Source organism: Bufo gargarizans, chromosome 7, assembly GCF_014858855.1.
Source record: "Bufo gargarizans isolate SCDJY-AF-19 chromosome 7, ASM1485885v1, whole genome shotgun sequence".
NCBI lineage: Eukaryota > Metazoa > Chordata > Amphibia > Anura > Bufonidae > Bufo > Bufo gargarizans.
Window position 1 is genome coordinate 25,695,450 of NC_058086.1, and position 222,766 is coordinate 25,918,215.

Sequence of the window (222,766 nt, forward strand, 5' to 3'; positions counted from 1 at the left end):
AACATATATGGGATCACCATATTAACCCTTTGTGTTGTCTTCCAGGCGTCCCAGATGTCAGCATTCAGCTGGACCTGGAAGCAGAATTTCACTTCACTCACCTCATCATGACTTTCAAGGTAAATACAACGGACACGGCCCCCAAAAAAACTAGATCGGGGCCCTCATCGTACCTGACCAATCTCATAGACAGATTAGAAAGCCCCCTTTAAAATGGTGTCCTATCTATTACATTTCAAATTCATGACCTCTGCTTGCAGTCAACGAAAGGGAAACGTTGACTCAGGGTCCAGAACGCTGCGCAACTTAACGGTCCGTCACGCTTTTCCTTAGACCTTCAGACCGGCCGCCATGTTAGTGGAGCGTTCCACGGATTTCGGACGGAGCTGGAAGGTTTACAGATACTTTGCCTATGACTGCGCGTCCGTCTACCCGAATATTTCACGCAGCATCCAAAGACAGGTGGACGATCTGATCTGCGAATCTCGATATTCTGAAATCGAGCCATCCAATGAAGGAGAGGTGAGAATAAACGAAAAAAAAACAAACAAAAAAACGCTGCGGCTAATTTTGGCGGTACATACGTAAAATATATGGGTATTACGCTCCGTGGGGCCATACCACTCATAGACTCTGGACTGCTTCTAAGGGAAAGTCATTCTGAAATGTGGTTTCCTATTGAGCACCATATGGCGGCACACTGAGTGCCTGTGGCTCTGGAGTGCACTGTCTTTTGCACATTGGGACAGCGCAGTTGTCCGTTTATATACACCCCCATACCGTCACTGACCTTACTGCCGCCCCTTGCTTCTATATTTAAGTGCTGATGTTTAAAGGAAGACCCCCCACCCAGCAAAGCCCACGGGTCTTGACAAAAAGGCAGCATAAAGTCTAGTCTATATTTCGGTATATAATCCTCTTCTCCCTCTGTCTTTAGGTGATATTCAAAGTTCTGGATCCAGCTATTCACATCAGGGACCCGTACAGTCCTCGTATTCAGAGTAAGTTCTCAGATTAAACACACTATGTATGACGCCATAAGAGTGCACTATGGGGCACTACTGTACTGCCATATGTCTCTGATTATATACCCAGGCACATGGAGGCTTTTCTGTGAGTTGTTGGAGAGCCCTAAGGGCCCATACAGGATAAGTAAGGTAAGGACACAGTGACTGCACAAGCAGAATAGTGAGTGCAGCTGTGGAGTATAATACAGGATGTAACTCAGGATCAGTACAGGATAAGTAATGTATGTACACAGTGACTCCACCAGCAGAATAGTGAGTGCAGCTCTGGAGTATATTACAGGATGTAACTCGGGATCAGTAGAGGATAAGTAATGTAATGTATGTACACAGTGACTGCACAAGCAGAATAGTGAGTGCAGCTCTGGAGTATAATACAGGATGTAACTCAGGATCAGTACAGGATAAGTAATGTATGTGCACAGTGACTGCACCAGCAGAATAGTGAGTGCAGCTCTGGAGTATAATACAGGATGTAATTCAGGATCAGTACAGGATAAGTAATGTAATGTATGTACACAGTGACTGCACCAGCAGAATAGTGAGTGCAGCTCTGGAGTATAATACAGGATGTAACTTAGGATCAGTACAGGATAAGTAATGTATGTACACAGTGACTCCACCAGCAGAATAGTGAATGCAGCTCTGGAGTATAATACAGGATGTAACTCAGGATCAGTACAGGATAAGTAATGTAATGTATGTACACAGTGACTGCACCAGCAGAATAGTGAGTGCAGCTCTGGGGTATAATACAGGATGTAACTCAGGATCAGTACAGGATAAGTAATGTATGTACACAGTGACTGCACCAGCAGAATAGTGAGTGCAGCTCTGGAGTATAATACAGGATGTAACTCAGGATCAGTACAGGATAAGTAATGTATGTACACAGTGACTGCACAAGCAGAATAGTGAGTGCAGCTCTGGAGTATAATACAGGATGTAACTCAGGATCAGTACATGATAAGTAATGTAATGTATGTACACAGTGACTGCACCAGCAGAATAGTGAGTGCAGCTCTGGAGTATAATACAGGATGTAACTCAGGATCAGTACAGGATAAGTAATGTATGTATATAGTGACTCCACCAGCAGAATAGTGAGTGCAGCTCTGGAGTATAATACAGGATGTAACTCAGGATCAGTACAGGATAAGTAATGTAATGTATGTACACAGTGACTCCACCAGTAGAATAGTGAGTGCAGCTCTGGAGTATAATACAGGATGTAACTCAGGATCAGTACAGGATAAGTAATGTATGTACACAGTGACTGCACCAGCAGAATAGTGAGTGCAGCTCTGGAGTATAATACAGAATGTAACTCAGGGATCGGTACAGGATAAGTAATGTAATGTATGTACACAGTGACTGCACCAGCAGAATAGTGAGTGCAGCTTTGAAGTATAATACAGGATGTAACAAGGGATCGGTACAGGATAAGGCTACTTTCACACTTTGGCTTGTGAGGATCCGGCAGGCAGTTCCGTCGCTGGAACTGCCTGCCGGATCCGGGAAATCCATATGCAAACGGATATCATTTGTAGACGGATCCGTCTGACAAATGCATTGAAATTCCGGATCCGGCTCTCTGGTGCCATCCGGAAAAACTGATCCGGCATTTATTTTTTTCGCATTGCGCAAACCAGGGAAACCGGATCCGGTTTTCTGGAACACTTGGTACCGGCATTAATACATTTCAATGGGAATTAAAACTGAAGCGTTTTTTTTTTCGGTATTGAGCCCCTGTGACGGAACTCAATACCGGAAAAGAATAACGCTAGTGTGAACGTACCCTAAGTAATGTAATGGTTGTGCAGAGACCCTCGGTTTTATATGGATTTTGTGTAATTATATTCTAGACACAGGGAACATTCTCCTTGATGATAGATTTTCAGCAGGAGCCTCAGATTTCGATGACATTTTTCCAGTAGCTGTGCGCAGATTGATATTGGAGCTTAGAGCAGAATTAACAGATCAGTCCTGAGTTATTTCCTAGCAGTTACGGGGACGTCTGTCTCCCCTCCTGAATGCTGCAGAGCTATTTGTGCTCGGAGGGAAGATGTCTGGGGCTGTTACTGATTTAGCCTGGTGCTTTGCTGCACTTCCATACATGGCAGACTCCCTGTATAACGGATGATACTGGGTGTTGCTCTTGGCTCTTCTCCAGCCCCAGCCTTCTGAAGAGTTTATAAAACTGATTACTGTAAAGTCCTGACAAGTCCCAGCCGGTAGAATAAGTGGAAGTGTCACCCTGCAGACCCCGGACGACAAGTGCACGAGAGCCATGTTATCACCAGAGCTGTCACAAACAATACAGAGATTACTTCCCCAAAGAGCCAAATCCTGCCCTGCTTCACAGTCTTTTATAACTTTCTAATAAAGTTGGTGTTTCAATTTCTCACTATTTGCAAGATCTAAGCTTGCTGTCAGTGAATGAGGATACTCTGGTTACATTCAGAGACATAACTAGTCCTGCTCTCAGCTGAGAGGTGGAAATTTACAAGTGTAACCAGTCTGGACAGCGCTCTGTGAGCTAGGCACAGCTCTCTGGTAGTTTGCTACAATGTATCAGCATAGAATCCAGTATGTTTACAGAGCACTGTCTAGGCTGGATACAAAAGTATCCCATTGATCCCCAGCTTCAGCTTTGAGTTTCTGCAGCAGGTTCCCAGTTGCTTTGGGGCCCACTCATTTGGAGTCATCTATTTGGAGTTATTATGGGATACAGCAGAATTTCTCATTATTAATATAAAAATTTAGCATTATTAGATTTTTTTTTATTGTTCATTTGCTTCGTAAAGCAACTTTATTAGTCTTCATTAAAAAAATATCCTCCTATTTTACTTCTGCAGACTGTGTGTAAGTCCTTCGCCGAGCTGCTGAATGTAACTCCCTCGAAGCGCCTGCTCCTGTTTCTGATGGCTCTCTCTCTGCTCTCCCCCTCCCTGCTCTCAGTATTAGAGATAAGCAGCAGAGAGGGGCAGGAGGTTGTAAATGGCAGATTTGAGTGTGAAGAGGAGGAAAGGCATCCAAAGAGGGCCGCTCACACAGACTGTAGATAGAGAGGAAAAGCAGACACAAGGCAATTTCCCGGGGGAGAGAGGAGGAATCACACACTCCTCAGCATTAGTGACTGGGAAGAGATCAATCATGGGGTGTAGAAGGAAAAGCAAGTCCAGAAATCAAGCTGTACTGATACCTGAGAGCTAGTGACGACAGCAGCATCCTGGGCACACAAACATCTAATCCAGCCTCTATTACTGGGAGGGACATAGCCCCATGAGAAAAGTCTGAAACTAGGAGCAGGTTGTAAATTGAATATCAGGGAGTCTGAAAATGAAGGAAAACTTAGTGCAACTTCTTACTGTTTAAGGTGACCACTGATATTTAAAATCATGTTGTCCCACTAAAAATATTTTGCCATTTTCAAACTAGCTCCTGGATCTGAATACTTTTGTACCTACAAATGTATTATAGCCACTGAGTTATGCAATAAAATGTATCTGTATAGCGCCTCCTGCTGTTTGTTCTATTTCTTATTTCTCTGTCCACCTTCGCTGAGGTGGAAGCAGATGCTCAGTTCTATCCTTCAACTGCCTCCTGAGCTGTGATAGAGAGAGAGCTGCAGCAGAAAAAGATATGTCCCTAGAGCTACAGCAGAAAGAATATACCCCCTGAGCTGTGATAGGGAGAGAGCTGCAGCAGAAAGGACACACCTCCTGAGCTGTGATAGGGAGAGAGCTGCAGCAGAAAGGACACACCTCCTGGGCTGTGATAGGGAGAGAGCTGCAGCAGAAAAGACACACCTCCTGAGCTGTGATAGGGAGAGAGCTGCAGCCGAAAGGACACACCTCCTGAGCTGTGATAGGGAGAGAGCTGCAGCCGAAAGGACACACCTCCTGAGCTGTGATAGGGAGAGAGCTGCGGCCGAAAGGACACACCTCCTGAGCTGTGATAGGGAGAGAGCTGCAGCCAAAAGGACACACCTCCTGAGCTGTGATAGGGAGAGAGCTGCAGAAGAAAGAACACACCTCCTGAGCTGTGATAGGGAGAGAGCTGCAGCCGAAAGGACACACCTCCTGAGCTGTGATAGGGAGAGAGCTGCAAAAGAAAGGACACACCTCCTGAGCTGTGATAGGGAGAGAGCTGCAGCAGAAAGGACACACCTCCTGAGCTGTGATAGGGAGAGAGCTGCAGCAGAAATGACACCTCCTGAGCTGTGATAGGGAGAGAGCTGCAGCAGAAATGACACACCCCCTGAGCTGTGATAGGGAGAGAGCTGCAGCAGAAAGGACACCCCCCCCCCCCCCCCCTGAGCAGCCAGCTTGAAAGCAAATTAGAAAAATGAATGGGAGGAGCTCTGGATCTTTGTCATGTACTATAAGATGTCTGATTTTCATATTTTACATTCATCATGGGATAATTCCTTTAAATGTGTCTTTAGCCTTTAAACATATATCTTTTTATGTGGACAACACTTCCACCTGACTGTCCACAAAAACGTCTCTTTCTGAGGTCCAACTTAATATACTGAGCGTTGTCCATGTTTTCCGTTTCAGATCTTGTGAAGATCACCAACCTCAGGGTTAATTTCACCAGGCTGCACACGCTGGGCGATAACTTACTGGATTCTCGAGTGGAAATAAAGGAAAAGTATTATTACGCCCTGTACGAGCTGGTGGTGCGGGGTAACTGCTTCTGTTACGGTCACGCCTCCGAGTGTGCCCCCATCGAAGGCATCTCCAAGGACGTGGAGGGCATGGTAAGGGTCTTCAATAAGGTTTTTTTTGGGTGTTCCTCAGGATAGGTCATCACTATCAGATCCGTGGGGGGTCTGACACCCTGTTTAAAGAGGCCGCAGCGCTCGCCGGAGCTTACCAAGCACAGCTCCACCCACTGCGCAGTGGCCGTGCTTGGTATGGCACTTGTTATTTACTTTAATGGGACTGAGCTGTGCCTAGGCCAAGTGACCAATGAACATGACGTCACATGGCCTAGGAAGAGACCGCGGCGCTCTGTCATCAAAGAGCTGATTGGCTGGGGTGCCAGGCGTCAGACCCCCACCGTTCAAATACTGAGGACAGGTCATCAATACTAAACACCTGGAAAACACCTTTAATTTCATTTTAAAAAAATAAGAAGTTCTTCCATTTTGTAATATCCTTTGTGTTTTAGTTCTTCACCATTTTCAAGATCTCTGCTTGCTGTCAGTGAAAGAAAACTTGGTTTACATTCAGTTTCGGGGGGAAAAAAAAAAGCCCTGCGGTTGTCCTGCTTACACAGCAGTTGTTACAATGTATCAGTGAAGCCAACAGTAACTTGTGCCGCTGTTGGGCCGATACATTGCAACAAACTCTCAGCAGTGTACGCTAGACTAGGTCATGATGGGCATTTTGAGTGTAATTAACAATGTCTCCACTGACTGCAAGCAGAGGTCTTGAAAATGGTTACGAATTGAAAAAAACTAACTATATAGAATTGCACGCTGGACGACTGATTGCTACGGGGTCACCTTATCCTCTGGTGTCCAGCACCCAACCCCCCCCCCCCACCCCCCACACACACTTTCACTTTGAACCCCCTCCTTCTTCCACAGCTCGGTGCCCGGCCTTGAACATATATTTCACACAGGACGAATAGACAAAGTCGTCCCGGGTTGTCTTACTTTTTTCTTACCTTTTCCACTCCTCAGGTCCACGGGAGATGCGCCTGTAAGCACAACACCAAGGGGCTGAACTGCGAACAGTGCGACAGCTTCTTCAACGACGTTCCCTGGAGGCCGGCCGAAGGGCGCAGCAGCAATGCCTGCAAAAGTGAGTGGAAATTTTGGGGGTTTCGCTTTTCTCTACGTCAGGGATGCTCAACCTGCAGCCCTCCAAGTGTTGCAAAACTACAACTCCCAGCATGCCCTAATAGCTGTAGGCTGTGCAGGCATACTGGGAGTTGTAGTTTTGCAACAGCTGGAGGGCCACAGGTTGGGGATCCCTGATCTATGTCAACCAGTTACCGCTTCTGAACTTTTCTTCCTCTTGTAGCTGGGTTGCAGGAGCCATTTTTAGTGGCTACGGAGCTACCATTCTGTCACTGGGTCACCCAGGCTTCCTGCATGTGCATAGCGTCTTCTGTTTTACACTTAAAGGGGGTGTCTCACATCAGCAAATTGCTTTTATCATGGTAAAAATCGGGTGGACAAACCCATTTTAGGGGTTGTCTCTCTTTAGCCACTAGGTGGCCGGGGCAGAAGCTGCTGCGCATGCGTGCCTACGTGCGCTTCCACGGTACTGGACACCAGAAAGGCTGGCACTTTTTCCTATAGTGGGCAAGCACGACCACCACTACTGTATTTCAGGGTGGTCGTAACCCCTGGATATGAGCAGTGTATAATGTGATGGAAAAATGAATCCATCCAGTTCGGGAGGCAATATGGACAATCACAATACATTAGTAAAGGCCTTGTATTAACTTTTGCATTAACTTTAAGCATTTGCTGAAGTGAGACAATCCCTTTAGGTTTAAAATAGAAGAAGCTATAGAGAAAGTAAAGCAGGGGCTATGGGTGACCCAGTGACAACATGATAGTTCCATGTAATTACTTTCTCTACACGATAGATGTCACTTGCTGAAATGAGACGACCCCTTTTATGGAATAATAGAAAAAACAAGCTTAGAATAGTGTAAAATAATTAAAGGGGCTCCGTCATCTCATCATACATTGGGGGCATGTCGCTAGCGCAATGTCTGATAGGTGTGGGTCTCACCTTTTGGACCCGTACCTATCTCTAGAATGGAGCCGGCAAAGTGGAGAGCGGACCGCGCATGTGCCACCCGTCATTTATCTGAAAATAGCCGAGCAATATTTCCGTCAACCCCATAGAAGTACATGGAGCGGTGGCCGCGCTTGCGCAGTGCGCAACCCATTCATTTATATCAGACTTTCGGAAAAAAAACGACTGCGCCACTTGGCTATTTTCACCACTCCCATAGAAAAGAATGGAGGGCGGCCGTGCATGCGCGGTCCACTCTCCTTCTCTTGCAGGCTCCGTTTTAGAGAAGTTGTGAGTCCCAGAGGTGATATGCCCCCAATGTATGAGATGGACCAGCACCTTTAAATATACAATACTTCGCTGCAAATCTGCCACCAATCCTCCAGTGGTCTCCAGTTCCTGGGCTGCTCTGCGGCAGTGACCCTCCTCAGACATTTCCTGTGTGTCCAGAGGGTCCAGGCAGTTTTTGGATTGGTAGGTGAGTATGACTTATTTCATTATTTTAAATCATTGAAACTTTTCTTTTTTTCAAAAAATTTTGATCAGCTGGACAACCCCTTTAATTCGGGGCACTGTCCAGCCCAGCTACACCGGCGGTTTTAACTGGAAATTCTCATTCATTTTCAGAATGCAACTGCAACAATCATTCCCGAAAGTGTCACTTTGACATGGCGGTGTACCTGTCCACCAGAAACACGAGCGGCGGCGTCTGTGACGACTGTCAGCATAATACAATGGGACGAAACTGCGAGCTCTGCAAGCCTTTCTACTACAAAGACCCCAGCAGGGATATTCGAGACAGCAACGTTTGCAAAGGTACAGTACCTACCTAGGCCGTGGATACTCTGCTGCCCTGGCTATTTTCGGAGGCAGTTACAAAAATGGCTGCAGGTCTGGGGTGTGTATACTTCTGCCGCCATTTTAGTTACTGCTCCAATGCACCGAAAATAAAATAAAACCATTGAAAATAGTCTTGATTTAAAAAAAAATCCTCCTGCCTTATTGTGTATGCAGCTCCTGCATAGACCTATGTGTCTCCATGGTTACATCTATTGGTTATTGAGATCTGCACACCTTGTGTCTCCATGGTTACATCTATTGGTTATTGAGATCTGCACACCTTGTGTCTCCATGGTTACATCTATTGGTTATTGAGATCTGCACACCTTATGTCTCCATGGTTACATCTATTGGTTATTGAGATCTGCACACCTTGTGTCTCCATGGTTACATCTATTGGTTATTGAGATCTGAACACCTTGTGTCTCCATGGTTACATCTATTGGTTATTGAGATCTGCACACCTTGTGTCTCCATGGTTACATCTATTGGTTATTGAGATCTGCACACCTTGTGTCTCCATGGTTACATCTATTGGTTATTGAGATCTGCACACCTTATGTCTCCATGGTTACATCTATTGGGTATTGAGATCTGCACACCTTATGTCTCCATGGTTACATCTATTGGTTATTGAGATCTGCACACCTTGTGTCTCCATGGTTACATCTATTGGTTATTGAGATCTGCACACCTTGTGTCTCCATGGTTACAGACTAGAAATTACTCCTGTTTAGGCTTCATGCACACAACCGTTGTTTGGGTCTGCATCCGAGCTGCAGTTTTTTGCGGCTTGGATGCGGACCCATTCACTTCAATGGGGCCGCAAAAGATTCGGACAGCATTCTGTGTGCTGTCCGCTTCCGTTGCTCCGTTCCGTGGTCCGCCCAAAAAATATAACCTGTCCTATTCTTGTCCGTTTTGCGGACAAGAATAGGCAGTTATACTAATGGCTGTCCGTGCCGTTCCGCAAATTACTTTTTCCCTTGTGACCCCCTATTTTTCTGTCTGTACCAAAAATACAGTAATCGGATCAGGATCAGACTACACACGGGGTCTGCTTGTAGTCTGTAACCATGGCGATACATAAGTCTGTTTGGGAGCTGATCATGAAAAAAAAACTTGCATGTCAGAGTAGTTGTACCTTATAAATGATGAGAGATTTTCTAAAATACAGATGTCGCAGAGCTGAAATGTTTTAATTCGTAAAATAAAGAGTTGCGTAGCGAATTCAGCTCTGCTACATTGGCTCCCATCTTCCCATGTTTTAATATGACAACCCTGCTACTTCTGAACATCTCCCAATGATTTACCCGGCAGCCTGTGACTGTGACCCGGATGGCTCTCTGGACGGTGGACACTGCGATACTCAGGACGACCCGGCTCTGGGGCTCATCGCCGGACAGTGCCGCTGTAAAGACTATGTGGAGGGCCCCAGATGTGACAGATGCAAGTCAGGATTTTATGGGCTCAGTGCAAACATCATCCAAGGATGTAAACGTGAGGATTCTGAAAACAAACAAATTATTGTTATAAAGATTTACCGTAAATGCTGTAATTGACTGTTTATGTGGAACATTTTAGAGGGACCCCATTTTTAAAAAAAAAGAAATAACTAGGTTAGTAAAATCAGGCCACAAATAGTAGAAAAGTCACAAAAGTGGACTAATAATACTGCCATGAAGTCCTTACATAATACCACCATGGACAGATAACCTGAAAATAAGACTGACATTTGTGTTGTGTCTTTTTGATAGTTTGGAACAAATTGTTGAAAAAAATATCATTATATAGTGTCTAAAATACCTCTATATAATGCTTAAATAATACCATCATACAGTCCCTAAATAATACTGTCATATAGTGCCTAAAAGACCTCTATATAATACCATCATATAGTGCCTAAATAATACTGTCATATAGTGCCTAAAATACCTCTATATAATGCTTAAATAATATCACCATACAGTCCCTAAATAATACTGTCATATAGTGCCTAAAATACCTCTATATAATGCTTAAATAATACCATCATACAGTCCCTAAATAATACCATTATACAGTGCCTAAAATACTTAAATATAATGCATAAATATCATCATACGGTCCTTAAATAATACTGTCATATGGTGCCTTAAATACCTCTATATAATGCTATACCACCACCATACCGTTCTCAAATAATACCACCATACAGTGCCTAAAATATCTCTACATAATGCTTCAATAATACCCCCATACTGTCCTTAAATAATACTATCATATAGTGCCTAAAATAATAATACTACCATACAGTGCTCAAGTAATACTATCACATAGTGCCTATATAGCGCCACAATACAGTGCTCGTCCTGAGGAGGGTGGCAGGGGCTGCTAGACGTGGAGGCCTCAGGCCATCTGCACTAAATATACACATTTATGGCCATATCGCCCTTCTATTGTACCCGCCATGACAGTTAGGTGGTGAGATGGCGGTTATAATGCCTTCCATCCAATATTAATTTCCTTGCCTATGGAACAAGAACTTTGTCACCAAACTGGTTCATCTTTTCCTAGGGTGCCAGTGCGACCCCAGGGGCACCATCTCTGATGGCTCCCATTGTGACCCCGTCAATGGAGGCTGCTTCTGCAAGCGTTTTGTCACCGGACGAGGCTGTAACCAGTGTCTGGTAAGTAACATGGAGCCGGGCCAGACTGGGGTGAAAGTCTGAGATCAAGGGGAAATCCGCCCCATAACGCGGGAAGCTCCGCCACCTGGGGGGGCAGTCCTTACTGATAAAGAATTTTTTTTTTGGGGGGGGGGGGGGGGGGAATTAATGGATTTCAAAATTAAATTTAACCCTTGCATCCCTGCGTACACAGACAACCCTGTTTGGCACGTTCAGTATGGGCTGGAACGGGGTAGCATGGCCAAATATCTTAATCGGTGAATCCTGAGGGAGCGGCGCCGTGGATAATAAACTATTAGGATCCATTCCGCACATACAAACACCTCCCGAGCTGCCACAGGAAATAACATTTCCCGGAGTGCACGGCTCATATCCTCCGATGCATTCCGGACGCCAGCTGGCGGTAACCGTATCCCCTATGAGAAGGGAAATCTACGGGAATGTGCTGATTGAGGCCCCCCTGTCCGCACTGACGGGCGCTTGTCACCTCTACCCGGGGCCAAGTCAGCGCGGTCTCGACAGGCAAATAAGTAATAATATGGGACCGTGATTGTCGAAGCAACCGGATTGTACTTTTAGGCTCCATTCACACGTCCGCAATTTCGTTCTGCATTTTGCGGAACGGAATTGCAGACCCATTCATTCCTATGGTGCAGCACGATGTGCTGCCCGGACACTGAATTGCGGATCCGCACTTCCGTTCCGCAAAAAAATAGAACATGTCCTATTCTTGTCCGTTTTGTGTACAAGGATAAGACATTTCTACAGGGGTTAAAAAAAAAAGATGGCGGCAGGGATCCGTTTTGTGGTTCTGCAGTTTGCGGACTGCAAAACATATACGCTTGTGTGCGTGAGCCCTGAGTCCTAGAAAATTCTCGTATACAGGCCACAGGGTCCAATATCAATCCAAATGATGGCGCCCTCTTGTGGCAGGCTGATGACACATTATCTATGTGGATGGGGGGGGGGGTTGTGTTAAGGTGTTAAGGGGGAGATTATAAGACAATATTCGGACCACTTGGGTCAATTCCCCCATGACTTGTATGTGATAAATTGCGACTGAATTTCCCGTTTTTGTTTCTTTTTTCTACCAGCCGGAATACTGGGCTCTTAGCCACGACCTCCATGGGTGTCGGGCCTGCGACTGTGACGTCGGTGGCGCATGGGATAACCAGTAAGTCTGAATGGACTGGGTAAAAAACCCCAAATAAACCCGCCCCCGGGCAGTATAAAATGGGCCTCATTATGTAACACTGCACACGCCCCACCTCTTTGGGGACGGCTTTGCAGGGATATGACTATTGGAAGTTACAAGGACGTCATCAGGGTTGGGATTAATGTAGCAGGGCTGGTCCTTGGGGTTGCGCCATAGACTGTGCATTAGCCTCCTTTGCAGATGGGGGCGCCGCAGCGGGCCTGGAGTCCCAGAAATGTGTGACCATTGTGAATCTTACTATGAATTGTATAGCAGTATTATTTAGGCATTGTGTAGCACTCTTGTTAGAATGTTTTATGTAGAGAGCTGCAATTTGGGGACTTTATGGCGATATGACGGGCACTATATGGCGGTATTTAATCACTATAAATGTGGCACAGCTGCTTACTGTACGGTATATTTTTCTTTGTGACGGCAGCACTCTATAGTTGTTGTTTAGGCAATGGTATGGAAGTATTATATATTTATATTATTATTATACTATATGGCGATATTTAAGCACTATAGATGCGGCACTGCTGCTTACTGTACGGTATATTTTTCTTGGTGATGCCAGCACTCTATAGTTGTTAAGGCAATGGTATGGAAGAATTATTATTATACTATATGGCGGTATTTAGGCACTATAGCTGTGACACTGGTGCTGACTGTACGGTATATATTTTTCTTGGTGATGGCAGCACTCTATAGTTGTTGTTTAGGCAACGGTATGGAAGTATTATCTGGCTGTTATATAGACGCTATATGACGCTTATAATTAGGCACTGTACAGTGTATTCGATTTACATTGCATACTGGTGACAGCACTGGACAGACAATATAGGCCAGGGATCAGCATCCTTCGACACTAGGGCTGTTGTGAAACTACAATTCCCAGCATGCTCCATTCATTTCTATGAGAGTTCTGAGAAGAGCAGAGCAAGTATGCATGCTGGGAGTTGTAGTTTCACAACACCTGGAGTGCCGGAGGTTGCCTACCTCTGATATAGGCGGTCATGCTCAGACAATGCCAAAGTCGTTAGATTTGTAAGATTTTGTAACCTGATCTGCTTTTATTTTTTATGTACTTTTCTTTTTATCCATTAGCTGCACAGCTGAGACGGGTCAGTGTCGGTGCAGAAACAACATGGTGGGCAGGCAGTGTAGCCTGGTCAAATCTGGCTATTATCGAATAGACTTGGACCATTACACCTATGAGGCTGAGTCAGCTCTGCTACGACAGGTAACAAGACCCTGAAGAGCTCATCGCTTACGGCCATCCCATTGTCAAATACTGCCGCGTTACCTAGCGGTGCTCTGCAACATGTGACTCTCAGCTACTGTGAAACTACAACTCTCAGCAAGCCCTGGCAGCGGCAGGCTCTCAGCGCATGATGGGAGTTGTAGTTTCACAATAGATTTAGAACGACAGGTTGGAGACCCCAGTTCTTTTCCATCATTCTGCTCCCTCTTTCCACCATAGGGTTGCTCAGTATCCGAGCGCGAACGTCCAGTGGGTCAGCCTGCTACATGGACGGGTCCGGGATTTGCTCTGGTTCCTGAGGGTGGAGTTCTAGAGTTCCAGATCAGTAATATTCCCTACTCTATGGAGTATGAGGCAGTCCTCCGGTATGAGCCAAAGGTAATATTATTCCAGCAGCATGGACTGCTTTTACTACTGATGCCTTCTTATGTGGCAGAGAGGACCCCCTAGGGCACCAGGGCCTTGGTGACATTGCTACCTCTCCACCTAAACCCCTGGCCCCGATGTAAGATTCATGCCAAACATTCCAATAACATTATATACCGTCCATATGTCTGACATCCTCTTATCTGGCAAGGGGGCCCCCTAGGGCACCAGGACCCAAGTTTGACTACTTCTACACCCTTTATAGATATATCTCTGGCACAGATCTAAGGTCTCTACCAATCCTACCAATAGTTTTACCTGACGTTAATATTTTTGATGCCCTGTTAGATGACAGAGGGGCCCCCTAGCCCACCAGGACGAGGGGGCGACAACTACCTCTGACCCTTGTAGATGCAACCCTGGCACTTATGTAAAATTCCTACCAACTCTACCAATATCGGTACATGCCCTTAACAGTAATGCTCTCCTGTTGTGTGGCAGAGGGGCCCCCTAGCCCACCAGGACGAGGGTGTGTAAACTACATCTTCACCCCTTGTAGATACAACCCTGGGACTTATGTAAAATTCCTACTAACTCTACCAATATTGGTACATGCCCTTAACAGTAATGCTCTCCTGTTGTGTGGTCCCACTAGGACACCAGGACCTGGTTATTAATGCCCTGAAACCACCCAGGCCTGCAAAGCCCACATACTATGGCTGTGTATGGACAACTTGCCATGGAAGGGTTCTCACTGTATCTACCTTTGTTGATTTACGAGCAGTTTCCTGAGAGGTGGCAGCAGGTGAGGATATCCATTATCAGACCGGGCCCTATTCCATCCAGCAGTCCCTGCGGTAACACCATTCCTTCTGATGACCTGATGACTGCTTCTCTTCCTACCACTACCAGGTGAGTTTAAAAGGGGGTTGTGCAGAGAAACATGGCCGCTTTCTTTGACAAACAGCATCACACCTGTCGATGGTTGTGTCTGGTACTGCAGCAGCTCAATTCCATTGAAGTTGATGGGGTTGAGCTGTAATACCATAAACAACCTGTAGATGGAAGTGTGGCGCTGTTTTTAGAAGAAAACAGCCCTATTTCACTACAGCCCACAGAGACAGTCACCGTGAAGTGGTATAAAACGAATGCAGATAATAGCATAAATACAGTGTCAGTATACACTGACCAGACCCTCTAAATATATTCAAACCCAGACCAAACCTCTAATCATATTCAGCACCCCCCTATAATAATAATATAAATTATTTATTATTAAATTTGTTACATTTTAATTATTAATAAATGTATTAAATTAAATTATTATTTAATTTCAGATTCCAGACTAAACCTATTTAGACCCCAGACCAGACTACAATATTAACGATCAGACCCAGACCCTCTAAATATATTCAGACCTCAGACCAAACCCCTATATTGCTATCATACCCTAAATTAAGTTCAGACCCCAGACTAAACCCCATAAATAGATTCAGACCCCAAATCGGACAAAAAGGAATAAACCCTCTGATCCAAAAATGCACCATGTACTTAACCCGCGTTGCTCCTGCACCGGGTCCTGACACCATCCGGCGGTGATTTAGTCATAGGGACATTGGTGCAGTGGCAAGCTGACAGGTGTAGTAGTCCTCCTTTAACCCCTCCTTTGATTATGATTTGTTACAGACATGCTGTTCTGCCTCAGCCAATCTGCCTGGAGCGCGGGGTCAGTTACACCATTCGCCTTGAATTCACCAGATACAGCTCTCGGGAGAGAGTGAAAGGAGCCAGTATACTGATCGACTCTGTGAGTATCACTGGAGCTATACATAAACCTCTATATAGTGAGAACAAGCCTGGAGATACCATAAAGGTGGTCCCGTCCGGATTGGGAAGTTAAAGTGAAAAAAAAAAAAAAGAAAAGTGGCCCCAGATACCACATTGCAGCATAAAATGTGACCGCAGCAGAACCAGATACCAAAGTGCAGTGCAAAATACTGCCTAGAGAGTATCAGATCATTATGCACCTGGCTTTTGGCCCTCTGGGCATCGGCCCACCAGGAAATTTCCCTGTAGGGTCTCTGGCCGTTCCTGCCCCTGGTCCCGTCCCCTTATTGGCTAGAACCTGTGCAGAACTCCCCTCCCCTGAGGAGCCAAATTGTTAACAAGCATGGAATTTGAGGATTGAGTGGCAAACCCCAGCAACATAATGGGGGCCCGCTCTGATCTTAGCTATGGGGCCCCTTCTCTTCTACATATGCCTCTTAGGCTACTTTCACACTAGCAGCAGCCTTCTTCGCCTGCCGGATCCATGCTGCTGCTAGTGCACACGTGCCGCTGGAGGTCCGCTCCAGCCCCAATGACTATAATGGGGTCGGGCCGGAGTTCCGTCAGCAGCATGGCAAACATGCCGAGAGGCGGCCGGAATAAAAACTACGACAATGGGGCCGGAGCGGACCTCCAGCGGCACACGTGCACTAGCAGCATCACGGATCCGGCAAGCTGTTCACCCGCCGGAAAAGGTTGCCGCTAGTGTGAAAGAAGCCTTAGTGAGGTAGTCGTTATCATTTCCATCTTCTTCCCCCAGTTGGTTCTTGTTCCACGCTACTCCTCTCTGGAGATGTTTATCGGAGGAGACTCGGCTTCCATTCAGCGTAAGGATGCATTTGAGCGATTCCGCTGCCACAGCAATAGCGGCAGTGTCCTAAAATCGCCGACCAATGAGGTGTGCTCCAAATTGATCACCAGTATGTCGGCCATCCTTCATGATGGCGCCCTGGGTGAGTTGGCAGTACTAGCGTATATTGGATATGGATAATACTGACTGTTTACGGACAGAAAATTTGCTCTTAGACTTTCAGGCACCCCCTAGTGGTGGATAAACAAAATGGCCATAGATGGGACAATAATGTAGTCAACTCAGTAGCTGCATGGAGAACACAGCGCCATACCTGTCCACAGGTTGTATGTGGTATTGCAGCACAGCCCCTGGGTTGAGCTGCAGTACCAGACACAACCCACAGACAGGTGTGGCGCTGTTTGTGTACGAAAACGGACATGTTCTTCTAATTACGGACTAATCTCAATTACCTTCTCCAGCCTGCAACTGTGACCCTCAAGGATCACTGAGTTCAGAATGTGACCAAAATGGCGGCCAGTGTCGGTGTAAACCCAACGTCATTGGACGCCGCTGTGACCGATGCGCCCCTGGGACTTATGGATTTGGACCATCCGGCTGCAAAAGTAAAGACCCTTAATGGAAATGAATGCCAATTGTTTGCTACCTACCTGTGCTGTAGGTTATATGACGTCTTTATATTACGCCGCAGGCTGTGACTGCAATCTAGAGGGCGCCAGCCACAACTTCTGTGACCAGTATAATGGGCAATGCCCTTGTCGGACCGGTGCCTATGGGTCAAAGTGTGATCGGTGCCAACCAGGCCACTGGGGCTTCCCTAACTGCAGGAAATGCCTGTGCAACGGGCATTCAGAAGAGTGCGACCAGAAGACGGGCGCCTGTCTGAACTGTCGGGATAGCACTACAGGAGACAGATGTGAGAGGTGACTGTTAGACTGCTACCTGTTCATACTACAGATTAAAGGGGTTGTCCACCTGCGCATGGGGTGTGACTGGTATTGCAGCTTAGCTCCATTGAAGTCAATGGGAATGAGCTGCAGTACCACGCACAACCTGTGGACAGGAGTGGCGCTGTTTCTAGAAGATGGCAGCCATGTTTTTCAAAGCCTCGACATCCCAGATCTAATCGAGGGAAGGAGATTTCTGAGGTATCTTTTTGGGGATCTTTGCACTGTGCCGCCCCTCTGTTATTCCTCCTGGAAATGGATGCGTACATTTACAACTGGGCTTTACCATTCTCCGCGTTAATGAGCGGCTCCCCATCAGTGTCTACGGACTCACCTTCCTGCAAGGGCAGTGCCCTATTTATCATACAGTTCCAGGAGGAATAACAAAGGAACGGCACGTCGCAGAGTATTGAGAATTGCTATTTCATTGCATTTTCTAAATCAGACCTGAAATATCCCAGAACTGTCTCTTTTTCTCCAGATGTTCGGCTGGATACTTCGGAAATCCCGTGCTGGGATCTGGTGATCACTGCCGGCCGTGTCCTTGCCCCGAGGGTCCCAGCAGTGGGAGACACTTTGCTGTGTCCTGTCATCAAGACCCTCGATCGCGGCAGGTCATCTGTAACTGTAACCAGGGCTATACAGGTGAGTCTTCCCCTCCAGGGCAGGTGGTCTCCGTTACGACAGATGATATACACCCAGTAAGTAACACTTAGAAACCCGTTCACCAAGGAAATATCCACACAGATAGGGAGGAATATGTTCTCCTGACCCTGTCCCCCATGACAACTACTCTAGACCCTTCACACTAACAGTGCCTATAATCTTACAAGACTGCACTGCAAACTAGGCAGAACACCCTTGGGTGCCCAAAATGCCACGCCACACCTCAAACTGAGGAAGGGGCCACCCTAGGTAAAAGAGAACCGCACTGTTATTTAGGGCTCATTCACATCTGCGCCAAACTTTCCGTTCTGATCCGTCAGAAGAACAATCACCGCCACACCAAAATAAAGTTCCTACGCGCTGTAAAACGCTCAACAACGAGAAACCAATGCTTCCCTATGGGAATGGTTCTCACCTGGGCGTTTTACAGCGCGTACGATCGCGCTGTAAAATGCCCGACGCCCCAAGAAGTACAGGAGCTTCTTTGGGGCGTCTTGCCGCGCGTTCCCGTACATAGACTTTCGGGAACGCGCGACAATGGGCGTTCGCTTGTCTCTGTATGCGCGATTGCAAACGCCGGTACAATCGCGCATACAGAGCGCTCCATCGCGAACGCTCAGGTCTGAACCCAGCGTTAGGGGCCACGCATGGATTTTGCAGGCGGACTTTCAAAACTCATCACGAGAACGTACCCTCAAAGTTAAACGTTGGTGTGAACTGACCCTTATTTTTGATGGGAGAAAAAGTCCTGCATGCAAAACTTTTTCTCCTGCCAAAAATAACTGATCTCTCACGGAACTCACACAAACCGATGCTGGAAAAAAAAACGGATCCGTTATTTCTCATTTTTCTGGCGGATCAGAATGGAAAGCTCAATGCAGATGTGAACTCGGCTTTAGCTGTATATGTGTGGGAGTAATATTTAAATACTTCAGATTATTTCGGCACTGTATGTCCGTATTATGTGGGATGTAGATAGCGGTATTACATGGACACTGTATGGCAGTACTATTCTATGATGAGAAAAAGCGAGGAAACCTTTGCCCAGGGCCCAATTTTTTTATTATTATTTTTTTTTATAAAACCAGGTAATCTTCCTTACAGGTTTCCTGAGCTCTAACCTGCTGTATATAAACACTATATGACAGTATGTTATGTCCTATTAATCCTGAAGGACTAATACCCCAATGAGCCTGTTCTGTGGGATACAGTATATCATCTGTGAACCTTCCGTGCAGTATATTTTTTTATCGTTTCTCTTCTCAGGACTGGTAAAGAGGTCAGGAGGGGCCCGGCGTGAGTAAATGGCCTTGTCACCCACCCCAATGCATGGCTTTCCTTTACTGGTCTCCGCTACAAGCACAGATCCTAGATCGCGCACCTTAACTAGTTTCATTACATGAGGGAACAAACTCTAAAAAAAAAAAAACATTAGGATTACAGACGATTTTGGGGTGGGGTAGTGACTACCGCCTGTGAAAGGATCCAACATGGGGCTACTACTGGAAGCTGCAATGGAGGGGGGGGGGGGGGGGAGGTCATGGCGGGGTAAGCCTTAGCGCCTGGCCATATAGATATTATGGCCAGAGTATTAAGGGAACCTGTCACCGGGATTTTGTGTATAGAGCTGAGGACATGGGTTGCTAGATGGCCGCTAGCACATCCGTAATACCCAGTCCCCATAGCTCTGTGTGCTTTTATTGTGTAAAAAAACCGATTTGATACATATGCAAATTAACCTGAGATGAGTCCTGTACGTGAGATGAGTCAGGGACAGGACTCATCTCAGGTTAATTTGCATATGTATCAAATCGGTTTTTTTACATAATAAAAGCACACAGAGCTATGGGGACTAGGTATTGCGGATGTGCTAGCAGGCATCTAGCAACCCATGTCCTCAGCTCTATACACAAAATCCCGGTGACAGGTTCCCTTTAAAGGTATATCTGCACACACTGGCTTGGTGTAACCCCATCTGCTTCTTCCTCTGGAGTTGTCCTCACACTAAATCGTAATCATTGTGTCGTAATTGCTGTACTAAAGCTTCTCAACCACACGTCGCGAATACTTCATCACCGACGTTCTTCCTCAGGATGACGAATCCTCTCCTTAAGGTGGCCATACACATTAGCTTACCAAAGATCAGATTTTGGCGGGGACCAGCCGGTCACCTATCTCATGTCTATAGGGGAGGTCTCGACTCTCCAGATGGCAGATATCGGGAGATAAGGATCGGGCCGACAGATTTCAACATGCCCGATTCACTAGGAGATGTCTGACAGCGCTCTTACTCCCCTCTCCCTATTGAGAACACACGCATGCTCTGCTGAGCCAAGTGTGCATGTGTATCGGGGGGTTTCAGGAGGAATACCTGGTGGCCTAATGAGCGTTCTAAAATGTATGGGCAGCTTAAAGGGGATGTCCACTGAGATGTAAAATATTGGGAAAGAGCTCAGAGTAGGATAATGAAAAGAAATCAAACTCACGTTACCGATCCCTTGCTGATCCTGTATCGACACTTACTGGGCCCCCGATGGTCTCTACTTCCTGGCCCCTTATAGAAATGCCTGCTCAGCCTACCACTAGACACAGTGGTGACCTCCCTCAGCCGGTGATTGGCTGCTCAGGCATTTCCCGTGGGTTGAGAGACGGGACCAGGGAGTAGAGTCCGCCAGGGACCCGGTAAGTGTTGGAACAGGGTGGCAAAGAATGGGTGAGTAGTTCTTATTGTATTTTTTTTAACCCTTTCCCAATATTTTTTTTACCCCTGTTGAAAAATGCCTTTAATTGACTCTCTAGGTCAGGCCCCTTACAGGACAGGGTGTCCTACAGAAGCCCTATCCATAGCTGATTTAGCAATTGCAGTGGTACCCGTAAATGCCTTCCTACCCCTATGATGATCCAATGAAGATCGAAAATTGGGCCACATGGAAAACAGAGACTGACCGTACAATAGAGGAATATCATGTGGCAGTAGTGTGGCCCTTGTAGAGTCAGGGGCCTAGCCCGATGATCCCATCTTCTTTGATACTGGGTGTTGAGAAAAGTGCAGGGCTTCCCTCGGGGGCAGGGAATTGGCCTAATGGGTGGAGAGAAAGTGTTCAGGGCTCTCCTCAGGGGGCGGGAAGATTTATGGTCATAGATTGGAACCAAAAAGAAGAGAGGAGGAAGCCTGAGTGACTCAGTGACAAATGTAGCTCCACACCTGCTACAAATGGCTGATGTACTTCCTGGACCCAGCTACGAGAAGATGAAAAGTTAACAAAAATATCTGAAACACCCACAGAAGTCCACTTCACATTTGGCTGAACGATCTGCACTACCGATCTAGGTTCACTATACAGATCACAGTTGGCTCCGCACATTTCACCGATTATGTCCACAGCTCATATCTGGCTGAACCATGAGCACAATACCCCAGCCTGATCCTACACTCACCTCTACCCGAACTATAGACCCGTTATTTTATCCCTAGTAACTACCGGATACAAATGCTGCCTGAATAAGCCAAAATGCAGACAGGTCCCGTGGACCATAAGAGGTACATATTAAGGGTCCTGGTGAGTAATGACCAAGGACTCAAATCATTGCTTGGACTATTATGACCATTTATGCTAAGCTGTACCCACCAGTGATGCCCATTGATAGTGTTGTGAGGCTCGAGTCACATTTCGTATAATACTTGCTGCAAATCCTTTCTTTCCTTTCCTCACGTAAGTTTTTTCTATGGAGTTGGGCAATGTCCAGTCACACAAAATGCAACTTTTTTTGGCAGACATGTATGGCGAGGTATAGTAGTACATAGGGCTCTTGGTCTTAGTCACAGTTGTTTTGAACCTGTTGCCAGTCATGGCTCCCATCTCTAGAATGTGGTTCATGATGTTGCTGTAGGACCAGGACCCTAGGAGCTATGAGGTGGGTTGACGTGAGGCTTTTAGGTCTGCTGTCCCAAGAACTGGACAAGGATCTTTACAGCTTTATGGCCGTTGGGGTCTTCTGACCACTCAAAGAGAGAACACGTCGCTCACCAACAGTGTAAATAGAAGTCCAACCCTTGTTGTCTTCAATCATGCCTTCTAAACCAGCCCTGGTTATACCTTCTAGAAAATAGTACCATAGTACCAGTCAGCTGCCAGGAAGTTACAAGAGACCATCCAATCAGAGATTGCCGCATGTCACCTCCCCTTCCTGTACCGTTCTTGGCCTAGAAGAAGGAAGTCTGTGTGAAAGGAGAGCACTATTATCCTCGGCGGGGCCTAGCAGGGGATAAATGCTAATATGCCCCCCCCAGCACGCTGAGCGCTGTCTACTGAGGGATGCTGCTTCATCACATATTACAATACATAGGATATTTCGGTGTTTGGGTAGCAGCCTTCACATTCATTACTCGTTACGTTTAATGGTTTAATTTAACCCTTGCCTACGTGCCCTCAATAACAAGCAGTTGTCACCGCCAGGTTCCCGATGTGACGAGTGCGCCCCCGGCTTCTATGGGAATCCCTTTCAAGTTGGAGGACGGTGCCTTCCCTGCCAGTGCAACAACAACATCGACATGACGGACACCGGGTCCTGCGACCGTCGTACCGGACAGTGCCTCAAGTGCCTGTATAACACAGAAGGGAGGTTCTGCGAGCAGTGCCGGGTCGGCTACTATGGCGACGCCTCGAGACGCAACTGTAATAGTGAGTAACAAAGTATCAGAGCAAAACACTGACTTTACTGTCGGTGTTAGCGGGATTTTCCCATGCTATCGATATGCCAAAAATGTCCACTAGGTGCAGTCCCCCCATGAAGACCTGATCGTATCTGAAGAACGGGGTACCTGTCGTGAAGTAAGAACATGCTGCGCATGCGCAGCTTTCTCCATTCACTGCTATGGGTCTACTGAAGATAGGACAGGCTTGGCTATTTTGGAAAGTCCTATAGCAGTGAGTGGAGAGGACACTGCGCATGTGCAAGAGCTCCTCCATACACTGCTATGGGAAGTCTGAAAATAGATGAGCCTGTGCTATCTACAGTAGACCAACAGCAATGTATGGAAAACGCTGCGCATGTGCAGCATGGGGCCCTGTTCTTCAGATAGGAACAGGTCCCAAAGGTGGGACCTGCACCTATAGGACATTTTTGGCATATCCTATCAATATGCCATAAATGTCCAGATGAGAATACCTCTTTAACCTCTGCATATTATAGAAAGGTAATTAAAACGTGAAAACCAATCTGTTAGATTGATTCGCCAAAATATCCTCCCTTTTTCTGAGCTCCAAATCCGCAGCACGGATGTAGATTTAAAAATATAACTCCCTGTCTGCCTGCAGTCACCACCAGAGGGAGCTCACTGTATACTGATTTATTATTTGAGTTCATTTTTAACCCCTTAATGACCTCCAATAAATATTTTTACAGCTCTGTACAGGTACAGGTGTGTGATAACGCCGAAGATCCTACTAACAGCTGGGATCAGAGGGCCCCCCCCCCCCCCAATCCTGGCTGTTTAACCCTTTAGATATCACAGTCACATGCGACTGCGGTACCTAGTGCTTTACAGAGGGAAGGATTTCTCTCTGCCAGCCCATCATCACCCCCATGATGCGATCCAATTAGGATCCCTTACCACGGCAGCCGGAGATCTTTGGGCAAAATGGGAGTCCCATAATAGGACAAAAAAAAAATTGTAAAACCAAAAAAATATACAGAAGTTCAGAACAAAAAAAAACTATGTTATCTTAGCTCCCTCTAGTGGAGGTTGAAATAATTACATCATATCACTTCTAGATCTCTAAAAAGGAATATTATCCGGACTTTTCTTCTCCCCGTTACAGAGTGTGTATGTAATCACCTGGGGACGGACCGCAGCCAGTGCAGCTCCAGGGAGGAGTGCGTGTGTGACAGAACAGGCGGGCAGTGCCAGTGTCTTCCCAACGTCAAGGGTCAAAGCTGTGACCGCTGTAGTCCCAACTTTTGGAACCTGGCAAGTGGAAAGGGGTGCGTCCCCTGCAACTGCGACCCCCACAACTCTTTCGGCTTAAGCTGTAACGAGGTGAGTCAAATAGAAGAAAAATATATCCTTCCCAAATAACTGCGCCAAAAGGAGGGCAGCAGATAGTTCAGCGGAGTACCCAAGTAACAGTGCCCAAATAGGACCACAGTCGTCACCTAATATCAGTATGAGCTGATTTGTAAGGATGCACGATGAGATGGTGGAGACCCCAGGGCCGTCCCATAGAGTGAATAGGTCAGGGCACATGGTCGATCTGTCACTCCATTAGGACAGAGGAATGGGACCTCCGTTCTCCGGATCGGTGAGGGTCCCAGCAGTTGGACCAATGACAATCAGCTAGTCAATCTAATGGATAGAAGATAACTTCTAGCAACCGGAATACTCCTTGAAAGAGGACCAGTCACCTCTCCGGACATGCCAGACAATAATACATATTCTTTTTATCTCATCTGTTTTTATTTCCCCGATGGTAATTTTTTAAAATTCGGTTTTCTGTCTATGATTACGGGGACAGCCATGGTTCCTGAGCTGTTAACAGCAGCCACATGGACCATAGGAACCTGTAGACTGGAGATGGCTGAATAGTGTTGTGAGCATGCTCTGTGACCGGTGCAGAGGTCATTGTGCAGGGAGGGGGAGGAAGTGAGTATTTGAATGTGCCAGCAATGCAGTTCTCTGCAGAAGCCTGGAGGGTTCATCCCCTTTAGGGTTCATGCACACGGCCGTTCCGTGCACTGGGGACCGCAATTTGCAGTCGGCAACATCTGTGCAAATTCCACAGACGGATCCGGACCCATTCAGCTTGAATGGGTCAGTGATCCGTCCGCAGCGCAAAAAAGTAGCACATGTTCTATTTTTTTTGCACTATGGAGTGCTTTCGTGGGGTTCCATGCCTCCATTCCGCACCGGACCTTCCGGATTGCGGACCCAAGTAAATACGGTGCAAAAACGGCTGAGGCCCATATATTGTGGACCCCGCTGTTTGTGGGGCGCAATACGGGCCTGGCCGGCACACGGCTGTTTGCATGAGCCCTTATCTGAGGATCGTCCTCATCCTCTTATGAATTCCCTGTTTAAAATATCAGCAAAGAATTATTTTAAGCCGGAATGGCCGGGTTAAAAAATATGAACAGATCTATTATAGCAGGAAGAGCCGCCCTATGCAGGGGAAATAATTTGGTCTCCCTGGACATAGGATTGTTTTAGTTTTTTTCCTCTCCTTTTTGCTGCCGGTTCCATGGGTTGGGTAAATTATGGTATTTTATATTAAATATGTGGAAATTTTTGGATTGGAATTCTTGTAAAATAGATTTTAATGTATTTAGATTATAATTTTTTTATATCCAGTAAAATAAGAATTTTTTTTTTTTTTAAAATAAGGAAATGCCGGACACATAATATTGTGATGTCGCCTACTGATTTCTTATCCACTCTCCCTCAGTTCACAGGAAGGTGTCAGTGCAGACCCGGATTTGGGGGCTCCACATGCACAGAATGTCAGGAGAACTATTGGGGGAACCCAAACATTCAGTGCAGAGGTAACATGCCCTTCCATATATCACACTATGACCTCCATTTCTTTCCCTTTACCCAGTGCATTACTTTTTACTTCTTCTACATTGCAATGTTTTGGTGAATTATTTTTAATTTAAAGGAGTATTCCACCCCCAGAAACCCCCTCCTCACTTCTAGCATGTGCCTCACTGCTCCACTTAGGACCATGGAAATTATCGAAAAGCAGCTGTATATGAGCACACTCTCGAGCGTCGCCTCATACATAATTCTCCTCAACATGGTCACGCTAGTTGAGGGGCTTGTAGCTCAGACCCTCACTTATCTAACATGGTATTGCCCCTTTAAGGGTCCATTCACACATCCGCAAGTTGGGTCCGGATCCATTCCGCAATTTTGCAGAACGGGTGCGGACCCATTCATTTCCAATGGGGCCGGAACAGATGCAGACATCACACTATGTGATGTCCGCACCCTGCACTTCCGGATCCGCAATTCCGTTCCTGAAAAAAATAGAACATGTCCTATTCTTGTTCGCAACTGCGGACAAGAAAAGGCGTTTTCTATTATAGTGCCGACGATGTGCGGTCCGCAGCCATGTTTTCTTAATCCTGGTCAATCCCTTACCTACAGCCTCTACAGCCCTAAGGCTTATTGCATACGAACGTGTGCGCTCCGTGGCCGTATTGCGGACCGCATAACACGGGCACCGTTCCGTGTGCATTCCGCATCACAGATGCAGACCCATTCACTTCAACGGGTCCGCAAATCCAGACATGCGGAATGGTGCGGAACGGAAGCACGGAGCGGAACCCTACGGAGTGCTTCCGTGGGGTTTCGTCCCGTACGTCCGTTCCGCAAATAGATAGGAACATGTCCTATCTTTTTGCGGAACGGCCTGAATCGTGGACCCATTAAAGTGAATGGGTCCACGATCCGCTGCAGCTGTCCCACAGGTGGGTGTTCGTGCATTGCGGCCCGCGGCCACGGGGCGCACACGTTCACGTGCAAGAGGCCTAATTGTCACATGGAGCATCAGAAATATGAGCTTCATCTGTCCCAGAGCCATGTACTGATGTCTGAATGTCGTCCAGTCCGAACGCCGTATCCACCATGTTTATTTTCTGTTGACAGCTTGCGACTGCGACCGTCGAGGCATTCAGTCGCCACAGTGTAACCGCGCCACCGGCCACTGCACTTGTCGCCAAGGAGTTTCGGGTGTGCGCTGTGATCAGTGCGCCCGGGGGTTTGCCGGACAGTTCCCTGACTGCCAGCCCTGCCACGAATGCTTCGGAGACTGGGACCGTATCGTCCAGGATTTGGCGACCCACAGCCGAGACTTGATACGTCGAGCTAAGGATATCCATCTGACAGGTGTGGGTGGAACCTACAAGAAGAACTTTAAGGAGATCCAAGAGAAACTTTCCAGAGCCCGCAAAATCATAAAGGCCCGCAACGCCACCGTGGAGTCAGTGACCAACCTGATGAAGATCATGGAAGACCTACGGTCAGTGGAAACTAATAGCATCACTTTATATAGACTATGAGGGGGAGCCCTTGGATGAACCATCTGTGGTGGTCTGACTCTAGTCAATGTGACTGAGCTGCAATACCAGGCACGACCACTATCAAATGTACAGCGCTAAGGGGCATCACGGCTCCTCCTGTCAGTTGATCAGACCCTCACCAATCAGATGGCCTCTCCTAACTTATTACAGTCCCTTGACTCAGTTCCCCTATTGTATCCAATGGATGGGAAAATCAAACATGGGGTAGATCAATTCACTCCTCTCCTTGGGTTTGGACAATCCTTTTTTCGGAAACCGGATATCTCACCCAGAACTTGACCTTCAGAAGTCTTGGTGCCGGTAGACACTCTCTTACACCTGTTCCACCTCAATAAATGGCACAACTGGTAGAGGTCCACGATGTCAATGGATCATGGAGGACAGCTTTCAGGTTCTCCAGTGCCATGATGCGTCTTGGGTCTCCAAGGAATTTGTTAAACATCCCTTAACATACAAATATTTTCCATTTTAGAAATAAAATTAACGAATCCACCGAGACCTTGACCCAACTGGAAGGAGAACTCACCAGCGTACAAGATGAGAATTTCGATGCCAACCATGACCTGGTCGAGCTGGAAAGAGAAGTTCGGAGCCTAAACATGACAGCCAAAGAGAGGGCTTATCAGCTGGACGTACTGAAGAACTCCAACTTTTTAGGTATTTGCATTATAGAATAGCGTATATCTGGGATTACACTCGCCTGCGGCTACACCCATGACATATCTTGTCTTATCTCAATATAGGAGCGTATGACAGCATCCACCAGTCCTTTGCGCGGTCCAGAGGGGCCGAGCAGCTAGTAAATGCCTCCGTGATAAGTGTCCCCAGCCATGTCAGCGATTCTGCCAAAACCAGAGACAAAACGGAGCAGCTCATGGTTCACAAACGAGACGACTTCAACCGGAGGAACGCAGCCAACCGCCGGGCCCTAAATGATCTCAAGGCGAAAACGGACACGTTAGACCTGAAGAACATCAACGAGAAGGTTTGATTTCATATATATGGTGATATTTAGTGATTTAGGTGTGTCCCCTTTACATACGCTCTATTAGGTATCATTGGGGGACAACAGGGAGATTACAAAGATGGGGGGAAAAAGTGCCACACGTAGCTCAAAAATTTTTCTTAAGCCCCACCCATTTATATAGGATACACCCCAAGCTACGGGGAATCACTTACAGTACATCTGACCCCCTTCAGAAAACCCCAAAATAAATACAGACCACACATAAAGATATAGACCCTAGCCCAGTCCTAGGGTCCACACTAGACCCAATCTATATTCAGATCCCAGGCCAGACTCACGTGGTATAAAGACTCCACCCCAGACTTCCCCCTCATGTATAGAGACCCCAGATTATACCCTCCGTATAAATACCCCAGACAATAACCTCCATATAAATACCCCAGACAATAACCTCCATATACATACCCAGGACTATACCCTCCATATAAAGAACCCAGACCCTCCCATACACAACCCCCAGATCCCCTCTTGTTTACAGACCCCAGACAAACTCCCATTTATAGACCACAACCCTCTTGCTTACAGACCCCAGACCACAAACCTCTTGTTTAAAGACCCCAGACTAGACTGCCCCTGTATACAGACCCCAGACCATACCCCCCTCCATATACAAGTCCCCGATCGACTCTTGGTTACAGACCCCTGACAAACCCTCTTGTTTATAAAGCACAGACCAGAACCCTCCCATTTACAGACCCCAGACCACACCTCTCTTGTTTACAGACCCCAGACCTGACTCTCGGTATACAGTCCCGAGACCATACCCCCTATACATAAACCCCAGATCCCCTCTTACTTACAGACCCCAGACCTGACTCTCCCGGTATACAGTCCCGAGACCATACCCCCTATACATAAACCCCAGATCCCCTCTTACTTACAGACCCCAGACCTGACTCTCCCGGTATACAGTCCCGAGACCATACCCCCTATACATAAAGCCCAGATCCCCTCTTACTTACAGACCCCAGACCAGAACTCTCATTTACAGACCCCAGACCACCCCCCCTAAATACCCCTTTACAGACCACACGTTCAGCTGCTCACCTCTCCACATTCCTCCTCTTCCCGCTGAACAGTCTGCTGCAAAGGCTGTTTTCCATGCCCAGTGGAGGAATAAAGCACAGGAGAGGCGAGTAGGTGAAGCTTCTGAGTGATCTCCCCATTTTTCAGCAGTATTTTGGACAATCCAGGAGAGTTGGCCACTAGTGGGGGGTTCCTAAATCGGTCCCACCTCTTTGACTCAGAAAGAGAGCTGCTGCAAAAAAAACTGTCTAGGAGATGTAATTGGGTGAGGGATACATTTTGCTATTTTACAGGTCTGTGGGGCCCCTGGAGATGTCCCCTGTGCAGAGAACCCCTGTGGTGGTGCTGGCTGCCGTGATGATGAAGGTAAACGGCACTGTGGTGGCCTGAGCTGTAACGGCGCGGCTGCAACTGCTGATAATGCGCTGGATCGGGCCAAGCACGCAGAGGAGGAGCTACAGGAGGCGCTACGAGACGTGGACGTCCTATTCCGAAAGGTAGAAAGCCACAACTGTTAAATATTCCATTCAGCTCCCTTTTACTAATCCCGTTCGTAGGGAAACCAAACGACAATCAGTATGGACGCCCACAAGGTTTGTCACTGAGCATGCCCACATCCATTAAAGGGACAGGCGCCTGTATACGCAGAATTACGAAACAGGAATCACTGACGTCACTAGAGTGAAGCCTAAGAAAACTGGGTGACGATTTCTTTAGGCGCTCTAAGGCGGCCATTTTGGTTGTCAATCAGCTTTCCTGGAAACAGATATAGCTAAGAAACACCAGAATAGGGTTTTTGGGGGAACAAACTGATGTTGGTTCTCTATTTGCCAGAAGGCTGACGGCTCATTGGTGATTCACTGCCGCATGTGGTGCCTTTAAGAAGCATCCAGACATTGGATTTGTAATAAATGACGCAAGAGTTGCGTAATATAAGCCCCGCCCTGGACACACCCACACCTGGGCATGGCTTGCATAAGTCCCACCCATTTTCTATATGGGACAAGATTGTCTCTGCCAATTAGGGACAGTTGGCAACTGTGTGTAACATAGACGCGCAGCGGCATTGGAATCCCAAAAACAGTGGTGTTCACTGCGCATGCTGTGCAGTGCGGATGGGGAGGCTGCGCATGCACAGGCCCGCTGCACAGCAAGTGCAACCAATCCAGATAACCAGTCCCATGCTGATCCTATGAAATATAGAACTATTCATGAAGTATTTTGAGGGGGGGGGGGGTCCTTTAAGAAAATGGATATTTGCAAACTTTATTTTATTGGGAATGCCCCTTTAATTATTTTGCCCTTTATTCACAATGCAGGTGGCAGAGGCGAAGGCGAATGCGGACAGAGCTAAACAGAGGGCGCAGGCGACCCTGGATCGAGCCAGTGAGACCAAGGGAAGGGTAGAGCAATCCAATAAAGAACTGCAGCAGCTGATCCAGCAGATCAAAGACTTCCTGAACCGTAAGCGACCCCTACATTATGTGTTTGCAGGGCACCGATCCCTCTGCTGACACCCCCAGCGATAGTCTGTTATCGCCAGGGGAGAACGTGTGCAGTCACTCAAAGTTCCTAGAAAACTAAAGGCCTCCTTTTGAATGAGATTATCAAGGGAAACCATCAGCAGATCTTCATGCTGATGGTTTCCATACATAGTGGAAAAGATTTAGAGGGTGGAAATTCACAAGTGAGCAACAGGCATCGCAGGAATTGCAATTCTGTTGTTTCTATGATGTCTTCATGTTCACCCCATTGAGTACTGTCGCTCCCATATCCTTTATTGATCGAGCAGAAGAGGGAGCAGACCCAGACAGCATCGAGATGGTGGCAAGCCGCGTCCTGGACCTTTCCATTCCTGCAACTCCTCAACAGATCCAACGCCTCGCAGAGGAGATCAAGGAGAGGGTGAGCGCCCTCGCCAACGTAGACGCCATCTTGGACCACACGGCAGCTGATGTCCGCAGGGCTGAGCAACTGCTGAACGAGGCCAAGCGAGCAAAGTACGTGTCGTCGTGTGTTCTGCTGACATATTGTCGGGGTCAATGTTTAGAGATGAAGAACATATTGCTATAATTTAATGACAGATGGAACCCGATGAGTGGGGGATGGGGGACCCCCTATGCAAACAGCTCTAGTGTGGCCGTAGTGAAGTATGCCGATACGCTATGTTAACATTACATAAAATGTAAAAAACAATTAATATAAATTATATTTAAAAAATTTCTGAAAAAAATACATTTTATGAACCTGCTGTGGATATAAATGATCCTTTTAAAGGGTATGCATACTTTTGCAAACCATTTTGTGTTGCTCTACAGCAGTGATGGTGAACCTTTTAGAGACTGAGTGCCCAAACTTCAACCCAAAGCCCACTTATTTATTGCAAAGTGCCAACACAGTTATTTAACCTGAATTCTACAGTCAAACATAGTATATCTTCCATGTACTCTATCATTTAGCTATAATAGCCTGCTACACTCAGTGCGCTGCCTGTGCTGTTCATAGTGAGCCCTGCGCCGATGAAGGGCAGGAAAAATCTAAGTCATATTAGTGTGCCATAGACTTTTTCCAGGGTGCGGGTGCCCACAGAGAGGGCTCTGAGTGCCGCCTCTGGCACCCGTGCCATAGGTTCGCCAACACTGCTCTACAGCATGCAAAGTATAAAATATTTGTGTAGCGAAGAAAAAAAAAAAGGACACAATAATTACCAATAGCCCCAAACAGTGCAGGAAATAAATACATAACAATATTATTATTATATAATATATAATAAATAAATAAAAAATAATAACAATAAAAGTTCTCCTGTTTAAAAGAAGGCCTCATACTGCCACATTGTTAAAGGGTTTCTACCACTTCGGTGTCACATATTTAGCTGTCAGACACTAGCGATCCGCTAGTGTCTGCTCTGCCCAACCATCCTAATATAATTGCTTTTGGGGCAGCCGTTTTGCTAAAAAAAGAACTTTTATTAATATGCTAATGAGCCTCTAGGTGCTATGGGGGCGTCATTAGCACCTAGAGGCTCCGTCTACCTTCAGAAACTGCCGCCGCCCAGCGCGTCCCTCCAGCCCGCCCATCTCCTCCTGAATGCGATCTTCCTTGTGAGCGCCTGTATTCGGCGCATGCGCAGTGAATGTCTGACAGCTTCCCTGCTCAGACATCTCCACTGCGCCTGTTCCTCGGAGCACTATGGCGTCATCGCGCAGGCGCAGTGGAGATGTCTGAGCAAGGAAGCGGTCAGACATTCACTGCGCATGCGCAGAATACAGGCGCTCACAAGGAGGATCGCATTCAGGAGGAGATGGGCGGGCTGGAGGGACGCGCTGGGCGGCGGCAGTTTCTGAAGGTAGACGGAGCCTCTAGGTGCTAATGACGCCCCCATAGCACCTAGAGGCTCATTAGCATATTAATAAAAGTTCTTTTTTTTTAGCAAAACGGCTGCCCCAAAAGCAATTATATTAGGATGGTTGGGCAGAGCAGACACTAGCGGATCGCTAGTGTCTGACAGCTAAATATGTGACACCGAAGTGGTAGAAACCCTTTAAGAAAAAAATGTTTTACGGTACTTTCACACTTGTGATGTTTGAATCCGGCGGGCAATTCCATGGCCGGAACTGCCCGCCGTATCCGGAAAAACGTGTGAAAACTGATTAAATTTGAATCCTGATCAGGATTCTGATCACAATGAAAAAATGCATTGGAAAAAACGGATCCGCCATTTATGGACTTTAACTTTTTTTGCAAATTTTTCGGGTTTAACATGCAAAAGCCGGATCCGGTTTGATGGAACACATGGCGCCGGATCCGGCATTAATGCAAATCAATGGGAAAAATGCCGGATCCGGCGTTCAGTCAAAGTGTTCCGGATTTTTGGCCAGAGGTAAAAATACAACATGCTACGGTTTTCTGAAAAGCCTGATCAGTAAAAAAAAGCTGAACTGGATGCATCCTGAACGGATTGCTCTCCATTCAGAATGCATGGGGATAAAACTGATCAGTTCTTTTCCGGATTGGAGCCCCTAGGACGGAACTCAGTGCCGGAAAAGAAAAACACTAGTGTAAAAGTACCCTTAAATGCTCAAAGGTGAGACAGGGCCCAACAAAACAACTTCCATCACACCATTATAGCATTTGCATGCATCTGCCACTAGAGGGAGCTCACGGAACACAGATGCTCCCATAGAGTTTGATACTATCCATTAAGCTCCCCCTAGTGGTGGCTGCAGGCTACTTCCATCCCTACGAAGCTTTCATTTACATTAGAAAGCAGGGATTTCCCTTTAAATACAGAACCTAACCTTCTTTTTTCAGGAACCGTGCTGAGAACGTAAAAAACGCTGCAGAGTCTGTGAAGAAAGCTCTGGAAGATGCCAAAAGAGCCCAGAACGCTGCAGAGGGCGCCATCCAAAGTGCCAATGACGATATAGCAAACACCGAGACGAAGTTAACCGCGGTAAGGCAATCACCTGTAACCAAAGGCTGCTGCTGACAATTCATAAATCATTAAACAGCACCGATATGGGCGGCCGTTTTGTGTACACAGCTCCTGTGCAGACCTATGCGTCTCTGTGCTACCGACGACATAACCTGCGCAGTCTGGTCCTGCAGTCATGCATTAAATCTTTCTATCTGTTCTGCTGTCTGAGCAAAGGAAAAGGGACAGACGGAACCCCATAGGTCCGCAGAGGAGCTGCATACACAAAACGGTATTATTTACAGGGCTGCCGCTGACCTCCGCTCCAAGACCGCGCTCTCATATACAGTACGTCTGGTATCTGGTTCACCTTTGTCGCTGTATTTTTGCACTGTAGATCCAGTCAGAAACATCCAGTGCCGAGAGTCGCCTCAATGACGCCATGGATCGGGTCGGCCTCCTGGATAAACAGATCGACGCGCTCAAAGTGAAACGGGCCGGGAACAGCCTGGCAGCGACGCGCGCAGAGGAATCGGCCAGCGCAGCCCTGGACAAAGCCAACGATGCAAAGAAGGTTAGGATGGGGCCTATGACTATTAAAGGGGAGCGTTACCTTAAAGGGGTGTTTTCATGTTAGACATTTGCGGCATATCGATGGGACCTGCACAGGAAGAGGGGTCCCCTGACCCATTAGGTAGTGACTGGCTGCCACGTCCACGCGCTCTCTGCATCCACTTCTATGGGAGCCAAGGAAACAGTGGAGTAAGAGTGCATCTAGTGGGTGTGCCATCACTGTCCATTATAAAGGGTATGTATACATTTGCAACAATTTATTTTATTGTTCTATAGCAGGACCGCGGTCCAAATCGAGACTGTGGTAGCTAGCCGTCTGGGCTCCTCCATGTCTTACACTCAACTGTATCTGCGTCCTAATACATCACTGTGAAGGAGCCACTTATGGCAGCATCACCCTGTGAGGGGGCCACTTATGGCAGCATCACCCTGTGAGGGGGTCACTTATGGCAGCATCACTGTGTGGGGGCAGCTTAACAGCATATAATACTGTGTGGGGACACTTGGGAGGGCATCATGATGTTTGGGGGGGGGGGGGGCACTAAAGAGGGCATCATACTGCGTGGGAGACACTCATGGGGGCATCACTGTGTGGGGGCCTCTGTAGGGGACATAATACTTTGTGGTGGGCACTTAGAGGGCATCACTTTGTGTGGGGGACCACTTAAGGATGCCTCATTCACTGTGTAGGCACTTAATTGATAATCTTGCAGTGGGGGAGGGGGCACTCAAGGGGCATCATACTGGGGGTTCCGACACTAAGGGGGCATCATATTGTGTGGAGAGGCACTGGGGGGTGTCATACTGTGAAGGGAAGTACTAAAGGGGCATCATATGGGGAGTTGAGGCACTAAGGGGGCATCATACTGTGAAGGGAGGTGATAAGGGCATCATATTGGGAGTTGAGGCACTAAGGGGGTATCATATTGTGAAAGGAGGCACTAAGGGGGCATCATACATGATGGGAGTACTAAAGGATCATTATACTGTCTGAAGGGCACTAGGGGGCATCATCACTGTCTAGAGGGGGCACTAAGGGGACATTCTTATTGTATTGGGGCCCTAAGGGGGTTTGGGTGGAATTAGAGGCGCAGAGTGCTACACGTCAGCAGTGTTGTCCCTCCTTCAATATTTTTTTTGTGTGGCTCGAATCTTCACAGGATGGCAGACACAGGTATGTAGACTTTTACAAAAAGTACTTGAGTACCCCTGCTCTGTAGCATTTAAGATAAAAAATAAAGCAACTTTGCAAACTGTCTTGATAAAAAAATTCTCCTGTTATTTTATGTACCCAGCACCTATGCAGACCTATGTGTCTCCATGGTTACAGACTACAAACAAGCTCTGTGTAGTCTGATCCTGCAGTTGGGTGATATGTGTTTGCTCCCTGATTTTTGCTAACCTACAGTGAAAACATGGGAGTGACAGATGACTGCAGGATCAGACTACACAGGGTTTGTTTTGTAGTCTGTAACCATGGAGACACAAAGTATCTGGCACCTCGTCATGTTTTACATTATAGAAACATAAACTGTAAGGGCTCATGCACATGAACGAACGTATTTTTTTTTCTGTGTCTGTTCTGGTTTTTTTTTGTGGCGGATTTATTCGCTTTAATGGGGCCACAAAAAAAACATAAATGACACCATGTGCATTCCGTGTTCGCATGGCTGTTCCGCAAAAAAAATAGAACATGTCCTATTATTGTCCACATTACGGCCAAGGATAGGACTGCTCTATTACGGCCCGGACGCACCGTTCCGCAACACGCGGAATGCACATGGCCGGTATCCATGTATCCAACGGTCGTGTGCATGAGCCTGAAATGTGAACAGAGCCTTGCAGATACTAACAGTAGTGGCGCTTGGTTTCTTCTAAGGTGCTGGACGGACAGCTCGGAGATCGATATAAAACCGTCCAGAATTTTGTAGAACACAAGGCGAAAAACATAAAGGACGCAAAGAATAAAGCAGATCAGCTACGGGACGAAGCGAAGCAGCTGCTGAACAACGCGCAAAATAAGCTGGGACGGCTTCAAGGTAAAGTCCTACAGATCAGGGCGCTATAGCAATGGCAGTAAGTCTACACCTGCCTCTAGAGGGCGCTCCTGGGGCGAATCTGAGCATTGAGTGATCTACAGATCATTCGGCATCCTGGGAGATCTAAAAATTCTGGACTATAATTTAGTGTCACGTCGACTAAGGCTACTTTCACACTAGCCTGCCAGATCCGTGCTGCCGCTAGTGCACGTGTGCCGCCAGAGGTATATTCCGGCCCATTGGCTATAAAGGGGGCGAGTTGGAGTTCCGGCAGCAAACATGCAAACGTCGTAGTTTTATTCCGGCCGCCTCTCTGCATGTTTGCCATGCTGCCGCCGGAACTCCCATTATAGTCAATGGGGCCAGAGCAGACCTCCGGCGGCACACGTGCACTAGCGGCAGCACGGATCCGTCAGGCTGTTCACCCGCCGGAACTGCCGGCCGCTAGTGTAAAAGTAGCCTATTGTGAATGGCCACATTTAATTCACACTGCATGAATTGAAGTGTGCATCAGAGGTATACATCAGGACGCATGCGCCAGGGCAATACGGCAAACAGACACTGCAAATGCAGTGTAAATGTAACCTTACTTTAAAGAAGCACTCCCACAAAAAAAATGTATTCTCTGACCCGTTAGAAAGGTGCATGATGTAAACTGTAGTGCAGGTAATCTTCTTATTAGTGACTGTATAACCTCCCTTCTGATCCTCAGCTGTGTCATGTGACTATACAAATAACACAGCATCTTATGTGTGGACAGGAAGACAGATTCTCTATGTATTCCTGTGGGAGCCTCAATGTCAGGAATGAATAGAGAAGTAATTGACTTCCTGTCCTGTGTCAGTTGGATATCGACGTGCTGGTCACATGACACAGCTGAGGATCAGGAGGGAGGTTATAACTCAAATACAGTTGTCTGCTGAAAAAATTACCTTCACTACAGCTTACAACATGTACCTTTTATAACAGGTCAGAGAATAAAAAAATTTGTGGAGGGGGCTTCTTTAACAGGGAAAAGTGCAAGTAAAAAACAATGACAACTACTCCCTAAAGTTGTCAGAAACCCACCTGCGCAGCCTTTTTTTATTAAAATTGTACCCATAAATCTAAAATGAAGCCTTTTTGAACTAGGTCTTTATTAAAAATTCTCCATTGTTTTCTTTCTACAGCTCCTATGCAGACTAGATGTCTCCATGGTAACAGACAACAAAACAATTCTGTGTAGTCTGATCCTGATCTCATACTTTCCTCCTGCTTTGTGCTAATGTGCGTTCGGTAGACGACAGACAGAAGGAAGTATGACTTCAGGATCAGACTACACTGGGTTTGTTGTCTGTTACCATGGAGACGCATTGTCTGCATAGAAGTTTGGAGAGACAAAACGATAGGAAACTTTTACCCAACACTTATTGTCGCTTTGTTTTTGATTTTACATGTATGGAAAAAAATTTAAGGGGACTGTCTTGTGAAGGTCGGCATCGCCTTCAAGATGTCCCTGTAATCCCATGCAGCTAAGAGTGGGAGTTCACTAACGTCACTGTTACCGATTACAGAATTAGAGGCGGCGTACGAGAAGAACGAGGTTATCCTCCAAGAGAAAGCAAAGCAGCTGGACGGCCTGGAAGACAAGATGAAGAGGATCCTCGAAGCCATAAACCATCAGATTCAGATATACAACACCTGTCAATAAAGAAAATCACCAGTGAAGGACCAAACGCGAAGACACGAAGCGACAAATCACTTAAAGGGGTGCTAAAAATTAGGCAGCAGATATACTCTGCTTAAAGGGGGCTGTGAAGGATGGCAAAAACATGGCTTCTTTCTTACAACAGCGCCACAGGGGACACAGGTGGTGTGTGGTATTGCATTTACATTCATTTCAATGAAGCTGAACTGCAGTACCTGTTACCGCCAGTGGACATGTGTGGCGCTGTGTGTAGAAAAGAAGCAGCCATGTTTTTCTAATCTTGTGAGGTATGCAGCCACGTCCATCCTAAGGGCCGAGGCAGGACACAGTCTTATCCTCGTCTCTATCCTTGCACTGCCATAGAGGCAAATACTTGACCACTGTAATGTGTCTGCTATTCAATTATTACCCCTTTAAAGGGATTGTCCGAATTGGTATAAAAATTACCTAAGGGGGGACAGTGCGGTAAAACAATAAAAGATGCGTTACTTGCCCGTCTATTCTCCCGCCATTCCAGCACCGCTGGTGATGTACCCACATATCCAGAGGACCGTTGCGGTCACTGGCCTCGTCGGTATAAAGTACGAGACCACCGAAGACAGTGATTGGCTGCAGCATTTCCGTAGATACAGCATGTCACTGCTGCAGCCACGTGAACAGGGACTGGCGGGGAGTATCAGAGCACCGGCGCTGAAATGGAGGAGCAATGACAGGATATTTTTTTTCGTATTTTATTGTTCCCTCCCCTGGGGGCAATTTTTTGGTCCAGCTTAGACAATCCCTTTAAATTATCATCCGGCGTGCTGTATGGAGTTGTCACAGATATTTCACTTATTGTAACCCAAGGCTCTTTCTGATGGTCAACTTATAATAAAACTGACCTGAGTCTCCATGTTACATGCAGACTGCATTTGAGCTTTGTATTATTTAAAGGGGTTGTCCAGGGCTAGAAAAAAATGGCTGCTTTCTCCCCAAAACAGCCTCACACCTGTCCACAGTTCAGCCCTATTCCTTGGGGACCCGCACCTATTTCTACAATGGGGCCCCCAAAACTAAGAAGAGCCCTCCATTCACTTCTATGGGAGATGTGGCCAACCCCGTTAAGGCTACATCCACTTTTGCAACCACACATATTTTTTTTTTTTTGCCTCAGTAACATGAAAATAAAAAAATGAAGCAACTTTGCCATAGGTTTTCATCAAAATTTTTCCTGTTTTATTTCTACAGCTCCTAGGCAGACAATGCGTCTCCATGGCAACAGACTACAAACCTTGTAGAGTCTGATCTTGCAGCTACATTTCCCTCCATTTGTTCTCTATTTTCTGCTCATGCACCTTTTGAAGGTTAGCAAGCAGTAAGGCTAGGTCTACACGACGACATTTGTTGCGCTACAAAAAGTCGCGCAACAGTTGTCGCGCGACATTTTGTTGCATCAATGTCGCGCGACAATTTTTATAATGGCAGTCTATGGTGTCGCACTGCAACATGAGACATGTTGCGACTGCGACGCGACAGTCGCAGAAAAATCCATCTTGAATGGATTTTCTGCGACTGTCGCGTCGCAGTCGCAGCATGTCGCATGTTGCAGTGCGACACCATAGACTGCCATTATAAAAATTGTCGCGCGACATTGGTGCAACAAAATGTCGCGCGACAAATGTCGTCGTGTAGACCTAGCCATAAGGACGGACAGAAGGGAGTATGACTGCAGGGTCAGACTACACAGGATTTGTTTGTAGTCTGTTACCATGGAGACATGTAGCTCTGTAAAGGAGCCGTAAAAAAAAAAAAAATGTAATATAAATTTAAATTTATTTTATTATTTATTTTTTTTTTTTTAAAAGCTGGGACAATAAAAAATTAAGTTTGGTAAGGTGAAGTGAGGAGGTGCAGTTGCCAAGACAACTGTCGGGTTTAAAAAAAAATCTATTTTCATACACCCTTGTTATTGGAGCAGAGGGGAGAGCAGCTACAAAGAGTGTCTCTCGCCTGGAGGACCTGTCCTGTCCTGTATTACACAGGTAACCCACTGATATGAATGGGCAGTGTGCAATGCTTCTTTTCACCTGTGGTGGCGCTGCAGACACACAAGTCCATCCAGTTCAATCTTTCCCGATCGATTAGTCGTTAGATTCCTTACAACCCTCAGCGCCGATTACTATTCGATCAGACTCTCACCTTGTTCTACATGCTAACACAGTGTCGGACTGGGGTACCTAGGGCCCACCGGTGTAACTGATTCTGGGGGCCCACCTTAGGGCTCATGCACACAAACTTTTTTTTTTCCGTGTTATTGTCGGCATTACAGACAAGGATAGGACGGTTCTATTAGAGGCCGGCTGTTCTGTTCGCATAATGTGGAATGCACACACCCCGTATCCATGTCTTGTTTATGAGCCCTTACAGTGAGGACAGAAATATTACAGATGAAGTATGATGGCGGACAGTCACAGCAGCATGCACAAACATACATGTGGCAGAATTTAGGCTGCTTTCACACTTGCAGTAGCGGGGTCCGGCAGGGGAACAGCCTGCCGCATCCGGGCTAACGCTAGCCAGAAGTCTGCAGTAGTTTGTGTCCGGCCACCTCTCGGCATGTTCGCCGTGCTGCGGCCGGACCTCCGGCCCACCCCTATTATAGTAAATGGGTCCGGAGCGGACCTCCGGCGGCACGGTGGGCTAGCATAAAGCACAGATCTGACAGGCTGTTCTCCCACTGGAATAGCCTGCCAGACCCTGCTACCGCAAGTGTGAGAGTAGCCTTACTCATATACTGTATGGATATCCTATACTACGCTTAAGGCCTCATGCACACGACCGTTTTTGTGGTTCGCATCCGAGCCGCATTTTTTGCGGCTCGGGTGCGGACCCATTCACTTCAATGGGGCCGCAAAAGATGCGGACAGCACTCCGTGTGCTGTCCGCATCTGTTGCACCGTTCCATGGCCCCGCAAAAAAAATACAGCATGTCCTATTCTTGTCCGTTTTGCAGACAAGAATAGGCATTTCTACAGTGGGCCGCCGTTCCGTAAATCGCGGAAGGCACACGGGCGGCTTCCATTTTTTGCGAATCCGCGGTTTGCATGAGGCCTAAGTCGGTCAGAAACAAGACACAGTTCCTATCACACATAAGAAACATGCAATGCAAGCACCAAGACATGTATGCCTAACCCTATTAAGTGTAGCACACTTGAAGGGGTCCTCTCACTTCAACAAATGGCCTTTATTATGTGGAGAAAGTTAATACAAGGCACTTACTAATGTATTCTGATTCTCCACATTGGCTCTTTTCCATCACATTATACACAGCACGTATCCATGGTTTTGACCAATCCATCAGTGGTGGTCGCGCTTGCACACTATAGGCAAAAGAGTCAGCCTCTCTGGTGGCTGGGACCATGGGAGCGCACATAGGCTAGTGCTTTATCCTATAGTGTGCAAGCACGACCACCACTAATGGATTGCAGGGTGTTCGTAACCATGGAAACGAGCAGTGTATAATGTGATGGAAAAATGAATCCAGCCAGCAAAGGAAGCAACATGGATAATACCAATACATTAGTAAGTGGCTTGTATTAACTTTCTCTACATGATAAAATCAGACTTACTGAAGTGAGACAACCCCTTTAAGACCACGTTCCCTTGATCATGGGGGTCCCAGCAGTCAGACACTTATCACTTGTCATGTCATAGCTGTCTCACCTTTTCACATTCCCTATCCTTACAGTTTTTGGGGGGTGTAAAAAAATATTTAAATAAAATTTTTAAATCTGGCCCAAAATATCTATCAAACTAAAATAGAAATGCTTGCCTGTTAAAGGGCCTGTGTCCACTTTTCTAGTTCTCCTCTATTCACAGGATCGGGGATAACTAAGTGATCCGTGGGGGTCTAAACGCTGGATCCCCCCACTGATCCCCCTTCTTGATTGAGTGGCAGGTCGAGCACATGCCCTGCCTCTCCATCTATTCTCTATGGGGTCGCCGGAGATGGCGGAGTACAGCGCTGGCTATTTCCAGTGGTCCCAAAGAGAATAAATGGAGCAGCAGGGCGTATGTGTGGCCTGCCAGACCATCAAAAAGGGGGAACAGGACCCGTTCCTGGGATCAGGACCCCACTAATCATATAGTTATGCCCTATGGTGTGGAGAAGATAACTTGAAAACATGGACAACCCCTTTAAATCCTCCACCACCAGTATCTCTTTACATGGCAGCTGTGATGCCTGTAAATATGGAATATCATCACTGCCGCCATGTAAACCATACGTGTCACTACTGGAGAATGTGACGCACTGTCCAGAATTTTTCGGGCATAAATCCTACCCCCTTTGCAGGTCATAACCTTTAACAAAGCAAAGGTGCTAGAGGAGCAACGTGAGCAAAGAGCACAAACGGAGGGTCATAACTGAAACAGAGTCTTAGGGTCACCTGAGGCAGGGTAATAGCGGTAATCCTGGAGCAGGGGTAACTGGAGAAGAGGCAATATTAGGAGGTGCATTCAGAGTGGGGGGCATTTGGAGCTGTGGCACTAATGGGGGTACACCTAAAGCGGAGGCATTGGGGGGACCTAGGGCAGAGTCCCCCCAGTGCCACTCTGAACTCTGCAGAGAGCAGCACACATACACAGATCTGAGTCTACTATAAACAAATCCCCCATTTCCCCCTTACAGTCTCCTACAGCTCACTACTGTCACACACCTGAGAAATCAGCCCAGCACAGCAGAGGAGTCCTTCTCTCCAGCAACCACAGTTTCCTGACAGCAGGGAGGGCAGGAGGATGGCCAGACATGTTCTCTCCTCCTTCACTGCCAGCAGCCCGGGAAGGTTTAGAAGATACTGCGGGGCCTCCTGTACACTGTGCGATACTGCCACCTTGTGGCTACAATGATTGTCTCTCCTGAGAAAGGAGAAATAATTACTCCTCCATCTTATCTCAGGCACAGGAGACTGGGGCCTACCGGAGGAATCCCTCGCCTCCCGGTGGGCCAGTCCGAGCCTGTGCTGACATAGTATCTACCACCACTACTTGCTGGGATAGGGCACTCCATAGTGTGACTGCTCTAACTGTAAAGAATCCTTTCCTGTATTGAAGTCATCCTTTCTCCACATGTAATGAAGGTGCCCTGGTCCTTTGTAAAGTTCTTGGAATGGAAAATCATGTGCCGCAGGTTAGGAGCCCATGCTGCTAAAAGTGACCCCACAATATGACCTCAAATGAAGCCCTTATATAGAAAAGAGTCGAAAATATTGCCACCAATCCGATGGGTTTATCCAGCAACGGCATAAGTGTCATAACGCCAAATGCCCTCAAAAGCCGCTGATGACTGTCTTAAAGTAATACGCAGTGTTTGTAGCGTTAAAAATACAATTTTGGTGGTGCTGCTGCGGGTGGCTCTGGGCAAAATCAGTCTGCTTCCCCCTCTGGCAGCTGACAATATGGCCCCTTCCCCTCTGGAGAATCTCCTCAGCTAAACTGCCATATATTGCAGAGACTCTGCTCCTTCCTGACAAGCAGAACAGAAACCCATTTTTATCGGTTGCCCTGCAGTGAACAGAGGATCACTATGCAGAGTCCTAAAAGTGACTGAGGATCTGTGTCCACCAGCACTCAGCTAATTAGGTGGACATGCAACTTGCAATAGACTGTAAACACCAGATGGCGCTCTACTATGTAAGTGAATGAACACCAGGTAGCACCATACTGTGTAAGTGAATAAACTCTAGGTTGCACTATATTATGTAAGTTAATGACCACTAGGCGGTGCCATCTCATATCAGTGAATGAACTCCAGGTGGCGCAATACTATGTAAGTAACGGAACACCAGGGGGAGCCATACTATGTAAGTAACTGAACACCAGGGAGAGCCATACTATGTAAGTAAATGAACATCAGGTGGAGCCATACTATGTAAGTAACGGAACACCAGGGGGAGCCATACTATGTAAGTAACTGAACACCAGGGAGAGCCATACTATGTAAGTAAATGAACACCAGGTGGAGCCATACTATGTAAGTAAATGAACACCAGGGGGAGCCATACTATGTAAGTAACTGAACACCAGGGAGAGCCATACTATGTAAGTAAATGAACACCAGGTGGAGCCATACTATGTAAGTAAATGAACACCAGGTGGAGCCATACTATGTAAGTAAATGAACACCAGGGGGAGCCATACTATGTAAGTAACTGAACACCAGGGAGAGCCATACTATGTAAGTAACTGAACACCAGGGAGAGCCATACTATGTAAGTAAATGAACACCAGGTGGAGCCATACTATGTAAGTAACGGAACACCAGGGGGAGCCATACTATGTAAGTAACTGAACACCAGGGAGAGCCATACTATGTAAGTAAATGAACACCAGGTGGAGCCATACTATGTAAGTAAATGAACACCAGGGGGAGCCATACTATGTAAGTAACTGAACACCAGGGAGAGCCATACTATGTAAGTAAATGAACACCAGGTGGAGCCATACTATGTAAGTAAATGAACACCAGGTGGAGCCATACTATGTAAGTAAATGAACACCAGGGGGAGCCATACTATGTAAGTAACTGAACACCAGGGAGAGCCATACTATGTAAGTAAATGAACACCAGGTGGAGCCATACTATGTAAGTAACTGAACACCAGGTGGAGCCATACTATGTATGTAACTGAACACCAGGTGGAGCCATACTATGTAAGTAACTGAACACCAGGTGGAGCCATAATATGTAAGTAACTGAACACCAGGTGGAGCCATACTATGTAGGTAACTGAACACCAGGGAGAGCCATACTATGTAAGTAAATGAACACCAGGTGGAGCCATACTATGTAAGTAAATGAACACTAGGTGGAGCCATACTATGTAAGTAAATGAACACCAGGTGGAGCCATACTATGTAAGTAACTGATCACCAGGTGGAGCCATACTATGTAAGAAAATGAACACCAGGTGGAGCCATACTATGTAAGTAACTGATCACCAGGTGGAGCCATACTATGTAAGAAAATGAACACCAGGTGGAGCCATACTATGTAAGTAAATGAACACCAGGTGGAGCCATACTATGTAAGTAACTGAACACCAGGGGGAGCCATACTATGTAAGTAACTGAACACCAGGGGGAGCCATACTATGTAAGTAAATGAACACCAGGTGGAGATATACTATGTTAGTGAATATTACAGCATTACTGGATCTAACATCATGGAACATATGCTTATTTTTTTAATGATCTGATTCTGTATCATGACTGATATTAAGGCTGGGTTCACACATAGGGGAATTTATCATCATGGGAATATCTGAAGTCAGCTTTGCTTGAATCTGCATTGTCGTACTTTATGCCACATTTATCATATGTCTTATGCTGTTTGATAAATTTGTCCTTAAAGGGATTCTGTCACCTCGTTTTTCCCTATAGAGCTGCGGACATGCACGGCTAGATCGCCGCTAGCATGTCCGCAATATACCTGTCCCATAAAGCAGTGTCCTTTTATTGTGTTTAAAAAAATGATTTTAGAGATATGTAAATGAGCCTGGTAAGGAGCCCAATGGGCTGTACTAACCTTCTTGGAGCCCAGCCATGCCCTCCTGTGAAGGAGCCCAGCACCGCCTGTGTCCTCCGAATCTCCTCCTTTCTTCATAGTTAGATTGCCGTAATCTCGCGATGCGCAGTTCCTTCCCTGAGGCTGATGCCAGCACAGGGAAGGAACACTATAACGGCACTGCGCATGCGCGAGCTTGCACATTGCAAGATTACGGCAATCTATCTGTGATGAAAGGAGGAGATTCGGAGGACGCAGGCGCTGCTGGGCTCCAAGAAGGTTAGTACAGCCCATTGGGCTCCTTACCAGGCTCATTTACCTATCTCTAAAATCATTTTTTAAACACAATAAAAGGACACCGCTTTATGGGACGGGTATATTGCGGACATGCTAGCGGCGATCTAGCCATCCATGTCCGCAGCTCTATAGGGTAAAACGAGGTGACAGAATCCCTTTAAACACTTTTGTCTAGAGGAGCTCCTCCAGTTTTCCTCCTCCCGGAGTGAGATTGTGGATTTTTTGCTTGATCTGATTCAACATTTTCTACGCCTGTTTCTGGTGTCGAAAATTACCTAAAGCAGGGCTCCGGATGGTGACTAAAATGGTCGCTAATGCGACTTAGAATTACTAAATGGCGACAAGACTTTGTAGTCTTGTCGCCATTCGTGCCTAGACCCTCCGCTGCTCTGCCTCTCACACACGAGAAACTGACATGGGACGCTCTGCTCTCAGCGCACGCCATGTTCTTCTCAACAACTCCTCCCCCCTGTACTACTGCCACCAATGGGCGGACAGCAGGGAGGGGAGGGGCTGTGGCCACTGCGCCACCAATGAATATCGTTTATGCTTAATACAAACACAGGCTGCGGGTGCCGGACATATCCCATACCCGGCACCCAGCCTCTACGACTGCGCACTGCGATCGGCCGCTATTAAAGGGGTATTCCCATCATAATGATCACTGTTAAATCTGTTAATGATTTGACAGTGATCATTTTTGTAAATATATTTGATTAACAAATTCCCACCGTTTAGGATAAAATTCATCCCCACTTACCTCATTGTTGTCATTCGGTCTCCCCTGGTTACGGACACCGCTCTTCTCCGGAATCCCGGTGGCCGCGCTTGCGCAGAAGACTCCTTCTTTTCTCCCGGCCGGGCCGCTCGCTGTCCTGAACGCGCACGCCGCCATGCATGCGCGATGGTGACTTCTTCCTGGCCAGAATAGTACAGAGCCGCGAACGCGCACGCCGGCTCTGTACTATACTGGCCAGGAATGAGTCACCATGGCGCATGTGCGGCGGCGTGCGCGTTCAGTCCAGCGCGCAGCTCGGCAGGGAGAAGACTTCAATCAAGATGAAGCCAGCCCCCAGCCAGAATCCAGGAAGTGAACGGCGCGCTGGCAGCAGGTAAGTATGAAAATGCAAAGTGGGATAACCCCTTTAACCCCTGAGGCTGGATGTCGGGTAAGGGATATGGCCGGCACCTGCAGTGCAGCCTGCGTTTGTATTTAGGCAAAAACTATATTCATTGGTGGCGCCATGCACCGAACACCCCCCCCCCCCAGTATTATAATCATTCGTGGCAGTGGCCACAGGGTCAGCACTATGCACAGGGCAGCAGGGACAGTGTGAAGTCCTATTCACCCTGATAGAGATCTATCAGGGTGAATAGGACAAGGGATGAAAGATCCCAAAATAGTAATTAAGTAAAGGTTAAAAAACAAAACAAAAAACAAAAAAAAAAATATTAAGTTTAAATCACCCCCTTGCCCAATTTTACATATAAAATATATAAACAATAAAAAAATATTACATATCGCAATGCCCGAAAAAGTGCGAACTATTAAAATATTTAAAAATATCTCCTATGCGGTGAACACCGTAACAGAAAAAAAAACTAAAAACTTGCAATTTGCAATTTTTTTGTCACCTTGTCCCGACAGAAATTGGGATCGGACTGTTCTATTATGGTCCAGACGTTCCATAAAATCTGGAATGCACGCAGCTTTTTTGGTGTTTTATTTTTTTCACATGGTATCGAGTATCGCAATACTTTTTTATGGTATCGAAATAGAGTCTAAATTTTGGTATCGTGACAACCCTAGGTAAGACATGTGTTTTTTTTTTTTAATTATACCGTAATTATATGTATTTTAAATTTGGCTCCTAAAATTTTCAGGTTAGGATGGCTCCTTGATATTTTTTTAGTCTGGAGCCCTTAAAGGGAGTCTGTCACCTAATCTGAGACCTTTATTTGTGCTATCCCCGTTTCTCTGCCCATTATGGGCAGAGGTACAGGGATTTGCACTGCGCATGCGCCACTCCTTCTTTGGCTTAATTACAGTCCTCTGCTGCAGCTGGTTACTTGCACCAGCTGGATTTCCAGGTACGGTCCGGCGCATGCGCAGTGCAACTCCCTGTTCCTCTGCCCATAATGGGCACAGTAGTGCGCAGGTACAGGACAAGTGTGGAGCCGCGCAGGTGCGAGATTTGTGAGGGAGAGGAGGTAATAGGAAACAAGAGCAGGCCAGAGGGGTGAAAGAGGTGTGGTTTTCTGGGCACATCGCCAAGGGGCCTGGGCACTTGCTGCAGTAACGCCGCCCCTGGGCACTTGCCGAACCTCATTAGCATAAGTTTTAAGAGTCTTTTTTGGAAGATCTCGGCGATGGGACAGCACAAATAAAGGTACCACTGTAATGTGGGCAAAGGAGTCTATAGCCTGATCTGAGCGGTCTAAAATGCTCAGATTAGGTGACAGACTCTCTTTAAATCTACGCCAGCAAGGGAGCTGGTGTAGATTTAAGCAAGTCGTACGGCTGCCGGTAAAGTGCCTTAGTTATGTAGTGGCGGGCAACCCTACATAAGCGGCAGCGGACATGGACTAAAACCCCCACAGACTTTTATTATGGGTTAAATGTGGAAGAAAAAAAATATCTGAAGAAAAAAACATGAAAGTCTCTCCCAGGATTCAAACCTGTGATCTCTACATGTAAATCCACTTACTTACCACTAAGCTACGGCTACAGCTATAGGCTGTCCAGGGATGCTGGGAGTTGTAGTTTTGCAACAGCTGGAGGGCCGCAGGTTGGGCATCCCTGGAATATATGTAGATGCTAGGACACAGCTCTGCCCTCAGCATGTCTAGCCCTGTCAATCAAGGGGAGGGCGGAGTGTGCAGAGCTACAGGGGGTGTTACAAAGGATTCAGCCCCGCCTCCTGGTGCTCCAACTTGCTCATTTGCATATGAATAAAATGCATATTTATCTGCAGCTGTTTAGCATACAGACAAAAGAAAAGTATTAATCAGTTTTAATCAGCATGATCAACCCTACCAGCCAGTATGTCTGGTTTAATAGGGTTGATCCTGGTGACAGAGCCGCTTTAAAACCTCATGGCTAGTATAAAACGGTACAAAAACACTTCTATTGGACTTCCGGTTCCGGCGCGCACATGTAAGGAGTGACAGACGGCGCGCCGTGCCTTAGGGCCCTAACATCGGGGATCCTGCATTATAAAGGGGTTCATCCCCCCTGTATTCCTACAATACCCTCATAGGAGTGATGGTGGATGGATAAATACCTGGTACGGAGTGGATCCCCTAGAGAGAGGAATAGCAGACACGAGGCAAGATGGCGGCGGCGGCTGCTAGTGAAAAACCCCACAGACTTACAAGATCCTTCTTGCAACCTCCACAGTGATGACCTCTATAAATGGTGAGATGGAGGAGGAAACCTTCCAGACTCAAAGCCAAGATCTGCAAATCCCATGCCGAACTATGGCGATAGAAATGGCAAAATGACTGTCTAGCGACATTAAGGCTACCCTGGAAGCCACAGTGTCCTCAGCGCTTCAGGAGCTACAAAGGGAAAATCGCTCCAGACGGAGCAACTTATTGGCCGGCCGGATTCCATTCCACCAAGCGGGTGCAATTGAAATCCCGCAAGCGCTTGGACTGCAGAGCACTTTCACCGTGGAAAGGGCTCATCGCCTTGGGCCTCCGAGACATGGGCGACAGGAGATGGGAACAAGGCCGAGACCAGCCATAGCAAAATACTTGAAATACTCGGAGAAGTACAGACAGAGCACAACCGCTTCTGATGAGAGGACAGAAAAGATTACTCTTCAGAGGTTGCCAGACGCAGAAGAGCCTTTTCCGAATCCAACATATGCTCCACGCTGGTTCGGAGAAAAACCAAATGTGCTTTAATATACCCAGCTATACTGGGAGTATTTCAGCCCGATGGCTGTATCGACACTTACCTCAATCCAAAAGAAGTGGTGGAAGCTATGGAGATGGATCATGACCTTCCCCCTGGTCAAGGAAGCCCACCGCGACATGAAGGTTCATTGCCAAGAGGAGGTCGTGGAATCGGAGGAATGAAAGGCAGACAACAGGGCTCCCAATCTTGCTCGGAATGGACAAGAAGACCCTCGCGATCCTGGACATAATTGGCACTGGGAAGCTCCGCTAGACCACTCGGGATACGTGAGGTCTCGTGATAGACTCGGTTTTATGACTGTTTCACTTTTTGTGCCTGAGGTTGTGGGGACTCAAGATAGTCCAGTTATGTAGAATTATACAAGAACCAATGTCAGGGACAGATGAGAATCCATTAAAGCGGGGGAGGGGATAATAGATGTGAGAACAAACAGAAAGGGCTAAAGGTGGGGGAAGCGTGCCAAGTTCTAAGAAGACAACGTTAGATTACTTTAAGATGGGGGGGGGGGGGGGGGGTGACAACGACCACACCCAGGGATGTGCGCAAGAAGACAACCAAGACTTTATTGTTGTTATTGGATTTGCTTTTAACAGTTTTGCATTTCAGTTTGATGCCTGAGGGAGGGCGTTTGATGAGAGGACGTGCACATTTTATATGATTGTTGTTTTTTGGATCTTGTGAGTAGAATAAACCCTTGTATCCCCAGTTGGCCGTACTTCACTATGTCAGGCCTTTTCTTCTGTTCTCTAGGAGATTAGAGCATTGACTTTTGTGATAATCCACGCAGGATACTGAGGAATAACATCGCAGAGACGCTCCTTTTTTACTCTTAAATGTGAACTTACACCTAGTCTGAGCAGCGCGGTTTTCTCTTTTTGTTTGGTTTTCAGTTCATTGTGAAAGGAGCCCACCTCACAACGAAGACCGCAGCGCATGTAGTGAACATGGATTCAGGACTGCAGTTTTGTTGCAGATTGTGTGTTAGGGCTCGTTCACACGAACGTGTGATGCCCGTTGCTGTATTGCGGGACCCGCAATACACGGGCGCCGTTCCGTGGCCATTCCGCATCACGGATGCGTACCCATTCTTTTCAATGGGTCCGCAAATCCGGAGATGCGGAACGGAAGCACGGAACGGAACGCTTTCTGGGGTTCCGTTCCACCGCACCCCAAAAAGATAGAGCAAGTTCTATCTTTTTGCGGAACGGAAGGATTGAGGACCCACTCAAGTGAATGGGTCTGCGATCCCCATGCGCCTGCCCCACAGACGGTGCCAGTGCATTGGGGACCGCAAGTTCGTGTGAACGAGCCCTTAGTTTGTTCTTTTTTATAAAAAATTTTATAATTTTTTTTATTTAAGTTTTTGTTTATTTAGTTAGGATTGGGTGTATTTGTTTATTTGTCACTGTATTTTATTTGTATATAAGTTACCAGTTTACTTATCCCCCAAACTACCATTATGGTCTTTGCCGGCCGTTCCACAAGACCAGCAGAATAAAATGTACCGGGCTTGGAGAGAAAAAGGGATAAAATCACGACAGGATATATTGACCACATCAGGACCAGTGATGGCCAGTTCGCATTGCTTGCCCGCATTGTTCACCAGTCCGGCGAGGCACAGGTAAGCCCTTACCTGTGCCTCGAGCCGGTCTGAAAACAAATGCGGTCACCGGGAGCAGGCAGTTCCGAGAACAGCCCGATGAAGGTTCTCGGAACTGCCTGCTCCCGCTGACCGCACTTGTTTTCAGACCGGCTCGTGCACAGGCACAGGTAAGGGCTAACCTGTGCCTCGCCGGACTGGTGAAAAAAGATGGCAACCCGCATATGTTCGCGGTCGAACAATGCGAACTGGCCATCACTAATCAGGACATCAGATCATGTCCTGGAAAGACCAATTAGCACCGCCACACTATCTCCCATTTTAACAAATAAAATAATAATTTTGTAAATCACAGTCGGTGGAGATGGGAGAGCAAGATAGACTGACAGGGTTTGCGGCCCTGTTGGGCACTGACGATAGTATTGTGGCGCTCTCAGAATTATATAGGAAGATTCAAAACATACACTACATAGGCTTAGTGAAGGGAGCCTTTGACAAAAGGGAACTGCGAGATAGAGAGCGAGCAAGAAAAATGAGAGACGGTATGGATCTGATACGACGGGCGATCTCTAATGAACAATGGCGAGAGACACAACTGAGAATAATGCACAAGGCAACATATGCATTTGACCTTACCTATAGGGAGGCCACAGAGCACTATATTAGACAGCGTCCCAAGAGCGAGGCTTCTGCGTGGTCTATTTACCTGCCCAGATCTGCACAAGCCATACAGTATATAGAGGCGGTGTGGGAAATATCGGTCCGGCAAAACCCGCAGCAATGCATCGTCCACTATGTAATGGGAGACCAAGACCGCGAGGCGTCTGCCTTGGTGGCAGAAGGAGGGATACATGTTACTTAGGGTGGTTAAAAAATGTATATTAAGGTCCCTTTTCAAGCATCAGTTCTGCGTTGCGTGAAAAAAGCAGCGTGTTCTAAATTCTGCCTTTTTCACTCAGTGAATGGAACTTTAGTGAAAAACGCATTGCATCCGAATGTAACCTGGACGCGGTCAGGGTTCAATGCGTTTTTCACTGATGGTTTCTAGGAGATGTCGTTTGTAAACCTTCAGTTTTTTATCATGCGCGTGAAAAACGCATCAAAACGCATTGCACCCGCGAAAAAAACTGAACAACTGAACGCAATCGCAGACAAAACTGACTGGACTTTCTTGCGAAATGGTGCGAGTTTCACTGAACGCATCCGTGTGAAAGAGGCTTAAGGGCACCGGCGGTGTGCACCCCGTATCACGGATGTGGACCCATTCACTTGAATGGGTCCGCAAACCCGGAGATGTGGTGTGGAAGCACGGATTGGAACCCCACAGAAGCACTACGGAGTGGTGCCTCCGCAGTGCAAAAAAGTAGTGCATGCATTACTTTTTTGCGGTGTGGACCGTCGGATGCGGATCCCCTTCAAGTGAATGGGTCCGCGATCCTCATGCGACTGCCCCGCGAAATTTGTGGTCCGCAGAACGGGCACGGAGCCCTTACTTTCGTGGGCATGAGCCCTAAGGCACTGGTTACAACCAGAGACCCCCTCATGGGAAGAAGTAATAGGGGCTATGAAACAATTAGAGACTGAATACTGAGCGTGATAAAGAAAAAGCCACAGACAGACAGAAAAAAAATAATTGGAGAACGGTTATTGAATTCGCTTTGACAGATGTGGAAATAAAGAAATTGATGTTCCCCTTTAAGCAAACACAGTGGTATGCGGAGGCCCAAATGAGAGGAACGCTGGGTGAACTAGATCCATAGATAAGACGATCGAGTTATTATTATCATTTATTATTAAAGCGCCATTCGTTCCATAGCGCTGTACATATGAGGAGCGGTGCACATACATAATACAGACACTAAGCATGAACAAGACGAGTTACAGACCGGTACAGAAGAGGGCTCTGCCCGCGAGGCTTACAATCTACATGGTATGGCAGAAGGACACAGTAGGTGCGGGTGAAGCTGGTCGTGGCGGTATAGAGGCAGCAGGGTCACGGGTTGTCGGCTTGTCTGAAGAGGTGGGTTTTCAGGTTTCTCTTGAAGGATTGAGAGTCTGATATGTTGGGGCAGCGAGTTCCAGAGTATGGGGGATGCACGGGAGAAATCCTGGAGGCGATTGTGGGAAGAGGTGATAAGAGGAGAGAAGGAGGTCTTGTGAGGATCGGAGAGTGCGTGTGGGGGTGTATCGGGAAAGTAGCTCAGAGATGTAGGGAGGGGACAGGTTATGGACGGCCTTGTATGTATTTGTTAGTATTTTGAAGTGAATTCGCTGGGCAATGGGGAGCCAGTGAAGGGATTGGCAGAGGGGAGAGGCAGAGGAGTAATAGGGTGAGAGGTGGATTAGTCAGGCAGCAGAGTTGAGGATAGATTGGAGGGGTGCGAGAGTGCTAGATAGAAGGCCACAGAGGAGGATGTTGCAGTAGTCTAGCTGGGAGATGATGAGGGCATGTACAAGCATTTTCGCAGATTCAAAGTTGAGGAAAGTGCGGATGCGGGAGATGTTTTTGAGTTGGAGGCGGCAGGTGGTGGAAAGGGCTTGGATGTGCGGTCGGAAGGAGAGGGCAGAATCCAAGGTCACTCCAAGGCAGCGGACTTAGTTTACCGGGGAGAGTGTGCAGCCATTGATCACGATAGACAGGTCTGTTGGAGGGGGGGGGGGGAGATGTGCAAGATGGGGGAAAGATGATGAGTTCTGTTTTATCCATGTTCAGTTTTAGAAAGCGAGAGGAGAAGAAGGAGGATATGGAAGATAGACATTGTGGGATTCTGGATAGTAAGGTGGTGATGTCTGGACCAGAGAGGTAGATTTGTGTGTCGTCAGCATAAGAGTGATACTGAAAGCCATGGGACTGTCCCAGGCCGAGGGTGTAAATAGAGAAGAGCAGGGGTCCTAGGACAGAGTCTTGCAGGACATCAACAGAGAGGGAATGAGACGAGGAGGTGGTGCGGGACTGGGAGACGCTAAACGTCCGGTCTGTGAGGTGTGGTGTGATCCAGGAGAGGGCCAGGCCAATGATGCCAAGAGATGAGAGAGCCTGTAACAGAAGGGAGTGGTCGACAGTGTCAAAGGCAGAGGACAGGTCAAGGAGAAGGAGGGCAGAGTAATGGAGAAGGCAGAGGACAGGTCAAGGAGAAGGAGGGCAGAGTAATGGAGAAGGCAGAGGACAGGTCAAGGAGAAGGAGGGCAGAGTAATGGAGAAGGCAGAGGACAGGTCAAGGAGAAGGAGGGCAGAGTAATGGAGAAGGCAGAGGACAGGTCAAGGAGAAGGAGGAGGACAGAGTAATGGAGAAGGCAGAGGACAGGTCAAGGAGAAGGAGGAGGACAGAGTAATGGAGAAGGCAGAGGACAGGTCAAGGAGAAGGAGGAGGACAGAGTAATGGAGAAGGCAGAGGACAGGTCAAGGAGAAGGAGGAGGACAGAGTAATGGAGAAGGCAGAGGACAGGTCAAGGAGAAGGAGGAGGACAGAGTAATGGAGAAGGCAGAGGACAGGTCAAGGAGAAGGAGGAGGACAGAGTAATGGAGAAGGCAGAGGACAGGTCAAGGAGAAGGAGGAGGACAGAGTAATGGAGAAGGCAGAGGACAGGTCAAGGAGAAGGAGGAGGACAGAGTAATGGAGAAGGCAGAGGACAGGTCAAGGAGAAGGAGGAGGACAGAGTAATGGAGAAGGCAGAGGACAGGTCAAGGAGAAGGAGGAGGACAGAGTAATGGAGAAGGCAGAGGACAGGTCAAGGAGAAGGAGGAGGACAGAGTAATGGAGAAGGCAGAGGACAGGTCAAGGAGAAGGAGGAGGACAGAGTAATGGAGAAGGCAGAGGACAGGTCAAGGAGAAGGAGGAGGACAGAGTAATGGAGAAGGCAGAGGACAGGTCAAGGAGAAGGCAGAGGACAGGTCAAGGAGAAGGAGGAGGACAGAGTAATGGAGAAGGCAGAGGACAGGTCAAGGAGAAGGAGGAGGACAGAGTAATGGAGAAGGCAGAGGACAGGTCAAGGAGAAGGAGGAGGACAGAGTAATGGAGAAGGCAGAGGACAGGTCAAGGAGAAGGAGGGACAGAGTAATGGAGAAGGCAGAGGACAGGTCAAGGAGAAGGAGGAGGACAGAGTAATGGAGAAGGCAGAGGACAGGTCAAGGAGAAGGAGGAGGACAGAGTAATGGAGAAGGCAGAGGACAGGTCAAGGAGAAGGAGGAGGACAGAGTAATGGAGAAGGCAGAGGACAGGTCAAGGAGAAGGAGGAGGACAGAGTAATGGAGAAGGCAGAGGACAGGTCAAGGAGAAGGAGGACAGAGTAATGGAGAAGGCAGAGGACAGGTCAAGGAGAAGGAGGAGGACAGAGTAATGGAGAAGGCAGAGGACAGGTCAAGGAGAAGGAGGAGGACAGAGTAATGGAGAAGGCAGAGGACAGGTCAAGGAGAAGGAGGAGGACAGAGTAATGGAGAAGGCAGAGGACAGGTCAAGGAGAAGGAGGACAGAGTAATGGAGAAGGCAGAGGACAGGTCAAGGAGAAGGAGGACAGAGTAATGGAGAAGGCAGAGGACAGGTCAAGGAGAAGGAGGACAGAGTAATGGAGAAGGCAGAGGACAGAGTAATGGAGAAGGAGGACAGAGTAATGGAGAAGGCAGAGGACAGGTCAAGGAGAAGGAGGACAGAGTAATGGAGAAGGCAGAGGACAGGTCAAGGAGGACAGAGTAATGAAGAAGGCAGAGGACAGGTCAAGGAGAAGGAGGACAGAGTAAGGGCTGTTTCACACGAGCGGATGCCGTGCGTTGCATCCGCTCCGTGAAAGAGTGCCAAGACCCGATGCAGACTGCAGAGGCACGGAGCATTAACATGACTGATAATGCTCCATGCCTCTGCAGTCTGCATCGGGTCTTGGCACTCTTTCAGGGAGCAGATGCCACGCATGGCATCCGCTCGTGTGAAACAGCCCTAATGGAGAAGGCAGAGGACCGGTCAAGGAGAAGGAGGACAGAGTAATGTTTTTTGGTTTGGGCTGTTAGTAGGTCATTGGTGACTTTGGTAGAAGATCACGGGGCACAGTCATGGCTGAAGATATTGTAATGATACGCTGTTTTTGTACTGTATTATTTTTTTCACTATATTATAAAATATTTAAAACTTGTATTAAAACACAATATTTGTAAAAAGCAAAAAAAAATAAATGCCTCATTAAAAAACGCATGACAAAAAAAAACAAAAAACGACAAACCAAATTGGACCTCACAGGTCGGAGAGCCCCTTAAGTGCTGGGTCCATGGGACCAGCCGACCATCTAATGTGTATGGGGGGTGGGGGTGGGGGTTGGATTTCTACCTGCCCAGTCCTATTGTTGGCGTCTGGCAGCAGTTTATTCCTCGCCACCTATTCAGAAGACGTGCACACTTGGCCGGGCCCAGCATGCATGTGTCTGGGGGCACTGGGGCTACGAGACAAACCAGCATTCAGCGAACAGATATCTAGAACGTACGGCCAACCTTATACCCAACCCCGACCAATCCAGCTGTATTCCCTGACATAAGCGTCGCACGAGCACCGCTTATCTCCCGTTCCGTTTTCTTCCTTCTACACATTTCTGTGCCGTCTGATAATCCGGAATATCTGATAATCTGGCACCTATCAGCTCCAACAGTGACTGATAAAAGGAATCACCTGGAAAGTCCTGCACTGGCCACGTGTCAGCTCCAAGAGGTCTGCTGAGAGACTGGAACGGACCTTCAGCTGTGACAAACATTAGGTCTTTAGTCTGTGGAATGAAACAAGAAAGTCTCCAGTCACTGACAGCAAGCAGGTGACCTATTGAAACTGAAATGATAGTCGAAGCGTAAATCTAGACAAGCCCTTGAAGGGCAGCTCCGACCTCCTCACCTCCCGCGCTTTCCCATAAAAGGGGGGGGGGGGAGAGATAAACAAGAAAAGCGGTCACGTGACCAAAACAAACCGTTGACGTCACCCAGCCCCTGAGGAGGAAGGAGTTGGTCACGTGCCCCGGTCCCAAAGCCTCCTCCCACCCCCTGGCCGCGTCACATGACCCCGGGAGAGCCCCGGTCACGTGTTGGGACTGTGCTCGGCTTCAGGAAGTGCGGGCGGCGGGGGCTGCGGATGGTTGTCAGGCTCTGGAGGAGGAGGGGCGCGCTGCACGGCGACTAGCGGCCCGGCCACGGCCTGTGGTACCACAGCTAGCCGCTCAGGGGGAGCTGCTACACGGGCTGCCGGCGGGGACTGACCTCGTCACGGGGAGAGGCCTCCTGCGGCCTTACTGCCGCTCAGCTGTGGTGACTGGAGGAGGCTCGGGGTGAGTCAGCGCCGGCCACAGATGTGTGCATATAACCTGTAGAGAGGTATGGCGAGACTGTGCTGTATAGTGGACGGTTATTACAGTATGTATAGGTGCACGGTATGGCGGTGTAAATACTAGCTGTGTGTAAATAAGGTTTCTATCCTGTAGTGTAAAGTTGAGCTGAACTGTATACACTTGGGGGCATTTATTAAACTGGAGTAAAGTAGAGCTGGGTCAGTTGCCCCTAGCAACCAATCAGATTGCACCTTTCATTTCGCAATGGAGTTGGCAAAAATGAAAGGTGGTATCTGATTGGTTGCTATGGGAACTGACCCAGCTCTACTTTACACCAGTTTAATAAATGACCCCAAGTGTTTCTAGGATACAGTGCTGTCTGCCCGTTCTCTTCTATAGTGTCATATATTGTGTATGCACTTTGTGCTGCTGAAACTGACTACTGCGTTCAATTCCAGTGTGCCTGTCGGACAACATGTGGCCAGTGTATGCCATGGGGAATGTATACATTACACTATGTAAGATGAGAGTATGACATGAAATGCAGGGAAAACCGCTGCTCATGTACAAACCAGTTAAATCATATTCTGTGAGTACTTTGTTACATACTGTACAGAAACACATTATACTCCAGAGCTGCACTCACTATTCTGCTGGTGCAGTCACTGTGTACATACATTACATTACTTAATATCCTGTACTGATCCTGAGTTACATCCTGTATTATACTCCAGAGCTGCACTCACTATTCTGCTGGTGCAGTCACTGAGTACATACATTACTTATCCTGTATTACATCCTGTATTATACTCCAGAGCTGCACTCACTATTCTGCTGGTGCAGTCACTGTGTACATACATTACATTACTTAATATCCTGTACTGATCCTGAGTTGCATCCTGTATTATACTCCAGAGCTGTACTCTCTATTCTGCTGGTGCAGTCACTGAGTACATATATTACTTGTCCTGTACTGATCCTCAGTTACATCCTGTACTATACTCCAGAGCTGCGCTCACTATTCTGCTGGTGCAGTCACTGTGTACATACATTACATTACTTATCCTGTATTATACTCCAGAGCTGTACTCACTATTCTTCTGGTGCAGTCACTGTGTGCATACGTTACATTACTTATCCTGTACTGATCCCGAGTTACATCCTGCATTATACTTCAGAGCTGCAGTCACTGTGTACATACATTACTTATCCTGTACTGATCCCGAGTTACATCCTGTATTATACTTCAGAGCTGCACTCACCGTTCTGCTAGTGGAGTCACTGTGTACATACATTATTTATCCTGTACTACTAGTATACATATGACCAGAGCAAACCCTGTGCGATCTGCGAAAAAGCAGGGGATGCTGGGAGATCTCGGCACTAGCATCAGCAGAATTGTGAAAACTGTTGTGTAAGGACTGATTCACACAACTGCGATCCGTCTCGGAAACACACGGCCTGTGTGTCGGCTGCTTCTTCCTGACTGTATTATAGCGATTCATGGTGCAGCCATTTCATATCTGATTGGGGTTGTATTATACTGTGCTCACATGATGATGGTGGTACATGAGTACAGTACTATGGAGCCGCGATCATATAGGTACTGACAGCGTCAGAAATCACTATGATGCAGTTTAGGTCGGGGGGGGATGTGGCGGCACATGGACTATGTTTCTCGGGGCGATCACGGTTGCGTTCCCAGCTGGCTGTTACATGGCCAGTGATATCCTGCAATGGAAATGCCTGACTGTCTGTGGCTTCCCTCACAAAACAAGGTGTTTGACAGGGGTGCTGGGAGCAGGACATCGCCATCTGATAGGACAGTCCCATTAAAGGGGTATCCTGGTTATAGGAAGTTATCCCCTATCCTGTGGCTCATTATATCGGTGGGTGTTCTACCACTGGGAGTACCCCCCAGAAATGGACAGAGCGAATGGTTGGAAATGCACATCTCCTCTCCATTGTTTTCTATGAGAGTTCCGGAGATAGCAGAGTACAGCACTTGGCTAACTTTCTGTAACCGGAATACCCCTTTAAGCCCTTAAAGGGGACCTGTCAGCAGATTTGTACCTATGACACTGGATGGCCTGTTCCCGCTACACTTGCATTGAGAGGAACAGGCAGAGAACATGTAATCACACCTGGCCCTGTCAGTGTAGAGGGTGCTGTAGATAATTTTGTACTCCGCACACCTTGGATCCAGTGTGGGTGCCTGTGAGAGTGGTTTAGACAATATAAGTTAAATCCACGGCACTCCAAATTTTTTTTAGCAAAATAAAGTTTCACATTTTAATTTTTAGTATACAGAATATCGTTCATGTACATCCAGTGCAATTCATAGTGCAATTCATTTACATATAGTAAGTATGTGCCATATCAGATAATTCCCGAACGTTTCGGTCTGTACGACCTTCTTCAGCGGGCTCTAGAGAAATATATAACGTGCATATGATGTGATTACAGCAAATTTTGGAGTATAATAGATATTCTGTAGGATCATAGTCATTAGGGAAAAAACATTTAAAAGAGGAGGGGATTTTTTATTTTGTTTGGGTCCTAAAGGGGAATATATAATGGGAAAGGGGGTATAAGGATCACAGGAAGGGGTTAAAAAACGAAAATCCTATTGCCCAGTTAATTGGCCGTGAGAGATATGGTTGAATAGGTGCCATAGTTGAGAGAAAGTCAGGTCCAAAGGGGTACATATCACTAATAACGTTTCAGTCATATATGGTAAATATACTCTAAGTCTCAATGGGTGTAGTGTCTAGGCGTACTGGCATACCTGTAGGCAGGGTCAGGAGGCTGGCGCTGGATGTCAATTGTCTCTGGGTTTGGCGCTCTATTTATGGTACGAGACGGCGCTGTAGTGTGACGTACTGGGAGGTGGACGCACGCGCCGGAGGTGAGCAGTCAGGCCAGGGCGCTCAATGATGACGTGAGCATGTCACGTGTGTATGAAGTGAGTGCTCCTAACATCAGGGCCATCGCGAGGAGGTGCGTGCGTCATGACGTAGTGTGCGCGCATGCGCTCTCTGTCTGTAGTTCCGGTAAGGGCAATAATGTGGGCAAAAAGTGAATGAGGTGCCAGGGAGGAGGGAAGCGCAAACGGGGGTGGTACATATCAGAGGATGATAGTAATGTTCTGGACAGATAAGGGTGGTTATGATACTGTAGTTTTAGGACATTGCTCCGTTTGATATATACAATTCTGCCGGTGTACAATCTATTGTTATATCATACAATAATAACATCAAGGGTCAGAGTAAGAAGGCATATAAATAAATACAGAAGGGAAGATATCATGGTGAGCAATGACAGATAGCAAATCAGTTGAGTTTATGATCTGGAGATAAGATTCTGGAAAACATTTTTGCTAGCATGGGATGAGATGGGATAGGGGGAGGTAAGGGTGAGGAAAGGTTAAGGGAGGGAGGGTAAAGGGGGGAGGGGGAAAAAAGGGAGGTTGAGGGTCTTTATAGTGTAGAGGGTGCGGCAGTTGCAGAGAGAGCAATGGCAACGCCCCTGTTGCTCCTGGAGGCTCATTTGCATATATTAAAACATATTTTTTCTCAGCATTGTGTGCACATATGAACATGGGACCAACACAGTTGCCTTTAGCTGCCAGTGCCAAGTGCACATGTAACAGGTCAGCCAGGTACAAAACTGCTGACAGATGCCTTTTCGATTCCGAAGAAGTACAAAACCATAAGAAAAAGCAGCTAGAATCGGTGTGTGGCCGCCTTCATAGAGAATGAAGTAGTCTGCAGAAATACTGTTCGGCATCTCGGACCATTTGCACTGCACTCCCTGACATCCGGATTAACAGGCCGGGCTCACGCCCCCTGCACGGGCCGGCTGCTGCCTTCATTGTGCTGTCAGCCTATTATTCGGCTGTAATCTAATTCTCTGTGTGCGCAGACAGCGGGCCAAGGCTTTCAGCTGAGGTCTCCCTCCTTACTTCACTGCACAGATGGCGCCCGAGTAATCCTCCAGCCCACATCTGCGCCTCTCGCGATTAGAGGCCAAATTAATACGAGCGGCTCCGTGCACCAGTCACCGAATCTGTTTTGCTGGAGGCAGGTCGCGGAGGGCGCCGATCTCTTCTGTAGTATTTTCATTCCTATGGTATCATTATATGATGATAAATAGATTGTTGCTACCAGTTTGTTTTATTACTCTTAAAAAAAATTAAATAAAAATCTGCTACTGTTTTGTGTTTGCAGCTCCTCTGCAGAGCCATTTGTCTCCATTAATCCCACACAACATTCGCAGCCATGTCTTATTTTCTTTCCCTCCCGGTGGCCTTTGCAGGTTTTCCATTGGTAGACCTCCACCCTTTGATGTATTTCCATCTTATAAAGTAATGGCATGTTGCTAGGATACACCGTTGATTAGAATCGGTGAGTGTCCACTTTCTGGGATCCCTACCGATCCTAGTTTAAACGTTCCTTCAGGACAGGTCTGCTTCCTATCTGCGCCAGGGATTACAGCGCTGTGAGCGCAGCATCTCGCCTTTATATCATTGCCTTGTGTCAATCATGATAACAGAACAAGTGTAGGTCAAAAAAATCTACATAAACCTCCTAATTGTATGTATACTAATGCCAGAAGCCTGACTGATACAACTGGGGAACTGGAATTAGTGATTTGTGAGGAGGACTGTGACAGTGGGAATAACTGAGACATGGCTGGATGATAGCTATGACAGTAGGAATAACTGAGACATGGCTGGATGATGGCTATGACAGTGGGAATAACTGAGACATGGCTGGATGATAGCTATGACATTGGGAATAACGGAGACACAGCTGGATGATAGCTATGACATAGTGGGAATAACTGAGACACGGCTGGATGATAGCTATGATGGTGGGAATAACGGAGACATGGCTGGATGATGGCTATGACGGTGGGAATAACGGAGACATGGCTGGATGGTGGCTATGACGGTGGGAATAACGGAGACATGGCTGGATGGTGGCTATGACGGTGGGAATAACGGAGACATGGCTGGATGGTGGCTATGACGGTGGGAATAACGGAGACACGGCTGGATGATAGCTACGACGGTGGGAATAACTGAGACACGTCTGAATGATAGCTACGACAGTAGGAATAACTGAGACATGGCTGGATGATAGCTATGACATAGTGGGAATAACGGAGACACCGCTGGATGATGGCTATGACATAGTGGGAATAACTGAGACATGGCTGGATGATGGCTATGACGGTGGGAATAACGGAGACATGGCTGGATGATGGCTATGACGGTGGGAATAACGGAGACATGGCTGGATGGTGGCTATGACGGTGGGAATAACGGAGACATGGCTGGATGGTGGCTATGACGGTGGGAATAACGGAGACATGGCTGGATGGTGGCTATGACGGTGGGAATAACGGAGACATGGCTGGATGGTGGCTATGACGGTGGGAATAACGGAGACATGGCTGGATGGTGGCTATGACGGTGGGAATAACGAAGACATGGCTGGATGGTGGCTATGACGGTGGGAATAACGGAGACATGGCTGGATGGTGGCTATGACGGTGGGAATAACGGAGACATGGCTGGATGGTGGCTATGACGGTGGGAATAACGGAGACATGGCTGGATGGTGGCTATGACGGTGGGAATAACGGAGACATGGCTGGATGGTGGCTGTGACATTTTGGTAGAATACACCGTTGATTAGAATCGGTTAGTGCCCACTTTCTGGGATCCCTACCGATCCTAGTTTAACGCTGCGTTCTCTACTTCGTTTTTTCCGGTCACCCATTTTGCAGAGGGAAACTGTCCGGGACCAGCTGCCGTTCCTTGCATGGCCGGTGAACCATGAGCACAGCTCTGCACCAGCTCAGTGTCCCTTTTAATTTTAGGAATCGTTGGAGGTCTCAGTGGTTGGACCCCCAACCATCATAAAGTGATTGATGTCTTAGTGATATGCCATCCGTTAAGGGGGTTTCAAGAACTCAATATTTTCTTCATTCCTATAGAAGAAAGATCACTTGGTTAATACTTGCCCATCCCTGGCTCTGCCGATGTCACCGCTCCCATGGGCTGCAGGCTCTTTCGCCTCGGTCCGGACCAGACGTGTGGGTTCTTTTCCTGGCAGCTGCATAATAGTAAATGCAGCTGAACTGGAAAACAAGCCACGGATCCCTCAGACAGAAGAGCCCGCAGCCCAAGTGAGCGCAGCGGTGACCTTGGCAGAGCGAGGGACGGGTAAGTACTACCCAAGTGATCTTTCTTCCACAGGGATTAAGAAAACATTGGGTTTTGAAAAGCCTGGAGAAACCCTTTAAGGTGAGAATATTCTTTTAAGTAGCGTGGTTGAATTAGGCCCTATGTACAAGGCCGTGTCCGGTTTGCAGTCCGCAAAATACGGATGCGGACCCTTTGACTTCAATAGGTCTGTGGTCTGCGTTATTCGGACATATATCTTTTTGTGGAACAGACATATGAATGATCCATGTGCTTTCTGCATCCGTTTAAGATACATGTCCTATATTTGGCTACAAAATACGGAACCATTGAAGTCAGTAGTCTAAAAAAAAAAGTGGATGCAACTTGGGTGGCATCCATGTTTTGCGCAATTTGGGGACCGCAAAATACATACAGCGGTCACATGGGGCTCAGTAATTTGCTCTTTGGGTCCACGTCCCATTGACTGAATTGAGATTCTTACTATTTTCTCTTTCTATATCATTTCAGACCGTTTCTTCCTTGACAAACAGTTTAACCACAGAGAGTCGCCAAGATAGCTGGCCCAGGTAGAAAGCGTCGAACCCCTGACCCAGACACCATTACAGACCCCGGGGGCCCATTTGTTTCCACCAAGCGGCAGAAGATGTCCCATTCTGCCGAGGGCAAGGGGCAGAGGAGGGTGACTCGAGGAAGCGAAGATGCCATCAATAAAAAGAAGCAAAAAGATCGAGTCAACCAGGAAAGCAAAGAAGGCAAGATGGTGTCCGGTGGTGAGCCAAGGAAAGGTTGGTTTTGTGACCTCTTTTTAACTTTCATCTCATCCGGTCCTGCTGATCGATTTTTGCAGTTTTTGGTCTTTGTTTGGCACTGCATTGTTTGTTTTTGTATTTTTTGCACTGATGTTTGTAGGTGTCCTCCACTAGATGGGGTTTTGCACAAAATTCATGCATGTGTCTGCTGACAAGGTATCCAGAAGCGCCAATCAGGGTCGCCCCCGCAGTGCCTCTGTTTGTTGCTCACTGTGGTGCACATGCCTAGCTTCGGGGCAAGGAGGAGGACAAGGGAGTTGCTAGGCACGAGGCCCAGCTTTGGTTATGAGTCTTTCTGTATTGTGCGTTTCACCTCCCTGGCCACGCTCCTGCCACAGGCTTCAGCTTTAGAGGGGGAAACCTGATCTGGAGCACGAGATCTGTGTTGGGGTAAGGACGTGCACTGGGGGCATCCACCTGAAGCCATTGGCCTATGGTTCATTCTGCATGAAGACCCTGCAGTATGTGCCCCCTACCCTTCTAACTTTGAATTGATGTACCCAGGGCAATCCTTTAAAAGGGTTGTTCAAGAATGACAGGAGGGGAGGCTTGGCTGGACCTGTAAAGGAAAGCTTACTTGGCTGCCTCCTGACGCTGGATCCTCTGCTCCTTCTCTTCCAGGCCTGGCTGCTCCGCTCAGCTCTTTTGCTGAAAACATCCAGTTTGACATTGCCGCAGCCAATCACTGGGCACAGTGGTGACCGGATTCCCTTGTCATGCGACCATTCATCAGCCAGTCACCGTGGCGGCCAGTGATTGGCTGCAGGCGATGTGAAACTGGATTACAACGAAGGAGCCCTGCGGAGCATCGTAGGCCGGAGAAGGAGCGAGGCGTCAGTGCCGGCATGTAAGTAAGCTTCCCTTTACAGGTCCGGCCAAGTTGTGTGGGGAGTTATTTTTTTTGATCGCCTCCCTCTTCATTCTTGAACAGTCCCGTTAATGGGGTGGTATACTACTGCCAGTGCCAAACTAACCAACAACGAGAGATGCTTGCTACATGGGATTGTACCCTTAACAGATTGCCCACCTTTCACAATGTGTCACCCAGCTCCCCAACCACAACGGCCGAGAGGGAACATTGCTGACCGTTTATTGCACGTCCTGTTGTCCACCTGCTGCTTTACAGGGAGTAGTCCAACCAGTGTGAACATGGTTTTGTAATTTTTTCATACCTTAGTGGAGAGGTTCCTTCAGGACAGGTCTGCTTCCGATCTGTGTCAGGGCTCAGCATCTTACCTTTATATCGTTGCCTTGTGATAATCATGATAATAGAACAGGTGTGGGGCAAAAAATATACATAAACCTCTTAATTGTATGTATACTAATGCCAGAAGCCTGACTAATAAAACTGGTGATGTGTGAGGAGGACTATGACAGTGGGAATAACTGAGACACGGCTGGATGATAGCTATGACAGTGGGAATAACTGAGACACGGCTGGATGATGGCTATGACATAGTGGGAATAACTGAGACACGGCTGGATGATGGCTATGACATAGTGGGAATAACTGAGACACGGCTGGATGATGGCTATGACATAGTGGGAATAACTGAGACACGGCTGGATGATGGCTATGACATAGTGGGAGTAACTGAGACACGGCTGTATGATAGCTATGACATAGTGGGAATAACTGAGACACGGCTGGATGATGGCTATGACAGTGGGAATAACTGAGACATGGCTGGATGATGGCTATGACATAGTGGGAATAACTGAGACATGGCTGTATGATAGCTATGACATAGTGGGAATAACTGAGACACGCCTGGATGATAGCTATGACATAGTGGGAATAACTGAGACACGCCTGGATGATAGCTATGACATAGTGGGAATAACTGAGACACGGCTGGATGATGGCTATGACAGTGGGAATAACTGAGACATGGCTGGATGATGGCTATGACATAGTGGGAATAACTGAGACATGGCTGGATGATAGCTATGACATAGTGGGAATAACTGAGACACGCCTGGATGATAGCTATGACATAGTGGGAATAACTGAGACACGGCTGTATGATAGCTATGACATAGTGGGAATAACTGAGACACGGCTGGATGATGGCTATGACAGTGGGAATAACTGAGACATGGCTGTATGATAGCTATGACATAGTGGGAATAACTGAGACACGCCTGGATGATAGCTATGACATAGTGGGAATAACTGAGACACGGCTGTATGATAGCTATGACATAGTGGGAATAACTGAGACACGGCTGGATGATGGCTATGACAGTGGGAATAACTGAGACATGGCTGGATGATGGCTATGACATAGTGGGAATAACTGAGACATGGCTGGATGATAGCTATGACATAGTGGGAATAACTGAGACACGCCTGGATGATGGCTATGACAGTGGGAATAACTGAGACATGGCTGGATGATGGCTATGACATAGTGGGAATAACTGAGACATGGCTGGATGATGGCTATGACAGTGGGAATAACTGAGACATGGCTGGATGATGGCTATGACATAGTGGGAATAACTGAGACATGGCTGGATGATAGCTATGACATAGTGGGAATAACTGAGACACGCCTGGATGATAGCTATGACATAGTGGGAATAACTGAGACACGGCTGTATGATAGCTATGACATAGTGGGAATAACTGAGACACGGCTGGATGATGGCTATGACAGTGGGAATAACTGAGACATGGCTGGATGATGGCTATGACATAGTGGGAATAACTGAGACATGGCTGGATGATAGCTATGACATAGTGGGAATAACTGAGACACGCCTGGATGATGGCTATGACATAGTGGGAATAACTGATACATGGCTGGATGATGGCTATGACTGGGCGGTTAATGTACAGGGTTACAATCTGTTTAGAAAGGATCGCCAAAACCGGATGCCTGTTATAAAGATACACCGTTGATTAGAATCGGTGAGTGTCCACTTTCTGCGATCCCTACCTATCCTAGTTTAACGCTGTGTTCCCTACTTTGTTTTTCCCGGTCACCCATTTTGCAGAGGGAAACTCTAGCCCAGTGAACTGTCCGGGACCAGCTTCAGTTCCTTGCACGGCCGGTGAACCATGAGCACAGCTCTGCATCGGAGAGGGGGGGGGGGGGGTCTGCCTTTATGTAAAGTCCTGTCTAAAACCCACAGTCCGAGAAGATATAAGTAGAAGGCTTGCACAGTAAAATATAAATTTTTGCAGAGGACACTAAACTGTGTAAAGTAATTCACACGGAAGAGGACAAAGCAGTGTACAGTCCTGGGCTCCTGTGAACAAGGCAGACATAGAGTTGGAGAGGGTCCAGAGGAGGGCAACTAAAGTAATAACTGGAATGGGGCAAGTACCCTGAAAGATTATCAGCATTAGGGTTATTCACTTTAGAAAAAAGATGACTGAAAAGTTATTCTGATGCCTGATTTTTTTTTTTTTTTCCCCTAAAGTGAGGAAAATTGGCTTCTACCTCACTTTTTTTTTTTTTTTTGCCTTTCTCTGGATCAACTTGCAGGATAACAGGCCGAACTGGATGGACGGAGGGCTTTTTTCGGCCTTATAAACTATGTTACTATGTTAGATGGCCGGCACGTCCAATTAGCCTGTGAATTACCTGCAGCAACGCTCTGTGGATCTCTCTTCATTACCTCCCCCTTCACCGCACATTCCTAATTGTTTGCATTTACTTTAAGAATGTAGAGCCAATGAAAAAGCGGGTAAAAATAATGTATAAATAAGATCTTCCTGAAATTTAGATTAAGGAAGTTCCTAGGAGTCACTTGGTAAAAATTCAGCACAAAGCACATGGCTGATTTTAGTGTTACAGGTAGGCACTGCTTACCGTTTACATACATTACTGGTCCTGAGTTACATCCTGTATTATACTCCAGAGCTGCAAGTTTTTTACAGCCTAGAATTGACAGTAATAATTAATCAGTAATTATTCTACTGATCTTCATTGTGTCTTTTGACTAAAGCAGTGATGCCCAACCTACGGCCCGCGAAGCTGTGTCATGCGGCCTGTGCGACTCTCTGGAAAAAGTCTAAGGTGTATTGGTACATCAGCGCAGTGAGGGCTGTGAACGGCACAGGCAGCGCAGCGATGCTGCCTGTGCCTGAAATAACCAATAGCAAAGCTCCTTACAGCAAGGAGCTTTGTTATTGGTTGGTAAAGGCGCGCGCCGGAGTGATACAGGTTCTAAAGCAGGGGAAGCTGCCGGGAGCTGGAAGGAGGGCGTGCTGCCCGAGGACCTTGGGAAACATGACAGGGCCGCTGGAGAGGTAAGGAGACGCGGACTCCTGTGACTGGTCACCGGTGACCCTGCTCCCCCCTCCTCCTGTCACCTCACTAGTGACCCTGCTCCCCCCTCCTCCTGTCACCTCACTAGTGACCCTGCTCCCCCCTCCTCCTGTCACCTCACTAGTGACCCTGCTTCCCCTCCTCCTGTCACCTCACTAGTGACCCTGCTCCCCCCTCCTCCTGTCACCTCACTAGTGACCCTGCTTCTCCCCCCTCCTCCTGTCACCTCACTAGTGACCCTGCTTCCCCCCCCTCCTCCTGTCACCTCACTAGTGACCCTGCTTCCCCTCCTCCTGTCACCTCACTAGTGACCCTGCTCCCCCCTCCTCCTGTCACCTCACTAGTGACCCTGCTTCCCCCCCCTCCTCCTGTCACCTCACTAGTGACCCTGCTCCCCCCTCCTCCTGTCACCTCACTAGTGACCCTGCTATCCCCTCCTCCTGTCACCTCACTAGTGACCCTGCTCTCCCCTCCTCCTGTCACCTCACTAGTGACCCTGCTTCCCCCCCCTCCTCCTGTCACCTCACTAGTGACCCTGCTTCCCCCCCCCTCCTTCCTGTCGCCCCCACTAGTGACCCTGCTTTCCCCCCCCTCCTCCTGTCGCCCCCACTAGTGACCCTGCTTTCCCCCCCCCCTCCTCCTGTCGCCCCCACTAGTGACCCTGCTTTCCCCCCCCCTCCTCCTGTCGCCCCCACTAGTGACCCTGCTTTCCCCCCCCTCCTCCTGTCGCCCCCACTAGTGACCCTGCTTTCCCCCCCCTCCTCCTGTCGCCCCCACTAGTGACCCTGCTTTCCCCCCCCTCCTCCTGTCGCCCCCACTAGTGACCCTGCTTTCCCCCCCCTCCTCCTGTCGCCCCCACTAGTGACCCTGCTTTCCCCCCCCTCCTCCTGTCGCCCCCACTAGTGACCCTGCTTCCCCCCCCTCCTCCTGTCACCCCACAAGGAAGAAGCTGAACAGACTCCACAGACTATGATGAGATCCGTTCAGTTTCCGTTCGGGATCCTTTTTACCGGACACAGAAGTGCTGCATACAAGACTTTTTTTTTTTTTTTTTTGTCTGGTCTTTCGACAGAATCTGCAACAGAGGCTTCATACGCAGCCTCCAACGCAGATTTGAAGGCCTACGTATTATGTATTTTAGTAATACTCACACGTGCCCCCTCAGTGTTTTGCATTTCTCTCTGGCAAATCTACCTGGTTTTGGCCTGCAAAATTTATCCCATGTCTAGTGCAGCCCTCAGATGGAAAATGGTTGGGCACCACTGGACTAAACAATCTGTCCCATCAGTCATTTATAGTATCCGATAAATCTTATTATCGGGCATTATCTGTTCACATCCCTTAACATGCAAAAATAGGACATGTTCTATTTGTTTCGGGAACGGAAATGCGGACCCGGAAGTGTGGCCCCATATCGCGGATATGCATAGAAATGAATGGGTCCGCAATTCCGTTTCACAAAATGCGGAACGAAATTGCGGACGTGTGAATGGGGCCTTAAAAAGATTGATCCAATTAAGTATTGTCAGAATTCTCTTCAGATTTAGGGTAAATTCATTCAGTTCAGTCTGATACCCGGGGGCATCATGAAGAAGAGGGAGGGATGATGCTGTATCGGCATACTTCATATCGTGCAAGATGTACAGCGGAACTGTAGAAACGATGGGGTTAACTAAAATCCAGAGTGAACTGCAGCATGGCTCCACTGACCTTCTGCAGAAGATTGCACTTGTGAACAGTAATTTTTGGGACTGGCATCTTTGGAAGCTGGCGCTGCCATGGTAGCAAGGCTCCTCTACATACGAACACGTCACGAGGCCGTCTCTAAGGAGCTGTAAACAGATGAGGATCTTGTACTCGCCAGAGACTCCATATAAGAGAACGGTGCATAAACGGACACCAAGAAACTGGACAGCGCCCCTGAGTGGAGGTTCTAAGCTCCACACCGACAAGGGCTCCGGCCAGTCACCGTGAAATCACGGTGTTAATAAAATTTTAGTGTTCTCCTATGGGGTGAAAAGTACTCTGACGTTTTGTCTGACTTTTCCCCTCTGAGGTTAGAAGTCACAATTTTGGAACGATTCCCAGGTGAGACACTGCCGCTGTGGGGCCCTAGCCTTACCTGAACTTTGTGCTCACAGTTGGGATGGCAAATAAGCGGCAATAAGTACCTTGTGTCCGATCTGTTTGTGATGTTTGAGTGGATTGTGGCAGAAAATGCTGAAAGTCAAAGTAAAGGATCAAATATGTTTTTCCTCTTACAGACAGGTGCCTAAAATATAACTGCTAATTAGGCTGCTGTAAAAAGTGGTCCTAAAGTAGTTACTCGTTGTGCAAATATGTACAATTATTGAACTTTAGTTGCTTTGTATAAATTTGAGGCTACAGCATGACTTTCAACATGAGACATGGAGGCAGTACGTACCTACGTCATTTACAGGGAGGCGGTACTATCTGTGCCTGCATCACTTATAGAAGGGGAGGCAGTAGTATCTGTAACTACATCATTTACCGGGAGGCAGTACAGGGAGAGAAAGAGAGGCGGTACTATCTGTACCTATGTCATTTACAGGGAGGCAGTAGTATCTGTACCTGCATCACTTATAGAAGGGGAGGCAGTAGTATCTGTAACTACATCATTTACCGGGAGGCAGTACAGGGAGAGAAAGAGGCAGTACTATCTGTACCTATGTCATTTACAGGGAGGCAGTAGTATCTGTAGCTACATCATTTACAGGGAGAGACAGGGAGGCAGTACTATCTGTGCCTACATCATTTAGAGCAAACTGAATAATGGGTAACGGGCATTCTGATAAGATTTCACGTAGTTGTGCAGTGTTTCAGGCAGGGTGTGTTTTTCGCGTGCACTGTTCCCTGTTGCTCTAATTCTGGGGATTTCACAGTAATAATCTCATGCATGCATAGGCAGATTGTTGCTTTAGGGCTCATGCACACAAACATATTTTCTCATCCGTATCATTGGGGGACACAGGGTTGACCATGGGTATAGCTGTTGCCACTAGGAGGCGGACACAAAGGACAAAAGTGTGGGCTCTTCCCCTTCAGCTATACCCTTCCTACAGGGATTAAGCTAAATCTGTTTTAGCTTAGAGCTGTTTTCCCCTTCCTACATCCTCCTTCCTGTGACTGCAGGGTTGTCATTATGTCCGATCCCAGGCCCCAAAGCAGGTTTCTGTGCGCCATTTTGCTTGTGCGTCGTGTCGCACAAAATTTCCATCCGATTCCCCTCTGCTCTGCGTGTGCTGCTACAACGTCAAGTGGTTTGGCCCCGGACCAAATTGCCCCTACTGCCCACCCTATGGTAGAGCCGGAGTGGGCGCGTTTCTTATCAAGGATGGTACAGAATGTCTCCAATACCAACAAAACTATTGTATAAATATTGGGGCGTTTGTCGGCAAGGCAGTCCTCTGACCAGTCCGACTCTGCGGATCATGGGGCTCATGCCGATTGCGCCTGTCCTGCAAAATGGGCCAGAACATCCCCCCCCCCCCAAAGGGGTGTCTGTGTCTCCCGTTTCCTCGGCCTCTCCTCCTCCTATCAGAGTCACACTCCGACGTGTCCTCTGTGGAAGAGGCAAGTTCTGAGGAGAGTGGGTCAGATGAGGATGGTGTCTCCGGAGGGTCAGTTGTCCAAACTGTCCTCCATGGTGGACAATCTTATTACAGCGGTTATTGAGACGTTGCAGGATGAAGACCCTGCACCTTCAGAGGCCAGCTTAGGTTTTTCCTTTAGAAGGTCCTGTCGCTCGCACAGTGTTTTCTTAACCACCAGGATTTTGATTCCTCTTTCCAAGGAGTGGGGTTTCCCTGATAGACGTTTTGCCTTGCCAAAATGCTTAAACGTCCTTTATCCATTTCCAGGGGAATTGGCTAGGAAATGTTCGTCCTCACCCATAGTGGACCCGCCAGTTTCCCGCTTGGCTAAACATACTACCTTGCCAATGGCGGATGGGGCTTCTTTCTCTGATATCAGGGATAAGAAACTGGAAGCTTTTGCAAAATCTTCCTTTTGAAGTAGTGGGCACAGCACTGCAGCCAGTGTTTGCCTCTACATGGGAGAGCAAAGCTATGTGGGAGTGGGCAAATAATTTACGTCGGGGGTCCCCTCTGGGGAACTGGCCGATATGGCCCTGCAGCTCTCTCATGCCAGTGTGTTTATTTGTGAGCACTCTTTGGATGCAGCCACGATTGTGACCCACTCGTCAGCCCTGTGGGTGGCTATTCGCTGTACCCTATGGCTCTCCTGCTGGGCAGCAAATAATGCTTAAAATGGACCCTGATGGCCCTCCCCTTTACCGGCGGCAGACTTTTTGGTAAGCGGCTGGATGAGATCATTTCTGATGCTACAATTTGGTTTAATAAGTCAAAAAAGCAGAAGCCTCTTTTTTGCCCCTTTCAGTTTTTCCAGTCCTAAGAGGTCGGCCCACAAGTCTGCCCGGATCAGAAGCGCAAGCCTTTCTTCGAGCCTCACCCTTCCTGGCGTCCCTGTTAACAGGGCTTCAAGTCCTATAACCCCAAGACCTCCGCTGCATGACAGGCGGCTTCCGGCACCCTCCGATCGGGTGGGTGGCCGGCTTCATTTGTTTCCACGTGTCTGGCTGGAGCACGTCTCGGATAGTTGGGTGAGAGAGGTCATTGCAGAGGGCTACAAGCTGGAATTTAGGTCCTCCCCTCTGTCCAGACCTCTCTCTCGGCCGCAAATTCCTTTTTTCAGCCTTTTTCCCATACACCTGCGGCAGAGTGATCTTTCCGGTTCCTGCGCAAGACCCTTTTTGAGGGTTTTACTCCAATCTCTGTGATCCCCCAAAAAGAGGGGACGGTCCGTCCCATTCTGGACCTCAAGGCACTCAACTGCTTCTTTCTGATCCGCAGTTTCCGGATGGACTCCAAGGTCAGTCCTTGCGTCCATGGAACCGGGGGAGTACTTGTCCCCCGATAGACTCTGGCAGCGGTCATGGCCCTGCTCCATGCCAGGGGGATTGTGGTGATTCCTTACTTAGACGATATCCTGATAAAGGGTCCGTCATTCCGGGCGACGGCGGACAGCCTGCGCATAGTCCTGGACACCCTGAAACGCTTCGGATGGATCCTGAACAGGCAGAAGTCCTGTTTTTATCCATCGCAGCAGCTGACCTATCTGGGCATGGTGCTCGACACATTTCAGGCCAATGTACTCTTGCCGCCGGAGAAACTATCCACTCTCCGTCTTCAGTTTCTCCCATTGTTGCAGCCCCGTCCTCTTCCCATTCGTCACTGCATGCGGGCTCTGGCTTACATGGTCTGTTTTCGAAGCAGTTCCCTATGCTCCCAGAACTCTTCAGCGAGCCATTCTGTCCAGCTGGGACCGTTCCCCAGCCTCCCTGGATTGGCCCATATATCTCTCTGCACGGACCCGCCAGGCCCTCAAGTGGTGGTTGGTCTCTCCGATGCTGACGTCGGGCCGCTTGTTCCTTCCTCTCCGGTGGATGGTGTTGACAACTGACGCAAGCCTCAGGGGTTTGGAAGGGGGGGAGTGTTGTGAAATCTCTCCGTTCAAGGCGTATGGTCATGCGAGGAACACTCCCTCCCAATCAACGTTCTGGAGTTGTGAGCGATTAGTCTCTCTGCAGCATTGGACCGATCATCTCAGGGGATGTCAGAGTTGGGTTCAGTCTGACAACTCCGTGGCGTACCTCAATCACCAGGCACCCGGAGCCCGGCAGCCATGGGAGAAACAGCTCTGATCCTCAGATGGGCGGAGAACCATGTTCCGCCGCTGTCGGCAGTTCACATCCCTGGCGTCGACAACTGGATCGCCGATTTCCTCAGCAGGGAGCGTCTCGATCCGGGCGAATGGGCTGTTCACCCGCCGGTTTTTCAGGCCATCTGCGAGTGATGGGGTCGGCCGGATGTGGATCTCATGGCCTCCCGCTTCAACAACAAGGTCAAGGACTAGTTGTCGCGGTCCAGGGATCCCATGGATCTGGCGTGCAACGCGCTGGTAATTCCGTGGAGTCGGTTCACGTTTCCTTATGTGTTCCCTCCTCTTCCTCTCATTCCGTGTTTCCTCCAGAAGATCAGGGCAGAAGGACTGCCCGTCATTCTCGTGGGCCCTCGATTTGGCCACGCCGAGTGTGGCTTGCGTCTCTAGTCACCCTTCTCACCGACTAAACCTGGCGTCTTCTTCAGGAGGACGTCCTGTCGCTGGGGCCGATATACCACTCAAATTTAGGGTTGTTACATTTAATGGCATGGCTGTTCAAACCGCCGTACTAAGGCTCGGGGTTTCTCGGATGCCGTGGTCCAGACCATGATTCATACCAGAAAGCTGTCGTCTTCCCGAATCTACCACCGGACCTGGAAGTCCTACTTTAGTTGGTGCGAGCAGCATCAGCTGTCTCCCGTTCGGTTCTCTTTGCCGTGACTCTTGTCTTTTTCCTGCAGTCGGGCATGGACTTGGGGCTGGCTCTCGGCTCCCTCAAAGGGCAAATTTTAGCGCTCTCCATTCTTTTTAAGTGGAACTTGGCTTTGCTTTCGGCAGTTCTGACTTTTCTGCAGGGGTTAGTGCATGCTGTGCCCCCTTTCCGTCCTCCGTTGGATTCTTGGGATCTTAATCTAGTGCTCCATGCTCTCCAGTCTTCACAGTTTAAGCCTTTGCAGCAGGTGTCGCTTTTTTTTTTCCTGTCCTACAAGGTGGCAGTTTTGGTAGCAATCACTTCCATCCGTAGGATGTCAGAACTCGCGTCTTTCATATCTGTCGCCTTTCCCGATCCCCCATCATGATAAAGTGGTCCTTCACACTGTTCAGTCCTTCCTTCCGAAGGTGGTGTCTGCATTCCATCTAAATGAGATTATTCTCCCTTCATGTTGTCCTGACCCGTCTCATCCTCTAACAGTCGCTCCACACTCTGGATTTGCTACGAGCCGTTCAAGTCTCTGTCCCAGACGTCATCCTTCCGTAGGACGGCTTCCCTGTTCGTGATTCCGGAGGGGCCGAGACGACTGCTGGCGACATTTAAGACTTCCATTTCACAATGGATTTGTTTGGCCATTGTAGAAGCGTACCGCGTTACTGACCGGGCCCCACCCTTCCTGGTGACTGTTCATTCAGCTTGGGCAGTGCATCGTGGGGCTTCGGCCCTTCCGCCCTTCAGGTATGCAAGGCAGCTACCTAGTCATCTTTGCACACTTTTTTTCTAAGGCTGGGTTCACACCTGAGCGTTTACAGCGCGTTCCTACGCGCTGTAAAACGCTCAACAAGGAGAAACCAATGATTCCCTATGGGAATGGTTCTCACCTGGGCGTTTTACAGCGCGAGTACGTGAGCTTCTTTGGGGCGTCTCGTCGCGCGTTCCCGTACATACTTTCGGGAACGCGCGACAACGGGCGTTCGCTTGTCTCTGTACGGGCGTTTGAAATCGCGCATACAGAGCGCTCCTTTCAGAACGCTCAGGTGTGAACCCAGCGTAAGTTTTACAGAGTGCACACCTGTGCGTCTTCTGACGCTTCTCTGGGGCGTAGAGTTTTGCAGACGTTGGTTCTGATTGGCGGGCGGGTTTCTTGTTCTTGCTCTGTAACGTCCCATGGTCAAGCCTATGTCCCCCAATGATACGGATTTAGCTTAGTCCCTGTAGAAAGGGTTTAGCTGAAGGGAGGAGATCACACCTTTAGTGCTTAGTGTCTGCCTCCTGGTGGCAACAGCTATACCCATGGTCAAGCCTGTGTCCCCCCCCCCCCCCATGAACGGAAGAGAAAACAATTTTACGGTAAGTACAAAAAATCTTTTTTTTGGTGTTCAGTGTCCATTCCGTTTTTTTGGCAGCTCATATGAGCAACCATTCATTTTAACGGGGCAGCAAAAACGAAAATGACTCCATGTGCATTCCATGTCTGTATGACCGTTCGACAAAAAAATAGAACATGTCCTATTATTGTCTGCATTACAGACATGGATAGGACTGGTCTATTAGGGGCCGGACGTTCCTTTAAGCAAACTGAGGAATGCACATGGCCGGTATCCGTATTTTGCAGGCCGCAAAACATCCAACGGTCGTGTGCATGAGCCCTTATTGTGGTATACACGGGCAGGTTTTTTAGCTGTTTTTCCTGATTTCAGACATGATGATCGACTGGAAGCAGAACTCAGAAGAAGTGATTGTAAAACTGAACGCCGGGCCGGGAGCTGTAAATGTGGACGACCTGAAGGCGGAGTTCACCGATACGGACTGCGTGATCAACTTTCCAGGTATCTATTTAATTGCGTTTTTTTTTTTTATGACGTTGTTACTGCAGCTTCCAGCAGAGGAAAGTAGATGAAAACCTCCCAGCGTAACAAGCTGCTTTCCTCCTCTGTCTCATTATACCTTTACACCCATATTTTACTTTGTCTTTTTTTGTAGAGGGCAATCAGTGGAACTGCCGTTTCCATGAAGAAATCGAAGGTTCTTGCAGTAAAATTCAATATAAAGAAAAAGGCAACTTCCTGCAACTAATTTTACAGAAGAAAATTCCAATGAATAAATGGCCGAGCCTCCAGGTAAAAGTAGTGATGTCTTCCTCTGAATTTTTTCTCTAGATATGTCTGATTTCTATAGAGGTCATACCTATAGGATTGCCAGATTCAAAGTATCCGGAAAAGCGCCTTGTAATCTCCTTTCAGCTCTGCTTAAAGTGGTTGTCTCATCTAAGACCTCTGGGACCCATCTCCAGTACAGGATCCCCAAAGTGAAACGGTGGCCGTGCATGCATGGTATGTGCTCTGCATTCATTTCTATAAGATTCCTGAAAATGGCCAAATGCGCAGTCTATTTTGGGAACTCCCCTAGAAATGAATAGAGAACACGCTGCGCATGTACTGTGCACGCTTGTTCATTTTCAGGGGGCTTGTTTTAAAGGTAGGTGCGGGTCTCAGAGGTGAGACCCTCAGCTATCTAATTTTGATATATCCTAGCGATACGCCATCTAAGTCCCAGATGGAACAACCCCTTTAGTTATTTCCAGATGGCTGAATAGAGAAGCCACTTTCTTAGCACCAATAACACTCTTTGTTCGCATCAGTGGGAGCCGCAAAGGTCAAAACCTCACCTGTGGACGTTGCTACATCCTGAGGCCATCCCTTTAATGACTTGCAAATGTCACAACACTTCAAAGGGGCTGTGCCGGACCTAAATATTGATGTCCATTACTCAGGATAGGTCATCAATATCTAAATAGTGGGGGTCCAACACTTAGCGCGCACACCAGTCAACTGTTGAAAATGGTCGCGGTGTGACAGCCTTTGTCTCAGCCAGTGATGTCGCATCTTATTAGCCATACGGCCTTTGTGCAGCTCAGTCCCATTCATGTGAATGCGTTTGAGCTGCATTAAAAAGCACGGCCGCTATACAATTTACAGCACTGTGCTTGGTATTCCATGAAAAGGTCGCAGCGCTTTTTCAAGCATCGCGGCCGCTTCTGTGGGGGTGCATGAAGTCTCACTCTTACTCATCAGATATTGATGACTTCACCTGAGAATAAATCTGTTTTTAAACTGCGTCTGTCAGCAGTTTTGTACCTATGACACTGGCTGACCTGTTACATGTGCGCTTGGCAGCTGAAGGCACCTGTGTTTGTCCCATGTTCATAAGTGCCCGCATTGCTGAGACAAATGAAGTTTTAATATATGCAAATGAACCTCTAGGAGCAACGGGGGCGTTGCCATTACACCTAGAGGCTCTGCGCTCTGTGCAGCTGCCGCGCCCTCTGCACTTTGATTGACAGGACCAGGTGTGATGATGATTTCAGTGCTTGACCCTTTCAAACAAAGTGGAGAGAGCGCAGCAGTTGCAGAGAGTAAATGAGCCTCTAGGAGCAACGGGGGCGTTGCCGTTACACTGAGAGGCTCTGCTCTTATATTAAAACATAATTTTTCTCAGCAGTGCGGGCACATATGAACATGGGACCAACACAGGTGCCTTCAGCTGTCAAGCGCACATGCAACAGGTCAGCCAGTACCATAGGGACAAAACTGCTGACAGATGCCCTTTAACCCCTTAAATCCAGTTTTCTATTTTGTTGGTGATGTGCCTTGAACGTCATACAGTATACAGACTACTAATGACGTTGAGACATGTGAAACCAGTTCATATCAATTAATAATTTCTCTTGCACCTTCCTGCGCAGAAAAAGAAGAAAGACGTAGTGAAAGAAGCGGCAAAGCCTGTCACAGTGAGAGAGAATGGAAAGCCAAAAGCCCCTTTGAAATTGCCTGTATCGGACATCCATCAAGCTCAATCCAATGGGAACCAAGAAATGAGAAAGATTAAACCTGATCTTAGAAATGCCAAACGGGGGCAGGAATCGGCCGAACCAAAAGCAAGTCCCAGGAGTCCCCTCATAAAGAAGTCTGCCTCTTGCTCTGTCCCCCAAGGCGGGACACAGGTGAGGAAGGGCTCGCCCCATAAGCTAACCTCTGCACGAGACGCCAGTCCTAGGAGCCAGAAAACGGCCAACTCTGAAGACGGTGCGAAATGTGTGAGCGCTAAAGGGAATATCAAATTTACTGATCATAACCGAGTCAAGGATTGTATAGGGACACCAAAACCTGCGAGTCCCAGAGTGGAGACGTCAGATGTCATGGGAGAAAAGGTGAGACCGTGTAGTTTAATTGTTTCTATATGTTGTGGGTTCAGAAAATTCAGTACAAATACTGTAATAAACCCCCTCCCCCCTCCCCCCACTCCTATTAATTTATCAGAATCTCTTCATTTAAAGGGGTCGTCTGATGTGAGGCTGAAACCAGACAACCCCTTGAATTGAGCTGCATTGAAGAATGTCCTAAGTACTTACCTGCCAGATCCCACACAACCTCTCCGTTTTTTCCAGCCGTGCTTGGTTTACCCAACTGTAGCAGTGATGTCACATCGAACGCATGACCTCGGCAGCCAGTGGTCTGCTGAAGCCAGTGATTGGCTGCAATGGTCACGTATTGTCAACTTGATGTCACTGTTGCAGCCAGGTAAATAGTCTGGCCATTGTAACTGGGATCTGGCAAATAAGTACTTGCCCGTTCTTCACTGCAGCTTGATTGGGGGGGGGGGTCTTTTGGGGTTTTATTTATTTTGTTGTCGTGCACCTTGCTGTCTCCATGTGTATCCCTAATCTAAGTGTAATAAAAAGCTGCAGCCTCTCCCTTGTGATATCTTTCTAGTCGTGGGGGCCTTTTCAAATGATCAGAACGATATTAAAGGGTTTGGCAAGGATTAGAAAAAACATGGCTGTTTTCGGGAATAGCACCACACAGGCAGTAAGTAGTGTCGCTGCCCTGGCCTAGTCACTGTGTACACGTCATGTACAGGTGTGGTGCTTTTCCTCTAAGTAAGTAGCAGTGTTTTGTGTATTTTTTTATTATTTAAACAAGGCACTTAGGGCCCCTGTTCTGGTGATTGCCAGTGGTGGGACCCAGAGCAATCGAATGCTTGTTATGGAGAGAGAACAACTAGGAAGGCATTGTGCATCACTAGATTGAGTTACTAGCGTGTACCGGAGGATGATTGTCCATTTCTAAAACTGTACCTCTGTAGGCCGCGTCCTGGGTCAGGTTACCAAATGTAGAGTAGAGAAGGTTCTAAGAATAGTCTGTGCTTATACTAAATGAGGAGCATTGGTTATGTGGCCGAGCGACTGGCCATGTGAGTGCAGAATACCAGCCCTGAAAACCAGCGTGAAGTTTTGTAGTCCTGTATTATACTCCAGAGCTGCACTCACTATTCTGCTGGTGGAGTCACTGTGTACATACATTACTTATCCTGTACTGATCCTGAGTTACATCTCTATGTAGGAACAGGTCCTAGAGGTGGGACCTGTGACTATCGGACATTTACGGAATATCCTGTGGATACCCCTGTAACCTTCTTCAGATGGAGGTGGTGCAGTGCAGCTTGACTCTTCACAGGCCACCAACAACCTGCTGATAGTATAATAATGACCTGTTTCCTACTGCAGAGTCCGCTCTGTGCAGTGAGATTATAATACTGAGCGATGATCACCAGGTCTTATTTTGTCATATAGTAAAGTAGCTTTCTTCTGTGGCAGCGGTGACCTCTGAGCAGAGCAGGCTTCCCTTCACCGGGGCTAAGATTCAGTTCATTGCCCTCACCCTGCATCTAACCTCTCTGGCCCAGGCAAAGTGCCTTGTTGCCCCCCTGACAACCAGAATGGAGAGCACATGCCCGATTTGCCCTCCTCCTCCTGTCTCTGACCCTGCAGAAAGCCAACCACAAGATATTGATTCAAACAGACCTAGGTCTAAGGTTGGGGTGCCCTGACACATGGAAAGCCTGCAGGATCACCGCTTAGATGCCGGTGCTTCCCAGCAGGATGAGGAGGAGGCGCACAGGCTGTCCCTGCTTCACGATTCCAGCCGTTCTGGGACAGGCACTGAAATCTGGGACGGTTGGGAGGTATGCACTTAATGTCAGCATTGATTGCTAAGGCCCCTTTCACACGAGCGAGTTTTCCGCACGGGTCCGATATGTGAAGTAAATGCATAGCGCCCGCACTGAATCCTGACCCATTCATTTCAATGGGTCTGTGTACATAAGTATATTTTTTTCACGCATCGTTCTATATTCTGGGGTTTTCACGCAGCCCTGGCCCCATAGAAGTGAATGGGGCTTCAGTGAAAAACGCATTGCATCCGGATGAAATGCGTTTTTCACTGATGGTTGCTAGGAGATGTTGTTTGTAAACCTTCAGTTTTTTTATCACTTGCGTGAAAAATGCATCAGAACGCATTGCACCTGCGCGGAAAAAACTGAACGCAATCGCAGACAAAACTGACTGAACTTGCTTGCAAAATAGTTCGAATTTCACTGAACGCATCCGGAGCCAGTCCGTCACACTCGTGTGAAAGGGGCCTAAGTGTACTACATTCCTGTATATACCTACTGTCAGCGCTGATTGCTGCAGCTCCTATCCTAATGCTCAAAGGGCTATTCCCAGTTTAGACCTTGACTGCTTATATCTAGGATATGCCATCAATGTCCGATAGCTGTGGATACCCACCTCTGGGACCCGCTCCTATTTCCAGAACAGGGCCCCCAATGTAGAGAGCTCTCCATTCACTACTATGAGAGTTTCAAAAATAGCCAAGCAGTGAATGGCGAGCTGACCGCGCATGCCTCGGCCGCCTCTTGTTTTTTGGATCTCCCACAGTGGTGAATGGAGAGTGGCTGCACATGCGCAGCTGCTCTCACCTCTGGGACCCGCACCTATCTGAGTGATATTGGATGATGAGAATACCCCTTCTAAGACGTATTCTACTTAGCATTGCTCAGTTTGGGGAGATTTTACAGTTTTATAGAATTACGATATGTATTGACCATTTTTCGTCTTCCAGGTTGTTACTGCTGACGCAGAGAAGAATCCTCTTCCCACTCAGGGGACGTTACACCAGTCCGCCACATCAGCCGTACAGCCCGTATGTGATCCGTCACCCGGCCTACCCGGTGATTTGACTTTGGATCTGCTGGTGCCGTCTAATGGGATGTCCCAACGGTCATCGGAGCAAGCGGCAGATACCCGGGAGAAGCTGTCAAATAAGCAACTGGTGCCAGATGGAACAAGGGCTGCTGCTGGTTCATCACACGGTGAAGGCGTCATGGCCGACAAACAAACTTCTTCTCAAGATGACAGTCTAGAAGACGCATCGGAAGGTGATTGCCCGATTTAGCTATCAATGGTCGCCATGTAATATTACATTTCTTCTGCAGTGGCCGTTCTAAACAGATTAGTTTGTAGCATTTGCATGTCAGTCCGCATTGGAGCGCGGCCTCTGTGTAAGGCTTCGTTCACATCTCCGTTAGGAGACCCAGCAGGCTCTTCTGGCACAGAGCATTCTGATGGATCTCACAGTATGTGGCTTTGCCAGATCCTCTACTTCACCGCCAGATCTCTATCGACTGCAATGAGGTGATTCGTCATGCAGCGGTTTCCGAAATTTACACCAGATCAGGATCTCCTTATAGAGATGTGAACGTAGCCTAATGCACATTAGAGCATGTTCTCTGTCTCCCTTTTGGCGTACATGTTGATTTTGGCAGGGCTGGCCGACGAGCTAATGTATATTGGGGCCTCCTGACTCTCCCCTGATGGCAAATATCAGCAAGAAAGACTGACCAGACATGTTGGATTTTAACACTTCTGATCCTTTTGTTCTCAAGATAAAAAAAAAGAAACACCCGGCAGCATCCTAATCCTCTCTATCTATTGAGAGCACATGCACTCTCGGCTGAAGCATGCATGTGTGGGAGGGTTAGGTGGAATAGCTCTAATCTGCACAGGCATTCGATCAATATCCATTATAGGTGTATGGGCACCCTTAGGCCTCCTTCACACCTTCTTGTCTGTGATGACATCCGTGACCAGATGGTCAGTGGTTCATCTATGAAGGATCTGCATTTTCCATCTTGTGTGTGTGTGTTTTTTTTTTGTTTTTTTCCCCCCCTTTTTTAGGTCATCCATGACGTACCACAAACCATGCTAGGCTGAAAATTACTATCCAGAGCATCTCCTACCAATGGTCCGTGAAAATCGCTGACAGAACACGGATGCCATCCTTGTGTCGGTGGTTTTCACAGACCCATAGACTTTAATGGGTGTGGTTTGTCCACATAAAAAAAAAATAATATTTATATATATTTTTACACTCACTGACCCATGATTCACTGATGTATGAAAGAGGCATTAGGCTGATATGTTGGGGCTCTTGTAGTTAAACGGGTTATCCATTAATATTAATGACCTTTTCTCAGGCTAGGTCATCGATATCAGATCGGCAGGGGTCCAACACCCGGGGCCCCCTCCGATCAGCTTGTTAGAGACCGGTGCCGTGCACTTCTCCTAGGCCATGTGATGTCGGTGTACATCTGTCAAATGACCTAATTGCATAGAAGTTGAAGCAGATGTACTGTGTACGGCGCTGTGCTTGGAGAGATGCTCCGCTGAGCGCGGCCGCTCTTTGTAACAGCTGATCGGAGGTGCCGGGGCTCAGACCCCTGCCGATGTGATAATGATGACCTATTCCTGGTTGACCCCTTTTAAAGGGGGTTATATCATATGCCTATTGGGGCATATGAACGTCATAGAGTTGGGGGTCCTGTGCACCCCTCTGAGTCTGAACATGGGGCCCTTTTCCAGCAAAAACAACTGTTAATGGAGGGGGGGGTTGCCTGGTGCTGGACCCGGGATGTTTAGCTGATCGCCTAGGTGGCTGCTCATTTAAAGGGGTCCTCTCTGATTAAACAGCCCCTTTAAATGGCAATTGGTAAGTATTCAGGTTTCGTCCACCTGTGGCGGCACCTGATCCGGACGCTGCTTTATAGCGGCGGCCGCTCTGTCACCAGTCATGACCCACTTTATACCTCAGTCCTGGCTTGTGCGGAAAGGTTACGTTATCCCAGCCCCCAGCAGTCCTCCTCCTTCTAGATTATATTATTAGCTGCGTAGTCCTCTTGGAGACGGCGGGAGGATTCTGCCCCTTCCCCAATACCTTCAGCTGTTTGTTCTTTTCATCTGCGCGTCTTCTAGTAACTGGGTCTGAGGGTTACCGGCTCCAGCTCTGCTGCATCTCGTCTACTGGTGTTCTGGATATCATGTCTGGTCTCTCGAACAACAGTATCTCGCTCTACTGTGAAGGTAACCGAAGCAAAGTGCATAGCTGTGTTGTACGAGCGCGGACTCTGCTGTGCCATGTAGTAGTGTCCTAAAAGTCCTATTTAAAGGTTATATATTAAAAGGGAATGTGTCGTCAACAATAACCAATTTTTTTATCACATTTTTAACCTATTTTAAAGAAGTTTTTAATATTTTTTTTTTTCCATGTCAATATCTATATTCAAACAAAACTAACATCCTGCAGTTTTTCGCACTGACCACTTCTTGGTCTGTACAGATCACTTTTCTGCAGTTATCTGCTTATCTATCATTCTAATCCTGCCTGTAATGATATCACCTTTGTGTATAGATAAGACCAGATCCTCCATTCACAATAGGTGATTGTCAAAGCCTTCCTTGTACAAGGATCTCTGCACAGGTCCCGGAGCATGTCTAGAAAACTCTCCAATAAAAGTCAATAGGGTCCCCTCCTGACTGTTGTGTCTATGGACCATGGAACTGCCGTAAAGCAATTTTCTAAATGCTGTTAAAAACATCTCAGACAAGATGGCCGCCCCCATAATCCTGTTCAGGAAATAGAATAAATCTGCAATCAGAAAATAAAAACAGATTAGAAAAACAGGAGATGCGCTACTATCTGATTTTTAACTGGCAGATATTTTGCTGACACATTTTCTTTAAGAACATATATTTTTGTTGAAATGTTCCTGTAATCGGATTAGTGTCACATTACAGTGAGCAGCTGGAAGTGCCATTCACACTGCAGATACGCTCCATGGCGTTTTTAGTCGGCTGACAGTCGGCATGGTCGAGCAGTAACAAAGCGTGAGCAAACAATGCCGCGCTGACCGAAGAGGAGAATGAGCGTATCGAGGACTATGCAAAGGATTCCTAACGCTGACTGCTGCAGTAACTTCTCAGTTACTCAGTGGATGCTTTTTGGTGGAAATGTTCTTAATCAGGCTCATAATTCATAGTCCGTACCATCTGCTCCCCTTTTGCTTGTATGTAAGATATTTAGAATTTATATAAGGTAGAAGGCACCAAGGAGATCAGTGACCATATGAAAGACAAGATGGCGAGCATTTATACCAGTCGCCAAGCTGTACAGTAACGTCTGATATCCTTATTTACAGTAGGGTGTTTGTAATTTCTCAGCTGCTGCAGAACCGCATTTTATAAGTTATAGTTAGATTCCTGCCCAGCATTGAATGAACACCCCCAGAGCATATTGACTGCAGAGGGTGTAAGGGGCGATCTGCCGCAGCAGCGTATCGGGAGGTTCTGCCGCAGTAGCCGGGGGCAGCAGCAGCGTATCGGGAGGTTCTGCCACAGTAGCCGGGGGCGGCAGCAGCGTATCGGGAGGTTCTGCCAAAGCAGCTGGGGGGGGGGGTGGCGGTGTATTGGGTTGTTGGGAGTGAGGGGCATGTTAGTTGGTTCTGCAGCAGCTGAGTTGGGTATCTTGCAGTTCTGGCTCAAAATGATAAAAATACACCCTGCAGCTGCAGAAGAACATTTTTTTTATTTAATTTTTTTATCACGACATATGAGGTCATTAACATAGGATGAAGAATTGTGTGCAAAAGTAATTAGTAGCACGGTGGGCAGTGTCCATGTGATGCCACTTATCTCTATAGGTTTAGCAGAATGTGTTATGGTTTGCAGAGAGGACACTGGAAAATTTCTGTGGATGTGTATTAATATTTAGGGTAATTTTGATGAGAAATTATTTTCTGAATATATTTCCTTTTACTCTTTCCCTGCCTTGTAGATGTCGAGCCTTATGTGAATCTCACCTTTGTGAAGAATGACTTTTATGAGAAGGGTAATGACGTGGTGGTCGTACACGTGTATGTGAAAGAAATCTGTAAGCAGACGTCCCGGGTTTTGTTTCGGGAGCAGGATTTCACGCTGATCTTTCAGACGAGGTAAGAACCGGGATTGTACCTAATGACCAATGTGGCTGAAAGACTGTGGGAACTTGGGCTCTGTGCACTCCGAGCCTGTCGCCTGAGGTATACATCGAGATGATTTCCAGACACCTGCCTCGGACAGAAGACTCTGATATATGCCAATCTACAGCCATATGTCGCCCACTGACTCCACTTCCGGTGAATATGCCAAATGTACTGTATCAATTACAATTTTTTATTTTTTTTTATTTTTTCCCCCCATCTCTAGAGACCTAAACTTTCTTCGGCTTCATCCTGGTTGTGGCCCAGATACTGTGTTCAGGTGGCAAGTAAAGCTCAGGTAAGAATCATCCTGCTCAGATATTTAGTCTAATTTGTCGCACATTTTCCTCTATTCACATTTTCCTCTCTGTAGGAACCTTATCGAGCCAGATTTGTGCAAATACAACTTCACAGGGGTTCGCATTGATATCTCTCTCCAGAAGAAGCAGTGTCAGAGGTGGGGTGGTCTAGAGGCGCCTGCCGCACAAGGTCTGTACCCTGAATTCTTCCTTTGCATTCCTAATTGACTAATGCCTCCTGTTCCGCTTCTTAGGCCCTTCCCCTTTCATCTTCTGCGCATTGCCAGGGTGGAACGGTCAGTGGCATTAGAAGACCATACTTATCCATTATGGGGACCTATGAGTATTTCTATTCAGCTGGCCATAGTTGTTTTGGCAGGCTTTTTCAGTGTATGCATTATTTAGCATTTTCTTAAACTGTCCAGTGGTCAAAAAATATGATAAGACGATTGTGCCTCCTTGTCGAAATTTTCCTGGAAAATATTACTGACTTTTTTATGACCTAGGGCATTTGTTTCCAGACAGGGAAGCGGGACTCGCAGGCTTTCCCCGAGTGGTTGGGGCGAAGCGGGACTCGCAGGCTTTCCCCGAGTGGTTGGGGCGAAGCGGGACTCGCAGGCTTTCCCCGAGTGGTTGGGGCGAAGCGGGACTCGCAGGCTTTCCCCGAGTGGTTGGGGCGAAGCGGGACTCGCAGGCTTTCCCCGAGTGGTTGGGGCGAAGCGGGACTCGCAGGCTTTCCCCGAGTGGTTGGGGCGAAGCGGACTCGCAGGCTTTCCCCGAGTGGTTGGGGCGAAGCGGGACTCGCAGGCTTTCCCCGAGTGGTTGGGGCGAAGCGGGACTCGCAGGCTTTCCCCGAGTGGTTGGGGCGAAGCGGGACTCGCAGGCTTTCCCCGAGTGGTTGGGGCGAAGCGGGACTCGCAGGCTTTCCCCGAGTGGTTGGGGCGAAGCGGGACTCGCAGGCTTTCCCCGAGTGGTTGGGGCGAAGCGGGACTCGCAGGCTTTCCCCGAGTGGTTGGGGCGAAGCGGGACTCGCAGGCTTTCCCCGAGTGGTTGGGCGAAGCGGGACTCGCAGGCTTTCCCCGAGTGGTTGGGGCGAAGCGGGACTCGCAGGCTTTCCCGAGTGGTTGGGGCGAAGCGGGACTCGCAGGCTTTCCCCGAGTGGTTGGGGCGAAGCGGGACTCGCAGGCTTTCCCCGAGTGGTTGGGGCGAAGCGGGACTCGCAGGCTTTCCCCGAGTGGTTGGGGCGAAGCGGGACTCGCAGGCTTTCCCCGAGTGGTTGGGGCGAAGCGGGACTCGCAGGCTTTCCCCGAGTGGTTGGGGCGAAGCGGGACTCGCAGGCTTTCCCCGAGTGGTTGGGGCGAAGCGGGACTCGCAGGCTTTCCCCGAGTGGTTGGGGCGAAGCGGGACTCGCAGGCTTTCCCGAGTGGTTGGGGCGAAGCGGGACTCGCAGGCTTTCCCCGAGTGGTTGGGGCGAAGCGGGACTCGCAGGCTTTCCCCGAGTGGTTGGGGCGAAGCGGGACTCGCAGGCTTTCCCCGAGTGGTTGGGGCGAAGCGGGACTCGCAGGCTTTCCCCGAGTGGTTGGGGCGAAGCGGGACTCGCAGGCTTTCCCCGAGTTGGTTGGGGCGAAGCGGGACTCGCAGGCTTTCCCCGAGTGGTTGGGGCGAAGCGGGACTCGCAGGCTTTCCCCGAGTGGTTGGGGCGAAGCGGGACTCGCAGGCTTTCCCCGAGTGGTTGGGGCGAAGCGGGACTCGCAGGCTTTCCCGAGTGGTTGGGGCGAAGCGGGACTCGCAGGCTTTCCCCGAGTGGTTGGGGCGAAGCGGGACTCGCAGGCTTTCCCGAGTGGTTGGGGCGAAGCGGGACTCGCAGGCTTTCCCCGAGTGGTTGGGGCGAAGCGGGACTCGCAGGCTTTCCCCGAGTGGTTGGGGCGAAGCGGGACTCGCAGGCTTTCCCCGAGTGGTTGGGGCGAAGCGGGACTCGCAGGCTTTCCCCGAGTGGTTGGGGCGAAGCGGGACTCGCAGGCTTTCCCCGAGTGGTTGGGGCGAAGCGGGACTCGCAGGCTTTCCCCGAGTGGTTGGGGCGAAGCGGGACTCGAGGCTTTCCCAAGGGGGGGCTCCCGAGTGGTTGGGGCGAAGCGGGACTCGCAGGCTTTCCCCGAGTGGTTGGGGCGAAGCGGGACTCGCAGGCTTTCCCCGAGTGGTTGGGGCGAAGCGGGACTCGCAGGCTTTCCCCGAGTGGTTGGGGCGAAGCGGGACTCGCAGGCTTTCCCCGAGTGGTTGGGGCGAAGCGGGACTCGCAGGCTTTCCCCGAGTGGTTGGGGCGAAGCGGGACTCGCAGGCTTTCCCCGAGTGGTTGGGGCGAAGCGGGACTCGCAGGCTTTCCCCGAGTGGTTGGGGCGAAGCGGGACTCGCAGGCTTTCCCCGAGTGGTTGGGGCGAAGCGGGACTCGCAGGCTTTCCCCGAGTGGTTGGGGCGAAGCGGGACTCGCAGGCTTTCCCCGAGTGGTTGGGGCGAAGCGGGACTCGCAGGCTTTCCCCGAGTGGTTGGGGCGAAGCGGGACTCGCAGGCTTTCCCCGAGTGGTTGGGGCGAAGCGGGACTCGCAGGCTTTCCCCGAGTGGTTGGGGCGAAGCGGGACTCGCAGGCTTTCCCCGAGTGGTTGGGGCGAAGCGGGACTCGCAGGCTTTCCCCGAGTGGTTGGGGCGAAGCGGGACTCGCAGGCTTTCCCCGAGTGGTTGGGGCGAAGCGGGACTCGCAGGCTTTCCCCGAGTGGTTGGGGCGAAGCGGGACTCGCAGGCTTTCCCCGAGTGGTTGGGGCGAAGCGGGACTCTTTCTCTGCACTTGAGGCTATTGTTGTGGGGGTACAGTGTAGGCTACTGCTTTTTAATTTTTTTTTTTTATGCAATGTGTAGTGGAGCATAACACTGCACTCACCCGGGAGTAAAAATCTTGCTTTATTGCTTTCTGCAGGTGACCTAAACATGGACATGAAATCTAGGCGATGACTGTTTTGTGCATACCTGGCCTTCCCACACAAACTGTGGCACGGCCCTTAAAGGCACCTAATGAAGCACATTATACAGCACAGGATACAAATCATTGCACTAAAAATGTGTACCCGAGAGACCGGGAAATTCACCAAAGCCTTACAGTATTGCGCTCCCTTAGTGTGTTTTGATTAAATATCTCCTAAGGTCATTCCTGTCGTTTAACCCTAGAGGGCCCAACGCTCCCCGGTTTTTATAATTTCTGCCTCCTTTTGCAATAGCATTATTTTTTTTTATTTTTTTTCATCTCCTCCGTTTGTTACCAGTTGTAAATGGAATAAACCACCATCAGACAAATGTGGTTCATTAGGCGCTTTTAAGGGGCATGCCACAGTTTGTGTGGGAAGGCCAGACGAAGTGCAGGTATGCACGAAACGGCCGTCTCCTAGATGTTCATGTCAGAAAGCAATAAAGCAAGAAGATTTTTTTTACTCCCGGGTGAGTTCCGTGTTATGCTCTACCACACATTGTATATGGGTTCTTTAACGACACAGAGCACCACTAAGGAGTATGTGGGATTAGAGATCCAAGCACTGACAGCAGCATATGCAAAGCAGTCCCAGTAGGGCCAGTCTGCTTTTTGGTTGTTTTTATTTTATGCTGGCACTCATTAGCTGCTAAACAAAGCCCTACTTTCCCTCTTTTTAAGGTGCAGTGGGTGGTGCAAAAGTCGCGATGCCTGCAAGTCCTGCCCCTCTTGACAAAACTCAGTCCGGAAGTAAGCAGCTCTCGCTGTCCAGCAAAGAAGAACCCAGAGCTGTGGAAAAGGAGAAGCCGCGAGCTGAGGAGGTCAGTCTGGATAAAGTGTCCTCCAGGGCAGTGGCTGATCACGTCCCTGTAAAACCAGAGCAACTCCTGGCTTCGGTTGGTATCTAAGGTTTCCATCCTATATTATGTATTATTAGCGGTGACATTAAACTGCCTATTACTCGTCAGTGTACTCTTCTATTGAACCTCTAGCCATTCTGATTTACCATCCCTAAAGACAGAAGGTAGCACAGAATCTACACCTGCTTGTGGAAAGCGCAGATTTTTTCTTCTATAAGGCGGCCCAATACTGTGCACCTCTCGACAAATTTGGTTCATTTTACTCTAATGAACAGCATATAAAAAGCCAGTCTAAGGCCCCTTTCACACGAGTGAGTTTTCCGTGCGGGTGCAATACGTGACGTGAATTCATACCACCCACACTGAATCCTCACCCATTCATTTCAATGGGTCTGTGTACGTGAAAGTTTTTATTTTATTTTATTATTTCACGCATCGGTTCTGCGTTGCATGAAAAAAGCAGCATGTTCTATATTCTGCGTTTTTCACGCAGCCCTGGCCCCATAGAAGTGAATGGGGCTTCAGTTAAAAAACGCATTGCATCCGCACTTGCTTGCGTTTTTCACTGATGGTTGCTAAGAGATGTTTGTGAACTTTCCGTTTTTTTTATTTAGTAAAACGCATTGCACCTGCGCGGAAAAAAACTGAACTGAACCAATCACAGGCAAAACTGACTGAACTTGCTTGCAAAATTGTGCGAGTTTCACTGAACACATCCGGACCTAATCAGTCACGCTCGTGTGAAAGAGGCCTAAGAGGGGGTCAGCTATTGTGCAAAGTTATACCCTATCCACAGGATAGGACATAACTAACTGATGGAATGGGGTTTGACCAATTAGCCCCCATTTATTCCGGGAAGGGGGTGGGGTTGAAGCATTTGTACTGTAGCTGCATTCTTCCTTTATTGGACTAATGTAGATTCCCAGATACATCCCCCCGCTCCTTATTTTCTTTCTTTGTTTTAGCCTAAGCCGACTTGCATGGTGCCCCCGATGACGCACAGTGCAATTAGCAGCGACAGTGCCCAGGAGGAAGAGGAGAAGAGAGTGTGTCTGCCGGGCTTCACCGGTCTGGTCAACCTGGGAAACACCTGCTTCATGAACAGCGTCATCCAGTCCTTGTCTAACACGCGGGAGCTGAGAGATTATTTCCAGGGTTAGTGGCTTGTTCATGACTTTGCTGACGTTCTGAAGAGGTCGGCTAGAACACCATCTTCTCCAGTTTCATTAATTGGTTTCTGCTGTTGTCCACTGTTTCTATGTCCCTTTTTAACTTTCTCATTTCTGTTTCTTAAAAGATCACTCTTTTGAGTCTGAGATCAATTGCAACAACCCTTTGGGGACCGGAGGGCGTCTTGCTGTTAGTTTTGCTGTCTTGTTAAGGGCTCTTTGGAAAGGAACTCATCATGCCTTCCAGCCATCAAAACTCAAGGTGAGACATAACCAAAAACAACTAAATGCAAGTTTTCATCTTGTAAATTGATGGGAATATCCTAGTGGTATGCAATCACTTGATGATTCATGGGGGTCTGACGTCAAGGACGGCCACCAGTCCTATGTTTGAAGAGGATGCAGTGCTGATTTACTGTCCTCTTCTGATTCGTGCCTATACAGCGACGCTCTCAGCCACCTGGCTGTGCAGGCAAATAGACCAGTAACACAACTCCCTGCACTGCGGATGGCTTGGACTCTGTGGACACCAAAGCTGCAGCCCCTTCAGTCTCTCGATTCATGGGTGTCACAGAGGTTGGACCCCACAGGTTAAATAATAATATATCCTAGTGATACGTCATCACTTTACTGGAGAAAGGAGCAGGTCTCAGAGGTCTCTAACATTGATGGCGTATCCTAGCGATACGCCATCAGTGTTCCAGATGACATATGGCACGATGTCTCTAAGATTCAAGAGCTCTTGAATGTGTTAGGATGGGTTCAAACTGCATTTTGGCCCACCTCTGTGCTTTGTCAGGGGTTATATATTTGAAAACTATTCCAATGTATACTGCAATGGATCCATTCACTTTATTAAGACAAACTGAGTCCAAAGGATTACTATTTTGGCTCTATTGGACCTGCTTTTTGTTCGCTTCTGTCTTATTTGCTGGACAGAATAGCCGTCTACAATGCTATTGCCATATTAATTATTTAGACTTTGAAGTGAATAGATCATTAAAAGGCCAGGTCAAAATAGTCACGCATAAGTGCACATCTACACGTATGGTATTGCAGTTCATACTTATTTATTGAGGATGAAATATCAAATGTCAATTTTCAAGATGGCGCATAATGTACGTCTGCATTTTTCCAGGCAATTGTTGCCAGCAAAGCCAGCCAGTTCACTGGTTATGCTCAGCATGATGCCCAGGAGTTCATGGCTTTCCTGCTGGACGGACTCCATGAAGATCTGAACCGGATTCAGAATAAGCCATACACGGAGACCGTGGATTCGGACGGAAGGCCAGATGAGGTACGTGGAGGCTCCCTTTATTTACCTGCCATATAATAAGCTTCAAGTATTTGTGCTGTAGATGCTTTGGCAGTTTTGCTTAATCAATTTAACATTTTGAGAAGATTCCATCTGACTGAATTACCAGCATTAAAAATAAATGTCCCTGAGAATTGTCTGTAGATATTTGCATCAAAGTAGCCGATAGAAAGTACATTACCCTCCCTTGGGCTGGAGAAGGCATTAAATGTCTGTATTATTTTCTTGCCCTCTTCTTACAGGAAGTTGCCGATGAAGCGTGGCTGCGCCACAAGATGAGGAATGACTCCTTTGTGGTCGATTTGTTCCAAGGCCAATACAAGTCAAAGTTGGTTTGTCCAGTCTGTGCTAAGGTATGTCTCCTATAGAGTCCATAGGATTAGTCTGTATTAGGGTGGTGTCACATACAGCTTTTTCAGAACAAGCCATTGCAGTTTTTGATGCGCTTTTATGAGCTAAAGCCAGAAATGGATCCAGCAGGATGGAAAAATAATTTCTCATCCGTATCATTGGGGGGCGCACAGGCTTGACCATGGGTATAGCTGTTGCCACTAGGAGGCGCACACTAAGCACAACGTGTGAGCACCTTCCTTCAGCTATACCCTTCCTACAGGTCTGTAGGAGGCAGATCTCCCTGCTTTGCAGGTCTGCAAATTTTTTTATTTTTTTTGATGGAGCTTCTTTCTCTGATATCAGGGATAAAAAATTGGAAGCTTTTGCAAAACCTTCCTTTGAAGCAGTGGGCACAGCACTGCAACCGGTGTTTGCCTCTACATGGGTAAGCAAAGCTATGGGTGAGTGGGCAAATGATGTACGTCAGGGTCTCTCTTCGGGGTCCCCTCTGGGGAACTGGCCGATATTGCCTTGCAGCTCTCCCATGCCAGTACATATACTTGCGAAGCCTCTCTGGACGTGGCCAGGCTTATGGCCCGCTCGTCAGCCCTTTTGGTGGCTATTCACCGTACCCTATGGCTCTCCTGCTGGGCAGCAGATAATGCTGACGGCCCTCCACTTTACCAGAAGCAGACTTTTTGGTAAGTGCCTGGATGAGATCATTTCTGATGCTAAGAGCACTCATTTACCAGTGGGTCCCTTTCACTACCGTTTGCGGCCTGGCCACAGCTCCCAAAGTCTTCACGAAGGTTCTGGCGGCGGTCATGGCCCTGCACCATGCCAGGGGTATAGTGGCGATCCCTTACTTAGACGATATCCTGATAAAGGGTCCATCATTCCGGGCGACGGCGGACAGCCTGCGCATAGTCCTGGACACTCTGGAACGCTTAGGATGGATCCTGAACCGGCAGAAGTCCTGTCTTTATCCATCTCAGCGGCTAACCTTTCTGGGCATGTTATTCGACACCTTTCAGGCCAAGGTACTCTTGTCCCCGGAGAAGCTATCCACTCTCCGTCTTCAGATTCTCCCCTTGTTGCGGCCCTGTCCTCTTCCCATTCGTAACTGCATGTGGGCTCTGGGTCACATGGTCTCTGCCTGCGAAGCAGTTCCCTATGCTCAGTTCCATACCAGGACTCTTCAGCGAGCCATTCCGACCAATTGGGACTGTTCCCCAGCCCGCCGGGCACTCGGATGGTGGATGGTTTACCCGATGCTAACGTCCGGCCGCTCGTTGCTTCCTCTCCGTTGGACGGTGTTGACAACGGGCGCAAGCCTCCTGGGTTGGGGGGAGAGTGTTGGGAAATGTATCCGTTCAAGGCGTGTGGTCACGCAAGGAGCGCTCCCTCCCAATCAACATTCTGGATTAGAGAGCTATTTGTCTCTGTGGCATTATACCGACCATTTCCGGGGACGTCCGGTTTGAGTTCAGTCCAGGAACTCCACGGCTGTGGCGTACCTCAATCACCAGGGCAGCCATGCTGCAGAAGCAGCTCTGATCCTCAGCTGGGCGGAGAACCATGTTCCGGCGCGGTCGGCAAATCACATCCCCAGAGTCGACAACTGGGTCACCGACTGGGTTTTTCTAGCGATCTGCGAGCGATGGGGTTGGCCGGACTTGGATCTCATGGCCTCCCGCTTCAACCACAAGGTCGATGACTTTGTTGCACGGTCCAGGGATCCCATGGATCTGGCGTGCGACGCTCTAGTTATTCCATGGAGTCAGTTCACGTCTCCTTACGTGTTCCCTCCTCTTTCTCTCATTCCGCGGCTCCTCCGGAAGATCAGGTCCAAAGGTCTGCCAGTTATTCTTGTGGCCCCCGATTGGCCACTCCGAGTGTGGCACGCATCTCTAGTCACCCTCCTCGCCAACGAACCCTGGTGTCTTCCTCTTCGGGAGGACCTCTTGTCGCAGGGACCGATCTTCCACCTGAATTTAGGGTCACTACATTTAACGGCATGGCTGTTGAAGCCGCCATACTAAGGGCTCGAGGTTTCTCGGATGCTGTTGTCCAGTCCATGATTCGTGCCAGAAAGCCGTCATCTTCCTGAGTCTACCACCGCACCTGTAAGTCCTACTTTAGTTGTTGCCAGTCGGTTCTCTTTGCCGCGACTCTAGTCTTTCCTGCAGTTTGGCATGGACTTGGGGCTGGCTCTCAGCTCCCTCAAAGGGCAAGTTTCGGCTCTCTCCATTCTTTTTCAGAGGAACTTGGCTTCGCTTTCTGCGGTTCTGACTTTTCTGCAGGGGGTGGCGCATGCTGTGCCCCCTTTCCGTCTTCCGTTGAATCCTTGGGATCTTAATCTAGTGCTCAATGCTCTCCAGTCTTCACCGTTTGAGCCTTTGCAGCAGGTGTCGCTTCACTTCCTGGCCTTTTTGGTGGCATTCACTTCCATCCGTAGGGTGTCGAACTCGCGGCTCTTTCAAGTCTGTCGCCTTTCCTGATCCTCCATCAGGACAAAGTATTCCTTTGCCCAGTTCAGCCCTTCTTTCCGACGGTTGTCAGCATTCCATCTAAATGAAGAGATTATTCTCCCTTCATTTTGTCCTGACCTGTCTCATCCTCGGGAGCAGTCGCTCCACACTCTCTCTTCAGAGTTTTGTAGATTCTCTGGCGGGAGGGTTTCTTGTTATGCCCACCCTTGGGACTGCTCTGTAACGTCCCATGGTCAAGCCTGTGTCCCCCAATGATACGGATGAGAACTCGATTTTTGTATTTACCGTAAAATCTGTTTCTCTTCCGTTCATTGTTGGTCACAGCTCCCACCCGTTGTCTTGTTTATGGGCCTGTGTGGTTCTGGGTTTGTACATAGTTCAGTTTTCCTGTTTGTCTGGCTTCTACTGCTTTTGCACTAAGTGATTTATCTTAGTCCCTGTAGGAAGGGTATAGCTGGAGGGAGATCACACCTTTTGTGCTTAGTGTGCGCCTCCTAGTGGCAACAGCTATACCTATGTTGAAGCCTGTGTCACCTAATGACCGGAAGAGAAACAGATTTTACAGTAAGTGCAAAAATCTAGTTATGTCCTTTTATATTTCATCTTCCCGTTGAATCCACTCCTGTCTTCGGCTCAAAAGATTGCCAAAAACTTGCGTTACATGACCTGTAACTTTTACAGTGGCTAAAGGAAGTCTGTCAGCATTTCTGACTTATTAAAACTGCTGACAGAGGTAGATAGGTGAGGGTTAAAGCTGCTGAAACATACGTTGTGGAGTTCTCATGCTTCTTGCGCTTTGATGCAACTACAGGTGCCATGACGGCCTTCAATCCATATGTAGTGTCCCATGATTTCTGCACTTATTTATCCCCAACACCACCTTTTTTTTAAAGGTTTTATATTTTTTTTCTGGATTTTAATATTGATGCTCTATCCTCTGCACAGAACCAGAAAGTAAAACTGTTCCTCTTACTTCCCAATATCGGATCAGCGCTGCAGCCCATATTGATTATCATCCTCTGCAATGAAAGGGTTAAGGATTCACTGACACTTACAAGCTTTGGGCGCACATTTGGATATACGCTGCTCCAAAATACTGACCCTGCAGATAGGAAGTAACATCTCCTAGACTTAATATTTTAATAATGATGCGAAGGAGGTTATTACTGTAAGTCTTATGCTGGTATTGGACTGATTGGACCTTATATCTACTTGCTTTGGTGAGAGTCCAAATTTTCATATGGTCAGTGGTGAGTTGTAATCGCTCTCTGCAAATACACTGGCTTATAGTTTCTCTGCCAAGAAAAGCGAACTCTCATTAGGGCTTTAGTTTTCAAACACTATTAATTATCAGCTGGAGCAGGACTAGACTGTATGGCCATGCTGTCTGATCACTATGAAGGTATTTAAAGGCTTTGCACACCATTTGGGGTAATTCCGTTTGATTTAAGTTTAGTTTATTTGGCGAGCAGAGAGGTGCTAAGGCTACTTTCACACTTGCGGCAGAGTGATCCGGCAAGCAGTTCCGTCGCCGGAACTGCCTACCGGATCCGGCAATCTGCATGCAAACTGACAGCATTTGTAGACTGATGCGGATCCGTCTCACAAATGCATTGCAAGAACGGATCCGTCTGTCTGTTTGTCATACGGACAAACTGATCTGTTGCTATTATTTTTTTCTAATTTTTTTTTTTTTAAAGGTCTGCGCATTGCAGTATTTTAAATGCCAGATCCGGCACTAATACATTCCTATGGAAAAAAAATGCCTCACATGCATTCAGGCAAGTGTTCAGTTTTTTTGGCCGGAGGTAAAACCACAGCATGCAGCGGTATTATCTCCGTCCTGAACAGTCAAAAAGACTGAACAGAAGACCTCCTGATCAGATTGCTCTCCATTCAGAATGCATGGGGATAAAACTGATCAGTTATTTTCCTGTATAGAGCCCCTAGGATGGAACTCTATGCCGGAAAAGAAAAACGCAAGTGTGAAAGTACCCTGAGCCATCAGAGCCCTCATCTAACAGATTTCACACCAAACGGGACTGACAACATTTCTAATAGAGGAGGCGCCTCCATAACGTATATTTGACCTATTAGGGACAGGAGCTGAGCTGTCATCATGAAGTAATCCCTTTTAGCTTGGTGTCCAGTGAAGTCGCTTTATATTTACTGGTGCACCGGGCTTGTCATTGACACGACTGCTTATAGACTATACATCAGTCCATGCTGCTTCCGGCAGATCCCCTGCCTGGCCTTCCTCTCGTCTGTTATCCCGTCATTTCCTTATTAACTTCCTGTCTTGCAGGTTTCTATTACATTTGATCCGTTCCTGTATTTACCGGTTCCCTTACCACAAAAGCAGAAGGTTCTCACGGTCTATTATTTTGCAAGAGAACCACATAAGAAGCCTGTAAAGGTGAGCCTCCGCAGAGCCGTCTGTGTTTCAGTGCTGCAGAATGTGTTGATTTGTAAGCACAATTTAATGGAAATGCTGCGTTTCACTAAAGGATAATCTCTCCTTTCTAGTTCTTGGTCAGTATCAGTAAGGAAAACTCCAGTGCTGCAGACGTCCTTGAGTCCATTTCTCAGAGTGTCAGAGTGAAAACTGAAAATCTAAAGCTAGCAGAGGTATTGATTGCTTTCATTGAATATAGTGTGGCTGAGGTTCATTAATGGTTTAATGGCTGCGCACAGGCCGCATCATAAAGCAAATGTCATTCATCATGTAGAGAAAGTTAATACAAGACCCTTACTAATGTATTGTGATTCTCCATATTGCCTCTTTTGCTGGTTTGATTTTTTTCAATCACGTTATACACTGTTCAAATCCAGGGGTTATTCCCACTCTGCAATCCATCAGCGGTAGTTATTGGAGAAAGCGCCGGCCGCTCTGGTGGGTGGGATACTGGGAGTGAGCATAGGCACGCATGTGCAGCAGCTCCTGTCCCGGCCACCTCGCAAATGGCTGTAAGCCCTGGAAACGAGCAGTATCTAATGCAATGGAAAAGTGAATGAAGCCATAAAAGGAGGCAATATGGAGAATCACAATACATTAGTAAGTGCTTTGTATTAACTTTCTCTACCTGATTAATCCTATTTGAAGTGAGACAACCCCATTTAAATGAGTTTTCATTGTAAGCACTTTTAAATCATATTCCAACTACATGTAGTGCGGAGGACAGAACCGCATCCCAGGTCAGAGTAAGGAATTTTTCCCATTATACAATGGAAACTTTTGTGAAACTTTTCGCTGTTTGGTCCTGATTCCGTTCTTGGGTATTAACCTCTTAAAGAACAATCCAGCTACCATAACCCGATCCATAAATCATCAGTGACCAGTTTTAAACTGATCTGCTGTGTACGGAAAGGGTAATATGGGTCTGATCGCGTGAGGGACTGACTGCTCGGATTCCAACTGGTCCCTAAAGGAGGGTTTCTGTGCTGATGTGGCGTGCAGAGCTCTGGTATAGAGATAAGTGGCTGCACACATGCTCAAATGCTGCACTGTTCATATGGGGTGGGGTATATAAAAGACCCCTGTTCTTGTCAATGGTGTGGATTCCAGCAGTCGGTCACCCACTGATCAAACACTTACCCCCTATTCTGTGGCACAAGCCCTTTAAACATGTGCCAATATTTAAACTGGCTGCTATATGATCAGCATCTGAATGAGGGTACCCAGCAATCATGAGACTGGACATACGAGCCTCTTGGTCCCAGTGATTGCGTGACTGATCCCTTGATCGTCGGGATGCCATAAGTAGCACCCTATTGCTATAGTGACACTAGAACGGCAAAATCATGTTGGTGGCTCAACAACACAAAGTTGTTAAAGCAACGTTCTAAAAGAGCCAAACTGTGCCTGGTCCTAATGGCCCAAATACCCTGGGTCTGAACCAGTTAATAAGATTAGAAAACATGGTTATTCCAGAAACGGCACCACTTTTGTCGTCTGGCTATGTATGTGTTTGCAGCACAATTCAAGTGAATAGGGCTGAGCTGCAAAATCGGACACAAGCATGAACGAAAGTGACCGTTGTGTCCCATAAATATGGCTCCTATATGCAGCCTTTCACACCATCCTTGGCACATTCAGTGGCACTTAGTAAATCTGGTGAAGCTCTGGCAATAGTGTATTTCAGCTTCTTTACATGCTCTTGTGTTTTCTTTATAGGTGGTGAAGAACCGCTTCAACCGCATCTTTACGCCCTCCTGTTCTGTGGATTTGGTCTCCCCCTCCGATCAGCTATTTTGCTTTGAGATTTTGTCTCCTGAACTCACTAAGGAACGTGTAGTTGTGCTACAAGTCCAGCAGGTAATTGGTGCTGATGCAGCTTCAACCCAAGAACATGGGCCCTTTATTTAATTGCCTTCAGTGGGGGAGAGTTACTGCTGAAAGCCAGAAAAACTGGCTTAGATGCCCACAGCAACCAATCAGATTCCACCTTTCATTTTCCAAAAGAGCTCTGAAAGATGAAACGTGTAATCTGATTGGTTGCTATCGGCCACTAAGCCAGTTTTCCTTTGCACCAGTTTTGATGAATCTCCCCCGTGTGTCTTTTCCAAAGTACCTGTGGCCACACGGTAATGGATTAAATGATGGTGATCCTCTTAAAAGGGTTTTCAGTTCAATAAGTATCCCTTACCTTTACTGATGCAGCAAGCATTCTGGTCCTGTGTCCTCAAGGAGTTGGGGTATCCGCACACTATATGGATAACTCGTGTGTTTTGTTTCTTTCTGGAAAAAAATGCAGTGTAATAAAGTACCAGCAAAGTGAATGAGATAAAAAAAAAATTTCAATGGTTATGTATTGCAGTTTTGTTTTTGCGCGGAAGCACACAAATTCATGCAGATCTTCTGCACTTTAACCTGCACCCATGTTAAAGGGTATACCAGAATTTTTAAAATTGTTAATTCCTCAGGATGGGCCATCAATATCAGATCGGCGGCAGTCCTATCCCTTACACCAAGGATGCTCAACCTGCGGCCCCCCAGCTGTTGTGAAACTACAACTACCATCGTTCACTTCTGTAGGCTGATGGCTGTAGGCTGTCCGGGCATGCTGGGAGTTGTAGTTTTGTAACAGCTGGAGGGCCGCAGGTTGGGCATCCCCTGCGATCAGCTGTGTCAGAGAATCTGCGGCACATGAAGCTGGTGCTGGAACTGCATGGCTCTGTCCATTGTGTAGTGGATGGAGCTGGTAACCGCAACTCTGCACCAACTTCTGGAGCTACCCTGATACAGCTGATCTGCGAGAGTGTGGTGTGTTAGTCCCCCCCGCCCCCCCCCCCCCCCCCCCCCATTGATTGTGTTGATGGCCTATCCTGAGGATAGACAAGTGTTTAAAGTGGTTACCACATCACAAAACTTTTATGGCAGGGATCAGCACTCCAGCTGTTCTGAAACTACAACTCCTCCCAGGATCCTCCTTTTCGCTTCTGTGGGAGTTACAAGAAAAGTGGCGTAAGTGTGCATGATGGGAGTTGTAGTTTCACAGAAGCTGGAGTGCTGAAGGTTGCTGATCCCTCACTTATGGTATAGTGGTGGGATAGGCCATAAATGTACCTGGTCCTCAGTCATGAAGTGGCTGCACACGCATGTTCACATACCTCCCTAAAAGGTCTGGAAATGGTTATGCACGTTCACTTGGCTATTTCCGTTATCTCCTGTTGACTTTAAATGGGCTGTCACCATGCATGTGAAGAATATACATCTCACTGTATTTTTTTCAATAAATTACTCATGTTATCTGTTCCACTCTTTACAGCGTCCCCAAATACCGAGCATCCCAGTTACCAAATGTTCAGCATGTCAGAAAAAACAGCTTTCGGAAGAGGAGAAACTGAAGCGCTGTACCCGATGCTATCGGGCTGGATACTGCAACCAGTGAGTATGCCTCAACTAAAATACACCAGTCGCCTGCCATTTGATATATGAGCAGTGAAACTGCTGACGTCCCTGGAGCTCCAGAACTCCAAACTTGTCACGTTTTACCTTTTGCATTGTGTTGTGAGTTTGCCGTGTGATCATCTTGAGTTCTTCTAGTGACAGGTCTCTGACCTCCTGGATAGACTTTGGCATGATGCCTTTTTCTGTCAGTCAATTCTGCTCCTTTTCCTCCTCAGGGTTTGCCAGAAAACACACTGGCCTGAGCACAAATTATCCTGCCGACCTGAAAATATCGGATATCCCTTCTTTATTAGCGTCCCAGAGTCACGGTTGACATATTCTCGCCTTGCACAGTTGTTGGAGGGTTACGCAAGGTAAGTGTTAGAGATTGTGGGATTCCTCCTAATCCTTCCAAACCTTTCTCCAGCCTGCGACTGCATGAGGATAGGTTGCGGTCATAAACGTTCCTATAGCGGAGAGCTTCTCGAAGACCAAGTACTAACAGCATAGCACCTTGCCCAGTCGGCTCTATCGCAGCGTTTTCTATGTCTCCCGAGTAAAGCTTCTGGTAAAATCAAAGAGACTTTAATATGTATGAGCATTAATGTTTCGCTTCATTTGGAGCATGACCTCGGAGACCCTCTGCTCATGTACTCACCGTTGACCTCTTCAGTATATGGTTATGGGTTTTCAGCCGCAGGGGTATGGCTGGGATTGCCAGCAATATCTCCTGTATTAAACTCTAGTCTCAGCCATTTTAACCCCTCAAACATCACAGTCCGTACTGATGCAGGCAAAGGGAGGAGGTGCCTTTTGACATGTCCCTTGGAACGCGATCAAGAGGACTCACTGGAAAATTGTAACAGTCCTGGGTCTGATGAAGTCACCCAGGGCTGTCTAGTCACATCTTCTGTTAGTCCATACCTTAGGCTCAGCCAGGAGTCTTATAAGTATCTGTCCTAAGAGGAAACGTTCTTTAAAGAGCAATGAAGCTGAAAGGCCCCTTGGAGACGAGCGTTTGTCACGCTGCGGACTCGCAGCGCAGCTCCCAGCACTGACCGGGTCACATAGCATTATATTGATTTATGATGCTATGTAAGCCTTACAGTTCTGGAATGTATTAAATAACACTGGTAGCATTATGTCAATGTTATCCAATACATTTCAGAACTATAAGGGTTACATAGCATTTCATTGAGTTATGATGCTATGTGACCCCCGGGAGCTGCGCTGAGGACTCGCAGCGTGACAAATGCTCTTCTGCAAGGGGTCTAAGACTGCAGTGAGTTCCTTAAGAAGCACCTCCCTGCCCTGATTATTAGTAAGAAGTGAATATCTTTCTATAAAGACCTTGCTTTCTTCCCCTAGGTATTCGGTAAATGTTTTCCAGCCTCCTTTTGTACCTGGAAGAACTTCCCCAGAGCAGCCCCCACAACCACTAAGCCCAGAGAAGCCAGACTCCCTGTCCCAGCCCAGCGGCACCTTTTTAGAAGAAGCTTTTGATGATGTCAGAGACTCTAATTCTGCACAACCAGCCCTCGGACCTTCTCAAGGTCTCTCACTACAGCCGGAGCTGGGCGACTCCAACGTACAGGGAAAGACCTGTGTGGACCGGCACTCATTGGTCAGCACAGACTCTGGTTTCTCTGAACAGTCTTCAGACGCCTTAAGGGAGTTTGATTCTGGGGGCGAGAAAGAGACGTCGGTCGAAAAATCGGTCAAACCCGAAGGTATGTTTTTTGTTATGGTTTATGGGTCACAGATAATGCATGCTTGTTCAAACCACATACTGTGCAATTTAGGAGTGTTAATGGTTTGCTATGCAGCATTATAAAAAAATATAAATAAAATTTGCTGTGTCCTTAAAGGGGTTGTCTCACCTCAGACATTGGTGGTGTATTGCTAGAATATGCCACTATTGTCAGGTGGAGATCCCACCTTTATTGGGGGCCCTGTTCTTGAGATGGGTGCAAGTCCCAGATGTGGCTCAACACCTTTACGGGCTTAATCGCCCTACATTTTTCCCAGTCCTTGCACAACTTATTTTTTAAATTCCTGCCTATTAGATAATTGCATTCGTGTTTTATTGGGTGCTTGCCAAATCCACATTCCAGACCAATGTATTCCAGTTTATTGCTAGTCCAACCCCAGTATCTGCATATTGCTATACAATCAATGCCGATGTGATTCAGTTTTTTTTGTTTTTTTTCTTCATTTTTAGCTGCAGTCCCAGGATACCAGCAGTCTGTGGAGTCCTTAAGTTCCCATGCTTCCCTGTTTAATATCATCCTGATTGATTCCACCAGTAGAGAGGTGAAGCTGGAAGATAAAGGTTTGTTTTATTTGTAATGCACAAAATGGGGCTCTGAAATCCTGAGTGATAACATTAGCTTAGTGTGAACAGAGCCTTGGAGACCTTGACTACTGTATAAAAGATTCAATAAACTCCAAGTGTTTTGTTGCATTTTTTTTTTCCCCGTGTTTATTGCTTATCTCGTCTGGTGCAGGGGATACGGTGCTGGACCTGTCTGATGAATACTCGCTTGCTCTGGTCTGGAAGAACAATGAGAGAATGAAGGAGTTTGTATTGGTAGAGTCAAAAGAGCTGGAATTCGAAGAGGACCCGGGGTCTGCGAGTGAAGCTGCTAGAGTCGGCCTGTTCACCCTGGAGCAGTGTCTCAATCTCTTTACCAAGCCTGAGGTCCTGGCTCCAGAAGAAGCATGGTGAGTGCAATGCAATGATCTGCAGCAATGGATCTTGTCCAGCTGTTGCCAAAATCCAAGATGTGCCATCACTTTAAGATTGCGGTGCTACAACTACTGAACTCCACTTATCCTGAGAATGTAGGAGAAACATTACGTTTAGCGCTACATTCTCCAAGTTTTCCCTGCACCCTAGCCACACATCTGTGCTGGAAAACTGCTGCCAGTCACTTGAACGGTGCCATGCTGCAGTTCCTTGTGCAGATGCTTGCTGTGCAGTAGCATTATCACCATCAAGCGAATGCAGTGCTAGACGAACGCTGTGTCATTTGCAAGATGGGTAGGGGTCCCAGAGGTCAAACCCCCCACAGATCATAAAGTGATGGCTTAGGCTAGTTTCACACTAGCGTTCAGCTGTCCGCTCGTGAGCTCAGTTTGAAGGGGCTCACGAGCGGACCCGAACGCTTCCGTCCAGCCCTGATGCAGTCTGAATGGATGCGGATCCGCTCAGACTGCATCAGTCTGGCGGCGTTCAGCCTCCGCTCCGCTCAGCAGGCGGACACCTGAACGCTGCTTGCAGCGTTCGGGTGTCCGCCTGGCCGTGCGGAGGCGTGCTGATCCGTCCAGACTTACAATGTAAGTCAATGGGGACGGATCCGTTTGAAGATGCCACAATATGGCTCAATCTTCAAACGGATCTGTCCCCTATTGACTTTCAATGTAAAAGTCTGGACGGATCCGCTCAGGCTAATTTCACACTTGGCTTTTTTTTTGCCAATATAATGCAGACGGATCCGTTCTGAACGGAGCCACCGTCTGCATTAATATGATCGGATCCGTTCAGAACGGATCCGATTGAACGCTAGTGTGAAAGTAGCCTTATCCTAACAATGCGCCGTACCATCACTTTAAAGATTGGGGACATATCCCTTTAAAGAGATTTTTCCCAATGTCAGGTGTGGTTCTGGGAACCGCACATATCTCCATAACGGGGCCCTCAAAGTAAACAAGAATGCACCACGCATGCATGGCGTGCTCTGCCTTCACTTCTAAGGGAGGTCTGAAAATAGCTTGGCTATTTTCAGAAATTCTATAGAAATGAATGGAGAGCGCACTGCCTAAGTGCTCCTTTTACTTCCATGGGACTGCCTGAAATAGCCAAGCAACCACTAACTCAGCTATGTCCAGAGCGTCTATAGAAATTAATGAAGGGCGGCTACACTTGCACGGTGTGCTCTCCGTTCATTTCTTTGGGACTTCCAAAAATAGCCAAGGGGTGTTTGCGGCCCACCTCTGGGATGCACACCTATCCGACAATGGTGCCATATGACGCCAATGTCTGTGAGACAACCCCTTTAAGAACATTTCCTCAACAAAAAAGAAAATTTTGCAGAAACCCTCACTAGCTGAAAGCCTTTGAGTTGTTGAGCTGAGCAGATGTCTGGGGAACGATCTGCTATACTCCTAGGAGAGTTCTGCAGCATTAGTGAAATGAATTACCATCCAAGATGTGGCTATAAAAAAACAACTGAATTCGATTTTAAGACTTTGTTTGCAAGTTTGTAGTTGATAATGTTGGGTCTATATAATTAGCTGATAGCAGACATCACCACCATCTTTGGTTTCATGTACAGTATTTCACCAGGGTTTTCTTTCATTCCCTCCAGGTACTGCCCCAAGTGTAACCAACACCGAGAAGCTTCCAAGCAGCTGATGCTGTGGAGGCTGCCGAACATCCTGATCATCCAGCTGAAACGTTTCTCCTTCCGCACATTTATCTGGAGAGACAAAATAAATGACCTGGTGGACTTCCCTGTCAGGTAAGGTTCCCGACACCAGTGACATTGTGAAACTGCAGTGACACTCACTTTAAAACTTCTAAATTATCTTGAGCTGAAGATCACTTTTAGAAGGAAATGGTTCTTCTTGTGGAGATCCAGCTGATGGAGGAAGTCTAAGGGTAGGTTCGGACTGAGGTGTTTAGTTTATTTATTTATTGTTAAAGGGGGTTTTGAGGCAAATTTTCTTTGAGTTCTTCATCCAAAGCCAGAAGTGGATTTGGAAATATAAAAGAAGGACTTATACGTCACCTACCTGCTGGATCCACTTCTGGATTTGCCTGGAAGACATGAAGGAAAATAATCTTCAAAAACCTTCTACAAAAATTTCTGTGTGAGCCTACCCTTACAGGCAAAGCTCCATGGGAAATGAATGCAAATTGTCTCTCCTCTAAAAGGCGGAAGTCTATATTGCCACCTGCAAGTAGTTACCCTGCGAGTCAGTGTGTGGCCGGTTTACAGGATGGGTTTCCTGATTTTTAAATACTGATGACCTACCTTCATGATGGGTGATTAGTATCTGATCGGTGGGGGTTCAGCGCCTGTTATCACTGCCTCTTTCTAGGCCTGTGATGTCACATCCATCAGTTATATGGCCCTTGTGTAGTTCAGTCCTATTCAGATGAATGGGACTGAGCTGCAGTCCCAAACAGTCACTTTGCTTGGTATGGCACTTGTCCTAGCGTGGTCACTCACCAATCTGATATTGATCACCTATCCCTGAGGGTAGATGATCAATAGTTAATCCCAGAAAACGCCTTTAAGAGCCTTGAGAAAGCGGACCTCCACACTAACACTCTAAATTATGTGTAATTCACTTCCTTCCCACAGGGGGCTTGACCTCACTACATTCTGCATCGGTCAGAAGGAAGACCACCAGAGGCCGATCTATGACCTGTATGCAGTGATAAATCATTACGGGGGTATGATCGGCGGTCACTACACTGCCTATGCCAGGCTTCCTAATGAGAAGAACAGTCAGCGGAGTGACGTGGGTGAGTATTTTGGTTTGAGCATCGCGTGGTGTACCTTTCGGGAACCTCACAGTCCTTCATAACTTCCCTCTCTTTATTTAGGCTGGAGATTGTTTGATGACAGCACAGTGACCACAGTCGACGAGAGCCAAGTGGTGACGAGATATGCATATGTGCTCTTCTACCGACGGCGTAACTCTCCTGTGGAGAGACCAGTGCGGGGGCATCCGGCTGATCACAGGCCTGAAACAGGAGCATCTGCTGAAGGGGCTGCTAGTCAGGTGAGAGAGCTGAATAGCACGCACACTGAGGGGTACCAGACTGGCATATGCCTGGTCAGCACCAATGGCTGGCGAGGCACCTGCCTGTCCAAGGACCATCAGTAATTCACTTCAAAGATCAATATGTTTCTTTTATCATTGGTGCATGACTGATTCTCTTCCTTTATAATATCACTGGGAAAATTATGCCATTTAACCAGCCTGTGTATGACCAGCCTTAAAGGGTTTGTATACTAGCTGCTTTCTTCCATAAGAAGCGCCACACCTGTGCACAGGTTGTGTGTGGTATTGCAGCTCGGCCCCATTAATGTCATTGAAAATGAATTGCAATACCATACAAAGCCCATGGATAGGTGTGGTGCTGTTTTGGCAATAAAGCAACTATATATATATATATATATATATATATATATATATATATATATATATATATATATATATATATATATATATATATATATATATATATATATAATTTTTTTTTTTTTTTTTTTTAAACCAGTATAATGTTAGGTGACTCAGCAATGGAATAGGTTGCAAAGGAGTCATTTGGGGTGCAACATCTGACCCTCCCTACTAGCCGATGATGGAACCAACTTTAGTCCAGTTTGCCAGGAGTGAACTGGTCACATATAACCCACTGTAAAGAATGCAATGGCAATGCCCCCCCCCCCTCACACCGGATGTTTTCATCCGCGCACGGTGATAAGCAGCAGTGGCCGTGTGGGGATCCAGCATATGGGAGAGGGGGGGCGGCATTTTATAGTCTTGGATAACCCCATAAAACTCCTACGCTGGTTGATTCTCTACCAAAAAATTGTAATTCCAGCTATTTTTGTCCTGTCCTTTCTGGGTGTCTGTTTGACAGGCTATCAGAGATCTTATCCGCTGCGTTGGGTTTTTATCAGCCATTAGTCAGTTGCAACCTGAAACGTACGGCACAAGCGGCCTACATTTGGCTGACGTTATGATACAGCATATGTACGTCTTGTATTGTATGTATGTCAGGTGGATGGGTATGTGGGCTGATACTGTAAATGAGTGATTCCTAATTTATTCTGATGGCTTTTTTTTGGCTTTAGAGTTCACCCATTTTCCTGCACAGTCTGACGCTGTAAGCCCTGATTAGATAGTGTAAGGACGCACGCCATTGACAAGAGGAATGGAAATAGCCATGTGTCAATTATTATATGTGTTTTCACTAGGAATAACAGAGGAACAGAACGTTTTTCTTCTCAAAAACTAGTATTTACTAAAAATAAATTTGTTAGGACACCGGACCGGGGCTTCAGCTGATAAACATCAGTGCAACTCGCGTCAGCCAGTCCCAATTTAACCCATAGAAATCTAGCGTTCGCTGCCCTGCACTTATTGCCGTTATTTAGCCTTAGACTGGAATCGCGCATGCAGTTTTGTTGCGCCAAAACCAGAAGTAGTTCTAGCATACAGGGAACATATTGGCTCTCTCTCTCTCATTGCTTCTGTATCCACTTCGGACTTTGGGTGTAAAAGCTGCACCAAAATCTGTGCGAATGTCCATATGTTAGTTCACGGAGACGACCAGTCTTCGTGCAGTTCCTGTATAGGGTGGCCAAACAGCCTTATCCAGGGAACGATCATTGCGCTAAAGCTGCGGTGCAAATTTTAGTCCAGTCATTCAGAAAGGGCACGCGAGTTCATTGACATCAGGCGACTGATAAATGATCTTTCCGTGAACGCCTTTTCACAGAGCACTAGTTTGTGGCCTAGTGAAAAACTCCAACCTGCCAGATGACGGCGCTCTGTCACCGGTCGGCTAAAATGATTATTTGTGGTTTGAGTTCCCTCTGGCCACCACTCTTTACATGTAACAGACGCAAACGGCACATGGACTTGTAGAAAACCATACTTGTGTTAGACATCAGAGCCTTCTGTCAGACGTATACATCGATGTGCACCTCTGACAAGACGTGTGGATACATCATTTTGCCATTCAGATCTTCATATTGAAGACGTTGAATAGCTCAAAGATGAGTTTCTTGCCCCCTACCCAGAATCTCTCTCCGTAGAAACACTGATTCCTTTGGAGGACTTGACCCAACCATCTATGCAGCGGTCGCCCTCGTAAGATTTTTATATCTTTTTTTTTTTTCTCTACATTGTCAGTTTGTCTGGAGACTTTTATAAAAAACTAAAGTGGTGGTAATGCCTGTAAAGCGCTGCAGAATATGTAATATATATTAAAGTGGTATTCCCCTCTTGTGACGTGATCGCTTAATGTTAGTATATGCATCATTTTATGATAAGTGGGGGTCTGACCTCTAAGACCCTCACAGTCCTTGCGAATGAGAGTGTACATGCATTGCATCCCTTCCCTGTTTGTTTTTTCCTGCACAGCGGCGCCCCAGTCGCCCCCTTTGCAGCTGATCTTCAGCACAGCTCCATTCTGTTGAACGGGGCCAGCTGCAGTTTCCTGCACCGCCGGGTGTGCGGGGGATCTGCTGTGCAGGAAAATGTAGAAAGAGGTCAGTGTTATGGCCTCTTCCTTAAGATTATGTGCCTCCTCCATGCATATCCTGGGGAATACCCCTTTAAACGTCCTGTTGGCTGTGTCTGTGCTTGGCAGATGTGGATGTTGTGCGTCTCTAGAAGCTTTGTGCTCCTATATGTCGTCCCCCCAGCTCTGACACAGGTTTCCGCACACCGCAGGCTTCTCTGATCTGGCAAGCACTGGAGGCCGAAGAGGAGGAACTCCACCATGACGCGGACTTACAGCGACGCCACAGAGCCCCCACCACTCACGATCCCGTCCAGCTCTCGGACTACTCTGACGAAGCCCGTATCCGTTATTTTGTCCTTGGCACCATGGCAGCTATTGTTGCCTTCTTCTTGAATATATTCTATCCCTTTATGTACCAGTCCCAGGGGAGGTAGAGGCCTCTGATACGACTGTCAGACTTGGTGGCTTTCGTCTCAGGACGCAGAATTACCATGTCCTACGGTTGGCCAATGAATGTCACTGTTTATCTGCAATACGTCAATGTCCACGCATATCGTGGCGGGCCGATGCGGCAAGGATCTTTAGCCCAGGGGGGGTCAGTTCACACAGATGTTGAGTAAACAAGGACCGCAGGAGATTTTATGGAAAAATATGCATCCCGTCCAGTAGAAACAGGAATATTATATATTATATTGAAATAACACGGAGAATGAGTCACATATGGCCACCAGGATAACATCAAATATTTTAAAAATAAAACGCCAACATACAGCCTGCTGGTAAAATATGATCGTCTTCAATTTATGTAGATTCTTCACATATTTCTATTCCCTCCGCTCCCCAGGAAGGCAGAGGTGTTTTTCGTGAAATGGTTGACGTGTTTAATGGTGTGGCCACTAGAGGGAGCTAAGCATTGCACTGAATATATGGCGTATTAGCTTTAGCTCTAGCCTGGACAGTGTGATCGTGGAGGATCACTGCTTGTAAGATGCACTTTAAGACTTGCCAAGGTGAGTGGGTCGCTCTACCATAAAGGGGGTTGCCTTGTGGACATCACGCCTGTCCATATGCACTTTCACAGCATATGGATATTAAAGAGGGGGGGGGGGGGGGTCGGTCTCGCATTTTGTACCCGGCAGCTCTCGTTTTGATGGACTCAAACTATCCATGTATTACATGGCTATATATTCATATGAATGGCCGCCATGTAGTGCTACATTTCCCCAGCAGAGGCCACTGCAGGGGGAAGTGCCTGGCTATTAGTAGTTTCCCCAGTAAAATTAGTCAGGATCGGCACATTTTGAGTTGGGTTGTCTCTTATTAGACAGCTCCTTTAACTAAGCAGAGAAGCCAAAACTTTAACCCCATTCCTGATGATCTGTTTAACCCTGTGGATATCATCAGGCATTCCTAAAATGTGGCCAAATCTGTACGGCTGGTGTCTATTCCCACAGCAGGATATCATGGGGGGTAGTAGTGAGTTAGGTGCATTAGGTCAGATTATAGCAGTGGTACTAGTGAGTCAAGTCATAATGCATGGTAGTAGTGAGTCAGATCCCTAAGGTTAGATTACAATGGGGGTAGTAGGTCCCTTAGGTCAGGTTATAATGGGGGTAGTAGCGAGTCAGGTCCACCACATCTGGTTATAATGGAGGTAGTAGTGAGGTCCCTCAGGTCAAGTTATAATGGGGGTAGTAGCGAGTCAGGTCCATCATGTCTGGCTATAGTGGGGGTTATAGTAAGTTAACTTCGACAGGTCAGGTTATAATTGGGGGAGGGGGGGGGGTAGTAGCGAGTCAGATCCGTCACATCTGGTTATGAGGGTAGTAGTGAGGTCCCTCAGATCAGGTTATAATGGGGGTAGTAGCGAGTCAGGTCCATCACATTTGGTTATAATGGGGGTAGTAGTGAGTCAGGTCCATCACATCTGGTTATCATGGAGGTAGTAGCGAGTCATGTCCATCACATCTTGTTATAATGGCGGTAGTAGGGAGTCAGGTCAGTCACATCTGGTTATAATGGAGGTAGTAGTGAGTCAGGTCAGTCACATCTGGTTATAATGGAGGTAGTAGTGAGTCAGGTCAGTCACATCTGGTTATAATGGAGGTAGTAGGGAGTCAGGTCAGTCACATCTGGTTATAATGGAGGTAGTAGGGAGTCAGGTCAGTCACATCTGGTTATAATGGAGGTAGTAGGGAGTCGGGTCAGTCACATCTGGTTATAATGGAGGTAGTAGGGAGTCGGGTCAGTCACATCTGGTTATAATGGAGGTAGTAGGGAGTCGGGTCAGTCACATCTGGTTATAATGGAGGTAGTAGGGAGTCAGGTCAGTCACATCTGGTTATAATGGAGGTAGTAGGGAGTCAGGTCAGTCACATCTGGTTATAATGGAGGTAGTAGGGAGTCATGTCCATCACATCTGGTTATAATGGAGGTAGTAGGGAGTCAGGTCAGTCACATCTGGTTATAATGGAGGTAGTAGGGAGTCAGGTCAGTCACATCTGGTTATAATGGAGGTAGTAGTGAGTCAGGTCCATCACGTCTGGTTATAATGGAGGTGGTTGTAGTAAGTTAGGTCCATCACGTCTGGTTATAATGGAGGTGGTTGTAGTAAGTTAGGTCCCTCAGGTCAGGTTATAATGGGGGCAGTCTCGAGTCAGGTCTCTCACATCCGATTTATAATGGGGGTAGCAGGGCGGTTATGTTGCAGATTATTTTCTTAGTTCTTTGCAGCCGGTGATTACAATGAACGTTTCTTTATTCGTTAAAGAACAAGGAGCTTGTAGTAACTTGTTGTTCTAATTGAATATCATAAATCGCCTCCACTTTGGGTAGTTTTAGAGCATCTAGTAGAAAACTGCACAAACAGCAATTCTTTAAAGGGCTGTTCCCATGTTAGGCGTACTTGCCATCCATTTCTGATGGAGCCGGTCTCAGAGGTGTGACCCATGTCTTTCTCCAGAGACCGCCATCAGGTAGATATGGAACACCCCTTTATCTGGGTTGTCTCGTCGCCATGTCCAGAGGGGCGCCGATCCTAATCTCGCACAGTCCCTGTAGAGAATTCAGTCCGGGTATCAGAGCAGCAGAGGTGGTTGGTAGCTTAATAACGCCATGGGGGAAATTCAAAAATTCCTTCATAGTCTTCCATTTCATAGAAAGTATTTTTCTTCATCCTGTATGATGAAGAGACCCCCTAATCTTTGTCTTAAAGAGTCATACGGTTTAGAAGACCCGGAAATTCACACTTGGGGACTTGGTAGTAGGGCTCTGGAGGACCGTGCATTACATGGACAGCCCCTTCAATATGGCAGCTGTGTAATGCTGCGTTTGTCCTGCGGTGGCGCTTTAGGGAACGGAGACGATTACTGCCGATCAAAGGGAGTGTCTGCACCAGAACCTCCTGCGATCAGCTTCTAACCAAAAGGAATTGTCCAGAGTAGACGACCCCCTCGAAGTCCGGGACCTCCACAGGCAGGAGTATTTATCTTTAATAAACCCCCGTTGCCTCCAGACTTAATTCATACATTCAGCAAATTCCACTCTTTATCCCCATCATTACTACAATCGCTGCTTTATTTCACGTACATCCAAGCGGTGGAACTATTTACACAAGTGTGAACGATACGAGACCCCCATCTGACGGCTTTAGGGCTCCTTTAAGTGAAAATGTCTCCAGTAGAGAGAAAGAGGTTTACGGCAATAAGCCGGCCTTTACTGATCTTCTCTCATTCCGTACCCCCCTCCCCCCCAAAACCCTTAAATACTTTGATTTGACCTACGATAATCCAGTGAAATCCCGAACAAATGCACTAAGCAGTTTTAGGAATGTTGAAGAATGCTGTGAGGGATGTAGGGGATTGGTATAAACTCCCATATATATTCTGGAGGACCCAGCGTGTCACATTACACAGACAGCCTATTGGTTTCAATGACATCTGTGTAATGCCTCATTTCCCCTGCGGAGGCGCTAGAGAAATTAAACACTTGCTGCTAGATTACTGCTGATGCCAGCAGGACGTCCTAGTGTATATTTGGGGGAACCCTTCTGAATGAATCTCTTCATCCAAGAATTTATATTGATGACTTCTCTTCTGGATAGGTCCTCAGTATCTGATCGGTGGGGGTCCAACACCCAAGACGCCAGCTCTTCCTAGGCCAGTGATGTCGCATTCATTGGTCACATGTCCTAGGCACAGCTCAGCCCCATAGAAGTGAATGGGGCTGAGCTGCATTACCAAGCACGGCCACTATACAATGTATGGCGCTGTGCTTGGAAATCCTCCAGGAGCCCACAGTACTCACTAATGGTGGGTCCCCAAAACAGCTGATCAGCAGGGATGCTGGGAATTGGACCCCACCGATGTGATGATGACCTATCCTGTGAATAGGTCATCATTATCAATTCCTGGATATAATCCCTTTAATATTAGAACAGCTGACTGGCGAGGGTCCAGGGTGTCAGCCATCTAATAAATGATTGCCTATCCTGAGGATGGGTCACCAATATAAAAGGAGTGGACATCCCCTTTAAGACATTACATTTCTCCAAGACTAGAGCAGAACCACTGTGGCGCTGTATAGCAGGAGTCTGTAACTACAACTCCCAGCATGTTTTGAGATGGAGTGTGAGGGTATATTGCTAGAGTATGGTCAGGCGGTGGGGACCTCCACAGATCCTGAGAAGGAAGGGGATACAGTGGTAGATGCCAGCAGTTTCTCTGCTCGGTGGCGCCACACCTGCCTGTTCAGGGAACTGTAGCGTGTGACAAAAGTGTGCATCGTAATATACTAAATATTTCTTTTTCCTGCTTTTGACCATTTCTGTAAACTGTTAGGAACCTCCTATAAGGACACCGCGGTACACATGGGGATGTAAGCCGCCCCCATTACCATGTAGCGGGTCCATGTCTGCAGGCGGTTAGTGTGTCTAAGGATCCTGCATGGTTAATAAATGGCATTTGCAATAATCTTGTTAATCCTCGCGGGCATTAAGCGGCGGGTAATACTCAGACGTGTATTTTTGTACTTTTTACAGAGCTCGACTTCAGATTGACCATTTATGTGTCCATAACTTATATTGTCTATTTATATTCTGATATATTTTTATGAAATCTAGGTTACAAAAAAAAAAATATCTGGTGTTAAAGTGGTTTATGTTTGGAATGTTTAATCTGAATAAAGTTGTTTCACTTTGAATGCATCAGAGCGGTAGCTTGAGTTTTTATATATGTACCATGAAAACAAAGATATTTAAAAAATGTGTATAATATGTATCTGGATAATTTTTTTATGTATTTTTATTTCTTTCTATATATATATTATCACAGATGATGGGGGCATATCACTAGGATATGCCCCCATTGTCTGATAGGTGTGGGTCCTATCTCTGGGACCTACACCTACACTGAGAACAGAGCGGGGAAGGTGGCGGAGGACACACTGCGCATGCGCAGTCGCCTTCCATTCATTTCTATAGGGCTGCCGAAAATAGCTGAACGCTGTCTGGGCTATTTCCGTCGGCCCCATTGAAATGAATGGGAGCGGTGGCTGTACTCCCAGCCACCGCTCTCCCTGCTCCGTTCTTAGCGTAGGTGCGAAGTACCGCTAATCGGCAGGAGTAGCAGGAAAGTCTGACCCCAATCAAATACTGATGATCCATCCTGAGGATAGGAAATCAATATTAAAATTCTGGAAAACCCCTTGACTCTTGGTACAAACACTTTACGCTTCCAAAGTGTTGTATATAGGAGTTTGTTTTAATTTATTTTATTTATTTTTTAGTAATTTTTGCTTTTCAGGTGTTTTTCTGGTTTCGTACAATTTATGCACAGTCAGGGGTAAATTAAAAGTTCTACAACTTTTTAATAGAGCAGGGATCAGCAACCTCCGACACTCCAGCTGTTCTAGAACTACAACTCTCAGAATGCTCCATTCAGTTCTAGGGAGTTCAAAGATCAGCGATGCAAGTGTGTATGCTGGGAGTTGCAGTTTCACAGCAGTTGTAGTGTCGAAGGTTGCTGACCCCTGTAATAGACATTCTTTCACTTTCTCCAGGATATTCTCTTGCTGTCAGTGAATGAGAACAGTCGGTTACATTCAGAGGCCACATACCTGTCAGTAGCTGGGCCTGCTGTCTGCAGAGGGGGGGGGGGGGGGTACAAGTGTATCCGGTGTAGACAATGCTCTGTGAGCTCAGCACATCAGCAACTGCACAGCTCTCTCTGCTAGTTTGTTACAAAGTGTCAGTCTGGAGTCCAGGCTGTTTAGAACATAGCCCAGCGATGCCCAGACTGCCTACAGCAGGGCATGGTGGGAATCGTAGATTTACAACAGCTGGAGAGCCACAGGTTGGACATCCCTGACATAACCTAAGGCCTCATGCACACGGCCATTTTTAGCACCAATGAAAGTCTATGGGGCTATTCACATGGCCATTCTTTTAACGGACAGTGAATAGCGTCCGTCCAAAAATAGAAAATGTCCTATTTTTGGCCGTTTTCACGGTCAGACTGACCCCTTTAAATTAACGGGACAGTTTTTAACGGCCGATTGACAGGAGTGCACCCGTTTAACGACCGTTAAAAACGTGTACACTTTACCCAGGAGAGGTTAAAAAAAAAAAAAAACTCACCTCATCCACTTGCTTGCAGTGCGGCAGACTCTTCTCTCTTCATTGAGCAGGACCTGCTATTTGCGTGGTAACATAACCACGTGCTAGCGCGCAGTGACGTCATCGCGCACCTTCAGCAGGTCCCGTTCAGTGAAGACTGCTGCAGCGCGAGCAAGTGGTTAAGATGAGGTGTATTTTTTGTTTTGTTTTTTGTTTGTTTTTTTTTCCGTAAAATCAGAAACAACAAAAAAAAGTGGTGGGTAATTATGGGGGCATTATTTAAACCATGGGGGAAATTATTTAAGATGGGGCCCTACATTGGGGGCATTATTAAAGCTGGGGACATTAAAAAAATAATTCCTACACTATAGAGGACATTATTTTAGCTGGGGGTCTACCGTCCTGTGGGTGTTCTCAGAAGGGTGGGTCTAGAAATAACTGCCAATCAAATTCTTCCATTTTTTTTTTCATGCCCGTTTTTAACAGACATAAAAAACTGATGAAAAACGGACACCTGGCCAAAAATTGGATGCGCACGCTCATGCAAAATGGCCATGAAAAACTGACAGTGTATTCGTTTTTAATGGACATTTTTTTCCCACTGTCTGCATGTAGCCTAATAGCTCTACCTGAACTGATACATTGTAACAAACCCTCATCGTCTGATTTAGTATTTGATGCGCTCTTGGCCTCTGAATGTAAGGAGTTCCCGTTATCATTGGAACACAGTGTATGAATGTATCAAGTCTTTTCATTATTCAGTGGTTAAGCCGATGGCAGTGTTAAAAAATGTGCTTTTTCTATATAAAAAAAAAAGTGAATGGAAAAATGTCCGCACGGAATCTGTCAGATGACCAGAACAAATGCTCCCTGACGGGCCTCATTGATTCCAGAGAGCACTGCATTTACCGGACAGATGAGCAATCTTCGGATGTTCAATGTGAATTATGCCCTACTTTTATTATGTGAAAAGCCTAAAATTGTGCATAAAGGTACCCTCTGGACAGATCTGATTCTGTGCTATGCCTGGTGCAGGGCCTCAGGGGGCGGAGCATGACACAGGAATTGTCTCCAGTAGGTATAAGCCTGGCCATACACATGAGAACTGCTGGCTGACGCCCCCTTCCTAGTGCGTGCGCACTGCTGGCTGACGCCCCACCCCTTCCTAGTGCACACACGCGCACTGCTGGCTGACGCCCCACCCCTTCCTAGTGCACACACGCGCACTGCTGGCTGACGCCCCACCCCTTCCTAGTGCACACACGCGCACTGCTGGCTGACGCCCCACCCCTTCCTAGTGCACACACGCGCACTGCTGGCTGACGCCCCACCCCTTCCTAGTGCACACACGCGCACTGCTGGCTGACGCCCCACCCCTTCCTAGTGCACACACGCGCACTGCTGGCTGACGCCCCACCCCTTCCTAGTGCACACACGCGCACTGCTGGCTGACGCCCCACCCCTTCCTAGTGCACACACGCGCACTGCTGGCTGACGCCCCACCCCTTCCTAGTGCACACACGCGCACTGCTGGCTGACGCCCCACCCCTTCCTAGTGCACACACGCGCACTGCTGGCTGACGCCCCACCCCTTCCTAGTGCACACACGCGCACTGCTGGCTGACGCCCCACCCCTTCCTAGTGCACACACGCGCACTGCTGGCTGACGCCCCACCCCTTCCTAGTGCACACACGCGCACTGCTGGCTGACGCCCCACCCCTTCCTAGTGCACACACGCGCACTGCTGGCTGACGCCCCACCCCTTCCTAGTGCACACACGCGCACTGCTGGCTGACGCCCCACCCCTTCCTAGTGCACACACTTACCTCTCAGAGAACAAAGATCAGCCATGCTAAAATCCAACAGCCCGATCCTCACCGCCCGGACATCTGCCCTCATACGTAGTTGGTCAGCTAGTCTGGCCGATATCAGCGTGTTCATCTAATGTGTATGGCCAGCTTAAAGGGGTTGTCGGTGGGGGGTCAGAGCATGCACACTGCTGCTATATTCATCTCTGTGGGATTACAGAGCGCTGTGCTCGCCCATATAGATGAAACGTTCTCAACAACCACCCCATTCATACAGGGAGACATGGAAACCCCTGTTCTGTGGTGTCACCAGCCGAACCCCCATCCGTAGTCTGGATGCAGCCCCTTTAAGTCCCTGTCTGCGTGGTTTTTAACACTTTTTTTTTGTTCTATCTGTCCGTAGGGGGTCAGCCAAATGACCTATGGGCCAAACGTAACTTCAGAGGACGCCCCCCAGGTGGCAGCTGGAGCCGTCTCGGATCTCTTCCCTCACCCATCAGAGCCCGCTCCATCTTACAGTAACATGGAAGACGTGGACTAAGGCGGAGGAAGACGGGTTTTTTTCCCCCCTCCTTTCTGTCTTTGTATCCTGCAGCCACACGCTGTTTGTACATAGCTGTTGAATATTTTTGTGTTTTGGGAATTTTTTTTTATTTTTCGGTGAGGGTAAGCGTTGCCGTGGTTTTTTGGCGTCCATGTAAGTAATTCTCACGTCCAGTTTTTTGGAACCCTACAGTTTCAGAAGCTTGAGTCAGTTCTCCGCGCCACTGCTTAGGGACTGTGCACCGAGAAACCCTTTTTATCCCCCACCCTAATATCTGTTAGATATATTTTTTTCTTTTTTCTTTTCTTTTTTTTTGTGTGGGGGGGGGGGGGGGGGGATTTTGCTTGCAATATGTACAGCTTCCTGCAATGGTCGTATGATGACCTCCCTGAAAGCCACGCTCACATGTACACGTGGATCGGGGCTCGGTGGTATTAAGAATAAAGTGCTGCGTTTTACGTTATTCCCTATGTTTTATATTAAACAAGGAAATCCAGCAGACGTCGCTGTATCTGGAGACGGTTGATTGCGTTGTCTGTGCCGCTGCCGATCCAGTCCTTTTAGGCAGTACACACCCATAGCAACCAGACAAGGAGTCCAAGCAGATCGTGGACCAGACCCAGTCATCAGATCTCTGCAATTAAGCGCCACACCTGTCTATAGGCTGTGTGGGGTATTGCAGCTCAGCCACATTCACTTCAATGCAGCCAGGCTACACTAAGGCTACTCTCACACTGGCGTTTTGGCTTTCCGTTTGCGAGATCCGTTCAGGGCTCTCACACGCACTCTAAAACGGATCAGTTTTGCCCTAATGCATTCTGAATGGAAAAGGAGTTTGCCTCCGTTCCGCTCTGGAGGGGGACACCAAAACGCTGCTTGCAGGGTTTTTGTGTCCGCCTGAAGATGCGGAGGCCGACGAACCCAATATGGCACAATAGAAGACTGATCCGTTTTGGCTATGTTACAGATAATACAAACAAATCCGTTCCTAACGGATGCATGCGGTTGTATTATCTGAACGGAAGCGTTTGTGCAGATCCATGACGGAGTGTGAAAGTAGCCTTACCAGACAGAACCCATAGACGGGTGAAAAAAAAAGGCCTCCGTGGGACAAAGGGCTCATGCACAGAAACGTGTGCGCCCCGTGCCAGTGCTGCGGACCGCAAATAGCAATCCACAAGGCACTGGCACCAGCCGTATGGCCGCCTTTTGCTAATGCGGACCTATTCACCGCTTCATCCGAGGATCTGTCTTTGTTATCCACTGTTTCCAATTTTACTTTTGCCTGCTTCGAGATTTCCTCTGTGAAAATCTGTGTAGTCACGCATTTCTTGCTTTTGCAACATTTGCCTGCATGGAAGTAACGTTTCCGCTTTCACTTTGGACCTAAGGTGACCTTAAAGGGGTTGTGAGCTGTGATGCCAGACACAACCCATGGCACGGTCTATGGAAGAAAGCAGCCATGTTTTTCTAATCACAACCCCCTCCTAAAAGTCATGTTCACTAAAACCCCACAAGGGCTATGAACTGCTTCCAGCTGAAAAGGACAGAAAGCAGAAAGACTCCTCCCCTTGTTGCCCCTCCCATTGTCCTTTTCAGTTGGATGCCAAACACATTATGTAGCCCTCACCAAATGCCAGAGTTTGGGTGGTCACTGGTTGAAAGGGGTTGTCTGAGATGTTTCTGTAAGCTAGTAAGTGGCTTTACAATAAAAAGGTGACCTTTTTATCTCGCAGCACCAGCCTAATTCAGGATAGCAACGATACAATGTGCAATTTTTCTGGCGGCCGGGGAGTCAAGTCAGGAACAGGACCTTCCAGGGCACTTTTTGGCAGCTTTGGAAATGGTGGAGGGGTACGCTAGTATACATTATAGCCGGCCTTCTACATAGGATAGTATAATTCGTTTGAAGTGTCTTACGGAGATCTAGGTGGATCCTGATTTTAGACTCTAAACCAAAAAATATAAATATTTCAGCCCATCAAGATCCTGAGAGCTTTTGACTTCATTTTAAATTATTTATATTTTTTTCTTAGGATTGCTTTGGCTGTATGTAAAGCAATTGCATCATAAATTCCTGTTCTCATATTCTTAATGAGTTCTTTGTCAGGAAACATCTACTTGACTCCCTCTAAAGTGACCCATGCTGAGGAGATGCTAGAGCCCGCCAGCTGAGGACGACTGCAAAGAGTATTCTCCCTCTGGAAGACCCAACACATTTATGCGCAGCCTATTGGTTTCACTGGGAGCTGTGCCATACCTCGTTTCTCCTGTTTATGTATTTACTATTCACAAAAGGTTAGCTAGGATATTTAGCTTGTGGGTGAAATTTAAATGCACTCTAACCTTTACAGGTGACCACCTCTAAATTTTTGCATGCACATGTCCAACTGTTCAATGTTTCAGTACAACTTGCTGTTCTCTAACAAGGAGCTTAAAGGGGTTGTCTCATCATGGGCAATGGGGGCATATCACTAGCATATGCCCCCACTGTCTTATAGGTGCGGGTCCTACCGCTGGGACGCGCACCTATATCGAGAACGAAGCACCGCAAGGGAAGGAGGGTGCACTGCGCATGCGTAGCCGCCCTCCATTCTTTTTCTATGGGGCTGGTGAAAATAGCGGAGCGTTGGCTCTGCTATTTCCGTCGGGCCCCACAGAAATTAATGGCAGCATGCGGTACGCTGCCATTCACCTCTATGGGGAGCCGGCTTGGTGGTGGCCGGACCGGAGTTCTCCAGCCACCACCTTGCGGGGCTCTGTTCTCGATATGCCCCTATAAGACAGTGGGGGCATATCCAGGTCTCCAGATGGCAACCAAAATGGTCATCAATGCGACTTAGAATTTACAAATCGTGACAAGACTTTTTAGTCTTGTCGCCATTTGCGACTAGACCCGCCACCGCAGCTCTGCAGTTGAATACAGCGGCGGGCACAGGAGATGATAGTTCTCTGCCCGCCGCCGATGTTTTTCTCAGCAGCGCAGTGGAGAAGGAGTCTCTACCTCCCCTCTGTGCTGCCGCCGCCAATAAGAAGAGAGACGGGGGGAGGAGGAGGGGAGGGGCTGTGGCTGTGGCCACTGCGCCACCAATGTATGTTATACTGGGGGGGTGCATTGCGCCACCAATGAAGATAACTGACCTGTTAATACAAATACAGGAGGTGGGTGCCGGAATCAAATAGCCGGCACCCGACCTCTATGACAGGGAGCTGTGATCAGAGGCAGTTAACCCTTCAGGTGTGGTACCTGAGGGGTTAACTGCAGCGGATCGCAGCTCCCTGTCATAGAGGTCAGGTGCCGGCTATTTGATTCCGGCACCCATCTCCTATATTTGTATTAACAGGTCAGTTATCTTCATTGGTGGCGCAGTCCCCCAACACCCTAGTATAACAAACATTGGTGGCGCAGTGCCAATGAGGGTTAAAAAAACATATGAACTCTCCTCCTCCGATTGATCGCATAGCTGCCGTTCTCCTGTTCTTTCTTCAGGACCTGTGGTGACGTCACTGAGCTCATCACTTGGTCCATTACCATTGTGATGGATCATGTGCTGTACCATGTGATGAGCACAGTGATGTCACCACAGGTCCTTTGACAGGTCCTGAAGAAAGAACAGGAGATCGGCAGCTATGCGATCAATTGGAGGAGGCGAGTTAATTAATTTTTTATTTTTATTTTTTTACCCTCAATTGACCTTCTACTGAGCATTCTTTATTAAAGAATGCTATTATTTTCCCTTATAACCATGTTATAAGGGAAGATAACACAGTGAATAGACTTTCATCGTAGCAACCATGCGTGAAAATCGCACTGCATCCGCACTTGTGATTTTCACGCAGCCCCATTAACTTCTATGTGGCCTGCGTTGCGTGAAAAACGCACAACAAAGAGCATGCTGCGATTTTCACGCAACGCAAGTGATGCGTGAAAATCACCGCTCATGTGCACAGCCCCATAGAAGTGAAGAATGGGTCTGGATTCAGTGCGGGTGCAATGCCTTCACCTCACGCATTGCACCTACGCGGCAATCTCGCCCATGTGAAAGGGGCTTAAGGGTGAATAGGACAAGGGTTCTAGCCCCTAAGGGGGCTAATAGTAAGTAAAAAAAAAAAAAAACTTGCGGCAATGTGATCCGGCAAGCAGTTCCATCGTGTCTGATCCGCCGATCTGGAGGTGACTGAAAGCAGTTGTGAGACGCATCAGGATGCGGATACATCTCACAAATGCATTGCAAGAACGAATCCATCTCTCCGCTTGTCATGCGGACAGACAGATCCGTCTTGTACTTTTTACACATTTTTACCGGTCTGCGCAGGCTGGAAGGACGGATCCGGCATTGCGGTATTTTGAATGCCGGATCTGGCACGAATACATTCCTATGGGGAAAAATGCCGGATTCTGCATTCAGGCAAGTCTTCAGTTTTTTTTTCGCCGGAGATAAAACAGTAGCATGCTACGGTTTTATCTTTTGCCTGATCAGTCAAAATGACTGAACTGAAGACGTCCTGAACAGATTACTCTCCATTCAGAATGCATGGGGATGAAACTGATCAGTTTTTTTCCGGTATAGAGCCCCTGTGACGGAACTCTATGCCGGAAATGAAAAACGCTAGTGTGAAAGTACCCTAAAATATTAATTTTAAATCCCCCCCTTTCCCAATTTGACATAAAATATATAAACATATTACATAACGCTGTGTCCGAAAAGTCCAAACTATTAAATGATTAAATATCTCCTATGTGGTGAGCGCCGTAACAGAAATAAATAAATAAAAACCATGTGATTCGCAATTTTTTTGTCACCTTGTCACCCCAAAAAATAGGATAGGACTGTTCTATTATGGGCCGAATGTTTCATGAAATGCTTGCAGCTTTTTTTTTTTTTTTTTGTGTGTGTGTGTGTGTGGTATTGAGTATCGCAATACTTTTTTATGGTGACGAAAGCGAATCAAAATTTGGGTATCGAAACAACCCTATGCCAATCTGATCGGCGTAGCGTTGTCACGATAACAAAATTTTATTTGGCTCCTACATTTTTCAGTGCAGGAGCCAATGGCTACTAGGTATTTTTTTTTAGTCTGGAGCATTGATATCCTAGCGATATGCCCCCTTTGCCCATGATGAGCCAACCCCTTTAATGGCAAGCTTCAAGCAGTATGTTCTCATACAATGCCCCGTGGAATCAGATGATGAATGCTGCACAACTCCAGGCACCCAAGTGTCACGTCAGACCATTTGAAACCGTTTACATCAGCGTGGTCTGCGTGCTAGAAGACCTGCAAGGATACCTGACCACACCACCGGGCACAGGCGTCATCGTCTTGCATAGGCCAGGGAGCATCTACGCTGGACGAGGGACCAGTGCTGTTCACTGATGAAAGTCGATTCACGCTGAGCAGAAATGATGCCCGCCAACGATGTTGGAGACGTCAAGGAGAGCGCTATGCATCAGCCACTGTTGTCACCAAACGAGCCTGTGCTGGTGTTAGTGTGGGCAGGTGTGAATGGTCCAGTGACAAGCCCAGACTACTTGAATAACATCATTAATCCAGTCATTGTGCCTCTGCATGAAAAACACCGGCCTAATTTCCTCTTCATGGAGGACAATGCGCCAGCTCATCGAGGTCGCATCATTAGAGAACGGCTGCTGGAGACTGGGTCACCTCACATGAAGTGGCCTGCACTTTCTCCAGACCTGAATTCCATTGAAGCCCTATGGGATCAGTGACTCCGTGTAGAGGCTCGTAACTCTGTAGCCCAGAACCTTAATGACCTGAGAGCCGACCTTCAAGAAGGGTAGAATGCCATGCCTCAGGAGACAAGTTGGTATGTGTTGTAAACAATCCTATATCCAAAGATTACGTATAAATAGAAATTCCACGGCACTCCGACAGATTGTAGTTTAAAAAAAAGTGTTCTTTAACCCGACCATGTAACGCACAGATGCGTCCGGGAGGCGGTTGATTTATTCCTCCTGGATGCATCTGTGCGTCATCTCGCACACAGGCGCGAGCGTTCACAGGATCGGAAGGTAAGCGAGTGGATCTCCAGCCTGCCAGCGGCGATCGCTCGCTGGCAGGCTGGAGATGCGATTTTTTTTTTAACCCCTAACAGGTATAAGACGCTGTTTTGATAACAGCGTCTAATATACCTGCTACCTGGTCCTCTGGTGGTCCCTTTTGCTTGGATCGACCACCAGAGGACACAGGTAGCTCTGTAATAAGTAGCACCAAACACCACTACACTACATCCCCCCCCTGTCACTTATTAACCCATGATCACCCCATATAGACTCCCTGATCACCCCCTGTCATTGATCACCCCCCTGTAAGGCTCCATTCAGACGTCCGTATGATTTTTACGGATCCACGCATCCATGGATCGGATCCGCAAAACACATACGGACGTCTTAATGGAGCCTTACAGGGGGGTGATCACCCCATATACACTCCCTGATCACCCCCTGTCATTGATCACCCCCCTGTCATTGATCACCCCCTTGTAAGGCTCCATTCAGACATTTTTTGGCACAAGTTAGCGGAAATGGATTTTTTTTTCTTACAAAGTCTCATATTCCACTAACTTGTGTCAAAAAATAAAATCTCACATGGACGCACCATACCCCTCACGGAATCCAAATGCGTAAAATTTTTTAGACTTTTATATTCCAGACTTCTTCTCACGCTTTAGGGCCCCTAAAATGCCAGGGCAGTATAAATACCCCACATGTGACCCCATTTCGGAAAGAAGACACCCCAAGGTATTCCGTGAGGGGCATATGGAGTCCATGAAAGATTAAAATTTTTGTCCCAAGTTAGCGGAAAGGGAGACTTTGTGAGAAAAAAAAAAAAAAAAAAGAAAATCAATTTCCGCTAACTTGTGCCCCAAATTTTTTTTTTTATGAACTCGCCATGCCTCTAATTGAATACGTTGGGGTGTCTTCTTTCCAAAATAGGGTCACATGTGGGGTATTTATACTGCCCTGGCTTTTTAGGGGCCCTAAAGCGTGAGAAGAAGTCTGGGATCCAAATGTCTAAAAATGCCCTCCTAAAAGGAATTTGGGCCGCTTTGCTCATCTAGGCTGCAAAAAAGTGTCACACATGTGGTATCGCTGTACTCAGGAGAAGTTGGGGAATGTGTTTTGGGGTGTCATTTTACATATACCCATGCTGGGTGAGATAAATATCTTGGTCAAGTGCCAACTTTGTATAAAAAAAATGGGAAATATTGTCTTTTGCCAAGATATTTCTCTCACCCAGCATGGGTATATGTAAAATGACACCCCAAAACACATTCCCCAACTTCTCCTGAGTACGGCGATACCAGATGTGACACTTTTTTGCAGCCTAGGTGGGCAAAGGGGCACACATTCCAAAGAGCACCTTTAGGATTTCACCGGTCATTTTTTACAGATTTTGATTGCAAGGTACTTCTCACGCATCCGGGCCCCTAAAATGCCAGGGCAGTATAACTACCCCACAAGTGACCCCATTTTGGAAAGAAGACACCCCAAGGTATTTTGTGATGGGCATAGTGAGTTCATGGAAGTTTTTATTTTTTGTCACAAGTTAGTGGAATATGAGACTTTGTAAAAAAAAAAAAAAAATCATCATTTTCCGCTAACTTGTGACAAAAAATAAAAAGTTCTATGAACTCACTATGCCCATCAGCGAATACCTTAGGGTGTGTACTTTCCGAAATGGGGTCATTTGTGGGGTGTTTCTACTGTTTGGGCATTGTAGAACCTCAGGAAACATGACAGGTGCTCAGAAAGTCAGAGCTGTTTCAAAAAGCGGAAATTCACATTTTTGTACCATAGTTTGTAAATGCTATAACTTTTACCCAAACCTTCTTTTTTTTGCCCAAACATTTTTTTTTTATCAAAGACATGTAGAACAATAAATTTAGTGAAAAATTTATATATGGATGTCGTTTTTTTTTTAACATTTTACAACTGAAAGTGAAAAGTCATTTTTTTGCTAAAAAATCGTTAAATTTCGATTAATAACAAAAAAGTAAAAATGTCAGCAGCAATGAAATACCACCAAATGAAAGCTCTATTAGTGAGAAGAAAAGGAGGTAAAATTCATTTGGGTGGTAAGTTGCATGACCGAGCGATTAACGGTGAAAGTAGTGTAGTGCAGAAGTGTAAAAAGTGGCCTGGTCATTAAGGGGGTTTCAGCTAGGGGGGCTGAGGTGGTTAATCACCGCCATGACGTTTCAGTGATAAAAGAATACTTTTTTTTTTTTTTTTAACTACAATCTGTGGGAGTGCCGTGGAATATATATATATTTTTTACACACACAGTGGATATAAAAAGTCTACACACCCCTGTTATAATTTCAGGTTTCTGTGATGTAAAAAAAAAAATTAGAGAAAGATAAATCATTTCAAAACTTTTTCCACCTTTTAATGTGACCTATAAACTGTACAACTCAATTGAAAAACAAACTGGAATCTTTTAGGTGGAAGAAAACCAAAAAAACTATAATAATGTGATTGCATAAGTGTGCGCACCCTCTTTTATAACTGGGGATGTAGCTGTGTTCAGAATTAAGCAATCACTTTCAGAATCCTGTTACATAGGAGTCAGCATACACCGGCCATCATGTAAAGGGCCTCTGATTAACCCCAAATAAAGTGCAGCTGCTCTAGTTGGTCTTTCCTGAAAATTTTCTTAGTCGCATCCCACAGCAGAAGCCATGGTCCACAGAGAGCTTCAGAGGGATCTCATTGTTAGAAGGTATCAGTCAGGAGAAGGGGACAAAACAATGTCCAAGGCATTAGATATATCATGGAACACAGTGGAGACCGTCATCATCAAGGAGAAAATATGGCCCAACAGTGACATTACAAAGAACTGGACGTCCCTCCAAAATTGATGAAAAGACGAGAAGACGTCTAGTCTGGGAGGTGACCAAGAGGCCTACAGCAACATTAAAGGAGCTGCAGGAATATCTGGTAAGTACTGGCTGTGTGGTACATGTGACAACAATCTCCCGTATTCTTCATATGTCTGGGCTATGGGGTAGCGGGGCAAGACGAAAGCCTTTTCTTACGAAGAAAAACATCCAAGCCAGGCTACATTGTGCAAAAACACATCTGAAGTCTCCAAAAAGCATGTGGGAAAAGTTGCTATGGTCTGATGAAACCAAGGTTGGACTTTTTAGCCATAATCCCAAAAAATATTTGGCCCAAAAACAACACTGCCCATCACCAAAAGAACACCATCCCCACAGTGAAGCCTGGTGGGGGCAGCATCATGCCAAGGGGCTGTTCTTCTTCAGCTGGAACTGGGGCCTTTGTTAAGCTAGAGGGAATCATGAACATTTCTAAATACCAGTCAATATTGGCCCAAAACCTTCAGGCTTCTGCTAGAAAGCTGAACATGAAGAGGAACTTCATCTTACAGCATGACAACGACCCAAAGCAAACATCCAAATTAACAAAGGAATGGCTTCACCAGAAGAAGAGGAGTAAAGTTTTGGAATGGCCCAGACCTGAATCCGATTGAAAATCTGTGGGGTGATCTGAAGAGGGCTGTGCACAGGAGATGCCCTCGCAATCTGACAGATTTGGAGGGTTTTTGCCAAGAAGAGTGGGCAAATCTTGCCAAGTCAAAATGTGCCATGCTGATAGACTCATCCCCAAAAAGACTGAGTGCTGTAATAAAATCAGAAGGTGCTTCAACAAAGTATTAGTACCATATTATTTTTTTCTTTCCCTCTACCTAAAAGATTTTAATTTGTTTTTCAATTGAGTTGTACAGTTTATAGGTCACATTAAAGGTGGAAAAAGTTCTGAAATGATTTATTTGTCTAATTTTTCTTACATCACAGAAACCTGACATTTTAACAGGGGTGTGTAGACTTTTATATCCACTGTGTGTGGCTATATACACCCCCCCCCCCCCCCCCAATCATTCTTTTATAGAGGCAGCCATTTTCCCCTGTATCACCACCATTATGCACACTAAGCAAATTGGTCTGGATTTTGACTGGCCGCCCTGAAAGGGTTAAAAGCTACGCACATCTTTGTGTTGAATTTCCTGTTCATTTGCTTTCTTCATGCAAAATGAATCAACTTTCTAGATAGTCGTCTGTTTATGCTTAACAATGGCTAAGTGAATAAGAGGTTTACAAAGCAGTAGGAAAAGACATATATACAGATCACATACAGCATATTGTAAAGAAACAATCACTTAACCTGCAATCAGTTCTCAGGTGAGCGCCTCGTTGCCGGCCAGAGCCCAAAAAAGTGGCCGGTAAGAGGCTTCAAAGAAGACCTCTATGTGAGAACTACTTGTACTAGAACTCTTGTATGTACCACCTGGTGGCGAGGAACTTGCCCTAAAATTGATTGCCGGTTCAGTGATTGTCTCTTTACTTCACGGTGGTTGTTTTTTTTACTGTATATGTTTTTTATAACTGCTTTAGTATTTTTTTTATTCATTTAGCCATTGTTTAAGTTATTCATCCTGTACCTTAGAATCCACCGTAAAGCATCATCTTGAACTATTTTCTACCGTTTTGTTTCTACAGAGTATGTGTAAGTCCTTCACTAAGCTGCTGAATCTGACATAAGTCCAGCAGGGAGGTGGAGGACGTTGTATACAGCAGGTTAGGATGTGGAGAGGGGGGTAAGCTTTCAAGGAGTACAGCTCATGGGCTGTAGATGAGGGGAATTATACAGGTTGTATACAGGTCCTTCTAAAAAAATTAGCATATTGTGATAAAGTTCATTATTTTCTGTAATGTACTGATAAACATTAGACTTTCATATATTTTAGATTCATTACACACCAACTGAAGTAGTTCAAGCCTTTTATTGTTTTAATATTGATAATTTTGGCATACAGCTCATGAAAACCCAAATTTCCCATCTCAAAAAATTAGCATATTTCATCCGACCAATAAAAGAAAAGTGTTTTTAATACAAAAAAAGTCAACCTTCAAATAATTATGTTCAGTTATGCACTCAATACTTGGTCGGGAATCCTTTTGCAGAAATGACTGCTTCAATGCGGCGTGGCATGGGGGCAATCAGCCTGTGGCACTGCTGAGGTGTTATGGAGGCCCAGGAGGCTTCAATGCGGCGTGGCATGGAGGCAATCAGCCTGTGGCACTGCTGAGGTGTTATGGAGGCCCAGGATGCTTCGATAGCGTCCTTAAGCTCATCCAGAGTGTTGGGTCTTGCGTCTCTCAACTTTCTCTTCCCAATATCTCACAGATTCTCTATGGGGTTCAGGTCAGGAGAGTTGGCAGGCCAATTGAGCACAGTAATACCATGGTCAGTAAACCATTTACCAGTGGTTTTGGCACTGTGAGCAGGTGCCAGGTCGTGCTGAAAAATGAAATCTTCATCTCCATAAAGCTTTTCATCAGATGGAAGCATGAAGTGCTCCAAAATCTCCTGATAGCTAGCTGCATTGACCCTGCCCTTGATAAAACACAGTGGACTACCACCAGCAGCTGACATGGCACCCCAGACCATCACTGACTGTGGGTACTTGACACTGGACTTCAGGCATTTTGGCATTTCCCTCTCCCCAGTCTTCCTCCAGACTCTGGCACCTTGATTTCCGAATGACATGCAACAGTCCAGTGCTGCTTCTCTGTAGCCCAGGTCAGGCGCTTCTGCCGCTGTTTCTGGTTCAAAAGTGGCTTGACCTGGGGAATGCGGCACCTGTAGCCCATTTCCTGCACACGCCTGTACACGGTGGCTCTGGATGTTTCTACTCCAGACTCAGTCCACTGCTTCCGCAGGTCCCCCAAGGTCTGGAATCGGTCCTTCTCCACAATCTTCCTCAGGGTCCGGTCACCTCTTCTCGTTGTGCAGCGTTTTCTGCCACACTTTTTCCTTCCCATAGACTTCCCACTGAGGTGCCTTGATACAGCACTCTGGGAACAGCCTATTCGTTCAGAAATTTCTTTCTGTGTCTTACCCTCTTGCTTGAGGGTGTCAATGATGGCCTTCTGGACAGCAGTCAGGTCGGCAGTCTTACCCATGATTGCGGTTTTGAGTAATGAACCAGGCTGGGAGTTTTTAAAAGCCTCAGGAATCTTTTGCAGGTGTTTAGAGTTAATTAGTTGATTCAGATGATTAGGTTAATAGCTCGTTTAGAGAACCTTTTCATGATATGCTAATTTTTTGAGATAGGAATTTTGGGTTTTCATGAGCTGTATGCCAAAATCATCAATATTAAAACAATAAAAGGCTTGAACTACTTCAGTTGGTGTGTAATGAATCTAAAATATATGAAAGTCTAATGTTTATCAGTACATTACAGAAAATAATGAACTTTATCACAATATGCTAATTTTTTGAGAAGGACCTGTATATGATTAGAGCGAAAGCAGAATCTGCAAATCGCACACACTCGTCAGCAAGTTAGAGAGATCCCTCATAGGCTGTGGAAGGAGAAATCAATCAAGGAAAACACGTTTTGCAATGCATGAGACCTAGTGAAAACAGCAGCATCCTGGACGCACTGATCCCTCGTGTATTAATAGGAGGGACATGTCCACATGCAAAAAGTGAACCTAGGAGCAGATTGTAAACTAAATTTCAGAGGTGTCCATTGCCTTTAAGATTGACATCCGCCACTGAGAAGGAGAAGCACTGTACCATGCTTCTCCTGCAAGAGCACCCACAATGCAGTGGGCACAGATTTATAATGCATGCATTTTAGGAATGCTCTCTTTTCTGCCGCCGCTGTGGTCTTATGTGGCGTCTCCTGGCATAAGCATAGCTGCAAGGGTTAAAAAAAAAAAGATTCTATGTTCCACCTAGCTGAAGAGCATGATGCTTTAGAGAAAGATTTATACATCTGGGCCTTTTCCTAATTATCTGTTTCTTGAAAAGTTGGATAACAACCAATATGGCCGTCCTTAGCCTTACCACAGGGCTCGGTATGCGAGGCATGTCTAGTTTTGCGACTTTATAGATCTAGGATGGGTGTGTCATCGTGGAAATCTGGCTGACAATCCTTGTGGGAACCATCTTTCTGGGAAAGCCGAGTGAGAACCAAAATGGCCACCATTACATCTCCCACGTGAGTTGTCAGTAATATTTCTAATGCATTTCAGCTCTGACGGGTTGGCTTCCAGATTTTGCAAATTCAAGTTGATGACCATATTGGACAGCATCCAGCTTTTCTAGAAAGGGAATAGCTGCATTTAGTTTTTTCCTACTCCATGAAACGCGGTGACATAAGTTCTATTCAGAAAGCAGCATTACTTACCTCCATCGATGCCGCTGCTGTTCCGAAGCTGCTCTGCACGTTCTGCCCTGGATCGACATGCCAAGAAAGGCCCACTTAGCCAACCACTGACTGTGGTGGGTGAAAACAAAGGCCATTGTTTGGCCTATTAATCAATTCATTTATTTTAATGTGTACCTGGAAAACCCCTTTAAGGAGGAAATGCTCTTTACGTGGTGAAAGTAACACTGCTGTGAGCATGCTTATGGTTCAGTACTGTGGTTGACACTTTTGTCGCTTTTCTCCCATTTCAGCCTCTTCCGACATGAAGGAGTCAAAAACCTCAACACATATATTTGGAGCAAGTGGCTTTCGGTCTCCAATCCATGCTAAGCAGCTTAGACTTTATTTATACAGCTCATACTCCAAGCTGGAGACGAGCCAAATACCAGCAAGTAGTGAGTTCCTCGGATGATCAAGACCGAAAATTTACGTTAATATTTTCTCTGAATTCTACAAGAGAAATATTCGACCCTTCCAATACAATATATACAACATCGGGGATTCCAGAACATCAAATATTGCTTCTACTCAATCATAACAGCCATTGTTTTAAAGAGCACTTCCCGCTTAATAAAAACGTACCCTGTGAGTTAGAGGACCTCTCCTGACATGTCTCATTACACGCTTGTATTCACCATCTTTTCTTATACTATTGCATTGCTCCATTCCTCTTAGAAATTTTCTCCCTTTTTTACAGGAGCATGATCCTACACTGTACTGATCCTAAGTTATATCCTTCATTAAACTCCAGTGCTGCACTCACTATTCTGCTGGTAGTCATTGTGTACATACATTACATTACTTATCTTGTACTGATCCCAAGTTATATCCTGTATTATACTCCAGAGCTAAACTCACTATTCTGCTGGTGGAGTCACTGTGTACATACATTACATTACTTATCTTGTACTGATCCCAAGTTATATCCTGTATTATACTCCAGAGCTAAACTCACTATTCTGCTGGTGCAGTCACTGTGTACAAACATTATATTACTTATCCTGTACTAATCCTGCGTTACATCCTGTATTATACTCCAGAGCTGCACTCACTATTCTGCTGGTGGAGTCACTGTGTACATACATTACATTACTTATCCTGTACTGATCCTGAGTTACATCCTGTATTATACTCCAGAGCTGCACTCACTATTCTGCTGGAGCAGTCACTGTGTACATACATTACTTATCCTGTACTGATCCTGAGTTACATCCTGTATTATACTTCAGAGCTGCACTCACTATTCTGCTGGAGCAGTCACTGTGTACATACATTACTTATCCTGTACTGATCCTGAGTTACATCCTGTATTATACTCCAGAGCTGCACTCACTATTCTGCTGGAGCAGTCACTGTGTACATACATTACTTATCCTGTACTGATCCTGAGTTACATCCTGTATTATACTTCAGAGCTGCACTCACTATTCTGCTGGAGCAGTCACTGTGTACATACATTACTTATCCTGTACTGATCCTGAGTTACATCCTGTATTATACTCCAGAGCTGCACTCACTATTCTGCTGGTGCAGTCACTATGTACATACATTACTTATCCTGTACTGATCCTGAGTTACATCCTGTATTATACTCCAGAGCTGCACTCACTATTCTGCTGATGGAGTCACTGTGTACATACACTACTCACAAAAAGTTAGGTATATTTGGCTTTCGGGAGAAATTTATGGAAAACGTAAAATTCCCGCTCCAGTGATATAATATCATGAAAGTCGGCTATTTAAGTAAAAGTCGCAATGGTGATTTCCTTATCTCAAACAATTTATTGAAACACCAGATGACACCAGTGCTGGGTATACCGCCACAAAATGTTAATGTCTCAAAAACTTGTCATGTGGGCTTCAGCACCAATTACAGCTCGACAACGTCTACTGCTGTTCACAAGTCTCGTTTTTGTCTGCCGAGGCATGGCATCCCACTCTTCTTGAAGAGCGGCCATCAAGTCATTGAGGTTCTGGGGTACAAGAGTTACGAGCCTCTATGCGGCAACTCAGCTGATCCCTTAGGTTTTCAATGGGATTCAGGCCTGGAGAAAGTGCAGGCCACTCCATTTGAGGTCTCTAGTGGCCTTTCCTTACTCATGCGACCTTCGATGAGCTGACACATTGTCCTCCATAAAGATTAAATTAGGCCGGTGTTCATTTAGAGGCACAATGACTGGATTAATGATGTTCTTCAAGTAGTCTGGGCTTGTCACTGTACCATTCACAAAGTGTAGGGCAGGTCTGTATGGACTAGACACACCTGCCCACACTGTAACACAACAACCAAAGGCTCATCTGGTGACAACAGTGGCTGATGCAGAGCGCTCTCCTGGACGTCCAACATCATTGGCGGCCATCATTTCTGCTCAGCGTGAATCGACTTTAATCAGTGAACAGCACTGGTCCCTGGTCCATGCAAGACGATGATGCCTGTGCCTGGTGGTCTTGTCAGGTCTAGCACGCAGACCATGCTGAAGTAACCAGTTTTGAATGGTCTGATGTGACACTTGGGTGCCTCTCACCTACCTTAAATGTGCCTGGAGTTGTGTGGCATTCATCATCCGGTTCCACAAGGCATTGTTCACAATAAAGCAGTAATCAGTGTGGGATATGGCCAAAGGATGTCCACTTCTCTGCCTTTCTGTGACTCTTCCAGTCTCTCTGTATCTCTGTTACAACCTGCTGATGACACTCTAAGCTCAGTGGCCACTTCCGTCTGAGAACATCCTGCTTGAAGCCTCGCAATGGTGAGGTACTGCTGATCAGTTGTTAGGTGTTGTCTGGGTCTCATGATGTCAAAATGTGAACAGCATGATGAGGAGGACTGTTTAAATACCAATTCTAATTGAACCAGGAAATATATTGGACGTTTCATGGAGTAAACACCTGTTGTGAATCTTGCCTTAAGCTCCTTGTTAGAGAACAGCAAGTTGTGCAAAAAGTACAGAAAAATTGAACAGTTGGACATGTGCATTCAAAAGTTTAGAGAAGCTCACATTAAGTTCACTTGTAAAGGTTAGAGGGCATTTTAGGCTCATCCTCAAATTTTACCCTCAAGCAAATATCCCTAACTTTTTGAGTAGTGTACATTACTTACCCAGTACTGATCCTGAGTTACATCCTGTATTATCCAGAGCTGCACTCACTATTCTGCTGGTGCAGTCACTGTGTACATACATTACATTACTTACCCTGTACTGATCCTGAGTTACATCCTGTATTATCCAGAGCTGCACTCACTATTCTGCTGGTGCAGTCACTGTGTACATACATTACTTATCCTTTACTGATCCTGAGTTACATCCTGTACTATACTCTAGAGCTGCACTCATTATTCTGCTGGTGCAGTCACTGTGTACATACATTACTTATCCTGTTCTGATCCTGAATTACATCCTGTATTATACTCCAGAGATGCACTCACTATTCTGCTGGTGCAGTCACTGTGTACATACATTACATTACTTATCCTGTACTGATCCTGAGTTACATCCTGTATTATACCCCAGAGCTGCACTCACTATTCTACTGGTGGAGTCACTATATAAATACATTACATTACTTATCCTGTACTGATCCTGAGTTCTATCCTGTATTATAGTCCAGAGCTGCACTCACTATTCTGCTGGTGGAGTCACTATATAAATACATTACATTACTTATCCTGTACTGATCCTGAGTTCTATCCTGTATTATACTCCAGAGCTGCACTCACTATTCTGCTGGTGGAGTCACTGTGTACATACATTACTTATCCTGTACTGATCCTGAGTTACATCCTGTATTATACTCCAGAGCTGCACTCACTATTCTGCTGGTGCAGTCACTGTGTACATACATTACTTATCCTGTACTGATCCTGAGTTACATCCTGTATTATACTCCAGAGCTGCACTCACTATTCTGATGTTCGTGTTCAGTTTTGGAAAAATATTTACTTAATTCTGGAAAACCCCTTTAGGCCTCATGCACACGGCCGTGCTGTTTTTTTTTGCGGGCCGCAAACTGCGGATCCGCAAAAAACTGAAGCCACCCATGTTGCCTTCCTCAATTTGCGGAACGGAACGGGCGCCGGCAATGTAAATGCCTATTCTTGTCCGCAAAGCGCGGACAAGAATAGGACATGTTATTTTTTTTTAACGGGCCCACGGAACGGAGCCACGGATGCGGACCCAAACAACGGCCGTGTGCATGAGGCCTTAATGACAACATACAGATTTAGCAGAGCTGAGTTTGTTTACAGGAAGGGTTGGAAGTGTTTTTTTTTTTTTTTTTTGCCAGAATTGGAGATCCTTATTATTTTCCCACCATAGACATTTTTGGCACATCCACCTCCCGCTATTAACAGTCCCCTGACTTCTGTGCCCCTGGGTCAGGGACCAGTAACCTCCTGCACTCCAGCTGTTCTAAAAGCTACAACTCCCGGAATCCTTCTTTCACTTCAGGTGGAAGTTACAAGAACAGCCGAACAATTGTGCATGTTAGGAGTTGTAGTTTCACAGCTTTTGGAGTACTGAAGGTTGCTGACCCCTGCACTAGGTGATGACCTTGCATCCAGGCAGAGATAGAATAAAGATTTGTCTCTGAGCTGCTTAATGGCATGCTGGGAGTTGTAGTTTTGCAACAGCTGGAGAGCCATTGTTTGCAGAATAAAGTGGTAGTGTTCAGCTCTGCTACATCTGCCTGGTACATAATGTGCTCTATGTGTTTCCAGCATCTATGCAGAGCATTGCTAAGATTACAAATTCAGCTCTTGAGCATGTAGGGGATGATGGAGGTGCCTGTGCAGAGCTTGCAGCACATTGTTAAAATGACATGCTAAGAGTTGTAGTTTTGCAACAGCTGGAGAGCCGCTGGTTGCAGAATAAAGTGGTAGAGTTCAGCTCTGCTACATCTTCCTGATGCATAGTGTGCACTGTGCTTCCAGCATGTAACGGGTCGGGGATGGATGGAGGTGTCTGCAGAGCTTGCAGCGCAGTGCTGAGCAGGTGCATGTGTCGATGCTGCTCCACCAGCAGAGGCGCCGACCAATCACAAGGCGGGGGAGGGCGGGAGTGTTTTTTTTTTTTTTTCCTCTCTCCTCTATTTCAATTCTTTATTTGGCGACTGAAGGCTCAGTTCTTGTGAGACGGCGGCTGTGATGGAGATCGCTCGCACACAAAGCCTCCATTTCCATCTCTGAACCGGCTCTCCCAGGCAGTTGGCCGCTCGCTGACGCTTCATTCCCACGTTCCGAAACTTCATCAATGCGGTTCTTCCGACTTACCTTCAAGTGTTTTGTGGATTGTTTCTGAACCCCCTCCCCCGCTCCCCGAGGTTCTCTCTGTCTTTTTTTTTTTAAAAATCATTATAATTTTATTTTATAAAAAAAAAGACTAAATATATTTTTGATTTGCTGCGAGAAAAAAAAAAAAAAAGAAAAGAAAAAAAAAAATCTATAAATATCGAGACGGAAACCTGCACCGACGATGAGAAGTATAACGACCGGGGCGAAAGACAAGAGCGCAGGTACGTGGAGCGCGAGGGTCCTGTAGGGCCGGCCGCATGGAGTATTGTATGTGTGTAATACATCATGACTGACGGCAGAGGACGGCCATCCATTCACTGCATCCATTCATCATCAATCGTGTCCCCGGATAGATCCATCTCATATCTATCTATCTATCTCATATCTTCTATCTATCTCATATCTATCTATCTATCTATCCCATATCTCTCTATGTATCTATCCATCTATCTCATATCTATCTATCTATCTCCTATCTTCTATCTATCTATCTATCTATCTCCTATCTATCTATCTCATATCTATCTCATATCTATCTCATATCTAATATCTATCCATCTCATATCTATCTATCTAATATCTATCTATCTATCCATCTCATATCTATCTATTTATTATCTATCTATCTCATATCTATCTGACACACAGATTTTAGACCAATCAGACGGATCTTACAGATGAGAACGTTGCTCTGACTTTTCCATTCACCCCACAGATACTTTGTGATAGATCCAGTTCTCCTCTCCAGATCTTTCTATAATAAGACCCTTCAAGGCCCGATCGCGGATTGTCTTTCGGTTGCCGTTTACGTGCTGCGATCATTGTGATTGGCAGAGCTATCTTTACACCCGTCAGATCAGATTCCAGTCCAGTCGGTGTGCGCTCACCAGTTTAGCCTGATATTGGATTGACTGTATAGAAATTGGTCAGATATCTGTATGGGAATAAAGCCTGCGTGGCCATAAGCGGTCACCAGCACTAGCATCCTGAGGGCCAAGATCACCGCTCACCGGTTACTGCTAAAGGCTGGGCCCCCCACCCCCTTACTTACACTGTCACCGCGGCTCAATAGTGTCTCTAAAATGATCTATCTCATATCTATCCATTCATCCGTCTTTCTACCGCTCTGGTTTATCACGATTTCCTTTCTTATCACGCCTGCGAGGCGGTATTCCTTTAGTGGCGCTCACTGCAGATATGTAATAACACCGCTGACGTCTGAGCAGACACGCGCCGTGTGCACCGCGCCTCTGTACGCCACCGGCATGTCTCTGTGCGCATGTTTTGCCCTCCGTCATCATCATTGTGTACATGGAGGGAGTTGTAGTCCTCCCGGCTTTGTGGCAGCAGTACCGTCCTCCCAGCGCAGCAGCGAGACACCTTCCTGGCCGGCTGTGATTTCTTGCTGTCAGTGTACGTGCCGCACAATAGACTCCCATCCCCCGCCGCTCTCATCTCTGCACCATCTTTGTACGACACACAGCGCCGTCTCGATGTGTACAGTAATTGTGTGATGCGTGTGCCGGAGAAACACTGGTCATATCAATAAGAGGCAGCACGTGTGTAATATGCATATCGTATACATGTACAGATATAGCAGAGCTGAGTCAGTAAACTGGCACAATTCATAGTGGTGTCACAATGTTACGTGCGTTTTTACACTTGATTGTCGCGCTGCAAAATCCCCACCCATAATAATGGCACCTACAGGTTCCAGGGCCCAGGTGCAACTACTACTAGGGTGCACCCCCTGACTCGAGGTTATCCTTCTACATTACAGATAATGTACCACCTAAAGAGCCAATTAACAATCTCAGCTCTGCTACATCCCTCTATTGGTGTATCTGTGGGCGTTCTTACGAGCTGCAGTAAATGAAGGTCTCTTTGGGGTTGTATTGTGGTGATGATGTGGTGCCTTGTGTCCCCTCCGCAGAGTGCCAGCTCTTCAGGCCAGGACTGCCTGCTTTAAGCGAATATTACAACGGCACCTGTCAGTGCCAATGCCTTGGGCATGATAGCAGCGGGCACGAGGCACCACAAGTCTGAACATTGCTCTTAAAAGGTTTGTAATGTGACCAACGGTAATGTTATTATTCATTTATTCCCGTGAAAGGCAATGAGAAGACTGGCAGAACCCAAATAGGTGCCACCAACAGGGTGAAGACTGGTGACGGAGCAGATACGTGTGTGTATATAGGGTCAGGTTAACCCCGACATAGCCATTGAGCCCGGATTAGGCCACATTTGGGTCCAAAACAGGAGTAGTCTGGCGTGGGGTGGGGGTTAGGGCCCTTGCTCACAACCGTATGCCCTCCGAGACATACGGTCCGTGAGCGGGCCATATGCCCCAGAGCGGCATTGATCGTGCAATATCATAGATTACAATAATGCTGTGAACGTCGGGCCGCCCGCGGGGCTATTGTCCCGCACTCATAAGATCATATGAGTGCAGGACAATAGCCCCACGGGCGGCCTGACGTCTACAGTATCACAGTAATCTATGATGCTGCGTGCTCCCGTGCGCACCATCAATGCCGCTCCGAGACATATGACCCGCTCACCGACCGTATGTCTTGGAGGGCATACGGTTGTGCACAAGGGCCCTTAACCATGTCCATCTATGTCCTGCCATGACAATGGTATATGAGTCCTTAGCATTGAGAAACTAACTGGTGGTTTCCAACCTGTGGTTGCCCAGTGGATTTGAAACTACAACTCCCAGCATGCCCTGAGAGCTGGAGCCACAGGTTGTAACCCTTTCATCCAGGTTTTAGGACCACTGTCCCTGGTGCCCGGTCATCAGTCACCCATTATCTCTGCGCTCAGTTGCATCCACGTCCCCATGATGCAGAAACAATTGAGCAGCTGCCTCAGCGCTGGCGGGACAAAGGAGCCATTGGTTCCCTGCCCCATCATTCAGCGTCTTTTTGTGATGCAGGTGGCGCAATTACATCATTGTGCCACCTGTGACATTCTGCCGGAGCAGGCCTGGCCAGAAGAGTCCAGGTCCGGATCGCAGGATGACAATGTGTATGTGGGGACAGGTGAGTATCGCTGTGTATTATGGGGGCACATGGTATGGCACTGCATACAGGAGGCACAGAATGTGTGACACTTTAAATGGGGGGGCACAGAGCATGGCATTATGTACAGGGGGAACAGAATGGGTGGCACTATAAATAGGGGGCACAGAGTATGGCACTGTATACGGGGGCACAGAATGTGTGACACTATAAATAGGGGGCAGAGAGCATGGCACTGTATACGGGGGCACAGAATGTGTGACACTATAAATAGGGGGCACAAAGCATGACACTGTATACAGGGGGCACAGAATGGATGGCACTATAAGTAGGGGGCAGAGAGCATGGCACTATATATATGGGGCACAGAGCAAGGCAATGTATATAGAGGGCACAGAATGTGCGACTGTAACGGTCACGTCCACACACACAGGGGGAAGGATAGTGACCACTGCGCTCCACCCTCACCCCTGGCCCTGCCTACTTGCCTCACGAGTCCTGATGACAGGGGACAACTGGACGACAGTCCCTTACTTAGGATATGTGCAGGGAAGACAGACAAGACAAAATACGGAACGTGAACGGACCGGGTCAGAACCAAGAGAGCTACGCAGTACAAAGGGTTAAGCAAAGAATGGTCAGGAGATGCCGGGGTCAAATACCAGGAGAGTAGAGAAGTACCAGAGGAGTCCGCAAAGAGTAGTCAGGTGGGAGCCAAGGTCACAATACCAGTAGGGATGCGCAGTACAGGAGGAGCAGACAAAGGATCGTCAGGGAACAGGATCAGGTGAGTATTCAGTAGTCCAACAAATAGCCAGGAACGTAGAAATTAACAGGCAACCTGTAGCCAGCAGGCTGCCTGTATTTATAGTGGGGTCTGAGGGTCATGTGACGTGGCCAGCGTCACATGAACGACAGACAGACAAGTCGAGCACCGAGTGATCAGCTCAGCGCTCAAGGCAGACCTAGGAGCAGGGAGCCTCCCAGCTAGCAAAGCCGCCCTGGGAACGAGGCCAAACACAGATCCTCGCTCCCGAAGCTAAGCAGCAGGTCTGTGGCTGATGGGAGACCGAGTGCGCCTTCGGCGCCCCGTGACAATACCCCCCCCCCCTTTTATGAGGGGCCACCGGACCCAAGACTTCAGGCGATGGCCTTTCAGGGTGTTCTAAATGAAATTTTTGAACAAGTCTAGGAGCATGAATCTCCCTTCGGGTCCATACCACTTCCAGTGAATCGGGTACTGTAAGGAATTACGCACTCTCCTGACATCCACTATCTTAGACACCACATACTCAACAGCATCACTAACAAGAACCGGCGGAGGCAAGGCTTTCAACGGTACAACAGGTTCAAAATACTTTTTAAGTAGAGATTTATGAAATACATTATGAATGTGGAACGACTCGGGCAGCTCCAACTTAAACGATACCGGATTAATCACCTCCGTGATCTTATACGGTCCAATAAAACGAGGAGCAAATTTTCTAGAAGCTACCTTGAGAGATAGATTCTTGGAGGACAACCATTCCTTATCCCCAACCTGAAAGTTCACCCACCTTGAACGTCTCCTATCGGCCTTGAGTTTTTGAGAACTTTGAGCCTTTTCTAGGTTCGATTGAACCCGGGCGCCCAAACTGTGCACAGTTCGGAGGAGAGTTTATCCGCTTCAGGGTTAGAGGAGGAGACGGACGACCCAGAATGAAAACGGGGATGAAAACCATGGTTACAAAAGAAAGGGGAGACCCCAGCAGAAGAATTGACACGGTTATTCAAAGCAAATTCAGCCAACGGAAGGAATTTGACCCATAATTGCTCGTCATCAGCAACATACAACCTCAAGAATTGTTCCACAGACTGATTAAGGTGTTCAGTCTGCCCATTACTCTCAGGATGGTAGGCGGAAGAAAAAGACAATTAAATTTTACATCTTTGACAGAAGGCCCTCCAGAATTTGGACACAAACTGCACACCCCTGTCAGAAACAATATTTTCCGGGATGCCATGTAAACGAACAATCTATCTCACAACGCCAGGGAAGATAGATTTTGCATTCGGAAGTTTAGACAGGGGAATGAAATTAACCATCTTGCTAAACCTATCGACCACTACCCAAACCACAGTCTTACCCTCCGCCGGCGGTAGGTCAGTTATAAAGTCCATCGAGATATGGGACCAGGGTCTACTGGGAATGGGTAGGGGTCGTAGGTTACCAGCAGGGCGAGTCCTAGGTGTCTTAGACCTGGCACAAACCTCACAGGCTGACACGTAGTAGTTGACATCCCTGGTCAGTGGGACACCAATAAGATCTAGAAACCAGATCCTTAGTGCCCTCAAAACCCGGATGTCCACAAAAGGCAGAATCGTGACACTCGCCCAACAGCTGGAGACAAAATTCTACGAGAACAAACAACTTATCTGTTGGGGTGGATGCCGGTGCCAGATGTTGTTCAGCCTTAATGCGAGCCGAGATATCCTGGGTTAGAGCTGCTAAGAAGATGTTTGCTGGTAGGATGGATTCAGGCGGTGCCTCAGTGGGTTGAAAAGCATGGAAGCTCCGAGTTAATGCGTCTGCCTTCACATTTTTACTTCCCGGCCTGAACGTAATGGAGAAATCAAAACAGGTAAAAAACAGAGCCCATCGGGCTTGCTGGGGATTCAACCTCTTAGCAGACTCGAGAAACATTAGGTTTTTATGGTCAGTGACAACAGTTACCCGATGCCTTGCCCCTCCAAAAAATGCCTCCACGCCTCAAATGCCCATTTAATAGCCAGCAGCTCCCTATTCCCCATGTCGTAGTTTCTCTCCGTGGGAGAGAATTTCCTGGAGAAGAAGACACACGGTCTCAGGTTAGTGAGGCTAGCAGGACCTTGTGAAAGGACTGCTCCTGCGTCGTCCTCGGACGCATCCACCTCTACAATAAAGGGTCTCTCCTGATCAGGCTGGAACAGAATGGGAGCGCTACTAAATGCCTTTCTAATGTTTCAAATGAAGAAATTGCCTCAGTAGACCAATTCTCCAAATCCGCCTCTTTCTTAGTAAGGTCGGTCAATGGTTTAGCAATTACAGAAAAATTGATGATAAATTTACAATAGTAATTAGCGAAACCCAAAAACCGTTGCCTTTAAGGATGAAGGCCTTACCCATTCCTTAATTGCCAATACCTTACTAGGATCCATCTTAAAGGCGTGAGGAGTCAGAACATGCCCTAGAAACAGTATCTCCTGTACACCAAAGACACATTTCTCTTGCTTAGCGGATAGCTGATTCTCCCTCAACACCTCTAATACTTGTTTGACATGAGACACATTAGATTTGAAATCAGGAGAGAATATCAAAATGTCGTCAAGATAGACAATAATAAATTTACCTAAGAACTCCCTAAGAATATCGTTCATTAAGTTTTGGAACACAGCTGGGGCATTGCTGAGTCCAAAAGTCATCACCTGATATTCAAAGTGTCCTATCGGAGTATTGACCGCTGTCTTCCATTCGTCTCCCTCCTTGATTCGGATTAGATTGTATGCCCCTTTCAGGTCAATCTTGGAAAACCAGGTTGCCCCCAGAACCTGGGGTAAATAAATCCGGAATCAATGGGAGAGAGTATCTATTTTGGACAGTGATTTTATTTAATCTCCTGTAATCAATACAAGGCCTAAGACCACCATCCGTCTTTTTAACAAAGAAAACCCTGCTCCCATAGGAGAGACTGAAGGTCTAATATGCCCTTTAGCAAGGCTCTCCATAATATATTCTTCCATAGCCTTGCGTTCGGGCTTAGAAAGATTATAAATTTGCCCTTTAGGAAATTGGGCACCCTCTATTAGCTCTATGGCGCAATCATAAGGTCTATGGGGGGGGGGGGTAGAACCTCTGGAGTAGGGGATGAGAATACATCAGAATATTCCTTAATAAATGAGGGTAATGTATTAGACCTTAATGAAACCCTAGCCTGGACCACGGATAAGCATGAGTAACACTTAGGTCCCCATTTCACCAACTCTCCTTTGGACCAATCTATTGTCAGGTTATGTAAACGGAGCCAAGGCAACCCTAGTACCACCTCAACCGGTAGGTTCTCCAGGACTAAAACAGAACATCTCTCAGAGTGGCACACACCCACGGTTAGAGATATTTCAGAGGTACATGACCTCACCGTACCACCAATCAGGGGAGTAGCATCAATAGCCATGACATGGATAGGTGTAGGTAAAGCAAACATTACCCAATTTGCTCGCATATTCAAAGTCAATAAAGCTGGCCGCTGAACTGGAATCAATAAAGGCCTTACCCGGCCACTTATTAACCCCCAGAGAAATTGTTATGGATACCAAAAGCTTACATTTAGAAAAATCAGGGTGTACCTGGTCTTTAGGTTGTCTTGCCTTAGGAGACTTGTCAGAGAGGACCCTCTTAGAACACTTGTTGATCCAATGGCCAGGATCTCCACAGTAGAAGCACTCTCCGCGTCTGCGACGAAGATTACCCCGGGTCATGCCAACCTGCATGGGTTCCTCGGTGGAGACCTCAGTGATGTCTGGACCACCATCTGAGAACAGAACTGTTGTTCTTGTCGTCTCCCTCTAACTCGTCGGTCAAGTCGGACAACTAGGGTCATCATCTCCTCTAAGGTCTCTGGAATTTGATAACTGACTAATAGATCTTATAAGACAGACCAGACCTAAACTGACTCTTCAGGGCTGGTTCATTCCATCCTGAGGGGACACACCACCGTCTGAATTGGGTGCAATACTCCTCCGCAGGGAGATGGCCCTGAACCAGTGCCCTAAGTGCCGTCTCGGCTACCAGGGCCCTGTCTGGTTCGTCATAGAGGGTACTTAGGGCCTGAAAAAAAACCTCCACAGAAGTTAGACAACTGGCCCCAGGAGGTAACGAGAATGCCCAGTCCTGGGGATCACCCTGTAGTAGAGAAATGATAATACCCACGCGTTGGCTCTCGGGACCGGAGGACACGGGCGCAAACGGAAGTAGAGTTTGCAACTCTCCTTAAAGGAGAGAAACCTCTTCCGGTCTCCAGAAAAGGGTTCTGGGAGCTTGATCTGGGGCTCAAAATGTGGACTGGAGGGCCGAGGAGTGGAAGAACCTTGCCCTAACTCAAAAGAACAGAGTTTCTCTCCTAGCTCCTGCACCATCTGTGTCTGGTTAGAGACATGGTCAGTCAGGGTCACAAGAGGATTCATGATACAGTGGTTTTTGGGCCTGTTAATCTGTAACGGTCACGTCTACACACACACAGGGGGAAGGATAGTGACCACTGCGCTCACCCCTGGCCCTGCCTGATGACAGGGGACAACTGGACGACAGTCCCTTACTTAGGATATGTGCAGGGAAGACAGACAAGACAAAATACGGAACGTGAACGGACCGGGTCAGAACCAAGAGAGCTACGCAGTACAAAGGGTTAGGCAAAGAATGGTTAGGAGAAGCCGGGGTCAAATACCAGGAGAGTAGAGAAGTACCAGAGGAGTCCGCAAAGAGTAGTCAGGTGGGAGCCGAGGTCACAATACCAGGAGGGATGCGCAGTACAGGAGGAGCAGGCAAAGGATCGTCAGGGAACAGGATCAGGTAAGTATTCAGTAGTCCAACAAATAGCCAGGATCCTAGAATTAACAGGCAACCTGTGGCCAGCAGGCTGCCTGTATTTATAGTGGGGGTCTGAGGGTCATGTGACGTGGCCAGCGTCACATGACCGACAGACAAGTCGAGCACCGAGTGATCAGCTCGGCGCTCAAGGCAGACCTAGGAGCAGGGAGCCTCCCAGCTAGCAAAGCCGCCCTGGGAACGAGGCCAAACACAGATCCTCGCTCCCGAAGCTAAGCAGCAGGTCTGCGGCTGGTGGGAGACCGAGTGCGCCTTTGGCGCCCCGTGACAGTGACATTATAAATAGGGGGCACAGAACCTGGCACTGTATAAGGGGACACAGAATGTTTGACACTATAAATAGGGGGCACAGAGCATGTTGCACTATCCTTAGGGGCACTGTGTGTGTGCCGCTTTATTTTTAGGGGCATAATACACATTTTGGGGCACAGTGTATGTTGCTATTATCAAGCACAGTGTGTGGCAATAAAATATGCTTGTGTTAGTAGATACAGAGCATCAGGAAAGTCTTCAGACCCTTTTGCTTTTTCTCCATTTTGTTTTTGCATGTTGCTCCTTGTTCTAAAACAAAAACAAGTTCTAGTTTTTCCCTCTCATTCTGCCCTCAAACCCTCATAATCAGAAAGTGAGAACAGAATGTTCAAAATGTAATTTATTGAAAAGGAAAATCTAAACTCTCACATTGAGAAAAGTATTCACACCCTTTACTCAGGATATAAGTATTCACACCCTTTACTCAGGACATAAGTATTCACACCCTTTACTCAGGACTTAGTTGAAGCCCCTTTTGCAGTGATTACAGCCTCCAGTCTCCATGGGGATGATGCCACAAGGTTTACTTAGTGATTTTTTTTTTTCCATTTTTTTCTGCAGATCCTCTCCAGCTCTGTCAGCTTGGAAGGGGACCGTCAGTGGACAACCATTTTCAGGTCTCTCCAGAGATGCTCTATTGGGTTCAAGGCTCTGGCTGGGCCACTCGAGGATACAGAGTTGTCCTGGTTGTGTGCTTACCCCAATCTGAGGTCCAGAGCACTCTGGATCAGGTTTTCATTGAGAATATCTCTGTACTTTGCTCCATTCAACTTTCCCTCAACCCTGACCAGTCTCCCTGTCCCCCCAGTATGATGCAGCCACCACCATGCTTCACTGTAGGGATGGTATTGGGCAGGTGATGAGCAGTGCCTGGTTTCCTCCAGACATGACGCTTAGAATTGAGGCCAACGAGTTCAATCTTGGTTTCATCAAAGCAGAGAACCTTGTTCACAGCCTGAGAGTCCTTTAGGTGCTTTTTTTTGCAAACCCCAGGCAGCTTTCATGTGTCTTTTACTCAGGAGAGCCTTCATTCTGGCCACTCTGCCATAAAGCAGATTGGTGGAGTTCTGCAGTGACCTTCTGGATGTTTCTCCCATCTGCACACAGGATCTTTGGAGCTCCGCCACAGTGATCATTAGCTTCATGGTCAACTCTCTTACCAAGGCCATTCTCCCCAACTACATATTTTGGTGGGATGGCCAGCTCCAGGAAGAGTCCCGGTTGTTCCATATTTCTTCAAATTAAGAATGATAGAGGCCATTGTGCTCTTTAGAACTTTCACTGCAGCAGAAATGTTTCTGTCCCCTTCTTCCCATCTGAGCCTCCACACAATCCTGTATCTGAGCTCTACAGGCAGTTCCTTCCTCCTCATGACTTGGTTTTTGATCTGATATTTATCAGCTGTGAGACTTTATATAGACAGGTCTTTCCAAATCATGTCCAGTCCACTAAATTAACCACAAGTAGACTTCAATCAAGGTGGAGAAACATCTCAAAGATGATCATAGACCATAGATAGGGTCCGAATTCTTATGTCCAGGCTAAATTTTAGATTTTACTTTTTTTTATAAATTTGCAAAAAAATGCTTCAAATTTTTTTTTCACTTTCTCATAATGGGGGATGATGGGGGAACTTGATTTTTTATTTTCGCACAAGGAGCAAAATAACAAAATGTGAAAAAAGGGAAAGGGTCTGAAGATTTTCCGAATTAACTGTAGAGCAAGAATGTGTTGGTGAAGCGAGAAGCTGAAGACATCTGGGCTGCAAATTTTGCAGAGATGATTTATGGCTGGGAGAAATCATCATGGTGGTCCTAACCGGATGATTTTCATGAGTCCTATACATGACTGCATATGATCAGTCCTGTAGTCATGGTTTGCAGCATGATGATCGGTGGTAGCATTCTTTTTTGTGAAACAGCAACTCTCAGCATACTTTTACACCTGTTCAAGCTATACTGGGAGCTGTAGTTCTCTGGGAGATAGTTCTCTTTATAAGTATTGTGCTCGATTCTGTTTGCTGTATTCATATTATGAGCTTGGTTCTGGTACTGTATTTCTGTTATATAGTTGGTTCTGGTGCTGTACATATGTACTGTGCTTGGTTCTGGGGCTGTACTTACACTGACAAGCAAAAGGATAACAATGTTTTGAACTTTTGACTTTCAGGCTCCATCTCTCACCATCCACCACAGCTTCGAACGTGAGACTCCCATCATTTTATAGACAATCATCTCGGCTACCTCATACATAAATTGGACTTGCAGCTATTTAGCATATGATCAGTTCTGCAGATTCTTCTCATGTAACTGCATTGTTACTGTTTTGCTCCTGGTGGTGGAACAATCTTTTTCTTCTACAAATTACAACCTGTTCTCACATTCCCCAATAGCTCAGTGTGTTGTTAAGTTGATTCCCAAGTGAACGGTCACTGGTTTGTATCCAGGAGCAGCCATGAAGGATGTTTCCGAAGAGAAACATCATCATCCAGCTCATCGATATCAGTATCTCAGCCAAACTCCATCATGTGAGAGTCATGACAGCTGGAAGAATACGGAATGAAGTTCATCTATCCATTCCAAAGTCAAGAGGAGGACATCCGGGCAAAATATCGGAGTCAACAAGTCGGCTCATCACAAGGTCTATCAGTTCTGGCATGACAAACACGGCAGTGGAGGTGGCTCGAATGCTACGTAATAGTGAGATCACGGACATCCATGTGAGTGACATGCATTACACAAGTCTGGAATGGTGAAGAACCCTCGACCTCAATATCATCATAAGAAGTGTTGGCTCGAGTTTGCAAAAGAGTACGAACAGCGGACAGTAGAAGATTGGAAACAGGTGATTTGAAGCGATGAGATAAAAGTCAATAGACTGGGCTCTGATGGGTGCAAATGGGTCTAAAAGAAACAAGTGAAAAGGGGGCTAACGGATCAAGAAGTCGAAGGAACTGTCAAGTTTGGTGGAGGAAGCCAAAGGCGTTAAATACTTGACCAGGATTAATGGTGGTCTCAGTGCTGAGCTATATGTTTGTGTCCTACAAGATGAGTGACTTGGTACACTCGAGTACTATGGGTATGAAAAGGACGACATAGTGTTCCAGCAGGACAATGACCCGAAGCAAACCCAGATCGAGAGCATGTCCAGAAGGATTCAGGCAGTGCTAAAAGCCAAGGGTGGATTTACAAAATACTAACAAAATATTAAAAATTTTAATTTTAGGAGCAAAACAGTAACAATGCAGTTAGGTGACAATAATTTGCAGAACTAATCATATACTAAATAGCTGCAAGTCCAATTTATGTATGAGATAGCAGAGATGGTTGTCTATAAAATGATGGAAGTCTCATGTTCGAAGCTGTAGTGGATGATGAGAGATGGAGCCAAAGTCAAAAGTTCAGAACATTGTTATCCTTTTGCTAGTCAGTGTATGTGCTGGTCTTGGTTCTGGCACTGTAGTTTTGTGCTGAGCTTGGTTCTGTATTTTTTGTGTTGAGTTTGGTTTTAGTGTTGTATTTTTGAGCTTGTGTCTGGTGCTGTAGTAATCCTGCTGTAGATTAGCAACGCTCTATTTTGTTTGCAACACCCCTCAAAATACCACTCCTGTGAGGGGCTCTCACATACTGACATTTATGAGCCTACCAGTGCCTGAGGGGCAGGGGTATGGCACTGGAATTCTCTATTTGTCATGCTCCACCCACTGTCATGTCTGCATCTCTTGAGTTTTGCAGTCTAAGTGCAGGGAAGGAGTTTTGACTTTCATTGATGTGTTACGTACCTATAGATGCCCAATGTGCTCTAGTACCCCGGCAATCATGGCTGACCGCGGTCTTCCCCTATGGAGCAGAGTAGCACATAAGCCCAGAGATATATAGCAGTAATCGGGCTGTAATTAGTTATTACAGTGTAAATGATTGACAGGTTGTCATATCTGATGAATGCACATTTTACTAAGAAGGTGGAGAAGAAATAGCTGGCAGAATAAGAGTCCACGTGGTGGTGGTGGTGGTGGTGTAGTGTTCAGGCCACGATATGTCGTGGTTGGGTGTCCAGGGGCCAGTAATGTAATATCCAGTCCTTGATATATAGTGCTTTAGTATCCCTGGTCTCCTAGGGGGGAAAGGGTGTAGTTAGGGATGGGTGTAGATGGGGCAGAGGTGAGTACAGATGGGGGTGATTGTATATGGGGCAGGGGTGAGTTTAGATGGGAGGTAAATGTAGATGAGGCATGGGTGAGTGTAGATGGAGGCTAAGTGTAGATGGAGTTAGTGCAGAGGGAGCAGGAGTGTAAATTGGGCATGGGTGAGTGTAGATGAGGGATCAGTGTAGATGGGGGGGTGAGTGTGCAGCCAGCCAGAACCGCAGGGGCAGCACGTGAGGTGCGCGGTGGGCCGATGAGGGGCCAAATAATAACACACAGTTCATCGGTTTACTCACGGTTAGCAGAAAGCCTCCCTGGGCTGGCAGCACAGTATTGAGGAAGACAGCACGAAATCCTCCGGGGCACGCTCTGTGGTAGGGAAGCACCAGCCTAGATGGAGGTTGAGGTGCCCTTGGTGGCAGTGGTGTTTAGGGTGCTTGTGGCGGCTGGGTCCCTTGGTGTTATTTGTCGTGACGCCAGTACCGTTAATGGTGGTACAACCAATGATAAGAATGAAGTAGACAGTGGTAGGATACAACACACAACTTTTACTGATGTTGGTTCCAGTTGCGGCATTTACATCCAGACAGAATACAGTCTTTTGCAATTTAGAGGAATTCTGTTGATCCACTGTTAATAGGTTTGGCCGGGTTTAGCTTGAAGGTTCTGTAGGAGTATTTCTGGTAGGTGACTTTGCTTCAGGTCCCTAGTAAACCAGAGCTATTTTGTGAGGTTGCCTGTAATGCTTAGTCCTTTTATTTCTGTAACTTCCAAGCCCTTGAACAGGTAGCTAATCTGTATTCTTCAATATAGGGTGAGGCTGCCTGTAGCTAGATTGCCCTCCACCATGTGCAAAGGTGCCCATTAAGCCTTTAGTAATGGCTGTTATCACCGATGTCTCTCTTTAGCTTGGTTATCTTCTACCAGGGACGAAAACGCTATCGTCTGGTTATAGGATCTGGGATCTAAGAAGGTCACAGGAGGAAAACTCTATCCTCTGGTTGTAGGACCTGGGGTCTAAGAAGGTCACAGGAGGAAAACGCTCTCCTGCGCCTCATACCTTGGCTCTACCTCATTTCTGCAGCTGGCTTCACCCACTAATCTGGGGTGTGTAGCCTCACTCTGCTATGCACTAACCTCCTAATCTTCCAGACTGTTCCACTAAAAACTGTCTCACTAGGCCTGACCTAGGTATTTATATGACCTAAGTGCTATCCCCATCTAGTGGTGGGATGTATAAATTACTCCTGACCAGCCTATGAACAGGGATACAACAGGTGTTGTAATACAAAATGACATGCAATAGGATAATGCCGTATTACAGTAGTTTTGCAGTTCCCACGTGTCCTGAGTGGGACGCTGCAAGTGTAGATGAGGCGTCAGTGTAGGTAAGGGATCACTGTAGATGAGGCGTCAATGTAGATGAGGCGTCAGTGTACGTGAGGGATCAGTGTAGGTGAGGCGTCAGTGTAGGTAAGGGATCAGTGTAGGTGAGGCGTCGGTGTAGGTAAGGGATCAGTGTAGATGAGGCGTCAGTGTAGGTGAGGCGTCAGTGTAGATGAGGGATCAGTGTAGGTGAGGCGTCAGTGTAGATGAGGGATCAGTGTAGGTGAGGTGTCAGTGTAGATGAGGGATCAGTGTAGGTAAGGGATCAGTGTAGATAAGGCGTCAGTGTAGGTGAGGTGTCAGTGTAGATGAGGGATCAGTGTAGGTGAGGTGTCAGTGTAGATGAGGGATCAGTGTAGGTAAGGGATCAGTGTAGATAAGGCGTCAGTGTAGGTGAGGTGTCAGTGTAGATGAGGGATCAGTGTAGGTAAGGGATCAGTGTAGGTGAGGTGTCAGTGTAGATGAGGGATCAGTGTAGGTGAGGTGTCAGTGTAGATGAGGGATCAGTGTAGGTAAGGGATCAGTGTAGGTGAGGCGTCAGTGTAGGTAAGGGATCAGTGTAGGTGAGGCATCAGTGTAGATGAGGGATCAGTGTAGATGAGGGATCAGTGTAGGTGAGGGATCAGTGTAGATGAGGGATCAGTGTAGGTGAGGCGTCAGTGTAGATGAGGCGTCAGTGTAGATGAGGCGTCAGTGTAGATGGGGGGTGAGTTGAAATGAGGGATCAGTGTAAAAGATTCAACTGTATTTAGTTCTGCCACCTACAACATGGGGCCACTTTTTATTTTTTTTTACAGGGCCATTTTAAGTTCCTAGTCCACTCCTGAGATCAAAGGTGAGTGTAGATGGAGGTTTAGTGCACATGGGGGGGTTAGTGTAGACGGAGGGTGAATGTACATGAGGGGGGTAGTGTAGATGGGGTCCGGTGTAGATGAAAGGTTAGTGTGGATGGGAGGTGAGTATAGATGGAGGTTAGTGTAGATGGTGGTTACTGTAGATAGGAGGATAGTGTACATGGTGGATGAGTGTAGATGGGGGTTATTCAATAACCCCCATCTACACTCATCCACCATCTACACTATCCTCCTATCTACAGTAACCCACATCTACACTCACCTCATCTACCATCAATACTATCCTTCCATCTACACTAACCCCAATCTATACTCACCCCATCTACAATCACCCACCATGTACAATAACGGTTATTGTACATGGTGGGTGATTGTAGATGGGGTGAGTATAGATTGGGGTTAGTGTAGATGGAAGGATAGTATTGATGGTAGATGAGGTGAGTGTAGATGGGGTTGGTGAACATGGGGGCTGAGTGTAGATGGGAGGATGGTATTGATGGTAGATGGTGGTGAGTGTACAAGGGGGGTGAGTGTAGATGGTGGTGAGTGTACAAGGGGGGTGAGTGTACATGGGGGCTGAGTGTAGATGGTGGTGAGTGTACATGGGGGCTGAGTGTAGATGGTGGTGAGTGTACATGGGGGCTGAGTGTAGATGGTGGTGAGTGTACATGGGGGCTGAGTGTAGATGGTGGTGAGTGTACATGGGGGCTGAGTGTAGATGGTGGTGAGTTTACATGGTGGGTGATTGTAGATGGTGGTGAGTGTACATGGGGGCTGAGTGTAGATGGTGGTGAGTGTACATGGGGGCTGAGTGTAGATGGTGGTGAGTGTACATGGGGGCTGAGTGTAGATGGTGGTGAGTTTACATGGTGGGTGATTGTAGATGGTGGTGAGTGTACATGGGGGCTGAGTGTAGATGGTGGTGAGTGTACATGGGGGCTGAGTGTAGATGGTGGTGAGTGTACATGGGGGCTGAGTGTAGATGGGATGTTAGTGTAGATGAGGACAATGTATTTCTCCTCTTATGGAAGGAGCTGACTTTCATATTCTGAACATTTTGCATTATTCATTGAGAGGAAACTCAGTGAAATAATTGTAAGAAATCTGCGTCTCCAGCAATTCATCCCCTTGGTAACAAGATGAAATTACATTTCCGTGACCGACCAGCGGGTGCACTTAATTTTCTACCCATTGAACTTATATAAATAATTTTTATTAGACACAAAGCTGCAAGTGGATATCTACAGTGTGAACATTCCCAGGATGGAGCTGATGTGCTATGCATCATCTGCCCCTACATCACTGCCCGGCGGGGGGGTCATCAGGTTCTCCATAGAAGCCTCATGATGACTCCAGGGTTAGACCCAGTGAAATCAGTGGGCATCATATAATGGGTTCAGGCAACACATATCTGCAATACATGTGCATGCATGGTAGCTAAGAACTGGTTGTGTCCCTGGTTTGTCCAAAGCTCAAGCTTCCTCTTCTATAGGTCTGGTTTTGCAATAGGAAACACGTGTTGTCTACAGCTGAATACATCTAATTGTACAAGAGAAGGGTGACATGGTGGCTCAGTGATTAGCACGGCGGCCTTACAGTTCTGGGGCCGGCGGTTCAGCCCTGCACTGTAATAATAATTCTACTGGTATGTTCTCTGATTCCGAGTTACATCCTGTATTATACTCCAGAGCTGCACTCACTGTTCTGCTGGTGGAGTCACTGTGTACATACATTACTTATCCTGTACTGATCCTGAGTTACATCCTGTATTATCCAGAGCTGCACTCACTATTCTGCTGGTGCAGTCACTATGTACATACATTACTTATCCTGTACTGATTCTGAGTTACATCCTGTATTATACTCCAGAGCTCCACTCACTATTCTGCTGGTGCAGTCACGGTGTACATACATTACATTGCTTATCCTGTACTGATCCTGAGTTACATCCTGTATTATACTCCAGAGCTGCACTCACTATTCTGCTGGTGGAGTCACTGTGTACATACATTACTTATCCTGTACTGATCCTGAGTTACATCCTGTATTATACTCCAGAGCTGCACTCACTATTCTGCTGGTGCAGTCACTGTGTACATACATTACATTACTTATCCTGTACTGATCCTGAGTTACATCCTGTATTATACTCCAGAGCTGCACTCACTATTCTGCTGGTGCAGTCACTGTGTACATACATTACATTACTTATCCTATACTGATCCTGAGTTACATCCTGTATTATACCCCAGAGCTGGAGTCACTATTCTGCTGGTGCAGTCACTGTGTACATACATTACATTACTTATCCTGTACTGATCCTGAGTTACATCCTGTATTATACTCCAGAGCTGCACTCACTATTCTGCTGGTGCAGTCACTGTGTATATACATTACATTACTTATCCTGGACTGATCCTGAGTTACATCCTGTATTATACTCCAGAGCTGTACTCCCTATTCTGCTGGTGGAGTCACTGTGTACATACATTACTTATCCTGTACTGATCCTGAGTTACATCCTGTATTATACTTCAGAGCTGCACTCACTATTCTGCTGGTGCAGTCACTGTGTACATACATTACATTACTTATCCTGAACGGATCCTGAGTTACAGCCTGTATTATACTCCAGAGCTGCACTCACTATTCTGCTGGTGCAGTCACTGTGTACATACATTACATTACTTATCCTGTACTGATCCTGAGTTACATCCTGTATTATACTCCAGAGCTGCACTCACTATTCTGCTGGTGCAGTCACTGTGTACATACATTACATTACTTATCCTGTACGGATCCTGAGTTACATCCTGTTTTATACTCAAGAGCTGCACTCACTATTCTGCTGGTGCAGTCACTGTGTACATACATTACATTACTTATCCTGTACTGATCCTGAGTTACATCCTGTATTATACTCCAGAGCTGCATTCACTATTCTGCTGGTGGAGTGACTGTGTACATACATTACATTACTTATCCTGTGATGATCCTGAGTTACATCCTGTATTATACTCCAGAGCTGCACTCACTATTCTGCTGGTGCAGTCACTGTGTACATACATTACTTATCCTGTACTGATCCTGAGTTACATCCTGTATTATACTCCAGAGCTGCACTCACTATTCTGCTGGTGCAGTCACTGTGTACATACATTACTTATCCTGTACTGATCCTGAGTTACATCCTGTATTATACTCCAGAGCTGTACTCACTATTCTGCTGGATCAGTCACTGTGTACATACATTACATTACTTACCCTGTACTGATCCCGAGTTGCATCCTGTATTATACTCCAGAGCTGTACTCACTATTCTGCTGGTGCAGTCACTGTGTATATACATTACATTACTTATCCTGGACTGATCCTGAGTTACATCCTGTATTATACTCCAGAGCTGTACTCACTATTCTGCTGGTGGAGTCACTGTGTACATACATTACTTATCCTCTACTGATCCTGAGCTACATCCTGTATTATACTCCAGAGCTGCACTCACTATTCTGCTGGTGCAGTCACTGTGTACATACATTACATTACTTATCCTGTACTGATCCTGAGTTACATCCTGTATTATACTCCAGAGCTGCACTCACTATTCTACAAACTTCATAGATAAAATATGCCACCCGTCCCTGCTTGTTCGGTGTCTGCACAGAGCTTGTTGTGGTGATTTATATTCTGGGAAGTGTCATCTTCACACCAGGCTCTTCATCAGACTGTAGGAATATCTCGCTGGGTTACAGGAGCATTCACAGCTCATCTGGTCCTCATGGAAACCATCAGTGAGCCTGTGGACACACATAAGCCCAAGGCCATAGCTGAGCTCTCGTGTGGCAGGATCCAGCAGCGCGGACTGCTCCCACTTTTAAAGGGAAGGACTATCACAAGGTGAACGTATTATGGAATTGTTATTTATGCAAATCCTTATACGACTGGGTCTTTACAGGTGACGCGCACTAGAGGGGGAGCCGGGTGTCAGGGTGTCAGGTCGGAGCGGCAGCTGCAGGCACAATATACATCTGTTCCATGGAGTCTACGTGTGACTGCCTGTAAATGTCTTCATTGTGCCCACACGTTGCAGGGTATAGGAGGTGCCAGCAGACGTCCGCTCACTCTTTCCTGTTTACCTCCTGAACAAAGAGGTTTTCTTTCCCTCTGTGAACATAACACTTCATTTTTGCCAATAATGGAAGAATCCACATAGCGCCTCGCGCCTCGCGCCTCCATATAAACAAGTCATTCTATTACTGCACAATGCTCACCAGGTGAAACCTGAACCTACCATGTGCCATCTATAGTATTGGCAGCCTCTTTTTGGGCCCCCTAAAGGCTCCTATTATTCCAAAATAGGTCCTACATTCTGTGCTGATGAGCTTTCTAGTACGTCCTTATAGAGGGTGGCGTTCAGTTTTTCTAAAAGCTCCAAACCCCATAGAGCTGAATGATAAAATGATAGTTGCCTGTGGCCACCACTAGAGGGCGCCTAGGAGCTTATTGCATACTGGCTATGTATTGAATCCAATAATAAGACAGTGAGCTCCCCCTAGTGGTGACTGCAGGCAGCTAGAATTTTAACCTTTAACTTTTATGCAGGGAGATCTATTTTAAAGAAGTGGTATAAGATCTGTGTCTGTATTTTATGTGTGATTATGATAATAATGTGTCGTGCCTGTGATTTAGCTGTGATCCTTTCTGTGATTGAATATTCTCAGCATTGATGCAATGCTGAATGCATCTGCATCATTTTAGTTGGATGTGGGGGTCTCGCCTCCTGTGTGTATTACAGGTGGGCTCAGAGCCACAAAATCCTTATTGTACAGGGAAAAAGATGAAAGGGTTAATATAACCTTTAAAGGGGAACTCCGGTGTCTTCTGATGCGTCCTATCATTGGCGCTTTTTGTGGGCTATTTCCAGAACCTTTGTGTGACTATGGTCCGTGCAATGTACATGCCTGTAGTGGCGGAGGGCAAGAATACTTCCAGATTAGTGACAAAATAATACCACCATATAGTGACTAAATAATACAGCAACAACGTCATCATACAGTGGCCTACTTAATAGCGCTATATACTTGTTTGTACATATTAGTAGTATGCAAGGGACACACTCAGAGCCAAGATAATAATTCTATATAGTATCTATACAGTATCAGATAACAGTGCCCACATAATACTGCCATATAGTACTTATAGGAAGTTCTGTAACCTTGGGGACAGACCAGCTTTGGTTCCCATTACATGTAAAGTAATACATATAAAGCGCCCTATCTCACTCCGCCCTGCCCTGGCCCTTAGAGGTGTAACTTGAACCCCTGGGCCCCATTGGCAAATCTGTAACGGGCAACCCCATCCACCATGCGCCACTTCTAATACTTATGTCGTCTTATGTGGCGGAGGAGCCTTTAGACCCCTAATGCTTGGGGACCCAGGTGCAACTGCTTCCTCTACAGCCTGCTCCAGCCAGCATCATTACTGCTGATTTATAAAGTACCGCCATATGCTACGTATTTAATAGCGTCATACGGTGCACACAAACATTGGCCATAATCTACAAAAAAAAAATGTGCAGCTGGGGTCAAGGTGGTGCAGGCCCTGCGTCCGTGCGCTCACCATTTCCTGAGGCTGTATCAAGGTCTCAAGGTGTGTGATGCTGCCCTTGAAATCATTACTGTACACACACAGGTTTCAAGGACGCCGCTCTGCATCAATGAGGCAGGATAATGCGCCATGTCCTTGGGGAGGCCTAGAGATAGTGATAAGGAGGCACATGGCTGCCTCTCCTCTCCTGCGCTCCCACTGATGTGTGTAGGTGTCTGTAGGCTACAGCACAATGATTTATGGACGTTGCGAGTGACTCATTGCTCTGCATTGTGATGTCACAGGCTGGGAATAGATAAGTAGACGCGAGAGCGGATTTATACGAGGGGAGAATATCAAGGACGTTTCATCTTTGCTGCATGTAAAGTGTGTGGTATGCAGGTCCTGGAGCTGAGCTATAGGGGGTGCTGCGGTAGTAATCACCCCCCCCCCCCCCCATCCTGGAGCTGAGCTATAGGGGGTGCAGCGGTAATAATCACACCCCGGTCCTGGAGCTGAGCTATAGGGGGTGCAGTGATAGTAATTACACCCAGGTCCTGGAGCTGAGCTATAGGGGGTGCAGCGGTAGTAATCACCCCCCCCCCATCCTGGAGCTGAGCTATAGGGTGTGCTGCGGTAATAATCACACCCCGGTCCTGGAGCTAAGCTATGGGGGTGCTGCGGTAGTAATCACACCCCGGTCCTGGAGCTGAGCTATAGGGGGTGCAGCGGTAGTAATCACACCCCGGTCCTGGAGCTGAGCTATATGGTGTGCAGCGGTATTAATCACACCCAGGTCTGGAGCTGAGCTATATGGGGTGCAGCGGTAGTAATCACACCCCGGTCCTGGAGCTAAGCTATAGGGGGTGCAGCGGTAGTAATCACACCCCGGTCCTGGAGCTGAGCTATAGGGGGTGCTGCGGTAGTAATCACACCCAGGTCTGGAGCTGAGCTATAGGGGGTGCAGCGGTAGTAATCACACCCCGATCCTGGAGCTGAGCTATAGGGGGTGCAGCGGTAGTAATCACACCCCGGTCCTGGAGCTGAGATATAGGGGGTGCTGCGGTAGTAATCACACCCAGGTCTGGAGCTGAGCTATAGGGGGTGCAGCGGTAGTAATCACACCCCTGTCCTGGAGCTGAGATATAGGGGGTGCTGCGGTAGTAATCACACCCAGGTCTGGAGCTGAGCTATAGGGGGTGCAGCGGTAGTAGTCACACCCCGATCCTGGAGCTGAGCTATAGGGGGTGCAGCGGTAGTAATCACACCCCGGTCCTGGAGCTGAGATATAGGGGGTGCTGCGGTAGTAATCACACCCAGGTCTGGAGCTGAGCTATAGGGGGTGCAGCGATAGTAATCACACCCAGGTCTGGAGCTGAGCTATAGGGGGTGCAACGGTAGTAATCACACCCAGGTCTGGAGCTGAGCTATAGGGGTTGCAGCGGTAGTAATCACACCCCGATCCTGGAGCTGAGCTATAGGGGGTGCAGCGGTAGTAATCACACCCCGGTCCTGGAGCTGAGCTATAGGGGGTGCTGCGGTAGTAATCACACCCAGGTCTGGAGCTGAGCTATAGGGGGTGCTGCGGTAATAATCACACCCAGGTCCTGGAGCTGAGCTATAGGGGGTGCAGCGGTAGTAATCACACCCTGGTCCTGGAGCTGAGCTATAGGGGGTGCAGCGGTAATAATCACACCCCGATCCTGGAGCTGAGCTATAGGGGGTGCAGCGGTAGTAATCACACCCAGGTCCTGGAGCTGAGCTATAGGGAGTGCAGCGGTAGTAATCACACCCTGGTCCTGGAGCTGAGCTATAGGGGGTGCAGCGGTAATAATCACATCCAGGTCCTGGAGCTGAGCTATAGGGGGTGCAGCGGTAGTAATCACACCAGGTCCTGGAGCTGAGCTATAGGGGGTGCTGCGGTAATAATCACACCCAGGTCCTTGAACTGAGCTATAGGGGGTGCTGCGGTAATAATCACACTCAGGTCCTGGAGCTGAGCTATAGGGGGTGCAGCGGTAGTAATCACACCCTCACCCTGGTCCTGGAGCTGAGCTATAGGGGGTGCAGCGGTAATAATCACACCCAGGTCCTGGAGCTGAGCTATAGGGGGTGCAGCGGTAATAATCACACCCAGGTCCTGGAGCTGAGCTATAGGGGGTGCAGCGGTAATAATCACACCCAGGTCCTGGAGCTGAGCTATAGGGGGTGCAGCGGTAATAATCACATCCAGGTCCTGGAGCTGAGCTATAGGGGGTGCAGCGGTAATAATCACACTCAGGTCCTGGAGCTGAGCTATAGGGGGTGCAGCGGTAATAATCACACCCAGGTCCTTGAACTGAGCTATAGGGGGTGCTGCGGTAATAATCACACTCAAGTCCTGGAGCTGAGCTATAGGGGGTGCAGCGGTAGTAATCACACCCCGATCCTGGAGCTGAGCTATAGGGGGTGCAGCGGTAGTAATCACACCCCGATCCTGGAGCTGAGCTATAGGGGGTGCAGCGGTAATAATCACACTCAGGTCCTGGAGCTGAGCTATAGGGGGTGCAGCGGTAGTAATCACACCCCGATCCTGGAGCTGAGCTATAGGGGGTGCAGCGGTAATAATCACACTCAGGTCCTGGAGCTGAGCTATAGGGGTGCTGCGGTAGTAATCACACCCAGGTCTGGAGCTGAGCTATAGGGGGTGCAGCGGTAGTAATCACACCCTGTTCCTTGAGCTGAGCTATAGGGGGTGCAGCGGTAATAATCACACTCAGGTCCTGGAGCTGAGCTATAGGGGGTGCAGTTGGGGTACTGAAACTGTGTACATACATGCGTTTACGTGGGTGTTTTTTTTGTGTGTCTTTTTGTGCACTTTTGGTTCATTGTTTTTTTTTCTGCCCCTTTTTAGCCTGCTCTTGCATTTTTTTTTGTTGCTTTACCATACCTATTTCATAGGGGAAAAAAAAGATTAAAAAAAATAATGTAATAAAAACATAACATGCATTTTTAACCAGAAAAAAAAAAAAAAACAGAAAAAGAGCTTTCCCTGTCTGCCTCCTCCTGGGACCCCCACTGATGACAAGGACAAGGCACCCTTCATGTCCATTAAAGCAGCAGTGCTGATTTCTAGGCGCAGTCTTTCGACACACACGCTCATGCGCTATGCTGAAAGGGTTAATGTATATTTTGCATTACTATTGTCGAACGTCCGCATTGTTTTCCGGAACTGAACCAGTACTTCCCTTCCAGCAGCTGCAGCCATTACCAGAGTCACTGAACCCAGAATCAGACTCTATTCAGTCACCAGACAGCACATTCCTTCTGAGCGGCGCCCCTTTAAGGGATGGAGACCACCTTGTTAAAGAAAAATATTGGATGTGAACTTTTAACCACTGCAAAAGTCGCCATTGTGGCCGTTTTTCCCTATTCTTAAATCCCAAGTTGCTGATCATTTAAGCCCCGCCCACAACAGCAAGGCACATCCATTTAAGCAAACCAGTGTAAGCACCGGCCACGGAACAAAAAAAAAATCGGACTGTTGATAAGTATGGTGGGGATCATTTATCAAACTGATGTAAAGTAGAACTGGCTTAGTTGCCCATAGCAACCAATCAGATTCCACCTTTCATTTTGGACAGCTCCTTTGGAAAATGAAAGGTGGATTCTGATTGGTTGCTATGGGTTACTAAGCCAGTTCAGCTTTAAACCAGTTTGATAAATCTCCCTTGGTATTGCTTGTGCCATAATGCATATATAAAGTAGATTACCTACATTTTCTGATGCTTAGAAAGCTGGGTGACAACCAACATGGCCACTACTGAGGATTGTCACCCAGCTTTCCCCAGGTCCAGTCCCAACCTTTAAAATCCCTAATCATGGAATATTTTAATCCCCATTCTGATTGGCAGGGTATTGGTACTGAATTTGGCATGTCTGGGGCCCCAAATAAGGTTATATCCCTATCTGTCCCTATCAGACGGCAACATTTCGGTTGTCCCACAACTAAGCCCCGCCCCCATCTGTCAGCTAAACCCCGCCTTCAGTTTCTGCTACTGCTCTACATCTGGGAAGGGCCCCTCAGGTCCCAGTGCTTCACCCTTTATTTATTTTTCAGCCAATCTCTTGCAGCCAGCAGGGGCCACACTGATCTCTGGGGGCCCCAAGCATTTGATTGGTTTGCAGTAAAGTCCGCCCCTGCTGACCAGGAATGCCTCTCAAAACTGCAAATACAGACCCTATTTTTTTGCAACCCTGTGTCAATGAGATATCCCTGCAAAATACTGCAGATGTGTCATTCCGGGGTCTGGGAAAGCTGAAGGCAGACCTGAGATCATACGTGGGGGGATGATAATCCCTGTAGGTGCTACCATGGCAGCCATATTGGTTGTTGCTCAGTTTTCCCACAGGCAGGTAGCTGACCAGTACGGCGGCGGCATAGTGAATGAATGCGGGGTATGACGCTACCATGGTTACGGTGGGGATTAATGGATGTTTGGTTCTTAGCAGATTGCAGGATTTTGTGCTCTGAAACTGAATGCTGGAAAGCAAAAGCCAGGCGGGAAGCCGAGACATGGCGAAGGAGCCGCTACAGGATGATGACCACTACTCAAGATGATGCATCACACATAAAGGGGGAGATTCATCAAAGTGGTGTAAGGGAAAACCGTCAACCAATCAGATTCCAGCTTTCATTTTTCAGAGTTCCTTTGAAAAATGAAAGGTATAATCTGGTTGCTATGGGCAACAAAGACTGTTTTCCCTTACAACATTTTGGTAAATGTCCCCCTATGACTGTCCTGGCAGCGCACAGCAGAGGAGCTGTTGTAATCCGCTGTCAGCCATCGCCGTGCTAGGATTTCACAACATATCTGTATGTGGTGTCAGAGGCCCGGGGCAGATTTATCACAGCTATCTAAGGCCTCATTCACACGTCCGTGTCCAGATTTCCATCCACAAAAAAAACGGATATGCTAAATATGACACCTATACGGATGTGTCCATGGCCCCATAGGCATTAATGGCGCAGTGGGCTGTGGCCTCGTCGATAATGATCGTTCACCATCAACCTACTTCTATCTAATGTCTACGGCCATCTTTAAAAAGGAAATCAGGCCTTGTTACCCATAGCAACCAATCACTGCGTAGCTCTCATTTTTCCACAGCAGCTTAAGAAATATGAGCCGAGCTCTGATTGGTTGCTAAGGTGCAGCGAGCCCAGTAGAGAAGAGAGGATAGGAGTAGTGATAGTAGCAATGCTGGAGGTTGTAGTTACTCACTCTGATGCTCTCCTGAGCCGTGAAGTGATGGGATGGGCGCACTTTTTCCTCCCTTCGGGGGACACACCCTGGTCTTAGTTTTATTTTATTTTATTGGGGTTTGTTTTTTTGATTGACAACACCAGGCTTGATCATGTTTTCACTGTCTGGCCCTGTCAATCAAAGTGACAGAGCGAGCTGACATGGGGGCGGTGGGGGTGATTGGTAAAGTAAATATTAATCGAGCTGGACATGCCCTTTAAATGATTACATTCTGCGTGCTCTCAGTCACCACTAGAGGGAGCTCAGGAGGTTACCACTTACTGTTCTATTAATTAAGTTCAGTCTGTAAACTGTATACAGTGAGTGAGCTCCCCCTAGTGGTGGCTGCAGGTATCCAGAACTTGTCATTTGCAATAACTTACAAAAACTATATTTTTATTATATTATTACGCATTATTTTCCATTCATATCATATCATTTAACTTTAAGTCTATGCTGGGAATTTGTAGCTCTGTATCAGCAGGATAGCTTGAGGGTGACCAGCTTTACATATGTCTCCCATGTACTACTGGGCCCCAAAACATACTGCCCAACGATGTGGGGGGTTTTTTCCCCCCCAAGATTATCCTGTAAAGCGGAAGTCAAATGGGGCGATACTTATGAAAATGTACCTTAAAATGTGCATTTCTAAAATATTTTGGGGGGGGGGGGGGGGCGCTCCTGGCAGATTAGGCGAGGCTGGGAGAACTGACAATAGCAGGGTTGTTAGACCCTTCGCCAACACGGGCACCACCTGTTGGGCCTCCGACTACCTGTGTCCATTAGTGCTACTGTGAGTGTTGGTTGTCACGTGTACGAAAGAGATTGCAGCAAGATAATAACGGGTGCTAATTTTTAATTAAGGGAGAGGTTATAGCACCCAGCGCTGCGGTGGCAGATGGCCGGGATTACACGGAGCGCTTGTTTTGTTTGGCCCATGTAATAACCGTAATTTACCCAATGTTTCTCCTAGTAGCACGCAGCCGAGGGAAGCTGCACCAATGTGAGCGTCCGGTACCCGTCATAGAAACTGAGCAGTGGATGTTACTATTTACCGTATGTTAATTAAAAATATGGCTGGTGTAGAAGAGTTGGGTTTGTCACTTGGCAGAGCTCATTGTGATATTGATATGCATTATTAGGGGCTCTATTTAGAACTGCAAATAAACCTTCTGCGATATTCTGAGGCACTAACCATGAAACTCTAAAGAAATGACAAATTTAGCTCTGCTACATATATCTTTACCGCCACAGCAAATCTGAGTTTGCAAACTCGTCCTAAAATAGGGTGGATAACTTTACCTAGGGCGTTATGCATAAAGCAATCTTTAGTTTCTTCACATGCCACAGTTTTCCTTATAGGGGTATTCCTATCACAGACATTGGGGTCATATCGCTAGGATATGCCTCCACTGTCTGATAGGTGCGGGTCCCACCTCTGGGACCTGCACCTACAATGAGAACGGAGCGGGGAAATGAACGAAGGGCGCACTGCGCATGTGCAGCCGCCCTCCATTCATTTCCATGGGGCCGCTGAAAATAGCCGAGCGCTGGCTCGGCTATTTCTGTCTGCCTCATAGAAATGAATGGGAGCAGGGGCCGCGCGTGCGCAGTTCGCTCCCATTCACTTTTATGGCAGCAGCGCTTGGTGGTGGATGGATCCCGGGGTCCTCCAGCCACAGCTCTCCCCGCTCCGTTCTCCTTGTAGGTGCAGGTCGCAGAGATGGGACCCGCCCGTATCTGACAATGGGGGCATATCCTAGCGATATGCCCCCATTTTCTGTGATGGGAATACCCCTTTAAGCTTTCCCTTTAGTTACGGCTGTTTTAACCTCTACAATATGAGGATCTTCTCAAGATGGCTCCTCTGCCAGTTCCCTGAGGTCAAAACTGCATTCCCTCACTTCCCATACACACTAAGCCAGCAGCTTCCTGCCAGCCAATCAGATTGGATTACTGAGAGACACGCCTCCTCACTCTGAAGCCTAATGCAGCCATGCAGTGTGAAGGACCGCCCCTCTGTCTTCCGTTTATACTGAAGGGAAGACAGACAAGCCATAGCAACGTTCTTTTAAGGGACCAGTGGAAAGGGACAGGGGACATTAATGAAAGCTGTTATTATAAGGTAATTACGGATCTTTTGGCAATCATTGACAGACTAAGGGTCCATTCAGACGTTCGTAAGTGTTTTGCTGTCCGCACTTAGGTAAACATGCCATCTCTGATAAACTAGCAAATAAAAAAAATATGACAGTTACCCTTTAAAATGTTAAAAAAGAACCATATCTCTGTACATAGGAGCAGTATTATACATAGGAGCAGTATTATAGCAGTTATATTCTTGTACATAGGAGGCAGTATTATAGTAGTTATATTCTTGTACATAGGAGCAGTATTATAGTAGTTATATTCTTGTACATAGGAGGCAGTATCATAGTAGTTATATTCTTGTACATAGGAGGCAGTATTATAGTAGTTATATTCTTGTACATAGGAGGCAGTATTATAGTAGTTATATTCTTGTACATAGGAGCAGTATTATAGTAGTTATATTCTTGTACAGTCTTATAGTAGTTATATTCTTGTACATAGGAGGCAGTATTATAGTAGTTATATTCTTGTACATAGGAGGCAGTATTATAGTAGTTATATTCTTGTACATAGGAGGCAGTATTATAGTAGTTATATTCTTGTACATAGGAGGCAGTATTATAGTAGTTATATTCTTGTACATAGGAGCAGTATTATAGTAGTTATATTCTTGTACATAGGAGCAGTATTATAGTAGTTACATTCTTGTACATAGGAGGCAGTATTATAGTAGTTATATTCTTGTACATAGGGAGCAGTATTATAGTAGTTATATTCTTGTACATAGGAGGCAGTATTATAGTAGTTATATTCTTGTACATAGGAGCAGTATTATAGTAGTTATATTCTTGTACATAGGAGCAGTATTATAGTAGTTATATTCTTGTACATATGAGGCAGTATTATAGTAGTTATATTCTTGTACATAGGAGCAGTATTATAGTAGTTACATTCTTGTACATAGGAGGCAGTATTATAGTAGTTATATTCTTATACATAGGAGCAGTATTATATTAGTTATATTCTTGTACATAGAGGCAGTATTATATGTTCTTGCCTATTAGAGACTGCAGTATAGAACTGACAGTAATAATGTGAAGTATGAGATGATGTTTCTCTGTTCTATACTGTGACTGGTATTTAATAATATACTGTGTAGTTTGCATTATCTTTAATTCGCCATAAATATTTAAAGTTTATATATATATATCTCAGTGCAATTATACCTAATCAATATTGGTGAACGAACAGAATCTCTAGGAAAGGGAGTAACGTTTTGTGAGGAAATGCAATAAGCAGAGCTGGAGAAGGCAGATGAGTCCTTGTAAATGACATGAAGAGTATTGATCAGTTCTGTTCTGTTCTCTCTCCAAGGCCAAGACACACTGAAATAACCCATTGACCTTCCTGACAATTGTTTGTGATCTGATGTTTATTCTCTCCCCTCCCCCCTTGCTGCTAGGGCTATTATGTAGCTTCCGTAGGTCACTATAAGCCAAGAATTTCCCCCACCTCATCCTCCGAAATCATTCTGTGCCGAATACTTTCTTAATATACCTTCTAAACCAGGCATCCTCAAACTGCGGCCCTCCAGCTGTTGTAAAACTACAACTCCCACAATGCCCTGCTGTAGGCTGAAACCTGTAGGCTGTTCGGGCATGCTGGGAGTTGTAGTTTTGCAACAGCTGGAGGGCCGCAGTTTGAGGATGCCTGTTCTAAGCAGTGAACGCTGCTCCAAATCCCCTGCATAGGCATAAAGTGAAGTAAAACATTTTTGCAGTCTGCAGTCACCACTAGGGGGAGCTCGGAGGCCTGTATGGTAATTTTATGAGCCACAGTTACTTCACTCATGGTAGATCCGCATTTTTTCCCTTCTAATGTAAACCTATGGGCATTGCATTACATTACTTTGCCTTTGTCGGATATCACAGAGCCCCGGCCTTGTACTTGTATTAATGGAGCTCTGATATAAATTGGTTCAATTGGAGAAACTAATTAGGAGATAATTGTTAACCAATTAGGAGTGCAATTACATGAAGTAATGTCTGTGCAGTACAGTGAGAACTAATTATGATCATAAGTAACAACGTATAATTATTATCCAGGTGATATGTGATTTATAGAGGAGTTATACTACAGTGCCAATTCCCCTACATAGAAATAGAGAAGAATGATAAAAGTTTTTTCTGCCCGCAGCCACCACTAGAGGGAGCTCATGAGCTTGCTAAACACAGTGTTATGACTGAGCAGAATGCATGAACAGTCTGCAGAGCGCTCCCTCTAGTGGTGGCTGCCGGGACATATTATCATTGAGCTCTCTCTGTTTTTGGAGCTGTGTGTCGGAATAATATGACGCCAGGATATGTTTAAACAGAAATAATAATTGTAACTGTGACCTAACATGGGGATGTGTTGTCTTGTTCTTCTGCAGAGAAAGATGGGAGCTCTGGGGTCCCAGAAATGGAGGGATCGGAGCCAGCAGGTGGCGGGGAAACAGATGAAAAGGCTGCTATCGCTCCTCTGGTGCTGCCTGCTATGGGACCAGTCAAAATACCCATCCCAGAGAGAGAGACGTGGACCCGTCAGATGGATTTCATCATGTCTTGTGTGGGTTTTGCTGTTGGCTTGGGAAATGTATGGAGATTTCCGTACCTCTGCTACAAGAATGGTGGAGGTAAGAGACTATCTATCTATCTATCTATCTGTCTATCTATCTTATATTTATATATATATGTCTCTATCTATCTCTCTATCTCTCTATCTATATATCCTATATCTATCTATCTACCCTGAGGGGGTCCTCTGCCACATAAGAAGATGCCAGTATTATAAATGGCACATATAGTTGATGGGACCCAGTACAGGTTTTTCTTTAAGGACCTTCTAGTTCATAGTGGTGTCACCCAGCTTTCCTAGGAGCAGATAAAAAGCCAACAAGAGAGGAAGATTTGTAGTTAAAGGGGTCATCCATTATAACAACATTACCTATCCACAAGATAGGGGATAAATATTTGATCGGTGGGGGTCTGACTGCTGGGACCCCCCTGAGTCCCTGGAGTGACAGTCCCCCACACTCTATTCCTCTCTGGTGATCAGTGGAGCGCTCGACTGTCTCCAGCAGTCCCATAGACACGCATGTGTGACTACCACACCATTCACTCTGAAGGAACCCCCTTCTCGTGGTCCTGGGGGTCCTGAATACGTTGTTATGACAGACCAGGCAGGGGTTGTCACCCAGCTTTCTTAGAGTCCTGTGATGGATGTGGGCAGAACCTGGTTCTCGTCTTCTCAGGCTCTCGCCTCTTGTCATGGAGCTATTTTAGTTTTTTTTCTGGATTTTCCATTACTGCTGTGATACAAAAATGTCCTTAAATAACTGCTGATCTCATCGCCAAATGTAAACTCATCCCTGGAGTCCTCCAGACGTCCCATTAAGTGCCCTAATGGCCCTTCTCTAAACTGATGAGAAACTGGCAGCGCCAACGGCCGCTATAAAGGGGCACGTGACATGGTGAGATGATATCTAGGTATGAGAGAGAGAGAGCGTCGTCTGAACACACACACAAAGTTGCAGCCATTATGGAGGCTGTAGAGAGCTATCTTTTGTCACTCATTGACCTAATTCCCGGCTCACTCTTCCTCCTTCTCGTGAATTTCACTCCCATAGTTGCTAACTGATCGTATCAAAAAAATCATAGGGTGCTCCTATAGCAAAGCCAAAAGGTGCAAAACTGTGAAAAAGGAAAAAGACATGATGTATGAAGTGCAGTTGGAAGTATATAATTCTGTGCTGATTGTTTCATGATTTGTCTATGGGGCTCGGTGCTCTGTTTTCCAAATTCCCTGAATAGAAGGAGAGATAAACTATAAAATTCTGGTTGCCTGCATCCAACACTAGGGGGAGCTCAAAGCATATGGATTTTCCATTGAATGTGTGCAGTAAACAGAAACTGGAGCAGTTCAGTGCTGAGCCCCCTCTCACCAAAGGCCCATAGCACTGGGGCAATCTCCTATTGCCAAGAGAGGGATAACTAAAAGGGATAAAAGTTACGGCCCCACCAAAGCCTCCATGAGGTCATTGGCCCCTCTGCCAACTCTGCCAACCCTGAAACTATCAACGACTTGTAAGGTGTGATAAAGCATTATGTAATGTAGACTTAGCAATGCCACCCCTGTAGGACATGTGATGGTGCATATAGATAGATAGACAGATAGATAGATGGATAGATAATAGATAGATAGATAGCTATTAGATAGATAGATAGATAATAGATAGATTTGAGATAGATAGATAATAGAAAGATATTAGATAGATAATAGATAGATAACAGATAGATAATAGATAGATAATAGAAAGATAATAGATAGATAGATAGATAGATATTAGATAGATAATAGACAGATAATAGATAATAGATAGATAATAGATAGATTTTAGCACACACTTTTGCAGTCTCACACATAATGACGGCGCACACACGAGTTGGCGATGGCCACATACGAGATATACTTGTCAGCCTTTCTTTTAGGCCAGTTTCACGCTGCCGTTAAGCTTTTCCATATTCCCGCTTGCACACGTGTGCTGCCAGCAGTCCGCCCGTCCCCTTTCACTATAATGGCCAAAGCATGGCTAACATGCCGAGAGGCGGACGGACAAATCGCGCACGGACTTCCGGCAACCCACATGTGCAAAGGGTAGTACGGAAAAGCTTAACGCCAGTGTGAACCGGCCTTACTCACTCTCCCAGGACTTTGTTTCAGTCCCGTGCACAATCACCATCTTTCTTTGTGGGGGGACTCTTTCCGCTCTGACACCTCTGCTCCCTCGCGGTGCCCCGCAGCTGTGGCCACTGCCACCTTTTCTAGCCCTGCATCCTGTCACCGGAGCTAGCCACATCTGTTTAGGGGAAGGTGCACCTAACAAGGGCTTGACAGCTAACCCCCTATCAGGACTCCAACTGTACTCTCTCTCTCTTGCATCTTGGAAACCTTCCTGCATCACTGCAGTTACTGGTGCAAGCACGACCACCGCTGCTGGATTACAGGGTGGTCAATCATAACCATGGAAACAAACAGCTTATAATGTGATGGAAAATTGGATCCAGGCGGCAAAGGAAGCAATATGGATAATCACAATACATTAGCGAGTGCCTTGTATTAACTTCCTCTAGATGATAAATGCCATTTGCTGAAGTGAGAGGACCCCTTTAAGTTTCTACTCTGACTCCTATGTATGGAGCAAAATGATGCAGCATTTTTTATTTATTTATTTGTTATTGCAGGAAATCCCATCAATGTATTCATATTGCATCATATTTTGCCCCCAGTGGCCATAGAACCAGACTTCTATTAGCCAGGATTAGTGCAGCCCCTACTCCTGTGACCTGCCCCCCATCTCCCCACATAATTGCTCCTCGTGTCGCTGTAATAAGAATGACCTATATAAATACTGCTATGAGTAATCAGAGCGTCTTCCCCCTCCACCCTTCCAGTCTTGCAGAGAATCATACACTCTAAAAATGGAAATCTGCAGCGATGGGGGAGGGATAAAAAAAAACAAATGTCGAGGCAGCGTCGCTGCGAGGTGGAGGAAACCGGGAGGAGGAAGGATCCATCTGCCATAATATCAGCCTCATCAAAGCTCCGAGCAATGTCAGGCCTTAGCCACCCCCTGAAGGGATGTAGGACACCGACTCCGACCCGACGCCACCCAACAATGTCCAATACCAAAATCATACCAATAAATGGAACGGGCCATCATTTTTGGATCTGATTATTTCATCCCAGATTATATTTCAATCTTTTTTATTGTATTTTCAGTACATAAAAGATAAACATATTTTCGTGGACGCAGCCATGTTTATAGACGCGCACATTGTATTTTGCAGCAATTTCATCCCAGATTAGCTGCCATTACGGAGCATATAATAGATTATCACTGAAAAGAGGGGGGTTGTCCAGCCTTTCTTTGAGAAGTTCCAATAGCACTTTATTTCGTGTCAAAATTTAAAAACATCCAGGTACAGGTAATATTGGTCTACGCGTTTCAGCCCTTACTCGTGACCATTGAACAAACACTAAGTCCTCACATTTATAGGAGGAGAAAACCGCATCTGGACCAATCAAAGGCTCATGCGGCCGCTCCCTCCTACAAAGATATATAACAATATTAAACTTAAAATATTCTCATAATGAATATAGAGAATGTAGGGAATCTGGTGTTCAGTACTGAAGGAGCAAACCTAACCCTTTATTTAATCCTAGAGATTTCTAATCTGAAAATCTAAAGGGATTCTCTATTTAGAAGTTTTCCTTCTTCTGTCGCCACCTCTTGCTGGTCTATTGACGCTTTCAATGCCTTGCACAAGCATATCCGATGTATCGCCACCATGAACTACCTACCGCAAAATGAAGGCTGGCCGCAGAAACATTGCGGCTTTCACGGTGCGGTACATCAGATACACGCTTTCTTATCCGGGTTTTTATAGCATTTGTGGTGCATCCCACGTATTGGACCGAACATTTAATGCATGTGATCAAATAGATGGAAGACGTTGTGTTGCAGCTTAAGAAAGATTTTATTGCAAAGCTTTGGCCAGTGACACAGGATTCAAATGATTTGGATATTTTCATGCATCTACAGCAAATACACACAGAATGCCCACATCTATAACTGCCCTTGGTAGATAACCAAGTGTTTTGAAGAGGCGATGTTCCTTTGTTTTTCTGAAACGTACTTGGGCTAACTGTACTCGCATTGTAGGGGCTCTACGTGCTGCACATTTATACCAGTTAAAGCCGCCTCACTCCAGTTTTTATCACATGCTAATACCGGAAAATATTTTTTAATAATGTTGCAAATCTGTGTGTATTCATTGCTGAACTGTGTAACAAAAACATTCTTTTTTGTGTAATTTGTATCACAGTTCGTGTTAGTTTTTTTGACATCCATATTTATCAATTTGTCCCTGCTCATGCCAAGAACTTCTTTAGGCCCCTTTCACACGGGCGAGTATTCCGCGCGGGTGCGATGCGTGAGGTGAACGCATTGCACCCGCACTGAAACCCGACCCATTCATTTCTATGGGGCTGTTCACATGAGCGGTGATTTTCAGGCATCACTTATGCGTTGCGTGAAAATCGCAGCATGCTTTATTTTGTGCGTTTTTCACGTAACGCAGGCTCCAAAGAAATGAATAGGGTTGCGTGAAAATCGCAAGCATCCGCAAGCAGGTGCAGATTTGGTGCGATTTTCACGCACGGTTGCTAGGAGACGATCGGGATGGAGACCCGATCATTATTATTTTCTCTTATAACATGGTTATAAGGGAAAATAATAGCATTCGGAATACAGAATGCATAGTACAATGGGGCTGGAGGGGTTAAAAAATAATATAACTCACCTTAATCCACTTGATCGCGCAGCCCGGCTTCTCTTCTGTGCTGTGTGCAGGAAAAGGACCTGTGGTGATGTCACTCCGGTCATCACATGGTCCATCACATGATCTTTTACCATGGTGATGGATCATGTGATGACCGGAGTGATGTCACCACAGGTCCTGTTGCTGCACACAGCACAGAAGAGGTGCCGGCTACGCGATCAAGTGGATTAAGGTGAGTTAAATGTTTTTATTTATTTTTTTAACCCCTTCAGCGCTATTGTACTATGCATTCTGTATTCAGAATGCTATTATTTTCCCTTATAACTATGTTATGAGGGAAAATAATACAATCTACAGAACACCGATCCCAAGCCCGAACTTCTGTGAAGAAGTTCGGGTTTGGGTACCAAACATGCGCGATTTTTCTCACGCGAGTGCAAAACGCATTACAATGTTTTGCACTCGCGCGGAAAAATTGCGCGTGTTCCCGCAACGCCCGTCTGAAAGAGGCCTTACTGTGTTTTATCATCATATTCAGAACACTTCTGTCAATGGGTAGATTCGCTGTTACAGCCATTAATTCCCCACATTCCAGGCTTTTTGAGAGACACCAAGTCCGTTTTACAAGCCGTAAAAGAGTTAAAGTGGTTTGACCATTATTCATGGGTCACAGCAGATGTGATTGCCTTATACCCCAGTATTCCACATAATCTGGTCACCACTTCTTTGCTGTGGTTTCTAAATAATTTTGGAGACTTTACAGATCTACTTATTGAGTATGTGGTGGCTGCGGTGGACTTCCTCCTCAGGCAGAATTTTTTTTATGTTTGATGATTTTTTTTTTTCTTTAGACATCAGGGGTGTCGATGGGGGCCAAGTTCTCTCCCTCCATAGCCAATATTTTTATGGCATGGTGGGAGAGAAATTTTCTCCTCATCGATACCAACCCATTTGTGGAGAACATCAGGTGGTATGGCCGTTACATCAATGACCTGATCTTCATATGGTCTGGCGATGTGGCGGCCATACGCCTTTTCTCCAATTATCTTAACACTTGTGTGGACAGTATCCAATTTACTGTTCATTTTGACACCTCCCGCCATAGTGTTTTTAGATCTCCACCTGAGGGGGGACTCCGCTGCAGCCTCCATTCACTCAAATACATACAGGAAACCAACCTCAGGTAATACATTATTACACGCGAGATCGTGTCACCCCAACATACCTAAAGGGGAACTCATCAGAGCTAGGAGAAATTGTAGCCAGCAAAACATGTAGGAAAAGGAGGCTGAAGATATTGTCAGCAGATTGTCCAGCAGAGCTCACCCCAAAAAGTTGATGACAAAACGCAGTAAAGAAGTTCTTGGCATGAGCAGGGACAAATTGATAAATATGGATGTCAAAAAAACTAAAATGAACTGTGATACAAATTACACCAAAAAGAATGTTTTTGTTACACAGTTCAGCAATGAATACACACAGATTTGCAACATTATTAAAAAATATTTTCCGGTATTAGCATGTGATAAAAACTGGAGTGAGGCGGCTTTAACTGGTATAAATGTGCAGCACGTAGAGCCCCTACAATGCGAGTACAGTTAGCCCAAGTACGTTTCAGAAAAACAAAGGAACATCGCCTCTTCAAAACACATGGTTATCTACCAAGGGCAGTTATAGATGTGGGCATTCTGTGTGTATTTGCTGTAGATGCATGAAAATATCCAAATCATTTGAATCCTGTGTCACCGGCCAAAGCTTTGCAATAAAATCTTTCTTTTCTATTTTTTTTAGGCTAATTAAAATCCTTATACTGTGATTTTTCAATATATAGTGCTCTTACCCTTTTCTGTTGGCTAGTTTCTTTAAAAACGGCACTTTTATAATATGTAAATTACCGCTCTACCAGCAAGTAGGGCGGTTACTTGCTGGTAGCCGCCGCACCCTCCTTTCAAAAAAACGCCCTTGCTCCTCCTGCTTCCCCTCCATCTCCCTGATCAACAGGCTCAGGCAATAATGGGGTCTAGGTAATATTGTATCAAAAGGGGAACATCTATATTGGGGCGTGTGTAGAGAAATTGGTGGGGCTTAAAATTTCCCACAACTTTGGATTTTGGGCAAGGTGGACCCACTCTGGAGCTCGGGAGGTGCCTGATAGGTCCTGCTCCCCGTTAAACACTGATCTGTTGGCATGATTCGTGTGTATTATGTGTACACAGGTGTGTTTCTTATTCCTTACTTGCTGATCGTCTTCGTGGGAGGTATTCCTGTGTTCTTTTTGGAAATCGCTTTGGGTCAATTCATGAAGCAGGGCGGAATCGCAGCGTGGAACATCGCCCCACTTTTTAAAGGTAACCTACATTTATATGGGACCTGTCATCTACAGAAAGGCCAAACGGAAACTGGCTTCCTACAAGATCCCACTCATATGGAGTGTTGGGCCTTAGGGTCTCAAAATCTACTCTGGCACATAAGAGGATACCTGTATTATAAATGGCACATGGTATGTGCCCTCAAACCTGGAAGTCATGTCTCTGGTCGAGTATCCACCCTCAAAGAGCCACATAGCAAAATTGGAATAGGCCCTGTCCCAACATGACATGAAAGGCACATGGATATTTTGGTCTCCACTTTATCCCCCATGTTCTTTCCTCCATTGAATGGCCTTCCAGTGATTGTCCATCATCACAGTTATTACTGACTGCAACTCACCAGTAGATACTGACCCCCCTTATTTGATGTGCCCCATACCCGCCAGTATGCCACCAACCATTGTAATTACGCCCATGTTCTTCAATTGGTGAAGTATCTAATGTTGTCTCCTTTCTACAGGTCTTGGTTTTGCCTCCATGGTGATAGTGTTCTTCTGTAACACCTATTATATTATGATCCTGGTCTGGGGCCTTTACTATCTAGTACACTCATTCACCAACACCTTGCCCTGGGCCACGTGTGGAAACCCGTGGAATACAAAGGAGTGTACTGAAGTCTTCCTTGTAGATCAGTGCTCCAATGAGACCACTACAAACGACACCAATTCCAGCTTCATGTACAACATCAGTTGTGACGCTCTATTGAACAAACGTTCCCCCATCATTGAGTTCTGGGAGTAAGTAGACTTATATTCATATGTACACGGGGGCAGTATTATAGCAGTTATATTCTTGTACATAGGGGGCAGTATTATAGTAGTTATATTATTGTACATAGGAGCAGTATTATAGTAGTTATATTCTTGTACATAGGAGCAGTATTATAGTAGTTATATTCTTGTACATAGGAGGCAGTATTACAGTAGTTATATTCTTGTACATAGGAGCAGTATTATAGTAGTTATATTCTTGTACATAGGGGCAGTATTATAGTAGTTATATTCTTGTACATAGGAGCAGTATTATAGTAGGTATATGCTTGTACATAGGAGCAGTATTATAGTAGTTATATTCTTGTACATAGGAGGCAGTATTATAGCAGTTCTATTCTTGTACATAGGAGCAGTATTATAGTAATGTTCTTGTACATAGGAGCAGTATTATAGTAGTTATGTTCTTGTACATAGGAGCAATATTATAGCAGTTATGTTCTTGTACATAGGAGGCAGTATTATAGCAGTTATATTCTTGTACATAGGAGCAGTATTATAGTAGTTATATTCTTGTACATAGGAGCAGTATTATAGTAGTTATGTTCTTGTACATAGGAGGCAGTATTATAGCAGTTATATTCTTGTACATAGGAGCAGCATTATAGTAGTTATATTCTTGTACATAGGGGGCAGTATTATAGTACTTATATTCTTGTACATAGGGGGCAGTATTATAGTAGTTATATTTTTGTACATAGGGGCAGTATTATAGTAGTTATATTCTTGTACATAGGAGGCGGTATTATAGCAGTTATATTCTTGTACATAGGAGGCGGTATTATAGCAGTTATATTCTTGTACATCGGAGCAGTATTATAGTAGTTATATTCTTGTACATAGGAGCAGTATTATAGTAGTTATATTCTTGTACATAGGCAGTATTATAGTAGTTATATTCTTGTACATAGGGGGAAGTATTATAGTAGTTATATTATTGTACATAGAAGGAAGTATTATAGTAGTTATATTCTTGTACATAGGGGCAGTATTATAGTAGTTATATTCTTGTACATAGGAGCAGTATTATAGTAGTTATATTCTTGTACATAGGAGGCAGTATTACAGTAGTTATATTCTTGTACATAGGAGCAGTATTATAGTAGTTATATTCTTGTACATAGGGGCAGTATTATAGTAGTTATATTCTTGTACATAGGAGCAGTATTATAGTAGGTATATGCTTGTACATAGGAGCAGTATTATAGTAGTTATATTCTTGTACATAGGAGGCAGTATTATAGCAGTTCTATTCTTGTACATAGGAGCAGTATTATAGTAATGTTCTTGTACATAGGAGCAGTATTATAGTAGTTATGTTCTTGTACATAGGAGCAATATTATAGCAGTTATGTTCTTGTACATAGGAGGCAGTATTATAGCAGTTATATTCTTGTACATAGGAGCAGTATTATAGTAGTTATATTCTTGTACATAGGAGCAGTATTATAGTAGTTATGTTCTTGTACATAGGAGGCAGTATTATAGCAGTTATATTCTTGTACATAGGAGCAGCATTATAGTAGTTATATTCTTGTACATAGGAGCAGTATTATAGTAGTTATATTCTTGTACATAGGCAGTATTATAGTAGTTATATTCTTGTACATAGGGGGCAGTATTATAGTAGGTATATTCTTGTACATAGGAGCAGTATTATAGTAGGTATATTCTTGTACATAGGAGCAGTATTATAGTAGTTATATTCTTGAACATAGGAGGCAGTATTATAGTAGTTATATTCTTGTACATAGAAGGCGGTATTATAGTAGTTATATTCTTGTACATAGGAGCAGTATTATAGTAGTTATGTTCTTGTACATAGGGGGCAGTATTATAGTAGTTATATTCTTGTACATAGGAGGCGGTATTATAGCAGTTATATTCTTGTACATAGGAGCAGTATTATAGTAGTTATGTTCTTGTACATAGGGGGCAGTATTATAGCAGTTATGTTCATGTACATAGGGGGCAGTATTATAATAGTTATGTTCTTGTATGAAGGAGCAGTATTATAGTAGTTATATTCTTGTACATAGGCGCTGTATTATAGTAGTTATAATCTTGTACATAGGAGGCAGTATTATAGTAGTTATAATCTTGTACATAGGAGGCAGTATTATAGTAGTTATAATCTTGTACATAGTAGCAGTATTATAGTAGTTATAATCTTGTACATAGGAGGCAGTATTATAGTAGTTTACTCACACGTTTTACACGTTGGTCTCTTTGGCAGAAATAAGGTGCTGCAGATCTCCAGTGGCCTCGATGAGCCTGGGCAGTTAAACTGGCAGATGATACTTTGCCTGCTGGCCACCTGGATTATTGTCTATTTCTGCATCTGGAAAGGAGTAAAGTCAACAGGAAAGGTAAGAAGCCATCGAAGATTGCAAAGATGTCTCTTACCCAATACTGTGTGAACAATGGACTGAATGGTGGAAAGGGGTTCAAAATATAGGAGATAGGGACCTGGTTATAATGTATCAGGCAGGTGGACCACGACCACTCTCGCCAGCTATTGATCACATATAATATTAGCGGGCGTGGCCTGCCATGGGTAACCCGCAGGGCCATAGCTGGACCAGGCGCATGGCACGTTACAACAGCGAGCTCTGATACATTGCAACAAGCTGTGCACCAAGATTAGTTTATTATGATCAGGGCTCACGCACATCGCTCTGTCCTATGGCGGCTGTATGGCTCCCTCCATGTGCTGCCGAAAAAAGATATTCTTCCCATAGAAGAAGGAAATATGGAACCAGGGGGAAAATAATCATCTGAAGCCCTCTTTATGAAACGTTCGTGTAATGTGACTCAACTTTCCTGATGTCCTGCATGGCACAAGTGCAGAGGCCGGAGAAGATATGAGGGGAGGTGGGAGTTGTGTTACTCAGCTTTCTCATGTCTCTCCACATGTGCCATGCAGGACAGCAGACAAGCTGGGTGCTATTACATCATGCAATGTCACTCAGATTTCCTGCTATCCTTCAAGGCATAAATGCAGATAATAAGACCATGGAAAGGCAGGAAGGGGGGGGGGGGGGTTCACTCAGCTTTCCCAGAGACTCCTGTCTCTGTACATGTGTCATGCAGGATAGCAAGTAATGTAAGTAATGTCACTGTCTCCCAGCTGTCCTGCATGACACAGAGGATGGAGGAAGGCGGGCACTCACTTCCTCACACTTTTCTCATGTGCCATGCTGGACAGCAGGAAAGTTGGGTGGTATTACATCATGTAACGCCCCAGATTCTTGTCAATATACGCTGAACACCGGCTGAACCTACCAGATCCCATTCTCTATAATGGGTCTGTTGGGTTCCGGCATGAGTACTGCCATTTTGTAGAACAAAATACTTCTGCACGAGGTGGGGCAGGGGAGAAGTTACGCTGGGTTCACACCTAAGCATACTGGATGCGCTCTGTATGAGCGTATAAACGCGCGGCTCCGGAAACAAGCAAACGCCCATTGTCGCGCGTTCCCGGAAGTCTATGTCGGGAGCGGGCGACAATACGCCCCAAAGAAGCTCCTGTACTTCTTGGGGCGTTGGGCGTTTTACAGCACGATCGTACGCGCTGTAAAACGCTCAGGTGAGAACCATGCCGATAGGGAAGCATTGGTTTTTGCTTGATGAGCGTTTTAAAGCGCGTAGGAACGCGCTGTAAAACGCTCAGGTGTGAACCCAGCCTTAGGGAGGGTAGTGAGAGGAGCCAGGGCACATAGTAGGAGGGACTAGGAACGGGCATGGGGGCCCAATTTAAATTCTTGCTATGGGGCCCAATGATTTCTGGCCAGGTCTAAAAAATATGGGCATGGGCGGGGGTGGGTCGGCAGGCCAGTCTCATTGACCATTTTCTACACCTGTTTTAGGTGTAGAAAATGGTCTAAATGTAAGCCAGCGAGGAAGCTCTTACATATAGAAGCGGTGCTGGATCCACCGAAGTTATGAAGACGCCTGGTGCCTCTTCAAACCTCCGGCGGATCCACCGCCAGCGCAGCGCAGGGATCTGAAAAGCCGGTCTTAATAAATGTGCCCCATAGTATATTAGAAATCAGGACGGCAGCATTTAAAGGGCATGTGTGAGAAGATTTGTGGCTATGACACTGGCTGACCTGTTACAAGGCACATCCGTGTTGGTCCCATGTTCATATGTGCCCGCATTGCTTTGAAAAATTATGTTTTAATATATGCAAATGAGCCTCTAGGAGCAACGGGGGCGTTACCATTACACCTAGAGGCTCTGCTCTCTCTGCAACTGCTGCGCCCTCTGCACTTTGATTGACAGGACCAGACAGTGAAATCATCATCACACCTGCCAATCAAAGTGCAGAGGGCACAGCAGTTGCAGAGAGAGCTGAGCCTCTAGGTGTAACGGTAACACCCCCGTTGCTCCTAGGGGCTAATTTGCATATATTAAAACATCATTTTTCTCAGCAATGCGGGCACATAGGAACATGGGACCAACACAGATGTCTTCAGCTGCCAAGTGCACATGTAACAGGTCAGCCAGTGTCATAGGTACAAAACTGCTGACAGATGCCCTTTAAGCTAATATTGGGTGACAACTTGTGACTCTGCAAGAACAGGCCCCCCAGTGATGACACGGATGGACGGAGGAGGGGCGGTCACTAAGCATATTCTTGGTTAATGGATGTTTTGCTGCTCCCTGTTTCTGAGCGATAGTAGGCCGGTACCTCATCATCATGACGGGAACAGCTTGATAAGCCACCGCACAATAATGAAGTCCCCGTCCCTTACTGTTCCTTCGAGTCCCCGAGGGGAAGATTCGCAGCTCTCAGCGCTGATTGTCATGTGGCTCACGTGTCTTCCTCGTCTCCACTTCTCCTTCCCACACGGCTGATTGCACAGGACAGGGGGATTAATCAGACAGCGTCGCCGTGTAATCTCCGCAGCCTCCCTCCCATACTAATGGGTTTATCAAAGGACCGAGCACAGGGCAGCAAGAAGGAAAACCGCAGCTTAGAGACAGTCGTGGAACCGGCGTCTGGAGCACACGGAAGGACCTGGTGCACCGAACACATGAAGCTGGAGTAGTTGGTATTTAAAGGGCAATGCCACCCAGGAGGCACGGGATCTGGATGCCCGATGCCAATCAGCAAGGACCAAGTTCATGCAGTGTAATACTGTGCCCCTACCCTGCTAAATCCACTTGTCACTTCTCTTGCCAGGATACAGTCCATGAAGCCACATTGATGGACTATCCTCAGGACTGCTCATGAATATCAGATCGGTGAGGGTCCGACTCCGCCGCCGATCAGCTTTCACTTCTGCGTAGTGTAACAAGCACAGCGCAGTACCTTGTATGGTGGCGGTGCTGGGTATTGCAGCTCAATCCCTTTCACTTTAACGGGACTGAGCTCCCTAAAGGGCACGTGACATCATAGGCCTGAGCTCCCCAGCCCCTTCAAACAGCTGATTGTTGGGGGTGTCAGGAGTCGGGCCCCCACTAATCTGATATCGATGACCTATCCTGAGAATAGGAGGACCTGTCCACCTCTCCTGACATGTGTGTTTTTCGAACTACCTGCATTCCCCATGTATCTATTCTTATGAGGAGTTCCGGTCCAGCTACAGAGAGGAGAGAGAGTTCCTGTTCTGATAGTAGGGGAGTGAGGAAGCACATGTCAGCGCTTCTACTCACGGCAACCGTATCCTTTTCCCCCGTGAGGCCAACACTCCAGAGGGAAAGTCGGGAACCATATCTTATTCTCCTGCGAGACCATAACTCTAGAGAGATCGGCGAAATTCAACAAAGCATGTTGTCAGTGCGACAAGACAGCAGAGTGATCAGCAAAATGCAGCTCTACAGACACTGCTGCAGGTGTAGGGTTATAGTTCAGACACCACCACCTACCTGAACCATCGCAAGACCAAGCCTGTATTATACCCGTAGGACACCTATATCCAAAAATGTTTGCTAGTGCCAACCTATTGCCATACAACCGGCCACCATACCTCCTTATCTGGTGCCAGAGAAACTGCACTTTGTATTTATCGCTGCTGGATGTGCCACAAGTTATATTCTATAAAGAGAGACTGTTCGACGTTCACTTCTGGCCTGATTCTTCAAACTACTCTTTCACTGCACTGAACCCTAGGGAGCGATGGCCCGAGGGAGTACACCGTGACACAACATCTCATCAGGGCTACTACCACTCCCATCCTCTGCACCGGCTCATGAAGGGCTCACTGCAAAAGCAGTTACTAAAACAGACATATCAGGAGAAGTTACAGGTCCTCTTTAAGTCCGAGTGAACCCCGTTAAGAGCTCATGCACATAGAAAAGCATTGGGCATGGACAGAGTCCCTATGGATTGTTATAAGGCACCATATTCTCCAAACCCGTAGGCGCTTCATATGGTGCTTCCTTAAAGGGGTTTTCTTAGACTTTTATGGTGACGTTCTCTCCTCTGGATGGGTCATCAGTATCTGATCTGTGGGGTCTGACCACCGGGACCCCTGCAGATCAGCTGTTCGAGAATGACCCTGCACTTGCAGTAGCACCGCGGCCTTCTCCCTGCTCACCAAGCACAGCGCCGTCCATAGTATAGTGGCCGTGCTTGGTATCGCAGCTCAGCCCCATTCACGTCAATGGGACTGAGTTGTGCTTAGGCCACGTGACCGATAAACGTGGTGATGTCACTGGCCTAGGCAAAGCTGCAAGATGGCGGCAGCTCTACTGCAAGCGCCGCTGCCTTCTCAAACAGCTAATCGGTGGGGGTCCTGGGTGTCGTACCCCCACCGACCAGATACTGATAACCTATCCAGAGGAAAACCCTTTTTAAGGCACTATATTTTCCCTTAGAAATAACACACCATATGGTGGCACAAAAAGTACCTATTGGTCCGTAAAAGAGACTTGTTGGGCCGTTCAGGCTCAATGCACTTGGCTTTGCCATGATCCACAGTGGGTATCGGGTATAGTATGGGTAAGTACCATCTATTACCACAATGATGCAGATACAGTGAAGTGTTAATGAACTTACACTACCATGTCAGCAATGTACCTTGCTTGGCGCCAGATGCTGCAGGTTGCTCACAGCCATGCTTTTCTTTCCACTGACTTTCCTCAGTGAATGCTCCATGTCATTGAATTTTCTTTTTGCCATAGTTTTCTGGAAAAGCTGTGACAATTAACGTTATGGCCTCCATTTTCTATGTTGCAGCATCACTGCACAGATTTTCCATTTAGGAGACTGGGAAAGCTGGGTGACGAGCCTCTGGGAGCTGTGATTCCTGCCATGAGGGCTTCTTGTGTATCAATGGAAATGCTCTTGAATGAAACCCAACCTTTCTGTTGCAGGTGGTCTACTTCACAGCTCTGTTTCCGTATGTGGTTCTGATCATCCTCTTGGCTCATGGGGTCACTCTGCCGGGGGCTCTGGACGGCATTGTCTACTATCTAAAACCTAACTGGTCTAAGCTGGCTGAAGCTCAGGTGAGAAACAAGAAGCTCCAAAGAGGAATATACAGTACTGACCACTTACATCTACAGGCACAGCGTAAATAGAGAGTGCAGCTCTGGAGTGTAATACAGGATGTAACTCAGGATCAGTACAGGATAAGTAATGTATGTACACAGTGACTGCACCAGCAGAATAGTGAGTGCAGCTCTGGAGTGTAATACAGGATGTAACTCAGGATCAGTACAGGATAAGTAATGTATGTACACAGTGACTGCACCAGCAGAATAGTGAGTGCAGCTCTGGAGTATAATACAGGATGTAACTCAGGATCAGTACAGGATAAGTAATGTAATGTATGTACACAGTGACTCCACCAGCAGAATAGCGAGTGCAGCTCTGGAGTATAATACAGGATGTAACTCAGGGGCGTAGCTAAAGGCTCATGGGCCCTGCTGCAAGAGTCCAGCTTGGGCCCCCCTTCCCTCAAACCGTCGTGCTGCATGAGGCAAAAATTGAAACTGCACCCCCCCCCCTTCTCCATACTAAATTCTTAACCTAACCCCTTCTGTCCAGCCAGAGGTGTAACTTGCATACACTTTCTATAATACCAGTGTCTTCTTATGTGGCACAAGGGTCTTTGGGCCCCTCAGGCTCCTGGGCCCGGTAGCGACTGCAACCTCTGCACCCCCTATAGCTACGCCCCTGAATTCAGGAGACGTACAGGATAAGTAATGTAATGTATGTATACAGTGACTCCACCAGCAGATTAGTGAGTGCAGCTCTGGAGTATAATACAGGATGTAACTCAGGATCAGTAATGTATGTGCACAGTGACTGCACCAGCAGAATAGGGAGTGCAGCACTGGAGTATAATACTGGATGTAAATCAGGATCAGTACAGGATAAGTAATGTAATGTATGTATACAGTGACTCCACAAGCAGATTAGTGAGTGCAGCTCTGGAGTATAATACAGGATGTAACTCAGGATCAGTAATGTATGTGCACAGTGACTGCACCAGCAGAATAGTGAGTGCAGCTCTGGAGTATAATACTGGATGTAACTCAGGATCAGTACAGGAAAGTAATGTATGTACACAGTGACTGCACCAGCAGAATAGTAAATGCAGCTCTGGAGTATAATACAGGATGTAACTCAGGATCAGTACAGGATAAGTAATGTAATGTATGTACACAGTGACTGCACTAGCAGAATAGTGAGTGTAGCTCTGGGGTATAATACAGGATGTAACTCAGGATCAGTACAGGATAAGTAATGTATGTACACAGTGACTGCACCAGCAGAATAGGGAGTGCAGCTCTGGAGTATGATACAGGATGTAACTCAGGATCAGTACAGGATAAGTAATGTAATGTATGTACACATTGACTGCACCAGCAGAATAGTGAGTACAGCTCTGGAGTATAATACAGGATGTAACTCGGGATCAGTACAGGATAAGTAATGTATGTACACAGTGACTGCACCAGCAGAATAGGGAGTGCAGCTCTGGAGTATGATACAGGATGTAACTCAGGATCAGTACAGGATAAGTAATGTAATGTATGTACACATTGACTGCACCAGCAGAATAGTGAGTACAGCTCTGGAGTATAATACAAGATGTAACTCAGGATCAGTACAGGATAAGTAATGTAATGTATGTACACAGTGACTCCACCAGCAGAATAAGGAGTGCAGCTCTGGAGTATAATACAGGATGTAACTCAGGATCAGTACAGGATAAGTAATGTAATGTATGTATACAGTGACTCCACCAGCAGATTAGTGAGTGCAGCTCTGGAGTATAATACAGGATGTAACTCAGGATCAGTAATGTATGTGCACAGTGACTGCACCAGCAGAATAGTGAGTGCAGCTCTGGAGTATAATACTGGATGTAACTCAGGATCAGTACAGGAAAGTAATGTATGTACACAGTGACTGCACCAGCAGAATAGTAAATGCAGCTCTGGAGTATAATACAGGATGTAACTCAGGATCAGTACAGGATAAGTAATGTAATGTATGTACACAGTGACTGCACTAGCAGAATAGTGAGTGTAGCTCTGGGGTATAATACAGGATGTAACTCAGGATCAGTACAGGATAAGTAATGTATGTACACAGTGACTGCACCAGCAGAATAGGGAGTGCAGCTCTGGAGTATGATACAGGATGTAACTCAGGATCAGTACAGGATAAGTAATGTAATGTATGTACACATTGACTGCACCAGCAGAATAGTGAGTACAGCTCTGGAGTATAATACAAGATGTAACTCAGGATCAGTACAGGATAAGTAATGTAATGTATGTACACAGTGACTCCACCAGCAGAATAGTGAGTGCAGCTCTGGAGTATAATACTGGATGTAACTCAGGATCAGTACAGGATAAGTAATGTAATTTATGTACATAGTGACTGCACCAACAGAATAGTGAGTGCAGCTCTGGAGTATAATACTGGATGTAACTCAGGATCAGTACAGGATAAGTAATGTAATGTATGTACATAGTGACTGCACCAACAGAATAGTGAGTGCAGCTCTGGAGTATAATGCAGGATGTAACTCAGGATCAGTACAGGATAAGTAATGTAATATATGTGCACAGTGACTCCACCAGCAGAATAGTGAGTTCAGCTCTGGAGTATAATACAGGATGTAACTCAGGATCAGTACAGGATAAGTAATGTAATGTATGTACACAGTGACTGCACCAGCAGAATAGTAAGTTCAGCTCTGGAGTATAATACAGGATGTAACTCAGGATCAGTACAGGATAAATAATGTAATGTATGTGCACAGTGATTGTACCGGCAGAATAGTGAGTGCAGCTCTGGAGTATAATACAGGATGTAACTCAGGATCAGTACAGGATAAGTAATGTAATGTATGTACACAGTGACTGCACCAGCAGAATAGTGAGTGCAGCTCTGGGGTATAATACAGGATGTAACTCAGGATCAGGACAGGATAGGTAATGTAATATATGTACATAGTGAAAACTATGGTCCATAATTTCTTAGATTGCCCTCAGCAGTTGGACAGGAAATTAATTTCACAGTATGAACACATTATGATAATATTATTGGGATTCTCTATGGCGGTATTATTTGGGCAATTTATACTTTAATTTGCTTGTTGCCCACAACCCCATATTTTCTAAAACAGATCCTGTGTCTGAGAACTGGGAGACGTCTCATCAAAAATTGGGTTGTACTTTTACTGCATAGAAATCCTGCACACCTTGTGTCTGCTCCCTTTCCTGCCGCTGGCTCATGTCTGATCTAATTTATCCTGATTTACTGCAGATTCGCTGTCTTTTTCCTCCAGGTATGGATTGATGCTGGAACACAGATCTTCTTTTCTTATGCTATCGGTTTAGGGGCATTAACAGCTCTGGGCAGCTACAACAGATTTCACAATAACTGCTACAGGTGAGCTTCCCCGGAATTATGGAAGAAACATCACATTCAGCATTTTCTTATCTGCAATATCTTATGTGACATGTCCCAATTCACCAGCCACAGAAATGTCACGTTGTATGGTACACATTCTTACAGTCAGGGCAGAACGACCTTCCAGACACATCCCTCGTACATGCTGGCAGAGCTCATTGTGGGTGATCTGTCATCTATTATTCATGATTCCTCAAGGATAACTCCCTGCACTTTCTTTCAAGACTTTATTATAAATATGAAATGTATGGTCAAAAGTAATGGAGGAAGAGACTGAATAACTGCTCTGGGCTAAATTATGGCCAAAAAGGTGACTGCTCCCCATGTACAAAATTATAACTACCATTATACTGCTCCTATGTCCAAAATCATTACTACTATAATGCTGCTCCTATGTACAAGAATATAACTACTATAATACTGCTCCTATGTACAAAAATATAACTACTATAATACTGCCTCCTATGTACAAGAATATAACTACTATAATACTGCTCCTATGTACAAGAATATAACTACTATAATACTGCCCCTATGTACAAGAATATAACTACTATAATACTGCCTCCTATGTACAAGAATATAACTACTATAATACTGCCCCTACGTAAAAGAATATAACTACTATAATACTGCCTCCTATGTACAAGAATATAACTACTATAATACTGCTCCTATGTACAGAATATAACTACTATAATACTGCTCCTATGTACAAGAATATAACTACTATAATACTGCTCCTATGTACAAGAATATAACTACTAAAATACTGTTCCTATGTACAAAAATATAACTACCATAATACTGCCTCCTATGTACAAGAATATAACTACTATAATACTTTCTACTATGTACAAGAATATAACTACTAAAATACTGCTCCTATGTACAAGAATACAACTACTATAATACTGCCCCTATTTATAAGAATATAACTACTATAAAACTGTCTCCTATATACAAGAATATAACTACTATAATACAGCCTCCTATGTACAAGAATATAACTACTATAATACTGCTCCTATGTACAAGAATACAACTACTATAATACTGCCTCCTATGTACAAGAATATAACTACTATAATACTGTTCCTATGTACAGGAATATAACTACTATAATACTGCTCCTATGTACAAGAATATAACTACTATAATACTGCTCCTATGTACAGGAATATAACTACTATAATACTGCTCCTATGTACAAGAATATAACTACTATAATACTGCTCCTATGTACAAGAATATAACTACTATAATACTGCTCCTATGTACAAGAATAAAACTAGTATAATACTGACTCCTATGTACAAGAATATAACTAGTATAATACCGCTCTTATGTACAGGAATATAACTACTATAATACTGCTCCTATGTACAAGAATATAACTACTATAATACTGCCTCCTATGTACAAGAATATAACTACTATAATACTGCTCCTATGTACAAGAATACAACTACTATAATACTGCTCCTATGTACAAGAATATAACTACTATAATACTGCCTCCTATGTACAAGAATATAACTACTATAATACTGCTCCTATGTACAGGAATATAACTACTATAATACTGCCTCCTATGTACAAGAATATAATTACTATAATACTGCTCCTATGTACAAGAATATAACTACTATAATACTGCCTCCTATGTACAAGAATATAATTACTATAATACTGCTCCTATGTACAAGAATATAACTACTATAATACTGCTCCTATGTACAAGAATATAACTACTATAATACTGCCTCCTATGTACAAGAATATAACTAGTATAATACCGCTCTTATGTACAGGAATATAACTACTATAATACTGCCTCCTATGTACAAGTGTTTTGATGTGAATTTATAGTGACTTCCTAATTGAATTGGAATATCTGTGTAATTTTGGTTATTGATTTTCCTTCTTACAGGGACGCTTATATTTTGGCTGCCATAAACAGCGCCACAAGCTTCTTTGCTGGTTTTGTGGTTTTCTCTGTCCTTGGTTTCATGGCATCAGAGCAGGGAGTGGACATATCAAAGGTTGCAGAGTCTGGTGAGTACAGAATAAGAATTTAAAGCCTTACTACCAGTAGCCACATTTCATAAGGGTCTTATGATTGCAGGAAGGGGTGTGTGTGTGTGTGTGTGTGTGTGGGGGGGGGGGGGGGTCTATCATTTTCCCTGCTGGAATGAACTGTGCACACAGCTTATCCAGGTGATAAGAGACAGCAAGGGATCTAAGGTGCTATTCACTAAGAGATATTGTATAACCTGATGTTTTGTGTTTAGGTCCGGGACTGGCCTTCATTGCATATCCAAAGGCTGTGACATTGATGCCATTTGCTCCGATCTGGGCCGCCTTGTTCTTCTTTATGCTATTGGTCCTTGGTCTTGACAGTCAGGTAATCCCAAAGGATTCTAGGTAATGTCTTTGAGGGATGTAGTTAAGGTAAATGTAAAAAACATCTTTAAAATTTCTAAAAATGTTTTATGGGTTCTGGGCCGGATTTCCCATGGAAAGCTAATGCGTCCCACCAGAGGGCCATTGCTTCTATTGTACCTGAGGCCAATTATACAAAAAAAACTCTCTAAAAATGTTCTATATCCCTTCTGGGTCCTTCTGTGCTTGATGTAGACAACGTCTACCTATGTTGACCTTGACCGGCAGGGTCAATGGTCCTGAGATGGGAAATCCAGCCCTCATCCATTTACTAGCAATATTGATTATTTATGTTTTTATTATTGGGATGCTCTGGTCGTATTTTGGCACCCAAGAGCAATGTCTTGTTTTTGTCGTGATATCTCCAAGTGCTGAGCAGGACCTGCCCTCCACTTCCAACAGGACAGCTGTCTCCCTCGTCATCACCTTCCTCTTCTCTTACTTGGGCCTGAGACAGGGAACGGCACCTTCAGGGCAGAGGCATACAGGGCAGAGGTGGAGGTGAAAACGGGAGGAAGCCAAGTTGGCCAATGGTGTGAAGGGTATGGGCAAAGGGGTGTCAGATGATCTTAGTATGTTCATCTTCTTCTTGGCACACGTGTTGCCCATCTTCTTACTTGCTTCTTCTCTTCTCGTTTCTGAACAGTTTGTGGGGGTCGAGGGATTCATTACCGGGATCCTAGATTTATTTCCACAACCAATTAATGGCTTTGTGCGCAGGGAGGTCACCGCTGCACTCTGCTGCCTTCTGTGTTTCATAATTGACCTCTCCATGGTGACTGAGGTAAGAAACAGATAGATTAACCTACTGTTCAAGGTGAAAGACTTTTTGGATCTGCAACTTTATACCATATATACAGTATGCCTTAATAGCCCCACATTCACTTCCTGAGGGTCTTAGTTCTTCTAGGGCTGGATCAAGAAATGAGCCTGCCCCCAAACAACCATATCAAGATTAAGGCTTTGAGGAGGGCCAGAAAGTAGTGTTCATTGGACCTATGTTAGTGGTATACGAATATACAAACATAGAATAACCAATCTACATGGGCTCTGTAGATCCCAAGTAAATGAGAACACTGAGAATTTCATGGTGTGCAGTAAAATTTTATTACTATTCAAATGTGAGTCCTCAAAACCTGCAACACACATATTTTATAGTACTTCCGAACTTCACCCACTTCCAGATATTGGTAATTCTGCAGGGGTTGGACCTAGAAGAGAGTCCGTCCCGAGCAGCCATCTCAATATTGTGAAACTGGGGGCTGTGAGTGATGCCAGAAAGTACTGTTGGTTTGTTCTATGTCAGGGGTGTAACAATATGCAAACATACAGTAACCAGTCTGTGTGGCCCTGTAGGTCTCAAGTGAATGAGAACAAGAATAAGAATTTCATGGTCTGCCATACAATTATATTACTATTCAAATGTGAGTATTGTTTAGAGCTTGTCAAAAGTAGTCATAGCCTACAGCGCAAATTATTCTAAAATACTTCCCAACACCATCAACTTACTGAGTTTCCTAGTTCTTCAGGGGCTGGATGAAGAACAGAGTCCGCCCCTGAGCAACTATTAAAAATTGGGAACTTTGAATGATGCCAAAAAGTAGTGTTGGCTGCATGTATATCAAGGGTTTGGGGATATGCAAACATAGAGTAACCAATTTGAAAGGACCCAAGTGAGGCCTTATAAAAAGAATCTGTCATCAGAAAATGACTTGTTGTTTAAATCTCGTTTTTGTGTTGAATTTTTGGTGAGTTGTTTCTAATTTTTTTTAAAGTCACTATCTATATTTAATAAAATAAATGTATATAAAACTACATATTTTGCTCTGGCCACTAAGCCTAATAGTAGGTCATGGTTTCCTGTTCTGTACAGGTAACTTTTCAGTAGCTATCTTGGTATCACCACAGGTAGAATTACAATGACAGGTAACACCTCTATTGCGGATCCGTTCAGATAATACAAACGTCTGCATCCGTTCAGAACGGATCAGTTTGTGTTATCTGTAACATTGCCAAGACGGATCCGTTTGTATTATCTGTAACATTGGAGGATGGATCCGTCTTGAACACCATTGAAAGTCAATGGAGGACGGATCCGTTTTCTATTGTGCCAGATTGTGTCAGAGAAAACGAATCCATCCCCATTGACTTACATTGTGTGTCAGGACGGATCCGTTTGGCTCAGTTTTGTCAGACAGACACCAAAAAGCTGCAGGCAGCCTCCAGAGCGGAATGGAGACGGAACGGAGGCAAACTGATGCATTCTGAGCGGATCCTTTTCCATTCAGAATGCATTAGGGCAAAACTGATCCGTTTTGGACCGCGTGTGAGAGCCCTGAACGGAGATGGAAAGGCAAAACGCCAGTGTGAAAGAAGCCTAAGTCAATGGGTTTAGGTTCTTCTCCTTTGTGCCCATGTAGCTGCTCTAAAAAGACAGTTCAATATATTTTAGGCCTAGTGGCCAATGTGAAAACTTCAGGATTGCAAAAAAAATATAGTTAATGACATGGAAATTTTTTAAAAGATTCTCCAAAAATTCAAAAAATGTTTGTTTAACATAACTTTTCAGGGTGCAAAGTGCAACACTTAAATATTACTTTAGTATAAATATATTCCCAGATACCTTTCGTTAGTTATAATGGTGCATTTTGTCTGGGGAGCAATTATTAGGGGAAATAAAATGGCAGCCGTCCTATTAGTGCACACAAAACCTGTCCTAATCACACAACAGCACAAACTTAAAATCTTCAGCTGAATCTCTGTAGGAATGGAGTCCACGAGAAGACATGAAATACATATAGGACGGACAGGACAGACTGTGGTAATGTGGGGCTGTAATAATGGAGACTGTATAAAAAGTAAATAAATAGGATAGACGGCTCTACCGCTTAGGCAAATGATAGAGGTGCAGGACTGCTTAATCTGACTCACCCAGTCAGGAGCATATAATCATAGGAAAAACAAGGGTAAGCAGGCACACTCAAATCTGGGTACAATTAAATAATTTATTTATAGTTCTCGTAGTAGGATAGATGTATAAAAAGTGCTGCTCATCAACCACATCCCCACCTCCTCTCAGTACTTCATGTCTCCTCATGAACTCCATTCCTACAGAGATTCAGCTGAAGATCTTATCATCTGTATTCAGGATCATAATCCCTGACAAGCAGAGCAGAGAGGAGGATGAGGCATCTCTTTAGCTCAGTGTCGTGAGTAAACTTCTGCTGCTGTGTGATTAGGACAGGTTTTGTGTATATTAATAGGACAGCGGCCATTTTATTTCCCAGACAAGACAAGCCACTTATGAAAGGTATTTGGGAATATACAGTATCTGTAATAAATTTATATTTAAGTATTTCAGTAATTTTATTTTCTGTATTTTATGTTTTATGATTTTAGGGCGGGATGTACGTCTTCCAGCTTTTCGACTACTATTCCGCGAGTGGCATCACTTTGCTGTGGCAAGCCTTCTGGGAGTGTGTGGTTATTGCGTGGGTTTATGGTAAGCCATTATATCTTAATGATAATATACGTGGCACTTAAAGTTATAATATCATATATACAGTGCATTGGGAAAGTCCTCAGACCCTTTCACTTTTTTCACATTTTGGTATGTTGCTCCTTGTGCTATCAGTTTACCCCTGATTCTGCACTCAGTCCTCCATAATGAGAAAGTGAAAAGAGAATGAGAGAAAAATCTTGTATTGACATAAGTCTTCAGCCCCTTCACTCAGGACTTAGTTGAAGCCCCTTTGGCAGTGATTACAGCCTCCAGTCTTCTTGGGGAAGATGCCACAAAGTTCACACACCTAGATTCGGGAATTTTCTGCCGTTCGTTTCTGCAGATCCTCTCCTGCTCTGCCAGGTTGGATGAGAACCATCGGTGGACAGCCATTTTCAGGTCTCTCCAGAGACTCTGGCTGGGCCACTCAAAGACATTTACAGAGTTGGCCCTAAGCCGCTCTTATGTTGTATTGGCTGTGTGCTTAGGATCATCGTCTTGTTGGAAGGTGAACCTTCTGCCCAGTCTGAAGTCCAGAGCTCTGGATCAGGTTTTCATTAAGAATATCTCTATACTTTGCTCCATTCAACTTTCCCTCAACCCTGACCAGTCTCCCTGTTCCCCCAGCATGATGCTGCCACCACCATGCTTCACTGTAGGGATGGTATTAGGCAGGTGATGAAACGCAACTGATTTCCTCCAGACATGATGCTTAGAATTGAGCCCAAAAAGCTCAATCTTGGTTTCATCAGACCAGAGAATCTTTTTTCTCACAGCCTAAGAGTCTTTCTGTTGCTTTTTATAAACTCCAGGCGGCTTTTTATGTGTCCTTTACTAAGGAGAGACTTCTTTCTGACCACACTAACAAAAATCCCAGATTGGTGGAGGCTGCAGTGGTGGTCGACCTTCTGGAAGTTTCTCCCATCTGCACAAAGAATCTTTGGAACTCAGCCAGAGTGACCATCAGATCTTGGTCACCTCTCTTACCAAGGCCCTTCTCCCCCAATTACTTAGTTTGGTCGGGCGGCCAGCTCTAGGAAGAGTCCTGGTTGCCCTAAACTTCTTCCATTTAAGAATTATGGAGACCACTTTGCTTTTGAGAACTTTCATTGCAGCAGAAATGTTTTTGTCTCCTTCTCCAGATCTGTGCCTCTACACAATCCTGTCTCTGAGCTCTACAGGCAGTTCTTTCCTCATGTCTTGGTTTTTGCTCTGATATCTATTGTCAGCTGTGAGAGACATTATATAAACAGTGCTGAGTCTTTCCAAATCATGTGCAATCACCAGAATTTACCACAGGAGACTCCAATGAAGGTGTAGAAACATCTCAAAACTGATGTAGAGAAATGGAAGTCTCCAGAGCTAAAGTCAAGTGCCATAGCAAAGGGTCTGAATACTTACAGTTGCAAGAAAAAGTATGTGAACCCTTTGGAATGATATGGATTTCTGCACAAATTGGTCATAAAATGGGATCTGATCTTCATCTAAGTCACAACAATAGACAATCACAGTCGGCTTAAACTAATAACACACAAAGAATTAAATGTTCCCATGTTTTTATTGAACACACCATGTAAACATTCACAGTGCAGGTGGAAAAAGTATGTGAACCCCTAGACTAATGACATCTCCAAGAGCTAATTGGAGTGAGGTGTCAGCCAACTGGAGTCCAATCAATGAGATGAGATTGGAGGTGTTGGTTACAGCTGCCCTGCCCTATAAAAAAAAAACACACACCAGTTCTGGGTTTGCTTTTTACAAGAAGCATTGCCTGATGTGAATGATGCCTCGCACAAAAGAGCTCTCAGAAGACCTACAATTAAGAATTGTCGACTTCCATAAATCTGGAAAGGGTTATAAAAGTATCTCCAAAAGCCTTGCTGTTCATCAGTCCATGGTAAGACAAATTGTCTATAAATGGAGAAAGTTCAGCACTGCTGCTACTCTCCCTAGGAGTGGCCGTCCTGTAAAGATGACTGCAAGAGCACAGCGCAGACTGCTCAATGAGGTGAAGAAGAATCCTAGAGTGTCAGCTAAAGACTTACAAAAGTCTCTGGCATATGCTAACGACCCTGTTCGTGAATCTACGATACGTAAAACACTAAACAAGAATGGATTTCATGGGAGGATACCACAGAGGAAGCCACTGCTGTCCAAAAAAACATTGCTGCACGTTTACAGTTTGCACAAGAGCACCTGGATGTTCCACAGCAGTACTGGCAAAATATTCTGTGGACAGATGAAACCAAAGTTGAGTTGTTTGGAAGAAACACACAACACTATGTGTGGAGAAAAAGAGGCACAGCACACCAACATCAAAACCTCATCCCAACTGTGAAGTATGGTGGTGGGGGCATCATGGTTTCTGGCTGCTTTGCTGCGTCAGGGCCTGGACGGATTGCTATCATCGAAGGAAAAATGAATTCCCAAGTTTATCAAGACATTTTGCAGGAGAACTTAAGGCCATCTGTCCACCAGCTGAAGCTCAACAGAGGATGGGTGTTGCAACAGGACAACGACCCAAAGCATAGAAGTAAATCAGCAACAGAATGGCTTAAACAGAAGAAAATACACCTTCTGGAGTGGCCCAGTCAGAGTCCTGACCTCAACCCGATTGAGATGCTGTGGCATGACCTCAAGAAAGCGATTCACACCAGACATCCCAAGAATATTGCTGAACTGAAACAGTTCTGTAAAGAGGAACGGTCAAGAATTACTCCTGACCGTTGTGCACGTCTGATCTGCAACTACAGGAAACGTTTGGTTGAAGTTATTGCTGCCAAAGGAGGTTCAACCAGTTATTAAATCCAAGGGTTCACATACTTTTTCCACCTGCACTGTGAATGTTTACATGGTGTGTTCAATAAAAACATGGTAACATTTAACTCTTTGTGTGTTATTAGTTAAGCAGACTGTGATTGTCTATTGTTGTGACTTAGATGAAGATCAGATCACATTTTATGACCAATTTGTGCAGAAATCCATATCATTCCAAAGGGTTCACATACTTTTTCTTGCAACTGTATGTCCATGCAACATTTTAGCTTTTCCTTTTTAATAAATTTGCAAACATTTCTACAAATTCTGTTTTCACTTTCTTATTATGTGGTGTTGAGTGCAGAATAACGGGGAAAAACTTTTTTTTTTTTTTTTTGCACGGAGCAACATAACAAAATGTGAAAAAGGTGAAAGGGTCTGAAGACTTCCCGATTGCACTGCAGTAATGAACACCAGGAGCAGTGGGGAGTTTCTGGGGTTTAGGGTTGTGACCTAATTTGGGGGCGTTTTCAATTAAAATGTATAGAAAAATCAACAATTACAACTTTATTTACATAAGTAGAATTTTACAGAGCATCCTATGTAGCCAATCACCCATCAGTGGGAAACATACTATAGAAGTGACACTGTATCATTAACTACCTTGGCTCTTAACTAATTTACATACAAAACTACTTTTTCCATAAGCAAGTTGCTGTTGTTGGATCTGTTCTAAATATGCCTGTATATTTAGTATTTCGCATGATATTGTCTTACTTTGTTGCGGTTTATGGGCTATTGTTCTGATTTGAGGATTAAAAAAAGTTTTTAGTTTTTTTTATTATCTTCCAAAAATGGCACCCCTATTGTCTTTGGGTTGTGTCTGGTATTGTAGGTCAGCCTTATTCACGTGAGTGCTGCAATACCAGACACAGTCTAAGGACAAGAGTGGCGCTGTTTTTCTTAAAAAGGCAGACTTTTTTTTTCTAATCCACTATGACCTGCTTGCTGATGGTTTCCCTAAAGTAAACCTGTTTTTGAGGGGTTAATTTAACTGAAAAATCAAATACATTCTGAAATTATTTCATAAAGGTTCTCAGTTTTAGGCTACATGCACACGAACGTTGTTTGTTCCCGTGTCCATTCCATTTATTTTTTGCGGATAGGATGTGGACCCATTCATTTCAATGGGTCCGCAAAAAATGCGCAAAGCACACAGTGTGCTGTTCTCATCAGTATGTCCGTTCTGTAGCCCCGCAAAAAAAAATAGAACATGCAATGGATCCGCAAAAAAAAAGGATGGCATACGGATGGTCCACAATTTGCGGAGCGCAAAACACAAACGGTCGTGTGCATGTAGCCCTAGTTTTATCAAGTCTACAGACCTTTCCTAAAGCCATTCCATGAAATAAAGGGCCATATGGTCATAAGTGCGTATTACCAATTGATTACTCTCTTATCAGGCAGAGTATACTATTATCATGCTTCACAGGCCATTAACTCATTGTCAGACTGTGCAAAATAAGAAGACATTAGACCTTGATTTCATATGAATTACGCTGACAGTCGGGGCCATTATCGGCCGTAGTAATAAAAATCAGAGTGAGAAATAAGAAAAGTGAATAATTAGCCTAAGATAGTAAAATCCACTCATAATTAGCGTCATACATTCTCTGTAGGGATGAGCGAATCGGCTTCAGATGAAACATCCGAAGTCGATTCGCATCAATACTGTATGGAGCAAGCGAGTGCTACCTTGGAACCGAACCCGAGTTCGGGAAATGTTTTTCTACAGTATAAATCAATTTCTGAAGTTATTATGCGAAGTCTCGCAAAGTAATAACTTTGGCTCATCGAAGCCAATACATTCTAATACTGCGCAGAGCGCTCGCTCCGTACAGTATTAAAACAAAGTTTTATGCAAATCGACTTCAGATGTTTCATTCGAAGTCGATTCGCTCATCCCTAATTTTCTGCTTTGCCACATTACAGCTGCTGTAGTATATAGCCGCACATGAACCTCTTAACAATTTATTTTTAGCTAAACCAGTACTCACCATAATGCTATAAATACAGGAGCCATCGTGTAAGTGTCGCCTGTATCCAAGAAATAATCAGTAGCACACTGCCACCTACTGGTGTGATAGAGCAAGTTAAATATTTTGTACTTTACATGTTTCTTTAAACATGAGGATGATGATGAAGAAGAATTATAATAATAATAACAACAACCGCCATTATTATAATAGTAAGTATATACTACTAAATATTTTTACTACAATTCTGTTCAGCATAGAGGAATGATTTTACCACTACAGACCAGCCCTTCTTGGATAAAAATATATCTATGTATAAGAGTATAACTACTATAATACTGCCCCCTATGTACAAAAATATAACCAGGGGCGGATTGGCCATAGACCTTACAGGAAAATTTCCCAGAGGGCCGCTCAAGCCCTCCTCTTTGCCACAACCGCCATGTCTTCCTGAATTTAACTGCTCTGGCCAGGGCCGCCATCAGGGGGGTACAGCCAATACCCCAGTAAGGGGCCCAGACCCTGGGGGGGGGCCCCGGCCAGTTCCAATAAAAAAAATAAAAAATCCCCCCCCTCCCATTTGTCAGTGACTTGAGTTGAACTTTATTGCATCGCTAGAGGGGGGCAATTGATTATTCCTTGCTAGTGATGTCCGGTTCATGAACAAATCGTTCATTTGAATCGATTCAGTTCACTGAACCGGAGGAGTCAATTCACCTGACTGAGCGGATCCGAGTGAAACAGCTCAGTCTGACCTAGCACACAATAGCAGAGCCGCTGGCAGCAGGGAGGGGAGGGACTCGGGAGGAGTGTAATCTGATCCTAGAGAGGAAGCTGCTTCTGCCAGCCCCTCCCCTCCCCGCCCACCAACCAATCAGAGCTGAGTCAGTGAGTCACAGCACACAACAGCAGAGCCGCTGGCAGCAGGGAGGGGAGGGGCTCGGGAGGAGTGTAATCTGATCCTAGAGTGGAAGCTGCTTCTGCCAGCCCCTCCCCTCCCCGCCCACCAACCAATCAGAGCTGAGTCAGTGAGTCACAGCACACAACAGCAGAGCCGCTGGCAGCAGGGAGGGGAGGGGCTCGGGAGGAGTGTCATCTGATCCTAGAGTGGAAGCTGCTGCTGCCAGTCCCTCCCCTCCCCGCCCACCAACCTATCAGAGCTGAGGCAAGGCAAGCACTAGCAGCTCTGCGTCACACACAGTGCAGGGAGTCTAAGAATCGAATGAGTCTCAGGTTAAAAGAATCTAAAGATCCGACTGCAAGCAGCGTTTTGGTGTCCGCCTCCAGAGCGGAACGGAGCCAAACGGATGCATTCTGAACGGATCCTTATCCATTCTGAATGCATTGGGGCAAAACTGATCTGTTTGGGGCCGCTTGTGAGATCCCTGAAACAGATCTCACAGGCGGACCCAGAAACGGCAGTGTGACAGTCGCCTGTGCCGCATACTGAGCTGAGCTATTTCAAAGGCTCCAAATTATTTCTTTTCATATTGATCCTTATGTTGTCTACTTGGCTCGGCAGCTCTATGTTGTGTGGTCTTTGCTCGGGGGTAAAATGCAAAGCTGCTTTCTGGATCATCCCACAGGGCCAGGATCCTCCATCACTTATTGTTATTAACCCCTCCCTTGCCAGCCCACCCAGCCCTATTTAGCTTTGAGTTCTGCTTTGAAAAAAATGTTTAGGCCATGAAGGGGTTAATTAAGTGTTGGAGGGGGTGGGGTGTGTTATTGTGCATATTGTGTTTGGGATCCATTTAACAAGTTTGACCAGTTGGGTTTGAGAGTGGTTGAGTGTCATCCACAGATCCCCCATAACAGTGTGTCATCCACAGATTCCCCCATAAACAGTGTGTCATCCACAGATCCCCCATAACAGTGTGTCATCCACAGATCCCCCATAACAGTGTGTCATCCACAGATCCCCCATAACAGTGTGTCATCCACAGACCCCCATAACAGTGTGTCATCCACAGATCCCCATAACAGTGTTCGTCATCCACAGATCCCCCATAACAGTAAGTCCTCCACAGATTCCCCCCATAACAGTAAGTCCTCCACAGATTCCCCCCATAACAGTAAGTCCTCCACAGATTCCCCCCATAACAGTACGTCATCCACAGATCCCCCCATAACAGTAAACCTTGTGCTTTTAAGGTGTTTTTTCTTAAATGTGCCAGGGGAAGATTGCTAGGGCAGATTAGAACAGGTAGTGTAGTTAGTGTTAGTGGAGGGTCCTGCTTAAGAGTCTACCTTGTCGTGGTAGCAGGCTTCATATTATTTGGTCAAAAATGTATTCCTTACTGAAATCGCTGATTATCACATTTTACTGTCTTTGTAGTTGTAAAAAAATATTGAAATTGGGGGTAGGTCCTTGGGGGTGGAGGGGAGGTGGAGTCAGGACGGATTCTAAAGGGGCGGGGTAGGGGGGGGGCAGGCCTTGAGCTGTGTAAGGGGCCCTAAAATTTCTGATGGCAGCCCTGGCTCTGGCCCAATTCTAACCTATTAAGCCCTCTGCTCCATATAGCTTAATCAGAGAGAACTGGGGGAGGAGGACAGAAAATGGCAAATATTGATGGTCACCACAGAGGGACACATTTTAGAGCAATATATTGTGCTGCTCTGTGATATATGATTCTAGTGGGATGGTATTTTGCGCTATGGTATTACTGACCCTGCCTATCTGTGTTGCCCTGCCTTCTGTCAATTTGGACATGCCTACAACATGGGGCCACTTTTTCCAGGGCCTTTTTAATTTCCCAGTCCACCCCTGGGAATATAACTACTATAATACTGCCTCCTATGTACAAGAATATAACTACTATAATACTGCTCCTATGTACAAGAATATAACTACTATAATACTGCTCCTATGTATAAGAATATAACTACTATAATACTGCTCCTATGTACAAGAATATAACTACTATAATACTGCTCCTATGTACAAGAATATAACTACTATAATACTGCTCCTATGTACAAGAATATAACTACTATAATACTGCCTCCCATGTACAAGAATATAACTACTATAATACTGCTCCTATGTACAAGAATACAACTACTATAATGCTGCTTCTATGTACAAGAATATAACTACTATAATACTGCTCCTATGTACAAGAATACAACTACTATAATACTGCTCCTATGTACAGAATATAACTACTATAATACTGCTCCTATGTACAAGAATGTAACTACTATAATACTGCTCCTATGTACAAGAATATAACTACTATAATACTGATCCTATGTACAAGAATATAACTACTATAATACTGCCTCCTATGTACAAGAATATAACTGCTATAATACTGCTCCTATGTACAAGAATATAACTACTATAATACTGCCTCCTATGTACAAGAATATAACTACTATAATACTGATCCTATGTACAAGAATATAACTACTATAATACTGCTCCTATGTATAAGAATATAACTACTATAATACTGCTCCTATATACAAGAATATAACTACTATAATACTGCTCCTATGTACAAGAATATAACTACTATACTCCCTCCTATTCCTCTACTCTTTGTGATATTATGTTCACTAGACATGCTACAAGATGGGTGTACATTGTAAGGGCTCATAACTGCCATATTGTATTAGCACTATGTGATGTGGTTATACTGTCTGTATCTGCACAATGGGTAGCTTTGCTGTCCTGTTATCTTCGCATGGAACTCTGTCATGCCTATGTTCACAGTCTGATATGTACGCTATTGATCATCATTTTGTATATGTCACTGCATGTTGATGTAGTATGCCTTTTTTGCCATTTTCTCAATAAAAAGAAAATTTTCAAAGAATATAACTACTATAATACTCCTCCTATGTACAAGAATAGAACTACTATAATACTGCCACCTATGTACGGGAATATAACTACTATAAAACTGCCCCTACGTACAAGAATATAACTACTATAATACTGCTCCTATGTACAAGAATATAAATACTATAATACTGCCTCCTATGTACAACAATATAACTACTATAATACTGCTCCTATGTACAAGAATATAACTACTATAATACTGCTCCTATGTACAAGAATATAACTACTATAATACTGCTCCTATGTACAAGAATATAACTACTATAAATGCTCCTATGTACAAGAATATAACTACTATAATACTGCCCTATGTACAAGAATATAACTACTATAATACTGCTCCTATGTACAAGAATATAACTACTATAATACTGCTCCTATGTACAAGAATATAACTACTATAATACTGCTCCTATGTACAAGAATATAACTACTATAATACTGCTCCTATGTACAAGAATATAACTACTATAATACTGCTCCTATGTACAAGAATATAACTACTATAATACTGCCTCCTATGTACAAGAATATAACTACTATAATACTGCTCCTATGTACAAAATATAACTACTATAATACTGCTCCTATGTACAAGAATATAACTACTATAATACTGCTCCTATGTAAAGAATATAACTACTATAATACTGCTCCTATGTACAAGAATATAACTACTATAATACTGCTCCTATGTACAAGAATATAACTACTATAATACTGCTCCTATGTACAAAATATAACTACTATAATACTGCCCTATGTACAAGAATATAACTACTATAATACTGCTCCTATGTACAAGAATATAACTACTATAATACTGCTCCTATGTACAAGAATATAACTACTATAATACTGCTCCTATGTACGAATATAACTACTATAATACTGCTCCTATGTACAAGAATATAACTACTATAATACTGCTCCTATGTACAAAATATAACTACTATAATACTGCTCCTATGTACAAGAATATAACTACTATAATACTGCCCTATGTACAAGAATATAACTACTATAATACTGCTCCTATGTACAAGAATATAACTACTATAATACTGCTCCTATGTAAAGAATATAACTACTATAATACTGCTCCTATGTACAAGAATATAACTACTATAATACTGCTCCTATGTACAAGAATATAACTACTATAATACTGCTCCTATGTACAAGAATATAACTACTATAATACTGCTCCTATGTACAAGAATATAACTACTATAATACTGCCCCTATGTACAAAGAATATAACTACTATAATACTGCCTCCTATGTCAAGGAATATAACTACTATAATACTGCCCCTATGTACAAGAATATAACTACTATAATACTGGCCTCCTATGTACAGAATATAACTACTATAATACTGCTCCCTAGTACAAGAATATAACTACTATAATACTGCCCCTATGTACAGAATATAACTACTATAATACTGCATCCTATGTACAGGAATATAACTACTATAATACTGCCCTATGTACAAGAATATAACTACTATAATACTGCTCCTATGTACAGAATATAACTACTATAATACTGCCCCTATGTACTAAGAATATAACTACTATAATACTGCCTCCTATGTACAAGAATATAACTACTATAATACTGCCCCCTATGTACAAGATATAACTACTATAATACTGCTCCTATGTACAAGAATATAACTACTATAATACTGCCTCCTATGTACAGGAATATAACTACTATAATACTGCTCCTATGTACAAGAATATAACTACTATAATACTGCCTCCTATGTAGATAAATACTATAATACTGCTCCTATGTACAAGAATATAACTACTATAATACTGCCCTATGTACAAGAATATAACTACTATAATACTGCTCCTATGTACAAGAATATAACTACTATAATACTCCTATGTACAAGAATATAACTACTATAATACTGCCTCCTATGTACAAGAATATAACTACTATAATACTGCTCCTATGTACAGAATATAACTACTATAATACTGCTCCTATGTACAAGAATATAACTACTATAATACCTCCTATGTACAGAATATAACTACTATAATACTGCTCCTATGTACAAGAATATAACTACTATAATACTGCCCTATGTACAAGAATATAACTACTATAATACTGCTCCTATGTACGAATATAACTACTATAATACTGCCTCCTATGTACAAGAATATAACTATAATACTGCTCCTATGTACAAGAATATAACTACTATAATACTGCTCCTATGTAAGAATATAACTACTATAATACTGCTCCTATGTACAAAAATATAACTACTATAATACTGCCCCTACGTACAAGAATATAACTACTATAATACTGCCACCTATGTACGGGAATATAACTACTATAATACTGCCACCTATGTACAAGAATATAACTACTATAATACTGCCTCCTATGTACAGGAATATAACTACTATAATACTGCTCCTATGTACAAGAATATAACTACTATAATACTGCCTCCTATGTACAGGAATATAACTACTATAATACTGCTGCTATGTACAAGAATATAACTACTATAATACTGCTCCATATATACACAAATATAACTACTATAATACTGCTCCTATGTACAAGAATATAACTACTATAATACTGCCTCCTATGTATAAGAATATAACTACTATAATACTGCCCTTATGTAGAATATAACTACTATAATACTGCCACCTATGTACGGGAATATAACTACTATAATACTGCCACCTATGTACAAGAATATAACTACTATAATACTGCCTCCTATGTATAAGAATATAACTACTATAATACTGCTCCTATGTACAAAAATATAACTACTATAATACTGCTCCTATGTACAAGAATATAACTACTATAATACTGCCACCTATGTACGGGAATATAACTACTATAATACTGCCTCCTATGTACAAGAATATAACTACTATAATACCGCTCTGTTGATTACCTAGGATCTATGAATGCTTTTTAATTCCATGTGACATTGTACTGCATGTGGATTACTTCTCTTTCAGGTGCGGATAGATTTATGGATGACGTTGCTCGCATGATTGGTTACCGGCCTCTCCCATACATGAAGTGGTGCTGGTCTGTGATTACGCCTCTTGTCTGCGTGGTGAGTGCTATGTTATTATGTGGATATAAGACACTTGGAGAGATTCGTGTAGTTATATGGTACCACAGTGCCACCTAGTGGTGATGACTAATGTTTCATATTGTATAAGCAACTTTGCTTTATTTTGCTCTTACAGCTTGCTGTACGGGCTCCTGTGCATGGACATAAACTATACAATTCTGGCTGCCTGCACCCACCACTAGAGGGAGCTCAGGAGTTGTTATCATTGAGTTCAATGTAAAATCTGTATGCAGGGATCAGCTTCCTCTTCACTTCTGCTCGTCCACTGAGTCTTTGTCCTAACTCCTTCTCGATTCCTTGATTTCAGGGTATTTTCGTGTTTCATGTGGTTAACTACAAGCCTCTGACCTACAATAAAACCTATGTTTATCCCTGGTGGGGCGAAGCAATTGGCTGGGGTCTGGCCCTGTCTTCTATGCTGTGTATCCCACTGACTGTTGTATGCAAGCTGCTAAGATCCAAAGGGTCTCTGCGGGAGGTAAGGGTTCACTTTAAGGAATACCGGGCCTGATACTTGAAAGTTGTAGGACGCATGTAATATCACAGTTGCCCTGTAGTGGCCGCTGCAGTGACTCATTATAGGGTGGTATCAGTGCACAGTAGGTTTGTCATTCTGGAGTCTGCTGAGTGACATGTCATCCAGCTCAGGGTACTTTCACACTAGCGTTATTCTTTTCCGGCATTGAGTTCCGTCCTAGGGGCTCAATACCGGAAAATAACTGATCAGTTTTATCCCCATGCATTCTGAATGGAGAGAAATCCGTTCAGGATGCATCAGGATGTCTTAAAGTCACTGAACGGCGCTTTGGACAGAGGAAATACCGCGGCATTTCGCAAAAATTCCGGATCAGTTGCCGGGATGCCGGAGCTGGCATTAATTTACATAGAAATGTATTAGTGCTGGATCTGGCATTAAAAATACTGCAATGCCGGATCCGTCCTTCCGGTAAAAATGTGATGACATGCGGAGAGACGGATCCGTTCTTGCAATGCATCCGGATCCGTCTACAAATGCTGTCCGTTTGCAGATTGCCGGCTACGGAACTGCTTGCCGGATCCCTGCCGCAAGTGTAAAAGTAGCCTAATGTATAACTACAGAATAATGGCTGGAGTTGATCATATGTTTTTTTTTTGCAGCGTTGGCACCACCTCACCACCCCGGTGTGGGGTCACCACCACCTTGAATATCTGACCCCCGAAGCAGAAACCAAACTGCTCCCCCCCGACTCTCTGGTCGCCATCACAATGGAGAAAGCCACTTTATTCGAAACAGTCATCTAAGAAGTCGCCCGTGCAAAGAGCCCGCCACTTAGGATGTGTTGTAATGTGTTGTGCCAATCCGTCCACCTGTCTGTAACTCCTGTGCCAGGGTGAGGGCAACCCAGTGCAGGACACCGTGATATGACTGCCCCCCCCCGTATCTGCCCTGTAAGAGCTGATTGAATAGTAGTCCTGTGTCTTACATGACGCCAGGTCCTGGGTCTCCTTCCTTTATGTTTACATAGAATAGTTAAATGGCCCCAAACCCCCTTTACCATGTGAGGGGCCCCATAGCACGGATCAGACTGGCCCCCATTGTGATGCTGGTTGTTGCTACCTTGAACAGAAGGGTCAGGGGTTTGTTCACCCCTACCACGACCCTTTGTCTAGTTTTCCGACCCCCCTTGTTTCCTATGCAGCTCCTCTGGTGTCCTGCACAGGTTCTCCCACCCAGTGGCAAAGCGGATGGGACCAACCCCCTCCCCCCCTCGCCGAGGACCCCATATCAGCCGCTATGGTATATGTGCCCTTGGAGATGTAATGAGTCCTTCGCTTTTGCAAGGCATGGAGGGTAGAGGAAGATTGGGGTGAACGAGCACCGCGCCGCCCCTATCCTGGCATGGTGTGGGGGGCATGAAGCAGTGCTTGTGAGGGTCTCCATTCTGCTGTAAGACCCCTTCTCCTCTAGGTATAGACCTCAGTTCACTGTATTATAGTCTAATATAATACAGGGACATGGCCACCAGAACCATGCGGGCCTGACCCCGGGGTGCTGTAGACGAAATTTGCTGGGAAATTTGGACCTTGAGGTAATGATTTTGGGGTCCCATCCTCCGTCTATGGACAGAACCAAATCTAAAACCCTCCTGCCGCTACATATGGTGCTCCATCCTAGAGGTATAGCTTCAAGACCCTGGGTCAGATACAAAACCTAGTGATATATAGGGTAGGGGCTCAGTAATGGACCGAGCAGTGGGTTTCCATTTAAAGGGGTTGTCCACCATTATAGCGTCCGTCCTGTCCCGCTGCTTGCATACACACATAGCTGCGGTTCGCCTGACTAAAATGCTGTTTTTCTTTTTTTGATCCCAGTTACGATACTTTTCCTTAATATGCAAATTTGGCCTTTGGTACAACGAGGACGTCGCCATTGCTCTCGTCGCATCCAAGCTCCAGTCCTTTTTGTGTCCAGCCCTTCAATGGCTGCTTTGATTGACAGGGCCAGGCAGTGAGTGGCAAAGCAGTGAGGGAGGGGGGCTGGCCACAGATAGGAGCAGAGCTTGGATTGCGACGAGAGCAACGGTCATTGCTCCAAACGCCTAATTTGCTAATTAAGAAAAAGTGTCAGACCTCGGGAACGGAGCCTCGGATCAGGTGAGAATCGCAGCTATGTGTCTATGCAAGTTTGATAGGGAGCTGGCTGGTGACAGATTCACTTCTCGAGAACATGGCTGCTTTTTTTTTCTTTAAACAGCGCCACCCCTGCCCGCAGTTTGTCTTTGGCATTGCAGCTCATCTGCAATACTACACACAACCTTTGGACAGCTGTGGCGCTGTTTCTGGAAGAAAACAGACATGTTTTTTTTCCAATTCTGGACAACCCCTTTAAGGGCTTTTAACATACAGAGATGAGTTCAGGGACCCTTAAATCGTACAGAGCAGAGAGTTGTGTGATTCATGGTGATATACGAAGCAGAACAGGGTTAAACCCTGGGACCTCCACCCACTATGTGCCATTTATAGCATTGCTGTCCCCTAGTGTGGACTTTGGGCCCCACCAGCTCCCACACACCCTTAAGGGTCCATTCACATGTCAGTATTTTGTAATCCGCATTGCGGACCGATTCGTTTCAATGGCCCCGCAAAAAATGCGGACAGCACTCAGTGTGCTGTCCACATCCGTTATTCCGTTTGTTATGCAGATCCGCAAAAAAATAGAGCTTGTCCTACTATTGTCCGCAAAATGTGGTCCGTGGTCTCATTGTAGTCAATGGGTCCGCAAAAATGCGGATGACATGCAGAATGCATCAATATGTCATCCGCAATTGCGGATCCGTTTTCAGGAAATAGAAATAAAAAATATTTTCAGTACCCTAGCAACATATACTCCTTCCGTTTTTTGTTGAAAAATGGAACGGATGCACAATTGGCAAAAACTGAAGGTTTTTGCGGAAAACACGGATCTGCAAAAAACTAAACAGAAATCTGGAAAAGAAAACTTCTGAGGTGTGAATGGAGCCTTACTGATAGCTCTTTTAGATTGTTAGCTGCTTGGTTTTCTGCTGGAAAATATGAAGGGAAGTCAAAAAGTAAGGTTTCCTCAGAAAGCATTTTTCATCATCTCTCTGGTCTGTGGGGTTGAACCTGGGATCAAATCCCTGCGGGTCATAAGATGTCTCTGCTCATGGATGAGAAGGGAAGATTACGCCTGGAAAATATCGGAAGAAGAAGGAAATCAGATGGAGCCACGTCGGGTCCACAGGGAGAGGGCTTACGGACAGTCATTCCATCTGTGGCCATGGCCATATACCACACGAGGACTGAAGCCCACCACATTCTTCCTATGCCAACTTTTCCCTAGGACTCATCTGGAAATCTTTTCGTGAATTTTTTTGGATAACCGATCCTTTTCAAACCATCCGATACAGCTTTACTCTCCAAAACCCAATGAAGATAACCATCTCGTTGCCCCGGGGACCTCTCAAGACCATATATGACTACAGGTTCGCAACGGCGAGGTTCTTTTCACCCCCTGCTTCTTTCATCAACTCACAGAACACCAGTGCTAAACTGGCTGCACCAACATCTCGTGGCCTGGACGTTAAGACGCTCCTGCCATCTAGTGTTGAAATATGAAACTACATGACAGCAGAATAGCTAGGGCGCCTTTCTTTATGACTTCCCCTCCTATCTTCTGCCTGTGGTTCAGACCACATCTTGGACCATCACCCTATTGCCAGAGCAACCAAGCTGAGCCATATAAGTGCTAGGGTGTGTATATAGCCGTATATATTATCTTCTGCCCATTTCTGGGCGGCTGTCCTCTCACAGAAGGCCAGGTCATAGACATTTGAGGAGCTGGTGGTGAGCTGTCATGTATTGCACTTATTGCCGAATGCTGTTACTTTGTTGCAACATTTTTGTTACATATTTGTATCAGTTGAAACAAGTTGTACAGATCAGGACAAGCCTTTAAAGGGGTTATGCCATGATTGATGTAAAAAAAATGAGGAAAAGATCTCTTTCTAACAAAGCCAAAACCAGCCCTGTACCTCACATGGATCCAGAGATCTGCACATTCACTACTCCATAGCTTAACTTCAGCCTGGCAGCTCAGGGGGTGTGTCCTTTCTGCTACAGCTCTCTCCCTATCACAGCTCAGGAGGGGTATCCTTCCTGCTGCAGCTCTCTCCCTATCACAGCTCAGAGGGCGTGTCCTTTCTGCTGGAGCTCTCTCCCTATCACAGCTCCGGGGGCGTGTCCTTTCTGCTGCAGGTCTCTCCCTGCCACAGCTCAGGAGGTGTGTCCTTTCTGCTGCAGCTCTCTCCCTATCACAGCTCAGGGGGCGTGTCCTTTCTGCTGGAGCTCTCTCCCTATCACAGCTCAGGAGGTGTGTCCTTTCTGCTGCAGTTCTCTCCCTGCAACTGCCACAGCTTCTAACAGAAGATATGGCTCGTGGCAGGTTAAGATTTAAACTGCGACCACCTCAGAAAGACAAAAAATAAGTAAAAGAACAAACAGCAGGTGGCGCTATCCAGATACATTTTATTGAATAACTCAGTGGGTATAACGCCTTTTTAATTACATGCAATTACAAAAGTATTCACATTCAGGTACTGGTTTGAAAAATGTAGAATATGTTTTGTGACACAACCCCTTTAAAGGACTCAGAGTAGTGACACGCAGCATTATCCATAATTAACCCATTGTGTTCCAGCACTGATTTAAATAGATGACAGTGGCCACATCTGCGTTAGGGCTCACGCACACAAACTTATTTTCTGTCCATGTCCGTTCCGTTTTTTTTTTTTTTTTCGTGGCCCGTATGCAGAACCATTCATTTTAATGCAGCCACAACAAAAAATAATAAAAGACTCCGGGTTTTTCCGTTTGTCCACATGGCCGTTCCGCAAAAAAAGATAGAACATGTCCTATTCTAGTCCATTTTGCGGACAAGGATAGGCATTGTTTCAATGGATCCGCAAAAAAAAAAAAAAAAACAGATGCAATACGAACGTCACATGGACTTGATCCGTGTTTTGCGGACCACAAAATACATAGGGTCGTGTGCATGAGCCCTTACAGAAGCCGACATGTCAGAATCAAGCTTTGGAAAGATTACAGGAATTTATAGCGACCCGTCCTGATGGTTCCGTTTTCATAACCAAGTGAATGGTCTCTTCAGCTTTATTGGTGCCACTTTGGATCCTTCATGTGCCTCTTGCCCCCGGAGGGGCTTTTCAACATAATCAGGGGTCAGGACAGGGTTTTATTGGCTGCTGTTTTAAAGGGACAAGCCCTAGGCCTCTTTCACACGTCAGTGAATCGCGGACACGTGCCGTTCGTGGTCTCCGCGCATCCACTGACTTTAATATGCATATTAACACGTCAGTGGTTTCCACGGACAGTCGCATCACTCAGGCATGCCCAATTCTTGCCCTCACGTAGTTTATAGTCTATGGGTCCGTGAAAACCACAGACCAAACACGTCGTTGGTAGGACATGCTCTGAAAGTTACCTTTTCAGTCTGGCAGTGTCCGTGGAATACGGATAACACACGGAGAGCATAAAAACGGACACACGGATCCTCCATGGACGTCTTGTCACGGGTGTCATCACAGACGTGTAAAAGAGACCTTAAAGGAGAAGCACCATGTTATCTTTCATTGGGGGAACAATTGACACCCATTAGGTGTCCCCTTCTTCAGAGGGTCCATGATCCAAAGCCTGAATACAGTATTCCTAGCGCCTTCATGGAAGATAACAGGATTCCTATTAGATAATGAATGGGGGTAGTAGTATTTGGGCTTGGAACTCCAGCGGTCATAGTCATTTATTTTTATGGTGTTTGCCTTTAAGAGACTTATTTGCCACCAAAGAAGCAATGAGATGCGACATATCGCTGTCCTTTATATCGATGTCCTTGTGACAGTGCCTCCTTGTGCGTTACAGGGCCGAGATACTGGGGGCCCCTTAAAGGGAATCTGTCACCAGTGACTTGCATAGACACATAGCTGGGGTTCTCCTGATTAAAATGCTATTTTTCTTTTATTGATCGGAGGCTCCGTTCCAGAATTACAATACATGTTCTTAATATGCTAATTAAGCCTTTGGTGCAATTAAGGCATCGCCGTTGCACTTGTGGCACCCAAGCTCCACTCCTTTTGGTGGCCAGCCTCTCTCTGTCTCTGCTTTCCCACTGCCTGGCGCTTTCAATCAAAGGAGTAGGAGCTTGGATGCAGCAAGAGCAATGGTCATGCCCTAATTGCACCAAAGTCCTAATTTGCATATTAAGAAAAACTATGATGATTCTGGAACGGAGCCTCGGATCAACAAAAGAAAAACTGCGTTTTAATCAGGTGACCCACAGCTGTGTGTCTATGCAGGGAGGTCGCTGGTGATGGATTTCCTTCAGAAGCCTGTGACTGGTGATGGATCCTTATGTAATCATCTGAATATGGACACCCAAAGACGGGTTGATAAAAACATCCCTGCCTAGGGCGCCGCTTATCTTGGGGGTAACAGTGAAATGGGCACAAGGTTAAAATCCAACCTGTCCTGTCCTTGGTTCCCTTGTAAGGAGACATCCAGGTCTGTCCCCAGTAGATTCCATGAAATATCCTCTCATCTACGGCCAGCCGAAGGGGACATCCTCCGTCATATCGGGACCGAAACGCACAAGGTCGATCTGTCAGGAGCGACGGCGATTTCATCCTTGAATTTGTAGCTTTCTGATATGAAAAATATACCGGTAGTTTTTTTATTTTGTTTTTTTTTTTGCATTAGGTCTCGGATATGGAAAGGGTTAACACAATGCAAAAAAAAAAGAAAAAGAAAAGAAAAACATTTATTTTTTTGAAGGAGCAGAACAGTATTTTTATAGGCATGGATATAGAAAGACAGAAATATATTCATCCTATACTGTGAAGGATAGGATTTCAGGAGGTCTGGGTGTCACCTTTAGGTGTCACCTGGCCTGATAGCTACTGGGGGGGTGTGTATGTGCCCCTAGCCTGGCAGAGCCATGCTTCATTGTACCCAGCCCTGATCCTGCTCATCCTTGTGCCCATCCTGTTCATGTAGCTCTGCTTTTTGCATGTGACCAGTGTCTACCGATGGGCATTGTATTGTGACGTTCACGTCCATCACTATCCTACCCTCCAAAAATACTTACAGGTGCTATCCAGGATTAGAAACAGCGCCACTGCTGTCCCACTGGTTGTAACTGGTATTGCAGATCATCTCCATTCAAGTGAATGAGCTGCATTAGCAAAAACAATCCATAGACAAAAAAAATATAAAGTAGACTGTTTCATGTCTGTGAGGGTTCTTATTCATCCAGGTTATGGTATACCAGTAGTAATAAATTAGAGCAAGTGACTTAAACTGCCTCAGGAGGGGTGTTAGAACAGCATTGTAAGTGGCAGACAATAGATGTCTTACCCTATGTCTGCCACTTACGATGCTGTTCCAACGCCTCTCCTGAGGCAGTTTAATCACATTTAATAGCTTCCATCAAATTGCAATCAACATCTTAGCTCCAGTGAGGTCCAAGACTTCATGTTGATTATGATAAGAAGATTATGCCAACTGAAGCATGAGCCACCAGTATTTAATGCTGATGATTTCTTGTAGAAGTCTTTCCAATTGAAAAAGACAGTTGGATGACTAGTGAAACGTCTTCAAGAGAAAATACAACAGATCTAGTTGCTCTGACTTATTACTACTGATAAAGGCTTTTTTCCAACCCCTTTAAGAAACAATATCTGGGTAGGGCTACAGCGGTGCCTCTGTAAGGATAGTCCATCTTGTAGCAAAATCTACTAGTTCAGCATACTAAGGGTCCCAAGAGCCATGGACCCCCGAATTAAAGCATACCCATACACCGACTGTGTTTATAGATGTCATCTATAGAGCGGCTGCCTTACATCGTGCAGTTCTCTCGTGGCACTGTAGGTGGCAGCAGAGAGATAAAAATGTGTTTTTATTCAATGAAATCCGTTGGGAACTGTGAGCTCTCCAGCTGCTGCATCACTACAACTCCCAGCATGCCGCAGGCTATCAATGAAGGGAGTTGTAGCTTTGCAACAGCTGGAGAGGCTGATATAAAGGTGTGCACACAGAAGCTGCCGTGCCATACAGCGCCACCCAAATACCATTTTCTCATGAAATTAAATGTGGCATGGGCTTATCATCCTGTTTTTTTGCCATTGGCCACCAACGTGACCGGTGTGCCGCCGATGTCTGCTTGTAATCGTGTTACTTGTGTGCCAAAACCCCATACAAAAAGTTGTGTGCGGCAGGCGTAGGCGACAGGGGAACGACAAGTCCCAGCAAACCTGGGCGCAGCCTGTGCTTGTGTTAGAGCTGTCTACGCCTGGCACATAACATGTATCGCCCCCTCCCCCACTCTCCTCTTTCACTTTTGCCAGCGCAGTGTTCACCCCTCTTGTTTTATGCCGATATAAGAGTATTTCTATAGGTCTTATTTTTATGAGTAGACATCAGCTGTATGAATAAGATTAGACAACATCGCAATAAAAGCAAAAGAAAACAGCAACGCGCCCCCTGTGGTTATTTCTGCGGCTAGGTTTAAAAAAAAAAAAAGTTTGGGGACAAAAAATTCTCACCGTAAAAACAAAAAAAGTGACCCCGGATCTGTCATACAACTTTATCAGACGGCACATAAACATTTTTGTGGATATTTGAGAGATCGGCAGCTTTTCACCACTCTTGGTGCCGCTTATCTCTCAGGCCTCATGCACATGGTCGTTCTGCGCAATTTTTGCGGGCAACATCCGTGCCGATTCCTGCAGACGGATCCAGACCCATTCAAGCTTGAGTTCTATTTTTTTTGCGGTGCAGAGTCACGGAGAGAAACCCCGCGGAAGCTCTCTGTAGTGAATGGGTCATACGGTGTGCACACGTCTGGGGGCCCCGTATATTGCAGTCCCGCTGTTTGGGGACCCGCAATACGGGAACGGCTGCGTGCATGAGGCCTTAAGGGGATATGAAAAGGTAGGAGACTGTACATTGCGTCCTGTTTAGGATTCTTTTGCTGAGCAAAGGTCTTCCAGACCTGAGGAGCGTTCTGCAGCTCCTGGGGCCCCTGATTCAATTTATGCAATAATAGGGCCCCCAAATTAAGCATTTATGAGTACTGCAACCTTCTTATAGGGGGCTTTGGATCTCTTTAGGCCAGGCATCCTCAAACTGCGGCCCTCCAACTGTTGCAAAACTACAACTCCCAGCATGCCCGAACAGCCCACAGGTATCAGCCTACAGCAGGGCATGGTGGGAGTTGTAGTTTTACAACAGCTGGAGGGCCGCAGTTTGAGGATGCCTGCTATAGGCACTGGGGTTTGAATGTAACTGCAACCATTTATCAACTGGGGGGAAATCCATCCACATCACATTTTATCCCCTATGTCACATGTATACAATTAAAGGGAGTGTATCGGCAGGAAATTCCCCGTTACACCCGACACACTGCCTTGCAGGGCTAGCGCAGCTGAATGTAATGATACCTTTCACTTAGCGATCCGTTGCTTCATTCTGGAGAAAAAGTGCCTTCAACCTTTATGCACATACGCAGGTAAGTGCACTGAGGGCGGACTCAAGCCACTCTGTGCACTGTAGCTCCTCCTACATTCTCTGCTAGCCCCTCCTTCTCCTCCCGGATTGACAGGGCCAGGTGAGATGACCGTGCAGGAACCTAACCTTGTCAATCAAGAAGGTGAGGTAGGGGCTGGCGGAGGAAATAGAAGGAGCACGGGTGCACAGAGTAGCTTGGGCCCGCCCTTGGTGCACTTAACCGCTTTTACATTTTTATCCAGAATGCAGCAACGGATCGCTAAGTGAGCGGCATCATTACATTCAGCTGAGCTAGCCCTACAAGGCATTTAGCCTGGTGTAAAAGTGAATTTCCCCCTGCAGCATTCTAAAGGAAGGGTGCCGAGTAATGTGTTCAGTGGTGTACCCATGGCGAGAATGAACCGCTGCCCCTTATTTACATTATAATGTCATAGCTACTACCTTCTGCTGCCACCAGAGGGAGCTCACTGCATAGGGATTTATTATGCTACCATTGCGTTCAATACTAGCTGCATAAATCCCTATGCAGTGAGCTCCCCCTAATGGTGACAGCAGGTAGCCAAAGTTATATCCTTTGCAAAGTCAGGGAAACAGAGCCCCCGGTATAGACGTATAACGAAATGAATCAGGGCCACATTTTGGACCTAATAAAGGAGTAGTTCATTTGGGGGTTTTCTATGGGGTGTTCTGATTTCCTTGCCCACCCGTGATAACATGAGTCCATTGCATTGACTTTTGAGCGGTGGATGGTAATATATCTATATGGTCCTGCTCTGATATAGACTGCGGAAAAAGCAGTCCCCCCCCCCCCCCCACCTTGGCGGCTGCACATGTTCCAGACACATTTCATCCTTTATTCGCAGACCCAGACACACGGCTCCGGCCCGAACAAACAAGAACATTATCCGGGGAATTGCGTCTGTAGGTGGAGACTCTTCGTTTTGTTTTTATAAAGGAATAATGACGGTCGTCCGGTGAATGAAATGGTAATGCGGCATTTTAAAAGTAATGACTCATAGAAAATAACAGGCATCGGCATTTCACCACTCCGGAGACGCGGACAAGAAAATCAAGTTCTGAAGTGAAGATACGCAATCGCTGCTGCAAATCACAGAGACATTCATTGCAGGGGGAAAGGGGGCGTCATATTTTCTGATATTTTCTGAACAAATTCTTAGAATTTAGGATGAAGCAATGGAGATTTGGAATAGTAGAGAGACGCCTATTGGTGACGGTGGGGGGACGGGGGTTTGTCCTGTGCGTGGGTTGTATTTGGTGTTGCATCTCAGCTCCACTGAAGTAAAGGCTATGCTGCAACACACCACTAGGGGGAGCTCACTGCATACAAAGTTATGCTGGACTTCTGTGTATTAACCCCCTCAGGATTGACCTATTATTTTTTTTTTACCTTACGAACATAGCAATTTTTTTTCTCGTTGTTTCCATTGTCACATTCCAAGACCCCATAACGTTGTTATTTTTCAGTCGCCATCGCAGAGGGAGGGCTTGATTTTTTGCAGGATCACTTGCGTTTTTCAATGGCATCATTTTGGGATGCTCCGTTCCCGGTAATTGCTCCATCCTCATGACATAAATGAATATTACACGGCAACGTTAGCTCTCACCTTAACAGATAGCTTTGCTGTGGCGCTGTTAGTGGTTAATTGTCTTCAATAAGCTCCTATGCTCCCCCTAGTGGTGGCTGCAGATAGTTGAAATGCTATTATTTAGCTCTATGACTATACAAGGTATTTGGAGCTCTTAGAAAAATAGAGCCTTTTCAGGATCAGCATCTCGTTTTCTTGGTGGGTATATAGTCATTGGAGGCTGCCCCTTTTTCCCAATTTTGAAGCTCATCTTTGCACTGCAGCTCTGCTCATTCAGACTGGCTGCAGCACAAAAGCACAAGCCCAGTCAAAAAGTCCATGCATGGAGAACTGGTTTCCATTACAGCGAGCAAAGGTCGTGGTTGCAGGAGGTGAGAACGCATCTGGGCCCGGCGGTGCAGGGTTGTCCCGTGCCTCCGCACTGCGCACATCAGGCAGCTGCACTTGTCGCTTGTCTTGCTTGCAGAATGCACAGATACAGCTGTTGAGCTAGGCATGCAAGCAAAGCGGCGGTCAATTGGAAGAGATACAGGGGTCTGCACGCCCATGGCGAAGCAGTGAGCGCTCTTGCCTGGCTTGCTTACAGTCTTTAGCATAGTGCTGTGCAAATCAGCCGGCTGTATGCAGCCCATAGGAGTCGGGGGTACTGTAATAAAGTCAGCCTCCTGGGCACTTCCAGCTGTAGGCTGTGGGAGCCCCTAAGAAGTGACGACATATTGTGTGATTTGGGGGGGGGGGGAAGGAGTAGATTTTAGGCGAAGAGGGCAGGTTAAGAGTTTGCACTGGGGCATTGGAAAGAAACGAAAGCCCCTCAATGAGAAAAGGAAATTGCTGAAGACTCTTGAGTTCCCCTTTAAATCATTGTAGCTGGAATATATTAACATCTGCTCACACCCATTACATTATTGTGAAAGGGTTAAAAGGATTTTGCAGGACTCAGATATCCTCAGGATAGGTCATCAATATCAGATCGGTGGGGGCGTCGGGTGTCGGACCAGCTGTTTTGGGCAGCGGATTAGAAAGGCTCCGTCTACCGAGACTACACCAGATCCATCCAATGTGTATTTTATGGCCCTGAAAACAGTTGATCGGTGGGGGGGTGCCGGGTGTTGGACCCCCCCCCCCCCCCCACCAGTCTGATACTAATGACCATCAATGTCTAAGTCCCAGAAAACCCCCTTTAATTGATGACTCGGCGCAGCACAGACGCACATTGTAAATGCAGCACCAGGCGCGGGGGCGCCATTATAAGTCCGTTCATTTATTTATTTTCTCCTTCCCTCTATTAATGAAATCTCCTCCGCCTGACACGATAAAATAAATACAGAAGACGGAGGAGAAAATCTGCAATTATCCCGCTGCATCCCGACAAGACGAACAACAAAAGAGTCATCTTGTGTTATGACAAGCTTTATAGTCTTTGTGATGCTCCCTGTGATTGCGGAACGCCGCCGCGAAAGCTAACGAGGAGCAGAAGGAAAGCGGCGCCGCTCTGTTCTCAGAAGCCGCCTCGCCGCTGAGGCTTCCGGCTTTTTCAAAGGATTCGAAACTGCAACTGCCTGCAGTGACCGAATGTTTAATTCAAAGGCACCTGGGGATGTTATCTTACTACTTTTTGTATAATTAGGGATGTAGCGGCCAATTATTCTGCATTGGCAGAGCGTTCCTAATGAATTGATAGCAGCTCGGCATAATAGAGCGAATTTGATCGAAGTTGCTGTTTTCCGATGAGTTTTGCATAGTTACTTAATGGAGCTGGAGAATTAAAGGGGAACACATTAGGCTACACGGGTGACCCCCATCGGAGATCAATAATGATCAAGCTGGGCTTGATGATGTGCTCTTACACCGCCACCAGGGTCGGCACCGCAATGCAGCTACAAAAGGGGGTACAGCCCCCTCCAGGAAGTGTTTCTCAGGGTCGGACACTCGCCAAGCAATACTTTTGACCGATCCATAAAAAAAAAACACTTTAGGGTTCCTACACACAATTTTTTGGGGGTAATTTTATTTTATTTGTTTTTTCATTGTAAACGGTTATACAGCTATTTTTCATGCTCTGGGTATGGTGTTTTTTCAGTCATTTTCCCCTTAGTCATCTCAATAGGAGTTGAAAAATTCCTGAAAAAAGACAGCATACCTTGTGCATGCGCTGGATAATATATATCACTAGAGATAATGCTGTTAAGTATCTATATAAAGTGCTGAACTATATTAAAGGGATTCTGTCATCAGATTTGTGCCCTATAAGCTAAACATATGGCCATGTCGGTGCTAATCACATGAATCCTAAACTGCCCTTATTAAACCTGCCTGTGGCTCTATTAGCCCAAAAAACAGGTTTTTATAAGCTGTCACTCACCTACCTAAGGTGCCCAAGGGGATTTGCGTTAATCCAGGATGCCCGCCCACACCCCTCGCCGTCTGGTGCCCTGCGCCGCCTCCCTCACCTCAGCGCCGCCTCCTCAATCCACCCGTCCCTCTGCCAGATCCTGCGCCTGCGCTTGCGCACTAGGCTCAGCCTGATGCGCATGCGCACTTCGCTCAACGAAGCCGCTGCCAGGAGTCCGCGGCGCATCCCAGATATTGAAAAACAGTGGGTCGTACAATGGCCAACTGAATAGTGCTGCACACTACTGTTACCAGCGGCAGGGATTTCCCTATTGCCTCGTCTTCTCCTGTTTACTAACATTGTTCGGGACCGTTTCTGTGCTTTGTTGCTTTGCTTAGGCCTCTTTCACACTTGCGTTGTCCGGATCCGTTGTGTACTCCATTTGCTGGAATTACACGCCGGATCCGTAAAAACGCGTAAGAACGCATAATCTTTTCTTTCCGGATGCATCTTTACGGCTTTTTTGGTAAGATACTGATCCGGAAATCCTGAAGCCAAAATTAAAGTTTTTTTTCCGGTTCCGTCGCACGGATCCGGTATGGGTCTGGATCTGTACGATGGATCCGGAAAAAAACGTTGATTTTGGCTTCAGGATTTCCGGATCAGTCTCTTTTTGCGCCAGCCAAGCCCTTCCTACTTCCCGGCGCAGGCGCAACTTCCGGATCCGTCGTTGCGTCGTAACAACTGAAGATGTTAGGACGGATCCAGAATAATACATTTCAATGGGCTATTATTCCGGATCCGTCGATGCGGCAAGTGTTCAGGATTTTTGGCAGGAGCAAAAAGCGCAGCATGCTGCGGTATTTTCTCCGGCCAAAAAACGTTCCGGTCCTGAACTGAAGACATCCTGATGCATCCTGAACGGATTTCTCTCCATTCAGAATGCATGGGGATAATCCTGATCAGGATTCTTCCGGAAAAGAAAAGCGCAAGTGTGAAAGAGCCCTTAGACCTGAGCTGTATCAAATCATTGCCTGTTCTGCTTAGTTGATGTAGGGATTATTTTTCCTTTAAATGTTCATGCTTTCTGCTCTTTAGTTGCTAGGTATAGCATCAGCTCTGTGCATTTGCATCCAGAATCCTTCCTATTCCTTATATCCTGCTCCTAGAATAGATTTGTGTTGTGTATGTGTAGCTTGGTACCTGTACTAAAGAAGGGGCATGTTACCACCTGTAATGTTATCCACTGCATTGCAAAAATGATTACCTGAATAAGGGGCAGCATGTTATTGCCCAAAACAAAGCCCACGGCACTACAGTAAAAGTTGCCTGAAGAAGGGGCCTGTTACCACCTGAAACGTTGTCCACTGCACCACAGAAATAAGTGGCTGAAGAAGGGGTGTGCTATTATCAGAAACATTGTCCACGGCACTGGAGAAATAACTGCCTGAAGAAGGGGCCTGTTACCACCTGAAACGTTGTCCACTTCATTGCAGAAATTATTACCTGAAGAAGGGTCATGTTATTGCCTTGAAAAAAGCCCACGACACTACAGAAATAAACACCTGAAGAAGGGTCATGTGATGTACGGTCCAGTAAATGCAAGCACTGCCGGCAGAATAGCAGCTGGTGAGACTCGGTGCCCAGACTTCATCTTATCCGACTTTCGTCCAAAGATAGCATTTTGTGCACATGTATTTTAAGCTTCTTTTTGTCCTATTGAGACCCGTATCTAACACCTCAGGTCCTGACATCTCATTACTAATTTAACGGGCAGCGCGGCGACAAAGTCATCGTGGAATAATATCTGGAATTCTCTTTACTTCAAACCCGAACCCGGAGACTTTCATGCAAACAGACATGCTGCTAATTGCCTGTGTCCCTTTCAGCGTGTGGCCGCGGCTCACGGACGACGAGGTGGAGAGGCTTTGAAAATTGCTTTTAGATTGCAAAATCTTTTTCAGGGGGCCAGGAAAGCATAGACTGAAGGTATGGACCTGAATCAAGATGGATCAGAAATGACTCCGCAGAATTCCTGCAATCCAGTTAAAATCCAGATACCGGAAGAGTGTATAAAATATACTCGGAAGAACAGCTTCAAATTTTATTATAAAGGGGCGGCCCAGGCTGTAACGCTAAGAGTGGCCCTTAGTGGGCTGACAGGGGCGGGCCCAGGCTGTAACGCTAAGAGTGGCCCTTAGTGGGCTGACAGGGGCGGGCCATATTGTTGTGATGGGGCGGAGCTTAGCATTGTGATGTTGCCCAGACATAACTTTACTTGGGGCCTCTGAAATGCCAAATCCACCCATGGTATTATAAGTATAGGACCCAAACACTCAGGGAACGTCTGGGAGGCTCCTGGAAAAAATGAAGACCTCCCAGACTCCCGGAAGAGCTGAAAAAACGTCTTGGGCACCAGATAAGCGGCTGTGTGTGGTGAATCATGGGATTCAGCCGCAGACAGACATTTTTGTCTGTGATGAGTGCAGTGACGTCACCACAGGTAATTTTCCTCCTGGACAGAAAAGAAGAAGACAGGAGAGATGCCGGCTGCGCGAACAAGTGGATGAGGTGAGTTAATTATTTTTTATTTTTTTAACCTCTCCAGCGCTATTGTACTATGTATTCTGTATTCAGAATGCTATTATTTTCCCTTATAACCATGTTATAAGGGAAAATAATAATGATCGGGTCCCCATCCCGATCGTCACCTAGCAACCGTGCGTGAAAATCGTACCGCATCCGCATCAGCTTGCGGATGCTTGCTATTTTCACGCAGCCCCATTCACTTCTATGGGGCCTGCGTTGCGTGAAAAACGCACAATATAGAGCATGCTGCGATTTTCATGCAACGCACAAGTGATGCGTGAAAGTCACCGCTCATGTGAACAGCCCCATAGAAATTAATGGGTCCGGATTCAGTGCGGGTGCAATGCGTTCACCTCACGCATCGCACCCGCACGGAAATCTCGCCCGTGTGAAAGAGGCCTTAGACTTTTATACTTTAAGAGCCTAGTCTGAAGCAGTAGCTTTCAGATATATATATATAGGACTAAGAGCCTGTTTTATCTGAGGACTTACATCACCCTACCCCCATATGCATGAGAGTGTATTTCATACATGGATGTACCAAAGACTGTTTATTCCTTGGATGTAATGTTACCAGGAGCAACGTTCAGTAACAGTTCTAAGCTGGATTACACCATCCTTGTCTCAGTCTTCAGTTCCTCCGTTAACACTACAGTAAATGGTTGTACCACCACAAAAGGTACTGGCGTCACGACTACAAGGGACCTTGCCATAGGCACATTAATGCAGACCATCAAGGGCACC

The 222,766-nt window shown here is 46.1% G+C and overlaps 3 protein-coding genes and 1 long non-coding RNA gene across 9 annotated transcripts in view; 3 read left to right on the forward strand and 1 right to left on the reverse strand.

Annotated features, from left to right (window-relative positions):
- The window catches only part of LOC122944126 (laminin subunit beta-2-like), a 49,222-nt gene extending 10,089 nt beyond the window's left edge, over positions 1 to 39,133 (forward strand). Inside the window, exons 2-33 of the mRNA XM_044302356.1 lie at positions 46 to 119; positions 334 to 522; positions 938 to 1,001; positions 5,591 to 5,793; positions 6,724 to 6,844; positions 8,423 to 8,611; positions 9,956 to 10,135; positions 11,192 to 11,304; positions 12,399 to 12,478; positions 13,607 to 13,742; positions 13,983 to 14,141; positions 14,914 to 15,041; positions 15,816 to 15,936; positions 16,717 to 16,909; positions 17,229 to 17,372; positions 17,459 to 17,690; positions 18,196 to 18,359; positions 19,647 to 19,676; positions 21,856 to 21,921; positions 22,838 to 23,062; positions 24,203 to 24,420; positions 25,823 to 25,919; positions 27,028 to 27,400; positions 27,934 to 28,118; positions 28,205 to 28,446; positions 29,808 to 30,011; positions 30,834 to 30,978; positions 31,307 to 31,514; positions 33,829 to 33,970; positions 34,329 to 34,505; positions 36,384 to 36,543; positions 38,097 to 39,133. Of these exons, the coding sequence (XP_044158291.1) occupies positions 46 to 119; positions 334 to 522; positions 938 to 1,001; positions 5,591 to 5,793; positions 6,724 to 6,844; positions 8,423 to 8,611; positions 9,956 to 10,135; positions 11,192 to 11,304; positions 12,399 to 12,478; positions 13,607 to 13,742; positions 13,983 to 14,141; positions 14,914 to 15,041; positions 15,816 to 15,936; positions 16,717 to 16,909; positions 17,229 to 17,372; positions 17,459 to 17,690; positions 18,196 to 18,359; positions 19,647 to 19,676; positions 21,856 to 21,921; positions 22,838 to 23,062; positions 24,203 to 24,420; positions 25,823 to 25,919; positions 27,028 to 27,400; positions 27,934 to 28,118; positions 28,205 to 28,446; positions 29,808 to 30,011; positions 30,834 to 30,978; positions 31,307 to 31,514; positions 33,829 to 33,970; positions 34,329 to 34,505; positions 36,384 to 36,543; positions 38,097 to 38,233 (5,099 nt within the window). The 3' untranslated portion in view covers positions 38,234 to 39,133. The remainder of the gene's footprint in view (positions 1 to 45; positions 120 to 333; positions 523 to 937; positions 1,002 to 5,590; positions 5,794 to 6,723; positions 6,845 to 8,422; positions 8,612 to 9,955; positions 10,136 to 11,191; positions 11,305 to 12,398; positions 12,479 to 13,606; positions 13,743 to 13,982; positions 14,142 to 14,913; positions 15,042 to 15,815; positions 15,937 to 16,716; positions 16,910 to 17,228; positions 17,373 to 17,458; positions 17,691 to 18,195; positions 18,360 to 19,646; positions 19,677 to 21,855; positions 21,922 to 22,837; positions 23,063 to 24,202; positions 24,421 to 25,822; positions 25,920 to 27,027; positions 27,401 to 27,933; positions 28,119 to 28,204; positions 28,447 to 29,807; positions 30,012 to 30,833; positions 30,979 to 31,306; positions 31,515 to 33,828; positions 33,971 to 34,328; positions 34,506 to 36,383; positions 36,544 to 38,096) is intronic.
- A 14,510-nt stretch (positions 39,134 to 53,643) lies between these two features.
- On the reverse strand, positions 53,644 to 57,472 carry LOC122944033. 2 transcript variants are annotated; one of them, XR_006390926.1, is made up of 3 exons: positions 57,460 to 57,472; positions 57,244 to 57,337; positions 53,644 to 53,703 (listed from the first exon to the last, which is right to left on the reverse strand). It is a non-coding gene; the product is annotated as an uncharacterized LOC122944033 (long non-coding RNA). The 2 variants fall into 2 exon arrangements; XR_006390925.1 differs by having other exon boundaries at positions 57,452 to 57,465.
- Positions 57,473 to 57,631: 159 nt separating this feature from the next.
- On the forward strand, positions 57,632 to 119,913 carry USP19 (ubiquitin specific peptidase 19). 5 transcript variants are annotated; one of them, XM_044301869.1, is made up of 26 exons: positions 57,632 to 57,886; positions 64,611 to 64,888; positions 77,311 to 77,439; positions 77,594 to 77,730; positions 79,356 to 79,820; positions 82,573 to 82,888; positions 86,620 to 86,776; positions 87,030 to 87,101; positions 87,177 to 87,292; positions 90,794 to 91,008; positions 91,938 to 92,127; positions 92,270 to 92,403; positions 93,280 to 93,438; positions 93,699 to 93,809; positions 98,587 to 98,697; positions 98,808 to 98,909; positions 100,456 to 100,596; positions 102,050 to 102,168; positions 102,408 to 102,545; positions 103,540 to 103,901; positions 104,393 to 104,503; positions 104,679 to 104,895; positions 106,542 to 106,694; positions 107,544 to 107,707; positions 107,789 to 107,967; positions 119,272 to 119,913. In XM_044301869.1, the coding sequence occupies exons 2-26, from the start codon at positions 64,747 to 64,749 to the stop codon at positions 119,407 to 119,409; spliced, it is 4,278 nt and encodes a 1,425-aa protein (XP_044157804.1). In that variant the 5' UTR covers positions 57,632 to 57,886; positions 64,611 to 64,746; the 3' UTR covers positions 119,410 to 119,913. The 5 variants fall into 5 exon arrangements, with proteins under 5 accessions (XP_044157804.1, XP_044157801.1, XP_044157800.1 ...); XM_044301866.1 differs by lacking the exon at positions 119,272 to 119,913 and adding an exon at positions 110,656 to 115,649 and having other exon boundaries at positions 57,632 to 57,932; XM_044301865.1 differs by lacking the exon at positions 119,272 to 119,913 and adding an exon at positions 110,656 to 115,649.
- A 17,891-nt stretch (positions 119,914 to 137,804) lies between these two features.
- Positions 137,805 to 208,650, forward strand: LOC122943371 (sodium- and chloride-dependent creatine transporter 1-like). Its single transcript, XM_044301049.1, has 14 exons — positions 137,805 to 138,189; positions 168,698 to 168,940; positions 175,865 to 175,996; positions 176,478 to 176,754; positions 179,024 to 179,156; positions 184,112 to 184,246; positions 187,552 to 187,655; positions 189,610 to 189,734; positions 189,971 to 190,083; positions 190,768 to 190,905; positions 193,521 to 193,623; positions 205,299 to 205,399; positions 205,728 to 205,898; positions 206,558 to 208,650. The coding sequence occupies exons 1-14, from the start codon at positions 138,150 to 138,152 to the stop codon at positions 206,699 to 206,701; spliced, it is 1,959 nt and encodes a 652-aa protein (XP_044156984.1). The 5' UTR covers positions 137,805 to 138,149; the 3' UTR covers positions 206,702 to 208,650.
- The last annotated feature ends 14,116 nt before the right edge of the window (positions 208,651 to 222,766 follow it).

Coding starts and splice junctions, on each gene's coding strand:
- USP19 (XM_044301866.1), top strand. CDS start 64,747: ATGTCCCATTCTGCCGAGGGCAAGGGGCAGAGGAGGGTGACTCGAGGA. Junction 92,404..93,279: donor TCCAGCCATCAAAACTCAAG/GTGAGACATAAC, acceptor GCATTTTTCCAG/GCAATTGTTGCCAGCAAAGC. Junction 106,695..107,543: donor CTGGTGGACTTCCCTGTCAG/GTAAGGTTCCCG, acceptor TCCTTCCCACAG/GGGGCTTGACCTCACTACAT.
- LOC122943371 (XM_044301049.1), top strand. CDS start 138,150: ATGAGAAGTATAACGACCGGGGCGAAAGACAAGAGCGCAG. Junction 176,755..179,023: donor CCCATCATTGAGTTCTGGGA/GTAAGTAGACTT, acceptor TCTCTTTGGCAG/AAATAAGGTGCTGCAGATCT. Junction 190,906..193,520: donor ACCTCTCCATGGTGACTGAG/GTAAGAAACAGA, acceptor TTATGATTTTAG/GGCGGGATGTACGTCTTCCA.